Below are 213,656 nucleotides of genomic sequence, written 5' to 3' on the forward strand. Positions count from 1 at the left end.
TGAATTTCGCGCTTATAATTTTATTAACAATACTGACATCTTTGCACTAAAAAAATATATTATAAAAATACTTTTCCATGATTATAAATTGCGCACAAAAAGATTATTACTGAATTAATGTCACTAAAAAAATTTCAAATATTTGAAAATAATTTTAAGTAATAGTTTAAATTTATAATCATTTCATAATTTCAGTTTTCAAAGTTGGCAGCTCCGACTAAAAAGTTTACATAACCTTAAATTTTTTTTATCATATAAATATCTATTGAGGTTAATCAAACAATTAATTTAATTGATATATGTACAAATATATATTTCCAGGTCATGTTATTCCGTAAAATCTCTTATAAAAAATTCAGTTTTCCCCTCATTAAAAAACTGAATTATATCTCATGGAAAATAAAATTTCGATTGAATTTTAATCAAAAATTAAAATTTACACGGAATTTTTAATCAGGGAATTAATAATTAGGAGTTGCATTACTCGATAAATTAATCCTTGTATTAAAAATGAAAATTTTAATTACGACAAAATTTGAATAACCTCAATATGAAAAAAAAAATTGACCCTAATTAAATATTAAAATTTATTTGCAAATACTTGTATAGAATAATCCACTTTCATTATCATCGATAGCTAGAATTTTCGTAAAAATCAGTGCCTGGTAGATTGCCAAGGATCTGTCGCCTTTAATGCAGCAATAATTTAGACTGTAAATCCCGAAAATTATTTCCCTTGGCAGTCGTACTTTTTACCAACAAACAAAAATACTCAATTTTTTTCATTCCATAATTATTTAAATTAATTAAAAAATTACAACCCGGCTGAAAAATATAATTGACTAGATTTTCGAAGTTAAAAAGTCAGTAAATTCCTGTATAATTTTATGTTTTATTGGAAGTATTTTTTGATAAATATATTATTTTATTTAATATTATAATAAAATGCCTCGAGGGATTCTCTTGTAAATATTTGTCGTACTCGTTCCTAGAGTACAGAGTAAATATTAAAAAAAAAACCAGGATATAAGTTTTAAATATTTGAAAAAATAATTAAAAAAAAATGTCATTTAAAATTATCAAGTTGTAACTCAATTTATCTTACTGTATTTAAACTTTAAAATGCACACTCTACGCTGTAAAACTTAAAAAAAATCGCATATTATTCAAACTTTGGCATTGGCTGTGATGCCACACGTAACCCTATTTAATAATACTTATAATTATTAAATAAAGTCCGTTAATTTGTAAGCACACCGACTATTGTTTTTAAGACGACGTGGAAAATGTAAATAGTTAACGTACTATATATATAAATATATATATACATATAAAAATATAAATATAAATACTAAAAGAATTATCATTACGAAAAAGTCCTTTTTAAATTTTAAACTTTTGAATTTAAATTTATTAATAGTTTTATTATTTGAAAAATGCTAGTGATTTTTTTTTAAATTTAAGTGAACACAGAAATTGTGTAAATAAATTCTGGTTCGTTAATTTGGTTACTTATTAGTTATTTAAATAATTCATTTATTTATTTATAAATTTATAAAATTTTAAACTAGGTTATATTTATAAGTATATTATTAAATAATGTAATAATTATAGAATTCTCAGCATTATTTTGTACATAAATAACTATCGATAAATAATCAATAAATCTATATAAAAATATGTCAAAAATATATTGTGTTGTTTTTATTTTTACTATAAATTTATCTAGTCTCCCATACAAATTTTTTTTCTCCCGTTCTCGAGCTCTAATTCAAGAAAAAGCTCGAAAATTATTAGAATTTCTTTCTACGCTGGGTAACAACAAAATGGCGGCAGTGATTTTCAAAATGTCCGACATCTATAGCCTGCAAAAAAATAGGCTTTTCTCCCACCATTTTTCTACACTTAAGTCATTACTGCGCATGCGCGTTTGTGTAAAATCATGGACTATCATAGCCAAGTAGTGGGAGAAAATCCCATTTTTTTGCAGACTTTATACATATAAATTAATTGCATTAATTACAGAGAGAGGAATTTTAGTGACGTAACCTCAAAATTTCGCATCAAATTACAAACTTTAAATTTTACCGCGACCAGTAAGTTGCCATGTGATGCAAAGTTTAAATTAAATATCAAAATTTGAGTGACTAATACAGGAATTCTAAAAATTTTCGACAATTATGACTAAAGATGGTCAGTTCTCTTCACGCACGTATTTATTCTCCAACACGCACACGTCCTCTAAATATAATTCCCAGAATTAAGGTACAGGTTATTTTTTTCCTGGTCAATTAAACTATTTACCAAGAACCCGTAGAATTATAAATTAATTTAAAAATTTTTTTTCTCCAACAACTTTCAGTCTAAATTCTAAAGTTTCGCAAAAAGTATAACTTCACATGAACTTTTTCCACAAAAAACGAATCCTACTACAATTTCTTCATAACTTGAAATTAACTGGACCAAGAACTCGGAACTTTTGATTTTTTACAACAAAATTAAAAAATAATAACTCGCAACATGGACGGATTCTCTATCAGCCCTAATACATAATAGAATCAATGAGATATAAAAAGCTGAATGTATAGAAGCTATGAATGTATATATAACCCAGGGTAAGTATAGAATAGAAGGTTCTTTCAGGACAACAAAGCACTGTGGTGACACGGTCTATCCAGTTTCCAATGTGGCTTGACATAGTGCACGATTTTCCGTTGCCGGAGGTAGCTTTTGGTGCTGATTCTGCTCAGCTATAGGTAAAGGTAAATCTATACCTGTACAGACATAGACAAGCATATATATATATATATATACATAGATATAGACCATAAACCGTGAGTGTTGGTAATATGATGTTTGATGTATAAGAGAATCCAGAAGCTAGGTGTAGAAATAGGTGAGCTGATGGTAGTTCTACAAGAGAGTATAACGACAACAAGGGTGAGTACAAGGCTCAGTAGATGCATTTTCGCGTAGATGGAGTGATGCGTCGGAGTAATTAATGGCGGGTTCCTATCTAGGCATCAGCTATAGTACTTCTATCTCTCCTCTATCTTCTATCTGTCCCACCGCGAATAGACGTGTGTAAGCCCGCTCTACTAACCTCATCCTTTTGCTTAACGATTCATCCTTTTGCCTTCAGACATGTGATCTATATACGTACATATATATAGATATATGATAGGTAACTCGTTAGCAAGTGAAAATTAATGCCGTCTCGCGGATAGATCTTTAGCATCGTCATCGGCGGCAATTCTACAGGAATTCCTCTATTATCACATGTCGACCTACTACATACTTATATATATATGTATATATGTACATACATGTAGATAGTACTTTACATGATGAAGAATGAACGTGCGAACACATGGGGAAGATGATGAGTCAAGATGAATTGCGACAATGTCATTGTTGCTGACTTGTTTGTCACTCATTTAATGTGTTATCCTGATTTACTTCATCTTCATGTTACATTAACATATATTACTCATTGTTTTGTTGTCAAGAATGTACCTTTCCAGTGACTAATTAAAAAAATTCCGATTATTTTCTTGAAAAGTTAAATTACTAGTGAGCTCATAGATTTCTCTCATAAAAAAATAATTGTAGATCTAGATTTTAGATTATTTTTAGAAGTATGAATCTAAAATGAGGACATTTATATATATACATATATATATGATTAAATCGAGTGAATTTAGTGATAAAAATTTAAATTATGACAACATTTTATTTTAATGCGCAACCTAATAAAGTATTAAAGTAAATTTTTTAAGTTCCGCTATAAAATTTAATATTATTTCTGGGTAAGAGTCGAGTGTGTGTGCGAATTAAAATATTTTATGTCTTTCAAACTAATGCACTTATTTAAATAAATTCAACATCGAGTGATTTTTAAAATTTATGGTTTATTGAATTTTTAAAAAAACCGCTACTAGATTTTCATTACGGAAACTCAATACTCGAAAATTAAGCAAATTTTTTTTTTTTACTTACTCAAGCTCAGCATTTTTTATGATGCATAATTTATTTACTTGTAATTAATAAAATAAAAACACGTGACTTAGTAATAGAATTTTTAAGATTAAAATAAATTAATAAAATCACTCAGCTTTACGTCATAAAAGGCTTGAGGAATAATTAATATACAAAACAATAACCAAAGACCGACATATAGTAAAAATAAAAATAAAAATAATAATAAATGAGAGACTCGCGGAGCTAAAAGCCAAGAGTTAAGAGTTAAGAGTTAGAAATTATGACGAAAATGAATTTAAATTTGCCAGTTAAATTTTTCACCGTCACGTCATAGTCAAAAGACCGTCAGTGGACCGTTCGTAAAATGACGGACCGTCACTGTGGCCTTTATAATTTTTCATACAAATTAAAATTTTGAAACCGTCATTTTCTTTAAAATACTACGAGATAAAAACACGGCGGGAAAAATAAATTTTTCAACCATTTAAAAAAAAGATTGCGTCCAATCATCAAGAAGGTTGTGACTGACAAAATTCTCGACTGAACGTTAATTTGTGACTAAAAATTTGATGACGGTCACAAATCATCTAAATGTTGCTGACCAAATTTGTGACAAATTTTTTTTTACCCTCCGAAATTACGGACACTGACCGAAAAATTTGTGACGGTCATTTCGCATCACTATTAATATCCAATACAATAACCAACGAGCAATGAAATAATAGTATACCTAATAAATGAAGCACTCGCGGAGCTAAGAACCAGGAATTAGAAATTACAAGATGACGAAAAATGAATTTAAATTTGCCAGTTAAATTTTTCACCGTCACGTCATAGTCAAAAGACCGTCAGTGGACCGTTCGTAAAATGACGGACCGTCACTGTGGCCTTCATAAATTTTAATACAAATTAAAATTTTGAAACCGTCATTTTCTTTAAAATACTACGAGATAAAAATACGGCGGGAAAAATAAATTTTTCAATCATTTAAAAAAAAGATTGCGTCTAATCATCAAGAAGGTTGTGACTGACAAAATTCTCGACTGAACGTTAATTTGTGACTAAAAATTTGATGACGGTCGCAAATCATCTAGATGTTGCTGACCAAATTTGTGACAAATTTTTTTTTACCTTCCGAAATTACGGACTCTGACCAAAAAATTTGTCACGGTCATTTAATGTCCAAAACAATAACCTTCGAGCACCGAAATAATAGTATACCTAATAAATGAGACGCGGAGCTAAAAGCCAGGAGTTAAGAGCCAGGAGTTAGAAATTACAAATGACGAAAAATGAATATAAATTCGCCAGTAAAATGAATGAAAAAAAAAAAGGTAAATTTACTTTGTACAAGACATATGCATTAGCATAAGGAGCAAGTTGTAAGTTTGCTAAATTATATACAGCACGCATAGCACGGCATTATAAAACAACGAAAGCTGAGCATATCAGGAGCATCAACAACAGCCTCCGTGATTCGGGCCATTAACTTGCTACCGCGATCATAATTAAAGTTACACCAGCACTTAAATTAGGGTGTTGATGGTGTTGCTGATGCTCTTGATGGTGTTTGTTGGCATTTCCTTGCTCTACGGTAATTAAGTATACATCAGAAACTTGTTGTCAGGTATTATATATTACAACGCGTATATATAATAGCAAAAAGCATTTAATTCTTAGCCAACAAATTCACAGTCGCATATTCTATAGCCCAGTTGATCTTGTTGGCCCCCTGTTAGCTACTGCACTACTGCTACCAGCATACAAGGGGTAACTCGAGTTGCTTTCTCGCGCATACACTGAATAAGAGCCGGCTTTTACCTCTTACTCTTACTCTTACTCTTTACTTACCCTCACTATGGCTCTTCTCTCTTCAGTTGTCGAGCAGTAGCACCCCCACGATAGTACAGAGAGAAAGCGGGTAAACCTCGGGACTCGGGACTCGGAACTCGGGGATCGGGCGTTTCCCCTAGAGCGTCTGGATTCGAGTTTCTCGCGGTTAGATGGCAACGCAAGTTTAATATCCTGCAAAGAGACGTCTCCTATTATTACGCCGTTATCTACATTTTATACACAACCAAAAAAAAATACCTCAAGCTGACTAGAAAATACCTTTGCCACTTAAGTACTTTTATAAAGCATTCCCATAACTTTATTTATCTTTATTTATTGCCTGCTTAAATATTTTCTTTTTTCAAATAAATATTCAAACTCACTGCAAAAAATTGGGAGTAATTCGGATTTCATTTCAATCTGAATTCACTTCGGCACTCAGACTTCCGGAGTCAAAAAAATTAGTCCGAATACGGAGTAAATTCGGAGCTGGTTTTTCAGAAGAGTAATTTCGGAGTCTGGACTTTATTTGAATCTGCGTTCACGCTGATTCGGAGTTTAAATATTAAATTAAACTTTCCTTTCGGAGTAAATTTTACTCCGGATTAAACAAATAAATAATCATCCGGTCCGTATTCACTCCGGATTTACTCCACTAATTTTTCGTAGTATGAAAAATTGGAAGTGAATTTGAAGTGATTACGAATTTTATTTAAATCCAAATTCACTCTCTCACTTAGAGTTTTGAAATTTAAAAAAAATCAGTCCGCATACGGAGTAAATTCTGAGTTTGTTTTCCAGCGGAGTAATTTCAGAGTGATCTGGATTTTATTTGAATCTGCATTAACTCTGATTCGGAGTTTAAATATTAAATTAAACTTCCCTTCGGGGTAAATTTTACTCCAGGGAATTAAATAAATAAATAAATAAAAAGTCATCCGCTCCGAATTTACTCCGCAAATTTTTTAGTGCAGAGAAAAGTATTTCGATAAATAAATTTTTTTGTAAAGAAGCCTGGATTTCTTTGGTTGTAAATAACACTAGGTAAAAGTAAAAAAAGTGTATAAATAAAAAGATTACACTTAGAGAGATTTACATGAGGAAAATTAAAAAAATACTTTGGTATCTATTTCTTCTTGAACAAAACCTGATTGTGGTCGTCGGTGCATATCTAAAACGTCTAGTTGACGTTCTTGAGCCATTCTCAACGAGCATCAGAGAACAACCGGCGTATCCTCCGTCGACTTGCTAATATATATGCAAATTAAGTATTTGATAAATAATTCAGTTTTTTGGTCTACCGTTCGGATTACGCGAGAAATAGAGAGGAAAATATCCTACTATTCTCCCACTTATACTTTAATCTCTACGAAGCTATATATATAAATATATAAATATAAGAATTAAAGTGCTTTATCATTAATCTGTCATTCAATATTAAAGTAAATTGAAAAATATTTTTAATTTTATTTTTTAGTTCGTTTTTCTTCCTGTTACCCTTTTTTCATCTCGTTTACTCGTATTGCTCCTTGTACACTACGCTCACAACTCGATGCTTTTCTTTCAACACCTCACACTCTAAAACTCTTCGTAATTCCACAGACTGGACGTGCTTTACGCTCGAGCACATATTGCTCGACGTTGCAGTAGTCGAATACCGTCTATTACGCGGCACCTCGTTTCATCGAACTGGATACATCCGGTCCTATATATTTTATATCTAATATAGACACGTACCAATATATACGTATATATATATTGGAATGTATAAACCGTTAATATTATTAACTGTTTGCACACACACGGGGTCACAATTACCCCGAGTATAAATATTTTTTTTCTATGATGCTGAGGTTAGCCGACGTCTAATAATTTTTGGATTTATTTAAAGAGGATAAATTTTAAAAAAAATATTTTAAAAAATTGCACCTAGAGTTTGTTAAATTTTGCACATGTGCATATTTTTGGTTTTTTTTTTTTGTTATTGATTCGTTGAAAAAAAAATCCAAAAATTGTTATGATACTGAAATTAGCCATCTCATAACTTTTGGATTTTTTAAAAAATTATAAATTATAAAAAAAAAAAAAATTTGAAAAAATTGCACCTATAGCTTTTTTAATTTCCTACATGTGCATTTTTTTAGTTTTTTTTTTTCTGTTATTGATTCGTTGAAAAAAAAAATCCAAAAATTGTTATGAAACTGAAATTAGCCATCTCATAACTTTTGGATTTTTTAAAAAATTATAAATTATGAAAAAAAAAGTATTTCAAAAAATTGCACCTATAGCTTTTTTAATTTACTACATGTGCATTTTTTTAGTTTTTTTTTTTTCTGTAATTGATTCGTTGAAAAAAAAAATCCAAAAATTGTTATGAAACTGAAATTAGCCATCTAATAACTTTTGGATTTTTAAAAAAATTATAAATTATAAAAAAAAAATATTTGAAAAAATTGCACCTATGGCTTTTTTAATTTCCTACATATGCATTTTTTTAGTTTTTTTTTTTCTGTTATTGATTCGTTGAAAAAAAAATCCAAAAATTGTTATGATACTGAAATTAGCCATCTAATAACTTTTGGATTTTTAAAAAAATTATAAATTATAAAAAAAAAATATTTGAAAAAATTGCACCTATGGCTTTTTTAATTTCCTACATATGCATTTTTTTAGTTTTTTTTTTTCTGTTATTGATTCGTTGAAAAAAAAATCCAAAAATTGTTATGATACTGAAATTAGCCATCTCATAACTTTTGGATTTTTAAAAAAATTATAAATTACAAAAAAAAAAAAAAATTTGAAAAAATTGTACCTATAGCTTTTTTAATTTCCTACATGTGCATTTTTTTAGTTTTTTTTTTTTCTGTAATTGATTCATTGAAAAAAAAATCCACAAATTGTTGTGATACTGAAATTAGCGATTTAATAATTTTTTGGATTTTTTAAAAAATGATAAATTATAAAAAAAAAGTATTTGAAAAAATTGCACCTATGGCTTTTTTAATTTCCTACGTGTGCATTTTTTTAGTTTTTTTTTTTTCTGTAATTGATTCGTTGAAAAAAAAATCCAAAAATTGTTATGATACTGAAATTAGCCATCTAATAATTTTTTAGATTTTTTCAAAAATGATAAATTATAAAAAAAAAAAATTTCAAAAAATTGCACCTATAGTTTAGTAAATTTTTAACATGTGCATATTTTTAGTTTTTTTTTTTTTTGTAATCGATTTATTGCAGAAAATACGAAACTTCAGGATCATTAAAATTTATAAAGTTTATTCAGACCATTCTCAGACAATGACCCCTTTGACCCCTACTCTTCAAAAATATCCAATGACCTTGAACTGTCGTAACCGTATTACAACTTTATCAATTAATTAAAAAAGGACACCGTAGTTACAATTTTACCGAGGTATAGATTTAAAAAAAAATTACTTACCCTTGACATTAATTAGGAGTTGAACGAAATTTGGTACGTAAATTTTAGCCCACAAATTTGACATTTCCCAAATTTACCAAAATTTACTCACCTCCTAATTGATAGCAACTGCGAGTAATTTTTTTTAAAGTCTATATCTCAGCGAAACTGCACCTGCGTTTTCTTTTTTCCCCTTATCCTTTACTTTTTGTTCAATTAATTAATAAAAGTTTGCCACCATGATGACACTTGAGTCATTAAATATTTTTAAAAAGTGGGGACACTTCCCAAGTATGAAATGAATTGTAATTCGCGTAATGAGTAAGAGCGCAAAGATTTATAAAAATATCAAAGTTTATATTTATGAAAGAATTTAAATATCCAACGGAAGTGTAGTGAGTTTTATTTAAAAATATAAAAATTGAATGGATTTGAATTTTGACAGAATATAAAAAATAAAATGAAATAAATGTAAAGAGGCTTTAAAGGAAAACACTGGCTGTCGCAAATGTTGACGGGATACGCTAAACTTTTTGGACAGCAAATGAAATGCAATCCGACGTGGCTAACTTTATTCAACGAACCAAGGACAAGACGTTGACGGTGGGTACACCAGCAGTAGTACCAGTAGCAGTCGCACCATCAGTAAGAGCAGAAGAAGTAGTAGTAGTAGATGTAGTAGTAGATGTAGCAGTGGGAGAGGACGCAATTTGCATCACTGTGGTTTCAGCATTGTCGGAATATCTTGTTTGAGATGACGAAAAAGCGAGAAAGAGAATTTACAATGAGTTGTAGGAGTAAAAGAGTTAGAGAATAACAAAAAGAATAAAAAATTATCAAGAATAGAATAAAAAATCTAAGGATATAAAAACAAGTTAAATAAAAAGAAGTACATGGGAAAGTTTTGTCTCTATTGAGTCGTTAGATCTTAACTCCAATTTTAAACAGACTCCATTTTTTATTAAATTAATTTTTTTTATAAATTCTGAACTTTTAAACTTTTTATTTAATGAGTAAATGAAAAATTTTTTACACCGGAAGTTTTTCGCGATAAATTTTAAGTTTAAAAAAAAATCTTGTTTTTTTTACGAAATATTATTAAAAAAAGCAAATTTTTATAAATTAGCTCTCAAATTTTTGATAATTCATATTTTAGACGCTGTTTTTTTTTTGTGGAAATTGATCATCTGTAACATCCGGAATCTGTTAAAGGAAAATCTTGATATTTGGGATCTGAATTACCAGGATCTGGATCGTCAATACATCAGCGTCATCGGAATCTGGTGTAATAGGCATCTGCTAAGGCTCTGTATCATCAATAATACAGATCCCGATGGTACGGATTCCCGTTACACAGATTCCCGATGATAAAGATTGACTATCTTAATTACCGACCGAAGATCCACTAAAATTATTGAGTGTTTTTAAATTCAAATAGACGGCACCAAAATTTAAATATTTAAAAATTTTAAATAAAAATTTTCAGCAGCTTTTGAAAAATACTTTTGTCCATTGCATGAGATAACTCTACTGATGGCTCGTGAGCTAGTTTAGAGAGTATAGAGTCTAGAGTTATACAACTTCTAGGCAGTCTGTAAGACCCAACGGAGCACAAGAAATTGGCCATCAGCAGAGTACTGTCTCACAAGGCCCAAAATATTTCTCTACAGCTACTAAGAATTTTTATTTTTGGTCTTGAATCAAATTCATGGTAGACTAAAAAGTCATTTTATTTTATTTTTTTTTAGTGAAATTGAAAAATTAAAATTAATGATGATTTTTTGTATGATAGGAACTTACGTTCCTTACGTTAAAGCCAGTAAACTTTGCAGACAGCTGACAATTTTTGAAACTTTGAAATACTAAAATAAATTTTTTACGTAATGAAAATGAAAAAATCCACTTTAAAAAATTCAAAAATCAGTACATGCCTTTTTATAAATTTTACTTTTTTAATTAATTAATTTTTTTTTCATATAATTTAAAAATAGTTTTATATCTACTCCATTTAATCTTATCTTACGTTAATAGAATAATAGGTAAAGTAAATGAGGGATTTCACATTGATTATAATTAAATAATACTATTTTATTTATTAAATTGACATATTAACGATTCATTATAAAAAATTTTTTGTGTTTTAATTTCTTGACTCTATACAATTATTTCGTATTTATATGAGAATATATATTTTGATGTTAATAAATGTAGTTTTCAGAATAATGTAAAATGTATAGGAAAAATATGTAAATTTTAAATAATAAATATAAAAAATTTATAACAGAATTTTTATGTAATCGCAATATTAATTTAATAGTTTGAACGGAATTTCGCAATCCGAATTTTTTAAATTGATAATTTTTTTTAATTAAATGAATTTAAATTCTAATAATATATGGGTAACATACCTTTACTATAGTTTTTTTTTCGAACAAATTTACATCCGTACGAATTTCCACTCCTTATTATTTTTTCTAACTGACTGCTTTATTTATTGAGGAGGGCTTGAAAAAAATTGATTTACCAAAAATTTTTTTTTATAATTTTATTTCTAATTATTTACTAGTTTAATAAATTTTTTTCATATAAATTTCATTATAATACATTTTTTACGGGAGGACGTCAGGGTCAGCCAGTAGCATGTACATTCGGATCTCTCATATTGCCCCGCGCAGTAGTGCTACCTTGGCGCGAAATTTCAAAATTGAAATTTAATAATTTTATTAAAATTCATTTGTCTCAATAATATTATTAATTAGACTAAAAAATTCACAAGAAATTTTTTATTTTTATCAATTTCAAACAAAAAACAAAACCTGGCGTAATAAAAGGCGCCTGGGGAACTAGCACAGAATAATTAAATTTAAAAAATTCAAATTTACCCGCCAATTTCTAGAATCTGCTGTCGGTACAAATTTTCTATTAATAAATTACTAAATGAAAAATATTAATTAAATTACTAATTTATTTTATAATCGTTAGTTAAACTTAATTACTGTATGTATTTATTTATATCAGAATACAAAATGTAATGTGTAATTTCAAAATTTAAAATGGCCGCGGCGTTACGACATGACGCCAGCACTCGCGCCAACAATGGCTTGCAGGCACACCGTCAAAAGTAAAAATTTCAGAAGTATACCAACTTCAGAAACTCACAGTTAGGAATGTAAAAAATAAAGATGGTTCATAATTCAGAATGACAAATTATCACCTTGTCAAAAACATCGAATCTCTAATCTTTATATCAACACATACTCAGAATTTACAATATTCATTCTTTCGTAATAAAGAATTAAGAATATTTAGAATGACAATATTTCAGAAATCCAATGCTTCCGAAATATTCAAACTACGAACGTCAATTCTTCAGAATTACATTTTATACGAATGACCATTTTAGTAAAATTTTCTAAGTTTTGCTGACAGTCGGTATTACAGACTTTTCTTATGAATTTACCATTATCATGTGAGTGCTTTGGCGGATTGATTGGGCTTAAAAAATTTGTATGAATCGTTGTGTAATAATTATATATGGATTTAACGAGTTTAATTTGTATGAAACGATTAAATTGAATGTACTTAATTAGGATAGAAGTGCTATTTGTGGCCAGTGTTTTATTTTTGGACCTTTAATATTTCATTTTAATTAATGGAGAAGTATAAAAAAAAAAAAAATTCATTCTAATACAGTAAAAAAAATTCCCTTTGAGTGAATTAAAAAAAATTCATTATATCATCACGTACCTTGCATATTATTTTATTAAAATTTTTGAAGCAACCAAAACTGGCACTAAAATGGCCACAAATGGTACTTCTATCCTATATGAATTATAAAATAAAATTCAAATAAGATATTAAAAATTATACACGGATCAATGTCCAATAGAATAAATTAATTATTCTTGAATTATAATTATTATTTAAAATATTGGACCTAATAAAACATAAACATATATGTTAATTATAAATGTATAAATAAAAAATACATCTAGATTTGATTCAGGCTGTATTTTTATTCATCACACAAGCATTAATAATAATTAAGTTACAATAATAATAATTTAAAAATTCTCATAGAATCCAATCACATGCGACAAAAACGGCATTGAAACCAATACAGTCTATAAGATTCTATGCGGTTTTTGTCGCAGTTGAGTGGATTCTATAAGAATTTTTGGACAGGGTATATACTGATATACATCAAGATTAGTTTCGATTAAAATTTAGTTTATTTAAATTGATAATATTTAAAATCTATAAACTATTTTTGAAAAGATGAGATTATATTGTTTATTCACATGTGTTAAAAAAATTATGTGACTAATTTTACGGTTATATTATGAAATTTAAATTATTATTGTAACTTAATTATTATTAATGCTTGTGTGATGAATAAAACTACAGCCTAAATCAAATCCAGATGTATTTTTTATTTATAAATTTATAATTAACACATATGTTTATGTTTTATTAGGTCCAATATTTAAAATAATAATTATAGTTCAAGAATAATTAATTTATTCTATTGGACATTGATCCGTGTATAATTTTTAATATCTTATTTGAATTTTATTTTATAATTCATATAGGATAGAAGTACTATTTGTGGCCACTTTAGTGCCAGTTTTGGTTACTTCAAAAATTTTAATAAAATAATACGCAAGGTACGTAATGATATAATGAATTTTTTTTAATTTATTCAAAGGGAATTTTTTTTACTGTATTAGAATGAATTTTTTTTTTTTTTATACTTCTCCATTAATTAAAATAAAATATTAAAGGTCTAAAAATAAAACACTGCCCACAAATAGCACTTCTATCTTAATTAAGTACATTCAATTGAATCGTTTCATACAAATTAAACTCGTTAAATTCATATATAATTATTACACAACGATTCATACAAATTTTTTAAACACAATCAATCCGCCAAAGCACTCACATGATAATGGTAAATTCATAGGGAAAGTCTGTAATACCGACTGTCAGCAAAGCTTAGAAAATTTTACTAAAATGGTCATTCGTATAAAATGTAATTCTGAAGAATTGGCGTTCGTAGTTTGAAATTTCGGAAGTATTGAATTTCTGAAATATTGTCATTCTAAATATTGTTAATTCTTTATTACGAAAGAATAAATATTGTAAATTCTGAGTATGCGTTGATATAAAGATTAGAGATTCGATGTTTTTGACAAGGTGATAATTTGTCATTCTGAATTATGAACCATCTTTATTTTTTACATTCCTAACTGTGAGTTTCTGAAGTTGGTATACTTCTGAAATTTTTACTTTTGACGGTGTGCCTGCAAGCCCCAACAATTCAATTTTAACATTTCTCGTACATAAATAATTTTAAAAAACTCCATTTAAATATTTCTCAATTTATCTATAAATTGTCTTATTGAGAAGGTTATTTGCATGTTTGCATGTTTAGGTTTCCACTATATTTAAATGGAGGAAAATAAATTATTAGAAATTGGAGAAAAATTTTAAATTGTACGTCGAAATAAAATGACAGTAGAATATGATAGAAAAATATTTTAAATTCTGCCACAATCCTAATTTTCGGGCGATCAATCGTCCTAAAACTTCACGATGCAAAATATATAAAAGAAGAAATGATTAATTAATGTAACGGGACTGTTAGGTCCACTGATGTCAGTGTGTGCGTAAAAACTCTACAGTGTAGAGTTTACATGTCACTGTACATGCTTGTACAACGATTCTTCGAATGTCAAATATAAAATGAATAATATTTCCTTCCCACTTGTGAAAATTTTGATTGTTATAAACAAATAGAGCTGACAATATAATTATATATGTTCGAGATTAATAAATAAATATTTAATCCTAATGATTATTAATTTAACCCTTTCCCGAAAGTGTGTGTCGAAATGAATCAGTGTGAGCTCTACGGGGGTAGCGCCAATCAAAGTTCGTCGTTAAGGATGTGTGAGTAACAGTTTAGTCGTAGTAGTGCGTGCATGCACCCCCTTCTACTATTTTTTCTGTCCCTTCTCTTCTCAACAGGCTAGCACTCTCTTGCTTTAAGACGAAGATGTACGATTCAAATTGAGAGTAGGGACTCAAGGTCAACCGGGAAAGGGTTAAAAAGTTATGATGCTAGGCAGCAGCAGCGGGAGTAGTTCGGTGCTCACCACTAGATCGCGCCCACCTTTTGTAGTGTCCCTGGTATGACACTTATTTCAGAATTCATATATTTGATCTTAAAGCATTTAGAGTACGGATGACACGCTGCACGTTAATGTATATATGTATCTGTATGATAGTAATATAAGGATATCCTGTATTACATTAGGAGAACAATTTTTCTTTGAACAATTTTGGCAAAGTACAAAAAAAAATACCTGTTAAGGAAAAAAATTAGTTTTCTAAATACGGTTTCATTTAATTGTTAAATGAATATTCTGTTAGAGTAATTCTTCAAATTAGTTGTATTAACTCAGAATAACTCTTCTGGAAGAGTCGAGTTATTTCCACGAGGGCTGATATAATTTTATCCCCCGGCGCAAAAATTGAGTAGGGTGTTCTTCTCTCATGTGTCTTTCACTCCCTTGCGGATATTGATATTCCTTTTCGCAAAATTCGCAGGAAAACTTCCCCTCATAATGTGTATGCCAAACGTGAACAAGAATGTCCTTGGAACGTTCTCTTTGGTCACATGTTCGACATATAAAGTCGTTACTTCCAACTAATCATCATAATAACAATATATTTAGTATGAAATTAAAACTTTAAACTTTTTTTTACAATTAAGTTTAATTATAATGCACAAGTTATTATACTAAAAATATATTGATTGAATTGATCAAATAAATGAAGTACATAGTCAAAACTTAATTGTCATTAGTTTTTTTCATAGTTGTTTGTTGGAGTTTTAAGTATTTGATAAAAATTTTAAAACTAAAAAATAAATATAATAAAACTTACAGTTTTTTTATTTTCTTCCAGCAACTAACACCACCGTAGATAAAAAATGTTATTTAAATTTCTAATTTACTTTATAATCGTTAGTTAAACTTAATTACTGTATGTATTTATTCATATGAAAATACAAAATGTAATATGTAATTTATTTAGTAATTTATTGATAGAAAATTTTTACTGACAGCAGATTCTACACCGAGAGAAAAACATGGGAATTTTTCCAATTTTACTTAGGAGAAATTCCCTTGTTGACATGGCAAATTTTGCTTTATCAACATGGGAAATTTTACTAGGAAAAAATGGGAATATAACCATATTTTATGGGAATTTTACCCATATATTATAGGAATATTTTCCATGTTGCCATTGGAAAAATTTCCATGTTAACATTGCTGAAATTCCTTTATTGATATGGGTATTTTTACTATGTCAGTATAGGAATTTTTCCCATGTTACCAGAGTAATTTCTTCTATATTGACATCGGAATTTTTCCCATGTTGACAAGGAAAAAATTTCTTTGTTAACATGGTAAATATTCCCATGTTGACATAGTAAAAATATCCATGTTGGCATGGGAAAAATTGCTATGTTTCATGGGAAAAGTCCACAAAAAGCTAAAATCACTAAAATACGAAATAATTCGGTCATTTGTATCATTTAGGCTTTAAAGCGATAAAATAGGGATGTGTGAAGGTTTTAAGATTTACGAAAATAGAATTTCAAAGTTTCCGAAAAAATTTTGTGTAATTTAATTAAAATTTTTTTGTAGCACCTACCAATGAACAAATATTTTTATAAATTCGATTAATATAAACGAGTACATAAAAATCAATTACCTACATCGTGTTTCCGACAGTATATAATCATCAATTCAATTGAATTATTTTGATTTACTTAATAAATTACGTAAAAAAAACATCAGTTTACAAATATTTCACTTTTATATACATGGGAATTTCTACTTTGTTAACATGGGAATTTTTCCCACGTTTACATAGGAAATTTTCCCATGTTGACATTGGAGAATTTTCCATGGCATTAGAGGAATTCCAAAAATGTTAATATAGGAATTTTTTCAATGTCGACATGGGAATTTTTCCCATGTTAACATTGGAATTGTTCCTATATTACATAGTTATTTTTCCAATGTTGACATAGAAAAATTTACATTGTCAATATAGGAATAATTCAATGTAACAAAGCAAAATTTACTATGTGACATTGTTACAATTCACATGTTGACATGGTAAAATTTACAATGCCAACAAAGGAATTTTTCCCAAGTAAAATTGGAAAAATTCCCATTTTTTTCTTTCCGTGTAGAAATTGGCGGGTAAATTTGAATTATTTAAAATTAATTATTCTGTGCTAGTTCCCCAGGCGCTTTTTATTGTGACAAGTTTTGTTTTTTGCTTGAAATTGATGAAAATAAAAAATTTCGTGTTACATATTTTTCGTATACATTTTATATTATTCTGAAAACCACATTTAATTAACATCAAATTATATATTCTCAAATAAATACAAAATAATTGTATACACGGAAAAAAAATTCGACGAAAAATTCCAATATTACTATCGTAATCCTGGACTATACTTTTATTATCTGTAACATTCAAATATATGATACGAAAATTTACAGTTTTTAAAAGATTTTTTACTATTCACTATCGTAATTTCATTAAGAGTTTATTGTAATCAATTCAATAAGAAATATTACAATGTTACTATCGTAAATAGTAAAAGAATAAAAAATAAGATTTAATTATACTATTTATTCTTTTATTCTTCCTTTTAATTTACAGTGCTGCCTCTATGTTTTTACAATACAAGCTACAAAAATTACGATAGTTGGATTGTAAATTTTCTGAAATGGTATAGTATATGCCATCTGAAGCGTTTACGTATAAAAGACAAGTGTTGTCACAAACCATGATGTGATGCTTGTATGAGTGTATATATATATATAAATACAAATGATGACATCTACTTTGTCTGTATTATTTGTGGTTCAACTATATATATTTATAAATCAGTTCATCTTTATCCACAGTGTAGTGCAGAAATAGAGGTTATTATTCATGACGTTTTTCGGACAATTATAAATAAGAAATTTAAAATAAAAACTGTACTTTCGTCATTACAAACCTACATAGATTGTGGAATATAATAATTTGGTGGTGTAAGTATAATTATTATTATTCAATTTTTATTAAACTTAATATTCTGTGGGTATATCGTATGATCCTGAAGTTGGCAGATAATTAGTAATTTTCGGATTTTTTTTTTCACCAAAGAAATTACAAAAAAAAAAAAACTAAAAAAATACACATGTAGAAAATTTAAAAAACTATGGGTGCAATTTTTTTAAATATTTTTTTTTTAATTATTTATCGTCTAAAAAAAAATCCAAAAATTATTAGATATCTGCTAACTTCAGTATCATGTATATCGTTCGTTTTAAAATCATTTATCTGGACAAGAAGTTTATTTTTATAAACAATTTAGTAGTATTTTGTGGTCATAGGATAAATGATTCTAAATGAATGAAAATTTATTTTTTCTAATAAATTCAATTCTCCTAATTTTGTTACAGGATAATCTTCATTTGTCGACAATGAATAATTTTACCCGGCTTTGCGAGAGGTAAAACATTTCAATAACCTCAAATTATGGACATTCAACATTTCTTTATGATACTGAAGTTAGCAGACGCCTAATAATTTTTGGATTTTTTTAAAAATGATAAATTATAGAAAAAAAGTATTCGAAAAAATTGCACCTATGGTTTTTTTAATTTTCTACATGTGCGTATTTTGAATACAAATAAATGAGTTATTTATTCATAAATTTTATATATACCAAAAAAATATGTTTGAAAAAATATTAAATAAATGTTTTATTATTACTACTTCAACATGTTTTATTTTTATTTCGAGATTGTATTTTCCTTCTCAATTTAACTGTTAAAAAAAAAAAAAAAATTCCAAATGATAAATTTTTCTTTTTTATTAATTATAAGTTCTACTTTTTTAAGAAAATATATTTTACTCCATTGACTTCTAATTATTATTTTATATTTAAAGAAATTCTACATTACCGACTCATTCATTTTACGATAGTTGTATTAGAATTTATGTTAACACAACTTGTATAATTTACTCTATAGTATCTGATTTTTTCTTTCTGGTAGTAGTATAAATTATAAAATAAAAATTACGATAGTCTATTGTAAAAATTATTATTGAGAACTTATAGTCCAGCGTTACAATACTATATAATGAAAATTACGATAGTTAAATCGTAAAAAATCCGTGAATTTTTTTTCCGTGTAGAGTCAAGAAATTAAAACACACAAAATTTTTTATAATGAATCGTTAATATGTCAATTTAATAAATAAAATAGCATTATTTAATTATAATCAATGTGAAATCCTTCATTTACTTTACCTATCATTCTATTAACGTAAGATAAGAGTAAATGAAGTAGATATAAAAATATTTTTTAATTATAAGAAAAAACAAACTAAGTAATTAAAAAAGTAAAATTTATAAAAAGGCATGTACTGATTTTTGAATTTTCTAAAAGTGGATTTTTTCATTTTCATTACGTAAAAAATTTATTTTAGTATTTCAAAGTTTTAAAAATTGTCAGCTGTCTGCTAAGTTTATGGCTTTAACGTAAGGAACGTAAGTACCTATCATACAAAAAATCATCATTAATATTAATTTTTCAATTCCACTAAAAAAAAAAAAATATTATTGAATAAATAATTAGAAATTTCATAGGTAGACAAATTTTTTTTTTATTGTAATTAAAAAATTTTACTTTAAAGTAAATAATTTTTTCGTTAACTATTATTATGAGCGCCTTTTTTTTTTAATTACTCAGGACATAATGAGGTACAATTTTAGAGTAAAATTATAATTTCTTAAGGATAGGTAGTGGAAAGACCAGTTTGTTGTTCGGGGATGATGATGGTGACGCCGTAGGGATCGTTCAAGAGTTCGTTGAAAACGCTGATGGCGACGATGTTGAATTCAAGTAAGTGTAACAAGTTTTGTGAATAATTTTAGTATTTACTCTTCTATTTCTTATAATAGTTCCAAATTATTATAACAAATCTGTAAACTGCCAGACCCTGCGGGCCAGCCTTGAAACTTTCCGCTGTAGTTTCAAAATATCTCCGAACAAACCGTCTTGATTATGCTTAATTTTTCAACAGTTGTTGGAATTAACGAGCCACTTCAAACGTGACTTCAAAAAGCCAAATCGGTTCATCAGTTCAAAAGTTACAGAATATTTACATACATGCGTATGAACGTACGTACACACACATATACACTCAGACATCAACTTAAAATAGTCAAAATAGCTTCCTAGAATCTCAAAACGTCAAGGTCTGTCAACAATTCGATTTTCGAAGATTGAACCAAAACTAATAACTTCCCTTTTTTTTTTAATTTTAAATTTTTTTAACGGGAAGTTAAAATAAATTTTTTTTTGTGTAGAGCGGAAAAATTGTCGGAGAACCAGTTCCAGGATATGGTCAAGACTACCAACGTCAACCAGACTAAAAGTGTTTTTACATCAAGTCCATATGTAATTTTACTTGTGGGAGAAAAAAAAATTTTAATAAAATTTTTAATGTCCGCTAGACATCATCGTAACACGATTTTATCTCTCTAGACAAAATCTCCTTGGCAGAATATCCCCACGACAAAATCTCTCCAGGATAAAGTTTCTAAAATTATTTTTCAGTCCAATCCCTGATGGCCATACTACCACTTCAAAAATTTGACGTTCAGTGATTTTTAATAACTTCACAGTAAGTTTACGTCAAGTTCTTGCAATTGACGATGATGTCAAATTTGGGCTGGGAATTTCCCATGATTTCATACATGTATGTGTAACACGTTCTATTTATTTATGAATACACATAAAATGTGGAAAAAAACCTGAATACGATTCCAGTCGTAAGTGTAGAAATTATTATAAATTATAATTATATAGATTATTATAAGATCTCGTTTATAGAGATCGTGTTCAACAGATTTTGTCCTGGAGAGATTTTGTCTGGGGAAATATCATGGTGGAACCACATCATCGGGATGTCAAATGTATCATATCAATGTTTGAGTGAAAATGTTGATCATCTACACGGAAAGAAAATTATGGGAAGTTTTGCTATGCATTATGGGAATGGTTCCCATAATGGTATGGGAATAGTACCTATACTACTATAGGGATGGTTCCCATATATTATGGGAACCATTCCCATAATAGTTCCCATACCATTATGGGAATGGTTCCCATATTGGTATAGGAACTATTCCTATAATAATATGGGAACTATTCCCATAATATTATGGGAACCATCACTATAATATCATAAAATTTTTTTTTTGCACAATAGTGTAGAAATTTCCCAAAATTTGAATTTTCTTGAATGTTTTGTGCTGACAAAAAATTCTTGTTAAAAATTTTAATGTTTTTTTGCCAAATACGATTTTTTTTTTTAATGTTTGAATTTTTGTTTTTATGTTTAATAATATTTCTGTGTATTGTAGAAATGATTACCACCCTTCTTTAAATTAATTTTTTTCATGATAATATGGGAACCATTCCAATTGCATTATGGGAATCATTCCCATACTATTATAGGAACCATTCCCATAATATTATGGGAATGGTTCCTATAATATTATAGAAAGTATTCCTATAAATTATAGGAACCATTCCTATAATTATAGGAACCATTCCTATAGTGTTATGGGTATCATTCCCATAATTATAGGAACTATTCCTATAATTATGGGAAACATTCCTATAATTATAGGAACCGCTCCCATAATTTATGGTCGTAATTCCTATGATGGTATAGGAAAAAATTTCATAAAATTATGGGAACCGCTGCCATAATTTTCTTTCCGTATAGAGAGTTCTCATCGAAATCAATTTTTGCTAGCTTATTGTTTTATCTCACGTAAACGTGAAATACCTGCTATAATTTGACTGTTGATTGAGCTCAACTGGCGATTTGGGTCACTAATTAGACAAAGACCAGAAAATATCGGTATCAAATATTGGGCAGTAAAAAATATATAAATAATTTAATATTAAATTATTTATTTTCGTAAAAAATTATAAATATCAGTAACATCGTTTAGTAAAACCATCACCGGAAATCCATTCAATTGTTCATTAAATAATTACTATTACGTCCAACAAATTATCACTTAATTAACTCCATATCGTTACTAATAAAAAATTAATTTTTAACGAAACATTCAGTAGCATCTTTAGCACAGTCTTTGTATTCTCGGAAGTTTCCTTTGCTATTTAAATAATCTTGGCTTTTCAGATCGACACAAGCGCATCTATTTTGTGGAGACGATGGATTTTCGTAATACTGTCTCGGTACTCCAACCCATTCTCTAGGTATTCCTCCACTGAAACATCAAATATCGTCATCATCATTATCATTTATTGTGACATAAATAAATATTCATTACGAAAGTAAACAGGAAAAGTTTATAAATATTTAAATAATTTATGCTAATGATAAATTACGTAATTATATTTTTCACCTTTGATTGGTACACCAGAATCTGGTTCCTCCTTCTGGATTCCACTCGACGTTACAAGGTGGATATTTTTTGTTTATTTTGTCTTTATCAGACTGCTCAGCTTCAGCTTTTGAGACCTTGGTCTTAAAATTATGAAACTCGAGTGTCTCAACTCCGTATTGGTCGTAAAATTTACCAACTAATTTACCTGTTGAATTATATTATTTATGAATCATTTTTATTAATAATTTAATTTTGTATCACAGTCGGGAATTACTGATAATTAATTAATTTGTTATACCTTTGTATTGATATTTTTCGTGATAAGATTTCAACCAGTTGTCTAATGATTTAGCTTGTGTGTTTGTTAAACTTGACAGATCATCAGTTAGACCTTTTTCTGTAAAGTCTCCGGTTATGAATGCTTGTGATGCGTCACGTCCTTAAAAAAAAAAAATTAATTAAGTAAATAATTTAATAATTTTTATAAAAATGCGCTGTAGTGAAAATTAATTAGTAATTTCTTTCAAGTAATTAATTGATGTATTTTAAGAAAATTTTAATGATTAATTAAATAAATAATTTAATAATTCAAAAAAAAATTTAATGATTAATTAAATAATTTTGTTAAAAATTGATAGCAGTAAAAAATCCTCAGTAATTAATTTTAAGTAATTAATTGATGTATTTTAAGAAAATGTTAATGATTCAATAAATAAATAATTTAATGATTGAAAAAAAAATTGAATGATTAATTGAATAATTTTTATAAAAATGAATAGTAGTAAAAATTCACCAGTAATTAATTTTAAGTAATTAATTGATGAACTTTAAGAAAATTTTACTGATTAATTAAATAAATAATTTAATAATTAGATAAATAATTTTTATAAAAATTTATAGCGGTAAAAATTCATCAGTAATTAATTTTAAGTAATTAATTGATGAGTTTAAAAAAAAAATTTTGAAATATAAGTCATCATCTTTTATTTTAAATAACGTAACATTATTTTAATGACAAAGTAACTTTACAATAACCTGAATAGTAAGCGGTAAAATTTTTTCATTATCAGCAATTTAAAAAAAAAAAAATTAACGCAGCATTTTACTGCTTACTAAGAATTATAATTTTAAAAAATATATAACGGAATTCATTATTATTATTTAGGTCACAAGAAAATCTCAAAGCTTTTACTGTCAGATATTTTCTCTAAACAATTTCTCATAGATAAATAAATCACTTGATTATTTTATAAAATAAAATTTTTAATTATTAAGAAATTAAATTTTTGAATTGGAGTAAAAAAATAAATGAATAAATTTAAAAATATTTTTTTGTCAAAAGAAAAATAGAAACTCAACAAAGTTGACTTTTGTTATCATTTGAATTCAAATGAAGTTTAAAAAAGTAATTATGATAAATATTTATAAATAATTACCTACGAATACATGATAAGTGTTTCCTTTACCATAATATTGTTCGCCTTTGGTAACATCAAAAACTTGTCCCAAAATAGACAAATACAAACCGTTTTCTATGTTATTATATTTCTCTAGTTCACTTTTACTAAATAATTTATCATTGTCACCTAAATACAGTTGATATGCACCCACATGATCACCGTTCATTAATTTATAACTTATTGCTCTTGTCCAATCATTTAAATAAAGTGTCCATCCGATTGCTAAAATAACCGGGATCCACATTTTTATTTTATGAACCATTTTTTTAACTTTAATTAACAATTTATAATTATAATTTAAAATTTATAAATAATAATTATTAATTAATAAAACTTAAGACACTAATTAAGTAAATAATTATAAGAGAAATAAAAATAAATTTTAAATTACTTATTTTATAAGTAAGTAATTGTTGATATGTAATTATAGTAAGTACTGAGTGTTGATGTTGTTGTTAACAAGAGTACATGTCAACTGTAATTGTCAATTGAAAGTACTTTGAAAGTACAACTAAAAAAACACGTGGCTGACAGCAGTGCCAACATTTTAAAATTTAATAGTAATAAAAAAAAAAACTATCGAATTTTATTACTATTATTCTTATTATTAATAATTTTATAGTTAATAAATAATATTAATGATGAATTATGTCTTAATAATTAATATTTAACATAAACAGAATTTTTTACTTGGCGCGAAAATTTGAAATTGAAACATAAAATAACAAGTAACTTAATTTATTCTCCTATATAATTATCAATTATTATTTACAATAAATATAATTAAATATACAGTAAGTAATAAATCAAATTAAATATTTAAATTTACGCGGTAATATTTAAAATTTTCAGTCACTATTATTCTTATTATTAATAATTTTGTAATTAATCAATTACATTAATGATTAATTAGGTCTTACTAATTAATAGTTAATAAACAAAACATTTTTTCACTTGGCGCGAAAATTTGAAATTCAAACATAAAATAAAAAGTAACTCAATTTATTCTCCTAATTATTAATTATTAATTACAATAAATATAATTAAATACACAGTAAGTAATATATCAAATTAAATAATTAAATTTACGCGGCAATTTTAAAAAATTTCTCTGTCAGCAAACGTGACGTCTCGTTAAAAAACAGGAAACTAACTTTCCGTTGATCGAATTTAATTCATCTCTCGTGCCGCCATCTATTAAACCAAAAAATTACAAAATAAATATATAAAGCATATAAATATACGCGGCAATTAGTTTGTCTCTGTCTTTGAGTATCCGCGTCTGATTCTTATATTTTCAGGCAAATCCCGCCATCACAGCGGTCACATTAATTTCTTTTTGCGTAGTCTATAATAATTGTATTATTTATTTGTGAAAATGTAAAAACGAATTTATCACAGCAACAGATTATTTATTTTTAAAACCCGACACTATCAGTTAGATAATAACTGTTATTTGTGAGTATTGCACAATAAGTCTGCTTGGTTGGTTTGAGCCTAACCTAAAAAGCGTCGGCGATGGCGAACGTTTCTCTGGACAAAGAGACCTTTTTCCGGCGTATGAAACGCCTGTACAATGGCTGGAAGGTAATCCCACTAAAGATTCAAATAAAATAATGAACAAATTCAATTCACTAAACATTTTAATTAATCGATCACTTGTTGCACAGGATGGCGAAGTTGGCACTGATGACAGCTTCAGTAAAATGGACTGCCTCGTTTCGGCAGTCGGAACTGACGAGGACATAATCTACAGCAAGTCAATGGCCCTCCAGGTACTTCAACATTTCATCAAAACTCACCATAAAAAAATTATCATTTATTTATTTTACTAAAATTCCTAGACTTGGCTGCTCAGCTACGAGCTCACCGACACAATTATGATTCTCGCTGAAGACTGCATCTGTTTTTTATCGAGCAAGAAAAAAATTGAATTCCTACGGCAAGTCGAGAGCGGAAAGACCGAAGAAACTGGAGTCCCACCTGTCAAATTATTTGTCAGAGACAAAGTATGAGTTTGTGCTAAATGATTAAATAAATAATTATCATTATCACCGATAATATTTACGACAATTTTTATAAATTTTTTCAGAGTGACGAAGACAAAGCAAACTTCGGTAAACTGATCGACGTCATCAAGGGAAGTAAAAAAGGAAAAACGCTGGGGGTTTTTTCAAAAGAAAATTATCCTGGAGCGTTCATGGATGCTTGGAGAGCTGCCATAAAACCTCATGCATTTGATACCGTATGTAATTTTTTAATTATTAAGTTAATATTTATTTATTTAATTAATAAAATTATTGGTTGTTTAGATTGACGTAAGCGCAGCAGCTGCCTACGTTATGTGTCCGAAAGAAGACGTTGAAATTTTGACGATTAAAAAAGCATGTGTGGTATCAGTTGATGTCTTTACCAAATACTTGAAGGACCAGATAATGGAGATCATTGACTCGGACAAGAAAGTAAAGCATTCGAAGTTAGCAGAGGGTGTTGACGCAGCTGTCACTAACAAAAAATATGTCACTGGAGTTGATGTTTCTCAGGTGGACATGTGCTACCCGGCGATAATTCAGAGCGGGGGTAATTACACACTAAAATTCAGTGTCGTCAGTGACAAGAACGTGCTGCACTTTGGTGTGATAATTTGCTCTCTTGGAGCCAGATATAAATCCTACTGCTCCAATATCGTGCGCACGCTGCTAGTAAATCCCACGAGTGCCATCGAGGAGAACTATAACTTTTTACTGCAGCTGCAGGAAGAAATCATGAAGAAGATGACGCCCAATACGAAGATCAGCGCAGTCTATGAAGCGGGAATCGCGTTTGTGAAGCAGGAGAAGTCTAGCATGCTGGAACATTTAACTAAAAACTTTGGGTTCGCGATGGGAATTGAGTTCCGCGAGAGCTCGCTGATGATCGGAGCCAAGACTCACGCTCTGCTGAAGAAGGGCATGGTCTTTAATCTCCATGTCGGTCTTTCTAACTTGAGCAATCCTGAGGCGAGCGACAAGGAAGGAAAGACGTACGCTCTGTTCATTGGAGACACTGTCGTCGTTGGAGAATCGGGAACTCCCGCGACTGTTCTCACAAACTCCAAGAAGAAGGTCAAAAATATCGGTATTTATTTGAAGGACGAGGAGGAAGACGAAGAGGAAGGAAGTGGAAAAGAAAATGAACCAAAACCTGAGATACTCGGCCGCGGAAAGAGGACTGCGGTGATCGAGTCGAAGCTGAGAACTGAGCACAGTTCGGAAGAGAAACGGAAGCAGCACCAGAAGGAACTCGCGCGGCAGCTGAATGAGATTGCAAAGGCGCGATTGGCTCAGCAGTCTGGTGGCAAAGAGCAGGAGAAGGTCCGCAAGTCGACTGTTTCTTACAAGAGTCTGAACCACATGCCCAGAGAGCCGGAAGTGAAAGAGCTCAAGCTGTACGTTGATAAAAAATACGAGACGGTTATACTACCGATATTTGGAATTCCCGTTCCGTTCCATATATCGACGATCAAAAATATATCACAGAGTGTCGAGGGTGACTACACGTACCTTAGGATCAACTTCTTCCATCCTGGAGCGACGATGGGACGGAACGAAGGCGGGTCCTATCCCCAGCCGGACGCGACCTTCGTCAAAGAAGTCACGTACCGCAGTACCAATACCAAAGAACCTGGAGAAATTTCCGCGCCTTCCTCAAATCTCAATACGGCCTTCAGATTGATCAAAGAAGTCCAGAAGAAGTTCAAGAACCGCGAAGCCGAGGAGCGGGAGAAAGAAGACCTGGTAAAACAGGACACTCTCGTTCTCTCACAAAATAAAGGTAATCCTAAGCTGAAGGATCTTTATATCCGGCCGAACATCGTCACCAAGAGAATGACCGGTACCTTGGAAGCTCATTCAAACGGATTCCGCTACACTTCAGTGCGTGGTGACAAAGTTGATATACTCTACAATAACATCAAGAACGCGTTCTTCCAACCGGGTGACGGAGAGATGATCATCCTTCTGCACTTCCATCTCAAGCATGCGATAATGTTCGGAAAGAAGAAGCACGTGGACGTGCAATTTTACACTGAGGTCGGTGAGATAACTACTGACCTGGGCAAGCACCAGCACATGCACGACCGGGATGATCTCGCGGCGGAGCAGTCGGAGCGCGAGTTGAGGCATAAATTGAAAACTGCCTTCAAGAGTTTCTGTGAGAAAGTTGAATCTCTTACGAAACAGGAAATCGAATTTGATACTCCGTTTAGAGATCTTGGATTCCCTGGTGCGCCTTTCAGAAGTACTGTCTTACTCCAGCCTACCAGCGGATGTCTTGTTCATTTAACAGAGTGGCCGCCATTTGTTATCACCCTCGAAGACGTTGAGCTCGTGCACTTCGAACGTGTGCAATTCCACCTAAAGAACTTTGATATGATATTTGTATTCAAAGATTACCACAAAAAAATAGCGATGGTTAACGCGATTCCTATGAATATGCTGGACCATGTCAAGGAATGGCTTAACTCTTGCGATATCCGATACTCTGAAGGTGTCCAGTCACTCAACTGGGCGAAGATTATGAAGACCATCACCGACGACCCCGAGGGATTCTTCGAAAGCGGCGGCTGGACTTTCTTGGACCCTGAGAGCGACGAGGAGAACGAGGAGGTCGATGATGAAGAGGAGGAAGACGACGACGCGTATGAACCGACGGACATTGAGAGTGAAGAGGAGTCCGATGAAGACTCGGATTATTCGGAGGCCTCTGAGGACTCGGAGAGCGAAGAAGAAGAACTCGGAAGCTCAGAAGAGTCTGGCAAAGACTGGTCTGATCTAGAGCGCGAAGCCGCCGAAGAAGACAACGAACGCAGCGGCTACCCCGTGGACACCTACTCAAAAAACAAGAAAAAGTCAAAGCACGACACCCCTTCACCCTCGAAAAACCGGCACAACTCCAAGCACAAGAGCTCCTCCAGCTCCAAAAACAAATCCAGCTCCAGAGACCGGGAACGCAGATCCTCTGACAAACACAGGTAATTATTTTTTTAAATTGTTAATTAGATTTATTTATTTACCGTAAATCACTTGTCTGCTTAAAACGGACGATTTGATTATTTAAGAACGGACCGATCACGAAGCGGGAGATCACACAAGAAAGTGTCTCCTTCAAAATCGTCCAAACATAGGTGATTATGTCTAATCATTTAAAATTACTACGGTATTTATTGACAGTATATTGTGTAGCAAGGAATGAAACGAAACGGTTTCAGACGATGGCAATTTTGGCCATCACTCAAAATTTGAAATCGTTTTACTCCGTACCACACTATGTATTTTTAATAATTACCTGCATTTAATCCTGCTTAGAGTTTAAAGGTCTTGAGCCAGTAAAAATGAGACAATTTATGACCAGGAGTTACGATAAATAAAATTTTATGCGATTCTAATAGAGTTTAATTAAAGTCAGAACAGTACATCGTGCAACAAGTTGTCAATTGTTCACGAGAGCGGAGTTTTTTTAAAAAAAAAACTGTTAATGATCTGATCAAATTGACATCGTTCTTGGCATTCAACTTTGAATCTTTTGGAAGTAAAGTTTATAGAGTGTTATCTGAAAGTTGCGGCAGAAGTTGACTTGAATTGACACGAGTTAGTATTAATTTTTTGTACGAGTTCTTGTACTCGATGTCAAATTTGAGCCGTACCCTGATAATCATGCTAACGGCAGCCAAAACTTATCATCCATAAGTTGACGACAACTTGCTGAGACAGACGGTGGCAAAAGTTAGCATCCATTAGTTGACGGAAAGTTGCCTTTAATTTTCCCAGAAAGTTGATAACAACTTGAAGTCAACAGTTACAAAGGCTGAAGTTGTCAGCAACTTGACCGAGTCAATGAGTATAAAGTTAATATTTATTGCGCATGAGTAATAAAAACTTATTTTTTAGTTTTAATTCTCACCCTGTTAATCAGTAAAGTCGCACTTTATCTTACAGGCAACTAAATGAAGTAAATTTACATACTCGCCATTCTTCCCTCAAATAATTACACAAATTTAAATTTTCCCATGCACAAAAAAAAATATTACCATCACCATGCAGTTTCTTTAACTCTCATGACACTCGTTAATAATTTAAAGATTAAGTTAGAAACATGACCCACCCAATCTATAGATCAAAATTTTTTTAACTTTTCCTTGGGTTAACTCTAGAAAATCGCATCTTCTGACTAAAATTGGCTCATTTAATCTGGCTCCGACATTTAATTTCCCATTCTAATGAATCTGACAAAAATATTAATAATAATTCTAATGTAGCCCGAAGAAGAGCGACAGACACGACCGGCACGACAAGCACAAGTCCCATCACTCGTCCTCATCTTCCAGCAAAAAGCGGCCTCGCGATGACAGCTCGGAAAGAAGAAAGTCCAAAAAATCAAGGTACCTTTCAAATTATTTATTTATTTATTTATTATAATTTATTCTACGTCATTTCAATCGTCAATTACAATCATATATTTATTTATTTATTTATTTATTTACAGGAAATAAACCAGGTAAAAGTTTCTGTTAACTAAGGAGTTGATAGGCTGTACACATTCATTGCAAGATAACTTATGAGTTTTCAACACAAGTTATCAATTATCTAAATACTTTTGTCCCACATCATCCATTACTTATAACAACAAATATTAATATTATTATTATTATTATTTTGTTTTTATATCCTCGCATTAATATTAAAGAGTTAACTATCGAGTAAGGAGTAAGTTATTTATCAATTATCAGCAATGTACAAATGTTCGCTGTCATTTTTGTATTACGTAATATCGATAAACATTGCGAGCATCTGCGTAATTTGTTTATTATCATTTTTTTTTTCATAATTATTAACTATAATTATAATTATTATTAACAAACTTTTTTTTAAAAACTCAAATAAAAGATTTTAATAAATATATCACGGGAGTTGCAGTGAATTTTTTTTTTACTGGCGTAGAATGAGTGCAGCAGACAAATTTAAAATTATTAACAAATAAAGTAAAGAATTAATTTTTAAAATTTAAAAAAAATGCGCATTTGAGAAATTTTGAAATTAATAAGTGCATTTTTTTTTTTTTTTTTTTTTTTATTTATTTATTGATAATTTTTGTCTGATGCCTGGTACATTGACACTCGTATGATACTGAAGCAGACGTCTGACAGTTTTTGAATTTTTTTTAAAAACGATTAACTATAAAAAAAAAATATTTTGAAAAATTGCACTTATAGTTTGTTAAATTTTCTACATGTGTATATTTTTTTTTTTTTTTTTTTTTTTGTAATTTATTTGTTGAAAAAATAAATCAAAAAATTTGTAACTGTCTGCTAACTTCAGGATCGTGACACTCGTGGCGTCGAATTGAGTGAATGAGGAAGAAATAAGTCTGTAGTTGAGCGTAAAATTGTTGTTATTAAATATTTTGTAAGCAGAATAATAAGTAGGGTATATAATAAATTCAACGGCAAGTGATCTGCGGTTTATTAAAGGAAGTGAAAGTACTGCCGAGCAGTCGGACAACTTTCTCTGGCGCATCATTTGACACTCGTTACTTCTGGTTTCACTCAGACCGTGGCCTCTATTTTAAAAGCCGATAAAAAATCAATAATAATAATAATTAGGGCGGTAGGAATCCAGGTATTGGCAGATTGGGCTGGAGGTAAAATAAAAAGACTGCGTTTTTTTATCGAAACTTTTTATATGAAAAAATATAAAACTTTAAGTACAGTGTAGGATTAAATTAGTCTGAGAAAGTTAGTGCTGGCCGATTCCGTCGATCTGGGGCTGGAGGTTGTCGACGACTTCCCGAGGAACTACGTCCCTGAGAATGGCAAAGAGATCTATCTTCTCGTCCCCGGGGATCGACTCACGGGCCACCAGTTCAATGCCTTCTTGGACATGTTGGATCTGAGCGTCCTTTGGGATCAGTAAAGTGTTTCTCGCCTGGCTTATTGCTTCGTTGCTGAATGCTTGCCCGTCTTTTTGAGGAAATCCGGATACGGTGTAGATTACTACCGCAAGTACTGCGAGTACTAGTCCTTTCATCTTAAAAAAATTAATAATTATTAATTATACAATAAAATTTCAATTTCAAATAAAAAATTAAACAAAAATTTTAATTAAAAAATTAAATCAAAATTTTAAGCTGCGTAATAAAATAAAAATTATAATTTTAAATATAAATTAAAAATTAATAAATTATTTCAAATTTGAAATAAAATACAAAATTTGTGACTTGGTCAATAAAAAGTACATAAATTTTATTACAAATTATAAATAGACGATTGAATTAAAAATTACTACGCAGTAAAATAATTAGTAAAGTAATTAAAGTCATTAGTAAGGTAATAAATTAATGACAATGATGATAATAAAAAAAAAATACTTACGATGATTGAAAAAAAACGAGAAAACTTAAAGTAACGGTTACAACAGAAAGTAAAAATAAGACTAAGTGAAATCGTAGGTAGACATCAGCTTTTATACACGGTTCAGTTTCTCAAGTATGGCAGTACAGAAGGTAGTATAGATGGTATGGAAGGTGGTACGGATGAACACATCGATATGTAGTCTAGTCCAGTCCAATCATCCTCTTACTCCCGAGCTGCGAGTTCCTGAGCCAAGAGAAGGGACCTGGTACATTTAAACCATTTGACCTCAATACCCAACTAAAACGTACTTAATTTATTACAAAAACTCTTTGTCACAACTAATCGACTTGACTGGAGCTATCAGATGTTTTCGGATGAGTTTTTCTTGGAACAAAATTTCTAAATTCAAACTGCACTGATGGACTGCTTCCATTTTAGATGACGAATGGTTTTTTTTTTTTTGATAATCAAGGCCATTCCCCAAGTGTCCCCCCCACTTTAAAAAAATTTTTAATGACTCAATTATCATTAACGTATTAAAGTTTTATCAATTGATTAAAAAAAATTAAAAAAAAAAACAAGAATTTATGATACTGAAGTTAGCAGACGTCTAATAATTTTTGGATTTTCTTTTAGACGGTAAATTTGAAAAAAAAAAAAAATTTGAAAAAATTGCACCTGTAGTTTTTTAAATTTTCTACAAGTGCATATTTTTAGATTTTTTTTTTTTGTGATTAATTTGCTAAAAAAAAAATTCAAAAATTTTTAATTATCTGCTAACTTCAGGATCATAAGAATTTAATGAAGTTCGTAATATTGGTAGATAATGACAAGAAAATTTTTGAAGAGCTGCAGAGAACCAGTAAAATTTTGATTTTCATACATTTAACATTGAGCTACATGAGAAATCTTGTTTCATCGAATTTATTTTTCCTCTAGCTCTTCAAAAATTTAATTGGATCATTTTCTTGTCATTATCTACCAATATGTCGAACTTCATTAAATCCTGGAGGGTAATTCTAAAACCGACAGTACTCCCATAGTTGGAAGTTAAACGAAATTTGGAAAATAAATTTCAGTAAAATCTTCATGTCGATTTTGTAATTCGAATTTTCAAATTTCGTAGACTAAAATCTATTCAACAAATTTTGTTTAACTCCCAATTGATATCCAAAAATTTTCGCTCGGTGGAATTGTCCTTTATTCAATTAATATTTAAATTTATTTTTAATTAATTCACTTGCATATTTTTATAAAGTGGGGAAGGGGGGGGGGTGTCTAAATGCCCTTAAGAGAAAAAATTAATTACTGTTTTAGTGCAAAGATGATACCGTTCGCACTTGGGTCCGAGAGAAAAAAATAAGAACGCATGTCAAGTGATAATAAAATGAATTAATATTTGAAACAATGAATAAGAAATTTACTACTCTCAAGTACGAAACTTGAACCATTTACTGAGAATATATGAGGATAAATTGGGATAAATCAGGATGGATGAAGGTGAGTGGAGATGGATGGAGATAATCATGAATTTTCCTATCCATTTCCTCAATTATTTCTCACTTTCCGAGGTCGGAAATTGCAAACCATAGGTTTCAAATTCGACTCCACCGTCCATTTAAATATAGTGGGAACTTAAACATGCAAATAACCTTCTCAATAAGACAATTTATATATAAATTGAGAAAAATATAGATGACCCGAACTGGGAATCGAACCCAGATCATATCGGTATCGCGTCCATCTTACGGCATTAAATAAATTAATATTTGAAACAATGAATATGAAGAAATTTACTACTTTCAATAAATATAAAATAACAATACCCATAAATATATAAAATGATTACTTTATTTGATCATCAAAAAGTACAAATCAATGAGACTAGACAGCTACCAACTCTCATACCAATCACGCGGCCATACAATTATTTTATTTAATTGACAGTATTAATTAATAAAATCACTACCGCTAAAATAAACAATTTTATTAATCGTTATATTAATTCATATATTTATATAATATATAATTTGTTTATATTGGCGCTCGTTTATACTTAATATATATATAGCTACCGTTTTATTTTGTTTTCTGGCACAATTTAATCGTAATAATTAGTCAATTAGTCAATCAGTTAATTAATATCAATAATTATCATATATTTATTTACATATCCGGACATAAATAAACCTTTAGCTTAACAGTTAATGGTAAAAAAATAGATACATGAAAAAGTGGATACTTTCAAACAATTTTACATAGATTATTAATTATTATAATTAATAATCAGCTACCTCTGTTAATTACTCATTATTAATTGAGCTTAAAGTTAACGTTAAAGATAAAATAGTTTCTATCCTAACTTTTATTTAATATTTTATTTAAATATTAATATCAATGTAACGGAAGAGTTAATATTTAAATCTTTCCTAATTTATAAATTATTTAAAAACTGGTTTTGACATCTGGTGGGTTGCGTCTAACGGACTATCATCACACGTCCAAACACTGGGATACTATCGCTATCTTTTATAATAAATATTTATATATTTATATATATTTGTAATAATTGTTAGTTATTACTATAAATTATTGTCTATTTGTTATTTAAAAAAAAAAAAAAAAAGTTTTAGCCTTCGGAAGGGCCTTGGACATTTGTTGCTTTGACAGTTTTTTAAATCTACACTTATCTACTAAATTCAATAAGAGGTTTCGCAATACCCTCGGTGTAGGCTTTATGGACAGCTTCACAGACAAACTTGTACTGACTCTGTAAATAAATTCATTAGTTTATATATTTATTTATTTATTTATGATTTCGTGGAACGGCTGCTATGCACGAAAAAAACAGTACTGGTTACTGTTCTGCGCAGTATTCAATGAAAAATATAAGGAAAATACATTTTAAGATGACTGGTTCATATTAGAAGAGAAGTGAGTCATCGCTTAATATGTACTACTACTTTTTAAACAGTAACCAGTGCTGTGTTGGATAGTATGCACATGTTGATAATTAGAAAAGTATACAAACTTCGGAGCACAGCTCTTGTTGCTGTATAGAAAATGGTTACTTAGATCTTGTAGATCTCATTAACATCCAGAACAGTATTCAGTCCTGTTCTGACATGAACTAGTCTCTAGTGTCGAGAATAGTAAAGACACCCGTAGCACAGAGACAATTTTAAGATGTCTTTTAAAAGGACAAGACGAATTTTATCAAATAAATAAGACGTAGATGTTAGTTCTAGAAGTCATTGGAAATTTGTCTTCTTTTTCCTGTCTTAAAAAAGTCATTTCAATTAAAAAATCCTTTAGATGACTTATTTGTAATTTACTTTTTGTCGTCACTTGCATCAAGTCTTTTCGATGACACATTTCTGATTGTTCTGTCAACATATTGGTGCCTTATTGATGTCAAAAACAGTCTCAAAACTGACATCTTATAGATGTCATAAATCCTAGTGTTCTACTTGGGCACATGAATTTAGTAACAGACATGATAACCACCGTAACCGCAAGTTAACCAAGCTACGGCTGGAATCTGAAGTCAACTTAACAGCAGGTTGGAGAGCAAAAGGTTGCGGTTAAGTTGACAGTAGATTGTCTGTGAATTCAATTTGACTTCAGATGTTACGTTAAATTAGCCGAAAATGTTTCACTGCAGAAACTTGCTAAGCAAGATGCGGCTATCAGGGAGTTCATTTCAAAACAGGACTGAGGACTGTTTTGGATGTTTATGAGATCTACGAGATCTAAGCAACCATTTCTATGCAGCATTTTCTATACAGCAACAAGAACTGTGCTGAGAGGTTTGTAAACTTATCAAACCATCAACGACGACTATTTTAACAGTAACCAGTCATGGTTCATGGCTCTATAGTCATGTTCCTGGGTTAGGTTCCCGGATGCCATAAGGGCTTATAGAGTTACGTCTTCACAGCAGCAGGAAGAAATGAAATACTTACAGCATTTTGAATCATCATCGCCCGTTGATCTCTCATGGATCTAACGATATCTAGTGGATAGACAGGCTGGTTGGCTTCAATAAGACACAAAGCTGTTTCCATAAGCACCAGGACTCCAGTGCGACCGATACCTGCTGAGCAATGGACGACTGCTGGTTCAACCATTCCCGTTCTGGCGGCGCGGACTCGCTCGGTAAATTTAGTGAACTGCCGCCAATCACTTGGCACTCCGTGGTCGGGCCATCCGCAATACTGCATGTGTGTTATGTCTCTTTCTTCTCCAGTCTGTAAATAAACTCAATTATAACCACTGGCCAAGTAGATAAACTTTCATTTTTTTTTTAATTACTTACGTTGATGTCGCGAAGAATGAACTCGCGAAAGACGAAAGTGTCTTCGATTTTCTCGGAGGTTGAAATGAGCATGAGGTTTCTTAGGGTCAGAGTTTCATTGAGAGCAGGCCAGTACTGGTGACATTTTGTGCGGCCGCGTTCGACGAGGGTCGTCAGCATGACGACGAGAGTGCTGCCGGCTTCGAGGACCATTTGCCAGAAGTCTGCTACTGTGGAAGACAGGGGACCTTGAGTCGCGATGTACCGGTTTATTATTCCCGAGCCGGGGATCTCCATGTTGACGTAGTTCGCGTTTATGTAGTCGCCGTTGACGCAGCCCATCAGAATCACTCGCGTCACGTCATAGGGCGAGATGTCGCGGTACCGGTTCTTGTTCTGGTTCTCGGCTTTTTTAGACTCGAGGGACGTCAGCTCAGGATTTTTGCGGTAGAGTTGCTCGTACTGGGCAATCAGTGCTCCGCTTGCGAGTCCGTCTGCTAGGAGGAGCATTGATTGGGCCAGAGCATCGGATCCAACTGCTGCGTGCGGTGCGTCAGGTACATATCTAAATAATAATAATAGATAAATTACAAAAATAAATATTTACAAAAATTGCACTTGAAATTTTTTTAATTTTCTACATGTGCATTTTTTCAGTTTTTTTTTTTTTTTTTAATTAAATTATTAAAAAAAAAAATTCAAAAATTGTTAATTGTCTGCTAACTTCAGGATCATTTAAGTTCGCCGACGTCTAATAATTTTTGGATTTTTTTAGAAACGATAAATTATAAAAAAAAAAATATTTAAAAAAATTGCACCTGTAGTTTTCTTAATTTCCTACATGTGCATTTTGTCAAATTTTTTTTTTTAATTAAATTATTAAAAAAAAATTCAAAAATTTTTAATTGTCTGCTAACTTCAGGATCATTTAAGTTCGCCGACGTTTAATAATTTTTGGATTTTTTTAGAAACGATAAATTATAAAAAAAAAATATTTAAAAAAATGCACCTGTAGTTTTTTTAATTTCCTACATGTGCATTTTTTCAGTTTTTTTTTTTTTAAATTAAATTATTAAAAAAAAAATTCAAAAATTTTTAATTGTCTGCTAACTTCAGGATCATTTAAGTTCGCCGACGTCTAATAATTTTTGGATTTTTTTAGAAACGATAAATTATAAAAAAAAAAATATTTAAAAAAATTGCACCTGTAGTTTTCTTAATTTCCTACATGTGCATTTTGTCAAATTTTTTTTTTTAATTAAATTATTAAAAAAAAATTCAAAAATTTTTAATTGTCTGCTAACTTCAGGATCATTTAAGTTCGCCGACGTTTAATAATTTTTGGATTTTTTTAGAAACGATAAATTATAAAAAAAAAATATTTAAAAAAATGCACCTGTAGTTTTTTTAATTTCCTACATGTGCATTTTTTCAGTTTTTTTTTTTTTAAATTAAATTATTAAAAAAAAAATTCAAAAATTTTTAATTGTCTGCTAACTTCAGGATCATTTAAGTTCGCCGACGTCTAATAATTTTTGGATTTTTTTAGAAACGATAAATTATAAAAAAAAAACATTCAAAAAAATTGCACCTGTAGTTTTCTTAATTTCCTACATGTGCATTTTTTCAGTTTTTTTTTTTTTAAATTAAATTATTAAAAAAAAAATTCAAAAATTTTTAATCGTTTGCTAACTTCAGGATCATTTTATAATGTCTGAAGTAACGAAACTCCGCACGACGTAATTTAAATTTAAATTTAAATCTAAAAGACAACCAAATCTGGTAAAAATAAAATTACCTGTAAGGAGGTTCTTCTTCAGAAGTCTCATCAGTCCCAGCAAGTGCATTATAGAGTGCATTTGGACGGACAGTCAAGGTCAGTTCACCATTACCCGTGTCTCGAGACTGTCTTATTAAATTAACCACGTGTTCATGTAGCATCCCGTTGACGTCAATACCGTTTATATACAAAACCTAACAGACAATGACAGTTTAAATAAATAAATACCAGCTCGTTGACGGACAATTACTAATCTGATGAATAATAAATAATGACTTGCCTGATCGCCTTCATTTAACTTTGGGTAACACCGATCGGCAGGTGTGTTTGGCGCAACACGAGACACCAAGATGGGCATATCAAGGTCCAGACCTCCTTTCACATTGAAACCAAAACGGCCTTGCTCATCTGGTGTCAGTCTTATTGTCACCAAACCATCTTCCAATATCTAGACAACGGGAATTAAATAATCAGCAAAATAATTTAAATTTTAAATCGACAATTTATTATTTTAATCGACTTGGACACCGACACTTCGTGAGCTCAACTATCAGCGAGCGACAAATCGCGTAGTTGGTGTTGAATAATTAAATAATAATGATAATAAAGTAAGTCGTAGTTGATTAAATAGTTTAATTGCTCACCTGTGGCGCTGGAGAACTAGTCGGCTCGCTGTAGTCCGGCAAATCATAGATATTTCTCTCGCCAGTGGTGTCGTCGTCAACGTAACTGAGAATTCTTGAGCCCAGAACTGGAGAAAATGCTCCGCCTTGGGTGTGGGTGCTCGTGTTTATCTCCTCTCTGAGGGACAAAAAACCACCCTCACTGTGTACGCGGACATGGATTCATACCAGACACAACATGCAACACAGAGTACAGTGTAATAAAACTATAACGCTATGTAATTATATTTTATTTTATTTAATAAGCTAATTATTGTTATTTAGTTTTTTTATCGACATACTCGTCACTGGGATTCCCCTCGACCCAAGCTTGTCGCGGTTCTCGGGATCCTAAAGACTGGACTTTGTTGTCGTATGGTCTTGGAGGTCTTGCTGGCGCACTCACTACTTTGCCTTTCTCTTCAATTGGCACTTGGTTTACTCCGTGAACTAGTCGTTTGCTTGGTGATCTATTTTTGTAGATTAGATTGAAGTTTGATGATAATTCATTTATTAGTTTGTGTTAATAGTAAAATGAATACCGTATGAATGTCCTTTCAACGCGGGCTCGGTGTTTTCCGTCTTCGACTGTTTGGAACTCAGTGCGGCCTGAATAAGTAAAACGGCTGCTGAGGGTCAGTGGGAAACGACGTGGTCGCATTTTCGGACTGTGAAGTCTAAAGAATGTGTGATGTTCAACACACGCTTTCCATAAATTTTTTGAACTACGATATGTTTGCATGTTGAACCCCAGTAAGGTGTCATAATTTTCCGACTGAAATTTGTTTTATTTTTTTATTTAAATAAATATGTCTAGGTGATTTTTCATTATTTTTCGGGGTATTCTCATTCAACGGAACCAATTCATTTATTTGTTTTTTTTAAGCGGCGTAATCTTTTTAAAATAAGTGCGCGAAAAAAATTTAATTATTGGGAAAATTTAAAAAGTTATAGACGTTTGGAGCCGAGCAGTCATTTAATATGAGGTCTGGTAATAATTTTAATCGCGTATTTCTCAATACTATATTTTTAAAACTGGTACACGCGATTATTTAACAACTCGAGCAAATTAAATTCGCTCATTTTTTTTTTTCAGAACTAAACTCTCAATCACATGAACCAGACATTTAAATTTACTGGTAACTTTCATTTTTTTTTTCAGTCGCTCAGCTAAAAAATACCAGATCACGTTTTTTAGTTAATTGCCGGCGTTTTTTATTGGTGAATTTGATTGATTCTGGTTCGTGCCCACCAGTATCTTTACTGACTACAAAACTGTTTTTTTTTACTCCGTATTGTAACAACTGTAGTGCCGCGGGTCTAAATTCCTTTCAAGGCCGTCATATCTTCTAAACTCAATATTTCAAAATTCAAATTTCCCTGAACCCAACAGCGACAAAAAAAAACCATTACGCCAAATGAGAATACCCTGTAATAAAAATAAATAATTAACCTGTTCTCTTCTTAACTGAATAAAAAACTGCTTCCGTTTGAATGAAATCTTGACGATTTTCGACCAGGAAAATACGTTGATTTTAATATTATTCTGGAAGACAACTAGGCCTATCGACGTCACTCCCAATTGTATCTCTTTGTTCGTCGAGTCCTGAAAAACATAATTAACAATTAAATATTAATTATTTAAAAAGTTTGCTACTGTACTGACATAAGACTAATTTTAAATAATTGTCAAGTACAATAAACGTGCATACCCTTGCCTTATGCAATTCAACTCCGTACATATCCAGCCGCTTCACATGGTCGAGAAAATTGAATTCCGCATCCGCCGGTAATTGTCCTCTATTCAATGCAATTAAAATACAAAATTTCAATTTAAAAAATCCCATTAGTCTTCAGTTAAAAAAAAATTATTCTTACTTATGAAGTTTATGAAGCTCGCAGATTTTTTTCTCCATTTCTTCAGTCTGCCCGGGGATAAGTTGCAGCCGTGATAAGTAACCAGGTCCATGTTCTTCCGGATGATAGTCACCCAACTCAGCTGTTAAATTAAAATCATTAATTATCTATCATTAAATTAATTACAAAAAATTTTACACTTACACTGCGCAGTATAACTCGCAATTAAACACGCAGTACTAGTCGGAAGCTGAAGCTTTCCCTGAAGAATGTCTCTTCTGATCTGCAGATAAAACTGATACCTCGTGTACTCTTCTTGCAGTTTACTCGGATCAGAAACATAGAATTTAACTTTGAAGAAAAACTGACCGCCTATAATAAATATGAGCATTTAAATATACAAAAATAAAGTTTATTTAGGTACTTTAAAAGAAGGATCTTTACCCTTACTTCTTATCTGCTTTTTAACCGGCTTCGAAGGGTCTAGCCATCTCTATAAATAAATTAAATATTTAGTCAGTACTTTGGTTCGAGCTTCGAGACGTCAGCTTTCATCTTACGGCAATAATTTATTTTAAAATAATAATTTGTATCAATTTTCTGCCCACCGTAAAACTCAGTCCGGAATAAATTTCATAATTACCCAGTAAATATGGAAAATAAATATACAAATTACCATAGCGTCTGAATTCGGACACACAGCGGCACCATTTTCCGTATACTGCAAGCCAAAGTAGTCTTTTTCAATGAGTTCCAAGTGCTGGAACACTAGGTCCAGTAATATTTGACCTTTCGCACGTTTCTAAAATAAATAAAACAAAACATTAACCATTTTAATTATTTAGTATATTGTGTGACAAGGGATGAGACAAAACGACTTCAGACCAGGGTGAAGTTGGCTGACATCACCCGCAATCTGAAATTATTTCCTGCATTGTAAAGTTTCAGTGTCAGCAGTCAGAAACAAGTTCATTTTCGACCAATGGTGTCATCAACTATTAAATTGTCATTTGCAATTTATAATTACGCAGAAACTTTGAATTTTATTTATTATTGACACTAATTTTTGTAAAACTTAATCACAGAACTGTCATTTATGTAACGAAAACTCATAGTCTGGAATTACTATTAAATCAAAGACAAGATCAGAGTTTAAATTCCGAAAGCTTCAGTCAGCGGCCAGAAAAATTACTTGTTTCTTCCCAAGGGACAAAAGTTTTTTTGATCGCTAACTGAAGACGTAATTTGCGTTTTTTAATATCAACTCGCGGCATTGGACTGAAATTCGCTTCTTTTGACTGGCGGTCGAGACACTGAAACTTTAAATTTCGATGCTGGTATCATAAAATAGTCTATTACACATCTAAGGAGGAAAGTTTTCACCAGATCTGCACCTGAAAGTTTAAATTCTCACCCCCGTTTATAGAAATAATGGAGTATTCGCTAATTTTTATCATTTGTTTTCTCGCAAGTTCTTCCCTCAACAAGGCGGGAATTTAAACCTCCAGTGCGGGTATGGTGAAAAAATGAATAAAATAACCAGGTCAGGTACTTACATCAAGTTGAAAGGTGTGCTGGGTGTCATCAAGAAAAACTACAGTAGCCGCCAGTGACTTCAATCTCCGATCGCGCGCCAGCTCGGCTCCTCGAACGTGGTAGCTCCCACTGGAGCCACTCAGCGCTCGTCTCGACACACTCTCGATCATATCAACAACCTGGACAAGGTGAGTCAGCCACCTTCCAGACAGGATGCCAAGTCTCCGTCGATAACCTTTTATATCAACACACACACACATTATTATTACTTATCAATTATCTACATTTTTTAATCCACTCCAAGCGTTATCTCGCCCAGCCTTATCAAGCCATCAATTTAAATCTAAGCTCATTTTTTTTTAAAGAAAAAACTCAGCCAAGCTTTTTATATTTTGTTAGAGCATTAATTGCATTATAATTATAATTATTTATTATTAATTACTAATTACATTCCATTGATAATTTATTGTTTAGCTTAAAATTACTATTCTCTCGTGAGAACGAGTTTAATACTGACAATTATATAATCTAATAGTGAATTTTTGGCATTTGAGCTAGATTAATATAGAACATGATTCTTAAAATAGTTATATGTAAATTCATATATTTATTTGAATAAATGTATACTTAAAAAAATATTTCATTTAGAAAAAAATTTATCCAAACTTACCATCATTAAATTTATAACTTTTATATAATTATAATTATATATATATGTATATAAATAATTAAATGAATTTATCACCAGCGAAATTGTAGAGTGAGGGTAAAAATAAATTTCACTTTCATGGAAAGCTTTGATGAGTGAACTCGTTCCTTAATTTATTTAATTAGCTCTCATTAAATATTTAACCCGGCATTTAAAAATAAAATATTTATATATATTTTTTAATTATTGTAAAATATGACATTTTTATACTGATTAATTTTAAATATATAAATTTAATTAATAAATATATATATGTTTAAATAAAATATAAGTATATGGAATATGGAGTTTATGAAGACTGACAGTAGAAACTTTCACTTGTAAGCCATGTGGAGACAATGAGAGTAAAAAAGTTTTATGATTATTTTTTTTTAGGTAATCCAATGTAATGAGAATAAACGCCAACCACTATGCTAATTAAATGCTGTCAGTTATTCATTCTCACATCCTCACTTATTAAATTATTTGTGGATTTTTAAGTTTTTAATTTTTGAATTATAAAAAATTTAAACACTGGTTTTATTGTCTGGGTGATTTAATTTTTTAAATTTATGGGTTTATTCAAATGGTTTTGTATTTATAGAGAACGCGAGTTGGAGTATGTAAAATTAAAAAACAAAAATCATGTATACGAAATATACAGCGATCACATCATACAAAATCTGTGAACGCTTGAAACCGCGGTAGCCATCGCGGGTTGGTAAGGAAGATTTTTAAGTTTGAAAGTGGCGCCATCTTGCTACTGGAGAAGGTGCGTAAGACGAGTGTGAATGTAAGACGACAAATCTAAAATTATAAATAGAGGAAATAATTCACAAATATTTGTAATAAATGCACTTATTAATTAATTTTTAAATTTTTCAAATTCGCGGGCTTTTTAAATTTTATTTGATTAATTATTTACTCTATTAATAATTTTAAATTCGTCTCTGCTACTTCACTCTCAGGTAAGCCAGAGTATTTTTTTGAGAAAAGACAAATTTAATTTACATATTAGTAAAGTATAGTTTTTACTTGCATTCAAATTTATGTGCGAATGTAATTGACAAGTGGCAATTTTTCAAATTTCTAAATAATTTTAAATAAAAACGATTCTAAAGTGAACAGACTAACAATTTTCGGATTCAATCAATCAAGTTCATGATATTTTGAAATTTCCCGCCATTCGCGTCATCGTTTTCAAAGTTGCCGCCAGGTGGTCGAGATCTAAAACAGTAAATAAGAATATGAATTGTATGTAATAATATAAAGTGTAATAAATATATAAAGAATAGTTTTTTACTAAAAAAAATTTATATATTAAGTGAAAAAATATTTTAATTATCAATCAAATAAATTAAAAAAATAAAATAAGTGCAAATTAAATTTATTTAATTAAAAAAAATATTTGTACATAACCTGTCATGTTGACGTCGTGAAACGTTTTGAATCAAATTTAAAATAATAAGAATAATTATTGTTATTGTTAGAAGTAATTATGGAAGACCCAGGAATTTATGAATTAAAAGGAACTGATGGGAATGATCAAGTCGGCGGCTTGATAATAATGAAGAAAAAACCTTCTGATCATACATTCAAAAAACCTTTGATGCCTTCGATTCTTGGTCTGGATAAATTAGCTGATAAGAAACGCAACGAAGAAGAGCCAGAGAGTTCGAGTTCTTCTAAGCGCAGCTCGAAAAAGGAACACGACAAACGTAAATACCGCGCGCCGCAAGACGAAACTCCGACTCACACGGGAGGAGTTGACAGAGAAGCCAAAGAAAGACTGGAGAGACGTTTGAAGAGGCAGAGACACGACGGTTACAATTCTAGGAGACGAGATGACGACAGAGATGATAGAGATCGACGGAGAAACCGGGATCGAGACCGGGACCGAGATTATGATCGGAGAAGTGATCGGCGCGATAGCCATCGACAGGAATCTATTAGATTCCGAGATGAACCCAGAACTCCGCAGTTCAAAACTAAGGTAAGTTTTTAGCGCCAAGTAGTTTAGTTTAAATGTTTTGTTTAATAGAAAGTACTAATGGATTTTATTCACTAGGACCCGACTTCCAAGAGTTCCTGGGACGAGGACGATGATGAGGTTCTGAAGAAATCAAGTTGGGATCATCCGACACCGAAACTCTACGGGTCTCAGCGGGAGCACAGCGTGAGAAGTGAATTTACGCCTTCATATAAATATAATTCTTGGAATAAAGACAGGAAATCGTCGGGAGCGACACCGAAACCAGGAATCGAGGACACTGAGTACTGGGAGGATGAGCAGCAGCTGGATCGCGAGTGGTACGGCTCTGATGACGAGGGAAGCCGTCAGTTTTCAAATATACCCGAGGAGTACGTGAAGAAAAAAGAAATGGAGCTCCAGGCAAAGCCTCAGAAGCGGATGTCAGCTCAGCAGAAGCAGACCAACAAAGATGACAACAAGTGGGCAGTTAATCGTATGGTCACGGCTGGAGTCGCTACCGTACTGACTCAGGAGGATCTCGACGAAGAAGGAGAAGCGCGAGTCCACGTGCTGGTGCATCACGTCGTCCCGCCTTTTTTGGACGGCAGAATTGTGTTCACTAAGCAGCCAGAGCCGGTGATTCCTGTGCGAGATCCCAACAGCGACATGGCTCTGACTGCGCGAAAAGGATCAGCGACTGTCCACCACTACCGTGAACAGAACGACAGGCGCAAGAACCAAAAGAGACACGTGGAACTTGGAGGTACTCGCCTGGGTAACATCATGGGAGTGAAAGATCATCGGACTGAGGACCGGGAGAAGCCCGGGCAGGAGGTTGACTACAAAGCGGGACAAAAGTACGCCAAGCATTTGGGCAGCGATACTTCGGGAACTAAAAGACGCAATGAAATAATGAACCAACGGAGAAGTCTTCCAGTGTTTGCTGTCAGACAGGAGTTGCTCAATGTAATAAGAGAAAATAGTGTGGTGATTATCGTTGGAGAGACTGGTAGCGGTAAGACGACCCAGTTGACCCAGTATCTGTACGAAGAAGGCTACTGTAAGAATGGAATGATTGGATGCACGCAGCCTCGGCGAGTCGCTGCCATGTCCGTTGCCAAGAGAGTTTCCGATGAAATGGCCTCCAATTTGGGGGACAAAGTTGGATATGCCATTCGGTTCGAAGACTGCACGTCCAAGGACACCGTCATCAAGTATATGACTGACGGTATTTTGCTCCGAGAAAGTTTAAGAGATGGAGATCTTGATAAGTACAGTGCTGTTATCATGGACGAAGCTCACGAGCGGTCGCTGTCGACTGACGTACTCTTTGGACTGCTGAGAGACATCATCGCTCAGCGGTGCGACTTAAAGCTGATCGTCACCTCGGCCACTATGGACTCGAGTAAGTTCTCTGCGTTCTTTGGAAACGCGGCGACGTTCATGATCCCCGGGAGAACTTTTCCTGTCGAGCATATGTACGCGAAGAATGCGGTGGAGGACTATGTGGACGCTGCGGTAAAGCAGGTGCTGCAGATCCACTTGCAGCCAAAGAGTGGAGACATTCTGGTGTTCATGCCGGGTCAAGAGGACATCGAGGTGACCTGCCAGGTTCTGAAAGAAAGATTAGATGAGATAGAGTCTGCGCCAGAGCTACTTATTCTGCCGATTTATTCACAACTGCCTTCAGATTTGCAGGCTAAAATATTCCAGAAGTCCGAGGACGGGCTACGCAAGTGCGTCGTCGCGACCAATATTGCCGAGACTTCTCTTACTGTTGATGGTATTGTCTTCGTTGTAGACTCGGGCTACTGCAAGCTCAAAGTTTACAATCCGAGAATAGGTATGGACGCGCTCCAGGTCTATCCAGTGTCTAGAGCAAACGCGGACCAGAGAGCGGGAAGAGCTGGTCGTACTGGTCCAGGTATATGCTACAGATTGTACACAAGGAAGCAGTACCTCGACGAGCTGCTTCTAACTGGAGTCCCGGAGATCCAGCGGACCAATTTAGCCAACACGGTCTTGCTGCTCAAGTCACTCGGAGTCCAAGATTTGCTGGCGTTTCACTTCATGGACCCACCGCCGCAGGATAATATCCTGAACTCTCTGTACCAGCTTTGGATTCTCGGCGCTCTGGACAACACCGGGCGTCTCACTCCTCTAGGAAGACAGATGGCCGAGTTCCCACTCGATCCTCCTCAATGTCAGATGTTAATTGTCGCCTCCCAATTAGGCTGCACCTCCGAGATTCTGATAATCGTATCCATGCTCTCCGTACCCTCGATCTTCTACCGTCCGAAAGGCCGCGAGGAAGACTCAGACTCGGCTCGCGAAAAGTTCCAAGTGCCTGAGTCCGATCATCTGACCTTCCTCAATGTCTACAACCAGTGGAAGTCCAACGGGTACTCCAGTAGCTGGTGCACTGAGCACTTCATCCACGCAAAGGCAATGAGAAAAGTCCGCGAGGTTCGTCTGCAGCTCGAAGAAATTCTAAAGCAACAGAAACTGGAGCTAGTGAGCTGCGGAACCGACTGGGATATCGTGCGCAAGTGCATCTGCTCTGCTTACTTCCACCAAGCAGCCCGACTCAAAGGTATCGGGGAATACATAAACCTGCGTACCGGGATGCCGTGTCACCTCCACCCAACATCTGCGCTCTTCGGCATGGGATTCACTCCCGACTACGTCGTCTACCACGAGCTGGTGATGACTGCTCGCGAGTACATGCAGTGCGTCACTGCCGTTGACGGGCACTGGCTCGCAGAACTGGGTCCCATGTTCTTCAGTGTAAAGGAAACCGCCGCCAGCGGACGCGCGAAACGAAAGCAGAATATCCAGCACCTGAATGCGATGGAAGAACAGATGAAGCAGGCAGAGGAAGAAATGAAAGCACGTGCTCAGGAACAGCAGCAGCGCGAGCAGGCTTCCATACGCAGACAGGAAATATCGACTCCTGGGATGGCCGAACCTGGTACTCCATCGTCCTGTCGTAAAACTGGGAGATTCGGGCTGTAAATTTATTTAAAAATTTTTGTAAATATTAGCGTAGGATTTTACCATAAGTAATAAATGTAAAGAATAAAAATAAAATGTAAATAATATTTTTACTCCGGAAATTTGAAAAGTAACGAGAGCAGTCAGTTAAGTTGTCAAGGTCACTGCTGGAAGTTTTATCAAAACTACAAACAATCTCTGCTATATAAATTATTGATCCGAAGGTCAGCAGAAGCAGACACTGTAGCAATAAAATTCCAACCTCTAACTTTTCTCTTGACTAAATTATTAGTACGTTTTTAATTAAAAACTGATCAGCAAATAAATAAATCATGATGAATAAAAAGATATCGTTTATTTTAATTTTATCCGTTTGTCTGACGTTTAATACAAACTACGCTGCTGCTTACACACGAGCTGTCGTAGAGGTAAATTATTAGAAATTATTTATTTTGGTAATTATTGATATATATAACAATTACAATAACAATATATATGTATATTTTATATTTATTACAGAGTTGCTCGGGCTGCTCATTGAACCGCTTGCCTGACGTTAAGAAATTTATTTTCCAGGACCTTCCGGACTAGTATCCTTTTAGTGTTGAAATTAAATAAATTTTATGATTTATATATATGTATATTTTTACTTAATGTAATTATCAGTAACAACGTCGAGTTTAAACATATCGCCGGGGCCAAACCCGAGTTGGTTCTCTATGACAACGATCTAGTGCGTATATGAAAATTTTTGAATATTTGAAATTAAAATTACTTGTAATAAATGCCGCTAGCTTTTAAACGCAGAAATACAAATTTTATATAAGTATAATTTTAAATAATTATGAGTGTGAATTTAGCAGACGTCAGACAATTCAAAAATTTTAAATTAATTCATTAAAATGATCAAATTTAAAAAAATGCATGATAAAAAAAAAAATAAATAGAAATATACACATTTAGAAAATCATAAAAACTATAGGTGCAATTTGCTAAAATATTTTTTTTTTCAATCGTTTTTAAAAAAAATCCAAAAATTATTAGACGTCGGCTAACTTCAGTATCATAAAAATGCATGAGTGTGAATGTGGCAGACATAAGACAAATTTAAAATTATTAATAAATAGAGTAAATAATTAGTAACATGAAATTTTTAAAAAATGCACATCTGAAAAATTTTGAAATTAATAAGTCCATTTTTTTGAAATATTATTTTTTAAATTATTTACTCCATTTATTTGTAATTTTAAATTTGTCTGATGTCTGTAACATTCACACTCATAAAAATGCGCGTACTAATTTTTCATTGATCTAAATACGTATTTTTAATTTTTAATTTATTTACATTTCATTTATTTACTCAAAAATTCCCACTTGTCAGTTACATTCACACTCATAAATAATTACAGATAAATTTAATGGTACTGAAGTTATTTGACGTCTAATAATTTTTTTATTTTTTTAAAAATGATAACTTATAAAAAAAAAAAAATATTTTAAAAAATTGCACAAGTAATTTTTTAAATTTTCTGTATGTGCGTCTTTTTATTTTTTTTTTAAATTGATTTGTTAAAAGAAAATCCGAAAATTGATAATTGTCAAACTTCAGGATCATTAAATTTTTTTAATCAAAGCACAGTCATGAACTTTGGAATTTGACCCGGGAAAATTTGAATTTTTCACGGCCCCGTTTTAAATTTAAAAAATGTATCTGTACAAAAGTCAGCTAGTAGTTTTTTAGATTACTAATATTACGTCATAAATTTAAATTAATATACATATATATAATCAGAATATTAATTACAGGAAATAGAACGACTTGAACTATCAAAGTTAACCAGAGACGAATGCAATGATCTGCTCGTTACAAAAGGGTTCAAGCGCAAAGTAAACGCACGAGATGAAATTTAAAAAATTTGATAATTAATAAAAAAATATTTTACTTGTATTCATTAAACGAAAGATAAAATGTAAGGGTTAAAAATAAATGCACGATTCTAAATGCCTTTTTATTACAATGTGCTTATGATAATAATTAAATAAAATCTATAAACTCTTTACCCACAAGTGAAAAAGAAAGTTTACAATGGATAGACAAATGCCTGGTTGCCCCTCAGCTTTTTCCGAATAATTTTAAATTATATATTATATATTATCATTATTATTTTAATTATTAAATGTAAACGTATAAATTAGCAATTAAACTTAACGTCTATGATATATATGCAATACGTATATGAATATGTCCACAGTAAATATATTAAATATATACACAATGTATTTAACGAAGCTCAACGCAAGATTTAAATAATAGTTCTTTCTACATGTAACGGATTTTAATTTTTTAATCAACTGTCCCAGCTGATGGTCAATTTAAAACGAAAGAGTAAAAAAATATTTCATTTGATTTTGATACGGGAGGTTACACTAGAGGATTTGGTCTAGCGCATTAATTGTTTCTGCATTGAGTTTTAAATTATCGTTGAGTTCAATGGCGGTTAGGCTATCAGTAGCCATGTTATGAAGATCAATGCCAGCCATAAAAATAATTTTGATATGAAGACGTCTTCGTCGTGCTGTGGAGTTCCTCGAGGTGCTGAAAAATAAATGTTTATATATATTAGTTATTTGTTTTAATAATATGATGAAGACTGAATAAATGTTTTTTCAACGCGAGCAGGTGTTTTTCATCATCGACTATTTGGAACTCAGTGCGGCCTGAATAAGTAAAACGGCTGCTGAGGATCAGTGGGAAACGACGTGGTCGCATTTTCGGATTGTGAAGTCTAAAGAATGTGTGATGTTCAACACACGCTTTCCATAAATTTTTTGAACTACGATATGTTTGCATGTTGAACCCCAGTAAGGTGTCATAATTTTCCGACTGAAATTTGTTTTATTTGTTTATTTAAATAAATATGTCTAGGTGATTTTTCATTATTTTTTGGGGTATTCTCATTCAACGGAACCAATTCATTTATTTGTTTTTTTTTTAAGCGGCGTAATCTTTTTAAAATAAGTGCGCGAAAAAAATTTAATTATTGGGAAAATTTAAAAAGTTATAGACGTTTGGAGCCGAGCAGTCATTTAATATGAGGTCTGGTAATAATTTTAATCGTGTATTTCTCAATACTATATTTTTAAAACTGGTACACGCGATTATTTAACAACTCGAGCAAATTAAATTCGCTCATTTTTTTTTTCAGAACTAAACTCTCAATCACATGAACCAGACATTTAAATTTACTGGTAACTTTCATTTTTTTTTTCAGTCGCTCAGATAAAAAACACCAGATCACGTTTTTTAGTTAATTGCCGGCGTTTTTTATTGGTGAATTTTATTGATTCTGGTCCATGCCCACCAGTATCTTTACTGACTACAAAACTGTTTTTTTTTACTCCGTACTGTAACAACTGTAGTGCCGCGGGTCTAAATTCCTTTCAAGGCCGTCATATCTTCTAAACTTAATATTTCAAAATTCAAATTTCACTGAACCGAACAGCGATAAAAAAAACTAGTATTCAATTCTATAAAAAAACCATTTTACGCTCTGATTAAAAAACCTTCATAAACTTCCATAATTAAAGGTATCATTAGAATATATCAAAGTTAATTACAGTGTAATTACCATATCAGTTATCAAAAAAACATTACAACTATTTGTTTTAATCCATTTTGAAAAATCACTATCAGTAAGTCCTTCAAATTAATTTAATCTACGATAAGTCGAGATAAAGCAGAAAAATGATAAGAATTTACCAGCATTAGGTCGGTTGTCACCGAAGTTAAACGTCGACATGAAGAAACCAAACGGGTATCCGCCTATACCGAAGGACATATGGAAACCCCCGTCAGCGAACCCGAGTCCTGAGAATCCCGAGCTTCCTTCCGGTTCAGATCTTTGGCCCACTGGTCTTGGCGGGACGTTATTCCTAAATTAAAAAAAAAATGACAATAATTACACTAAAAATAACCAGAGATTTAAATAAACCAACAAATATTTTAGGCATGATGTAAAAGTGAAAATTAAGCAGTAGTTTACCTTGGATCCTCTTGTTTCGAGGCACCTCGCCCGTACAGTGGAATAACTTTTTCTTTGCTGATGGCAGCCTTGCATACTGGACAAACTTGTCTCGTAGGTCTCGTTTCCAGCCATTGGTGAAGACAAGGCCAACTGTTTAATAATTATTACTTAGAATTATTATTTTAAAATAAGTCTACTCTATTATCTAGATTATCTAGTATATAAAATACAATTCAAAGGAATTCACAAAATTAATTCCTCAAGTGACATTCAAAAGCTGAGACTTTTATTAATCAGTAAATAAATACTTATTTTGAAAATTCATTGCCAGAAATAAATCTAAACTTCAAAGTCAATACCAGACTTTGTTTCCAAGATTTATAAATGTATATATTTTATATTTACGTACGAAACGAGATTAAAAACTGATGGATTAAATCTTTATTTTTTTGTCCGACGTCAGAAATGAAAATTTTTCTCTCCCTCATTTTATCTCAGAAGTGAGGGGCAGAAAAATTTTATTTAAAAATTAAGAGTTTGGTTATAAAATATTAAAATTTTCTGATTAATTTTTGAATCGTTTCTCAAAGTTATTTATTATCATGACTCTTTTTAAAAATAACTTACCAAAATAAATGTCCGCACATACTGACGACAGCGTCTTTGGCAGTATCTAAACAAATATTGCATTCAAACATTCTGTCATCTTTTTCCTTGTCTTTGGTGGCCGAGTCTGACGGATGTGATGGTCCTGGACGTTCTTCTACGGTACTCATTTTAATTGGCGTAACTGCACATAATTTAAAATAAAATAAAATAAAATAATGTCTACTTTATTTTGGTAAAAAAATTAAATTAAAATTTCCCACTCGTCATTAAAAAAAAAATTCAAATTCAAATTGTCAATTCAATTACTAAAATTCAAATTTTATTATTATTGAGAAGACTGAAAAAAACTTACGTGTATTTAAGTCGAGGTCAAATGGTCGATGAGATGCAAAAGTACTGACGTATAATAATTTATTATTATTATTATTGTCGTTATTATTATTATTATTATTAAATTCTTTGTTTACGTCGTTATTTCCTCTTGTGACAAATAATAATTATAATAACTATTATTATTATTTGTATTTTTAATCATTTATCTGATAAATAAAAATATAATCTGACGTGTGTTGACATTTGACTACTTTGACTCACTGGTTTACACTAAATAGTTACAGTTTAAAATTATAATGATAATAACAATAATAATAATATGAATTACAAATTACAATCACCAGTCTTGTGAAAATTATTAACGGTATTAATTTTTAAATTACGCAACACTGGGCAACATTTTTTTTTTTGTTAATATTTAGTTTCGTCACAGCCACTTGTTTGGAGTATGGAGTACGGCAAGTATATGTATATATTTATATATATGTGTATATAAAGTGAAGAATAAAACTGATAGTGATCTCTGATAGAAACAACACGTATGCGATACTTGTCGAAAATGCGAGGCCTTTTCAGATACACGGATATAAATATATAGATATAAATTAAACGTAAGTACGATGATGACTTGAGGAGTAGTAAGGGATTACGTGGCGAAAGTCCGTTGACTGTATGTATGTATTTATATTTATCTAATGCGTATTCATTGTCTTGTTATTATAGTAATTATTTAATAAACTTTCGTCACGTTACTTTATCGAGTATTTTTATTTTTACTCAACTGCTATAGGTCGATATATTTGGGTTTATTATTATTATTTTATATATTTTGTGGTACTGCTCTGAGTCTGGATACTGCAGGATTTAACTCGAAAGATATTTTAGATAAATATATTATATATTTATTTTGCGTCATGATATAGCGCGAATTAAAAGAAGGAGAGTTCTATCGATGGCGGGTAAATAAATTTGAAAATGTGACAGTTTCGACGCTCAGTAAAATGGGAATTCCATCTTAGGTCGGGGTTTTTTTTTTCCAGAAGATTCAGATTCAGTTTTTTTGACAGCAGATTGGCCAGGAGTTGACTTAAATTTAAATTTAAAAACCGCGGAAACTTCAAATGGAGTTTTCTGGAATTTTACAAGGGCTAAAAATTTTGGATTTTCAAAAATTTGTGTCCGATCGTAATTTTTGACAGTTCTTCAGTTTTCTGACAGGTATTTTGATAGCAAGTTTACAGAAATCTACAATTTAAATAAGATGTCAAGTTGACTGCAAAAAGATAAAGATGCAAGTAGCTGACGATAACTTGTAGTCAGTTTGGAAATAAAATTTTTCTTCATGTTCTTTTTTGCAACTTTTTGTGATTAACTTTTGAAGACTGGAAACAACTGATCTTCAAGTCTTCTCTGCAATTTCAAAGCAACTTTTTGATTTAATTTGCATTTATATTACAGCTGTAGATTTGCGTCAACTTGTAGGTCATATTCTACTCATATTACAGTAAAAACTTGGAAGCAGAACTTGACGTTAACTTGATCGAAAAAACTAAACAGCAAATTTTCGAAAAAAAAATTTACCTATCAGAGTATAAATTTTGAGTAAAATTTCAGTTCCAGTATAAATTTCCCTCAGATTCAAACGAATTAGGGTCAAACGTCAGTTCTTCCCGTCATCGCTTTGTCACCAAAACGAAGACTAAAAAAAAAACTTCATTAAAAAAAAAAATTCCTTAATTTTTAAAAATAAAAAAATGTCAGTTATGACATTTCTGCGTTATCGTTTCAAATAAAAAAATGTGGTATAGATTAAGCAGAGAAAATAAAACAACCAAGAGATTGTCATTATCTAAAATTTTTGCTAAATAAACTCACAACATAAATATTTTTTTTACAAAAATTACTATATTCGTGTATATTATATCTATAGAGCACATGTTATATAACATATTTGATGACACATATAGTAAACAGTCTTTTATATTCTCATTGTGCTTCGATAAATGGAGCGAGACAGTTACGAAGAATAGTTTGATGTTACGTATACACACATAATATATATACACAACATGAGAAGAGTACTTGAGTGAATTTTATCTCTATATTGCATCCGATAAAAGCCATATTCTAAATAAAAGAGTAGCTAAAATATGTACCCACTACTCCGTTCAATTCCTTTCTTCAATAAATCCCGTGTTGTACCAGTAGTCTATTCTGAGTTGCAGAGTCTCCATCATTCCGCGGTTTAGTTTTACTTAATTTTAAAGATCTAGAACATAAATATATACATACATTTCATACATACACTCACATAAATACATACCTTCTTATATATTTAGTTTTCAAATGAAACTAATTTATATTTTTGTAATTCAGTTGCCAATTTAAATGATTCAATTGATAGATAAATTGAATTTAAATTTAAATTCGTAAAGCTGTGTCTTGAAACTGTGTTACAATGACCAAAAATTTTTAATTCCCACTACTAATTTACTTTATTGAGTATTTGCTGTATATTTAAGCATTACTCATTGGTAATTCTCTACATTACAGTCAATAGAATAATAAGACTCATTAGCATTAGCGATTCAACGGCAACGATAACGAGACGAGTGGACTAGACGTTAACGTGGGTTGTGCTGAGCTGCATAGTATTGCACTTTGTCCATTCAATTTATTTTGTTGGACTGTAGTATAGTTGTAAAAAAATTTTACTTCTGCCGCGTACTGAGTCGCGGATTGATTGATAATTAAGTACGAGCTGACACGGGATACTCGCGATGCCGCGGTCGAGTAAATTGGTACTGGGAATCGACTTAGGAACGACTTCTGTTAAAGTTATAATATTATCTCCGGAAACAAAACAGATAGTCGCTAATCAGTCGAAAGAAACCCAGGCAAATGTGCCAAGTGATCTAGGAATCGAAGGTAATAAGCAGGATGTGCCAAAAATATTGTCGGCTGTACATAATTGTGTGTCCAGATTACCCAAAGATTTATTGAGACAGGTATTAGTACTTTTTTTATTTGTTTGCTAAGCGGCTGAGTATATTCAGCTGCTGGAAATCATTTTTTTATTACAGGGATTTAAAAAAATGAAGTGAATTTTTTCGGTGAATTTTAGGAGATTTGTGTTTTTGCTTGTAAGTCAAATTATGGCTTAAATGTGGGAGATACGGCAAAAATGTACTGGGATAAATTTGTAGGGAATTTAATTCTGTATAAAAAAGGTCTCTGTCGATTTTTACGTAAAGCCTTTAGTTTGGGAGCTAGGAATTTTTAAAGACAACAATGAATTTTTGAAAGAATATCGGGTGTTAAAATTTTGAAAAAATGAAATTAGGATCAAACTACTGGAGATACGATGAAAATGTATAGGAATGATTTTGTAGGAAATTAAATTTTCTATAAAAAAGTTTTAGTATATTTTTTCGTAACTCCTTTAGTTTCGTAAGTAAAGATTGTTAAAGGCGCGAGTTAATTTTTTTTTAAGACTATAAGACTTGAAAAATAAAAAATTTTTTGGAGCACTAATATATGTATGTATATATATTTTGATGTTGTGTAGGTAAAAAGTATTGGAATATGTGGGCAAATGCATGGAGTTGCATTATGGAAAACAACCGGATCACCTGAAAAAGAGGATGGAACTTTCAAACTAGAGATAGATCGTCAGAGTGTATCGCATTTGTATACATGGCAAGACGGACGATGTGATAAAAATTTTTTGAACACTTTACCGCAATCTAAAAGCCATTTGCCAGTGCATACGGGCTTCGGATGTGCCACTTTATTCTGGTTTGCTCGTAACAAGTAAATAAAAAATTTTTATTTTTATTATTTTACCTTTTCCCTGCACAACTTTCTCATTCCTACGTATAATTTCATTGATTTGAATTAAATTATGGCGATATTTATTTTATTTTAGACCAGAAAAGTTGCTGAAGTACGACAGGTGCGGGACCGTGCAAGATTTGCTGGTAAATTTATTGACTGGAAGCGATGAGATTGTTATGAGTACACAGAATGCCGCTAGCTGGGGATATTTTTTGACTGAAGAAGCCCAATGGGAGACGGAGCTAATGGCCAGTGATAATTTTCCAGTTAGATTATTACCCAAGAGGATTTTAAAACCTGGACAAGTTGCTGGGAAATTAATCTACCCTTGGTTTGGAATTCCCGCTGGTGTTCCTATTGGTAATTGTCGATTATCTACTCAATTATTGAAGTTACGGTAAAAGTGACAGAGATCATTTTTGTAGGGAATTAAATTTCCTAAAAAAATTTACTCTTATGTTTATATCATATTTTTGATGGTTTGGACAGAATTTTAAATTAAAGTTCAGTAAAAACGGAGGGATAAATTTGATAAAATTTCAATGATAGTTTTAAAAGCCTCTAGCTCTTAAAATACTGGACTTATCAGAAAATTGATAAGGACCTTTTTTGTAGAGAATGAAATTTCCTACAAAAAATGTTCTTATCATTTTTGCTGTATCTCTAGTACTTTGGCCAGAATTTTCATTCAAAGTTTGAAAAAATATCTGGTATTCAAATTTTCTAAAATTAATTATTTATAATTAATAATTAAAATTCTAGGTGTAGCTCTCGGTGATCTTCAATGCTCAGTCCTTGCACTGCTAAAGCAAACTGACGAAGCAGTATTAAATATATCAACATCTGCCCAGCTTACATACGTCCACCCTTCATTCAATCCGAAAGATTTTACTGAATCAGGTAGAAATCCTCGATCCTTAGTCATCTTTAATTAAATAACTAATTAATTAATCAGTTAATTAATTCCAGGTAGCATCGAATACTTTCCATACTTCAATGACAAATATTTAGCAGTCGCTGCTTCATTAAACGGCGGGAATACACTCGCAACTTTTGTTAAAACTTTACAGCAATGGGCAATGGATCTAGGATTTTCTGTCCCTCAGTGTAAGTTTGTTCGTCAGTTGATTACTTAATTAGTCAGAGAGCCCAGTGATTATTAGATTGACTATTGAAAAATTACAGCAAAAGTTTGGGATAAATTAATAGCGTTGGGTCAAGAAGACTCGGCCATAAGTACAATGGAAATAGAGCCACTTCTTTTAGGAGAACGTTACGCTCCAGATAAAACGGCGAGTGTCACTGGAATAACATTGGATACTCTTAATCTAGGAAGTGTTTTCCGTTCACTTTGCTCTGGAGTTATTCATAATCTTCATAAGTAAGTAAATATATATAAATTTATTTAATTACTATTGACAATTGATATTTTATTACCTAATAAAAACTTAAAAAGTATCTAGCGTCTTAAATATCAGAGTTACATAAAAATTCATAGATACCTTTTTTATAGAGAATTAAATTTCCTACAAAAAAGGTCCTTATCATTTTAGCCATATCTTTAATTGTTCTGCTGTAATTTTATTTTATAAATGACAGGAGACAAAAATACTCCTAGCAAAATTTAAATGTTGATTTAAAAAATCTCTAGCTCGTAAAATATTCGATTTATGTGAAAATTTATAAGGACTTTTTTTCAGAGAATTAAATTTCCTAAAATATTGGTCTGATGCATTTTTGTCGTAACTCTAATACTTTAGCGGGAATTTTAAATAATAGTAAAATAAATGTTAATTTCTAGTGGCAATTAAAATATAAAGAATATTTATTTTCAGTATGATGTCACAGGACTTATTGAAAGAAAAAGGTATAAAACGTATCGTAGGAAATGGATCTGGATTAGTACGTAATCCAGTGTTACAAAAAGAAGTTATAAATTGGTATAAATTACCCTTAGAATTAGGACACTCTGGAGATGCAGCATTCGGTGCAGCTCTTGCGGCTCTCACTTAAACTCTTAACTTTAAATCGTTAATTAATTTACAAGCATTAATGTACATTTGGACTGACCAATAATTCATCAAAACCAATAATATAAATAAACAGTTCAATAATAATAATAATAATAATAATATTTATAACTAATGATCACGATTCCATCGCCAGACAGTAGCATCGTCACAGACGCAGAGCAAAACAGAGCCATCGCGACTCAAACTAGTCTGTCTGATAGGCGCAGTACATCTCGGATGCTGGAGAGAACAGCATCTGGCTTGTCCAGGTTCGTCGACATCCAAGTCCCAGACGTAGGTCCGGCCCACCTGATTGCCTAGAGCTATCGTGCGCTGCCAGAAATCCATTGAGAAGCGAATGAACCAGATATCGCACTCTTTGAACTCAAAACGATGCATCACCGTAGCGCTGGTTTCATTGTTACGCAGCTGGGAGTCTTCGAGTCGACCGGGTTTCCAACAGACGATGCAGTTCTCGCAGCTCTTGCTGAGTATAAAGTCCCCGTACCACTTGACGCAGTCGACGTAGTTCCGGTGGACGTCCCGAGTTGTGAAGTCGGGAAAATGCTGGAGTATGGAGTCAAAGGGCCGACTATTGCGAGCGGGGTTGCAGAAGTAAGACTGTTTTATTGCTTCCTTCATGTCCGGTTTCTCGAGCGACCAGAGTTTCAGCGCGTGGTCCATTCCGCAGGAAATAATTCTCGTGCCTTTCATGTCAAAGTCCGCACTGAGAACTTCGTCCCGATGGCCTTCAACTCCACCGAAGATCGCGATACAGACGTCAGTCTTTATGTTCCAGAGTCTCAGTGCATGATCTTTAGATGCCGACAACAGAACATTCGGATCCCGCGGGTGGATCTTCAACTCATTGATCGCGTGTCCGTGACCTATGTAGTGTTTAACGCAGGTCATTGTTACCGGACTGATAACTCTAATTACTCCCCGTGATCCCGCTACCGCGAGCAAAGGCTTTCCCGCGTCATCATACGTCCACGCGCATGTATAAAAATTTTCTTCACTATCCGGATCCGCGTAGCACTGGAGCAGTCTCATATTTGCGCCTTCAGGACACTCGTAAATACTCACCCGGTTGCTGCCAACTGACGCAAAGATCATCGGCTCGCCCTCTTTCAGATGGTGATTGAACTGGACTCCAAACAGAGGCTGCCCATGGTCTTCTTTCACACTGCAGCAGTATTTGTACAGCGGTTTATCATTAATAGGCTTGTTCTTTGTGGTTTTACTACGACGGCGACCTTTACGTCGCGGCTTAGCTCCGTTCGGAGTATCGCTGCGATGAGTTCCAGCGGTCGAGTTGCTTCCAATGCTGCACTCTGTCTGGTCACTGTCATTTTCGCTTTCCTCATGGCTCGATGCGTACGCCGGTGCTCGTGATTTTTTCATTTTACCAAAAAATTTACTCACTTAGTCAGCGATTTTCAATGAGAAATCAATGTTCGGATGTCCGGAGCTCAGATTTAAGATTCCCTTTGATAAATTTAGGACGCGGTGACCCAACAGCAGACAATTCGCTGGATTCTAAGTAAATAAATAACCAATATATTATTTAAAAAATTATTTTACTTGATGATGGATTTAAATGAACTTACGTTGATGTTGACACATAAAATTCTACGCAGACAATATTTGTCAGCAAGTCGACATGATCTATGATGGATTACATTTGAATACAGGGTTGGACCGTTACAATAAACAATTAAAACTGTACCAGTTATTATAAAATGTTTGTCAATGATATTTAAATTCGCCTCTACCTGGTGAAATAAATAAATTATTTTATTGTTTACTGACTGACTGACTGATGGCTGTTGAGGTTATGAATTTCATTTACTCAACTGATGACAATTGAGATGAAATAAAATGATAATTACCTCGAGTACAGTGTGACTGGCTTCGCCGTTAATTATAAAAATAATAAAATCGGTGGCTAATGATATTTTGTGCTGCAAAATTTGGGTTATTGACTCACTTTGGTGGACGGTTATGCGAGTGTTTTGTTCCCGCGCTGATTGATGGAGTGACTGAGATACTTTTTCGCACAATTGCGCACTACCCACCACCTGGAGCAAACAAAAATATTTATAAATATTTTATTGTTTATTTAAATTGAGTTTTTTAAAATTATTTACGTACGAGAAATGTTAAAATTGAATTGTTGGCGCGAGTGCTGGCGTCATGTCGTAACGCCGCGGCCATTTTAAATTTTGAAATTACATATTACATTTTGTATTCTGATATAAATAAATACATACAGTAATTAAGTTTAACTAACGATTATAAAGTAAATTAGTAATTTAATTAATATTTATTATTTAGTTATTTATTAATAGAAAATTTGTACCGACAGCAGATTCTAGAAATTGGCGGGTAAATTTGAATTTTTTAAATTTAATTATTCTGTGCTAGTTCTCCAGGCGCCTTTTATTATGCCAGGTTTTGTTTTTTGTTTGAAATTGATGAAAATAAGAAATTTCGTGTGAATTTTTTAGTCTAATTGATAATATTATTGAGACAAATGAATTTTAATTAAATTATTAAATTTAAATTATGAAATTTCGCGCCAAGGTGGCGCTACTGCGGGGGCAATATGAGAGATCCGAATGTACATGTTACCGGCTGACCCTGACGTCCTTATTATTGATGATACAGAGCCTTAGCAGATGCCTATTACACCAGATTCCGATGACGCTGATGTATTGATGATCCAGATCCTGGTAATTCAGATCCAAAATATCAAGATTTTCCTTTAACAGATTCCGGATGTTACAGATAATCCCTAATGATCAAGTTGGCAGCAAGTTGGCGACAATCTACTGCCACTACCTGCCTCCAAGTTGGCTGCAAAAACTGGTATTTCCATAAGTTGCCTTCAATTTTCTCAGAAAGTTGGTAACAACTTGTAGTCAAAGTTGTCTACAATTTGAGGATAAAAATATACTTAACAATTTTTTTAAGTTAAATTAACGATAAATTGACATAAAATTTGCCTGAAAATTAACGACAACTTTTTTCTAGTCAACTTTTGAAGTGAATTTGCATTCTAATTCGGGCAGTAAATTTACGTCAAATTCAATAGCAAGTTGCATACGAACTGTCGTAAAAAATGGAAAAGTCATTCGAAAAAAATGAAAAAAATAAAAAAGATAAATTTATTTACACTTCGTAAAACTTTGTTTGAATTGTAAGAAGAAATGAGTGTCAATGTAACTGGCAAGTGGGAGTTTTTGAAATTTTTGAATAGATAAATAAAACGTAAGTAGAATTTTAAAAATGTGACTCAATTGATGATACTGAAGTTAACCGACGTCTAATAATTTTTGGAGTTTTTTAGAAATGATAAATTATAAAAAAAAAAATTGCACTTATAGTTTTTTAAATTCTTTACAAGTGCATATTTTCAAATTTTTTGTTTTGTAATTAATTTGCTGAAAACAAAGTCAAAAAATTTTTAATTGTCTGCTCACTTCAGGATCATACTCAATTGTGCCATAAAAAACATTTAAATTGTAAGTATATATATTTAAAAATTACAATGTTTGTAATCTATATTATTAAGAGAATAAAGAAAATTTTGGTCCAGCCATATCTACATGATAGCATCAATTAAAAAAGTTTTAACTTGAATTTGTGCTTTTTCATGGTTCGAACTCTTTTTCATTGCCAAGTTTCGAGATAAATTTATCTAAATTATTTGAATTACATTTAAATTACGCGGGAAAAAAAGACGATTTAAAACATTTTAAATATTCAATTCGGTGTCAGTAAAAAAAAATGTGTTTTTGTTGTATAATCACAAATATATTTAACCTTGTACATAATAATATAAATTTTTCATATGCGCTTGCTACTTATACATTAGACTAATAAAAAAAAAAATTTGACTGTATTTAGATTCTTTTAAAGAATTCCAAAAGAAATAAACAAAAGATTTGATTTGAGAGTGTAAATTTTAATAAACACTTACATTCAAATCATATTTTATAAATTTTAATTTTAATGGCAGCGGATATTATTTTCAAGCACTCTTGACACTTTTTTAATAGTTCTATGTCACTAACAGTATCAATATACTTTGCAATCTCTTGATCACTTGGAAATTGCGTTACATGACCAACCATCCATTCAACAACGTTAGTATGTCCTTTACAAAACGCTGCCATTAAACAAGACACTTCACGATTGTCTTGTGAATCAATGTCAGCATGGGCATTGTGTAAAAGTTTAACAACATTAAGATGACCGCCGTTCGCAGCGAGCCACAACGCACTCTGACCTTTTATATTTTTAACTTCAACTAAGGTACCATGTGTTAATAAAAATTTAACAAAACTGCAGTGACCCTTGTCGGCGGCAATAGTAAGGGCAGTATCACCCGACGAGGGTACAGGAGCTGCATTAACATCCGCGCCTTTAGCTAATAAAACACGAGCAACTTCAACGTAACCACCATTGGCGGCTTCCATTAATGGTGTTAATCCTGTTTTCGATCGATGCTCAACATTTGCTTTACGATCAAGTAACAGACTTACAACTTCATGTCTACCTTGGAAGCAAGCAAGAGTTAAAGCAGAATTACGATTTGATTCAATCTGCGCAACAATATCACTACCCATATCCAAAAGTAATTCAACTGCCTGAGTATGACCGTTCTCAGCAGCAAGCATCAGTGATATTCCAAGTTTTGAAACTGTTTGTGAATTTATTTCAGCACCATTCTGCAGCAAAAGTTTCATTATATCAACATAACCACCAGATGCAGCTAAACTCAGTGGTGTATAGTCAGATACATTGCGATGTTCTTTGTTGGCGTTACGAGACAGTAATAGTTCTACAACCTCAAATCTTCCACCACTGCAAGCAACTGACAATGGTGTATCTTTAGTGAGTTCAGACTGCGCTTCAATGTCTGCTTTGTGATGTAAAAGTATTTCAACAACTTTTTTATGTCCAGCAGCTGCTGCTAATATTAATGGTGTAAAACCTTTTTTATTATGATGTTCAATGTCCGCACCACGACTGAGTAGAAATTCAACGAGTTCCTCGTGACCACCATCACATGCAATCGTTAATGCCGTGTCATGATTATAATCTGTTTTTGAATTAACATCCACACAAGCAAATTGCTGATTCTGATTTCCCGGTGGATAAGTACTTGGAGCTGGATCTGTAGTGACCTGCGCACCTGCAGGGGCAAGGGTAGCAACATTATGCTGAGCATTCATCATAATGCTATGAGGATAGTCAAGTAATAGTTTAACAACACTGGTGTGTCCACCCCAGGCTGCCTCAATCAGCATAGTTGAGATGTCCTTGAGTTTAGGGAATGAATCGGCAGACTGAGCAAGCAATAACGGCGTATGATCGTTGCAGGTCGTATCACAATTAACACTGGCCATTTTAAATATTAAGAATTGCACGGTGCACAGATACCCAGCTCGACAGGCTTCCATTAGAAGTTTTCTTCCACCACTAGATGCTTGCTCTAAATCAACCCCAGATTGAAGTAGAAGATCTGCGACATCTGTGTGACCTTCCTTACACGCAAAGGTAAGTGCTGTGCAACCGCATTCAGTCTGAGCATGAACATCTGCACCAGACTCAAGGAGATAACGTACAAGATCCAGTCGACCTTTACTTGCAGCTTTCATCAATGGTGTATAACCATCGTTATTAACTTCCTCGATGTTTGCTCCACGTTCGATTAAAAGCATCGCTAAATCAACATGACCAGCACACACAGCCAGTATTAACGGCGATTCAAAAGCATCAGTCGACATACCAACTTGGGCACCTGAGTCCAACAACAGTCGGGCTACTTCTACATAACCGGCAATCGATGCTATCATCAGCGTGGTATGCATTTTATCGGTCTTGTGCTCTAGATCAGCACCTGCTTCCAACAAAAATCTTACCATATCAAGGTGGCCTCTGTAACACGCGAGTGTTAATGCCGATTCTTTTAATTCATCCGAATGAGTATTAATGCTGGCACCGTATTCTACTAAGATTTTAGCTACTGGCACACGGCCAGCAATTGCTGCTACCATCAATGGTGTAAGTCCATTTTTATTATGATCTTCTACATTCGCACCAGCTTTAAGTAATGCCTTAACTACGTCCTCGTAGCCACCAGCACATCCGTACATCAATGGTGTATACCCATTTTCATTATGATGATCTACATTCGCACCAGCTTCGAGTAATGCCTTAACTATGTCTTCGAGGCCAATAGCACATGCTTTCATCAATGGTGTATCCCCTTTTTCATTACGACCATCTACATTCGCACCAGCTTCAAGTAATGCCTTAACTACGTCCTTGTGGCCACCAACACATCCGTACATCAATGGTGTATCCCCATTTTCATTATGATGATCTACATTCGCACCAGCTTCAAGTAATGCCTTAACTATGTCTTCGAGGCCATTAGCACATGCTTTCATCAATGGTGTATACCCATTTTCATCATGATGATCTACATTCGCACCAGCTTCAAGTAATGCCTTAACTACGTCCTTGTGGCCACCAACACATCCGTACATCAATGGTGTATCCCCATTTTCATTATGATGATCTACATTCGCACCAGCTTCAAGTAATGCCTTAACTATGACTTCGAGGCCATAAGCACATGCTTTCATCAATGGTGTATCCCCTTTTTCATTACGACCATCTACATTCGCACCAGCTTTAAGTAATGCCTTAACTACGTCCTTGTGGCCACCAACACATCCGTACATCAATGGTGTATACCCACTTTCATTATGATGATCTACATTCGCACCAGCTTCGAGTAATGCCTTAACTACGTCTTCGAGGCCAATAGCACATGCTTTCATCAATGGTGTATCCCCTTTTTCATTACGACCATCTACATTCGCACCAGCTTCAAGTAATGCCTTAACTACGTCCTTGTGGCCACCAACACATCCGTACATCAATGGTGTATCCCCATTTTCATTATGATGATCTACATTCGCACCAGCTTCAAGTAATGCCTTAACTATGACTTCGAGGCCATAAGCACATGCTTTCATCAATGGTGTATCCCCTTTTTCATTACGACTATCTACATTCGCACCAGCTTTAAGTAATGCCTTAACTACGTCCTTGTGGCCACCAACACATCCGTACATCAATGGTGTATACCCACTTTCATTATGATGATCTACATTCGCACCAGCTTCAAGTAATGCCTTAACTACGTCCTCGTAGCCACCAGCACATCCGTACATCAATGGTGTATACCCATTTTCATCATGATGATCTACATTCGCACCAGCTTCAAGTAATGCCTTAACTACGTCCTTGTGGCCACCAACACATCCGTACATCAATGGTGTATCCCCATTTTCATTATGATGATCTACATTCGCACCAGCTTCAAGTAATGCCTTAACTATGTCTTCGAGGCCATTAGCACATGCTTTCATCAATGGTGTATCCCCTTTTTCATTACGACCATCTACATTCGCACCAGCTTTAAGTAATGCCTTAACTACGTCCTCGTAGCCACCAGCACATCCGTACATCAATGGTGTATACCCACTTTCATTATGATGATCTACATTCGCACCAGCTTCGAGTAATGCCTTAACTATGTCTTCGAGGCCCTTAGCACATGCGCCCATCAATGGTGTATCCCCTTTTTCATTACGACCATCTACATTCGCACCAGCTTCAAGTAATGCCTTAACTACGTCCTTGTGGCCACCAACACATCCGTACATCAATGGTGTATACCCACTTTCATTATGATGATCTACATTCGCACCAGCTTCGAGTAATGCCTTAACTATGTCTTCGAGGCCCTTAGCACATGCGCCCATCAATGGTGTACCCCCTTTTTCATTACGACCATCTACATTCGCACCAGCTTTAAGTAATGCCTTAACTACGTCCTCGTAGCCACCAGCACATCCGTACATCAATGGTGTATCCCCATTTTCATTATGATGATCTACATTCGCACCAGCTTCAAGTAATGCCTTAACTATGACTTCGAGGCCATAAGCACATGCTTTCATCAATGGTGTATCCCCTTTTTCATTACGACCATCTACATTCGCACCAGCTTTAAGTAATGCCTTAACTACGTCCTTGTGGCCACCAACACATCCGTACATCAATGGTGTATACCCACTTTCATTATGATGATCTACATTCGCACCAGCTTCAAGTAATGCCTTAACTACGTCCTCGTAGCCACCAGCACATCCGTACATCAATGGTGTATACCCATTTTCATCATGATGATCTACATTCGCACCAGCTTCAAGTAATGCCTTAACTACGTCCTTGTGGCCACCAACACATCCGTACATCAATGGTGTATCCCCATTTTCATTATGATGATCTACATTCGCACCAGCTTCAAGTAATGCCTTAACTATGTCTTCGAGGCCATTAGCACATGCTTTCATCAATGGTGTATACCCATTTTCATCATGATGATCTACATTCGCACCAGCTTCAAGTAATGCCTTAACTACGTCCTTGTGGCCACCAGAACATCCGTATATCAATGGTGTAACACCTATTAATCATTTAGAAAAAATGTTTTTATTTACGGCTTTTTTTTAAAAGATTTATGTATATGAATATTCGGTAATATGAACAAACTAGCAAACAAACACAAATAACCAAGTCAGGCCACATGATAAATACTATTTAACGTGTCATACGTACCGGAAGTAGATTGTGCATTGACGTCTGCCCCATTAGCGATGAGCAAACGAACAATATCAACACGACCAGCACTTGCAGCTTTCATCAGCCAAGTGCAGTCTTCTTTGAAACCTCTGTCCTCAACGTTGGCGTTCATTGCTAACAATACCTGTGTTGAAAAATAATAATAATATTAGCAACTTTAACAATTGAAATATATTTTTACTATAAATAATTAAATAAATCTCCAACAAACCTGCGCTAGTTCATAATATCCAGCAGAACAAGCAAGAGAAACCAGACTTTCGCCTTCTTCAGTAGTTTCGTGAACACTGCGTCCTTCTATAAAAAAGTTATGATGGCTTTTGTAAGATGTCGCCACAATTGTAACAGTCCGTCATTTTATGAACGGTCCGCTGACGGTTTTGTAACCATGACGTGACGGTCAGCTTCACATCACTACGCATCATCAACTTCCCCTCAATTCCTTCAAAAAAACAAAATAGAGTGGGGGACTCATTTAAGGGGAAGGTAACTTTTATAAGTGTAACTTTATTGCGCGTCTACTGTATTTTTAAAATTAAAATTTATTACAAAACATTAAAGATTTTATTATTTTTAATGAAATATTTTTTTTTTATTTATTGTAATTTTCTTCTTTGACATAAAAGTTAAAATACTTGAAATTACGACGGAAAGGGGGAGGATAAATAGGGCAAGAGGTAAAATAGGCATGTAAATTAATAACATAAGGCAAAATGGGCCTTAAAAATTAAAAAAATAAAAAAATTATTCAAATACTTGAATAAAAATTAAATCAGAATTTAATTAAATTATTTTTTTTCAATTGAAATAAATTTTAGGAGAAAAATTTTCTTGACTTCAATTAAGATCTTTATTAAAATTTTATTTACAAGTTCATGTAATAAATCAATTATATGATACTAAAGTTAGACGTCGTCTGACAATTTTTTGATTTATTTTAGAAAAGATATATTATAAAAAAAAAAAAAATATTTCAAAAAATTACTCCTATACCGTTTTTAATTTACTACATGTGCATATTTTTAGTTTTTTTAACTTCCCGCTAAGAAAATTGTAAATTTTCAAAAATTCGGGAAGTTATTGGTTTCGGTCCGATTTACGAAAATCGAATTTCCATCAGATGTCGACGTTTTGAGGTCCGAGGGAGCTATTCTGACTAATTTCACGATGATGTCCGAGTGTATGTATGTATGTATGTACGTACGTACGTACGTATGTAAATACCTGTATCTTTTGAACGGATGAACCGATTTTGAACTTTAAGGTGTCATTCGACGCGGATTGTCAATATCTTGAATCCGAGAGAAAATTGAGCTTGATCGGTAGGGCTCGTTCAGAGATATTCCAAAAATAAAGTTTTTTGAAAAATGTTTTTTTTTGATAACTTTTAATGTGCTCGATAGATTGATTCCAAAATGAACTGGGCTCTAGAGCTTTATAAGCCGCGTCGAATGCCACCTCAACCATCAAAATCGGTTAATTCGTTCGCGAGATATCGTGGTAGAAACAAATGCTAAAAAATGGTTTTTTACAAAACAATGGCATACAAAAGTATTTGCGAGCTCGAAGAGCTTGAAAATTTATTCACAATAGTGTTTTCGAGCTCAACGAGCTCTAAAACAGCGGGAAGTTTTAGGGCTGGCCCGCAGGGTCAACTTATAGACCGATTTTTTTTCTTGTCATTGATTTGTGGAAAAAAAATCCTAAAATTGTTAGTTGTCTTCTAACTTGAGGATTTTATATAATACTGAAGTTAGCCGACGTCTGATAGTTTTGAATTTTTTCAAAGCGATAAATTAAAAAAAAAATAGCATTTAAAAAAAACACACACATGATTTTTTTAATTTTCTACGTGCGCGTATTTTAATTTTATTTTTTTTTTCTTAACTGATTTATTGAGGAAAACAAAAAATTTTCAATCGTCTGCTAACTTCAGGATCATGATCTTATTATTCATTAATATTTTAAAAAAATCAAAAGTAAAATTATTTTATCTTTAATAGATTAAATATTACCAGCTACAATAATCATTATAAAATTATTAAAATAATTAACATATTTAATTCACGTTGACATGAATTAAATTATAAACTTAAACACCAAAAAAAACATTAAAAATTAAAACTAAAGTCTCTAACTCTTGTGATGAAATGAATCCTATTTAAGTTCTCCAATATATGCTTTTTTTTTAAATGATTCCTAAGGCCAGATTATCGAGATACTGAATAAGAACATTCAGTATACAATAATAACGTTTTCCTTTCCTATGTATTTTTTTATGAAGCCTGAGACTATAATTGTCCGAAAATCTTTTAGTACAAAATGGACATCCAAGTGTTTGGTTGTCAAATGGATTCGCTTGATGTGTGGTTTTGTGTGATTTCAAACTGTGTGAGTGACTAAATTTTTTTTTACAAATATCCCACTCGTACGGTTTCTCGTCCGTATGAACACGGACATGACTTTTTAATTTGTCGGATCGTGTGCTGTCAAATGGGCAATATGGGCATTTGTAAGGCCGGTAACTAGAGTGGAGACGCAAGTGAAGACTCAAATTGGATTTAGTCTTAAAAGCACGATTACAATGTGGACATTAGAAAGGGCGGATATCAGAATGAGAGACCAAATGCATTTTTAGAGCACTCATTGTTTCACATGTGAATGTACAGTGTGTACATGGGTGTTTGTAAACTTTTTTTTCCTCCAGGGAGATTTTTTGTTTCAAATTTAACTTCTTATTCAGGGTGGCCGCAAAGAAATGATTTCAAAATTTCCTGATATTTCCTGTCTTTCCAGTAAAGTTTTCTACATTTTTCCCTGATTTAGAAATTTTATTCGTATCATTTAGATATTCAAATTTTTTATTAAATTTTCATTTTTAATAATTAAATTTGATAATTAAATCATAAGAAAAACCATTAAAAATAGCAATAAAATAAATTGATATTGCCTACTTTTGATTATTCGATGTTAAAAATGTATAAGTTAAAATATTTAATAAGAAATTTTATGATTTAAATAAATTCGAAATACACTGGTTACAAAAATTAAGGAATATGAAAAAAGTTTCAAATTTTTTAGTAATTTTCAACAGTTTGTTACTCGAAGGAAAATAGTCGTACAATAAAAACAAAAAGTCAAACTGTAGCCTCAAGTGTCTAGTTTTCTGATCTGGGTCTTAAAATTTTTTTGTTATGCACGGTTCTGGAGCAATAAAAAATCAATCATAATTATGGAAAAAAATTTATTGAAGCTCGAAGACCGTTTTTAAGACGAGCAAAAATTTGGTAAATTTCTTTTTCGATAGTTTTCTTAGGATTACTCCGGAACCGCACGTAATAAAAAAATTTTGAGACCAGATTAGAAAACTAGACACTTGAAGCTACAATTTGCTTTTTTTGTTTTATTCGTATGGACATTTTCGTTCAAGTTACAACCTGTTGAAAATCACTTTAAAATTTGAAATTTTTTTAATATCCCTTAATTTTTATAACTAGTGTATAATTGAAAATTTTTTAAATTTTGAACTGATACAATTTAATTCTCGGATATTTTTCGAAATTTCCTGACATTACCATGATATTTCCCGGTTGCATTAAATTAAGTAAAACTTGTTCTAATTGCATATCTCGAGCGCGAAATCTTCGAGTGCAGTCTACCGTCAAAACGCCGAAATCCACTAATGTTAAATTCGTTCTATATATTTTTAACCTCCCGCTAAGAAAATCGACGATTTTCGAAAAATTCGGGAAGTTATTGTTTTCACCCCGATTTTCGAAAATCGGGGTAATAATTATTATTAACTTTAATGATAATAATTTTATTTATTGAAATTTCAAATTCAAGAAATGGCTGACAGCGTCAACAAAATGGCGGCCAAAAATCGGCGCCAAAAAATTGCAAGTAATAAAGTAATTACTTTATTAATTATTCTTATTATTTGCGCGGTAAATTTAAATAACTAAAAAATAAATTATTAATAATTGAAGAAAAATTATAAATCGTACGACAAATTAAAATGGCGGCAGAATATAATGAAAAAATATTAAAAATATTTTAAAAAAAAATACTTGAGTGTTTGAACAAACCTCGGCGGGGAAATAATATGCAGAAGGGTATCCTAATACACTTGGAGATTTGAATTAAATTCAAATCCAAGTGTATTGCAGCTAAAAAACGTCACTTAACTGCTCTTTCCCACCAGACGATGCTAGATGAATTTGGGCAGGAACTTGGAAGTCATCAGCATCAGCATCAGCCATCAGCAACAATTTACACTACCACTGAACACTTAACACTTTACACTAGCACTGATCACTTAACGACACCACAGATACTTAACACAATTTACCCTGATAGCCAGAGTTTCTGATCAGAAAGTTGGAGTACCTGAGTTGCGACCAACTTGACGACAAGTTGTCGACAACTTTCAGCTTGTGTAACTGTTGCCGACAACTTGGCTACAAGTTGCTCATCAGCTTGGCGACAATCTACTGCCGCAACCTGTCACCAAGTTTCTGAGCAACTTGTAGCCAAGTTGTCGGCAACAGTTACACGAGCTGAAAGTTACCGACAAGTTGTTCGGAAAGTTGCCGTCAACTTATGGAAATGCTGACTTTTGCGGCCAACTTGGCGACAGATTGCGGCAGTAGATTGTCGACAAGTTGCGGGCAACTTGGCTATCAGGGTTAATTTACAAAAAGATAAATTTTACAATAACTGCACAATTTTACACGACGCCACAATACTGTGTTCCAATTCGAACGTAAAGAATGATCTGGACTACTACTGCCGTTCTCGATGATACTGACTGCCGCTATTAGACCGCTAGTTGATACAAAACAATCGATTTTGCGATTCATTCGACCTCCCCCACTTTAGCAAAAATTTGAACGCTGAATACAGCAACGCGCAGTAGCGCCAAAGGCGCGAAATTTTAAAATTAAAACTTAATCATTTTTTTTTAAATTATTTGTGTCAATAATTATATTAATTTGAATAAATAATATGCTCGAAATTTTGTTTTTTTCATTAATAATAATTCGTTCATTTTTCTTATTACTTTCGCGGTAAATTTAAATATTTGGAAAATAAATTATTAGAAATTGGAGAAAAATTAAAAATTGTACGTCGAAATAAAATGACAGTAGAATATGATAGAAAAATATTTTAAATTCTGCCACAATCCTAGTTTTCGGCGATCAATCGTCCGGATTTAAGGAATCGTTAAAATGATCAACTGAAGTATTAACTTGGAACTTCACGATGCAAAATATATAAAAGAAGTAATGATCAATTAATGTAACGGGACTGTTAGGTCCACCTCCGCCGACCGGAAGCCATTTCCTCACCCTCTTGGGCATACACGCGCTGCGAAATCCCCATCTTCTACCCAGACGACACTCTTAGTCGTAAAGACGACCAAGGGTGGACATTAGCTGGAGGTATAATTAAAAATCCTCATTGCGCGTGGTATGTATCCACACCCACCACAGACACCACGAGTCCTGCCTTATTCGGGCCCCCCACTTCTTCTATCTCAGGAAATAAAGAGACTCTGGCCGCAAATATTTTTTTGGTGATCTAAATTTCTGATTGTTTTGTCAACATTTAGGTGTCTTATCAATCTATTAGAAAACAACTTCAAAACTGCTAACTTATAGATGTCACGCAGCCAAGTGTGCTACTTGGGTAGCAAAATATAAAAAAAATGATAAATTTTATTTTTAAAATTTTTATATTTTCGCGCGAGTACTACATGGAGTTAAAGCTGAGACTGGAAGATTGTGAATAATTCGCTGAATTTGGAATTTTTTGTTTAAAATTTTTATCTTATTTTCATTATATATCTACAAATATATCCTTAAAATATTAAAACCTTTCGTGTCGTAGTTTTTTTTTTTCTAATTCCCAAAAATCATCGTTTTTTCAGTCGGCTCCGTAAGAAATTATAATTTTACTCTAAAATTGTACCTCATTATGTCCTGATTAATTAAAAAAAAAGGCGCTCATAATAATAATTAACGAAAAAATGATTTACTTTAAAGTAAAATTTTTTAACTACAATAAAAAAAAAATTTGTCTACGTATAAAATTTATAATTATTTATTCAATAATATTTTTTTTTTTAGTGAAATTGAAAAATTAAAATTAATGATGATTTTTTGTATGATAGGTACTTACGTTCCTTACGTTAAAGCCAGTAAACTTAGCAGACAGCTGACAATTTTTTTTTAAAACTTTGAAATACTAAAATAAATTTTTTACGTAATGTAATTCAAAAATCAGTACATGCCTTTTTATAAATTTTACTTTTTTAATTACTTAATTTGTTTTTTCATACAATTAAAAAATAGTTTTATATCTACTTCATTTACTCTTATCTTACGTTAATAGAATGATAATAGGTAAAGTAAATGAGGGATTTCACATTGATTATAATTAAATAATACTATTTTATTTATTAAATTGACATATTAACGATTCATTATAAAAAAGTTTTTGTGTTTTAATTTCTTGACTCTATAGAATTATTTTGTATTTATTTGAGAATATATAATTTGATGTTAATAAATATGGTTTTTAGAATAATGTAAAATGTATAGGAAAAATATGTAAATTTTAAATAATAAATATAAAAAATTCATAACAGAATTTTTATGTAATCGCAGTATTAATTTAATAGTTTTAACCGAATTTCGCTATCCGAATTTTTTAAATTGATAATTTTTTTTAATTAAATAAATTTAAACTATATATATATATATATATATATATATATATATATATATATATATATATATATATATATATATATATATATATATTATATATATTTAAATATATAGTATACACATAGGTGTGAAAATACATGTATATACTAATGACGTTCATTACAATAATAAATCAACTATTATTTTGTCTATATTTTCTATGACACGTCATTAAATAATTCACACATACACATAAATAGTAATAATAATAATAATATTGTAAAAAAATACACTATTATTATTACTATTATTTTTTTTATAATCATATAATCTATTTTCTCATTTTTAACAAATGATTTAATAGACTCTATTTGGTTGACATTTATAATTCTCTCTCTAAGATAATAAAATCTTTTGGTTAATTTAAGAAAATATTTTTTTAATCGACAACTAAACTATTTTATAGTGCCAACAAATTCAAATATTAAAGCAAAATATTATTATATTAACTCTAATAAATATTACTTAAACACAAAAAAATATATTTATTTATAATAAATGTATAATTGTTCAAGATTAATAAATAAATATTTAATCCCAATGATTATTAATTTAAAAAGTTATGATGCTAGGCAGCAGCAGCGGGAGTAGTTCGGTGCTCACCACTAGATCGCGCCCACCTTTTGTAGTGTCCCTGGTATGACACCTATTTCAGAATTGATATATTCGATCTTAAAGCATTTATGGAACAGGTCACTCGCTGTATGTTAATATGTATTTGTATCTGTATGATAGTAATGTATGGAAATCTTGTATTACATTACAATATTCATGTTTCCTTGAACAATTATTGTAAAAGTACCAAAAATATACGTGTTAAGGAAATAAAATATTTTTCTAGATATGGATTCATTTAATTGTTAAATAGATATTCTATCATTTTAAAATAATAATTAATAATTATTAAGAAGTCTTAGTAACTCTTCACGTAAGTTCGATTATACTGATTTATACTGAGCTTGTCGAAGCTGAGCCTTTTCCAATTGTCGTATGCGAGCTTCTAATGTGGGCTGACAGATCTTGGTCGATTCACCCTTCTAGGTGTTATGGACGGTGACCTCCACTCATATTGTCCGGTTTTGAAGGCTGCCACTTGAGAAAGGAAGTCGACAACCTCCCGGACGTTACTTCCGATTAACGGAGCTTTGGCACACAGTACCATGAACACCTTTGGCAGGGTGCAAATATTATTCAGCAATTTTCACTTTGCGAGCGCTCTACTTGTACCAGAAAGGCATCTCTTGAGATATGATAGCTCTTTCATGAATACCTTTCTGGCGCGTTCGTTACTTAGTTGGGCCTGCGGACTCATGCCTGGAACATCGAGTGCGATCAGATTTTCTGTTCCAAGCATATCCACGACTAGAACCGAGTCTCTAGTGACTTTGTGTCATTTGCTTTAGTCGTTTCAAAGGACATTTGGAAAGAACCGTTTTTTAGCATTTCTTTTACCACGATACTTCTTAGACAAATGACCCGATTTCGATGATTGAGGTGGCAATCGACGCGTTTTAATAAATTCTGAAGCTGATTAGACTTTGGAATTGTTTAGTTCAGCTGTTTCAAAGATATTCGCAAAAAACTGTATTTTATCATTTCTTTCTCCGCGATAACTCTCGAACGAATTATCCGATTGAGATGGCTAAGGCGGCAATCGACGCGTTTTATTAATTTCTAGAGCAAAATTTTCACAAATGGGAAGGAAATATTATTCATTTTATATTTGACATTCGAAGAATCGTTGTACAAGCATGTACAGTGCCATGTAAACTCTACACTGTAGAGTTTTTACGCACACACTGACATCAGTGGACCTAACAGTCCCGTTACATTAATTAATCATTTCTTCTTTTATACATTTTGCAGCGTGAAGTTTCGAGTGAATACTTCAGTCCTTCATTTCAACGATTCCTTAAATCCGGACGATTGATCACCGAAAACTAGGATTGTGGCAGAATTTAAAAAAATTTGGAAAATCCAAAAGTGCACGACTCGTAATGCTCATATATTAAGAAATAATAAATAACAATAAAAAAAATGGCGGGAAGTGCGAATAAATTTAAAATATATACAATTCTCTTTCATTAAAACTTGTCTTGTTTTTTATTATGTTATTATTTTTTTATAATTATAAAAGAACTTATTCAAAATATCTCGATTAATAACAAAAAAAAAAATAAACGTAAATAAAAACAAAAATAAAAAAAAATTGAATTGAAAAAAAATTCAGGCCTACCAATTAGCAAAAAAAACAGCTGTTCCAGGACGGTAATGCACAAGCGCCCCTAGCGGAATAAATGTCCGTATAATGTATAGATATATCACCATCCATGTTAGTTTTACATAGATATATAGATGTATAGTTATACAGCCTTTTTTATTCTTTTATTAATTGTAATTAAACGACACTGAGTTACCTAGCCATTTGCAATAGGAAACCTACAATTATTTCAAAGAATTTTTTTAAAAAAAATTTGATTCGATTACTGCATTTTTTCGCAAGTTATCGTGTATACGGGTTTCATACTTAACGGACAGGAAATTTTTTAAAACTATTTTTGATGTTTTTTCCGTTTTTATTCAACTAAATAAATTTTTGAAAAGTATGGAATTAATCTCCATTAAATTTTCTTCAAAATAGTATGCAAACCATCTTAATTCCGTAAACTAACAAGGGTATAATAATTGATTAGTTACCGAAGTGAGGCGAAAAAAAATTTTTCGATCGTAAAGCACGAACGAGTCGTGCAATATTTTTCTATCATATTCTACTGTCATTTTATTTCGACGTACAATTTTTAATTTTTCTCCAATTTCTAATAATTTATTTTCCAAATATTTAAATTTACCGCGAAAGTAATAAGAAAAATGAACGAATTATTATTAATGAAAAAAACAAAATTTCGAGCATATTTTTTATTCAAATTAATATAATTATTGACACAAATAATTTAAAAAAAAATGATTAAGTTTTAATTTTAAAATTTCGCGCCTTTGGCGCTACTGCGCGTTGCTGTATTCAGCGTTCAAATTTTTGCTAAAGTCGGGGAGGTCGAATGAATCGCAAAATCGATTGTTTTGTATCAACTAGCGGTCCAATAGCGGCAGTCAGCATCATCGAGAACGGCAGTAGTAGTCCAGATCATTCTTTACGTTCGAATTGGAACACAGTATTGTGGCGTCGTGTAAAATTGTGCAGTTATTGTAAAATTTATCTTTTTGTAAATTAAATTGTGTTAAGGATCTGTGGTGTAGTTAAGTGTTCAGTGCTAGTGTAAATTGTTGCTGATGACTGATGCTGATGACTTCCAAGTTCCTGCCCAAATTCATCTGGCATCGTCTGGTAGGAAATAGCAGTTAAGTGACGTTTTTTTAGCTGCAATACACTTGGATTTGAATTTAAATCAAATCTCCAATTGTATTAGGATACCCTTCTGCATATTATTTCCCCGCCAAGGTTTGTTCAAACACTCAAGTGTTTTTTTTTTATAATATTTTAAATATTTTTTCATTATATTCTGCCGCCATTTTATTTTGTCGTAAGATTTATAATTTTTCTTAAATTTTTAATAATTTATTTTTTAAACTTTTAAATTTATCGCGCAAATAATAAGAATAATTAATAAATTAATTACTTTATTACTTGCAATTTTTTGGCGCCGATTTTTGGCCGCCATTTTGTTGACGCTGTCAGTCATTTCTTGAATTTGAAATTTTAATAACTAAAATTATTAAAATTAAAATTAATAATAATTATAATAATAACAAATTATTTAAATTTAAATAAAATGTTTATTCATTTTTAATTAAAATTACAAGTTTTAATTAACGCCCGTAAATAAATTTTTAAATTTAAATTATGATAACTAAATAAATTCAAAATTTAAAAATCAAATAAATTTTATTGATATTGAAATAAAAATAAATAAAATAATAAAATAAAATTAATGAAAAACAATAAAATAAAACGAGTATTTGAATTAAAATAACATCGATGACACATCATGCTGAAATTAAAAAAATTATTTGGCACGGTAACCTTAGCAACGTCGAACCCCATCAGTCTTTAATCTATTTTCTAAGCTGCAAAAAATAAAAACAATTATACCGTTCACTTTCACTGGCTATCTCGCTAACTAACTCTCATTTATTGGCCTGGACACGTAGATATTATCAATAAGATGATAAATATCCTCCATCAAAAAGTAACTAGCAAGCCGCCGATAAGTAAAAAAATATTTAAAAAAACACCGGGACATAACGTCGGCTCGCGAGAAACACGTGGTGGTAAAAGTGCTAAAGATGAAGAAGAAGAAAAAATAAATGAGTGCACCGAGTGCTCGGATCAAGAGAGTCGTGGGCAGGATGGTTTTGTTAAAAAAAACGGACCTAGTGATTGCAACCAGAATATTATCGAAAGTGATTCTTGTTCCCTGGACCAGTTGTGCAGCATGATAAGTGATCTGGAGCAGAGTCTCGATCACCAGGTCGTTGCTGTGGACACTTGTATTTTTCCCACAGAGAATCCCGTTACTTTTATTGATCTAGATCACGTAAGTTTTTATTTTTCGTCAGTAGAAAGAGTCTGACTTATAATTAAATGATATTTTAGATGCTAGAAAAAGAAGACTGTGGATCTTGCGGAGCTTCTTCTTCAACTTACGATGACATCATGTCTTTCTTGGGTACTCTGGAGCAAGATTGTCCACTTGCAGAGTTGGAAACTACCTTGAGACCTATAAGTAATTCAGGAAACACTCCAAGACCTGGGAGTAATGCCGAAGAACCGAAGGAAATAAATGAATTGAAGTCATTGATAAAAAATCCAAGCAAAGTTGTGATGAGTGACACGACTAAAGATGACTTGGCTACGGCATTACTGCAGCTTGAAGATCGTGAAGCGACTCTGAAACTTTTGAAGGAAGAGCTGAAGAATGAACGCAAGGCTGCGTGCGATAAACTGGAGACGCGTAAGAAAGAACACGCATCTGAGTTGCAGGCACAGAAGAACAAGTACCAGAATATCATACGCCGGCATCAGAAATTTGTCGAGCAGTTGATTGAGGAGAAGAAACAGCTGAGTGATAAGTGCAACACACTGGCGACGACTATAAAGGATATGGAAGTCAAACATCATCGGGAAATTAAGCTCGCGATGGAGAAACACGGGATCGAGATCCAGCGCACGAGGGACATGTGTTTGGCGGGTGAGAAAATTAGACGGGAACGGTGGCTAGAAGCCAAGACGAGTAAAATAAAAGAGATAACGGTAAAGGGATTGGAGCCTGAGTTGAGGAATATGATTGACCAGCATCAACAGGAAATACAAGATATTCGTAGCGCGCATATGAAAGAACTCCAAGAGGTTGAATTGCGGGCTATCAGACGAGCTAATCAACAGTTAGAGGAACTGAGATTGGAACTTACTGCGAGCCATGACAAAGTATTGGCCAGTGAAAAGGAAGCTATGAGAGTTAGGTACCAGGAGAAGTTCGATGAGCAAGAGACGTTGATACAGAACCAACAGAGACGATTCTTTGAGGAGTTGCAGCAGGAAAAGAAGAGATTTGCTGATGAACTAGCGAGGAGAGACGCTGAAAGGGATGCTACTGTTCAGCAGATAACGAGTCAGTGTCAGGAAAAAATTGATAAGCTTGTCAAGCAGTTCGAGGTGGACAGAAAAACGCTGAAGGAGAATCTTGATGCTGAAAGAGAGGCCTGGGTTGATAATTATAAGAAACAGCAGACTTGTAAGTTCGAAATGGCCGAGGCGAGGATCAGGGACGAGTGCAATCGGGAGAGAGACCGGCAAATTGAACTGGCGATTTCGCGGCTTGAGAAGGAAACGCGCGATATGAAACAGAATTTGGTTAAAAGTTCAGACAGTAAATTGCAGTGTCTTAGGGATAAGTACGAAGGAGAATTGGAAATATCTTGGGAAAACGAACGGACGGTAAGAGAAAAATTTGAAGTCACTGCGACGAAACTCGATGCGTTGGAAATTGAATTTCGTAAGACGGAGTGTAAACTCAGTAAGTGTTTGGCTGAGTTGCAGGAAGCGAGTCGTGTTGAAGAGAAGCTCACGCGAGAACGGGACCATGCGAAGAAACTCGCGAGACAGGAGATCGAGATCGAGAAACGTCAGCTTGAAGATAAAGTTGGATCGCTTTACAAAGAAATTGAACAGATAAATGCCAACAGGGATTCTAATTTGGCCCAATTGTACAGTAGAATAAAATTGATTATAACCCAAAAAGACATTACGATAAAAAGTATGAGACGCGAATGCGATGAAGTAAAAAATAAGTGTGACCACTTGGAAAAACTAATTGACCAACAGCGCAAAGAGTACGTCCTCAAAGCTCTGTAATGTCTATAATTATTGTAAATAATTTAAGTTAATTATCTTTTCTTATCAATAATTATACTTTTTTGCCGCTGAGTATTTTTTACAATTAAAAGTGTGCTGATTGTTGAGAAAAAATTTATATAAACATTTGTCGCTTGATGTGCAATCATATCAAGACTTATCATTTCATTATTTATTATCATTATTATTATCATTGTCATTCAGACTTTCTTCACAATTTGTACAACATCTTCATCACTTAGTACGTGATCCTTTCCTACTTTTTGCGGCTGATGTTTAACCGACGATCCCCAGACCAATGCACTGAAAAAAAAATTTTAATTTAAAAAAAAATCAATATCATGAGACCCAGTACCCGATCAGGGAACTAGTACTCAATCAATGATCCTGAAGTTAGCAGACGTCTAATAATTTTTTGAGTTTTTTTCAGACGATAAACCGTAAAAAATAAAATATTTGAAAAAATTGCACCTGTAGTTTTTTAAATTTTATACATGTGCATATTTTTAGTTTTTGTTTTTTAGTAATTGATTTGGTGAAAAAAAAATCCGAAAATTACTAATTGTCTGCTAATTTCAGGATCATCTCAATCACTCCATGTATTTGTATATTTATGTCTACTAAATTTTAATATATATAAATATACAAATACATGAAGTGATCGGATACTAGTTCTCTGATCGAGTACTAGTTCTTTAACTTTAAATTAAAAAAAAATTATTTATAAATTAAAAGACCTAGTACCCGATCAGACAACTAGTGATCGAGTACTAGTTCCCTGATCGGGTATCAGGTCTTTTACTATTAAGTACTTTTTTTTTAAGCAAAGGTAAAAGATTTAGCACCCGATCAGGGAACTAGTACTCGGTCATTTCGTGTATTCGTTTGTCTGTAGGGTAAAAGACCCAGTACCCGATCAGAGAACTAGTAGGTCAGGAATATAAAACTTACTATTTAAATTCTTTAGCAATAGATCGATGAAGTTTATTACAAAAATCTTCAACAGTTCGTCTTTCCTTATTCAATACCACGGGTGAATTATAATCAGGAAGTTGCCCTTTAGGTTTAGTGTAACTGAAAAAATAAAAATAAATTATAGAAATTGCAATTTACTTGCAAAAAAAAGTTAAAAAATTTCATACATTCTAACAAGCTGGAGATAGTCCCACATTTTTTCAAGCAAGTCATCAAAATTCCATTTATGATGAGCGGAAATCGGTACGCAGTGAGGAATCTTGTAGATAACGTCTAGTTCTTCAATACTTATTTGATCTGAATGACAAAAAAAATTAATTTGCTATTTTTATAAAAGTTTTGTTGGATAAAATTAATCAGTGGATAATTAAATTACCTATTTTATTTAGCAAATAAATGCACGGTACGTAAACGCGATTTCCTTCAATTACATCAATAAGATCATCGGCGCTTGCGTCGTATCTCAGAGTAATATCGGCGTTATGAATTCTGTACTCAGATAAAATTGATTTTACGGTATCTAAGTCCAGTTCTGTTTGCGTGCACTAGAATAATTCAATTGTTTGATTAATTAATGATTTAATTGAGATGATTTAATTAAATATGTACCATAGTTTGTAGATTGACTCCACCCTTTTCTTTTTTTCTGAACGTAATATTAGGCGGTTGCTTATTTAATCTCAACCCGAAACCTTCCAACTCATGTTCAATGAGTCTCTTGTGTCCCAGCGGTTTCAGTACGTCGAGGACAATAAATATAAGACTGCATGTACGCGCTACAGCAATTACTTGTCTACCACGACCTTTACCATCTTTAGCACCTTCAATAATACCGGGTAAATCCAGAAGCTGAAATTTAATTTTTATTTCACATTTAATTATTTATTTGAAACTGATTCGTCTTGGATTTAAAACGGACTAGGGATTGCAGGTTTTTTTTTTTCAGTCTATAATTTCTGAGATTTGCTTTTTTAGATATTTTTTAAATTAATGTCAGTAATTTATTTAACAAAAAATATGAAAAAAGGTTGACCCTGTAGGCCAATCCCAAATCTTTTCGAGCTTTGAGCTCAGAGCTTGAAAACGTTACTGTTTGTGAATTTTAAAGTTCAAAAAATGGTTATTTTGTTATTAAATTAAAAAAAAATACATTCGGTTACAAAAGAAAATATGATACTGAAGTTAGCAGACAATTAAAAATTTTCGGATTTTTTTTCAACAAATTGATTACAAAAAAATGAAGACTAAAAATATGCACATGTATAAAATTTAAAAAACTACAAGTGCAATTTTAAAAAAATTTTTTTTTTTATCACTTACCGTCTAAAATAAAATCCAAAAATTATTAGACGTCTGCTAACTTCAGTATCATAAGAAAATTAATTTTTGGCGTATGATAGTTTTGGAAAAAATTCAAACGTACTTGACGGCAATCAAAAAGGCTCATCAAGACTTAGAACTGATTAAATTTTGAGGCAAGTAGTTTATGAGTTATACAAAAAAAACGTAAAAAAAATAATTTTTCAATATTTATTGTTCGTATAACTCGTAAACTACTCAACTGATCGAGTTTAAAATCTAATCAGATCTAAATATTGATGAGTTTTTTCTATTGCCGCCAAGTTTAAATCGGTTGACTCGTTCCAAAAATTATCGTACGACAAAAATCAGTTTACACACAGACACACACATATGGACGTTCATCAGGAAATAGAATAGTCGAGATTTGATAAAAACTCGATTTTTAAAAATCGGACCGCCACCAATAACTTTTTTTATTTTTGAAAGCTTTAAATTTTCATGGCGGGAAATTAAAAAATACTAAAATAGTCATACGTCTGCTACCTTCAGTGTCACAGAGATTTGAATACCTGAATTTTCGCACCCTTGTATTTAATACAACCAGGAACAGTTGTCAATGTTGTAAATTCATAAGCTGCAACTTCTGAATAAACACCAGCTAGAGTACTAAGCAAAGTTGATTTTCCTACTGAAGGAAAACCGACAAAACCAATCCTAGCATCTCCAGTTTTCGCAACCTCGAAACCTTGTTCTCCGGCACCACCGCCACCACCTTTTGGAGTTATCAATTCACGTCTTAATTTAGCTAGCTTAGCTTTCAAAGTTGCCAAGTGACCTGAGGTTGCTTTATTTTTTTGAGTTCGGCTCATCTGTCATTGATAAAATAAATAAATACATATTGATCATATTGTCATATAAATAATTAAATGCTGGAATAAATTAGGTTACCTCAGCCTCGATGGCCGCTATTTTCTCCAATATCGTACTCATCTTGGATATTTATTTATTTATCCTTCGGTATTTATTTAATATATATTTTGTGATTTAACTTTTTGACAATTAGTTATCTCAGCAATAACATTATAATATTTATTATGTATTACACGTGTCTCCTGGACTTTTATTGTTGAGTTTAACGTTTTTTAATGGAGGTTGGAAATTGGAAAAGAAAAAAAATAACAGCAGCCGCTCAATTCTATGGCAACGCGCCTTATTTATTTTGGCGCCAACTTAAAATTTATTTGAATTCAAACTATTAGTTTATTATTTTTAAATGTAATCAGATTTATTTATGGACTAAATAATTGACTTCAGTATAAAATATATGAGATAAATATAAATATTTCAATATTAATATCTTTATGTTATTCGATAGTTTTTTTTTAATTGGTAATTTCTTTAAATCTGATAGATATCGGGAATTAATAATTGGATGATATTCGGTATGTAATCTCAGAATATTGATTTAATTAGTAACTTTATTAATTAGAAATTATTTTTTATTTTCTGCTAAACGTCTTGCCATGGCGCGGAGTTCTTTCTTAGATATTTTTTTCGTAGTTGTATAGGGCATTTTTTCCAAAAAACAAATCCCGCCTCGAAGTTTCATTCTGTCGTGGAGTTTTTTTTCTACGGCTTCATTAATTTCAGCCTCGGTAATCTGAAACAAAGTAAAGTTATCAGCAAATTAAAAAATAAACGTTTGCTATTGTTAGAAAAAAATGTCGGATGAAACTGACTTGCATTCCGGGCACTTTGGTGACAAAAGCCATTGGAAGTTCTAGATCTTCAAGACTTGGTTTAGCAACAACTGCTACTTCCGCAACTCCCGGAAGATCTTGAATTACACTTTCGATGGCTGCTGGCGGTACATGATGAAGGCGGTATTTTATCAATTCTTTTATTCTTTCGACAATGAAAATATCACCATCGTTGTCATAATACCCCAGGTCTCCAGTGTGGTACCATCCTGAAGTAAGCAGCGAAATGATTGAATCATATAAGAAATATCAACTTGATCGAAGTTACCTTTTGAGTCGATAGCTTCTGCAGTTGCTGCTGGATTATTCCAGTAACGAGTCATTAATGTTCGGCATCGGCAACACAACTCTCCACTTTCATTCAGTCCAAGAATTTTATTAGTTTCAGGGTCGACTATTTTCAGATCTGTATTGAAAAATACTTTTCCGCATGTGGTTAATTTATTAGGCTCAACAATTCCTCCTGTTACTGCTCCACATTCGCTGCTAGCTATTTATAATTCAATGTATAATATTACTTTTATAATAAAAAATAAAGTTAATTAGTAATGAGAAGGGAAAATAGTTAGAAAATACCAAAAGCGGCGTAAATAGCTGCATTTTTGAATAAATTTTGTAAAGATTCGATGACTTCTTTTTTAGCGATTCCGCCGGCACAGGCTACAAAAACGACTGATGACACATCGTACTTCCATACTTCATTCGTCTTACTGATTCTATTAGCTGTGCTTGTTCCCATCGTTATCCGAGTAACCTGCCTCAACATAATTTCTCTTTAAGTTCATAATTTTATTTTTGTAAGCTTTTTTAGCGGTAAATTAACAACCTTGTATTTTTCTACGAGCCTACAAGCTTCTTCTTCACCTAAATTGTGGTAAACAATCATCGTAACGTTGCATATGATTGACCGTAAGACTGTTAGTAGTCCAGACAACCAGCAGAGTCCAGAAAACCATAGAACAGTATGGGGTGTAGAGTCTGGTGGGTAATAACTTATCATAGTAATGAATGATCGGTAAGAATGTAGAGCTCCCTTTGGAAGGCTTGTTGTTCCTGATGTATACAATATTAACGCTGGGTCTTCAGCTTCTATTTCCGTGCATTTAAATTTCCTAACTTCATCGTCATTTTGAGTCTGCAAAATGTCTTTGAAAGATAGCAGACCAGTTTTTTCACCGAAAATTACTACAGGCAATGAATAATCAATTTTAGTCATTGCCTTGATAATTATTTCCGCGGTGTCCTCGTCAACAAACAACACTTTTGGCTTTGTTGTGTTTATAAAATACATCACCAGTTCTATTTAATCAAAATAACATAAATTAAAACTCTCGTTAATTGTTTTCGGCGAAGTTATTTTATGATAAATACCTTCATCTAAACAACTGTCCCACCAGGGGTTAAAAATAGCTCCTAAATAGAAAGAAGCTAAAAGCGGTATGCAACTGTCCAAATGATTTTTTGAACACAGACCAACGACATCTCCACGACTAACGCCTTGTTTTTTAAGCCATACTGCGCACTTTGTACTTCTTGCGCCCATACAATTGAACGTGTCTTTTTTTCCCGTTGCACCGTCAATCTAAATTATCAAAACTATTTAAATATTCATAAAATTTAACTATAATTTACACTTATCTCATATTATTTGAACCAAATACCTGTCCTACGAAATCTGGATATTTTTCAAATTGACTACGAACTCTCTGTCCGATTTTAAAGTATCCCTCTGGCAAATTAATTTTTGTTCCTCTCCAAACTCCATTTTCATAAACAGGTTTCGGAATCTTTTATAATTTGAACAATATTCTGATTATATTTCAGTTTTTTGTAATATTACAGAGATGTTCTTAAAAACTCACCTCTCGTGGACTTGGTTTCGCAGCCATATCTGTTGCACTTGAACTGCAGCAACAGTTTTAATTAAGCGATGCGTTCCCTCTCCATTGTCTGGATTAACTATCCATCGCACGATAGATCCAGGGCAAAGTACAGTTATCTCATTACTGACAAGTTCTTTCATTGTCGTGTAAAATGTAACTTATTTTTTGTTGATCATTTATTTCAATGATAATGGCGCATTATTTTTTATTTATCAGAATTTTCTCTTATCATTTATTACTGTAGATTGATGAAATATACTTGATTGCATTATTTATTTTACACTGTTTGTATGATACTTAAATGACTTGCACTATTCATTGATGTGAATAAATTGATAATTTTAATTTCAAAATTAAACATCTATTAAGAAGAAAATATAATTAGCTGATATTAATAATCAAAATGCAAAACGAGGTCTGATTATTCTGAATCTTAGATCAATTTATTTTTTTTTCTACATTTCTTATATCACTGGCAGTTTTGACACAACAAGTTTCTATGTATTCTAGAAGGGAAAAGTCAAATAAATTTTGGAGAAAGAAAGTATTTTTTGGGCGGATAACACTCGAAGTTTCGTCCAGTTTCGTCCTCTTGACACTGTCTTATCATTTTTATCCACAGAAGTCTATAACTTTGCCTTTTTTGGGAAAAACTACTCACAATTTTCGTTTCTTACGATGCCCTGTAGCAGAAAAAACCCAAAAAAGTCCTGAGAAAAATTTATTTTTCGAGTCCGAACCTATATGAGGATAAATGAAAATGAATACGGACAAAAACATACCGTCAAAATTAATATAAATTTTCTAGGTAAATATACGGAATTTACAAATATTTTTTATAAGAAATTATTTTTTATTTTCTGCTAAACATCTTGCCATGGCACGGAGTTCTTTTTTAGATATTTTTTTCGAAGATGTATAGGGCATTTTTTCCAAAAAACAAATCCCACCTCGAAGTTTCATTCTGTCGTGGAGTTTTTTTTCTACGGCTTCATTAATTTCAGCCTCGGTAATCTGAAACAAAGTAAAGTCATCAGTAAATTAAAAAAAAAAACGTTTGCTATTGTTAGAAAAAAATGTCGGATGAAACTGACTTGCATTCCGGGCACTTTGGTAACAAAAGCCATTGGAAGTTCTAGATCTTCAAGACTTGGTTTAGCAACAACTGCTACTTCCGCAACTCCCGGAAGATCTTGAATTACACTTTCGATGGCTGCTGGCGGTACATGATGAAGGCGGTATTTTATCAATTCTTTTATTCTTTCGAAAATGAAAATATCACCATCGTTGTCATAAGACCCCAGGTCTCCAGTGTGGTACCATCCTGAAGTAAGCAGCGAAATGATTGAATCATATAAGAAATAATAACTTGATCGAAATTACCTTCTGAGTCGATAGCTTCTTCAGTTGCTGCAGGATTATTCCAGTAACGAGTCATTAATGTTCGGCATCGGCACCACAACTCTCCATTTTCATTCGGTCCAAGAATTTTATTAGTTTCAGGGTCAACTATTTTTAGATCTGTATTGAAAAATACTTTTCCACATGAGGTTAATTTGCTGGAGTCAACTTTTCCTCCTGCTACTGCTCCACATTCGGTGCTACCTATTTATTATTCAATTTTTAATATATTTTATATGAAAAATATCAAGTCAGTTGTTAACGAGGAAGGAAAATACCATAAGCGACGTAAATAACTGCATTATTGAATAAATTACGTAAGGATTCGACAACTTCTTTTATAGCGATTCCGCCACCATAGCTTACTGAAACAACTGATGATACATCATACTTCCATACGCCTTTTGTCTTACTGAATCTATTAGCTGTGCTTGTACCCATTGATATCCGAGTAACCTGCCTCAACATAATTTCTCTTTAAGTTCATAATTTTATTTTTGTAAGCTTTTTTTGGCGGTAAATTAACAACCTTGTATTTTTCTACGAGCCTACAGGCTTCTTCTTCGCCTAAATTATGATAAACAATCATCGTAACTTTGCATGTAATTGACCGTAAGATTGTTAGTAGTCCAGACATCCAGCAGAGTCCAGAAAACCATAGAACAGTATGGGGTGTAGAGTCTGGTGGGTAATAACTTATCATAGTAATGAATGATCGGTAAGAATGTAGAGCTCCCTTTGGAGAACTTGTTGTTCCTGATGTATACAATATTAACGCTGGGTCTTCAGCTTCTATTTCCGTACATTTGAATTTGCTAACTTCATCGTCATTTTGAGTCTGCAAAATATCTTTGAAAGATAGCAGACCAGTTTTTTCACTGAAAATTACTACAGGCAATGAATAATCAATTTTAGTCATTGCCTTGATAATTATTTCCGCATTGTCCTCGTCAACAAACAACACTTTTGGCTTTGTTGTGTTTATAAAATACGTCACCAGTTCTATTTAATCAAAATAACATAAATTAATACTCTCGTTAATTGTTTTCGGCGAAGTTATTTTATGATAAATACCTTCATCTAAACAACTGTCCCACCAGGGGTTAAAAATAGCTCCTAAATAGAAAGAAGCTAAAAGTGGTATGCAACTGTCCAAATGATTTCTTGAACACAGACCAACGACATCTCCACGACTAACGCCTTGTTTTTTAAGCCATAACGCGCACTTTGTAGTTCTTGCGCCCATACAATTGAACGAGTCTTTTTTTCCCGTTGCACCGTCAATCTAAATCATCAAAACTATTTAAATATTCATAAAATTTAACTATAATTTACACTTATCTCATATTATTTGAACCAAATACCTGTCCTACGAAATCTGGATATTTTTCAAATTGACTACGAACTCTCTGTCCGATTTTAAAGTATCCCTCTGGCAAATTAATTTTTGTTCCTCTCCAAACTCCATTTTCATAAACAGGTTTCGGAATCTTTTATAATTTGAACAATTTTCTGATTATATTTCAGTTTGTCGTATTATTACAGAGATGTTCTTAAAAACTCACCTCTCGTGGACTTGGTTTCGCAGCCATATCTATTGCACTTGAACTGCAGCAACAGTTTTAATTAAGCGATGCGTTCCCTCTCCATCGTCTGGAGTAACTATCCATCGCACGATAGATCCAGGACAAAGTACAGTTATCTCTCTTCTGACAAGTTCTTTCATTATCGTGTCAAATTTAATTTATTATTTGTTGAACATTTATTTCAATGATAACGGCGCATTATTTTTCATTTATCAGAATTTTCTCTTATCATTAATTACTGTAGATTGATAAAATATTAATTTCTCAGCATACCTGATTACATTATTTATTTTATACTGTTTGGATAATACTCAGATGACTTGCACTATTCATTAACATGATTAAATTGATAATTTTAATTTCAAAATTAAACATCTATTAAGATGAAAATATAATTAAATGATATTGATAATAAAAATTCAAAAGTGGGTCTGATTATTCTGAATCTTAGATCAATTTTTTTTTTTTTTTCTACATTCATTATATCAAACGCAGTTTTGACACAACGATATTTTTGATAAACTGGTTTTTCTAGAAAAAAAGTCCCGAGAAAAATTTTTTTGTCGAGTTCAGACCCATATGAGGATAAGGTGGAGATGGGTGTGATGGGTGGAGATGAAGCTGTCCATGCCTTTCCATGAAGAGTGGCCCGTAACTTTGCTCCTGTTGAGAAAATTCTATCACAATATCAACATTTTTTGTTTATTATGATGTCCTCTAGTGGAAGAAACCAAAAAAAGTCCTGCGGAAAATTTTACTTTCGAGTTCAAACCCATTTGAAAATGGGTGAACATGGGTGAAGATGCTTTGTCTATGACATTCTGTGTAGAGGAGCCCATAACTTTGTTCCTGTTGGGAATATTCTATCACAATATAAAAATTTATTGTTCATTATGATGCCCTCTAGTAGGAAAAAACAAAAAAAGTCCTAAGACATATTTATTTTTTGAGTTCAGACACATATGAGGATAAATAAGGATGAGGCTTTCCATGCCTTCCCATGAAGGAAGCCCATAACTTTGCTCCTGTTGAGAATAACTTATCACAATACAGACGTTTTTTGTTCATTATGATGTCTTCTAGTAGGAAAAACCTAAAAAAGTCCCTAGAAAAATTTATTTCTTTGAGTAAAAGACGTCGGGCAGATGCGGGCAGATGAGTATGTCTTTCTATAAAGAGTCGTATTTTTCCCTTTGTCGTGAATAACTAGAAGAGCTCAAAAATTTACAGATAATAACGTTGTTAAGCTCTCTGAGCTCGGAACCACCGGGAAGTTTAGAGGTTTTCTTACCGAAATGATCTTGAAAAATTTGAAATCGTTAAAGAGTTTTTAAAAAAAATACTGGATATTTTTAATTACTGTCACGTTATTTTTTCTTTTATGCAATATAGAATTTATTGTATTGTTACAAAAATATATCGTCAAAATTTATATAAATTTTCTAGGTAAATACAACATTCAAAAATTTTTTCTACGATAAATTATTGTTTATTTTCTGCTAAAGCTCTTGCCATGGCACGAAGTTCTTTTTTAGATATTTTTTTCGAATTGGTATAGGGCATTTTTTCCAAAAAACAAATCCCGCCTCGAAGTTTCATTCTGTCGTGGAGTTTTTTTTCTACGGCTTCATTAATTTCAGCCTCAGTAATCTGAAACAAAGTAAAGTTATCAGCAAATTAAAAAATAAACGTTTGCTATTGTTAGAAAAAAATGTCGGATGAAACTGACTTGCATTCCGGGCACTTTGGTAACAAAAGCCATTGGAAGTTCTAGATCTTCAAGACTTGGTTTAGCAACAACTGCTACTTCCGCAACTCCCGGAAGATCTTGAATTACACTTTCGATGGCTGCTGGCGGTACATGATGAAGGCGGTATTTTATCAATTCTTTTATTCTTTCGACAATGAAAATATCACCATCGTTGTCATAATACCCCAGGTCTCCAGTGTGGTACCATCCTGAAGTAAGCAGCGAAATGATTGAATCATATAAGAAATAATAACTTGATCGACGTTACCTTCTGAGTCGATAGCTTCTTCAGTTGTTGCTGGATTATTCCAGTATCGAGTCATTAACGTTTGGCTTCGGCACCACAACTCTCCATTTTCATTCGGTCCAAGAATTTTATTAGTTTCAGGATCCACTACTTTGATTTCTATGTTAGCAAGTGTTTTACCACATGAAGTTAATTTATTAGGCTCAACTTTCCCAACCACTATTATTCCACACTCAGTGCTACCTATTTGGTTAAACTCTAATTAGTAATCTATCATATTAAACAATAATAAGTAACTTTTAATTAATACCATAACCGGTGTGAACAGCTGCATTCTTAAATAGAGTACATAAAAATTCTACGACCTCATTTCTGAAAATTCCTCCGCCGCTAAGCACCAAACTCATTGATGACACATCATACTTCCATACTTGCTCTGTTTTACTAAATCGGTTCGCTACACTTGTACCCAAGGTTAGTCGCGTAATCTACGACAATAGATTGTTTTCGATTAGAACCTTTTTTTAAAAACATATTGTTATCTTAAATTACCGACCTTATACTTTTCTATGTATCTGCAAGCCTCTTCTTCGCTCAAATTATGAGAAACAATCATCGTAGCTTTATAGATAATTGATCTTATGGTTACCAATACTCCAGTTATCCAGCAGAGGCTGGAAAACCATAGAATAGTTTGTGATGTAGTGTCAGTTGGGTAATGGACGGCCATATGAACACATGATCGGTAAGAATGTAAAGCTCCTTTTGGAGCGCTTGTTGTTCCTGAAGTGTACATTATTAACGCTGGGTCTTCAGCTTCTATTTCCGTACATTTAAATTTTCTAACTTCATCGTCATTTTGAGTCTGCAAAATGTCTTTGAAAGATAGCAGACCAGTTTTTTCACCGAAAATTACTACAGGCAATGAATAATCAATTTTAGTCATTGCCTTGATAATTATTTCCGCATTGTCCTCGTCAACAAACAATACTTTTGGCTTTGTTGTGTTTATAAAATACATCACCAGTTCTATTTAATCAAAATAACATAAATTAAAACTCTCGTTAATTGTTTTCGGCGAAGTTATTTTATGATAAATACCTTCATCTAAACAACTGTCCCACCAGGGGTTGAAAATAGCTCCTACATAGAAAGAAGCTAAAAGCGGTATGCAACTGTCCAAATGATTTTTTGAACACAGACCAACGACATCTCCACGACTGACGCCTTGTTTTTTAAGCCATACTGCGCACTTTGTAGTTCTTGCACCCATACAATTGAACGTGTCTTTTATTCCCGTCGCACCGTCAATCTAAATCATCAAAACTATTTAAGTATTCATAAAATCTTATATAATTTACACTTATCTCATATTATTTAAACCAAATACCTGTCCTACGAAATCTGGATATTTTTCAAATTGACTACGAACTCTCTCTCCGATTTTAAAGTATCCCTCTGGCAAATCAATTTTCGTTCCTCTCCAAACTCCATTATCATAAACAGGGTTCGGAATCTTACAATTAAAAAAATCTTTCCGTCAAAATATTAGTAAATTTATGAAATTCTTAAATATTTTAAACCATTACCTCTTCTCTACCACTCTGCATAGCCATGTCGATGCGTGTAAACTAGACGAACTATCTCGTATCAACGCTCCTACTACTTTGCCACCAGAATTAACTCGTAATTGCACGATTAATTAAACGAACGATGCAGTTATCCCACTTTTACAAATTAGTCCGCAACACTATCGCCTTGTGCTGATATATATGATAACATATTATTTATAGTACCGCTAACATTTTTTTTTATTCATTTCCGCGATAAATTCTTGTATTTCATAAATCAAGATAATTGTTTGTTATTAATTTTTTTTTTATCTTTTTATTGAAATTTAAATGACTTGCAATATTTACTGATAGATTACTATAAATATAAATTAGGTCAGTAATTAAATGTACGAATAATTACCGATAATAGAAATCGTCAAAAAAAATTCATCACAAATTTTTCGGTGCCCCATTTTATCTATTAGTTCTCTTTTAATTATCATTATTATCAATTAAAATCCATACCTGATGGTATTTTTTATTTTATACTGTTCGTATAATACCTAAATGATTTGCACTATTCATTGATACGATTAAATTAATATTTTTCATTTTAAAATTAAAGTCACTAAAAAAAAAAAAAAATATAATTAAGTGATTTTGATAGTAAAAATGCAAAAGTAGGTCTGATTATTCTGAATCTTAGGTCAATTTTATTTTTCTTCATCTATTATATAACTCGTAGTTTTGACACAACGACATTTTTGAAAAAATTATTTTTTCTTCAGTATTTTATATTATTTTACTTTGAAAGAGTCTCAAAATTCATTTAAGATGACAATAGGTATAGACAGAACGAAAAGAATCAACCGATCTACTGATAGAGCAAAATATTACCAGTGTTAGAATTCAAGTCTTCTAGCAGGAAAAAGTCTAATATAAACTTAGGAGGAAGAAATTATTTTTTGAGCGGACAACACTCGAAGTTTCGTCTAGTTTTGTCTTCTTGACACTTACTGACCGTTTGCATCCACAGGAGTCTATAACTTTGCCCTTTTTTGAAATAACTACACACGATATTTGTTCTTTACGATAACCTCTAGCAGATGAAACCCGGAAACGTCCTTAGAGGAATTTATTTTTCAAGTCCAGACACATATGAGATAAATGAAGATAAATGAGGATGACACTGTCTATGTATTTTTATGAAAAGTGGCCCCTAACTTTTTTTCTATCGGGAATAATTCTACACAATATAAAGATTTTTAATTCTTTACGATGTCCTTCCCGATGAAAAAAGATTTTATACAATTGTATAAAATTATATACAAAAAATGGCCCGATCCAATTGTATATAACTGTATAGAAATTGTATACGATTCTACACAAATTGTATACAAGTCTATATAATTATATACAATTTTATACAAATTATATACAATTCTATATAATTATATACATTTCTATATAATTGCAATATATAGAATTGTATAGAATTGTATATAATTATATAGAATTGTATACAATTTGTATAGAATTGTATACAATTTTCTATACAAATTGTATACAATTGGATCGGGCCATTTTTTCTATCCAATTATATATAGTCTATATATAATTATATATAGTCCATATATCGCGTTACAAATGCCATAAGGGCGTATCAGCCTATTATACGCCCTTATGGCACCCGGGTGCCATAAGGGCGTACCAATAAATTTTTTTCGGGAATCGACGTAGTTATGCCTGAAACGGGCAGAAATGCAAAAAAAAATTTTGGTATGCCCTTATGGCACCCAGGGTACCTACCGGGAGCCATAAGGGCGTACCAAAAAATTTTTTTTTCGAGAAACAACGTACTTTTACTTGAAACGCGTAGAAATGACGAAAAAAAATTTTTTTCAAATTTGAAATTTTTTGGTACGCCCTTATGGCACCCGGGGTACCCACTGGGAGCCATAAGGGCGTACAAAAAAAAAATTTTTGGGAAACGACGTATTTTTACTTTAAATGCATAGAAATGATGAAAAAATTTTTTTTTTCAAATTTGAAATTAACTTTGATCACTTTATTTGTGATTGAGAGTGATCATTTTGAATAAAAGTATTCCAAAAAATTTTGATCAAAGTTAATTTCAAATTTGAAAAAAAAATTTTTTCATCATTTCTCTGAATTTAAAGTAAAAATACGTCGTTTCCCGAAAAAATTTTTTTTTGTACGCCCTTATGGCTCCCAGTGGGTACCCCGGGTGCCATAAGGGCGTACCAAAACTTTCAAATTTGAAAAAAATTTTTTTTCGTCATTACTACGCGTTTCAAGTAAAAGTACGTTGTTTCCCGAAAAAAAAATTTTTTGGTACGCCCTTATGGCTCCCGGTAGGTACCCTGGGTGCCATAAGGGCATACCAAAAATTTTTTTTGCATTTCTGCCCGTTTCAGGCATAACTACGTCGATTCCCGGAAAAAAATTTTTTATACGCCCTTATGCCTTTTCAAGGGTATTTTTTTCGGGATACGCCTTTATGGCATCAGTAACGCGATATAATTAATATATAATTCTATACAATTGTATAAAATCTTTTTTCATCGGGTTAGTAGAAAGAGTCACAAAAACTATAGTAGGGATGCTATTTTTTTTTAATCGACGTCGGACTGAGAAAGGCAGGCGATCATTTTACCAAATGATTAGATTTAGTCGTGATTAAATAGGTACGAAATAATTCCCCAACTTTAGATTTGTTTGGGAATTGATTTGCAATTTTCTTACAAAAGTGACCTCTAAATATTTTGGATCGTTGAAGAGTTTTAAAAAAAATACTGGATATTTTTAATTACTGTCACGTTATTATTTTTTTTATATAATATAGAATTTATTGTATTGTTACAAAAATATATCGTCAAAATTTATATAAATTTTCTAGGTAAATACGACATTCAAAAATTTTTTCTACGATAAATTATTGTTTATTTTCTGCTAAAGCTCTTGCCATGGCACGGAGTTCTTTTTTAGATATTTTTTTCGAATTGGTATAGGGCATTTTTTCCAAAAAACAAATCCCACCTCGAAGTTTCATTCTGTCGTGAAGTTTTTTTTCTATGGCTTCATTAATTTCAGCCTCGGTAATCTGAAACAAAGTAAAGTTATCAGCAAATTGAAAAATAAACATTTGCTATTGTTAGAAAAAAATGTCGGATGAAACTGACTTGCATTCCGGGCACTTTGGTAACAAAAGCCATTGGAACTTCTAGATTTTCAAAACTTGGTTTAGCAACAACTGCTACTTCCGCAACTCCCGGAAGATCTTGAATTACACTTTCGATGGCTGCTGGCGGTATATGATAACGGCGGCATTTTATCAACTCTTTAATTCTTTCGACAATGAAAATGTTACCACTGTTGTCATAATACCCCAGGTCTCCAGTGTGGTACCATCCTGAAGTAAGCAGCGAAATGATTGAATCATATAAGAAATAATAAATTGATCGAAGTTACCTTCTGAGTCGATAGCTTCTTCAGTTGCTGCTGGATTATTCCAGTAACGAGTCATCAACGTTTGACTTCGACACAGCAACTCTCCATTTTCATTTGGTCCAAGAATTTTACTAGTATCAGGGTCAACAACTTTGATTTCTATGTTAGCAAGTATTTTACCACATGAAGTTAATTTACTCGACTCGACTTTCCCAACCACGACTATTCCACACTCAGTGCTACCTATTTGGTTTAATTTTAATTAGTAACCTATCATATTGAAAAATAAAAAGTAACTTTTAATTAATACCATAAACGGTGTAAATAGCTGCATTCCTAAATAGAGTACGTAGAAATTCTACGACCTCACTTTTAAGGATCCCTCCGCCGCAAAGCACCAAAGTAATTGATGACACATCATACTTCCATACTTGCTCTGTTTTACTAAGTCGGTTCGCTACACTTGAACCCAAGGTTAGTCGAGTAATCTACGACAATAGATTCTTTTCGATCAAATTTTTGTTCTCGAAAAGTTACTTTTATTATAAAATTACCGACCTTATATTTTTCTATGTATCTGCAAGCCTCTTCTTCGCTTAAATAATAAGAAACAATCATCGTGGCTTTGTATATAATTGATCTTATGGTTGTCAATACTCCAGATATCCAGCAGAGGCTAGAAAACCATAGAATAGTTTGTGATGTGGTGTCAGTTGGGTAATGGCCGATCATATGAACACATGATCGGTAAGAATGTAAAGCTCCCTTTGGACAGCTTGTTGTTCCTGAAGTGCATATTATTAACGCGGGGTCTTCAGCTTCTACTTCCGTACATTTAAATTTGCTAACTTCATCGTCATTTTGAGTCTGCAAAATGTCTTTGAAAGATAGCAGACCAGTTTTTTTACCGAAAATTACTACAGGCAATGAATAATCAATTTTAGTCATTGCCTTGATAATTATTTCCGCGGTGTCCTCGTCAACAAACAACACTTTTGGCTTTGTTGTGTTTATAAAATACGTCACTAGTTCTATTTAATCAAAATAACATAAATTAAAACTCTCGTTAATTGTTTTCGTCGAAGTTATTTTATGATAAATACCTTCATCTAAACAACTGTCCCACCAGGGGTTAAAAATAGCTCCTAAATAGAAAGAAGCTAAAAGCGGTATGCAACTGTCCAAATGATTTTTTGAACACAGACCAACGACATCTCCACGACTGACGCCTTGTTTTTTAAGCCATAACGCGCACTGTGTAGTTCTTGCGCCCATACATTTAAACGTGTCTTTTTTTCCCGTTGCACCGTCAATCTAAATCATCAAAACTATTTAAATATTCATAAAATCTTATATAATTTACACTTATCTCATATTATTTGAACCAAATACCTGTCCTACGAAATCTGGATATTTTTCAAATTGACTACGAACTCTCTCCCCGATTTTAAAGTATCCCTCTGGCAAATCAATTTTCGTTCCTCTCCAAACTCCGTTTTCATAAACAGGGTTCGGAATCTTTTTATATAAAAAAAAATTTTCTGTCAAAATATAAGTTAATTTTTAAAATCTTTAAACATTTTTCAAAAATTTACCTTTTCACACCAATTTTTCATAGCCATGTCGATGCTTGCAAACTATAGACGAACTATCTCGTATTAATGTTCCCACTACTTTGCCAGGTGAATTAACTCGTAATTGCTCAATTAATTGAACGAACGATGCAGGTATCCCACTTTTACAAATCAACCCATAACACTATCGTCTTGTGGTGCTATATATGATAACATATTATTTATAATACAGCTAACATTTTTTATATTCGGTTCCGTGATGAATTCTTGTATTTTATAAAACTAGATAATTGTTTGATATTAATTTTCATCTTGTTATCGAAATTTAAATGACTTGCAATATTTACTGATATCATTACGGTAAAAATAAATTAGGCCAGTAATTAAATTTATGAATAATTACCGATTATTTATCCTGTCCTCTTTTACTTATCATTCACAGTAAAAAAATATCCGTCAAAATCAACACATATCGTGTTTCCAACGAACGTTTGACACTTATTTATGTGTTATTTTAACATGTCGTGAGTGTTAAAAAAAGTTACATACGCATATGTTAAGAATAAAAATTTTCCAAGAATTATTTTGTGATGGTCGGCATTATTTTTAACATATTTTGTGTGTTGATTTGACAGTAACATATAAAAAGTGATACTTTCAAATAAAATAAAATTTTTGTCTGTTAAAAAATCAATCGATTGCGACTGTTTAAACAAGATAAATACTGTGTGTTAAATTTACACACAAGTGTTAAAAATTAAACACACAGAATTTTAACACACGCTTTTTTTACACTTTGACGATTCGTCTTTTACTGTGTTATCAATTAAAATCCACACTTACCTTGAAAATATATGAGAAAATATGAGCCTGAAGTTAGCAGACAAACGAAAAATAAAATATTTGACAGCGGATATCTTTTAAACAATTTGAATTATAAACAATTAAATGAATGAAATAGAATTCTATTGAAATAAACTAGATATGCTAGCAATTTTTTTTTTTTTTTAGCTCACTGTTTTGGATTTATTCAAAAACAAAATTTTTAGCAAGCTAACCTGACATTTCAAATGATCGGAATAACTTCATATTGTATTACTTTCTTGATGGCACTATTATCTAAGGGCGCCTTCGTTTTTTTTTTTTTTAAATCGAAAAAAAACTTTAGCACGTCATAATTTTTGAACAAATCGTTGAAACGAAAATAAAAAAAAAACTCACCTCTTCGTTTTTTTATTATCTAGAGGTGCAATTTTTTTATTTTCGAAAATTGCTGTCATATTTTGAAAAAATGATAAAAACAAATTTTTCGAATTTTTTAACTAAGCATATGAGTGAGAATAATTATTTTAAAGATAGAACTAAACATGCCGTCTTTTTCTCTTTCCAAGAGCTACGTATGCATGATTTCATTTTTTTTCTATTCTAAATTAAATGGTCAGTATGCTCAGTCAATCAAAATTTTAAGTTTTTTGAATTTTATACCTCGTTAATGGCGTTTTATCAAAATAAGCCTAAGATACATTTTTGTAGGGAATTTTATGTTCTACAAAAAAAGTCTCTTATGATTTTTTGATAAATCCACACGGAAAAAAATGAACTATATAATTTAAGAACAAGTAAAAAAAATGATACTGAAGTTAGCTGACGTCTGATAATTTTTCAAATTTATCCAAAACGATAAATTATAAGAAAAAAAAATATGAAAAAATTGCGCTTGTAGTTTTTTATATTTTCTACATGTGCATATTTTTAGTTTTTTTTTTCTTCAAATTTAATTGTTAAAAAAAAAATCAAAAAATTTTTAATTGTCTGCCAACTTCAGAATCGTGTAAAAAAATGATAAAGTGATCAGTAAATACCATCATTCTAAATAGTAATTTTTTTATTTATGATTAAAAAACGTGAATAATTACAGGATAAGTATGAAAATTTATTGTCTACGCAAGTAAAATTACTATTTGTACTTTAAAAAACGTAACTGATACTTAGAAAATTGACGACACGTATAATAAAATTTATTATTTGGAATGTTAAAATTCCCCATATTGATACCCGGGTTCCGGGTTATAATTTCAAACACTAATTTTTAAAGTTTATTTTTTTCCGTGCATCTGTTCAAAATCCAAAAGTGAGCTAAAAAAAAAAAAATTGCTAGCATATCTAGTTTATTTCAATAGAATTCTATTTCATTAATTTAATTGTTTATAATTCAAATTGTTTAAAAGATATCCTTTGTAAAATATTTTATTTTTCGTTTGTCTGCTAACTTCAGGCTCATGAGAAAATAAATCAAGGAGACCAAGGAGTAAATAAAAAAATAAATCAAAGCATTAAGAGTCAATCGTTTTACTAATGTTTATTAATAAACATTTCATATAGATTATTTTAATTTATTATAATTTAAATACCTGTTGTCGCAATCGTATTTTTTTGTTAAATCGTTATTTACACTATTCAGTATAAAATGCGAGTTCGAGATTAAATCACACCACTATGGTTGTATGTTATTTTTTTTTTTTACTTTTTTAAATTTTTTTATCCATTTTTTTTCATTTATTTAATAATAATTTTATTAAATAATTTGTTGTTAAATATTATCATTATCATTATCATTAATCATTATCAATTATCAATTATTATTATTAATTAAATTAATATTTAATTAAATTAATTTATTTATTTATTCATTTAGTCATTCGATTCTCGTCTTGGACACTATCTGTCATCGATTAAATAATTATATTTTAAATTTATTTATATCAATGCTTGTACTCAGGAAAATGCGTAGGGGGTAATAGGGCAGTATTTTCGTTATCACTAGTGTTGTTGGTAATTAATTCATTAGGGGTATTATCATCGTTATTTATTATTATGTTACAATCTAGACTAACATCATCATTATCGTCTAGTGGGCATTTTTTTTTTTTTTTATTAATATTAGGCAATTGATTCACATCGATTCCACATACATCGGGACTTTTTATTAATAATTTATTATTTATTATTATTTGTTGTTGGGATTGAGCATTTATGGCCTCGCCATTGAGTTGTTGCTGTTGCTGTTGTTGCTGTTGCTGTTGCTGTGACTGACAATTATTTTTCTGGCCGCTGTCATTGTGAGGTGGAGAGGGATAATAGCCGCGTTGTACTGGCAGTTGTTCCATCGGCGATTGTTGTTGCTGTTGATGATGTTGATGATGTTGATGTTGTTGGTGATGATGATGAACAGCAACTGGACCAATTGTTGTCGCTGTTGAGGATGATGACAGCTGGGCCGATGGTGGAGATGGAGGCGGCTGCTGAGGTGGCCGATGTTGGACCCCATCCTCATTCGTCCACCGGGCTAATTGTTGTTGAGCTTGAATAAATGCATCACTAGAAAATAACAAGACTATGCGAGGCCGGTGGATCTATGGTACGGATACTAGTGCAGGCATGCAAGAGACTTTGGACAGAGTTTTGTTTATTTTTTTTTTATTATCAGGACGGCGGCGGAGAAGCTGACGACGATCACCACGGACGTTTGTCCACGAGTTGCTAAATTTTATATTTAGTTTATTGTTATTTTTAAATTTATTGACGAGCGTTTGTGACCGTGCGGCCGCAAAAGCTCGTGTTTAATTTTTCTGTTAATGATGATTGGACTTGGTTTGTTGGTCTACGGGTGATTTTTTTTGTGCGCATTGGAGATTGGTAATTAACGCGGATACCTTTCGCTATCGGGCGTTTCGCCCCTAGTGTTTGAGCCTCTGTCAGGATCGGCAGTTTCATAGATTCCCTCCTCCTCGTGCATTTGGTGGGAATGCTGGTGCGAATGCTGGTGAGTGCCGTACGGGCTTCGCGACGGCTGACGATATCGACCGTAGACGAATCGTTCATCCTCGCGACCGCGGCTGCACCTTCTGCTTCTACGCAGGAGGACACATGTCAGTCTAACATTTTTTTTTTTACATCATTTTCGTTTTTTTTTTCGATATGTACATCGTAATTAATTAATTTTCATTACCGTAATAATTTAATAAGTAAATAAAATAAAATAAAATGAAAAAAAAAAATTGTTGAGCTGTTAATTAATTTTCTACGATAATGAAAATTAAAAATTACCATGTAATGCTAGACCGAAAAGGGAGGGACGTATTAAAGCCATAGATTGAGGTAATGAGATTGAGAGAGAGGTTGATGATTAAGATATTAAATAGATAGAGATGATGAAACAAAGTCTTTTTAAATATAAATAATAATCCTCGCGAACTAAGAAGCGTACAAAATAAATAGTTAATAAAATTTATTGTCATAGAATAGAAAAAATAATTAATAAGTAAAAAAAGCCAGGCGGCTAATTAAAAAAAAATTATCATAGTAATAGTAATAATAATAATAATAATATAAAAAGTTATTAATAATTATTACCATTACGGATTACTTCCTTAGAGGGTTAGGAAGCAGGAGGATATGACTTACCCTTGGGACGACTCGCTACAGACGGAAGAGTCTATTCGGTAGTGCCGATCGCCCTCGCCCTCGGATATCCGCATATCTTCGGAGCCATTCGGACTCATGTGTCGGGCTGAATGGACCTCCAATTGACGAATAATGTCCTCGAGGGTGCGGATGCGAATGGGTCCGCATGTAGGCGGTACGTCTTCCTCGTCGTCATCGTCTTGATTGTCGATGTTGTCTTGGCCCGTATCCGCGGTCGCCTTGCGATATCCGTCAGGGTAACCGCACTCAGCCAATGACTTCCGGATCATTTCGTCGTCCATGAGGTTACCGGAGCCCGAGGGAGTCCCAGACATCCCTCGGTGAGTCGTCGCATTCCTCAGGGCCTCCATCAATTCACCATGGTATCCATTTAAACTACTTAATGTTCGCTCCACCATTGCACTGTCTGCTAGACCTTAAAAATTCACATTACTTTCTGTATACTCTTTTTTTTTTTTTTTATATATATATTTTTTGTTGTGTTTTAGAATTTTAAAGACAAGTACACGGAGAAAATTTTTTGGTGTGTGGGATTTTTTCGTGCAAAATTTTTTAACGAAAATTCTATTTTTAGTTTTAAAAAAAAAATTTTCAATCTAACATCTGATTTATGATGAGTTTATTTATTTCATACACATTTTCCATGCAGTGTAAATTTAAAACAAAAAAAACTCGCACTGAAAATATAATTTTAGCTCTGCTATAAAAAAAATATTTTCGCTTTAAATTATAAATTTTACATTCACATGTAAAATTTAAATTACTTCCCACCTTTAAATCCTACTTATCATGCAATTTTAAATATTCTGTACTCGTACTCAGATTTTTTATAAAAAAATTATAAGCTACCAAACTATTCTATCTAGTTTTATTTTACTACACTAAATTTTATGATTATCATTTAATTTTTACTATCAAAAGTTTTGATAATTTGATGCTCATGTTAGCAGAAGTAATTAATTGAAATGAGTTATCAGTGAGGGTTTAAATATTTGTGCGAAAAAAAATATTTTTTTATTATTACTTCACAGACAGTGCCTCCCATTTTTAAAAATTTTCAATGACTTTCAACTGTCGTAAGCGTATCAAAATTTAATCAATTAATTACAAAACAATTAAAGCATTAATTGACAAAAGAACAATTTCGCTGAGGTATTGATTTAAAAAAAAAAACTTGCAGTTGATATCAATTGGGAGTTGAACGAAATTTGTCAAATAAATTTCAGTAAAATCCATGACAATTTTAAAATTAAAATTTTCAAATTTTGTAAGCAAAAATTTTCTCAACAAATTTCGTTTGACTCCCAATTGAAAACAACTGTAAGTAATTTTTTTTAAATTCTATATCACGGCGAAATTGTCCCTTTTTCAATTAAGGTTTCAATTTTTTTTAATTAAGTAAAATATTAATACGTTTATGACAGCTGAGTCATTGGATATTTTTAAAAAGTAGGAGGACTGTCTGAGAATGTCCTCAAAATTATTATTATTCATACTTTGATCAATAAAACTAATGTATCATAAAATTTTCGTCTATCGTCTAAAATGATTAGGTAAATTTGAAATGTAATTTTCTCCGTGTAAAGAGAAACATTTAACGAATTTGTAGGTATTGAATTTTAAAAAAATTTGAAATTTAAATATAGTAAATTAATAATGAAGTTAAATAAACTTTAAACTATTTAGGTATTACAATACCGTAACCACCGTGTTTCTTTAAAATTCCCTTCTCAGGTAACTTTGTCAAACTGTTAGGTAGATCAATGACAGAGACAACGTCTTCGGCACCCGTACCTCCATCCTCATCGTACATTCCACCCATTCTCTTCATCGGCGTCTTGTGTTCCCTATAAAAATAAAATAAAATAATTTACATTTTTATTAGATACTATTTTATTTTTAAAAATAAATGTTCTATTACAGTAAATATAAAAATACACGAGCGCTGCTTTGAGAATCGTTAAATCACGTTTGATGTTGACGAGAAATAAATAAAAAATAGAAAAAATAACTTTTTAAAATATAAGACTTTATTGTCAAGTAAAAAAAACATTTCAATTCTACTGTCGTCTCTTTTTTTTGCTATACTTCCTTTTGACTTTTCTATTTTCACTTATTTTTTTCTTCTCTCTTACTTTTCTGCTTTTCTTTAGTTCTCTGTACGTACGTACGTTCGTTCGTCCGTTCATAGTCTTTCTTTCTTTCTTTCGTTCTTTCTATTTTTTATTATAACTTTCAAACTTTAAAGAAAGTGTACAGAGAGGTCTTGTTGATTTTTCCCGAGGCCGTTTGAGCGATGAATAATAAAGCGCGGTGGCCCACTCTTTTCCGCCCTTGTGGTTCCATCGTTTCCGCGTGTGTTTGTTTCTTTAGTATATATATAAATTTATAGATATATATATATATATGACTGAGGCATCGGCCAGGATAAGGAAACGAAGAAGAGTAACATTGCGCGTAGACCAGAGTAAAGAAGAACAAAAAAGAACCCAAGAGATGAAAAGATTCTTAAAACTTTAAGTCTATTTTAATTTTTAATTCTTTTTTATTCTTCACTCTTTTGTATTTTTTAAGAGGATTCAATGGAAACCGAAAAAAAAAGACAGAGACTATTATTTTTTTTTTAGACTTACTTGAGTCGTGATCCATCCGCGGTCACGTTTGTCTGTGGTTGGAATAACACGCGTTGTTGATCACAGCTGCAAAATTTTTTTTTATTATTATCTATCAATTAATTAAGATAAGAGATTAAATTTATCATCTGGGTATCAGTAAATATGATACGAAATTTTGATAAAATTTTTCGGTTTCAATTCTGCCGAAAATTTGAATCTCTTATCTTGTTTTAAATAATTAAATTTGAAGCTTTTCGGGCCAAATCGCAAATTTCACATTTTTTGCCACCAAATTTCTTTTCAGTAAAAAAAAATTCACGATAATTTCATAAATTTTGAAACTTTTAAGCCATGGAATTTAAAAAAAAATAATCCTTGAGTTCTAATTTTAATTTTTTCTTTTTACAACAAAAAATATTTAGAATAATTTTTCAAGACAAACAAAATTTTTATTTTTACTTTTAATGATAGCAAAATTTTTAATAAAAATACGTCAAATTTAAATCTTGAAAATTTTAAAACCGAAATTTTTTTAAACGCAGTTAATTATTAAAATTTGGCCTGAATTGCCTGATATATATAAGTATATTTTTACCTATAAGTAGGCATGGTTCCAAATGTAAGGATTTTATTAACATTATCAAGGGCAACAATTTCTGGATGATGATTACTGGAAGGTCCGCTGAGAGCTTTCGGTGCCGGTTTCTTCGAATATGGAGGATCGTACTTCTGTATAGTACTCTTGCGTCTGCGGATCATCATGTGCTCATTAAAATTAACCACTCGCTGTTTATAAATTTTGAAAAAAAAATCAATAAACAAATAGACAAAAAAAACAAAACACACAGGACCAAAAGCACATGCAAGCTAACGTATCTTCCTCCATTATTTTATTATTATTATTTTTTATTTATTTATTTATATATTTATTAACTGATTGTTAATTGAATTAAATTTAACGTATTGGCTATCGGGCACGATCAGTTGTATAAAAACCGATGAAATATTAAATATGAAAATAAAAATAAATATATGTTTTATTATGCACGATTGCATTCAATAGGCTTCCGCTATCGAGTTTACCATCTAATCATAGATCTCGCATGCGTTTGTAACATAAACAGTCAACCAGTCAAATGGTACACCCGCAGCTTTGCCGATTCTAGGTTATATAGTTTTACTTCACTCCCACGTAATTTATTTATTTGCTTTTTTTTTTTTTATCTATTTATTTTTATTCTCTGGCTTCCGAGTTTCGCGTTTTTATCCGCGATGCCCTTTTATACCCATCAACCAAATGCCAAAGGAATAAATCAAATAATAAAAAATATTTCAGATTTCGACGGGTTTTAGATTTTTTAATAAAAGAGAGGATGGAAAATTTATGGAGACTCATCAAAAAAATTAGAGCAGTCGTTTGAATAATTATTCAAATTTTTAATGCTGGAATTGTCGTGGAATGAAAATAAAAAAAAAATCGAGTGTCTACTTAAAGTTATTTCAGAAGATTATAATTTTTTTTATCAAACTTACGAGTCCGTGATAAAAAATGAATTAGAAAAATTTATTATTTTCTACGATAACTCTTTGGAAAAATTTTTTAGCTTACATCTGATTCCATTTGACGATAAAACTTTTGGATAAGAGGCTACTAAGCTCCATGATACGTTTTTTTTCTGTTATAATAATTTTACTGCAGCGTCGTGATTTTTAACTTTATCATTTAATTAAACGAAAATAAATTAAGATAAGTTTTTAATAAAAAAAAAAAAGCTGAAATTAAATTTCATAAAAATGGTTTTTTACTTAAATATTAATCAGTTAATTATTTTTCGGGAACCCCTTGAATAGTTTTTATTTACCGATGGTTGAATTAAAAAAAAAAGTAAAGTTTAAAAAATTTAAAATGAGTTTTTATACCTGGTTTCAAAAAAACTATCGTACCTAAAATAGAATAATAAAAAATCCTATAATTTTTTTGATGAATATATAAAGAGGATTTAGATTGAATGATAATTTAAAAAAAAAAACTTTGATGAATAATTTCTGGAGCATTCGAGTAAACTCAATTACTGTTTGCTCTTCTCATTTGTGACTTTAGTTTGATATTGTTAGCCGTGACGAGATCTACATCGCTAGTATGAGTTTATGAAGGAATTATGATAGTAGACGTTGAATTGTAGAGAATGGAATAAAAAAAAATTTTTTAAAAAGTGACTAAAACTTTTGGATCGCGCCCTAGTAGACGTTGAGAGTAAAGAATATATAGATATATATATATGTATATGTGTGTGTATGAGAGCGGATGAAAGTCGTTAAGTTGGCGTGTAGATTGATGGGATAATTTTTTAAGTCGGAAGCTGCTTGTTCAAGCTCGTCGGCCAACTTTTCGCGAACGTCGTACACCCGTATAACACGAGGGTGGTACTACTTTTCTCTCGCAGCAGCAGTAAAGGGTAGAAAAAAATATGAAAAAAAATAAGTCGTTGAAGGAATGGAAAAAGGAAAGTAAATAATATGACGTCGAAAAAAAGTTACTTGCGCGCATGTTGAACAAAACGTGACGTAAGTTTTGAATAATTAGTTTTTTTTGCACCGGGTGACAATTGACGTTGACGTCATGTGAATTAATTTATTTATATTTCTGTTGATTAAATCATTTTTTTTTTTTTCACCAGATATTTAATTTTTTTGGGTTTCATAGAAATTATTTTGCTCATATTTAGATAGCACGGGGTAAAATGGGCAACCTGAAAAATTTTTGAATATTTAAAAATTTTTTGTTAAGTGTCCGAAATTAATTTGACCTAGAGTTAGTAAATAATTTATTATGTTATTAAAATTCTCAATTTTTTTTTATAAATGAAATTGATATATATTTTGATCGTTCATTTTATACTTACGTCATTAAATAATTTTTTGCCTTAAAAATATCAAAATATATGAGACATACATTTTATCGGTAAGAAATTTCATCGGAGGTTTTTAAAAAAATTTTACATATTTAATTATTAATTAAAATTCAAAATATAAGAAGTAGATCTGCACAATTTTTACAAATTTCACTCATCAAAATTTTAAATAATTATTTTCCAGTTTTAAAATTTTTAAAAATAAATTAAATGCGACGCCCATCTTACCCAATTATAAAAAATATATACGATATTTGTAAGGATATAAAATCAGGACTTAAACAAAATTTCGTCACGGCTACATTGATTTTACAAGTTTTTCGCTGCTCTTATTTTTGCGGCTTCTACGTGGCTCAAAATACGCTTGCGCGTTATATATTATATTATACATATATATGTATCAACGAGTTTTCCACCCGGTTTTCCAGATTCTTTAGTCACATATTAAAAACTAAATAATAAAAAAAAAAATGAATAATAATGTACAACTGCAATAAAATTACAATGGCGAAAAAGTGCAGTAATAAAACATGAACGTCCTCGGACTTTTTTTTTTTATTCTTATCTCCAGTAATATATTAAAGGTATTAAATTTAATGTTACTGCATTCTCTGGTGACAAAAAATAAATTAGAGAATAAATATTAAAAAAAAAATTAAATTTCACAGCCGCAAAATAGTTACGCGATTCCGCGAGTCGCGGATAAAATATATCAGGATAATTAATTATTAATTAACATCGCCTGTGGCTATGGTAATTATTGTGGTGATTAATTGAATATACCCAGGATTGGATCGACGATAATTTAAAAACCCTCAGGGAATTCAAAATTTAAATTTACAAAATTATAAATTAATTAAAAAAAAAAAATTGCTTTTTCTTCGACACACTATTGAGTCACGATTTACCTAGTTTATATGAAAACTATGCAATGTGCCAAGGTGCTGACTCAAGTATGTGCAAGTGAAGCTACTTTTAAATAAATTAAAGTTTGTTTAATTATTTAATTAAAATAATAAATAATAAAATTAAAAAATTAAGCACCAAGCGAATGAGGAGCAACTAGAAGCGCAAAACGTTTTTCATTTTCATTTTTTTCCCTGTACTGCGTATTGATTTATTTTTTTGTAAACAAATATTAATTAATAAAAGTACACTATAAATTAAATTAAATATTCTTCAAATAAAAAAAAAAAAATTAAATAACTCGTTAAAATAAATGTACTTGAAACCATTTAATTTGAGTTTAAAAAAAAAAAATTAAAAATAAATAAAGTCATTAGAAAGATACTGCAGTACAGGTGTTTTTTTTTTTATATTTTTTTCTTGTAAAATTCATTCGTTTCGTTGGCATGTTAAGGATCTTGTAGGTGAGAAAAATGAAAAGACGGGTTTAAATAAAATAAAAAGGAAGGGTTGAAAAAATAAAAATAAGAAATAATAAAAATAAAAAGAGGTTGATGCGCTGGCAAATGAGGGTGTAACGTTACTCAAAGAGCAAAAAATTCTAAACACGGGAAAAACAAATTCAGAGGAAGATGACGATATATATAAAAATATATACATCATACAAGGATTATTTATGTATGAATGTATATATTAATATACATATTTATATGAAGGAATTAATGAAATCCTTTGTTTTTTTAGTTGTTGATTTTTTCTTTTGATTGTTCCATTTTACAATATTGAGGTTTATTTTGGATATATATATTATTTTTTTTTTTTTTCTTTTTTCTTCATGAATTATACATTTATAATGATAAAAAAGTAAAGGACATACAAAGAACGTTCTACGTGTATGTATCTGCACACTAACCTGAGACAGAGGGAGAAGTTTTTATGTACTACGACTGACCTGTAGCAGAGAGCCATCAGAGCAAATACTACGAAAACACCCCCTACCACCGACATGAGCATACCAACTAAAAATACAGTGTTAGAGCCGTGGTAGTTCTCTGAATCAATCAAATTAATTAATTTAAATAAATTATAGTTTCAGTAGAATGTGGATTAAAAAAATTTTTTTTTTTATTAATTAAAAAAAAAAGTTACGTCGAAATTCAAATTAAAATGTAAAATTTTGTGTTCATTCAAATTGTTGTGTATTTTGAATATCATATTTTTTTAGTACCAGAAGTTAATTAAATTTTTTAATTAACGAAAAAAAAATTTTTTTTAATTATTAAAATTAAAAAATTAATTGAGACAAATATTAATACAGATTAATAATTAATGAAATTAATGGTTTGATGTAAAATATTTGTTTTAATTAAAATTATAAATGTGATTAATGATGTATGTTAATTAATAATTAATAATTATAAAATAAAATAATTTGTTTCATTTGTTGCCCGCGTAGGGTTAATTTTACCATAATACACGCGCATCATCGGTATGCGGGGTGATTATTTTTTTTTTGGTTTTATCCGAGCGTCCCACAGCATGCAGACACAGAGATGCCAGTGACAGACAGAAACATACAAAGAAACAGAAGCCAATATCAGCACAATTATAAACGTTAATCGAGATTTTTAAATAATTTTAATAATCTTTGTCAAACTATTCTACTTTATTAAACTTTTTATTTAAAAATCAAACTATTCTATTTTTAAAATTCGTTTACTGAAAAGTTATTTTATATAAATGTATGTAATAAAACATAAATATATAGACCAGTTAATAAATATGCAATGCGGACGATCGGTGGACCTCGTTTTTTATTTCCCGCTTCGATTCACGATACAAACTTTTTATTTATGTCAGTTTTCATTTCAAGTATTATCGAAGCGGGTGAGTAAATTGAACTCTTATATCTATTGGGGGTCGACTATATATTTACACATAAATATATCTATATATATATATATATAATAGCCTTCGGCATCTGGAGTATTCTTTGCTACTGAAATTATTTTTCAAAAGGATGAAATGTAATTTAACTTATAACACATGTTTTTATTCAATTTATATTGATAGTTATTTTTTTTTTACTCAACAGTATCGTTAACGTTTTTATTTTTTTAAAAATACTTGAATTTTTATTTCAACGCTCAATTAAAAATAATTAATCAAAATTCTTTTGTTGGTAAAATTTTATTCAATTGTAAGCTTTTAATTAAATAAAACTAGACTTCTATAAATTCAGTGAAAAATAGAATTTATATATATTTTTTTTCTTTTAATTTTTCTAAATAATAAAAATCAATATTTTAAAATAAACGCCTACGCGATTTTTTTTAACACGCGATAGTCCGTAATCTCGATTGTTCCCTTCCGTGAATGTTACAATCAAGAGCCATAATCTAAAACTGCGTTAATTGCAGGTGTTTTCCATAAAAAAAAGTAATAACGTTAAAGCATAATAAGTATAAGTAAATTTAAATAAATTACTTTCAATATAAATATATATAATTAATAATAATTAATTTAAATAATACTTTAAATCTCGTTACGAGTAAGGGCATACAAGCAGCTGGCACATTCGCGTGACCACCATATGTTTTTACACATCAATAAATAAAAAATAGTCGAAATAAAAAAAGTAAATAAATAAATTTTAAATAAATAAATAAATAAAATAAACGTTCCATACTACAAGTACATGAGGCATCGCGTTTATATTTTATTTATTCACTTTACTTTTTTATTATTATTATTATTACTATTATTATTTTTTGTCTATCACGAGCATTGGAACTGAGCGCGATGGATCGATGGATCTTTGCTGCAAAAACTTTTAATCGAGGTCCAGAAATTTAATAAAAACAATTTTTAATTTTAGAGCGATACCGAGTACCCGGGGCACAACGGGACACTTCGAAATTTTTTTTTTCCGTTTTTTAAATATTCAAATTTATGGTTTTGCCGCGAAATCGAGTACTGGGGTAAAATGGGCCGTTTTTTAAATTCAGTGAAAAGTATTTTTATTCAGGTAATTTAAATAAAATGAGTATATAAAGTAATTGAACCAAAAAAAAAAAGTACAAAAATTTATAAAAGTAAAAAATATTTGAAAAAAAAAAGGAATTTTAAAAAATGTATTCAAACAAATTGCGTTTGCTTAAAAGCGTGAAAAAATTACGTGCTCAAGTATACCATAGTGCCCCGGTCTCCCCTGTATTTAAAAAAATAAGTGAGTTAAGAGTAAGAGTTTGAGTAAAAACCAGAAAAAAACGAAATAAATTAGATCGATCGATCAAGCGCGAACGTGATTCCAAGGCATATACACAAATACATACAGATATACACGGAAAAAAAATACTGTTGCTGGAACAGGACATGGCCCTGTAGCAGCTACAGGACTTAGTTCTGTTGCAGCTACAAACTCATGCTACAGAAATGTTCCTGTTGCAGCAACATTTTATTTTTCCGTGTAAAAATATATGTATGTATAAGTATATATATAATAAATACATATATAATTATTGTTATAATAATATATTATTTAAATATTTTGCTCTCAAATATTTATTCCGTGGATGTCAAGTCGATGGCTCTATTCCTGCAGTACATGGACAGTACGCGTACAAAATACATCCATCTCATCGTACATTTTATGTGTGTACATACACGTGTACATACACCTGGTCCTCTCAATCTCAAAATATATATATATAATATATATATATTTATATACATATATATTGAGATATAAAGATAGATAAATATAGGTATATCGTATACATCACTGGCATCATATCAGCATTACATTAGCATTTGTATGATAAAATACAAGTTTATTCATGCGTCGGGCCTCCAATCGGGAATCGAGGACTTGAAGACTCCTCATTTTATCTTGTATTCATTAGTTTTGTTATTTATTACTATCGTTATCATCATTATCATTTAGTAATTTGTAGTTAGTAGTTAGTAGTTATAATAGTTAGTAGTTTTGTATTTATGAGACGGCAAGTAGAGAAGAGATAGAGACAGTAGAGACAATGATTAAATATTTGCGGTGTATACACGTATATATACACAATACTATTTATTTTTACTTAAATTTATATATATAATTCAAATAAACATTTAAATTATTTATAGAAGATTCTATCGGTTATTTTTTTTTTTTTTAATTAAAAAAATTTTTAGTCATTAAATCCCGTGGATATTTTAATTAATTGTTTATATATTTTTATATATGAAAATAATTTTTTTAGGCTTCTGAAAATTTTAATGATACTGAAATTAGCCGACATCTAATAATTTTTGGATTTTTTTTTAGACAATAAATTATTAAAAAAAAAATATTTTAAGAAATTGCACCTGTAGTTTTTTTAATTCTCTACATGTGAATCTTTTTATTTTTTATTTTTTTTTTAATTTATTTGTTGAAAAAAAAATCCAAAAATTATTAGACGTCGGCTAACTTCAGTATCATAAATTTTATTAAAACTAAAAAATAAAAGATCTCGCGTATCCACAAAAAAAATAAATTTTTTTTTACTGCTCCCATTTTTATTTCCCCTGATTTTTGGTAGTAAATTTTTTTTTTTTTAAATAATTTCTTACCACCACAATTTATTAAAAATAATAATTTCATCTTCATAAAATTTTTTACAACAAATCCTTTTTTATTATCAAGAAAAAAAAAAATTTATACTCCATATTTCAAGAGCAAAAAAAATTCAATAAATAAAAAAAAATAATAATACAAGTTAATAGCCAATTGACCAGAGGATTTTTTTTTCCGGCTATTTTTATCGCAACCCTTAATAAAAATAATTTTTAAAAAAATAATCCTAAGGTAATAAAATATATTTTATACCGACTATTAAATTATATCCTGAAATCCTTAAATAAAATAAAATAACATCGATAGAACCTTCTGAGCATACAAATTAATAAAATAAAAAAAATAATAAAATAATCCAAATAGAGCAATATGTACGTAGTGGCCGCGTGCGATGCCTCCTTGATCATCCATCTAGGCACGATATATCAGTATATAAGACGATGACACCACAGACGTTGATATTATCGCCACAACGACCCACTTAGTACTTAATACTAGCTGACATATATATAAATATATATGTATACATACATAGATATATATTTATACATATAATAGTAATAATAATAATAATAATAATAATAATAATAATAATAATAATAATGATAATAAATAAATATATAAATACATATAACCAGCGACTCAGTGGGACATTGGGAAATAATACTCTTATTTATTTTTTTTTTTTCATTTGTTGTTAATTCAATATTTGCTACTGTACCTGTAGCAACGTGCCATTAGTGCAAAACAAATGAAGACCCCTTTCACCACACTCAGCAGGATAAATACCATCATCAAGGTGCTAAGATTCGTGTTACCTTCCCCTGCAAATATCACACATAAATCTATTGTCTACCCAACGAATCCAAGTCCCTTTTATATATTTATGTTGATCCTTAGGCTTAACTCCACTTGTAGCTCGAATTTACACTGTTACATTTAATTATCAGCCTCGTTGTGTAATAAATCTAACAATATATATATATTATTATTTATTTATTTATTTACTTTTGTTTAAACGCCTGTATCACCGGAATACTGTAATTCATGTACTAGATTTGTACAAAACTGTACTAGAGTTAATATTTATCGCAGGATGTGCACAGCTGATGGTATGACCCCTAACTCGACGCTAAATGTATCATAAGTGTCATAAGTAATGACTCACTTATCATTGTCTCTTATCTCTCGCATCGTGACGCGAATAAAGACGTGGACCGTCGAGATTGACTAGACTAGACGCAGACACAGACCTGAGATCTATGGCCTAGGATCTAGGACCTGTGAACTAGGACCTAAAGTTCAGATGAGACTAGAGACAAGAGGGAGAGATGTAGAGACAATTGAGAGCAAGTTTTCTTTTTACGAGAGCAGGAAGGAGCAAAAACGTTTGATAGGTTCGTCTGATAGTTGATCTTCGAGAAGCTTTCGGGATAGATTGCTTTGATGAAATAGCTCCTATTGCTTACTCGTATTAAGAGCTATATAGTATTGAGCTAAAGGATATAACCATTCAGATCATATATGTATCTATATATGAGTCTGGATGGTCGAATCGAAAAGGGGCGTGCGTTAAATAAAATCACATACTATTTTTCTGGGGCATATATATAAATTTCTACGGTTTTCTTCATTGTTCGTACATACATATGTACATATATATATATATATGTTGGTATTTGGTATGTATATAAATGTATGTATGTATGTATAGCATGAGAATATGTGGTACGTGCGCCGCGAAATCAATTTTACGTGATGTCCGGTACAATGTTAGCTCGAGATATTGGTCACTGATCGACCAATGGAATCACGGAAATCCTGACAACAGGAATCACAAAATTATGTCAATGTCTGCTAAAGACGTGTATTACTAGTAAATAGAACAGGTCTGAGTAAAATGAGCTTCTTAAAATAAAAAATTATGCAGCTATAGTTCAAAAATTTTTTAGTTACAAAATTGATGCTCTTGTGTCTACAGAAGTTTAATTGCGATTTGAACATAAGCTCATTGAAGTTCTTCTTATGGCGAATGAGATAATGAAGCACTGAATAAGCTCTTTACCATTTTTTACTGTTACAATTTCTACTGATGTTTTTTTGAAAACATTCCCGAGTCGAAATATTAGACGTAAATTGAACGTTTGAACGTAGATTGGAGTATCATAAATTGAAAACATGTTTATCATAAAACTAAAACTGATGTATACTTCCAATAAGAAAACATAAGCATATACCAAAAAATTTTGTCATCGATTTTGTACTCCTGGATTATAATCACGTCAATTCCCTAAAATTTTGTCGTCCGCTTTTTTGGCTCTTAAATAAAGAATTCGTATTTTGAAAAAAAAATTTTTTCAGTTTCATACTTCTATCTTCAACACTATATATGTATATCTGTTCTTATATTATGATATCATGGTGATGAAAATTGTGATTACAAATATTGAAATAAATTAATTGATGTTATCATTAAACTAAAATCATAACTCATGAAATTAACAATTTTTTATGAACCAAAATACAAAAAAATCGTTCAATTTACTTTCAAAACGTTAAGAACGTTCAACTTTCGTCTAATATTTCGACTCGGGTTTAGTCAAATTTTTTTTACAAGAATTAGTCGTTATTTGAATTAATTTTTTTGGCGGGAAAATAGTTCGTATGTAAGACAAATAGTAAATAATTTGTAGTAAAAGTTTTCGAGAAACTAATTACTAAGAAAATAAGTTTTGATTGATCAGAATCGGGCGATTTGTTTTTGAGTGAAAAGTTTTTAGAGAAGTTTCTGGGAATACGTTTTTCGATGCTCCAATTACTGCTTACGGATTAATATTCAGCTTTATTTTTTGCTGTATTTATGAATGGACTGAAGTTAGTCTGAGTGAAAATCCATAAAAATTTATTGATGGCCCATTTTGTTTTAGTTTACTGTAGTATGTTTTAAAAACAAGTATAGAGTACAAACTTAGTACTTCGTACTTCTTACTTGGTACTTCGTACGGACTGCGGGCTACGGACTATATAATAGCTCAAAGTATAGTGAAGTATAGTAAAGAGTCGCGTGTTCGAAACGCCCCCTCATGATCGTTAAATCTTAAACTTTATTGCTGACTTCTTCGTACATCGATATATGAGACGATAAATAAGTTGGATTTACTGCTCATATGTCGTTACCGCAGTTGAAATACTTTGTAAGCCATATAAAATTCTTTTAAAAGTTAAATTATATATATAATTATTATTTATATTTTATATATATCCTTTATAAGAAAAAACTGAATCAGAAATGGCATTTAAAATTTTCATCTCCATTTTACTGCTGGCAATTAAATTTGAGTCATATATCTATATATAAATTTATCTCGTAGATAAATAAAAAAGTACGTAAATTTTAATCCAATTCAATATTTTAAGTCGCGACAGTAAAATAATTTTCAGATAAAATATAAAATATTAATGTTACAAATTTTCCAAATTGATTTTCAAACACAATGTCGATAAGCCACCCTTGATATTTTTTATCATCACCGAGGGAACTAAATATGTAAAGTATATGAAAATCGAAAATTGATCTGATATTATTATCTATTTTTTCACCACCACAATTTTCATACAAAAATATTCATTTCATTTTACGATAGACACCTCAAATAAAATATAAAATCTATACATATATATATATTTACATTTTCTAAAATATATTTCAAATAAAAAAAACGTATAAATATACAACTTTTCAAATGGGCTTGAGTATAAAATCATGTCTTATATATTTATGTCTATAATTTACTCACTTTACTATCACTATTAGTATTATATAATATCTATATTTTACGGCTATGGGATTTATACTTCTATATATATATATAATATATATATTCCACAGTATATTGGGATTGTATATTTTTCGATAAATACGAATCAATTTCGCGCTCGAGATACGCGAAACATTTTGCGTTGTCTCTCATTTTAAATGATAGTGGGGTTTACAGTAGGATCTAAAAATCCATCTATCCAATTCATATATATATATATAAATATATATACCTTAAAAATATTTTTACAAACATTTATATATATAAATGTACAAGCTCTCACGCTCAATCTCTCATGGGGTTTGTCTGATGGGTAACCTCGCACATTTCTCTAATCCTCTCCCTTTTTATCTCTCGCTCACCCATTTCTTTTTTTTTTTTTTTTTTTTTTTTCCATCATTATTACTACAGAACATGTAGATATAAATAAATATAAAAAAAACATCGATTCAAGGGTTGTCACGTAATATTAAAGATTAAATACAAATACACTTGACAAATGGTTATCAATAATATTTTTTTATCCGCACATGTGTTGAACATGTCAGCTCATTAGATTAAATTGATGACCTAACTATAAAAAATATTCGATAAATTCTTGTTCAAATAATTAATCAATGTGATAGTAAATTATATATGATAGTAAATTATTTATATATATATAATATGGAAACTAAATGGAAATGGAGACTTACCGTAGGGGGTCTCTTTTTTCTGAAGTTTGGTTCCCGCGACTTCAGATGATTTACCAGGCGACCCAGTTGTTGTTGTCAGTGGTTCTAATGTCGGTATGTCCATTTGTATTGAACAATCGGGACCGCTCCAACCGATGTTACAGTAACATTTGTTTACGTTGGTACACACCTGTAACACGTGCATACTAATTTAGTACCTGTTTACTTTCAACCTTAGACAGCCACATGGGATCCGAAGACCCGGGGAATTTTAAACTTCAAATATCTCAGTAACTATTGGGTTTTTGAAAAAAGTGTAAGATACATGTTTTGTAGGAAATTTCAAGCGCTACAAATAAGATTTCTTATAATTTTTCTAAAAACTCAATATTTACAGAGATATTTGCGAAAAACCAATCACACTTTTTTTTTCGATATTTTTGAAATTTTTTATGAAAAATTTTCCACTTTATTTATCAAAATATACATATTTTTTTTAAGGTTTAATTTTTTTATTGACTGTGTCAAATTACATTTATCTCTTAATAATTCGTCACAAAATTAAGTTCAAATTTTATGGTACTGAATTTAGCCGACGTCTAATAATTTTTGGATTTTTTTCAAGCAAGAAATTGAAAATAAAAAAATTTTTCAAAAAATTGCACTTATAGTTTTTTAAATTTTCTACATGTGCATACTTTTAGTTTTTTTTTTCTTCAAATTTAATTGTTCAAATAAAATCCAAAAGTTTTTAATAGTCAGCTAACTTCAGGATCATCAAAGTTTTCCTTTTTTTTTGTTACAAAAATTTTTCCCATAACTAAAAAACAAAATTTATGACAAAAATGGATACAAACTTCCATACAAATGTCTAAGCAATATCTCTAAAAATATTTGATAGTTTTATTTCTCCAGCCAATCAAAAGACCAGGATCTTATATAGATCTCTTGCGGGCGTTATGATTAATGCCGGAAGTGTGACCATAGAGGGTTAATCTCAAGCTTGTTTCTATTGCTTGAGACGCATGACATGTGTCAGATTTTTTTGGATGCCTATTTGAAGACAATTGATTCGAATAAATAAATAAATAAATAACTTACGCCATTGCCCGAACATTCCATATTGTTATGATTACTTGGACACTTGCCCAAATCGATGTATGAAAATGAGCTTGTGCAAGATTGATTGACGCAAATCTGACAACAGATAAATAACAAATTGCTTGTACTTTGTAGTTAATCGTCATCGAGAGACAGAGAGTTATTAGTTAATGTATTGCACGTGTAAATAAAACACGGCAACAGTGTTTTAAGAAATACATATATGGTATATACACATATATATTTAGTAAAATGTTCGAATGTATGGAATAGAGTGGAGCTGAGTAGAGTAGAGTAATTGATCAAGACAAACAAAGTAGTTTTACCGAGTGTTCACCGCACGATGTACCATCACGTACGAGACCCATTCCCGGTACGTCGATCCCCTCAACTTTGCTGGTGGCTCTTAACAAAATAACAACAACAACAACTCTTTAAGTTAAGCGTTTACAAGATTTATTTATATTTATCTTACAGAATGTTAACTGCCTACATGTAGCTAGAAAATATACAGCCATAAATTGCTGATTTATACTCACTTGCATTCGTATTCTTTGCCTTTGGTAGATATAATGGTACGCGTCCATGAGCCATGCATACCATCGATCACCGGTTGTTTGCTTCCTCTTTGACACTGAAGGGAACCACAGCGTACGTTTCTGCAATATTTACAAATTAAACAAATTAACGTCACTCATCATAATCGCCCGCGATATTTTTAAATTTAAAGTTGCTTGGAACGTTTGTTTAGCAAATAGGTTCAGTGAATATTTAGTCACGGATCACAGATCGCAACTCATGGATCACGGGTCATGGACAAATGTTGTTTACGCGAAAATTAAAGCTGGAAAAGTTTTACTAGTTTGCTGAAGAATAAAACAAGTCTTTAAAAGAAGTTGTTAAACTTACTCAGCTTCACACTTGATGAAATGTCCATCTGCATCAGTGCCGCAGTGCCCGTTAATAGAGCCCTTTGAGTTAAACTGTTCGAAGCACTGCATATCTGCAGCGCTGCCGTCATCGCCCCAAACGGCTTCACATTGAACGTCCAAGTCGGGACAGAACCCCGCAAAACAGAAGCTGCGATTATTTGCGCAGGATTTACCATTCTTTTTATAAACATCCTGAGGACAGTGACCTGTTTCCCCGGTGCATACTTCGGGCAGGTCGCACTCGTTTGTCGATTCCCGGCAAACGTACCCGTGATGACGCAGCTGTTGATGATAATTTGATCAATGTCTGATAGGATAAAGGATCAACGTTCGTGTCTACTGATAGGGACATTCAAATTCAAAATTTACCTTGCAATCATTAGTACAACAAGGACCACGTGCGCATTGAGCTCCGGAAGTCAGTTTGCATGTGATTGGATCACAGCATGGATCATACTTAGGACACTCGTCAATGGTTCCGCAATCACATTGCTCACCATCGTCTATTACCCTGTTTCCGCATGATCTGCTTTCCAACTGAAATATTTAGCAGGTTTTGTCAGCCAGGATAAACATCTGTGTGTATGTGTGTGTGTGTGGGAGTCGCATAAATTTATGTCGGCTTAAGGCTTGAATGCATAAGGAAATAGGCAGAATTGCTGGTGAATTAAAGGATCCTGAGGTGAAATAAAAAATGAAAAAGGTTATTCTCACCTCGTTCGGTTTGTTGAAAAGACAGATACCACGTCCGGCTTTCAAAGCCTCCTCGTAATCGGATTTACTACACTCGGAGAATTTGTAGGGCTGGACGTTTTCAGCCCCGACGATCGACTGGGCCATAATACACCCGTGCCAGTCACGACAAAAGCAATTCTCTCCTGCAAAGTACAACAGCTTGTTTACAAATTGTACATACATACATAGACAACGGAGATTTTAGTTTACAAACAACGGATAACATGTGGACACACATTTAACACATGCAAGATAAACTATAAATTGTTTTTATAGTTTATTCATAAAGAATATTAATGTATATGGATGTATATTAATGGTAATACTGACTTCCGTCGTCGTGACCCATGCCGATATTGTGGCCTATCATGTGTGCCATTGTTCCGGCCAGAAGATGTGGCTCATATGTATTCAAATCGACGCTTATACCAGAAGATTTTGTGCTGCAAACAGTTTCCGGTACAGCAATACCCGATTCGCCACCCAGAAAACTCTCGCCTCTGTGAAAATAAGTACTTTCTGGTTTATTTCTTGGCTTCTTTTTTATTTTTTTCCAATAACTAAGATAACTTTTCCTCGTATTGTACAATCGAAGAAAACTCAAGGGGCCCGAAACAAAAATACCAAGAAGGTGTTTATCGAAATTCCTCACTTATATACCAAACCTTCTTTTTATTTTCTTTCACTCGAGTTGTATGCTTTTGGACGGCGTTTACACACCCACTCACACACAACCAGCTCAAGAATGCCGTTTACTTTTGTCAAAAGTAAATATTGCTCGACATTTCTTCGGCAGTCAATGGACCAGATCGAACGAAAAAAAACTAAATGGCGGCAATAACAATAAACTTCTTTTTTTTATCTTTTTTATTAAACTTACGTAAGCAACTGCGTTGTATCTGGCGTCACGTGGTACATACTTCTTACAAGATAGTCATTGAAGTTCTGTAGCGCGCGGCCGATTTCCATGTTCGAGTCTATCGCCGCTCGATTCCCGCCCAGCCAGGTCTCGATATAAACAACCGATACTCTTGTATTGAGAGTACGGAAGTACTAAATAAAAAATAAACCAACCATTTACCCTCTGACAAATGACTATTGTTTATCTGTGTATAAATAACCTTTTTTTATCGGTAGTACACTCACCAAATCAGCGATATTGGCAACTTGGATGGCGTCATGAACTACTTCCGATCGAGTGCTTCCGTTTCTCTTGTCGAACTGAAAAAACATTTATTTGTACAGCATTTACTATTTTTATTAAATATCCCGACTGATTCTACAAAGATTTTTCTACTTTACTGCCCGTAAGGACAAAATATGTACCATGGCTTTGTCAATAATCATCGCAGTTTCGATGTACTTGGTGGCCTCGCGTACATCTCGCTTGTATCGATCTGTGACAGTCTTGGATAGGCCGAGGACATGCTTTTGGCGTCGATTCTTACCACCGCGTCGTTCAAGACTCCCGGCATTCCCACAGCCTTTGTTAGCCTTTGTTCGAGCCTCAAATATAACGTGAGGATGTCTCTGCTAAAAGAGAGGTATGCATATAGTTGATTTTCTTCGATAACCTCTTTCAGTCACTTCAACCACGTGCTTTTGAAACTTTACCCTGTTTTCATGTTCATCTTCATGCTCTTGTATACATTTACTACCTCACCAACACCACCCTCTTATCAAAGAGATCGAATCTCTTGTATATTAAAGAAAAAAAAAATCAAGAAAAATTACACCTCGAGTTGAAAAATGAATTCAACAAAATTTATAATCTTATATCGTAAATATCAAAGTTATGACTTTTGAAATCAATTATTTTATCAATGGGGTGATGGTGATTTTTAATTATTTTCACTCCCCCGAGTCAAAAAAAAATTCTAGTTTAGTCCTCAAAAGCCTCAATTCCTTTGATGTTTTATTTGCCGCCCAGAAAGTAACTCTACTTTAGTACTAAAAATCTTCAATGAGAACTATGAGGTCTAAATGCGAATAATTTACCGATTTTAAATTGTAACTAAGTCCCCGAAATCCTCAACGAATGAAAAGTTATACTTCGGACTTTTAAAAATTTTAGATAGAAAAGGGAGGGGAGAGAATACGAGGAATGAGACTTTTTTTTTTTTTTTTACTTATTAAATTTTCATGCCAAGGCATAGAACAAATGGCAAAGTGAAATCATACAGATGATCTTACAGCAGTAGAACAAATTTGAAAATGATCAAACAACAACAATACTATTAATTAAAATTTGAATCAATCATATAGACAAAGCTAAAATCAATAATAAGAAGTGAAAAATTCAACGATATACCGGTACAAATTTCGTCAATTAAAATCTAGATTTAGTAGATAATCATACAACTTGTTTTTAAAGATCTCAATAGTGCCTGATTTAATCAGATCTAAAGGTAACTCTAGCTAAAGACGGATAATTGACACAACAAATGATTGCTCGTATAGCACAGTAGAAAAGTATGGCATTTTAAAATTTACATTATTCTTTTTAATAGCTACACAGAAAAAAAGGATTTCTTGGCGTAAAAAACTTTTACTCACGTCAAGAAAATTTTTACTTGTCCTAAGAAATTTTTCGCATTATGAATTGGAAACGAAAATTTTCTTGGTGCGAGAAAAAATTTCCTTGAGTCAAGAAAAAAATTTTTGGGGCAAGAAAAAATTTTTAGTCCTAAGAAAATTTTCGTTTTCATTCGATAATGCAAAATTTTTCTTGCCCTAAGAAATTCTTCTTTTCTGTGTAGTCTTTCAGAATGTCTTGTATCATTATCATCGATGAATAGCTCACGTAGATAAATAGGTTTTCCAGATTCTAATAATTTGTAGAAATAACAAGCCATGTAATACACTCTTCTTGATTTTATTGATAGCCACCCAAAAGTACGACAATATGGAGTGATGTGCTCATCTTTTTTAAGATTGTAAATGAATCTATCTATCTCTGAGACTTTTGAGGTTCAAATGGGGATAAAATTATTCCTGTGTGTTTTGATTATTTTGAGGCTCTAATCCAGATTATGTTATTCCAGTTTAGTCCTCAAAATGGTAAAATGGGTCGTAACTACTACTTCGAGAATTAAACCAGGATAACTTTCTATACTGTTGTCAATCTTGAAATTCTAAATTGATCCTCGGAAACCTCATTGAGAACTTTGAGACTTAAATCCGAATTTGTTTTTTGACTCGGGCCCATACTCCGATCGGAGTCAATTTACTCCTCGCGTACACCGATTTAACACCGGTTGGATAACCGCTAGTGGCACCGCTACACCGGTGCGGGTTCATGTTAACACCTCATTTTTTTTCATAGTATATTTAGCGTGTAGATTTTTTTTTAAAATAGGTAAAGTTTCAATCGATGGCTGATAAGTTTAGATTTTGATAATAATAATTTTAGTAAAATCCTTTTTGAACAATTTGACTAACCGACAAATCGCCGCCGTAGAATGGCTGAATAACGAAGGTCTCATTACCCAGGTGAATGACACCGCTGACACCATTGCACGTATGAAAAGCAGCACTGGCACCTGGATAATCTTTGACTGTACCGTGGTAGTAACAATGCTCGATTTCCTAGAATTAAATTAACCAAAGGGTTTTCGAATTCAATTTAAACGTACTAACTTTATCAGATTACTTAATAATCTATAATATATAACACGCGACGGAACTGTGATTACGATTCCGACTAAAACAACAATTTTGTATAACAACTGTAACTATTGGTGCGAGTTCTAGTAATGGAATTAGCAAAATCGAGCTATTACCTGCTTTGTCATTTGTTCGGCGCCGTTGCTCAGGAAATCCTTTTGCATCAAATTCGGTGCTAAAAGTTGCCTGGAAAATTTTTTTGTTTATTATTTATAGTTGCATCAGTCATTCCATTACTGCAGGCTAATCAATTATTTTAAAAATTTATTTAGATCCCTATTGTTACATCGATTGGAAATTTATTATTCAGATATCGAGTTCATTACCTATTGACAACTGTGTGAAGAAATTTTTTTTAATTTGCTACTGATGAATCATTTATCAACAGCGTATAACTCACGTCGTTCGCGGGAAAATTAATTTCTGGATACTTTAAATTAATTTCACAATAAATTTTCAAGTAAATTATAAAAAAATTCGTAAAAATAAAATAATTAAGAAAAAATTTTTTATATTTTTATGTGTCAGTAAAAACTAAAAAATTTTCTAAACATTTTGAGCTCAGTCACCAGTTAAAATTTTGAAATTTAAAATACGCGGGAAAATTTATAATTTCAAATTTTCAAAAATTAAAATTATTGCCCAGGAATTTTTTGTGTAAAATAAATTTTTTAATGACTCAAAATTTTTCGTAATTAAATTTAAAAAAATCCCGCCCTTTTTTACCAAAAGTTGCACTGAAATATCAAGCAGTGAAATAATAATGATTTGAATAATAAATTAAAATAACAAAACTAAATATTATTATGTATAACATAAATTAACCATCAAAATACATAGATCATGAGCGTTTAAATCGTTGAAATAACAGCCGCGAGATGTTACTGAAAGGTTATTAGAATAAATTATCATTAAAAGATAGTGTTATTATCAAAAATTAAAGCAACGTACACTTTAGCAGTGTAACAGAATAATTAAAATAAATTTATCTTTTTTCATACTCGAGGTTTAAATAAATTCAAAGTTTCGTGAGATCGCGGCATTACTGCGGATAATAACGACTCCAAGTTAGGAAGTTAAATTTTTAGTTAATTTTTTTTTTAAATTCTTCTGTAACCTTCCTTTCAACGGCGTATTCTTCATTCCTAATTAGGGTGTTCTGCCGTTAATTAGGCCGAGTTTCAACGGATTTCGATTAAGCTCATCGTGGAAAATTAAACGTGTTCCGGCAGCGTGAATACATTCCGGCTTTTAGTTACCCCGAGGGTAAAAACGTGTGATCGATGTGCGGTAGTGAGCTACGACCGTCTCTTCTATATATATATATATACATGTATACAATAGAAGTATATATTTAAAGCATGAGTAAGATAGAAAATAGTATTGTGTGGAGACCAATGACGAGATAATTTATTTCTTTGGCCCTCTTATCCTTTTTCAACAATGATTTATTGATTAAACGAGTCTACTACTTCATGCGTCTTACTATGACCCATCAGCAAATAATTAAATAGCTCTACTTAATCCAAACTCCATTATTTATCCGTTTTCTTATCAGGAAAATTAATTAACGCCGAAACACGATATTTTAATAAAAGCTTTTCCAATATTTATTATAAAAAAAAATAAATACTCACGTATTTAATTCTAAATCTAGACGAAATTTATGATTGAAGGCCTTTATCAAGAGCGAAGTTCGATGAAAATGTTTTCCCGCCTGTAAAAAAAAAATAATAATAATAACAATGGAAAAATATTGAAAAAAAAAGTAATAACACTGAAGCATTTAGTCTGATTTCCGATGCAATATGAATATATATGTTTATTTTAATATACTTACTCTTGATCTCCCGCGAGCGGATTGATACCCGTCTCCATATCCGCCTCTCTGAGGATACTGTCATAAAAAAAAGTTTTATAAAAACACTCGACGATTAAAAAAAAATATTTATAATTTAAAATAAGTATATAAGAGACGGTATTTTTCACGGAGTAAAGAATTATCAGGGATAAAAAGATTGAAGGATTTTACATTGACAACATTAAATGTATGGGTATATAATAGGATGATTCAAAAAACAAACAAATTTTTTTTTTTTTCCAAACAGGTTCAAAAGTTTCGTTTAGATAAAAAAGACGCCTGTGAAAGTTAGAGCTCTTAATATTAATATTAACATTGTCCGCATTGCACTTTTCTATTTCCCATAAGAATAACATGGAAAAAAATTTTTTTTACGTCTTCTGATTTTTATAAGTAGCTAACGATGCGTCATAGGAATAATTGGCAGGCATATTTTTGTAGGGAATTGAATGCTCTACAAAAAAAGATTCTTATCATTTTTTGAGGAATCTATTTGTTCAAAAGTTATTTGAGGTTAAAGTCGAATTCATATTAAATTTTGAGATTTTCTTATTTTTCCGGCGAAACTATCAGACCTATTACAAAATATTATTGGACCTTTTTTGTAGACAATTTTATTCCCTAGAAGTTTTTCTTATAAAGTTTTTTCGAATTCCGCATTGTTTCCTAGTTATTTTTATTTTAATGTCAAGCTCTTAAAATCGATCAGAAGACTATTTTTTTTATGAGCATGACATTCACGGGCGTCTTTTTTTATCTAAACGAAATTTTTGAACCTGTTTGGAGGAAAAAAAAAAATTTGGTTGTTTTTTGAATCACCCTAGTATATAAATATATATTACCTTTGGCGATCCGGCTTCTCGGGTGGATATCCCCATTTTCTCGTGATGCCTCAACTGTACCGGATAGATTATCTGATAGTTATGGGCACCAATATCGCGTACTAGCTCTTGATTCTGTCGATATTCACGTAGCAGTCGTTCGACCTCGCCTGTAACCACAATAACCGCAAATTAAATACTACTATTTTAATACTTTATTATTAATAATTATTAACAACTTGATGTTAAAGTTTATTTTTACACTTATTTACTATGGATATTTATTGGACAGCGCTCTGATATTAATTACAAATAATTACTCTAGATTAACTAATAGGGTTAGTTTATTAATTGGATTTCTGAACTTTAATCGGGTAATCCTTAAATGTTAGAATCAATAATCTTATATTTTAGGTAAAAGTTTATTAGAGAATTCGTTGAAATTAATTTAAACTTAATCCTCTATTATTAGTGATTAATTATTAATCATTAATAAGCAGTCTGAGTACTAAGTAGTGGACAGAATTTGCTAAATAAATTCGGTAATCCTTTGATATTAATATCAATTAATAAAAACTTTGAGATGGTGAATAATAGAATAGGAAGTTATGAATTTAGTTTTAATCCTTTAATAGTGAGGATTAATAATTTTGGCTACATTGCAAAATGAACACACTGGTGTAGCGGAACTACTTATAGCGGTGTTATCCAACTGGTGTTAAAAAGGTGTACATAAGGAGTAAATTAACTTTGATCAAAGTATGGGGGTGTTTTAAGTTTGGTCGACAGCATAATAAAAATCCGTACATTTTTTGTCTCCATTTTTCTCCGTGTATAAAATTAGCAATGTCACTTTTATTAAACTGACCAAATTGCTGAAATTTTTGATCGCTTATCAAAATAAATATTTACACAGTTGAAAAATTTCTGTTAAATTTACCACAAATCACATGTCCTAAACGGTCCACTCAATTTTTTGTGTTAATTCAACACATTATACTTGTGTCAAACAATAATATAGGCTTGAAACTTGTTGAAATCAGATAACACATTCAACTTTAGTTAAATTTACACTTGATGGTGGCAATTAATTGACACAAAATATTTAACCATTTAATTTTTATACACAAGAACACAAAATTTTCAACTGTGTAGGAACAATATTATTATAACTCTGATGCTTTTTATCTAAAAATAACTGATTTAAAAATGATAAATTAATCATTGATAATTAAATTTCAATTTTTCGTTGATTTCCCGAGTCGAAATATTAGACGTAAATTGAACGTTCTTAACGTTTTAAACGTAAATTGAACGTTTTAAACGTAAATTGGACGTTTTTAACGTTTTGAACGTAAATTGAACGTCTTGAACATTAAAAACTTAATTTGACAGCTTTCAACTTATTCAAAACGTAGATAAGAGTATCATAAATCGAAAACGTAACTAAAACCTATACTTCTATCTTTAACACTATTATATCTTTTTATACACTGGTCACAAAAATTAAAGGACAGAAAAAAAATTGTGATTACAAATATTGAAATAAATTAATTAATGTTATGATTAAACTAAAATCATAACTCATGAAATTACCAATTTTTTACGAACCAAAACACAAAAAAATCGTTCAACTTACTTTCAAAACGTTTAAAACGTTCAATTCACATTGAAAACGTTAAAAATGTTCAATTTACGTTTAAAAAGTTAAGAACGTTCAATTTACGTCTAATATTTCGACTCGGGTTAGTTTACAATGTGACTTGAATCATAGAAATTTGTTTCTCATATTTTATACAATAACATTGAAATTTAATTGTGGAGAAACATTTTATGCATTTTTCCAAAAATAAGTAAATCTGACGTATCATTAATTTTTGAAACAATAACAAATTTTTTTTTGTATTTCAAATACAATCCGACTTCTGATACTTGAAAAATAAAACTGCTTTGTTTGACATCGGAACACCCTGACCGGTGTGAATTTACACCATTTCCGAGATTAAATTTAACACCAATCACCTTTACACCGAGATAATGTGGACTTATACCGTTTTTTTTACAATCTTGTTATAAATTTATTTTTAATCCTTTAACATTAATGAGGATTAATAAAATTAAAGCTCTAAGTTTATGATTATAATGTTTTATGTTTTATGTAATCATGAAATACTTATCTTTTACTTATTAATAACAATTGTGAAAAAGTTTTCGTGAAAGTTTATTATGAGGGTCTTTAAATATAAATTGGGTACAAATCCCTTATTATAGGAGCTTATAAAAACTTCGGCTACAACTTTTACTCAGAGCCTTTAAATATAAATTTTGTGTAAATCCATTTTTTTAAAACTAACTTTTTTATATTCAATTTTTAAAAATTAGAGGAGTAAAAATTAATTTTTTAAATCATAATTAATAACAAGTTTATTAATATATTAATCGAGACTGAAAGTATTAATTAAGTGAAAACCGTCTGTTAATAAAGAGTTTGCGCAAAAAGTTTATTCAAAAGTTCTTTAAACAAAAATTGGGAACAAAACCCTTATTATAATAGCTAAGAAAAAACTTGGGGTATAACTTTATCCTCAGAATCTTTAAATATAAATTGGGTGTAAATCCCTCCTCTAAAAACTTCTAGTTTGTTTACGAGCTCTTAATATTAAATTGGTTAAACTTCTTCATCGCTAATAATAATAATAACAGCAATAATTCATAAAAATTCGGTACAAATTTAACAACAGAATATATGAATATAAATTAAGTACAAATCCCGTGGTATTAATTATTATTAATTACAACTGTTTATGAAAGTTCATTGTTAGAAGCTCGAAATATCAATAAATTGAATACAAACCTCTTACTACTAATAACAACTTTAGAGAAGTTAATTGTTTGAGTATTCAGATATAAATTAAGTGAGAATTTACTATTAATAAAAGTTTTTAACTTCAGGTATGAGTTTAGTGTTTAAATATTTGATACTAGTTTCCTTAAAATTTATGGTTATTAACAACAAATACCAATTTTGAGTCAGTTTATTTTTAGAATTTACAAGTGTTAATTAGGTGAAAATTTTTCATTAGTATCAACTTTGGGTGGATGGTAATTATGAATAATTTTTTTAATCAATTTTGTAAAAATCTTGACAATATCAATAGATGTAAAAAAAACCTTTGGACAAAAATCTATTAATAGAATTTTGAAAAATAAATCGAGTGATTTTTCATATTAATGAAAGTTTGAAAGTTTTATTATGAAACTAACGATTTTTGGGTAAAGTTCATTTTTATTATTTTAATTGTAAATTAAGTACACTGTAAAAAATCGGGAGTGAATTCGAAGTGATTACGGATTTTATTTAAATCAAAATTCACTCCGTCACTCGGAGTTTCGGAGCCCGGATCAAAATATCTAGCCTCATCGAACCCAAGTAAGCCTCAATCCAGCCTCACTGAGTAAAGAAAGCAATTTGAGACTCAAATGATGTTCAATGAGCCTCAAATGATTCTCAAAGATCCTCAAGAAGCCTCGATGAGCCTCAAATGAACCTACTACTCGACTATGTAATTTAAATTCGATTAGTATAACTTGAGGCTCTTTGATCACCATTTGAGGCTCATTGATGCTTTTTGAACATCATTTGAGACTCAAAATACTTTTTTTACTCAGTGAGGCTGGATTGAGGCTTACTTGGGTTCGATAAGGCTAGAATGAGTCTAGATATTTTGACCCGGGAGTTTTTAAAACAAATCACTCTGCATACGGAGTAAATAAGGAGTTTGTCTTTTCAGCGGAGTGACTTCGATTTGAAGTTTTAGTATTAAAATAAACTCCCCCAAAGTAAATTTCATTCCAAGGGGATTAAATAAACAAATAGTCATCCGCTCCGCATTCACTCCGAAAATTTTTTACAGTACGAATTTCTGATTAATAGCCTGTACACCGTTTTTACACCTGTGGGATGACACCAGTGAGTTCATTTTAACACCTCTTTACCGAAATCATAAATTTTTTATGAAAAGTATAAATAAAATGAGAAATTTTAATTCAAATTTTGGCTACACTGAGAAAAAACAATACTATTTTCCAAATAAGAATTTCTTGGTTCAAGAAATCCGTTCAAAATATTTATTTTATTATTGTTAATTATCAATTTCTTGAGAAAAGAGCATCAAATTTTTTTTTGTTGTTATATGGAATTGATATTATATTATGAGTAAACAAAAGAATAGCTTTACTTAAGTTAAATAAAAATTATTTCCTTCAATTCTACGAATTCTTAAGGCAAAATTATATATTCTTGAAAATTATCAAGAATATATGTTCTTGTATCAAGTAAATGTTTTTGATAGAAGTATGTTTTTTTCTCAGTGTACACCCAAAATACAAACAAGGTGTTGATCTCTTGTTGATAATTTACGGCAACTGTCAAAAAATGTTTGAGGATTTGCTTAAGATGATTCAAAAATCCAAGTAAATTGGTTGAAATTTGAATGAATAAATTAAAATCATAACATCGTAAGCACTCGATGTAAAACAACCCACCGGTTGTTAAATGGCTCAATAAGTAAACGCCCCTGTAGAGCTGAGTAGTATGATTGTAAAAGACTTACATCAGCTGAAGCGTTCATTAGGGCTTTTGGTAGAGCTCCAGTGACATAGCCCTCTCTACTTTGCTATACTTAACTTTACTACACTCAGTTCAGCTCAACTCAACTCAACTCAGCTTCGCTCGGTCTACTAGTCGAGCTTTTACATTGGAAAATATAAGAGAAACTACGGCGATAAGAGGGACTTGATTTAGCCTGAGGGAGCCAAAGGAATTTCACGCTCCACGCCTCGTTATCAAGCCGTTGAATCGTAAGGGAAGATCATCATCGATGGGGTAACGACAACCACCTCGAACCTCGAATCCGAACCCAAACCCGAACCTCCAACCTCGACATTGACATCAATGACAACTACCCAACTTTAAATCGACTACCAACTGAGCCTCTATTATTTCTACGGCTCTTAGTTTAAATACGTTTTCAAACTCCACGATAAACCGCAAACTTGGGCTACTTAGCTCCCGTCTTTGCTGTTCGATATAATAGTTCGCAACATTAACCCGCTTTATTGCAATGATAACATCAAGTCGAGTTAAATAAAATATAAATGAAAAGTAAGAGCCCTGGCTGACATCCACGGGAACACAAGATCCCGAGCCGCGATATCTAATAGCGGCTGTTTCCTTAAACCGGCATTAAAATATAATACAAGTTGTCGAAGACGTCGCGTCAGTAATACTTAAATAGATTAAGGCTGAGTTGTCCAAATATAAAACCGAAAAGCCCAAGAGGGAGGAAAGTTGGGTCAAGAGGACATTAATCATTCCCTCTACTGACTGTTTTTAGGATCCTACAAAAATAATAAAATCCAAGTGGTCAATGTTGATATATATAGCGTTCGTCTAGTCCCTGATTGTGTAAACATTTGCTCCCTTCGGGACCTTTTTAGTTTAACGTCCGTCCCTAATAATATATATCGCCTTTTATATGGGAATTCGAGGGGATACGAGTTGGGGTGATCGATCTTAGATAAAACGATAATCGCGGGTGTGTTTCTTTCGGGAAGGGAGAAAAATATATATAATAACAAGCTCGAGAACTCATGAAACCCACGTGCTACGGATGACAACTGTTAGATGATAAAATACTGGACCGGATGTTGTTATGAGGCGCGTCAAGTTCTCGAAAGCTACTGAGTGTAGAGCACCGTAAATTTATCGTTCATAAGAATTTTTCCAAGACATCTATATCTATGCACATATATATATATGTGTGATATATATCTCGAGAGTACTGCGGAAAAATTTATTGACCAAAAATTATATTTCTGCGACAAGTTTTATCTTACGTAAGATAAAAAGTGTTTTGTAGTTTTTTTATTCATTTGTACAATTGATTTGTGTCTTCCTCTATTCGGGCTGTTTAAGAGAATTCACGGGGTGAGAAAACGCTTACAGTACTTGTGATCTCAAGAGAAAGAGAAAGAGAAAGAGAAAGAGAGTAAAGTTAAAATTTTTGAGAACAATAAAGACGATAAGGACGAAATGCCTTGGCGTCGGTTGAGGCCGGGGTGTAAGAAAGGAGTCGCACACAATCTTGCAAGTGGGAAACGACCCACATCTTCAAATAGCTCGTTCGCATATGTTTATTGTACATAATGTGTCGCAGAGATGGGAAGAAGACGACAACGACAACGACTACGACATCGAATACGAATACGAGTCTGACTAACGGGAAAGGCGCAACGGGGGTTGGAAAAGTCTTGCGGGGTGAATTGAGGGGATGCCGGGAATGTAGCCAGAAGGCAATGGGGTCGGGATATGCGCATGTAAAGCAGACGAAGACTAGTTACGAGTAGTGAACCTTATACTTTCTTTTCCTCCACATTTATATTTTTATTTCTATCCTAGCTCTAGATATTTTTTTTTACTTATTTTTATATTTATATATTTTTCCTTGTACATCTTAACGTCTTCTTTTACTCACCGGCGGGAGTTTCTTCATTCCAAAAGGAATCGTCCAAGGTATAGTCGGCCTCTGCAACAAAAAAAATAAATAACTCAATTATTTCATTTTATCGAGTAATACGGCATTTAAAATTCATGAATGCTTTTTATTACCAGGGTTAATTTATTGCAATAAAGATTGTGGGGATCGCAATAATGATAATAACTTAAGCCGTAAGTATAAAGTTTGCGATTATGACAGATAATTAATTTTTTTTATTGCTAAACTTTTAGCTGTGTATATACAGTACAGTGGGAACGGTAGTCTTGCTCGTTTTGGCTTAGTGACTTAGCCGGGTAGTGGGTCAAGAGGTTAATTAAATATTTGGAGATACACAAACATTTTTATCCGGAGCCGGGGGTTGTGGCGAAGAGATAAAAGAGAGGACAGACAGCAGCGGGACAAAAAAATAAACCAGAGACAGAGGCTAGAAAAAAAAAAACTAAAAGGGAAAAAGGTGGAACAAGGGTTGGTGGGTTTGAAAGTCCCTCCTGAATAATCATCCCTTGGTTTCTCTCGTCTTCGCTTCACAAATGTGAGGGCGCGTGACGTGAATTTTTATCCTCTCGCTCACACTACTCTGGAACTAGAGTAAAATAACCAAAGCAGAGTTGAGGATGAGTGAGAGTTGAGGAACGAGTACATATGCGAAAGGGAAAAAAAACGATCGATAGCGGCCTGCTCACAGCCCGACAAGATGACACCGCGGGCAACTCAGAGAAGTACTTGTATATAATATACAAGAGAGTTTTGTGTTTTATGTGATGTGTGTCGGCGGAGGGCTAAAGCAACCGAGTATGAGTTGAATAAAAGAGTGTTGGGTGGTAGAGCGGGATAAAATAGTGTGAGAAAAATAAAAATAAGAGAAGAAAGTAAAAATAAAAATAAACTGAAGAATAAAAATAAAAAGAAGAAGAAGAAAACTTGGGGAGTTTCATTAGAGCCCGAGCGAAATCGACTCACTCATATTCCCTTTCTACTTTCCACATCTTTCACCACTTCTCTCATCCGCTTGAGAAACGAAACTTTTTCATCTCTCTCGAGATTTCACCCTTTAACACCTTTTCTTCTCTCGCTTTCGCTCCTACTCCCACCCCCAGCTTCGCTACATCTACTTCAACTTTTACAACCATCTTTTCGTAAACTACTTTATTTCACACGCAGATTTATCACACGCGATCTATTTATCGAACAAAACTGAATCCTCTGTCAGAGCCCTGTCAAAATTATCATCGAATTTAATTTTCACCCAAGCAAAAGCTTCTCATATTGATGTGAAATTTTTAGAGTACAGAATATAGAGTAGAGTTGCCGATGAAAGACACTGAGTGGATCGATAGCGGATTAATTACGTTGGTGGACAAGTGCCGCCAGATGCGGATAGCACACATACAGAGTCGCTCGGCCCGGGGTCCACGGGGTAGATGATGATGAGGATGCAACTCATACAGGGTAAGAGCGGGAGCCCGAGAAACTGATACCGCGATTGCGTGACGGACGCTGTCATCCAATTAACAATATTTCATATTTTTTTTCTTATACTTTTAGCATTTTTTTTCATTGTTCTCCGTTCTTTACGGCATTGTCATCTTGTCTGTACGTCGCACAGATTGATCGACAGAAACCAGTAGATAATCCGAGATTTATCGTACACTAGTACCACTACCAGTTGGGGAAAGAGTAAAAGAGATAGAATAAAACGTAGGGGTGATTAATTGCTCGCTTCAACGCCCTTTGTTCATTTCGTTTAGAAATAATAGCCCCGTCTCTTCTTTACCTTTTACTCATAGACCTTATCAGGTCACGTTTCGTTCTCCAGATCGAAAGATAAAGAATCAAGGTCTTATACTTTCCACTTCATATCTTTCTTTCATTCTCTCTCATACATATATACACACTCCTACATAAATATATATACATATACATATATATATGTATGTATAGACTTTATCTATCTCTCCTTTGTGTATATTCGTTCTTCCTTTGCTTATTCGTTGCTCGACGTAGAGTAGAGAAGCCCCGGGGTTGCTCCATGGCAACGAGACTCTCGACACGCCACACCTTGATAAAGCAGCTAAATCTCATCCTTTACTACTCTCTCATACACTTGATACATCTCTACTTTATTCTATACTCTACAAACTCACATCCCCTATTCTTTATTATTCCACAATCGTGCGTTTTGTTTATCCCCCGGCCCGGTACTCGGAGCACACGCGATGAGTTATGCAACAAGGAATCAACTCGAACCAATTTAGAAAGAGGATAAGCGTAATCATGAACAAAATATATTGCTTGTACTCCTCAAAGACACATTTAATGTACTTATATATATATATATGATGAGAGAAAATCCAGCCACGTGAGAAATACCACTGGGAAACGTCTGAGGTCTTTGCACAGCTTACATTTAGAGACAAAGTGACCAACAAAATGAAAAATGTACTATTTCACAGGCAGACTAACTCCCGAGAAAATAAATCCCATTAGGCCTCGGTGGTAAAAATAATAAAGTGAAATCAAAAGAATTTATTTTTAATTGTCATGAGCTTTAAAATATTTTTAACTCCAAGTGGCTTTTGTCTGATAAAAAACAATGAGGACCCGAGAATGGAGATGTATAATATAAGTTTATAAGTATAGAAGTAGGCCTACTTAAAGTCAACAAGAGACACTTTGGCTAATCGACGAGATTATCATCTGATTCCAGTGCCCTCAGTGTAAATGTTTGTTCAGCTTTAAGGGACTAACAGCAACATCAACAACAACTACAGCAGCGATGAGACGACGATGATGATGATTATCATGATTATTGTTGTTATGAAGACAAAGATGTGTGCCGTGATCTCGAGGAAAGGGCAGAAGGAAAGTCATCAGGAAAATGGCAGGAAGAAAAGCCAGTAACTCGGGCAACGGCCGAGCGACGTCCGGGAATCCCCGCTCGAACTCGTTCCCGGATTAATCAATGAATCGACCTTGCGTAACCAACCCCCGGGAGTCGCTCTCTCTCTCAGCCTCAGTCTCTGTCTCTGTCTCACTGAACTGACGCCAGGAGGTTGACGTACGTTTGCCCCAACGACGATTTACGTGGATCTCGTTTCCCACTCGAGCACCATGGCAACCAGGAGCAGAAGAGAGAGAGAGAGAGAGAGAGAGCTGAAGAAGAGCAAAGTAGTGGGAAAACGCAAATAGGACGTGCTACATACTGCATTTTAAAAGTCATTTCTAACCTATCATTCCTCAGAACAGAATCCTCATCAAATTACTCAACTTATTCTGGTTCATTAATATAAATTAGACATTTGATAGCCGGGCTTGCGGGTGTGGGAAGCCTCAACAGTTGAAGTTAGTGGCAGAGCGAGGCATCACCGGCATCAGAAACAGTTGTTTCTTGGGATAAAACAGAAGCTAAAGCAAAAGCATCAGCAGCCGAACCACCGCTACACCTACTTCCATCTCCACTGGCCACGGTTCCCACTACCACAGCTTTGCTTGGGTTTGTATTAGTACCGTTGCATCCCGCACATCTCGCAGGTGCAGGGCGTGGTACCTTGTCGGCAATATCGATTACAACCCGGGCGGTTGCGCATTCACGTCGACACGTGGACGGACGCGGCCAGACTAAATTTGTGTTGCCCTATATTTTAGGTCCGCACTCATCTGCCTCTCAAAGATTGATTGCTCTCCCCTCAATCTTCTCTCCCTGTTACATACATATAACACTGGGTAAGAGTTGTCGGTCCATACACCCAAGGATATCCAAGGGATCAACTGAATTTGTCTATTCTACATTCTAACGTCATTATGCTCTACCCTACGTCGGCTGGAAATCTGTCAAGATTTCACCCAAACAAATGCTAATCAAATCAATTTTATATACGACCTAAACCTATTTTCGATTATTCTTTTTCTCAGCTGTAGGAATTCAAAGTTAAGCTATAAATTCATAAATAAAATCCAAGACTTGTTTACGCACTTCGTTCAATGGGCGCCATAAAAAATTTTCATAGCGGCTATAAAGCTTAATTCGTCGAAATGCCGCGGGAATTTTAAATCAGCATCAGTAAATATGAATGCCCATTTTATAATAGCGGAATGTTTTGTTTAAACTGAAGCCTTGGGTCTTGGGTTAAAAGGTCTCGATGCTCTTTAGAGATAAGCGAGCACATATTATGTGAAGTAGAGAACAGCGAAAATTACCCATTTACTAGTAAGAAGCGGCTGCAAAAACGGGTTTCCAAACTACTAATTCACCGGCGGCACACTCTGCTAGGAAGACACACGAAAACGGAAGTTGATAGCAAATGGGGCTCTAGTGCTTTCACGATAGCATTTAGGATTTCGCAGGAATGGCCTTAAGTTGTCTCTTGAAAGCTATATACGAGTGTACCGGGACTTCTAAGACGTTTGTTCTGTTCTCTCTTCTTGTCGGTACTGCCCATTGCGCACTATAGTCAACATATATATATATATATATACATAGTATTGCTATTATTTCTCTATATAATACGATGTAGAACACGGCAAAAACAACACGTGTGGCTTCCAAATGAGTGGACTCCAATGAACAGGAGCTTAAATACAATCCCCTTGAGGACAAGAAATAATTCTTCATTTTATTGCCGCAAAGTTCTCTATGACTTTTTTTTATTTTTAATAAGAGTTTAACGGCACCGGATAGTTGGACAGCAGTAAAAAACAATATACGAAGAGAATTGGACAATAAAAAGACGTGATGCAAATGGAAGATGGATCTCCAGGGACTTAACGTCTATCGAGTTTATCGGTCACGTGAGCCCTTATCTCGTCCTGTTTTTTTCCCGGCACGGTCTACTGTAATGCACATCGCTGTGCACTGAGTACATTTAGGATACTGAGTAGACTGGAGTAGAGCACAAAAGAGAGTGATAAAGATGAAGGCTAGGTCAAGCTAGTCAATGGAATCAAGCCACGAAATATCTATCAGTGGAAAGGGATTGGTAAAGTAGCCAAATCGATCGATCATGATATCGCTTCTATTCGGTCGCGGTCGTTCTCCCTCGGGTCGAAGGTCCAAGAATCTTAAAGATTAACTAAACATGATTAGCGATAATAAATTACTTGGATTTTCGTTGATTAATCACTTGGTCTCGTGTTTCTGGAGATTTTTCGAGTGTCGGATTATTTTATTTATCATGAAAGTTCTAGCATTAGAAATTTTATTGATAAATCCAATATTAATAATTCACAGTATTACTTTTCCTGGCTCGTTCTTCTTTTTTTTTTTGTAGAAAATCGTTTGCTCGATTAATTTCGACACAGAGATCAATATTAAAAATCTGTTGACGGAGATTATACCTTTTTAGACTCATCAATATTTATTACAAACAACATGTTGTGGGGAACAAAAAACGTTCCGAGTGAATTTGGAATATTGATCAACAATATCCGCTGGGCAAGTCGGCAAATCAACAACCGTGATATTTCGTTTTAAAGGCTACTGTGTGAATCACATCCACAGATACTTACATTCAGACACACACACTCGGTAACTGTGGCATATATATATATATTGTATAGTTTATTGGTTTTAGAGGTGTGCTAAAAAATAAAATAATAAAAAGAGGTAATGGGTATTTCATACGTCAAAATTACTCAGCGATCTCATAAGTCATTCGGTTACTGAAACATTAAACAATATCTCAAATATATATACATATATATCGTCCATACATGCACAGCCGGCTGTAGACACAACCCATATTATAATTAATTTACAAATTGAATTATACATATATATATTTGGGAACAAATTTTCGTGTGCTCAGTTGCGGTTTCTCTTTGTCTTGAAGCGATACAATATAAATATCAAACTACCGGGAAAATAATTTAAAAATTAATATAAATAAAACAGTAGTCGATTGTTAATATTTTGAAAGACAAGTTTTGATTAATTTTGCCCAGTTTGACAACTGGTTTGAATTTTCGCCGTCCAAAGCGCGGAAAATTCAACGGGCGCATATGCACAGTGTATTGTATGCTATACATATATATACATAGTTTGTTATATATATGTTTGAACTGGAAAAGGGTCTGTTTGACGTCACGTCACGACAAGAGCGACGGTAGTGGCGTAAGGGAATAGTAAAACGTTACAACAGAGTATAAAACGAGATGACGAGACTTTCCATTCCCTGTATGCATATACATGTGATACATATATATGTGTGTATACTCAGGGAAAAGCCGTTAACGCGTGTTTCAGACGTGTGGCAACCGTGTACACACGCGGCGCCACAGCAATAATTAATTTCCAACACACATTTCGCGCTTACCCCGCGAATCAAAGCAGTATAGTCGCGGTATAGAGTGTTGTATACATATGGACTCGTATAAATACCTGTATATTATATATACACATATATGTGGGTGTGTAAGTACACGTCAAGCTAAAACATCCAATAGAAGTTCAAGTAATGCATTTAACAAAATAACTTTTGGGACATATGTATGAAAATAAAAGTTGTTTTTAAAATGTATAACGTGTGTTGTTACACTGTAAAAAATCACCGGGGTCAGTCCAAGCGGTGTGGGTGTTAAAATTGGCGGTGTTAAGTTTTAACCCCGAAAGCGGTGTGAAAATAACACCGCCGCCAGTGTGAATACACTGTAAAAAAAATTGTTTGAATTTTCGAAGATTGTATATGACGCAATAAATACATACATTTCTGCTTGAAATTTCATTACTAATTTAATATAGAATTTAAAATACACGTTTTTGAATTTTTAAATTAACACTTTAGATTTTCAAATACTTTTTTTAGAATTTTCAAATAAGTATTATGAAATTTCAAATAGAATTATTAAAATTCAATATATGTTTTAGAATTTTCAATACTTGCTTTGAAAATTTAAAAATCAAGTATAAATTTTAAGTACGTTTATTAGAATTCATATTTTTTTTCTTAATTTTGAATACCAGCTTGATTATTAAATTACGTAGGGTAGGGTGGGGCAGAGCGGCCCCCCTGAAATTTTGATCAAAAAAAAATTTTTTTTTTTTTCGACTAATTACTATAAATCCAATATGTTCGCGCATTTTTACCCATACGCATGACATTTGGGGCAAAATGAACAAGTCCAAAATTTTGAAAAAGTGATTTTTTCATATTTTTATTGTCAAATTAAAAAAAAATGATTATAATTCCACATTTCTAGCCCTACGCATAACACCTGGGGCAAGTGGGCCAGCCGAAACTTCCGAAAAATTTATTTTTTCATATTTTTCGGCCGTTTCTTTATGTAAGAGGCAAATTTGGTCACTAAAAATTTATAAAAATAAATTTTTTTTTTTAATTGATAAATTTTTGAAATAAAGTAAAACTATAGAATTGTTTTTTTTTTTTCATTAAATAACAATTAGTAATTAAGGTAATCGAGAGTGAACGATTTATTGCACATTAAAAAATTTTTTTCGAGTAATATAAAACCAAAAATAGTTGTCAAGAGAAAGAAATACATTCTTAATGATGAAAACAATTTAAAAAAAAAAAAAAAAACAAAAAAAATTTTTTTTATCATTTTTTGGAGGGGGGCCGCTCTGGCCCACGAAAAAAATTTTCTTTTTTCCAGAATTTTGGCAAAATGTCCATAAATTTGTTCGAAATAGGACAAAAGTAAAGTGATCTTATGGTTGAACGCCACAAAAAGTAATAATTGGCTTAGGGGGGCCGCTCTGCCCCACCTTCCCCTATATTAAATTTAAAGCTTTTTTTATTGAAAATACAATTCAAATATCTAGTTATGAAAATTCAATTCTTTTTGTATTGTAATTTTCAAATTATTTTTAACAGTGTATTCTTTACTGGTGTGAAAAGAAATTTTTCAGTGTTAAAATATTTTACTTTCAGAATGTGTGCATATGTGTGTGTGTTTGAGTGCGTGTGTGTGTGTCAAAATATTTTTTGCGTTTTATAGGCTTCCCAAAACTAATACTCTGAGCGGACGCAGTTTACCCCGCTTTTATTACACCGGTTTAACACCGCCGAATTACGTCTCCTACACCGGTGTAATTTAATTTTAACACCGGTCTTTTTACAGTGTACGTATTTTCGGTTGTTAAAAATTAATATTGTTAATTTTAGTAACATTCACTTGGACTCTATTTCATCGAATTTAAATATTTAAATATTTATGATGACATTGCTTGCCGGAAAGGATTTATTAAAATCCGTAATGGAGGACATGAAAATGTCTCGACGAAAACGAATAAGTGAAAGAGAGTGTAAGGGTGAAAATGAGGGGGAGGGGCAGGAGGCTGGAAGTTAAAGTAGGTATACCCTTATAAAGCTCAGATTATTGCTTCAATCTCAGCCATTAGTTCCTGGATGTAATAACATTTTTCAAATTTCTTTTTTTTACTATTATTAGCTTTTTTTATCCAACTTATTATTATTATTATTTTTTTTTTAATGTCGTGGAAGTAATTTATCTTACGAGGAAATTTAAATTTATTAAAATCCGTTGTTAAGATTATTTTGTTGGTGATTGTAATTAATAAAAATAAATGAATGCGAAACAGTACAATCGCGAGTTTGTATAGATGAATAATTTAAATTTCCGAGAAAAATAAATTTAAGAAGGAGAAGGAATAAAAGTTTAAATGCCAGTCACGGGAAATCGTATTTAATTAAATTTTTTTTTAATTGTTAGTTTTAATTTGTTTAAATTAATTTTATATATTTTTTTTTGAGGTTTTTTTTTCCCGTCTTAGATGTTTGGAAGCTTTTTTAGAGAGGACACTTAAAAATAGCTAAAGCACTTGATTGGAATGGTGAGTAGGGTGTAAATCGAATTCTAGCCAATTAGTTTGGTTAATTATGATCGATGTGACATAGTTCGAAGTATCGGGTCCCGTTGCCACGATAAATCACTGTCTCCCTTTCCTACAGTGCTCTCTATTGGTATATAGTATATGTTCTACTGAATACTGTATACGCGAGATGTATTCCGGCTGTCTGTCCCACGTACTTTAGTCGCCTGTAAATGTCTCTAAGGCAAATAAATATATATATATATATATATACACAATCAATTAATTAACTTCATTAATTAAATATATCAGCAAATACTTGGGCGCATTTCTTCAGTAATTAAATTAAAATGTACTCTGAGAAACAGTAGAGTGAAAAGTTTAAAATATTTCTTTTTTTTTTTTAGTAATTTATTTAATGTACGGGAAAAAAAAATATGGAAGAGAATTTAAAATTATTTTTCATTAAGAAAATACTTTTTTTTTTTTTACGACACGCTAGATATTTTAATTGAATCGAAACTGATAAAAAAATGGCAATGCCGTAAGATGGATTGAAAAATCTAGGTCGGCGTGAGGGTAAAATTAAAATTTTTTTTTAAATAACTAACTTTTGAATAATTTGTTATTTAAAATTTTCTATTGCCGTAAGATGGATAGAAAAATAATTTTATAAAATGCGCATCAATAATAAATAAATTTTTTTATAGAAACACCACAATAGTATTGAAAAAAAAAATGACCATAAATTTTTTTACAACATCCATCTTACGACAAAAAAAAATATCCAATTTTTTTTTCTAACAAAAAAGGTTTTTTTCGTAAATAAAGATTTTGTTTACCCATTTTTCCTCGGTTAAATTTATCGAATAAATTGTCTGTAAAAAAAAATTTAGTGGTCACAGTAGAATAAGCTTGCAAAGAAAATGATAAAGGAGTGAATGGAGCGAGGTATCTAATAGAGTAAACTAATACGAGTTTATGATCTTTAGTATTTTGATATAACCCACAGTAAAGTCAGGCGGCATGGGCATGAGACTAGACTCAGATATTTTATACTACGGTTAAAGCTAAACGGATTTGGCTCACGAGCCACAGTATCAAGTAGTACAGGCATACGAGCAGGGAAACCAGAACGAGTAGAAACAGAATCATCAGCACCGCCAACAGCAACAGCAGCGCCAGCCCCAAACCACCAAACTATTCACTGTAACCATGTTCGTAAATTCTTCCATTTGACTCGACTTAGTCCAACCCAACAGTACGCGACTTCTATACTCTGACTCTTACTCCAACTTGTTCGTGACCCCAGCACTTGGAACCCTCTACTCACAACTGCCCTCCCATTCAACTTAAACCCGTCTCATTCCGAATTCAATTCACCCGCCGTGCAATTTTTAAATTACTTAAACACTCTACCGATAGTAATTATTACAATGTAATTTCTCCCCCTCTTCTTCTTCTCATTTTTTTTATTTTTCGTCTCTAACGAATTTTTTTACCTCCTTTATACTTTCTACTTACGACCAAGAGTTCTTCAACAACAGCAAGAAAGCTTGCAAATGATTGACCAGTAAATTGCTTCAGAAAATAATAATAATAAGGAGAAAAAGGGAAAATTTTTTTTCCATTTGTAATAATAAAAAAAAAATTCTGCAGAAGCAATTACTATACAAATCGAATGTTTCTTTCTTTGAATTTATTTACTGTCGCACACGCGATATTGTATAGCGATCAAGGAGAAAATTTATAAGGGTACATATATATCTATATATATGTTGTACGATTGCGATTACGATTCGATTGCTTGTAAGTTACATTTTATGCTCTACACTAAAAGTACTTGAGTCAAAGCCTTTGATCCGATACCTTTCTAATGCTTTTTCTACGTAAATCATACGTCAAATGTCGCTTCTAGAACATATAAATACACATATATATGCACGTATATATATGTATATCGTTTATAAGTAAAGTAATATAGTTGAGTAGATGGTAAATTATTATAATTTATAACGTCACTATTTTTATTGATATATTTTATTTGTTTATATATATTTTTTATGTCTATATTTAAATATATATATTTTTTTATGTATCGTTAAGTTTTTATATTTTTGAGTAAATAAAAAAATTTATTATCTTTAATATTTATGGGATTTAATGGAGTCTATATAAAATATATGACTATTTTATTTTAAAATAGGGGAGGAAATATAAAAATTTTTAAAACGAGTTTTTTTATCGGAGGCAAAATGGGTCATGTAAAAAAAGAGTTAATAATTTTTTTACGGAAATTAAAAATAAATTTAATTAAAAAATATATAATTAATTAAATTAAAAGCTATAAATAATAATGATCAATAAAATAACAATTATTTTAAATTAATTCCCGCGCTAATTTAAATCCTATAATAAAATTAAAAAATTATAATAATAAAATTTGTTTATTTTTTTGCACAATAATTGAAATAAATAAATTAATTCGTAATTAAAATATTTTAATTAATATAAAATAAATGATAATTTAATATATCCAATTTAAATTTACTAATTACCCAATCACTTGCGCATTTTGTAGTCAATTATAAATTTGTTAAATGCACATAAAATAAATTTTAATTATTAACCATAAAACATAAGTTTACAAAAAAATTATTAAATTTTATTTTATAACTAAAAATATTTTATGAAAATCCTCTCGTACGTAATAACTAATTACCATACCGCGAAAATAAAAAAAATTATAAACGTCAGAAAAAAAATTTAAGTATAATAATTAACTCTAAAAATAAAATTACCTAAAAATAGCATAAATCAGACAATGAACATTTAGTAAAGTGAAAATGTTTGCTTTTGTTACCAAGTTTCTAAAAAAAAAAAAGTAAATTTATAAAAGAGAATTTTAAAAATAAATCCGTAAGTACATATTCATTATATACTTTCAGTCCTTTTCCTCTTACTCGACTTAAAAATAAAAAATATTTAAAATAATAATGACTTTTAAAAAAAAGACGTGTGTGCAATTATCGAACTCTCACCTTTTATTTTGTCTCCATCTCGAAATTATATAACTCCAAGTGAGGTTGATTATACGAGTATAGCACACATTGGCTTATATCACAAATTCAAAGTGTGATTACTACTGAGTAGCAAAAAAAAAAAAAAAAAAAAAAAAAATAAATGTAAAAACGGAACCCAATATTCTCACCCTCTCAATTCATATCTCCAACTCTTTTAGCTCACTCTCTTTCTCTTTCTCTCTCTCTTTTTATGCTTTCACTCTTCTCTTTTAGCTTTACTCAATTCTTTTTACTCATCTCATCTCTTTACAATACACAGAGATATTTGTGGTTAGGCAAAGAGCGAGCGGGAGCAAGGGATTTAGTTTAAAGCACCAGAACCACAGCAGCCTATGTGCTCCTCTCTTATGTACATCTCTAATTGAGTCCGGCGCTTGGGAGGACCTTATAGGTCGATATTTCTTTGTCCCGTCGTACATACTCATTGTTCCTTCCATCTCCCTCATCTCCCTCGTCACCCTCGCCGTCCTCACCCACCTTACCCTCCTTTTCTAGCCGCCCTCTTCTCTCCAACAGGCATCCCGCGAACCCCTGGCCCCTTTTTTTTTAATCACGGAACCGCATCAAACTCACGACGTTCCACAAAACTCGTGGCCCGTTTTTTTTTTCACTCTTTACTTCTTTTTTTACTCGTCAAGCCTTCACTTTTTTCTCATTGTTATTGTCTACGTCAAACCCAAATCGTTTCAATTATTATTTTTATATTTATTTTATTACTCCGGTGTTTATTATTCAAGTAGATGCGATGTTTAACATTATTTATATAAATTATATATACTTTAGTAAATACATTGAGAGAATTGTTGAGTAAATAAATATTATTTTATGTCAACTTTAAAAGCTCCGCGAGTCGCGGCCTCTTGATGGACTTGTGTTTGATTTTTAAATTTGTCTTTACATTTTATTCATTTATTATTTACTTTTGTATATAAATATATGAAGAGATGTATGAATTTTTTCCACTTTATTTTATAATAATAAATCAAGGCTGTATTGATCATAAGGAAATCCCACGATGATTAGTCACGCGCATTTGGTTCAGATTTCAAACGCTTTGCCATCTTGATAATTCGGTAAAGCGTAGGAATTCTAAAACAAATACAACGTTTTAACGTTTATATATTTCATAAAACATCTTCTTTCTTGATCTTTAAACTTGAATTTGTTTTACAAATATTTAGTTTCATAAATTATTATTTTATTGGACGAGTGTTTCTTTGCTAGACGGAGAGCTGGAGTTTTACTGAAAAGTTTTATTTTTAAATTTTCTTTGCCAGCATTCAGTTTGCCTGAAAATTTCCGGTTTTTTTTCATTTTCCAGAGAAAAGAAAAATTGGGACACTAAAAAATTATGGACTTTTTTTGATTTTCACATTAATAAATTTTTCTTTAAATTAAAAAAAAATAATTTTCCGTAATGAAAAAAATTTCTAGTTAAATTTGGGGATTCCCAAAAAAATGAAAAATTTTTTCTTATATTTTTAATAAGACTGTAATTATGGACATTATGAAATTTGGAAATTTTTTTTTTTTGAAATTTTCCACTTTTGCCGAAAAAAAATTTTTTTACTTTGAGATTTTTCAAATATAAAATTATTTGATAAAAAAAATTGTATTTTCTCTGGGTTTCCTCCCTATCATAAATCACATTTTCAATTTCAATATTCAAATATTTCATTTAATAAATTTTATTAAAAACATAAAAATAAAATATTTTCCATTTTTATTCTAAACGACAATGAAAAATTTATTGTCATTTTTTTTTTTCATCATCAATGAGAAAAAAATCCACGGTACTAAATTTAAAAAAAAAAAAATTAATAAATTATATTTTATCCTGAGCATCCCCATTGTCTGCTCCCTAAAAATTATAAAATTTTTTCTTTGACTGTAGAAGCATCACAAATATTAAATTCAATATATTTTATAAAAATATCTATGGCATTGGGATGTTAAAGAAGAGTAGAGGGTTAAATAGTAATAGTGGGGATGTAGTTCTGTAGGGAAGACGAAATGAGAGTGAGTGGCAAGTGAATGCAGTACAGGAGCGAAGGGCAATTTTTCACGCGACCAAAACGATTTGGTAGGAGGACACGCGAACGGAGAAATGAGCTGTCATCCACGTAATTCGGTTTTCGCACCTTTCATCACCATCACCATCAACTGCCTCCACCCCCACGCCTTCATTGCCATCAACTATCACCGCGAGACTCAGTAAAAATAAATAAAAATAAAAATAAAAATATAAAATATATGAGGACTAGTATTCCCATCCCAGTCTGTCCTCACTTTGCTCACACCACTGGGTTAAATTACGAGTAAAAAAATATAAACCCACACGCTCGATTTACTCGCGAGTTTTTTTTTTCTCTTTTTTCTGGGAGCTCCCAAATATTCCTTAGGCTTTTTAACTTTTTTATTTTTTTCCAGTTCCCTTAACTTATTTTTGTTTATTTTCATAACTAGTAAGTGTATTTGCTGACAAATTGTAAAGCCAATTTAAACTCGAAAAACTTTTAAACATATTTATATTTTATATTTTATTATATCACTTTTACGATGTTTATATTTTCCAAGCGTTTTTATAAAATGTTTAACATATTTAGGGCCGAGTATCGAGTTATCTAGTTTTTGAATTTTGACTTTTAAATAAAATAAAAACTCGAGGTCAAGTTAATAATTTTGAAATAAAAAAAGTGCTGAAGTGAAGACTTAAAAAAAAAAATGAAAAATAATTAAATATCCCAAAGGGGTTTTAAAGTTTGACGTGACACCGGACGTCTTTGTCGGAGGTCGACGTCAGCGCTGACGAACCCGGTGACTCTACTGTTGGAAGAAAAATTACCGAGATAAAGATAAACCCAAGTAAAGACAAGGCCAGACGTTAAGTCGCGACTTCTTAACCCCGTCATTCTAGCTCGTTACGAAATTTACTATAACCCGGAAACTGACGCGCTCATACTTTTTTTTTTAGTATCTATATCTATTCAGCTTCTATACGGTTCGACAGAAGTTGCCAGTCAAAGTTTCACGAGTAACTCTACTCGACTCTCAACAATCTGGGGTATGATGGCATGGGTTACTATGTAGTCTCTACTGTGGCCACGGGTTCGCTCAGAAAAAGTTTATCTGGAATGAGCGTCAGTCAACGTACAGCAAAAAGAAAATAAATTTGATTATTTTAAAATAAAAGTTTTTTGTTTTAAATTACTCATGTAATTGGGTTGAAATTTATTTTATTTATTTATCAGTTTATTTTACCGATCGCCGTTTCACTCAATTTTTTTTTTAATCCTTCATTATTTTTGTTACAAACTTTTTATATTTACTTTAATTAAACTGCAAATTTTAAATGTAAAGGCGGGGTAAGATGGACTGGAAAAAATCAATGAATTAAAATTTTTCAAATTTAATTACTTCAGATATCGTTTCAAATTTTAATAAAAAATGGAGTAAAGTCAAAAATTTTTGCATAAAAAAATTACAGATTTTTTAAAAAATCCGAATTTACTCGGAGTTTCGGAGTTTTTTAAAAAAATTACTCTGTATCCGGAGCAAATAAGGAGTTTGTCTTTCCAGCGGAGTGATTTCGGAGTAGAAGGAATTTTATTTAAATCAGCATTTACCCATACAAAAAGAAAGAATCGGCCCATTACTGGGTCGTGAATGGCTGCCAATTTTCAAGCATCGGCCGAAGATCGGCTAAATATCGGATGATAACGGTATGCCAAGCATTGGCCAATCGTGGCAATCAATCATTGGCCAAAGCTTGGTATCAAGAACGCTCGATCAAACCGTTGGCCAACGAACGGCGGTTAATTGTGAGCCGTTTTAATAAGCAAAAAGACGGCTGCCAATGATTCACCATGTACGGGCCAGTATAGTTAGCCATTTATTGGCCAACCATTGCAAACCAGGCATCGGCCGATCTATGGGAAAATTTCGAAGCTCGGCGACTTTGTATGGGTACTCCGATTCGGAGTTTTAATATTAAAATAAACTCCCCGGAGTAAATTTCACTCCAAAGAGATTAAATAAATAAATAGTCACCCGCTTCGAATTTACTGCAGATTTAATCCGCGTTCACTCCGCAAATTTTTTACAGTATCTATCAAGTCATAAAATAATCATTAAACAATTTGCCGCAATAATAGTAATAAAATAAAACTAAAACTATTATAAAGACATAAAAATAAAATTAAACTAAACAGAAATGTACAGTAGGGTAATTTAGTTAATGCAATCCACCTCGAAGCTCCACTTGGAACAACGTAAATGCAGTAACGAGTTTGCGTGTCGATTATAATGATCCCCTTAATGTTTCAGTGAATCCCATATCGAGCCGTTGGACACGCGGGTTATAAGCAAATGCCATTGGATTGTTCATGCACGAGGGTTCCATTTGCCTTGCATCATATCTACCCAGCTCTAAACCTCTTCCATACAATATAACATCTACATCTACATCTAACTTTACATATACTCTCATACATTCAAACATGCATTCATCCGTACATACGCCCACACTCTCATACATGTATATCTACATATATATAGAATCTATCTATCTATTTATCTATACCAGGAGCTGAGTAACGCCATTGCCCGAGTCACCAATGATGGATGTCGTTGTAGATAGATAGAGCTTGTTTTGTTTACCGCTTCCATGACGCTCGGGGTCATGCCAACGCATCGCTGGCATTCCCGGGGATTTAGCTCCACGTATTCAAGTAATTTTACGACGACGATTTTACCCTTTCGACGTGCTGTTATTGTTGTCATTGTCGTTGTCGTCATCCTCGATACCTATCTTTACTTTTTATCTTTTTTATTTGTTTTTTCTACTCATACACTTTTTTTTATACAATTTTACTTCTTTTTTTTCTACTTTTATATTTTATTTTCTATTCCAAGCTAAACCGTTCTAGTCTCTGATGCTACAGCCGGACATTCCCATAAATTTTCCCAAACGATTATTTCGATAAATGGTCGGTCAGTTCGTCGGTTGGTCGGTTGGCCGGTTCGTCGGTTGGTCGGTTCGTCGCGCGAACCCAAGTGCTGGAGGAATGCAATTGAATTTTTCGATCCTCTTCACGCCCCAGAGACTTCTGGAGAAATTGAAAAATATTACGTGACCGATGTAACAGATAAAAAAATAAACAGAAATTATTATTTCATATATATACATTTTTTTTACTTTTATCCGTACGTGGACGGATTTTTTGAGCCCGATTCGGCTGCCAAAATTTATACGAAACCGGTCAACTGTTTGTTGTACAAAAAAATTAGTCAACAGAATATTTTTTTTTACTTTAAAGAAGTTTGGTGGAGTTAAAGGTGATACGGTGGCAGCTGAAATCTGGTAACGGGGTCTGTGTAAAAAAAGACGAGCAATAAATTAGGACTGGCACTTTGCCATTTCAATCTCGTGGATCCTGAGAGAGACAGGCCTGAGCTTATATGTCGTTGGACGTGGCTTTCATCAACTCTTTTAATTTTATTTTAGCATTTTAGTCGATCGTATTTTCTGTGTCTCTTTATCCTGGAAAACCACCACCGCCACTGCGATGCGCCAATAACTCATTGCATCATAGTAAACCCTTTGATGTCGATACGAGATAATGTTTTTTCGAGGCATAATTAATTTATCGGTTACTGAAAATTCATCAGGCTTGTCTGATGTTTATCTCTCACTATATATATGTACATATTATACTACACTATGCTATGACACTGCTACACTATTTTACTACTACTACTACTACTTCCATACTGCTGCTACTTGCCCAAGGGACAAAATAATTACATTTTCAGTTAGTTCCGGAACAATTCACCGCTCGCTAAACAAGTTGGCGAATACTTTTAATTGTATCTACTCTATATATATATATATACATATATAAATGTGTGTGTATATTTAATACCAACGGGTTTTAGTCAACAGTCGATTGATTTACATATATTTGCCAACTAGTCAACGTCTCGTTGACTTGTTAGTAAATATATAACATTTGAATAATTTAATTTTTTTTTTCCAACTATAATTATTTACAAATTACGTATTTACTGATTAATTAGCTGAATTGACAATATTCATTTTTATATATAAAATTAATTAGCAGGGAAAAAAAAAGATGGATTTTAGAAATGGAAATTTATTAAAAATGGAAATTTCTCCGAAATTATTGAATTTAAGGGAAAAGTTAATGAGACATTTTTTGTAAGAAATTTAATTTTGAGTAAAATTAGTCAGGAACGTTTTTGTCGTACTTCCAATAGTTTAGCCAGAACATTAATTTAAACATTGAAAGATTTTGGGGTTAATTTTTTTGCATTTTATAAAGTAGTACTTAAAATGTAAATTTCTGGTAAAGTATCAAAGATACGATTAAAATGTAAAGGGACAAAATTATAGAAAATTAAATTTGCTACAAAATTGTACTGAGATAATTTCATCGTATTTTTGATTGTCCAACCAGAATTTTAATTTAAACATGAGAATATTGTGATACTTAATTTTTTTTCAATCTTTGTATTAAATACCTGGAATGAAAATTTCTATGTCAATTATCGAAAATACGATGAAAATGTATGAATACAAATTTACAGAAAATTAAATTTCCCATAAAATTACTCCACATAATTTTATCGTATCTCCAATAGTTCAGCCTTTAAAATTAAAATCCAAAAATAATTTCAATGTTTAATTATTTTCAAATTCATAACTTCCACTAAAAATGAAAATTACCTCTAAATTATCAGGAAATCGATAAAAGTGAATGAATACAAAGTTGTAGAGAATTAAATTTCCTACAAAAAAGACCTCTGCAAAATTTTGTGTCAGCCCGATAGTTAACGAGATATTTAAACATGAAGTTTAAAACTGACAGATCTGTGTAATAAAAGATGACAATTGTTGAAGAATGACACATCAGCTATTAAGACAAATTATTTCCGTGGTAAAGTTGCCGATGACATGTTCGATCTCTCAATTACTTTTACATACATATCTAAACCACCCATTTTCTCCTATACATCGAATATCGTTACGCAACCGTCCGCGTTCACGTTCACGTCCGGCAATCGGGGGTAGCGCACCTAATTGCCTCTTGAAGCGTGGAAACGCGGTGTCGAAAGGAGGATGCATCTCACCAGCGGCTTACCCGTGTATCTACAAGAGTAAGACCAAGACAGAGCACAAGATACAGAGCACAGCTACCAGCATCCACTCTATACTCGACTCAACTCAACTCAACTCGACTCTCCTCTCGGTTATAGAGATATGCAGTAGCCTGGAGCATTGCCCAGGCTTTGGAATCGCTTCATATCCCAATGTAGCCGCCGCCACCTATTCCATTCTCCGTCTGACATCATCACAGTCTCCTACTCAACCCTTACCTACTACCAGCAATCCACCCTCAACAAAACCCTTATCTACCCTCACAAACTCTTCACTAACCTCAATCGTCATCGCCTCGAGACTTTAATAAATATATATTCGGCAATAAAAAAAATCTCTTCTTTGGTTTTTTTAAATTTAATCCTGATAAAAAAAAACTGCCTCGAGCTCGAAAATTTTTAATCGACGAAAAATTTTTTTTTATTTTACAAGCAAAGTAAAATATTCGAGTGTGTTTTTAAATTTTTTGTTATTGGTCAGATTTTAGTTTTTTAAAAAAATTAAACCACATATTCACGGTAATCCTCTGTAAACGTATAAAACACACGTACATATGCGGATTGAGCTGGTGAAAGCTCTCGGTGGTTTTCCAAGTAACCCATATATGTAGCCCTCAAATACCTTTTGAAAGCTCCCAAGCTCTTTCCCAAAGTACCTGCCGAGTAGAGAAAAACTGCAGACTGCTATTTCACCCAGGGTATAAGGGTCCGTGAATGCGTTTTTACGACGGGGATTACTTGGGTTATATGATGAAGAAAAACATGAGAAGGAAATAATAAAAGTACTGTAAGAACTAAATGAACTAAAGTAAAATAAAAAAAAATAATAATAATAAAAGGAACAAGATGAAGATGAAGAAAAAGATGAAGGAAGGAAGGAAAAGAAAGATATCCTTGTCATTTCACCAAATGGAATTTTCCGTATCTTTTTTTGTTCACCCCCGCGTAACCGCCCTCGTTCTTTCTCACTCTCTAACCATCCTCAGTCTACTCGCATGCACGAATCGTCTCACTCGCTCTAGTGAGCTGCTGGATCTCTCTTGCTCTCCCGGGTATCTCGAGCTGCGCGATTATCGAAGAGCCCCCGCGTCACTACACCGCATCAGCTCTGTAGCAGCATCCTAGTCCTTTTGCGGGGCTGGGTAACTGCCGCCCAACGTGCACGGGAAAATCCCTAATCCCATCGAGCTCCTTTAATTCCGCTAAAAAATTATCCCACCCTGACAAAAAAAAATTTATGGGCCACTTTTGGCTACGGACTTACCAGCCAATAATTTATAGGACAGAAATTTTAGTTATTCCGAGCCCACATATGTCGAGATATCGTTATTAAAAATGAACTTACCTCGCTTGGACGTGCTGTCGGCACTGCTAATAAATCCAGGTACGGCAATCACGAGAACAAAGAGTCCACAGTGTACCCAAAACATGTTTATGTCTTAACAACATTGTTCAATTCCATTTTACATAATAATAACAACAATGTCCGCTAATCACTGGGTTGCTCTTGACCACCACGTCTTCATTAATGTCCTTATTTTTAAGGACATACGTTAAATATTTATTGGTATTATTGTTATTTTTAAAAAATGATGTCGATGTCGATGTCGATGTTGATGTCGATACCGATACTGATGACGAAGACTGATAAATATTTAATTGAGGATATAAAGACCCACCCTTAAGACACCTTATGAATCCCGTTTCGCGCATAATTCCGTCAGTCCATTGAAAAAAATTTCTTCATTTTTTATAAATTTTATTTATATTTATAACTGCGGTTTTAAAACAGCCGCACGTTTGCTTGACTAAATAATGAGTAACAACACGAGTTAAAATATAAATTATTTATAATAATACTAATAATAATAATAATAATAATAATATTAAGGCGATTATCACGTAAGGATCATTATTAGTTTAGAAAATAATAAGCTCAGCTTCGCCGTCATTTAACGTACGAAGAAGAGACCGCGGTTATTAAATATCACCGGCACGATGATAATTTACCCAATAATAGCATACGTACGTCAATGGTGAGTGACGACGAGGATGTTAAGTAAGTCACGATCACAACCACGATCACGATTATGAGAAGCGAGCACTTGCAAGAAGAAAATCACGCAACGGCTGCCATCTTCTTCCTCCGGTGGAAGTCTGGAGTATGAAAATATTTGCGAGCTTATATCCCTACTCCTAGACGAGATCCAACGCTCGTCATCAGGGGTATAAGGGATAGATGGAGAGGGATGCAATTGTAAAATTTAGTGGGAGAGTTCTCGGCATGTACAGACGGGAGGATAAAACCTCGTGTATTGTATGGGAGTCATCCCCCGCCACTGGATGCAACCGTCTCCTAGTTTGTACCCTGGTCTATGGATGCACCGTTTAACGGGGTAGATTTTCATCCCTACTATTGACGATGGACGCTGATGCTTATGGTAGTGGTGGTGACGGTGGTGGTGGTTATGGAGGCAGAAGTACAAATGGAAGTGGAAGTGGAAGTGGATTGATGAAAACGGTGGCGGCGCGGATCTGAAGCAACGTTGCCGCAAGCGCGAAACTAAACCGGCCAGACTCTCTTGGTCCTCCCTCATCAGCATCATCTGACTGGCTTTGTCTCACTCCCACTGGCAACTCACCCTTATCGATTCCTGCGCCATTCTACATATTATATAGCGTACTCACTTACACTCAAGGGCTCTCTCTTAGCCGTCGAATCAATAAAATCGGCCTCTGTCGCTCCACAAACATTTTCAGAGACGGGGTAAGCTGTTGGCTGTCTTTCTCGGATGCTGTGGGCGGACTCAGAGATCGCGGAGTTACTCTCTGCTGCTGGTGCTGGTGCTCGGATGCTGGGATGGAAATCGGGCCTGAGGTTTTATCAATAGAGGGCATTAGTGCTGAGAGGGAAAATAATTATTATTTAATTTAAGTTATTTTTCTTTTATTTTTATCAAGCGGCTATTGAGGTTCTTTAAATTATTTTTTTGTAATTGCGAGATCAATTGAAGTTATGTGTACATTTAAATTTAATTCAAGATTTTTTTATGCCAAGGTCAATATTTTCTCATTCAATCACAAGACTCGAGATAAAAATAGATTTTGTTATAAAAAAATGAATTTTTTAATTTCAAGAGTCAATTAAATTGACATTTTTTTTAATTAATTTAATTGCTGATATTGAAGTTGAAATCCAGTTAGATTTTTATTTATAGAGATTGAAGTAAAGGGCATTGAAATTTTTATCAATTACCATTTGAAAAAAAATTTTTTACTAATTAATTTAATTGCTGGTATTGAAGTTAAAGGTGGATTTTATTTTATGTATAAAAATATTTCAAATGAAAAGTAATAAAATTTTATTTAACGATTTTCAATCAATTTTAGTTTGCAGAACTAAAAAATTAAAAAGTAAATTTAATCAGTAGAACAACAAAAAAAATCGGTCTGTCAGTTGACCCTGCGGGCCAGCCCCAAAACTTCCCGCTGTTTTCGAGCTCGCTGAGCTCGAAAACATTATTGTGAATATATTTTCGAGCTCTTCGAGCTTGCAAATACTTTTGTATGCCATTGTTTTGTAAAAAACCATTTTTTAGCATTTCTTTCTTCCACGATATCTCGCGAACGAATTAACCGATTTTGATGGTTGAGGTGGCAATCGACGCGTTTTATCAAGTTCTAAAGCTGGTCGAATTTTGAAATTGATTTATTCAGCCGTTTTTGAGAAATTTCAAAAAAACCAAGGAAAAAATTTTTTTTGAATTCTTTCGTCAACGGTTTCTCTTGAACGAATAAACCGATTTTGATGGTTGAGGTGGCATTCGACGCGGCTTATAGAGTTTTAGAGCTGATTAGATTTTGGAATCAATCCATCGAGCAAATTGGAAGTTATCCAAATAAAACATTTTTAAAAAAATTTTATTTTTGAAATATCTCTGAACGCACCCTACCGATTAAGTTCAAATTTCTACGGCCTCAAGACATTAACAAGCCGCGTCGAATGACACCTCAACGATCAAAATCGGTTCATCCGTTCAAGAGTTATGAATATTTACATACATACATACGTACGTACACACATACATACACTCGGACATCATCGTGAAATTAGTCAGGATAGCTTCCTAGGACCTCGAAACGTCGACATCTGATGGAAATTCGATTTTCGTAAATCGGACCGAAACCAATAACTTCCCGAATTTTTGAAAATTTACAATTTTCTTAGCGGGAAGTTAAAAATATATGTATCGAAGAACGAACACAAAGGGATTTATATACATTTTATCCCGACTCTATAATTAAAATTTTTTTTCTCCATGTCAGTACTTTAAAAAAATTCTCTATTCCTAAATAATTTGATTTTCCTCATATTCAATAAATCTTCGAAAAGATTTTTAAAATTTCAATGAAAAAAATAATTCTTTTAAGGGGATACGCTACCGGGCCTCTTTCTCACTCAGAAAAATAAACGGGACTAATTTTGTTGCACTCGTTGAGTAAATGAGAATTTTAAAACAATTTTTCTCGGAGACGAATTAGAATTTTTGAAAATACGAAATTTCTAGCCCTCTGTTAAGGTTTCAAAAAATGCTAAAGACTCTCTATTTTAGGTTTCTAGTGTTTGTCCGTAAATTAACTTGAATTAAAAATCGGTTACCGTTACTTTTTAAGACAAAACAATTTTTTCTATTTTTCTAACGGCCCATTTTACCCTCAATATTAATATTTTTTTCTACTAAATTTTCTAGTTGCCCATCATTCCCCTTTTTAATTTAAAAATTAAATATAAAAAATCTTCAATAAAAATTTCTATCACAAAATAATTGAATAATTCTATACCTAGGGTAGAAGTGCCATTTTTCGCCACTGCTCCATTTTTTAACATTTAATATTTTTTCTTTTAAATAAAAAAATACAAAATAAAATTTCTACTGCGTGATAAAAGTGACTGAAAAATTAAATACGTCACTGCGTCTTTCCAAATTATTTTATTAAAATTTTTCCAGTGTCCAAAACTGACCCTAGTGGCCAAAAACTCAACCACTACCCCACGAGTTTATTATTTAAATACCAAATTATATATTTCCAAAATCGACTAAAAAAATCACTGACCTTAATTTTAAAAATTAAAAAAATTTACTTACCTTAGAAAAAATGATTAAAAAAAAAATAAATAAGAAATACCAGAGCCGCGGACGTTCCTGCGTTTAATATTTATTAATAATAATATATATTTATATATATATTACGTATAGGTACATATATTCACTCGACAACCTAACAATCTACCGCACATTAAAATCGACAATTACTTAATCTCAATATTTTTTCAAATAATCTTTATTAATTTATATTCATTTTTAATCAATCAATCAATCAATCTATCAATTAATTAATTAATTATCAACTATTAATATTCTCATTAAATTAACATTTAACCAGAGTAAGTTTATGTAATTTGTAAAGTTAAATTTTATTTAAATTACCTAATTAAAAAATTACATAAACTTATTCTTGATCACTCGTACATAAATCATGCAGTCTCACTCTCTCCTTCATTCTCACAATTATTTATTATTAATTATTAATATTAATATTAATATTTATTTATTTAGTTTTATTTGTATTTGAGGATGAGACTTTACCGAATATGATTAGCGTATAAATAGATATCGAGTGACGTGTGAGCAACGTTCGAAAAACTTACAGTCTAATTTATTATTTATTTTAAATTTAAATAATAAATAAATTTATAAATTTAATAATTATTTATTTTATTAAACCTTTCATTTATTTGTTTCTTTAAATCCATCACTGGCAGCCTTTGTAAAACATCTTGTCCCTAGTGTTAAACTTATCTATTATCGATTAGTCATATATATCCACATATTTACATTTATTAATATAAATATGTGTATACATATATTTTAATATCAATTAACTAACATTTTTTTTATATTTATTATTTATTTATCTAGTTTATAAATTTCTTAGTCGGCTAAATGATTGAAAAAACCGTCCGTTGACAAATAAATTGCTTTCCGGTCATCCGTTTTCGATATAAATGCGCTTTATATTTTTTTGTTTTATTTTTTTTTCATTTTTTTACGTTATTGTTTTAAATTTATACCTACCAACAAAGTGCGCAAAATGTGCGTGTTCTCGCGCGATCTTAAGGAACAAGACTTTAAAAAAATTAATTTTTTTCGCCAGTTTATTTATTTTATTTTTTTTATTTTTTTTTTTTTTTATATAAAGGCATTTTTAAATAATTTACGAGATACGAGTTACGAGTCATGGTAACGATTGACTCAAATCACAATTTTGTTTTTTTTAAAAACCACTCAATGTTACAATTTATGTTTCTGTTTTTTTTTTTTTTTTTTTTTTTTTTATTTTTTATAATTAATTAATAAGTTTTTTTTTTTAATTGATGTACAGGCAGAATTGCACATGATTTGTTCTTACGCAGGTAAAAATGAAAGACGCGTTTGTTAAAATTATTTAATTCTTATCGATTTGTTATTTAATTTTTTTTTTTTTTTGTTTGATAAATTCAAAGTCTTGTAATTTAGCAGGGAGGTGGCTACAGATTTCTTACGTCTTACAATTGTTCTTCATTTTACTTTATTTAGTTTTCAATTTTATATTTATATATATATTTTATATACAGAAAAAAAAGGATTTCTCGGTTCAAAAAATTTTTACCGTTCGAAGAAAATTTTGAGTTGCCCTAGAAAAATTTTTGCATTATGAATTGCAAGAGAAAATTTTCTCAGGGTAAAAAAAATTTTTTTGGAGCGAGAAAAAAATTCTGACGTCAATAAATTTTCGTGACATTGAAGTGAACTGACGTTTAATAATTTTTGAATTGTTATTACTACAGTAAATTATAAAAAAAAAAATATTTGAGAAAATTGCACCTGTAGTTTTTTTTATTTACTATATGTGCATTTTTTTACTTTTTTTTTTTTTTAATTGATGTGTTGAAAAAAAAATCCGAAAATTGTTAATCATCTGTTACCTTCAGGACCATGAATTTTTCTAGTCCTAAGAAAATTTTTATTTGTATTTCATACTGCAAAATTTTTCTTACGCCAAGAGATCCTTTTTATTTCCATGTATAAATTTGTATATATATATTTTTTTTTCCAAATTGCTTACGGCAGATCTCACAGTAAGGAATTAAATTTAATTCCTCTATTATATTCTTTTATATTTTCTTTACAAAGAAAAACATTTTATGAAAAGATTCTAACGTCCATTCATTTTAAATGAGAGAATTTAAGTCCATTTAAACTTACATTTTTATTTAAACCTTTTTTTAATAATAATAATAATTGATTGCGAGTTGTCTAAATTCTTTCCTCATTTACTTATTGATATTTTAAATTAAAAAAATTTATTCACAAACTTTGGCACAAAATAATACTGAAAATATTTTATTATAATTAAAATTCATTTTATTTATATTTTAATAATAAATTTAAAAGAAAAAAAATACACTTTAATTATAATAAAAAATTTTTTAACAATTTTAAAATAAAATTTAAATTACTATCGATAATTACATTTTTTAAAATTAACCGCCAAAAATTATATTTCATTACTTAGTAATTATTAAATAATAAATAGTCACATATTCTTTCATTTATTTATTCACTCGAACAAACACTCATTACAATTTAATTTGCATTTAATTATGCAGTTTTTTTCTCCATCATTTTTTTTTTAATTAATTTAATTAATTTATTTAATTATTATATCTCTCAAGTCTAAACGAACTCATCTTACGACAGTGAATCGCTACTTGGGTATATGCGTTATATACTTAGAATAGAAATATATTAAAATTGCAAATTCATACGTTGTGTGTTTTTTAGTTTTATTTTTTAAATTTTATTTTATTTATTTCTTATGGGCCGCGAAGGCTCTTCGAGCACGCCACCGACAATCCCGCGCACATTTCTTTATTTATTTTACGTTTTTTTGGTTTTTTCTTTTTTTTTAATAATTAACATCGTTTGAACACTCATTTTATCCACCCTCGTTACCCCGAAGAGCAGTAAATTATAATTTTATTAATAATTCAAAAAGTCTACGGTTTCTGCGGCGCCACCAAATGATCGCGAATTCTTGTAGAACTCGACGAAATAAGACTTTTTTTTCAAATAGCTATAACTTTCTCAAAAATGGACTAATTCAGACATTTTTTTTTTCAAAATTTTCGTCTTCAAATGCACTTTCCGGAAAAAAATACATAAAAATTGAAGATATCAAAATCTTAGAAATATTTCATCTTTTTGAAAAAATCTAATTTTTCTCAAAATCCATTTTTCTCAAAAACTAAGCGAGATGTCGAAAAATTTTATTCTTTAAGAAAGTCTTATTTCGTCAAGTTCTAGAAGAATTCACGGTCATTTGGCGGCGCCACGGGAACCGTAGAATCACCAATAATTCGCTAACTTTTATAATTTCAAAATTTCAATTAAATCCGATTTATTTCTTTTTATTTATAATCAAATTTTATTGAAATTATTCTTTACGATACCAAATAATTAAACACATATATTTTTTAAATAATTACTGTTGCAAATAAATTTATTTTTGTAGATTTTTTAAACTGATATTTTTTCCCATTCGAAAAATTATTCAAATCATTCAAAATTTTTATTAAAATTCTCACCCCCTCCCTAATCTACAAAAATCATCAATTACCCGTAAAAAAATTTTTGTTCATAATGAATTTCGATTTGAATTTCATGACGAAACTTAGATCGTGACACAAATATGACTTTCATCATAAATTTACTCCAACTTTTCGTCTAGTAAATCCGTATCAATTCTAAATTAATGTATTCTGTCTTCGCATTGTACTTGGCATGATTTCGATAGAAACTTGACTGAATTTTTACCTTTTTTCAAATTCATCGATTCAGAAATCGCCAATAAATTTCTCTTATCAAACTTGATTTACTTTGATCGAAATTAGACTCATAATTTTGTCGTGATAAAAATTGTTGATACAAATTAATTATGAAAGTCATATTTGTGTCACGATCTGAGTTCCGTCATGAAATTCAAATCTAAATTACGAATAAAATTTTTTTACGCGGTAATTTTTTTAAAATTCAAAAATTTATTTTTCATACATCGGGTTTTTTTTTTTCTCAAAATTACAGAACAAAAAGCGACCGCTACCAGTGAAAAAAATCTACGAATAAAAACCAAAAAAATTATTTTAATACATAAATATTCATTAAAACATTAATAATTAATAATTATCTTATTTAATAATAATCAATATCAATATTAATATTTATCTCGATAATGATACTATTTTTTTTTTTTAATAAACAACAAGATAACAAGCCAGAAAACAGTGTCAAGTAAAAGCTTTTTGAAAAATATTGAACAACATCATTTAATATGAAAACGAGCGACTGTGAATATATATAATAATTATAATTACGTAATATAATTGAGTGGTTTTATATCCACATTCTCTTTATTTATATTTTATTATTTATTATTCAGAACCATCTTTGTTTATTTATTTATTTATTTATTTATTTATTTATTTATTCACTCTGAGGATTTTCAACTCTTTAATATATTCATATGTATTTTTTTTTATTTTTTTTTTTTTAAGATAGGGCAGTGTCGTGGACGGTTACGGAGAGCATCCGTATCCCAAAATGTTTCCTACAAGTATACATAATACTATTCAATAATAATAATAATTAATTAATTAATTTAATAATAATAATAAGTACATGTTTAACAACCGTCATTAGATCTAAGGTTTATAAGTATCGTTATTTATTTTAGATGGATTTTTTAGTCCTTTTTTCCGTAAGAACATTTTATAAATAACAAAACAATTTTTTTAATATATTGGTACCCGATAAAAAATTACTAAATTTATCTTAAATACAATTGATCTATTGATCCATTAATGATTTTTTTATTGTAGATCTCTGATATATTTTTTTAGAGAAATAATTACGTACTTTTGGTAGATCTTTTAAAAAGTATCGAGCTGCAAATCTTGAATGAACCAGTTATTGATCTATGATCTATAATAGATCTTTTGATCTTTAGTAGATCGAAATAGATTTTTTGTATAAGATTATTTATAAATGATCTATAGATCTAGCGTAGTGTGCTAGAGAAAAAAATTTAGATCTATGGATCTTTTTCCTCATTAGATCTATGTAGATCTGCATAGATCATAGCAAAAAGAAGGGGATCAATCAGTGAAAATTAAATTTTAATTTTGAAAAAAAATTGAGATCTAAGAAGATCTAGAGTCTGAGTAGATTTTAATAGATCTATGATCTAAGATCTTGTTAGATCAATTATATATTTGATATATAGATTAGATGTCATTAAAAAATCTGGATCTATTGTAGATCTAAAATAGACAAATATTAATTTAATAAAAAAAATTATGCATTCGGTTTTTAAGACGTGATCATAAAATTGTAAAATAAAACTTTAGATGAAAGATCTATAGATCATGGATCAATAATTAGTTTATCAAAATTCACTGCAAGAACTTTTTGAGGAATTTTTCCAAAAGTGTGGGATTATTTCTAGAAAAATTTCTTAGAGATCTATAGAGAACGTTCGTGGATCATCAATAGATCAATTGTAGATCCAAGATCAAGTTAAAAATTTTTTGTTGCGGGTAATAATAATCAGTATTACCATAATTTTGATAAAATTACTTGGATTTAGTTAAATAAAGTCAGTCGGAGCCAGAAAAAGTGCGAGTGTTCCGTACCGACGACAATTATCATTATCATTATCATAATTATTATTATTATTACTAATAATTAATATGATAAATCGATAAAAAAGGTATGAAAATGCAAAAAGAAAGATAAAAATAATATATATTGTACCTAAAAAAACAGCATTATTAAAGACGATCTTCTTCTTCTTCTTCATTGTCTTCATTATTTTCCTCAGACTCTTCTTTGTAACCAGGATGTTCGCTGATTGCATAATAATTACCATTATAAATAACCCCAAGTTCCCTCAGGACGTCACCACGTATAATAGCTTTAATGGTCCAATTGTAGCATTCTTCACTCTCGCTTTCCCGGTCGAGTCTCTCGACATCGAGAATTTTCGAACTCAGTCTCTCCAAAATAATCCCGATGTCTTTAATGCTCAGATGGTGCTTTTGGTCGACAGTGAGCTGGTCGATCAGCAGCAAGAACTTTTCGGAAGTGACGATCTCGTCCTCCATTATCGTGTTCTCGGTCTCGGACTCGGAGCTGTCGTGTTCCTGATGATGGTTATTGAGATGATGATGATGCATGTGGAAGCCCGAGTTCCGAGGGGACGATGACTCTTCCTCCGCGGTGTCACGAAACCTGACGTGGCCTTTCACCATCCCCGGACGTCGAGTTCCGTCCGAGAGAGAGGAAGGCGGCTGCGGAGAGGGCGTTTGAGTCTGAGTCTGCTGCTGGTGCTGATCGCGCTGGACCGAGTGTTGGTCCTGAATAGGTGAGGTAGCAACTGATTTGTGTACAGCAATACGTCGACCCTCCTCGTGCAATGCACAGCAGTGAAAGTCACACTCGCTGGTATTGTTACCGTCGGTACCGTTTACGGGACTGCCGTTACGTGCCACTGGCTGGTGGATACGATTTGAGCACTCGGGCGTGTGGATATGAATGGTTGAACTGCTTTCAAATGAATTGGTACCCTGCTTAACAAGACGACCAGTCATACCTGAGTGTGAGTTAGCACCTACGCCACCTGTACCAGGCCCAGAACCAGGAGCACCACCAGTCCCAGTACCGACACCAACGTACGTACTGTTACTCGGACTAGTAAAACTTTTTTGCACCATATCGTCATGATTTATCACAGTGATTTGGGGGCTACTGTAGCGAGGCGGCAATAGCTCTGCCACATGTCCCGTTTTGTCGTAACCAAGTTTGTCCAAACTCGTCTGTATCACGAGGGATGGACGTTGACCGGGTCCACTTAAATCAGCCTTCTTAGTTGGTGAGTATTTAGAACTCGTTGGATCTGATGATTTTGGTTGCTGAACCGGGGGCTGTTGTGATTGTCCAGCTCCGGAAGACGAGGATGTTGACGAGCGCTGGTCCCAATGTAGCACCACCGTGACACGTCCCTTGTTGTCCATGATTTTCCACGAGGGCGTTTCATCGTGCAACTCCAGGGCATGGATAGTCTCACAAACTATTTTTGGTATTGCTGATATTGCTGTGAAAGACAAATATTCGTTTTTAGCTAATTTTTTTTTGCAATTCCTGTTGTCGTACATCAGACCATCAGATTTGTGATCTTGGTAACAGGGTTCCAGTGAAGTAGTAGCAGTACCTGCGCGGATGATGTCGACGCCTGTTGGACACCAGCGCTCGCCATGCCGCAGTAACAGCAGGATTGTGTTGTTCGCTAGGGTCTTGAAGTATTCCCCGTCCTCGACCTGTGTTCCGTCAGACTCTAGCACCAGGGACACATTTTCGTTCGGTGGCACGCCCAACTTTTCTTTACCTGTCGATAATACACCCCAATTACTACCGTTATCAGCACCTCCACCGCCAATTATCTCGACAAAATATTTTTAATTATAGTGACAATATTTACCTCGGTGTAAAAGCTCCTCGAAATTGCTTACGACTAGACCCTTCCGTACGTTACGCCAGCTGTCCCATATCTTGAAAGGTCTCTTGTTCCGTAACTCCTGCTCATAAAAATACACTTTCATTTAGTATTTATACCACAATGACAGCGCCACTAGATAAAGTATGCGGTAAAAATATAAAAAAAAAAAAATATAAACAACAAAATAAGCTGCTCTTGGAATAATCGACTCGGGTATTCCTGCAGCATCCATCAGATAATCGGATGGCTGTTAAATAGAGTGTCCATACCGGGTCAACGGAAAGCTAATTTACCCTGCATATTAACTCTCCTTCTCTCTTTAATTTTATCTTTCCGCGCTATATCGGATTCTCTTTCTCCTGATGCCGGTGCGCTGGCACTGATGATGCTGAGGGTCGCGGCGATTTTACCCCATAGTTTTTATTATGCACACACGAGTCGGACCGAATACCAAACGAGACTTGGATGAGACGCGCGCTTTATTCCCCGGGTTTATAAATACATATAACCAACTGGCCTACACTCTATAGATTATTGTCGTGTACCTGAGGCATACATAAATTGCTCGGTCAAATATGTCTAATGTAATTTATATCGAGTCGACAAGTTCCCGTGTAAGAGTTATGATAGCTCTTGTGTCATCTCGAGTGGATTTAGATTAAATTTATAAGTGCGCGCGTAACATAAGATGGCCGAATAAATAAATAAATAAATAAATAAATAAATAATTTATAAACGGGTGGATATGTGTGGTGCAGTTGAGGTGAACAAGGCGTCGTTGGGTGGGAAAGAAAAGCGGCGTCTAAGTGGCAGGTCCCCGGATGGGCGGAATGCGTTATCGAACGAGAGTAGTTGAGAGCAGAGCAGAGTAGAGAAGCGGTTACGTGCTATGAACATCCTCTCTCTTGTACTGAGTACAGACTGTCAGCCCTCGCCCAACCTGTCTTCCGCGGCTTATATCCTACTCTTATACATTCAATTTCTATCTCATATTAAATATGTTGGGTACCCCGAGTTAAATCCGTCATCTATTTGACCAGCGAATCGGTAGTTAAATGCCACCAGACAAAATAAATATCAAATTTAATTCAGAGTAGTGTTTCCTCAGGACCTGAGGGAGGAACGGACTTGAGTTTGATTGGACGGAATTTAATTTGTAGGGTAAATTAGCTTATGAGTTAAAATATTAGCGCAATAGGTCATTGGACGGATGGATAAGAAAAAAAAATACGGGCGATGCGACGGAGGCTGAAGAAGGGTTGAGAGGCTGGAGGGGTTGTATGAAGGAGGATTAGGACGAAATTATGTTTGGGTCGTTCCGCGTTTTCAACAGGGTGGCGCTAGACTGGTTCAGCGCAGACGCAAGCGCAACTTATGGTCGACAACACTGACCTGATTCAATCATTCTTTAAAGGAACGTTATACTCGTTAAATTAACGTATCGAGAAAATAAGAGTTTGAGGATAAGAGATATGATGGGGATGTGGATATGGATATGATATGATATGAAGATGGAAAAGTAGGATGAGGATGAGGATGAGGATGAGGATGAGTGAAAAGTAAAGAGAATGAAAAAGATGATGAAGAATAAAGACTAGCATAATACATAGTCAAGTGTCTTGGTAGTACTTAGGGGATGATAGCGTAAATCATGAGTAAAATTTTCCACTTGACAAAACGAACAAAGCCCATCTCGAGGGAAAATTAAAAAAAGAGAGAGAGAGATGAACGAAATAATATATATGTACATATATGGATATATATCTGTGTTTTATTCTTTGAATAAACATTCCACGAGGTCGTAAATCGCGAAATGTGAAGGACGTATCGATTTATGAGGAGAGTAGTTTTAGATTTCGTCTGATACTGGAAGCTAATGCTCGCTGCCAAAAGGTAAAAAGGCATTGCGCCCATTTCCTGGATTTAGAGTAATGAAAAACGCTGAAGGAGGGGTCCACCATCATCACAACCGCCCCCGTCTCTCTCGCGTCTCACCTCTCGCGTCTCCGCCGTGTCTCCGCGGTCCTCCTTTCTCGGGATTACGCCGGATGCGCGAGAGAGTACAAGTATACGGAGCACAAGAACCCGAAGAAAGAGAAAAAGACAGAAATATATATGTGTGTATATATAAAAAAAAAGGGTCACGGGCCGAAGGAGGAGGTTGCCGTCCCCAATATCCTAGGCCAGCCTCCCACACCACTGCCACGTCCCCTCGTTCCCTCTTACTCCCTCGGTGCACGTTCAATCAGGGAACTCGAACGGCCGCCGTGTCACGGGGTCATCTACCAGGCGAGGGAAACTAGGTCACGTCAGATTCTATTTGGGACAGGGAGCTTTTATGGCCCACATTAACTTGTTTCTTCTGTCAATCACACACTTTTACACACACCCATGCCTTAGATGACACATACCACTAAATTTCATAACTGCCCTTATTCATTTTACCGACATAGACAAATTAAATAAAATAAAACAATGATAATAATTTAAAAAAATTCAATAATAGTAAATTTTTTATCACATTTTTACCTCTCTTGCCATTACGTCATATCCCAGCAGGTCAAGGGACCGTCCCACTTGGCACTTATTAAAAAGTGAATGCGGCACGACGTCGCATTATTGTGCGTCTCTTGTCTCTTGACCCCAGCAATATCAGTGGCAATCGGTATCGATGATCAAGTCCTAAGTTTATACAGCAACAAACCATCAAGCTCTTGAAGAATTAACACTGGGCAGTATAATTTCTGTTGACCCACCAGAGGATGCCGTATTACCTACGACGTAAACTTCCAAGAAGACGAGCAACTTCACTCAGCATCCTGTCTATCATCAGCGGGCTCCAATAAATAATGCGATGACTTGTCCTGCATGGGGGTGCCGTCACACCTCGATACCTCTGGATCCTCACTTATTTATTTAATAAAAGATTCAGCGTTATAGCTTGACAGTATACCAAGTGTTCCACTCGCTACAACACGGAGCACGGCGCACCTTGGTCCATATAAACTTGGCCTCCTATGCGACACCCCAACCACCACCACCACCAGCACCAGCACCACCAGTAGCCAGCCAGTACTACGACCTGGCTCCGTCGACGGACGCGCGTCGTCTGCGCGACCGTTCGACGCCAGCACCACCGACGACAGTCAACCCCGACACAGACGCCACCACACGAGTTATTGGAACAGAAGGATTGGATGGACCGACGCCCCAACGGTCAGGAGACACACGAGGACCAGACAACACCCTTGATGGATACTCTGGATCTACGTCCTTTCAACTGCCATCATTCCTCTATTTATTTTACCCAATCTCGAGTGCTCCAATTACCAAAATCACTCACTCAACTTCCAACTCGTCTGTAAATCTGCCCCGACTATGACTTACTCTGACACTGGCTCCAGCTTCCTACGACGTCTTCCCCAACCCGTTGGTTCCGAAACGTTCTGACAAAAAAAAAACCAGAAAAGGTTTAAGTTTACAAATATTTAATAACAAATCACTTGAAATAATTATAAAAATTTGTTACCCAGTTTCTTAAATGGTCGTATCTTAGACGTCTTCTCTTTAGAAGCCAGAGAACAGCTCACGTTCTTACTGCGGCGAATCCGCGGAATTTCCGTAGATCGATCCTACCGGGAGCGCACACCGTGTCACACAATTTACCGTTTACCTACAATACAACCACACTACTCTCTTTTTATATACTAACAGATGATGAGGGTGCGGGGATATGTGTTATGTATATTGTCTCACTTTATCAAGTTAAATAACAGATAATACCTTCTCCGTTGGCTCTCTGGGCAGATGGGAAAAACAAATTACCAGAGCACAAACTTCCAAGAGAGACCGCCTGGCCAGAGATGAATCTCACGGAATTAATATGCTGACACAACACTCGCGCCTCCGTTTGATAACAAACCAGATCCTGTGTTAAGGTTCATGCTCTATTCACTTCCTGATAACAGAATTTGAATCCGCCGCTGTCATTCGCGGAGATAATAAGTGCGCGAAAATATGGTGACTTATGACCAATTATCTTTTATACAATAAAATGAGGCGGAAAAAAATAATTCAGGCATCGATTTGTAATCAAATTTGGATAGAAAAAAAATTTACGCTCCGTTGCCGCCTAAATTATTTTACTTTTTGGAAACTTGACCAACTATTTTTACATTTTTTTATTTATTGACAAATATTTCAAACTTTTGCGCGGTAAAAATTAAAAAAAAATCGTGATATTGAAATTTCATGATCCTGAAGTTAGCAGACAATTCAAAATTTTTGCATTTTTTTTTGAACAGTTAAATTTTAAGATAAAAAAAAACTAAAAATATGCACATGTAGAAAATTTAAAAAACTACAGGTGCAATTTTTTCAAATATTTTTTTTTTCTGGTTTATCGTCAAAAAAAAAATCAAAAAATTATTAGACGTCTGCTAACTTCAGTATCATGAAATTTCGACGTCAAATAATTTTTGAATTCTTTTTAAAACCATAAATTAAAAAAAAAAAAAATATTTCAGAAAAATACACCTACAGATTTTTTAATTCTCTACATGTGCATATTTTTAGTTTTTTTTTTTTATTAATAAAATTGCTGAAAAAATGTCTGAAATACTGAAAATATTCAACTCTACGCTTTTCTATTTAAAAATTAAAATTTTATAATTTTGTGTACGAGAAATAATTTTTAATAGGTCTCCTAGTGACAATACAAGCCACGAAAAATAAATACCAATAAAAAAATTAATTTACTAATTCAAATAAAAGCGCGGGAATATTTGAAATAGAGATGGCGCTCTTTTCAAATAAACGCGCGCAAATGGCGTCCGGGATTCAAAACATAACCTTCAAACTACATTTCCATTTCTGTTTATGCAGTCAGTAGTAATCATCATCAATAATAATTTAAAAAAATAATTAAAGTAATTTTAAATTTCAAATTAAAAAACAGTGAAGTGAATTAAAGAATGGGTAAAAAACGCAGTATACAAGCATCAGCAAAAAGTATTAAAATAGAAGTTAAAGATGAGATAAGTGAGTTTATTATTATATTTAATTATTAATTTATCGTAATTATAAAATATAAGTAATTTTGTAACATAATAAATTCAATAAATTAGATGATAATGAAGTATTGGTTGCACGTGATCGTCTAAAAGGAGCTTTACGGGAACTGCTACGCAATAGCGACGAAGGATCATCAGCAGAGTCCGCAGACGAACTTCCACCACCAGAAATGAAGCCGACACCAGTTAAAAAGTTGGTATATTTATTATTTTAAATTATACATGACTACTGTCAACTTGATCATACTTTCAACTAAAATATCTAGACAAGATTGTCGTAGAAATTAAATTTTTTCTTTTATTTGACAGATCGAAACCTCCACCAACGCGTAAAATAAAAAGACGCAAGCAGTTGCCTGCTGATCAATTATTCCACCACACATATGTCATGAAATTATTTGACAGGAGTGTAGATTTAGCGCAATTTCGCGAAGACACTCCGCTGTATCCAATCTGTCGCGCCTGGCTGGCAAATCAACCGCGAAATCCAAACCTGGTACCCAAAGTCAGGACTCCTAGTCCTGAAATAGTCGACGAGGTTCACACAGATAACAATCTTGAGGATTCAAATGGTGAATTACGGGATGTTTTTAATTTGCCGTTACCTAAACCTGCTGAAGAAGCTTTCCCGAGGAATCGGATCCCGTCGCCATCTCCGCAGCCCAAGGAAAAACTTGATCTTAATTATGTAATTATTTATTTATTAAGTAATTAATAGTCTATTTATTTATTTATTAATTAATTTTTATTCAGGAAGGAAAAACTCTGAAGTCTAAAGAAACTTTGATGAAAAGTCATCGGTTGCATTGGAATTCGGTCAGACGTAAATGGCACCAACAGGCACAGAAAAATGAAAAACGTTTTCAAAAAAGTGCTAATATACTTGAAACTATTTTTAAAAGGTTCAGTATTCATTTTATTAATAAACATTTTTAAATACTAATTACTGTAAATTAATTAGTAATAACTATTGAGTACTAATTGTTTACTGTTTTATGTTAATCGATATTTTGAATAATTTTTTATTGATGTAATTTTTTTTCAGGGCCCAGTCAGAGTTTGAGTAATTGAAGGACGAATTGAAAATTCATTAATATAATTGACGATTTATAAATTAATTTTTCTGACTAAAAATATATAAATGTAACAAATAAATAAATTGTGTTAATAAGTTAATTAATTATCAAACAGGAAACTTTTTTTTTTAATTCATTTAAAAATTATAAGATAAGACGGAGTCTCCAATTTAATTTAAGGGGACATTCAAAAATGCGCTGCAGCTCAGCAGCAACCGTGCAAGTGCAGCGTAGCAGCAGCACGATTTTTACACGAAACACTTGAGTGTTTTTTTTTTATATTTTAAATATTTCTATCATATTCTGCCGCCTTTTGATCATAACACGATTTTTAAGTTTTCTCCGTTTTCTAATAATTTATTTTTAAAATATTTAAATTTACCGCGCAAGTAATGAGAATAATCCATAAATTATTCATAAAAATAAAAATTTTCGAGTATATTTTGTAGTCTACTTAATATAATTATGGATACATATAAATATATGATACTGAAGTTAACTGAGGTCCAATGATTTTTGGATTTTTTTTTTAACAATAAATTAAAAAAAAAAAATATTTGAAAAAATTGCATCTATAGTTTATTAAATTTTCTACATGTGCATATTTTTATTTTTATTTTTTTTTTTTTAAATTTAGTCATTGAAAAAAAAATTCAAAAATTTTTAATTGTCTGCTAATTTCAAGATCATTATAAATTTTAATGAAATTATTGACTTCCAATTTTGAAATTTCGCGCCAAGTTGGCGCTACTGCGCGTCACGATTCAACGTTCAAATTTTTGCTAAAGTGGGGGCGGTCGAATGTTTGCAAAATCGATTCCTTTGTTTCAACTGACGGTTCGATAGCGGCAGTCAGTATCATCGGCAATGGCAGTAGTGGTCCAGATCCTTCTTTACGTTTGAATTAAAATACAATTGCAGTGGCGTCGTGTAAAATTGTGCAGTGATTGTAAAATTTATCTTTTATTAATTTAAATTGTGTGAAGTATTTGTGGTGTAGTTAAGTGATTAGTGTTGGTGTAAAGTGTTAAGTGTTCAGTGCAAGTGTTGAGTGTTGCGAATTGCTGATGCTGATGACTTCCTAGTTCCTGATCAAACTCATCTGGCATCGTCTGGTGGGAAATAGCAGTTAAGTGACGTCTTTTTAGCTGCAATACACTTGGATTTGAATTTAAATCAAATCTCCAAGTGTATTAGGATACCCTTCTGCATATTATTTCCCCGCCAAGGTTTGTTCAAACACTCAAGTGTTTTTTTTTATTTAAAATATTTTATGATCCTGAAGTCAACAGACAATGAGTAATTTTCGGATTTTTTTCAACAAATAAATTACAAAAAAAAAAAATATGCACTTGTAGAGAATTTAAAAAACTACAAGTGAAATTTATTAAAATATTTTTTTAAAAATAATTTATTGTCTAAAAAAAAATCCACAAATTATTAGACGTCGGCTAACTTCAGTATCATAATATTTTTCTATCATATTCAACCACCATTTTTTTTTTTAAAAGAATTTTGATTTGTCTCCAATTTTCAATAATTTATTTTTCAAATATTTGAATTTACCGCGCAACTAATAAAAATAATCAATAAATTATTGACGGAAATAAAAAATTTCGAACACATTTTTTAGTCTAATTAATAAAATTATTGACAAAAATAATTTTTTATCAAATGATTAAATTTAAATTTTGAAATTTCGCGCCGTTGGCGCTACTGTGCGTCACTGTATTTAACGTTCAAAATTTTTGCTAAAGTGGGGGAGGGGGGATAATAAATCGCAAAGTCGATTGTTTCGTATCGACTGGCGGTCCAATAGCGGCAGTCAGTATCATTTAGAACGGCAGTTGTCCAGATCTTCCTTTACGTTTGAATTGGAACACAGTATTGTGGCGTCGTGTAATTATCCATTAAATTTGTTGCTCATAGTTATTTTTTAATTAAATTGCGCAGTGTTTTTAAAATTTTAATTGTGCAAAGTGTCTGTAGTGTACTTAAGTGTTGAGTGCTTAGTGTTAGTGTAAAGTGTTGCTGATGGCTGATGCTGATGCTGATGACTTCCTAGTTCCTGAACAAAATCATCTGGCATCGTCTGGTGGGAAATAGCAGTTAAGTGATGAGTGTGAATGTAGCAGACATCAGTCAAATTTAAAATTATAAATAAATTGAGTGAATAATTCACGAAATAAAATTTTTAAAAAATGCGCATTTAAAAAATTTAAAAATTAATAAGTGCATTTTTTCGAAATATTATTTTTAAAATTATTTACTATATTTATTTATAATTTTAAATTTGTCTGATGTCTGCTAGATTCACACTCATGTTAAGTGACGTCTTTTAGCTGTAATACACTTGGATTTGAATTTAAATCAAATCTCCAAGTGTATTAGGACACCCTTCTGCATATTATTTTCCCGCCAAGGTTTGTTCAAACACTTGTGTTTTTTTTTATTTTTTAAATGTTTTTCTACCAAATTCTGCCGCCATTTTATTTTGACGTACGATTTTTAATTTTTTTTCAATTTCTAAGAATTTATTTTTCAAATATTTAAATTTACCGCGCAAGTAAAAAGAATAATTAATAAGGGTGCACTTCGAAATGCGCAACGCTGCTTAGCTTTGGAATGCATCCAAAAACTTAAAAATTCAAATTAAAATTTTTTTTTCATATTTATAAAAATACTTATGTTATTATTTAAATTTTCAATTCCAGTTTTTAAAATAATCACTTACTTAAAAATTCAAAATTACGCGCACATTCCAACTTCTTGTACCTCACTTATTTAAACTAAAAAAAACTTAAAAATGGATCAGGATAAAATAAATATAATTATATTTTCAAATAAAGAATCATTTAATGAGTGATTTACGTCAATTACATTGACAATTAGCGGTAACTTACACATTAGTTTTTATTTACTTTCAATCAATTAGAATTCACGCGACACCACTATCGATATTCATCTTCCAAGTTATCATTCATCAATAACAATAATAATAATTATCATTATCATGAATCCGTGAGCTACTCGCATCACTCCCATATAAAATATTTAATTTAAGAAATTAATAAAATCTTCAATTCGTTCATACCTAAACTACATTCTGATACTTTTATTTAAATTATCTATTATATAAGATGTTAATTTATTTATTATTTATCAACTTTTATATTTGCTAATCGCAGTATAAAATTTTAAATATCGGCAGCCATTTTATTCAGACGCTTATTAAAAGCATCGTGATCAATTAATTTTTTTTTTTTTTACTTAAACATATTAATTGTCAATCATTTTTTTTTATTTATTTTTTTTTTTCCCTTAAGGAAGATCTCAACACCACAATAATTTGGCCTCCTCATTAATAAAAATCCAGTATTATAAATTCCTAAGTAAAAACTTAAATTATTTATCAGTAAGCGAAAGTTCAAGCACCTGACGAAAAGTTTCTTCTTCTAGCAGTCGTCTCTGTTCGTCTTCTAACTGCTGCTGTTCTGAAAGTCTCATCGCTATTTTCAATTGATCAGCAGTTGGATCTTCAATGAGTTCATTATTCCCGATCTCATGTCCGTCTATGATATTTGACCTAGAACTTGTCCTCCCGTTTTCGCCAAGAGATTCCGCAGTCTCTTGATAGAGCTCCAAACTCTCCTGGATTGCTCTAAAAATATATAAATAAATATATAGATCAATTTCCGTGGGCCACAAAAATCAATCATTGAATTTTAGTTTTTAAAAAAATCATTTAAAAAAAAAACCAAAAAAAAATTTGAGCACTGACCCACCTGACTGATGATTAAATTGAAACCATGCAAAACAATTAAACAATTAAATCCAGCATGCAGTAAATAAATATATCGTTTATATAAATACCTTTGAAGCTGACGTTCTTCTTCGGTCAGCAAACTCGGGGTTGTCGGTCGCGAGGGTTTCTGGGCTCGCAGAGCTTCCCAAATATCGACCTCGTCCCTTTCACTCCCGGCCTCGAGCAAACTCTGCTGGATGGCAAATTGCAGAAGATCATCTTCCTCTTCAATACTGAATTGCGTACGATCGAGCGCGCCGAGTTTTATGTAACCCGGTGGTGCTTCGAAGCAAATATCATCAACGACGCACGTTGTTCTGGTGCCCTCTTGAATCCTCTTCACGTGCGGCACTTCCTGGTCTAGTCCGAAAATGTTCCCGAAGGTTATTCTCGCATTTAACACATGGAACAGTGGAATTTCTGGTAAAAAAAAAATGATTTGTGTTAAAAGGAAACCAAGTCAGCGGTTGGATTTAATTTTAAGTCGTACCGATTTTAACGGGAAAACCTGAAGGCAGTTGCATTTGAATGAAATTTTTAAGCTTCGCGAAGTGGGTACTGGATATCGCCATCAGGTCGACGATCGGCATGATCTGTTCCTGGAGACTCAGTGGATACTCTTCTGACAGCCACAAAGTCGCGCGGAATTTTTGAATTTTTGTGTTGACTTCCTTAGGTCGCCCGATGTCGCGGCCATTTAGGTCAACATCTGGGTCGAAATATTCTTCCGGAGTTATGTTGGAATGATTTCCCACATTTATAAATTCTTCCTGTAATTAATTAAAAATTAAAACTCAGACTTTGTAGAAAATTTTAATTACAGAAATATTTCATCTCGCGCTTTAATTAAATTTAAAAAAAAAATTTAAACTTACGCTACACGTAGCACCGCCATTTTCTTCCTGCTGTTGTTCTGCAATACCCAGGAAAGATTGAAGCGGAGTACGGGGTGTATGACTCCGTACTTTATCCGCTTCAGACAAATGTTCAAGACGTGTCTTAGTGATCAATTCGACATTACTGGCACTGAAGACTTTGCACTCGTGACCATTAATCACTTCACTTTTGTCCGACCTCCACCCCCATATCCCGGCTTTGTTTCTCTCGAAACTTATTTTGTCCGTGTCGACGTAGGTCGTGACTATTGGGTTGGTCAGCCGGGCGACGATTCCTTCCTCGGAGGGCGCCATCAGCTGGACATTTTCGTCGTCTATTAATTTCATGTGCTCGACGTAGACTTTTCGTGTCTCGTGGTCCACTTCCATCATCGTAGCGCCGTCATCTTTAATTAAATAAATCATTTCATAAATTAATTAATTCATTCATTCATTAATTAATTTATATCCTACTTAATTATCTACAGTAAAATATACGAGAATAATTAAAATTAAAAGGACGGGCTGTGCTGTAGATCAAATACGTTTTTTTTATCGGGTACTAAATCACCTGGTGTATCTCCAACCATGCGGAAGACATAACTCCTATCGCACCTAATAGTCACAGGTGCACTTGGTACGTCTTCCATTTAATTTCATAAATTGTAAGCAAGACAAAGACAATGCAGAGATAAAGTAACAGACAAAGTAAATAAAACGTGTGAATTTTCAATGCATGTAAAATAAATTTTTTTTTTTATAAAAATTAAATCCATGCAAATAAAATACTTATTTTTTTTATTGAAAAAATATAAACTTACTCTGGCCCTTGAAGACGTAACTGAGATTACCGCGTTGCCAGTTCGCGTGATCGAAACCCAGTAATGTGGTGTCTATTCTTACGTTACTTCCTTGTTTGTATACTTTGTAAGTATCACTGGGACACATACGCGATGCCAAGGGAACTGGAAATTAATATTTTTTATTTTAATAATAAATTATTTGTAAGGAATTAAAATAATTAATTACCCCAACTAGTAAATTCCCATTTCATTTCAACATAAAAATCCGGTGCTTGTTTTAACTTATGAAGTAATTCAGGGATACCATCAATCCGATTGCAATATCTCTGATAGTCTCTTCGTGCCAATATCATTTGCAATATCTCTGGATTACCTGTACCCGTTGCTTCCTGGACCACTGAAATCAATCCTCAGTAATAAATATCACTCTCGATAATGTACCTGAAGATCGGAACGTTTTTCGCGCAACGAAAATTAAAAAAATTTATGATACTGAAGTTAGCAGACGTCAAATAATTTTTAGATTTTCTTTGAGACGGTAAATTTGAAAAAAAAAAAATTTGAAAAAATTGCACCTGTAGTTTTTTAAATTTTCTACAAGTGCATATTTTTGATTTTTTTTTTTGTGATTAATTTGCTAAAAAAAAAGTTCAAAAATTTTTAATTGTCTGCGAAAAATTTTTTTGACTTTAAAGGTGACTTGAAGGGTCGTTGGGATGGCCTTCAATTTTCGGTTGACGTGCGAAACATTTAAGAAATTTAGATCCAGATTTTTTACTTTTAATTTCGTTTTTTTATTTTCGTTCAGCGAAAAACGTTCCGATCTTCAGGTGCACTCCCAATACAAAATATAAAATGAATACATAGAAAAAAAAATTCTCTGAGTAAATATTCTTGAGTCAAAAAAATTTTATTGGACCCAAAAAACCAGAGTTTTAACTCAGGATTAAAATGAAACTTTTGACATCTCGATGACGTAAAATTAAAGCTGCTATTTTACATAAAGTCTGCGTGTAATTTTACAAGTGGGAGAGAGCAAAAAATTGAATGAAATTTTGTACTAGACGTCGGGATGTCAAAAGTTTCATTTAAATTTTTGAGTAAAATGGTGATGATCTAGAGTTTTCGGTCAATTTTTTCTACCTCGTTGATTTTCACGTGGCTCAAAAAAATCTTTACTCGGTTCCCGAAGACATTTGTCTACCAAAATATTTTCCTGACTCAAGATAAATTTTTTCTGTATATATATAATATATATAACTAATTACCACTCCATCCCTGCGTGTTTTCCGTATAAACATTGGCCTCGTGATTCAACAAAACCTCAACAGATTCTTTGTATCCCAGCGTTACCGCCAGCATCAAAGGCGACCTGCCTCTGGCGTCGTGTTTCTCTTTGTCATGCTGAAAATTAATAAACAATTCATCAATTAATCAATTACCTAGCAATAAAACAAACAACTCCAATAACATTACAGTCAAATATATTTAAATTCAACATTAATAATAAATTTATCATTGAAATTTATACGGCTTCCCAGAAAATACGGCTTCAAATCCTACTTACCCACACAAGCATAATAATTAATTATTTCCACATCCATCAGCACAAATAATAATTATAATAACTCGCAATAATTGAGACAATTGACTCATAAAAAAAAATTTATTTTTTTAAACCAACTTTAGACCATGAGTGCAGCAGACATAAATTTTAAATAATAAATAAATACAGTAAATAATAATAAAAAAAAATATTTTTAAAAAATGCACTTAATAATTTTTAAATTTTTCTAACTGCGCATTTTTTAAAAATTTTTAAAATTAATTATTTACTCTATTTATTTATAATTTAAAAATTGTCTGACGTCTGCTCCATTCACACTCATATTTAAAACTATAAATAAATGGAGTAAATAATTTTTAAAAAAATATTTTTAAAAAATGCACTTATGAATTTTCAAATTTTCTAACTGTGCATTTTTTTTTAATTTTTAAAATTAATTATTTACTCTATTTATTTACAATTTAAAAATTCTCTGACGTCTGCTCCATTCACACTCATATTTAAAACTATAAATAAATGGAGTAATTAATTGAAAAAAAAAAATTTTTTAAAATGCACTTGTCAATTTTCAAATTTTCTAACTGCGCATTTTTTTAAAATATTTTTTTTTTATTATTCACTCTATTTATTTATAATTTTAAATTAGTCTGACGTCTGCTCCATTCTTACTCATCTCTAGACCTCATGTCATATTAATTAGCAGCAATAAATCACCTTGAATTAATTAGATGATAATAATTGCTGATAAAAATTACCTGATTAGTTGACAATACGGTATCAAGCTGATGGTAATCATTATTCCAAACCAGCCAATGCAGCGGATAAGTCTCTTTTATTTTATCAATATTCACCATTTCTAATTAAATATAAAAATAAAACTATACCCGTAATTAAAATTTATGTTATTATTTAAATACAAAATATATATGTAATATTATTCAATCTACTTTTAAATCTAATCTTATCATTTATCACCAGTAATTATTATAAATATAAATAATAGTGATAATAATAATAACAGAATGATGAGATGTCACGTTTTAAATGATAACCACGAGGTAGACATAGACACATAACTTAATTTTACAGAATACATAACTGGGTAATGAGCAAATGTCCATTGACAATTGGTCCAACTCAACCCAAAAATATTTAACAACTTTTGCTGCTTATTGTCACGAGTCCTAAATGTTAACTGATAACTTTCATATTATTATTATTTTTTTTCATATTATTATTATTATATATTTAATGTCTGGTGTCACTCAGTGACACTTGTCATTCTGGACGCCGATTCCGGGGCCGGATCTCCGATAAATATTCAAATATCGAAAAATTAACAAAGCGCGCGAAAAAAAAAAAATTTGAATTTGCAAAAACTCCGACACTTTTTGCGAGCTGATTTTATTGTAAAAAATAGTGAACTAGGTTATGGTTGGTCGGGTGTCGGGTGTCTGGCTCGAGAAGAGGACGAGGAGAAGGAGAAAGACCTGACGGGAGAGGCGCAGAATGTCTGGGACGACGTCGGGTGATTTACTGATCGTTTGACGTCACTGATTAGACCGCCAAGATGGTTGTCAATGTTGATAAGTGGTTACCTTAGGAAATACCAGTGCCCGAGGTGGTTAGCTCTTTATAAACGTTTATTTATTTGAATAATTAGTAGTACTGAGGTTGAACTGCGCTAGCAGAAGGTTATGATGTCTGTTAAGTGATTTATTTTGTTGGTGCCTGGATGCAGGCAACACCAATTAATAAATAATATATTAGTTATTAAATAAATAAATAAATATATATATATAAACGATGGCGGAGGGTGAGGATGCTGAGATACGTCGGGCTCTGGATGTCGTCCAGTCAATGATCGAAATTTCAGCAGAGAGATTAGAAGGTCTCAGGACCAAGTGTTCAACTAGTGCTGAATTAACTCAGCAAGAAATTCGAACTCTGGAAGTAAGAGTCTATTTTTTTAATGAACTTGTCATTAATTACGAAATTTGATTTTAATTTTTGTTTTTTTTTCAGGGGAAATTAATAAAACTTTATTCAAAACAACTCGTTACCAAGTCGAAATTAGCTGTCGGGTCTTTGCCACCTGAAATGAGACAGTATCCATCATTGTCACAGTGGCTGCGTGTTGTTGGTCTCACTCCGGAATCCATAAACGTGAGTAATTAATTAGTAAATTAATTGAATCGATTTTAATTGTAACAAAAAAAATTTTAGAGCGTCTGCAGCAAAGCCCATACTCTGGAAGCATTGAAAGAAAAATCCGAGCGCGAGCTGAGTTCGATGTTGGGAGAAAATAATTCACGGCATGAAGAAGAATTACGTAGACTTTGCCGAGCTCTGCATAATCTACGCCGTTATATTGACGTTTTGTTAGAAGGAGACAAAGAAACTGACATGAACTTGTACTGGGACTCGTGGGATCGTCACCATTTACGCAGTGGACCCTCTCCGAGACCCGTAAGATCGCGAACTACCCGGAGCTCGGTGCCATCTGAAGACAGTATTCCTTATCACAACAACATAAACGTAAATAACGACCTTCTGAGCCAGTCGTCATCGATTATTTGTCTCACCAGCAGTCCGCCGTCGACTCCACTGCTGAGCAAGCAGGCGCGCGCTAACGTAAAGTTTCCCACGACTCCACCGCCGAGCAAAAAACACCAGAGCCATCAGCCGCCTGAAGTGTTCCCGCTGACGAAGTCGAAATCTCACGAGTCGCAGCTGGCAAATCGGTTAGAAAACGGGGAGACCGAGCACCCGAGACGTATCAGACTTCCAACGGAGCCGGGGTCTGACAGCAGCAATGCCAACATCGCTGATACTCTGAATATCAGCAGTCCCATTAAATCTCCACCTTATTCTAGTGCCGAGAGCGATGACAACAGTTACAAAGGAACTGTCACCAGTCTCCAGGTACCCAAGTCACCACGAACTCCGACAGTGACTCGGGGAATGGGTCACATTATCAACCACCGGTTCACAAAGACCTTCAAGATGATGACCACGTGCGACTACTGCGAGAAGCAGATGTTCATCGGCACGGGATTGAAGTGCAAGGAGTGTAAGTATAAATGTCACCGGGACTGTGAGTCAAAGGTCCCGCCTTCTTGCGGACTGCCGCAGGAATTATTCGACGAATTCAAACGGACACTTCAAGCTGACAGTTTCGCAAATGCTTCGCCGACTTTGAGTAAACCCAGTGTTACTTCACCTAATCACCATCATCATATTTCAAATTTACTCAGCTCGCTTAACCGCAAGGACCGGAAACGATCCCACCCTCACTCGACGATAAACATACCGTTCACTAGTGCTGACTCAAGTTCAACTACCTCGAGCTGCAACAGCTCAACTCCTTCTAGTCCAGCGTTACTGCCGGGTAATCAAACGACTAGTCAAACAATAACGAGCGTTAATGTTACCAGTACTGCTACCAGCACTCACATGATGACGGTAAAGCAGCAGTTCCACTTTCCTGACGTGACACTCAATGAGAAGACGCTGATGGTCGATGGACACAACCGACTGGACAGCACAGTCACCTCCAGTGACAGCGACAAGACTGTCAGTGTCTCAGGATCGGGAAGTGTCAGCACCGACTCGGAGCGCACGCCAGTGAGAGTCGACTCCCAGGACTCCCAGGTCTCTGATGGAGAGCCAGGAGACAGCCGCTGGCCGAGGCAGAACAGTTTGTCGATGCGCGAGTGGGAGATTCCCTACGACGAGCTGAAGATCGGGGACCCGATAGGCACTGGAAGATTCGGGACCGTCTTCCGAGGGAACTGGCACGGAGACGTTGCTATCAAGGTCCTGAACATGGATCACTACTCGGATAATGAGAAAACTCTTGAGGCTTTTAAGTTGGAAGTTGCGACATTCCGCAAGACGAGACATGAAAATTTGATTTTATTCATGGGCGCTTGTATGAAACCTCCGCATTTGGCGATCGTCACTAGTATGAGCAAAGGCATGACGCTTTTTACTCATATTCATTTGAGAAAGGACAGGTTTAATATGCTTAAGACTACCGTCATTGCTCAACAGATTTCTCAGGTAAGTATTTTTATAAATATAATTATGCTGTGATAGTAAAGTTAGCAGGAACCTGAAGTTAACAGACAGTTAAAAATTTTTGGATATTATTTTTTAACAATTAAATTTGAAGGAAAAGAATAACTAAAAATATGCACATGTAAAAAATTTAAAAGACTACAAGTGCAATTTTTTTAAAAATTATTTTTTTCATTATTTATCGTTTTTTAAAAAATCCAAAAATTATTAGACGTTGGCTGATTTCAGTATCATAAGTTAACAAAAAGTTAAAAATTTTTGGATTTTATTTTTTAACAAATCAATTAAGAAAAAATGTAAAATAAAAATACGCGCATGTAGAAAATTTTGAAAACTACAGGTGCAATTTTTTCAAATATTTTTTTTTTAATAATTTATCGTTAAAAAAAAATTCAAAAATTAATAGGCGTCGGCTAACTTCAATATCATGTTAGCAGGAACCTGAAGTTAACAGACAGTTAACAATTTTTGGATTTTATTTTTTAACAAATCAATTACGAAAAAATGTAAAATAAAAATATGCACATGTAGAAAATTTTGAAAACTACAGGTGCAATTTTTTCTAATATTTTTTTTTTAATAATTTATCGTTTAAAAAAAAAATTCAAAAATTAATAGGCATCGACTAACTTCAGTATCATAAGTTACCGGACATCTGACAATTTTTAAAACTTTTAAATAATGAATTAAAATGTTTATAAAATAAAAATAAAAAAAATCCATGTTTAGAAAATTCAAAATTCCGTACATGTATTTTTTAAAATTTTATTACTTTAATTATTTAATTGTTTTATTTGTAATTAAAAATTGTGAGATGTCTGCTATATTTACACTTATAATTATGCTGGGTAATTAAATTTTTAAATCAGGAATCGAGATTCTGGAAATATTTTTTATTGATTTAATTGCTGGGAAAAAACCTGATTCTGAAAATTTAAATACGCGGCATATTTAAGATACGGAATAAATTTTTTAAAAAATCATCGTCATTATCTAGATTTTTTTCACAACAAACAATTTATGAAATTTTTTTTTCCTTTATTTTTCAAAAAAAATTTAATCTTAATTAAATTACAAATCAGATTACAAAAATTTAATTACGCACTTGTAATTAAAAATTTGCTACTAATTAGCGATAAACGTAATTACAAAAATTTAAATGATAATTAAAATTTACAAATTTCACATACGGAGATTTCGATTCCATCAGCGCACATTAAAATTTTTTTTTATTCAATCTCTTGTTATAATTAATTATCGATTAATTATTAATTATTAATAGAATTTTCCCACGTATTAAATAAACTCTTGTTAATTAAAATTTTCCATTTTTAAAATTACATTGAAGTAAATAAATAATTGAATAATTTTTACAGGGAATGGGTTACCTTCACGCACGTGGAATAGTTCACAAAGATCTAAAGAGCAAAAACATATTTTTGGAAACCGGGAAAGTCGTAATTACAGACTTCGGTTTATTCAGCGTAACAAAAGTTTGTTACGGCAACAGGTAAATTATTGATCCTCAAATTTTTAGACAATTAAAAATTTTGGATTTTTTTTTTAACACATCAATTAAGAAAAAAAAAAAAAAAAAAAAAAAAAAAGGCACATGTAGAAAATTAAAAAATATTTAAGTGCAATTTTTGTAAATTTTTTTTTTTTTATAATTTATCGTCGAAAAAAAATCCAAAAATTATCAGACGTCGAAAAACTTCAATGTCAAAATTATTAAATAATTAAATTTGGTAGAAGTACCATTTTTGGTCACTGTTTCAGTTCTGGACATTTAATATTTTATTTTAATTACGCTATTAAATAATTCCATATGGGATTACATGGGAGCTCATAGGAATCCATGTGAAAAAGTATGGATTTATGTAAGAATCCATAGGAATTAATATAGGAGTCTATGGATGTATATAAGAATCCATGGGTATCTGAATTCCCATTTCGATGGTGTAGATTCTCATGGGAAATCGAGATAAAAATCGACATGGGATTTCCGAAGATTCCCATATGGATTTTGCATGGTGTGGATTTCCGTAGAAACTCTTGTGAGAGTATATTAGGATCTATGCTGGATTCTTACAGGAAACCATATGGGAATCCATCCGCAAATCTCATGTGGGAACCCCATAGATATCTAGGCTGGATTCCCATTTTGACATGGTGTAGATTCTCATGGGAAATCGAGATAAAAACGACATGGGATTCCTTACGATTCCCATGTGGGTTTTGCATGATGTAGATTTCCATAGAAACTCATGTGAGAGTACATCAGGATCTATGCTGGATTCCTACAGAAATCCATACGGGAATCCATCCGCAAATCCCATGTGGGAACCCCATAAATATCTAGGCTGGATTCCCATATGGATTTTTTTGATACGGTAATGAAAAAGTACAAAATAAAATTTCCATAGTAACTGCGTGATAAAAGTATCTGAGTAGACATTTTAAAAATTGTCATTGCATATTTTATTAAAATTTTTCAAGTGTTCAAAAACCGGTACCAAAGTGGCCAAAAACGGTACCATACCCTAGATCATACATTAAATTAATTAATCAATGAAATATAACATATCACTAATTAAATATAGAAAAAGTAATGGATTGAGCATTCCACCCGGTTGGCTGTGTTATTTATCACCGGAAATAGTGCGGAGACTACGACCCCAGCGTACAAGAGATCAAGAAGAATTATCATTTACTGAAGCCTCTGATGTTTATGCCTTCGGGTTTGTTTTTTATTTAATTAAAAATAAAAAAATTAAATATAAAATGTATATATATATATAGATATATAAGGGAAAGGTTAATGATATTTAATGAACAATATTACAGAACCGTGTGGTATGAATTACTCTGCGGAGAGTGGCCATTCAAAGGGCAACCACCTGAGGCAATAATATGGCAGGTCGGTAAAGGAATGAAACAAACTCTAGCAAACTTACAAGCTTCTCGTGAGGTCAAGGTAATTATTCTTATCCATATATTTATTTTTAATTAACTGCTTCAATATCAATTAATTATTTTCTAAAATCATAAATTAATAATCAATTTACTGTGAACAATCCGAAGTAAATACGGATTTTATTTCGATCCATCACTCGGAGTTCTGGAGTTTTAAAAATAATTACTCTGTATAAAGAGTAAATACGAATTTTTTTCTGGAGTAAATTCGGAGTGACGTGAATTTTATTTCCATCCGCATTTACTCCGATCCAGTTGGAATTTTAAATTAAAGGGGATAGCCACTGAAATTTCAAAAAAAAAAAATTTTTTGTTTTTTTATTAAATCAAAGTGTACGTGTTCAAAAATATGTATTTAGAGTTTTATATGAAAATTTCGAATATTTTTCAAGTTATAGTCATTTTTTTGACAGCGCGTCAACTGACCGTTGCATCGACTAAAAACTTTAAACGCGTTTTTCTCGAAACTACTTTTTTTGAACTGGTGGCATCTGTAATTTGCATAAATATGTACCGATTCGCAACTTTTTTTTGCCGTATTCGTCTATTCAGTAGCTAAAGTTGCACGTAGGGGATTTTGAAAATTTTGATTTTTAAGATTTTTTAGGGCTGTTTGAATCCAAAAAAATGAGAAAAAATAACGAAAAAATTTTTAATATGTCGCCATTTTTTTTCAAATCCAAATTTTCAAAATCCCCTACGTGGAACGATAACCACATGCATACAGATTACAACGCCGTTTGGTTTTTTTATTTCTAAAAATCCATTTTTGAGTTAGAGATGACACCGTGGTGGGGGAAATTTTTTTGTTGCTCCACAAAAATGCTTATAACTTTGTAACAACATGATATTTTTTAATTAAAATTTAGGAAAATTATCTTCAATGTATACTTTAGAAAACAAAAAAAACCCGATCCCCAAATTCCTTTATTATTCCAGTCAAAAAAATTCCCGAAAATCACTTATTTCTTCGATCCTCACAGTGGCTATCCCCCTTAAATGTTTCTCTGGAATGAATTTTTTATTCCGGAGGATTAAAAAAAAATCATCGCATTCACTCCGGGAATTTTGTACAGTGAACAGAATTAATTAATTAATAATAAATAATTACAGGAAATATTGATGCTCTGCTGGGCTTATCATGCTGATAAACGTCCGGATTTTTCAACATTACTATCAAAGCTTGATAAGCTGCCGAAAAAAAGATTAATACGTAGTCCTTCTCATCCCATTCAAATTTCGCGCTCTGCGGAATCAGTATTTTGATAATAGTATTAATTAATTAGTTAATTAATTAATTAATTAACTGATTAATTAATGAAAAAAAAACAGTCAAAGATAAGATGACGAGTATTCAATCAATAGTATTAAATTTTATTTAAAAGACATTTTTTCGTTAATTTAAAATTTTTATTTATACAAAATACTCAAAATTATATATTTATATGTATATATTTTTTTTGTTTTTATGAAAATGTCTTTTATTATTTAAATTGAATTGTTGATATTTTTTCAGTAGTTAAATTATTTTTATTATCACTATTGTTACTGATGAATTGATAATTAAATTGTTAATTTAACAAAATAATAAAATATCAATGGATTATCGGTAGAGATAATTATTGAGTGCACTAGTCAGACAGCACTTTTAATTATTATGTATTTTTAAATTTAATTTTTTGTATAATATCAGACGTGCATTTTAAATGTAAATAAATTATTTTAAAATAAAAAAAAAATTATTATTTAAATGAGTGAGATGTTAAATTTATCATTAATGTATATAATAAAAAAAAATAAACCGGTAACAATTCAAATTTGTCATTTATTTTTTTAAACTTCCCGCCATGAAAATTTCAAATTTTCAAGAATGAATTATATTGGTTTCAGTTCGATTTTCAAAAATCGAGTTTTCATCAGGTCTCGATGTTGTGAGATCCTGGGGATTCTGACCATTTTTAGATGGACGTCCGTCCGTCCGTCCGTGTGATCAAAATCGCCGTCTAAGAAATTCTATAGAATTGCTATAGAAAATCTAGATTCAGGGCTCGGTTTCGAGAAAAAAAATTTTTTTCCTTAACTTCTGTGTGCTAGTGTTCTTCCAGAAGACTTGTCAGTTATCCCTGAGGCCAAACATCTCCCGGACGCCTTAATTTTAATCAGGATCGCTTCCAAGAAATACTAAAAAATCTATACCCAGCTCTCTGAGCTCAAAAAGTTGTGGGATTTTCCCGTAGGCTCAACTTTTTTTCAGACTTTTTTTTGTTACTTACCTATTTATTAAGTACTAGGCTTATGTTTATTATTAATTATCATCATTTATCTTCAGCTGTTTTTGGGAACTTTTTTTTTCAAAATTAATTTTTTTAAAAACTGATTTTATTCTTGGTATTTAATTACCGCAGTTTACATTTTTTTATACATTTAGACAAATTACCATTGCAACGGCGTAACTATTGAAGTTACAAAAAAAATTTATAAAAGTTTTTTGTAGAAAAATAAATTTCCTACAAAAAAGGTCTTAGATGAAATTATCGTAGGATCATTTTTTTGAAAGTTATAAGCAATTATATTTTCAATAAAATAATCAAAAAAATTAATTAGACGGACGGTCGTTCTTTTAAATATCGGTAACTTTTGAAGGATTAATTTTATGGTGATTTTTACAAAGACCTTTTTTGTAGGAAATTTATTTTTCTACAAAAAAGGTCTGAAATAAAATTATCATAGGATTATTTTTTTAAAAGTTATAAGCAATTATATTTTTAATAAAATTATCAAAAAAATTAATTAGACGGACGGTCGTTCTTTTAAATATCTGTAACTTTTGAAGGATTAATTTTATAGTGATTTTTGCAAGGACCTTTTTTGTAGAAAATTAAATTCCCTACAAAAAAGATTTAAGATAAAATTATCGTAAGATCATTAGTTTAGAAGTTAAAGGCGTTTTAATTTTTAATTGTTAAAAAAAAAAAATCGATTTTTGGTTTATGAGGTTTGAAAAAAACAATAATTTACTTTTTGAATTTAAAAAAAAATTTTATTCACCTAATGAATGAAAACTAAATGTGGAACAGTATCAAGATAATTAAATATGTAAACACCCTAAATAAATATTATTCTTCTCCATAAATTATAATTAAACTAAATAATAAAATTAATTAATCCTTTAAAAAGTAAACCAAAACCCTGTTTCAGTTGACGAGTAAATTTACCAAGTGCCGCAAGAGAATTGTGACCTTTTAAAATTTTCCAATCGTAATTTTCCTCGCGCTTTAACGATCTAATAAAACGCTCCCCATTATAAACACAAAGTGAAAAGTAAAAGCTATAAAAGTTGATAGTCCATTAAAAAATACCTCGATACAAGACAAATATATATTTTTTACGACTATTTAAATTACAATTTTATTTCAAAATTTAAACAGCCAATTATTTAAATTGACATTTTTAAATATTATTATTATCATTAATAGTCATTACAACTATTTACATACTCCATGTGCTGTTACTATTGATTGTATTTTATTTATTTATATGTCAATTAAAAAAAAAAGTTTACACTTTACGATTACAACTAATATATATATTTATATATTTATTAGAGTAGTTCAGAAAAAAATTTCAATTTTCTTTCCTCAGCCACCAAATAATCAGCGGATAGTAAAAAAATTTTCTAAGTAATTTTGAAATTCAAAAAAAATTTGCCCGCGAAATTCAAATTTTGAAAAATGAAAATTTAATTTTTTTCTCACTCGAAAATTTTCAAAATTACTCTGCAATGTCTCAAATTTTTTAGAGAACTTGTTCAGATTTTTTTTCACCGTCAAATTTTTGAAAGGCGAGAGCGGGAAAATTCAAATTTTTTATGAGCCTCCCTAAGATATATATTTATTAGAGTAGTTCAGAAAAAATTTCAAATTTTCGTCCCTCACCCTCGAAATAATCAGCGGATAGTAAAAAAAATTTTCTAAGTAATTTTGAAATTCAAAAAAAATTTGCCCGCGAAATTCAAATTTTGAAAACTGAAAATTTAATTTTTTCTTACTAGGAAATTTTCAAAATTTCTATGCAATGTCTCAAATTTTTTAGAGAACTTGTTCAGTTTTTTTTTCGCCACCAGATTTTTAAAAGGCGAGAGCGGGAAAAATTCAAATTCAAATTTTTTTTTGAGCCACCCTAATATATATATATAATATATACTTATGTTTACAGTTGTAGAGTGAAATAAATATATTTTCACAATTAATATATTATACTTATTACATATATTTATTATTATACATATATTTAATTTATAGCAGAAAATTACAGAGACATTACTGCGCCTCGTTAATTTTTTATTGACTAGTAAATCGGCGTAAATAAAAAATAACAACCATTATATATTCAAGTTTTAAAGACTTACTCTTAATATACATATATATTTAATTAATTAAAGTTTAATTATTTAAAAGAGGCTTGAGATAAATAATTATCCACCCTTACAATATTTATATTTTATTATTAACATTATAAATATGAATTGAAATATTTTTTTTCGGATTGACGTGTCAAGATTAATTATATAATTTCGTAATTTATTAATTACTCCAAGTAATGTTTTATATATATGTATATATACATATATATTTCTCACTCTTTAGCATCGGCAAATATCTCAAAGTAATTAAAAGCTTCTATGGATGAAAATATTTTGAAAAGCTCATTGTAATTTGGTCATAAATAATAACTTATGTTTATACAGTAATTTCTTATTGTTGTAAATAAATAAATTTTAAATGTAAAAATAAAAAATAAAGTTTACGAGAGGATACAAGAGTTTCTTTTACCGCCGGAACGCTCGCGTATTTGCTGCAAATGTTGCAGTTGTTGAAGTGACGGTACATGGGCGGTGCTGGTGCGCGAATTATGCTGAGGCGGAGGTAAAGATTGACGTCTTCTGCGTCTCAATGCTGGACTCAGATTGTACTTGACCTTCGCCTGGACCAACAACTCTTTAAATACTTGAGATATGTTGAAGTTGTCCTTTGCCGATACTTGAACGAATCCATTTTCCCATTCAGTCTCCACTAATTCTCTTGTCCGTTCTGTATTTACCTGGAACTAATTTCATTATTTTATTACTTTTAAATCATTTGAGTTCTCAAGAACTCATTCAAGTAAACAATTTAATTATTTCAGTAATTACTCGATAATTTCAAACTAAGTTCGAATTTTTTTTTATATTTATAGAGATTACATCTCTAGCGGCTTAACCATTCAATTTAAAAAAAAAAGTCATTTAAATTTTTTTTAGGAAATTTTATTCGCTACAAATAAAGTCTGAGGTAAAATTTCCATAAAATTATTATTTTGAAAGTTACAAGCATTTATATTTTTAAAAAAATTGTCAAAGAATTCATTAGGCGGACATTCATTCTTTTAAAAATCTATAACTTTCTAACGACTGGTTTTATGGTAATTTTTATAAGGACTTTTTTTGTAGGAAATTCAATTTCCTATAAAAAAGGTCTGATGTAAAATTTTCATAAACTCATTATTTCAAAAGTTATACGCATTTATATTTTTAATTAAAATTTCAAAAAAATTTAATCGATGAAAGTTATTCTTTTAAAAATCTTTAACTTTTTAACTGTAGGGTTTATGGTAATTTTCACAAGGTCCTTTTTTGTAGAAAATTAAATTTTCTATAAGAAAGGTCTGACATAAAATTTTCATAAAATCATTATTTCAAAAGTTATAGGCATTTATATTTTTAATTAAAATTTCAAAAAAATTTAATCGATGAAAGTCATTCTTTTAAAAATCTGTAACTTTTGAACTGTTGGTTTTATGGTAATTTTTTCAAGGACTTTTTTTGTAGGAAATTAAATTTCCTATAAGAAAGTTAAGATATAAAATTTTCATAAAATCATTATTTCAAAAGTTATAGGCATTTATGTTTTTAATTAAAATTTCAAAAATATTTAATCGATGAAAGTCATTCTTTTAAAAATCTGTAACTTTTGAACTGTTGGTTTTATGGTAATTTTTTCAAGGACCTTTTTTGTAGGAAATTAAATTTCCTATAAAAAAGGTCTGATATAAAATTTCCATAAAATCGATAGTTTAGACGCTAAAGTAATTTAAAAGTGATTTATTGAATTATTTCGAGCAACTTATGAAACCAGGTCACAATAAATAATTAAAACTAGTGACAATAATTGACTTGAAAGTTATCAAGTACTTGTAACTGTAAAACAATAAGTACAATAATGAACCCATCGTTAATTACTACAACAAAACATAGACATGAGTGCATACCTCTGAGTCGGAATCAGTCTCGTTGTCATTTTCAATAACCAGATCAACTTTGTTCCCGACGACGACTATCGGAACCGTACCTTTACTAGCGAGTATTTGGGATCTGAGGGCTTCAACTTCGGCAAATGTACTGGCATCATTAACATCATAGACTAAAACAAATGCATCCGCTGACCTTATTGACAATTCTCTCATTGCTGGAAAATCATAGGAGCCCGAAGTGTCGAGTATGTCAAGAGTTAATTGGATTCCCGATACATTGAAATCACCCCGATGCATTTCCTCGACAGTCCGTTTGTACTTTGGTGAAAATGTGTTATAAAGAAATTGATTTATTATCGCTGATTTTCCAACTCTGGCTGCTCCCATAACGACTATTTTGTGACGGGCGGGCGCATCTGATGATTTTTCGTCTGTTTCTGACTCTACAAGTCTTTCGTTTCTGTAAAAAAAGAAGTAGAAGCCGGAAATTAAATTATTCTTAATACTATTGGATAAATTTTCTGCAGAGACTTTGACCTCTTGAAAGGGTTGGAAGTCTGCAGAAGAAGAAGAAGATGATGAAGAAGAGGAAGAAGGATAATAAAGAAACAACAAAACGACCTTGATTAATTTGTTTTAATTAATTTAAGAAAACGACAGGTCGGAGGGTATTACGCACACCAGGCGGTCGTAATTAAATCTAAGCTTTACTTTCAGCAATGTGTGTTCTCTAGTCAACTTTAATAAACCCCAATCTACTGTACTCTATCCTGTATCTCCACCGAGGAAATGACTGTCAATAAGTCTGCGCACTACTATTAAATTTAAACTTAAACAATAGTTAAACTAATCATACATTTAATTTAATTTGTTTTTGTTTACTTTAAAATTAAAACTTAAAATTTTTTAAATAAATTATCTTAACATTTAACAAAATTTTAATTTATTTTCTCACTTTCAAGTAAGGGAGGGTGGGGCAGAGCGCCCCCCCCCCCCTAAGCCAATTATTACTTTTTGTGGCTTTCAACCATAAGATCACTTTACTTTTGTCCTATTTCGAACAAATTTATGGACATTTTGCCAAAATTCTGAAAAAAAAAAATTTTTTTTTGTGGGGCAGAGCGGCCCCCCTCCAAAAAATGATAATAAAATTTTTTTTTCGTTTTTTTTTTTTTTTTTAAATTGTTTTCATCATTAAGAATGTATTTCTTTCTCTTGACAACTATTTTTGGTTTTATATTACTCGAAAAAAATTTTTTAAGGTGCAATAAATCGTTCACTCTCGATTACCTTAATTACTAATTGTTATTTAATAAAAAAAAAAAACAATTCTATAGTTTTACTTTATTTCAAAAATTTATCAACTAAAAAAAAAATTTTAATTTTATAAATTTTTAGTGACCAAATTTGCCTCTTACATAAAGAAACGGCCGAAAAATATGAAAAAATAATTTTTTCGGAAGTTTCGGCTGGTCCATTTTGCCCCAGGTGTTGTGCGTAGGCTAGAAATGTGGAATTATAATAATTTTTTTTTTAATTTGACGATAAAAATATGAAAAAATCACTTTTTCAAAATTTTGGGCTTGTTCATTTTGCCCCAAATGTTATGCGTAGGGGTAAAAATGCGCAAACATATTGGATTTATAGTAATTAGTCGAAAAAAAAAAAATTTTTTTTTTTATCATAATTTCAGGGGGGCCGCTCTGCCCCGCCTTCCCCTATGAGGTAACGAAACCGATAGTGGGACGATAATTACATTTTTTTTGGGCCAAATGAATAATTTGTGAATTTAAATTGTTGATTATTTTGATGAACAGGAGGTTGACTCGCGCGCTTTTAAATTAATAAAAAAAAAATTATATGTTTAATATTACAAAAGTTTTTTCGTTAGTGGAACTTTAAAGAGTTTTAAAATCAATATAAAAATCCCCGATTCTAGTACCGAAATTAAAAAGTAAAACTTATAAAGTTATAAAATTCTCTTATCTCAATAAGCCAAAACTTTACCACAGCGTAATTTACCCGACAATCCCCTTAACTCTTTGAAGTAACTCGACATCAAGGGGCTCTTCTAGTTCAAAATAATATAAAATTCCAATATTCCCTTTGACAACAAGGGTCGCCGGAACAAACTCCTCTACAACCGAAAACTCTGTAAAATTTAAAACCTAAAAAAATTAATTTCTCTAAATTTAATTGAGCTTAAAATAATTATGTTCCTTCGTGTTCGTAAGCCGGCTCATGAGCGTCACCTAAAGTCCTTGAGAAGTTACACAATATACTTTTTTTATGTTTTTCTTGCCGAGTTTCTACAGCGGTTTCACAAACACCCACGATAATCCTCTCTAGGTTTACTAGCCCTCCGCAAAAGGGATATGAGCGTAATGATGGCAATCAAGGTTTGTTACACAAGGTCCTTTTTTTTATTTTATTTTTTTTTTTCTTTATTTTATTTTCTCACTTTATTTTACTCCTTTCAAACTCCTTTTGACGTAACAAGACTCATCAGTGCTTTTACTACGTAAGGATTTTATCCAGTTAAATCTTTAATCCCTTAAAGATCCACACTTTCTCTCTCTCTCTTTTTATATATATTAGGGTAAGCCAAAACAACCAACCTATCGAATTTACGTCTTAAAAAGGACCTATATATCGAGAAAAAAATCCTCCCATTGGGCAAAATTTTTAGCTCAATTTTAAAAGGTGTCGGTAGCCATTTGAAATTTCCCATTTAAATAACATGCAAAAAAATTTTTTTTTATTAAAAATATTATAACTTTTGAACCATGTGAGATAAAAATTCGGCTCTAGAATATTCTTGTATGGCATTAAATTTCTTTAATAAAAGTCCTGGGAGTCGAATTTGTAAATTTGATTTTTCGTATACTGACAGGCTATCAAAGTCTAGAGTGAACAGAATCATACAAATTTAAAGCTTTATTTGGATTTTCCAAATACTTTTCTTTTATTGTGATGGATAACAAAATATTATTTGTTACAACGTGGATATTATTGGTGATTTCATTGCACTACATGTAGAACAAATTTTCTCGTAGTATTGATATTTTTAATAATAAAGCCTTAAATTTGTATGATTCTGTTTACTCTAGACTTTGATAGCCTGTTAGTATACGAAATATCAAGTTTACAAATTCGACTCCCAGGACTTTTTTTGAAGAAATTTAATGCCATACAAGAATATTCTAGAGCCGAATTTTTGTCTCACATGGTTCAAAAGTTCTAATATTTTTAATCAAAAAAAATTTTTTTGTATGTTATTTAAATGGAAAATTTCAAATGGCTACCGACACCTTTTTAAATTGAGCTAAAAATTTTGCCCAATGGGAGAATTTTTTTCTCGATATATAGGTCCTTTTTAAAACATAAATTCGATAGGTTGGTTTTTTTGGCTCACCCTAATATATATATATGAATATATACTGTAAAAAACTTGTGTTAAAATGAACTAACACTGGTGTAGCGGTGCTACTCATTGGTGTTATCCAACCGGTGTTAAAACAGTGTACAAGGGGTAAATTACTTCAATCCGAGTATGAGGGTGTACGTACACGTTTTTTCAAATTTACAAAACAGAAAAAAATAATAATAATAACATTTTGTTAAAGTTACAAAATAATCAAATTGCTGAAAATATTGATCGCTTATCGAATTAAATATTTAGGAACAAAATAATAATTATTTTAATTATAACTCTGAGGTAAAAACTGATTTAAAAATGAAAAATTAATCAATGATAATTAAATTTAAATTTTCCCGCTGATTTAGTTTGCAAAAAGACTTGAATTTCAAAAATCTGTTTCGCATATTTTATACAATAATATTAATATGTGATTATAGACAAATGTTCTTTGGATTTTTTCAAAAATCGATAAATCTGTGGTATCATTAATTTTGAAATAAAATTTTTTTTTTTTTAATTTGAAATACAATTTGGCTTTTGATGTTAAAAAATAAAAGTATACTACTTTTTTTTTAAACTACTTAACACCGGGAAAAATTTTAACACCGCTGTCAGTTTTATTTTAACACCATTTTCGGGTTTAAATTTAACACCGTTAATCTTTACACCGGGATAGCGTGTGGACTTACACCGTTTTTTTTTTTACAATAAATATATAGAAACTTGTTTTGTACAAAATATCAAGTATGGCGAATTGAAAGAACGATAAATGAAAAGAAAAAAAAAATATATATATATATATATATATATATATATATATATATATATATATATATATATAATTACCTGATACTTTTAGTAGGTCCATCTTCTTTTTCTTCTTTTAAAGAAGAAGATGGTTGAAGACTAAATCTCCTACGAAATTGATGTCTACTCTTCATCATTTGCCGTCGTGGTTCTGATGACACAATTCTAGAAAAAAAAAAATTTATATAGATATGAAATCAAGTAAAAGTAATAAGAGCTTAGCTGTGAAGTAAAAAAATATCGTGTTACAGAAATATGAACTTTTAAATAAAAAAAGAGATAAGAAAACGTGATATTTTATATTTCATACCAGTTTTAATAAAAATCTTGATGAATTTCAAAATATATATTGTATGTATTGAGTACATGATGTATAACAACTGAAATTGAACTTTTAGAATAATTATTCTAATTGATTCGGAAAGAAACTTTCCATTGTTCATTTTTCACGGTATTTTTATTATTTTTTTCTCCTTCTTGATGCTTATGAATTTTTTATTGGGTAACTTTAGAAATATCGAGCATGATTGGCAATAAAAGAGAAATATAACTGTTATGAATCAAATTTATCAATTATTTGAAAATATGTAACATAATAAAAATTAAATTACAGACCAACTCGTTCATTTACTTTTCATTGCGAATTATCTTTGAAATTTTAAAAACACAGACGTCGCGACTCGTGTAGTTTTTGGTGACGATTTTTTTTACGCGGTTAGTAAATATAATCACCAAGTTGCTGATGAGATTCTGCGCAAAATGAGTACCCACATTGATATATTTGCAGGAAGTCGACAAAATATGAAATTTTATGAGAAATTTTTGATTAAAATTTAAAAAAATAAAAAAATATATGACTTTAGAATAGATAATAAAATTCTACGTGAAATGAGTACCCACATCAATATATTTGAACTAGTCCATTAAAAGCACTGAATGTCAGCTTCATAAATAATTACCATATAAATTAAACAATGACCTACTTGCAGTCTATCGTTGTGGGTACTCATTCAACAGGGAATTTTATCAACTATTCAAATATCCTAATCATTTTTGCATAAAAATTTTTCTACTCTAAATATATCAGCTCATATTTTAAATACTTGGAAAAACATAAATTTTAAAAAATTAAAATTTACGCAGTAAAACCAACTTAATATTTTATTACACAAATTTTTTTCTAAAGTCAGTGTGTAATAAAAATATTAAGTTATTTATATGTAAATTTAATTTGTTATTTTACCGATATGTAAATAAAGTTTAAATGTCTAGCGCTCTCGAGTATTGAAATCTAGGACTGCACTACTAGGTCAAGAGGTTGTTGCACATTTTTTATAATCTTCGAATCGTCATTTATCGATGCCACCCACACTCACGTTCATATTTTATAATTCCATATAAAAGTTATGACATGTTAACGTGGATTTCAATAGAATTTATTTTCGCACCCTCTTATCTCGTGAGATGGGAAGCATTCATCGGATTTAAATGGATTTACTAGTGAGATTGCTATGAAAATTTGATTTAACAAAAATTTTTTATTTTTTTCAGTCGGAAAAAATCAAAATATATATATATTTTTCTGTTGTCTTTAAACAAATAATATTTTTCAATATTTTTCTATCAGCAATTTAATACAAACATTGAAATGTATACAGAAATTTATATCACATCTTTTCAATTCGATCTCAGTTGACGTGTAGCAATTTGCACTTTAATTACAGTTTCATCTGCAACGTAACTAAAAAAAACCGGATATAATACAATTAAAAAAAAAAAAAAAAATAGAAAATTGATGAAAATGTTAAAAGCCAGTGCCATAGACATGTCAAGTTCCATGTATTAAATTACAGGACAACATAGAACACCAGAATAAATAAACTGGCTTTTCTCCCCTGGCTATCATTATTCTTGTCGGTAAAAGGAAAAAAAAAAAAATAAAATTACGCCGATAACATTTTTTGGATACCCGCACTTAGTACGCAGTAAGGAGAAAGTTACAAAATTACCGTGTTCTTTCGCCAAACAAACTATTCGACCCTTGTCATTTTTATTAGTGCTCTCCCTCGGATAAAACTTTCACTATTCACGCTTACCCTTACGAAATATTACTAATTATAATTATTTATACAGTTACGACTTACTAATTGACTTATTAACATCTTTATTAACCATCTTTCATTTTATTGTGGACGTTGGGAATAATTTAATGAGGAAAGAGGATACTGGGAAATGATATAATATTTTTTAAAATTTGATCTTGTATACAAATATATTTAATTACTATGTATTAAAATTCATGGAGTGAAATGATCACTTGAAAATTTTAAAATGATTAATAGAAATTAAAATATCAGTCCTTAGTTCACCTCGTCGGATATAATTTGAAATTCAAGAAAAATTTTCGCTCAAAAAGTTCAAAAAAATTATGACATACTTTTTTTTTGATACTTTTATTACAGCTAGTTTTTTCTCTAGGGGACATTGTGAAGAACAAAAAATGTTTATATTGTCTAGGGTTATCTTTAACAGAAGCAAATCTATTGGCGGTTTTTAAAAAAAATGTCATAGGCAAAATTATCCTTCATGCCATAATTTTTGGAAAAAAAATTTCTCTAAAGAGTTTTATATTTTTTTTCTACTAGATTGCACTATAAGGAACAAAAAATGTGCATATTGTGTAAAGTTATTCCTAACAGGCGTAAATCTATAGGCTATTAAAAAAAAAAAAGTCATATTATCAAAATTATCCTATGTCATGTCTAAATCTTTTCAAAAAATTTCCTCAGGAATTTAAAAATTTTTTTTCTACTAGAGGACAGTATGAGGAACAAAAAACGTTTATATTGTGTGTAGTTATTCCTAACAGGAGTAAATCTACAGGCTATTTTTGAAAAAAATATCATACTGTCAAAATTATCCTATGTCACGTCTAAATCTTTTCAAAAAATTTCCTCAGGAATTTAAAAATTTTTTTTCTACCAGAGGTCAGTATGAGGAACAAAAAACGTTTATATTGTGTGGAGTTATTCTTGATAGGAGTAAATCTGCGCGCTATTTTTGGAAAAAAATGTCATATTGTCAAAATTATCCTGCGTCATGTCTGAATCTTTTCAAAAATTCCCTCAGTTATTCTAAAATTTTTTTTCTACTAGAGGACAGTATGAGGAACAAAAAGTGTTTATATTATACGAAGTTATTTCTGACAGGAGAAAATCTACGTATAATATAAGCATCTATATATAGCAGTTTCGAACTACGAAAAAAGAAATAAATTAATAAATTGAGTATATGGCTCTAGTACAGCTGACGGTGGAAAATTCTTGTAATATTTCAACGGATGGTTTTGATAAAACTGCAATTTAATGCAACAGGTGACAGATAATGAGAAATAAAGTGAAATATATATATATAATGTATGTGCAAAGCTATCTCTTGGTGGAGAGTATATATGGACTAACGAGACCGATTTTCGTGGTCTAATGTCGGTCTAGATTCAACCGCGATAGAATTAATTCCTGCGCGAGCTTAATAGACCAACTCGGTTCAATAATGCGTAAAATGTATTTCATGCGGGTAATTATCACATCGTTTGATACTGAACCCCATCTAGAAAAAAAAATTATCATCAGGCTTACAAAGACTAATCTTCTACAGACGTCCCCAGTGACGAGTTTATCATTTCCAAAAAAAATACGTAATTTATAATAAACCTGATAAGTACTTACGTACCAAGCCGGCGTTAAAGAAGAAAATGATTAGATAAATTACGTGCTAAATCCTAAAATTTAACACGAGTGAAAATAAATGGCCGGGAAAATGTAAAAAAAATAGTCAAACGTTCTAACCGGAAATTGAGTTTCTTTCTCTTTTCATCGGCGAGTTATTTTTTATGTTTTTTCTCAACTCGATCATTTTTCGCTTGTCAATATCGAGTTCGCGGTATGTAATATCTCGTGATAGGAAATTGTTGTTTACACTAAAACGCTTTCTTAATAACAAACTTTCTTCCACAAACATTTTATTTTTTATTCATTGTAAGTGGTTAGTTTTTATGTGTTGCTCTGTTTGCGCGTACAAACTCGAGCTGAGTGTTTTTATTTGAGTGTATTTGGTACCGCAGGTGGGCTGACTACTTAATCGTACCATAAACTTAATATCTTACTTGCAAATGTTAAGTAACTGGGCACCCGCAGGTTTACTTCAACACGAGTATCTGCTTAAGGCTACAAAAGATATTTTTGATAAGAGTTTTAATTTATTGATTCTATCTTTTATCTTTTAATTTCTGTAGAAATTTCTATTAAGGATTCCCACTCGCCATTTGTTAATTACTTTATACACTTTAAATATTAGTACGATAATTATTTTTTATTTTTTCTTTCCTTACATTTTTAATCAACGAATTTGAATAATTAACTAATTATTCAAGACAGTTTTTTAATTTCGAGGTTGGCAAACGTTTTTTTTTATCACGCAATTTTTTTTAATTATCGCATTAAAAATGTGAGGACAAAATTATTTAAAATTTTTTTCACGCGTGAAAAAATTGAATTTAAGTACGCAGTTAATTTTAAAAACTTCTGTAAGGTAGGAAATAAAAATGGCGGTCTGTTATCGCTTGCAATTTTTTTTCAATTATTCAAAAAAAAATATTTGGTGGAAAAATGAATAAAAAATTTTTTTATGCATAAAAAAAGTGAACTATACTTCAGTACTAATTTTTTATGGATTCAAATACAAAAAACTATTATCCATTTTTTTTTAAATTGAGGTTAGAAATCGTTGGGTCGCAATTTTTTATATGACTGACATATGAAAAAATCTTTTGTCATTTTAATGTCAAAAGTAATTGAATTTAAATAAGTATTAAATATTTTATGTCATAATTAAATTCAAAAAAAGCCTTGAATGCGCTTTGGTTCGGCAGTAAAAAAAATTTGAAATTCAAATTACAAAGGTCTATATAATATTAAAAAAATATAAGCGTATTACAGGATGTTTAAAGCGATAATATTCCTGACGTGAACTGAGGAAAAGCTTGAGGTCTTTGGATCGAAGGTTATATGGGACTTCCTGAAGACATTAAAGTGTCCATTCATTCTCATAAAACGTCTGGACAATAACTCACGCTCATGTATAACTAACAATAAGTCCTGACTGAGTTTATGTCTGCATACAACAGGGATAGAAAATCGAGATCAGTTATAATAGAAGAAAAAAAAATTTATGAACTCGAATGACCATCGATCCACATGTTTACTTGGCACGTTCGCTATATACTAGTAATACACTTACATATATATATGATATTTAAAACTAGAGCAACGACCGGGACGGGAAGCAAAGCCCAAGTTGGCTGGGAAAACTAGTCGCCGCGAATCCTCAAGTTATCAGGATTGTTCTGATTTCGAAGACAGGAAATGACGACCTCGATCTACTTCCATATCTCGAGACCAAAAACCAAAGACCCGGAAAATTTTTTAACTTTTTTACGAGACACCGATTTGACCCGGACGTTACCTTGGCTCTCCTACTTTTCCACACCTTTTTTCACTCCTTTCCTTTTGTTATTTAACTCTTTTCCTGTCTTTTATCATACCTCGCTTTATCACAACTCTTTATTACTGACTAGGAGTCTTATTACTGTTAGAATAAAGCAGCCTTGTATCCTATTAATTAAAAGGACGCCTCAAGTACTTCTAAAAAAAATATTATTTATTTTACAAACCGTAACTTTCATTCATTTTTCCAATTAAAAATTTTCTATTAATTTTTTTTCTGCAAGGAAATTTAATGCGCAGAGAAAAAATATTGAAAAAATTAAAAAGGACCTTCTTAAATTATTTATGAATGATTTAAAAAATTATGAATATTTAATTTCACTTGCGCAGACATTAAGATGTAGAAAATTAAAATATTAATGTATAAAATAAATATTTAATTCATAAAAATTCATCATAATTTTTTTCAACTGAAGAAATAAAAAATTTTAGATGAAGTTAATTGAGAAATATTTGAAAAATAAGTGAATTATTAATTTTTGTGCAAAAAAAAAACTTAATCAGATTAAAACTTCCTTTGGAATTAGTGAGAGTAAATATAATCTGCATTTCATAAATATATCGGATTCCATTAATAGCCTGTTTATTCTACCGTGATTTTAAAATTATATTGAGCATTCAGAATATTATACTACTAAATTACTTTACTGTTTTATTTCAAACTCCCAACGTTAAAACAAAAAAAAAAAAGTTTATTTTCTCCAACTTATATTTGCGGTACTAAAAAAAATGTGTGGAAAAATTTTTTATCACCAGGCCCGCCCCGACCACCTGCGAAAGTAAACAATATTTCACGTAAAAAAAAAAAAAATTACCCCCTTAAAAAAAAAGGCTGTTTTTCTCCGCGAGCTGTTCTAATCCACGAAAGCACTTTATCATAATAAAACTCGAGATTAAGAATAAAAAAAAATGGATCGATAATTCAACTCGCGATAAGATTAGATAAGATTGACAAATTCACATAAAGTTTATGGCATTGAAAAGTAACTTTAATTCAAAGCTTCTGTTCGGCTTTCATCAGTTCAATAAATCTACTAGACAGTAATCTCATTTACATTTCCTAATCCCTCTTGTCTCTACTTCAACTTCCTCAAATAATATATTTTTCGTACCATCTGTTTATATTTTTTATTCTTACGGCACTTTCTATTTCCATTATTATTATTATTATAATTAATATTATTATTACACTGTAAAAAATCACCGGGGTAAGTCCAAGCGGTGTTAAAATTAGCGGTGTGAAAATAACGCCGCCACCGGTGTAAATATTCTGTACCGGTGTTAAAAAAAATTCTTCGGTGTTAAAATAACGCCGCTGCCGGTATAAATATTCTAAACCGGTGTTAAAATAACGCCGCCGCCGGTGTAGATATTCTTTACTGATGTTAAAATATTTTACTTGGTGAATATTTTTACTTACTCGATCACTATACTTGTTAAAAAATAATATTTTTAATTAATTTTCATAAAGAACTGACATTTTTTGTGTTTTATAATCTTTAAAGTTAATACTCCAAGCGGACGCAGTTTACCCTGCTTTTACACCGGTATTACTCCGCTTTTACTATTTTTAACACCGGTGAATTACTCCTCCTACACCGGTGTAATTTTATTTTAACACCGGGCGGAGTTAAAATGAGTCCATTTTTAACACCGCTCTTTTTACAGTGTAGGGAGTTTGTCTTTTCATCGGAGTGATTTGAATTTTATTTAAATCCACATTCACTCCAAATCATAGTTTTAATATTAAAATAACCCGTATGAAAAAACAATATATGGTTAAATTATATAAAATCATATATATTTGCAACAAAAAAATATATGATATATTATAAAAGTCATATAGAGATTTTGGCCAATTTAATATAAAATTATATACAGTAGTAAATATATGTATTCCATGTATATAACTTATATGTTTTTTATATTAAGCTATATATACATTTACATTTACCTTATAATATATTGTATTGATATGTTTCCTTTTATATTCAAAAAATATAAACTTTTTATAAGAAATGAAATATATGCTAGCATATAATTTATATTGTATATGGCACCATATATTTTCTTTGTTATATTTAAGCATATATTTTATTCGGTGTATGTATATGTATGGGTATATATATTCGCTTCAAATGAACTAATTTTGAAATTTTTAACTGCGATTTAAAAAGTATATTAAAATTCAGATCTAACTTAATAGGAGTTGGTCATATAAATATATGTTTTTATATATGATCAGAATATATTTTTTGTATATGATAGAAACATATATTTTTATGTACGATTAAAATATAGTTTTCGTATATGACAAGAATATATATTTTTATATATGATAAAAATATATTTTTTTTTATGATTGACATATATAGGGGAAGGGGGGGGGGGCAAAAGGGGGTAGGGTAGGCAAAACGGGGTACCCCCAAAATTTTATAAAAAAAAAGTTTATATTTTAAATGGTTTTTAAACATTCCAAAATCATTTCTGTAAATATAATTAACCGTTACTTTGAATTTTTTTTTGATAAACTTTTTCAAAAATCAATTGTCAGTTGAAAAATATTAATGACGTTTGTTTTATGATAAAAACTATTAAAAATTTTTTTTCTTCTTTTGTATCCAATAAACACGTAAAATGTAATTTTTCTTCATGTAAATTACTTACAAAAAAATTCAACTTAATCAAATTCGTTTAAAATCCAAAATTTTTTTTTTTTTACCTTTCTTAGGGGGTACCCCACTTTGCCCGCAAAAATGAAAAATTTTTTTTTTCAACGGTAACTGAAAATTTCTTCTATTTACTTTGAATATCATTAAAAAAAAAAAGATTCAGCATATTTGAGTCCTCGAAAACTTGGTATTTCTTTAAGTACCCCCTTTTGCCCCTCCCTCCCCTATTTTATACATGCTAAACATATACGGACGCGTATATGATGAAAATTATATTTTAATATAAAAAAAATATATCATAAAATATATAGTTAAATTGGTCACATATATTTTCTGATATTTATCATATATTTTAACCATATATGTTATTTTCATACGAGAAACTCCCCTTCAGAGTAAATTTTACTCCGAGGGAATCAAATAAATGAACAGTCATCCGGTCCACATTTACTCCGGATTTAATCCGCGTCCACTCCTCTATTTTTTTACAGTGTCGCATTATTGTCATTATAATTAATAAAAATAATTATAATAATAATAATAATTGTAATTATGATAATTATTACAATTATAACAATAATAATACCATTGTTATTTTTTTTTATATTCATTACAAAACTAGAGACGCAAAAAAGAGTAATTAGGAAATAAGGGTGGAAATAGAATTTCTCTTGAGTAATAGAAAAGATGACTCTTTTGTTCACTAAACCGCAAGTTTTTTTTACTGTCACAATTTTTTTTTTTATTATTATACTATTAATTATCGTAAATCATTAGTAATTTATTATTAAGGGTGCGCAGATAATTCGCGCCTATTAATTATCCGTACAAATTAATTCGAACTACGAGTTAAAAATTAAACATCCGAAATTTAAATTTTTCTAATAATTCGCGAGTATAAAAATGCTTAGAAAATTTATGAATAATTAAATTTGGTAATTACTATTATTAATATTAATTAAAAAAATAATAGTGATAATAAATTTGAACTTTTACTTTTTATTAAAAAAAAAATTATCACACAAGACTTGACTTTCTTAGTCACTTACCCTTGACTATAAAAGATAAAAGAATATTGTCTGATATTCATTCAAGTTGACAGCTGCGGAAATTCATGTACCTTTATCACAAGGCCATGCTATCGACTGAGTGATAAAATTTTAAAGCTGCTCTATTATTACGGAATTGATTTACTAGAGTATTTAAATATTCTTGTACCGCATATAAATTTTTAGAAAATAAAGTCGCATAATATTTTTCGTGACAGTTTTAAAAATGAGAATCAAGACGTTTTAGAGTCACTTGGAATAAAAAATAACAAAGAACAGGTGTTGGTTGGTTATATAAGAGCTAGTGGAGTAGCAGTTGTTATGTGAACAAGTCGAGCAGTCGAGTTGAGTCGAGGGACAAACCAACTTGGAACTTGTTGGCACGACACGTTTACACTTTTTCACCTATCACCTCTACTCTTACTTCTCTGCATTTATATTTTTTGCTTAGGCAAACTTTTTATCTCAAAATTGCTATGGAAAAAATTCAAAGGAAACAACTTTTTAAATTTCTCGTGATAACGAATGCTCACATATTTTATTATATAGCAATCTTCTGAGTTTATTTTAAATAAAGTGTTTTTTTAAAATTGCTATTTTTTATCTACAGAAAAAACTATCAAACATTTTAGTAATTTTTGAAATTATTTTTTTCATAAAATTCAAATTTCCCAGACTTTTTTTATCCAACGTAAATTGCTGATGATTAAAAAAAAATATTTCATGCATTTTTTTTTTCAACGAAAAATAAATTTCAGAATTTCAGTAAAAATTACGACTGTAAATTTTTCGTAATAAAAAATATTTTCAAAATTAAATTTGAATATTTTCCAATAATTTTTCTATTAATTCCCAGCCTAATTAAAATAACTTCTATGTAATTATTTTATAATTTTCTTCAGAAATTCCCAGTAGATAAAATTTTCCAGACTAACAAAAAAATTCCTAACGTCCATTTAAATTTTATTGGAATTGTCTACAAGAATTTTAGTAGTCCGACAAAAAAAAAGCTTTCTCAAAGTAAATCTTGATAAAAATATCCCAAAGGGACTCGATAACAACACTCGTCGATTAGGGAGTGAATGGTACCCAAGACCAAGACGATCTCCATTTTCCTTTCACTCTGACGAGACATAATTTTCATCCTCCCTTTTACCCACAACTCGCTCTTACTTTCATTTATCCTCCCTTCACTATCACACCTTTGACTCGTTTCCTTTCAACCCGGCACCCAATTTCTTCCCTCCATCACAAAGAGACAACTCCAAGTGTAAAACGATTCTCAGTATCATCGCAATTTTCTCCGTCATTCTTTCACCCCAAAACCAATTCTCGAAACGTCAATTCTCTACACCTCCATAAATAAAATAAAACATGATAAATTATTTCTACACCAAGTGCAACAGCAAAAAAATATGTATATATTTTTTTAATATCATACAAATATATACACCGTAGCCTAGATTATATCTGAGACTCAAATTACTACAGTCTGCACTTTATAAATGATTCAGTAGAATAAAGATAAGAGTGATTGTATTAAAGTAAGTAAGTAAGGTAACTACAAGTTTGAAAATAACAGGGAATTGAATCCATCCAATTCCTCTAATAATATACTCAGAACTTTCTCTCAATTTCAAATACTGCTGAGTAGCAATTTTAAACAAAATTGCAGTTCTCACTACCGGTTATTTTAAATACATCAAAGTTAATTTATTCTACAAAAGTAATTAAAAAAAAAAAATAAATAAATAAGTTAATTAAAAACTAAAACTTACCTCTATTTACTTATATTTTTTTTTATTTAAATTTAAAATCACGCGGCAACGCAACTAGTAAATTTAAACGTCTGACCAAAGCGTTGTAATAACTCCTTATTACGGGAAATTTAACCGCGATGAGTAAGCAGTCACTCGGTTAGCGAATAAATTAATGGAGCGTGAGTAAAAATAAGTAAAAAAAATTTGTTTACGTTTGCGAATTGTTATCGGAGCGAACGTAACCGCGTTCCTGATCTGCTGAACTCCGACTGTCTGCCGTATACGTGGTAGAGTAAAAAGAGAGACCGCGTAAAGACAGACGAGCTAGCTCTGTCCGGTGCCCCGCGAACGTTCCGGGATGGTGGTGTCCTCAGTTAGACGCATGCGTGTTAATCAGGATTGCGATTGCTGGAGAAAAGTGTAGAACGTGGAACGTTAAACGCTCAACTGTACGAGTATTGTGGTGATATGAGGTTCAGAAACGCACTACACAAGGCAAACGATTCTTTGCTACGACAAATACATATACATATATACATATATATATATATATATATATATAACACACTTGAATCCCCTATACTCTACTGTAGCATACTGAAGTCTACTTTAGTTCTCATATCTACTCGTTGGTTATTCTATTCCCTGATGTATTGTATATTTCTATCTTGGTCTATATATATATATATATATATATGTAGAAAATTGTATGGTGTGTTGCGTGTTGCGTGGTTGCCGTCTACCCACACAGTTGGTCGTGACTACTAGCGCGTAAGTAGAATTACCTCTCGCTCTTGGTCTCTCCCTCTGTTCGTCCCTCGACTCTGGCTCACACTTGGAAGGTATAAGCGATATACAGAATACAGGCTTTGGTGTGTACTGTGTATACTAAAACTAAAGCTTGCGGGCAGGTGAATAGACGTCTGTTTACCTTAAGGCATAATTCGTTTGATAAAATTTATCCAAATATTACGTTCAATAATATTTTTATGAAGACTGCTGGAATTTATCATATATTAAAATTTTATATTTCTGAATATTTGACAGTATCTTTATATTTTTATTGAGTAAAATAAATGACGGGTAAAATGGAGAAGAAATTTATTATTTATGAAAATAAATGAGACAAAATTATCTAAGTAATGATGGAATTTTGTTTTAAATTAAAATTTTTTGTACCTGTCTACGGCTCGTAAAATTTTTTTAAACTGAAGGGAATTTTTTACGGAGGGGATTTCAAAACTTAAATTTTTCATTCTTCCAATCCATTTGTCCCGATTTTTTTTTTTTTTTTCATCGAATGAGTAAAAAGAAATGAAATGTTAAATGTAAATGTAAATTTATCTAAGACAAAAAAAATTTCTCTAATAGTCAATCTCAGCTCTCTCTACATCTCCGAGCTCTTTTGGGTGCGATAAAATTCCAGATATTCAATGTATAAAATTCTCAACATACCTGCGTGAAAATAAAAAGGATTTAAAGCTCTCAACAACCTTAAAAAGATACTCCGGTACAAAATTCAATTGACTTAATTTTTTTTCTTATTTATATTCACTATCCGAGATCTCTTACACTGACGCATTTGCGTCACAGTAAAAAAATAAAATCCATTTGCCCTCGGTATTAATATTATTCTAGTTTTGAATCAATTTTTTTTTCCACTCAATCCAATGCTCCCGTAATACATCAATAAGAAATAAATGTTCACTTCAAGTCGGATTACCCGTAATAACATCACACTGAGGCTTTCATGTTTAACATTTTTTATTTAATTTTTTCCTCCATTCATCTCAACACCGATCATTACACCGCCCACACAAATTAGTTTCATTCAATGTCACTTTTTTCAAAGCTCTAAGAAAATTCATTTAAAAAAATTAATTAGAGTCTAAAAAAAAATTAATTGAATCTCAAGTCTTATATTAGAAAGTACTCCCACTTTATTTTAAATTATTTATCATAAACTTGTGTATTGCTTTTAAATATTAAAGATGCTTCTGTACTGAGTACTGAGGGTTACTTATCTGCTGATAACTTTAATGCGACAGTTGATCTCGTCAAACTTTCCGACGAAAGGCTCCGGTTGCATCAGTCGACAACGAGACTGAGACGGGTAAACTTTTGTAGGATCTCACTAAATCGGTTATAACTTTTCGGGCGGTTTTTAGCTACACTTCAAATTCGGAGTAACGATTTAGATGTACAAGAAATTTCATTACTATTTTTTGACAAACTTAATTTACATACTTTTTTATATATAAAAGACGGGCGGGTAAAATGGACTGCTAAGAAATAATGGAATTTTGTGAAATTTAATACAGTGACTTTTTTTGACTTCCAATTGGTCATTAAACCAAATTGCCATAGAAAAATTTTTTTTCATGGGCGGGCGAAATGGAAAATAAAAAAATGACTAATAAAATTTTTTTATATTTAATTTAGGTAAAAAAAAATTTCAATACTGATAGTAAATAAAGGGGCTGAAAAAACTTTTTTAATTTTAATACGACGAAGACACCGGATGTGTTTTTCGTGGCCAACAATACATTGAGTCCACTAAAAAAAAATTTTTTTTTAATTTGGGGATACTCAAATTTGTACAAAAATATGATCCTGAAGTTAGCAGACAATTAGTAATTTTTGGAATTTTTGTTCAACAAAGTAATTACAAAAAAACAGGTGCAATTTTTTCAAATATTTTTTTTTCAGTTTGTCGTCTAAATAAAAATTCAAAATTTATTAGACGTCTGCTAACTTCAGTATCATACAAAAATGATAATAAGAGACGTAAGCAATTACAAATAATTTAAAAAATTTTACCAAATTTTTGTAGTGATCCGTTTTGCCCACCCACCCCTGCATATATTATATTTTTATTCATTATTTTAACCTCTGTTATTTTAAATTTTTTATAATTGATCCCTGACATTTTGTTACTTTTAAAAATTATTTTTCATGAAACGCCGTCATATTATTTTATTTATACCCGGATGTAAATGTAAATATTTGTCGATTAAAAATTGTTGGGATGTTAAATGAAAAATAAAAATATGGTAATAGAAAATTTTAAATAATTTCCGGTCTGCAGAATGAATTTAAAAAAATTCAACATTCAAAATTTCGCTCTCGTGTCAAAAAATCCCACATTGAAAATAAAAAAAAAATTTTCTCGAGAAAAATAAAAATTTATTATTTCCTTATCGTCCCCATATTTTCCTCTTATGCTATAATAAAAATACTCAAGTGTTTTATATTAAATATCGTAGCTCTTGTGTGCAATCAACGGTCATTATTTACCCCGGAAAGTTATTGGCTGAGCTATAAATTATATCCATACCAATAAGTCCCGGTCATTTTTCATACCTTTCTTTATTACTCAAAGGCTTTATACTTTTATTTATCTCATATCAAGTTTAATTTATATCTTTTACTATTTTAAATCTGGCAACTCGTCTTGCAAAGAAGAGCAGCCTGTCTCAGACAATTCTCATGTTGCAAGATCTCGTTCCTCTTTATACTTAACAAAGACCGGCAGGCTTTGTTTAACAAACTCCATAACCCGAACTAGACCCAAAGCAAGAGCAAGAGAGAATTGTTTGAATTACGTGAGCTGAGCAAGTCACGAACTCAAATAAAAAAATTATGAATAAAAAAGTCGAGCTGAAGTTTAAATAAAAAATAAAAACTATTCGCTAAAGAGAGAGGGAGAGACAGAGGGCGGGAATATTAGCAATGTTGTAGTTTATTCGGGTCCTTTGTTAGATGAATACTCATCCAACATCCTCAGGCTAGTTGGTTAATTATCTCCAAGTGTATACAACAAATTTAACCTCACTCGTATACCTTTATATGAATTCAAAAAAGTATATATTTATTACATTTACTATCTATTTGATTAATGCTATAGTGTATCCGTTGTTTAAAAATATTTTTGAATATAATAAATTTGAAATATAATTTTTATCACACAGGATAAATTCGTAAGATAATTATTAGAATTAAAAATTACCCTGAAGCCTAATTAGTAAGGACAAGATTTTTGCCTTAACTTCGAACTGAATGGTTCAAATGTTTAATATTACGGCGAAAATATTGGTCTTATAAAAAAACTTTTTAAACAAAAGTTTTAGGAAATTTTATTTTCTAGAGAAAATGTCTCTTATGATTTTTTTATACGACCAATATTTTCACCGCAATTTCAAAATTAAGATTTTCATAATTAACAAAAATTTAAATAATTCATTATGAATCTCAATTTTGGAATTACAGTGAAAATATTGATCGTATGAAAAAATAATAAGAGACATTTTCTCTAGAAAATAAAATTTCCTACAACTTTTATTCAAAAAATTTTTTTATACGGCCAATATTTTTACTGTAATTCCAAAATTTGTAACCATTAATTATGAATTGTTATTTTAAAATAAAAGCAAAAATCCTGGTCCTACTAATTAGATTTTACTACTACATATTATAAATTAGATTGGTGTGCAAGAGATTTCATGTGTCTCTAAAACGCATGATCCAATTAATCATAAGTCTTGTTCCCTTGGCAATCTCTCTTTCTCTCTCTTTCTCTCTCTTTCTTTTCAGTGTGCTTACATACGTAAATTATTATCGTTACGTGAATACGAGGTACAGCGTAACACGTTCAAAGTACTCGACAGGATATTATATGTGTGAGTGTGAGAGGGTTGCAGACGTATCAGTTGATGATGTGAGCAAGGGATGTTGCTCTATATCTACTCAGTTCCACTATTGTTAATATATATATATATATATATATATATATAAATATATATATATATATATATATGTATGTGAGTTGGAATAGGAGTTGACGTTGTAGAGGAACAGGAGTGGAATACGATCACCAATCTCATGAGCACTTGCACTACTATTCTATGATGAGAATGTGGTTGCACTCTAGAATAACCAATCTAACTAAATCATATAAACTTGTAATGATGGTCATACTTATATATTATTCTATAGGTAGAAAAATAAATTTTAATGCTGGCTACTCAAATTTAATGAATATAAAATTATATAATTTGTAAGAAAAAAATAGTAAAAAAAAAAAAATTCATTTTGTATTGCGTAAGAATAGTTGAAGTTTCTAGGGGGAAGGGGGGCAAAGCGGGGCAAAGGAAATACGAAGGTTTGGAGGACTCAAATACGCTAAATCTTTTTGTTTTGAATGATATTCAAAGTAAATTTCAGTTGCCGTTAGAATAAAAAAATTTTCATTTTTGCGGGCAAAATGGGGTCCCCCCTTAGAAAAGTGAAAAAAAAAAAAATTCTACATATTAAATAAAATTGATTAAATTAAATGTTTTTGTAAGTAAGTTACATAAAGAAAAATGATATTTTACCCAATTATTCGATGCAAAGGAAGAAAAAAAATGTTTATAGGTTTTTATCATAAAACAAAAGCCATTAGCATTTTTCGGCTGTCACTCGATTTTTGAAAAAGTTTAATGAAAATATTCAAAATAATGCTCAACTATATTTACAAAAGTGATTTTGGAATGTTTAAAAAATATTTCAAACATAAAATTTTTTTTAATGAAATTTTAGAGGTACCCCGTTTTGTCCATCTTACCCCCTTTTGTCCCCAGCTCCTATATATAGGGGAGACCGGGGTACGAATGTCCCCTTAAGCCGGTTTTTTCTTGTCGTGGCTTTTGATCATCAGATTCGTTTATATTTCGTCTATTTTGGAAGAATCAGTCGAAATTTTGTAAAAAATCGAAAAAAAAAAATTTTTTTTTTCTGGGGCACGAAGGCCCCCTCCCCAAAAAATTATAAAAAAAAATGTTTTTTTATTTCCCGTCAAGTTATGACCAC

At 31.7% G+C, this 213,656-nt stretch overlaps 21 protein-coding genes and 2 long non-coding RNA genes across 46 annotated transcripts; 9 read left to right on the forward strand and 14 right to left on the reverse strand.

The window, feature by feature from the left end:
* Positions 1 to 17,729: 17,729 nt before the first annotated feature.
* LOC130665384 (uncharacterized) lies at positions 17,730 to 19,101 on the forward strand. The gene is made up of 2 exons (XR_008989540.1): positions 17,730 to 18,366; positions 18,781 to 19,101. It is a non-coding gene; the product is annotated as an uncharacterized LOC130665384 (long non-coding RNA).
* Positions 19,102 to 19,369: 268 nt separating this feature from the next.
* Positions 19,370 to 20,844, forward strand: LOC130665386 (uncharacterized). Of its 2 annotated transcripts, none has more exons than XR_008989542.1 (3): positions 19,370 to 19,874; positions 20,127 to 20,229; positions 20,697 to 20,844. It is a non-coding gene; the product is annotated as an uncharacterized LOC130665386 (long non-coding RNA). The 2 variants fall into 2 exon arrangements; XR_008989541.1 differs by having other exon boundaries at positions 19,371 to 19,874; positions 20,122 to 20,229.
* A 1,453-nt stretch (positions 20,845 to 22,297) lies between these two features.
* Positions 22,298 to 24,697, reverse strand: LOC130665383 (neuferricin). The gene is made up of 4 exons (XM_057465727.1): positions 24,194 to 24,697; positions 23,056 to 23,196; positions 22,776 to 22,962; positions 22,298 to 22,637 (listed from the first exon to the last, which is right to left on the reverse strand). The coding sequence occupies exons 1-4, from the start codon at positions 24,477 to 24,479 to the stop codon at positions 22,457 to 22,459; spliced, it is 795 nt and encodes a 264-aa protein (XP_057321710.1). The 5' UTR covers positions 24,480 to 24,697; the 3' UTR covers positions 22,298 to 22,456.
* Positions 24,698 to 25,468: 771 nt separating this feature from the next.
* Positions 25,469 to 31,052, forward strand: LOC130664679 (FACT complex subunit spt16). 2 transcript variants are annotated; one of them, XM_057464712.1, is made up of 8 exons: positions 25,469 to 25,804; positions 25,888 to 25,992; positions 26,062 to 26,226; positions 26,310 to 26,462; positions 26,530 to 29,228; positions 29,316 to 29,381; positions 30,513 to 30,635; positions 30,740 to 31,052. In XM_057464712.1, exons 1-8 carry the CDS (start codon positions 25,736 to 25,738, stop codon positions 30,744 to 30,746), a joined length of 3,387 nt encoding a protein of 1,128 aa, XP_057320695.1. In that variant the 5' UTR covers positions 25,469 to 25,735; the 3' UTR covers positions 30,747 to 31,052. The 2 variants fall into 2 exon arrangements, with proteins under 2 accessions (XP_057320695.1, XP_057320696.1); XM_057464713.1 differs by lacking the exon at positions 29,316 to 29,381 and having other exon boundaries at positions 25,470 to 25,804.
* An 867-nt stretch (positions 31,053 to 31,919) lies between these two features.
* LOC130664680 (uncharacterized) lies at positions 31,920 to 32,826 on the reverse strand. The gene is made up of 2 exons (XM_057464714.1): positions 32,625 to 32,826; positions 31,920 to 32,280 (listed from the first exon to the last, which is right to left on the reverse strand). Exon 2 carries the CDS (start codon positions 32,278 to 32,280, stop codon positions 31,990 to 31,992), a length of 291 nt encoding a protein of 96 aa, XP_057320697.1. The 5' UTR covers positions 32,625 to 32,826; the 3' UTR covers positions 31,920 to 31,989.
* A 1,613-nt stretch (positions 32,827 to 34,439) lies between these two features.
* LOC130664827 (tyrosine-protein phosphatase non-receptor type 4) lies at positions 34,440 to 43,234 on the reverse strand. Of its 5 annotated transcripts, XM_057464943.1 has the most exons (16): positions 43,188 to 43,234; positions 42,759 to 42,973; positions 41,879 to 42,004; positions 41,647 to 41,695; positions 41,407 to 41,574; positions 41,224 to 41,344; positions 41,058 to 41,145; positions 40,799 to 40,951; positions 39,888 to 40,120; positions 39,648 to 39,815; positions 39,328 to 39,508; positions 38,964 to 39,131; positions 38,702 to 38,877; positions 36,925 to 37,468; positions 36,572 to 36,856; positions 34,440 to 35,376 (listed from the first exon to the last, which is right to left on the reverse strand). In XM_057464943.1, the coding sequence occupies exons 1-16, from the start codon at positions 43,192 to 43,194 to the stop codon at positions 35,293 to 35,295; spliced, it is 2,766 nt and encodes a 921-aa protein (XP_057320926.1). In that variant the 5' UTR covers positions 43,195 to 43,234; the 3' UTR covers positions 34,440 to 35,292. The 5 variants fall into 5 exon arrangements, with proteins under 5 accessions (XP_057320926.1, XP_057320924.1, XP_057320925.1 ...); XM_057464941.1 differs by lacking the exon at positions 43,188 to 43,234 and having other exon boundaries at positions 41,653 to 41,695; positions 42,759 to 42,998; XM_057464942.1 differs by lacking the exon at positions 43,188 to 43,234 and having other exon boundaries at positions 41,064 to 41,145; positions 42,759 to 42,998.
* A 1,422-nt stretch (positions 43,235 to 44,656) lies between these two features.
* LOC130665828 (pre-mRNA-splicing factor ATP-dependent RNA helicase PRP16) lies at positions 44,657 to 48,738 on the forward strand. The gene is made up of 2 exons (XM_057466436.1): positions 44,657 to 45,419; positions 45,495 to 48,738. The coding sequence occupies exons 1-2, from the start codon at positions 44,925 to 44,927 to the stop codon at positions 48,411 to 48,413; spliced, it is 3,414 nt and encodes a 1,137-aa protein (XP_057322419.1). The 5' UTR covers positions 44,657 to 44,924; the 3' UTR covers positions 48,414 to 48,738.
* Positions 48,679 to 50,340, forward strand: LOC130665833 (selenoprotein M-like). The gene is made up of 4 exons (XM_057466442.1): positions 48,679 to 48,820; positions 48,912 to 48,982; positions 49,059 to 49,125; positions 50,199 to 50,340. Exons 1-4 carry the CDS (start codon positions 48,725 to 48,727, stop codon positions 50,301 to 50,303), a joined length of 339 nt encoding a protein of 112 aa, XP_057322425.1. The 5' UTR covers positions 48,679 to 48,724; the 3' UTR covers positions 50,304 to 50,340.
* A 47-nt stretch (positions 50,341 to 50,387) lies between these two features.
* Positions 50,388 to 54,161, reverse strand: LOC130665831 (E3 ubiquitin-protein ligase RNF185-like). The gene is made up of 5 exons (XM_057466440.1): positions 53,379 to 54,161; positions 53,045 to 53,207; positions 52,436 to 52,567; positions 52,153 to 52,325; positions 50,388 to 50,988 (listed from the first exon to the last, which is right to left on the reverse strand). The coding sequence occupies exons 2-5, from the start codon at positions 53,191 to 53,193 to the stop codon at positions 50,891 to 50,893; spliced, it is 552 nt and encodes a 183-aa protein (XP_057322423.1). The 5' UTR covers positions 53,194 to 53,207; positions 53,379 to 54,161; the 3' UTR covers positions 50,388 to 50,890.
* Positions 54,162 to 55,286: 1,125 nt separating this feature from the next.
* LOC130665829 (sedoheptulokinase-like) lies at positions 55,287 to 59,330 on the forward strand. Its single transcript, XM_057466437.1, has 8 exons — positions 55,287 to 55,602; positions 55,913 to 56,367; positions 56,928 to 57,172; positions 57,288 to 57,556; positions 57,959 to 58,096; positions 58,166 to 58,303; positions 58,382 to 58,577; positions 59,032 to 59,330. Exons 2-8 carry the CDS (start codon positions 56,140 to 56,142, stop codon positions 59,207 to 59,209), a joined length of 1,392 nt encoding a protein of 463 aa, XP_057322420.1. The 5' UTR covers positions 55,287 to 55,602; positions 55,913 to 56,139; the 3' UTR covers positions 59,210 to 59,330.
* On the reverse strand, positions 59,004 to 60,612 carry LOC130665830 (polycomb protein eed-B). The gene has a single exon (XM_057466439.1). The coding sequence runs from the start codon at positions 60,610 to 60,612 to the stop codon at positions 59,338 to 59,340; it is 1,275 nt and encodes a 424-aa protein (XP_057322422.1). The 3' UTR covers positions 59,004 to 59,337.
* LOC130665832 (uncharacterized) lies at positions 60,607 to 61,491 on the reverse strand. Its single transcript, XM_057466441.1, has 4 exons — positions 61,363 to 61,491; positions 61,101 to 61,289; positions 60,819 to 60,983; positions 60,607 to 60,747 (listed from the first exon to the last, which is right to left on the reverse strand). Exons 1-4 carry the CDS (start codon positions 61,423 to 61,425, stop codon positions 60,634 to 60,636), a joined length of 531 nt encoding a protein of 176 aa, XP_057322424.1. The 5' UTR covers positions 61,426 to 61,491; the 3' UTR covers positions 60,607 to 60,633.
* A 1,529-nt stretch (positions 61,492 to 63,020) lies between these two features.
* LOC130665827 (ankyrin repeat and KH domain-containing protein mask-like) lies at positions 63,021 to 68,307 on the reverse strand. The gene is made up of 3 exons (XM_057466435.1): positions 68,153 to 68,307; positions 67,918 to 68,065; positions 63,021 to 67,765 (listed from the first exon to the last, which is right to left on the reverse strand). Exons 2-3 carry the CDS (start codon positions 68,051 to 68,053, stop codon positions 63,201 to 63,203), a joined length of 4,701 nt encoding a protein of 1,566 aa, XP_057322418.1. The 5' UTR covers positions 68,054 to 68,065; positions 68,153 to 68,307; the 3' UTR covers positions 63,021 to 63,200.
* A 9,737-nt stretch (positions 68,308 to 78,044) lies between these two features.
* LOC130664591 (centrosomal protein of 131 kDa) lies at positions 78,045 to 81,084 on the forward strand. Its single transcript, XM_057464573.1, has 3 exons — positions 78,045 to 78,171; positions 78,882 to 79,267; positions 79,327 to 81,084. Exons 2-3 carry the CDS (start codon positions 78,896 to 78,898, stop codon positions 81,082 to 81,084), a joined length of 2,130 nt encoding a protein of 709 aa, XP_057320556.1. The 5' UTR covers positions 78,045 to 78,171; positions 78,882 to 78,895.
* A 100-nt stretch (positions 81,085 to 81,184) lies between these two features.
* On the reverse strand, positions 81,185 to 84,498 carry LOC130664593 (GTP-binding protein 128up). Its single transcript, XM_057464576.1, has 7 exons — positions 84,310 to 84,498; positions 83,931 to 84,230; positions 82,669 to 82,908; positions 82,436 to 82,604; positions 82,227 to 82,356; positions 82,036 to 82,158; positions 81,185 to 81,387 (listed from the first exon to the last, which is right to left on the reverse strand). Exons 1-7 carry the CDS (start codon positions 84,349 to 84,351, stop codon positions 81,285 to 81,287), a joined length of 1,107 nt encoding a protein of 368 aa, XP_057320559.1. The 5' UTR covers positions 84,352 to 84,498; the 3' UTR covers positions 81,185 to 81,284.
* Positions 84,499 to 84,660: 162 nt separating this feature from the next.
* LOC130665209 (uncharacterized) lies at positions 84,661 to 93,733 on the reverse strand. The gene is made up of 24 exons (XM_057465514.1): positions 93,578 to 93,733; positions 93,379 to 93,504; positions 93,090 to 93,300; positions 92,545 to 93,017; positions 92,299 to 92,476; positions 92,010 to 92,231; positions 91,721 to 91,950; positions 91,475 to 91,641; positions 89,971 to 90,013; positions 89,770 to 89,895; positions 89,480 to 89,690; positions 88,935 to 89,407; positions 88,684 to 88,861; positions 88,388 to 88,609; positions 88,099 to 88,328; positions 87,855 to 88,018; positions 86,984 to 87,026; positions 86,783 to 86,908; positions 86,493 to 86,703; positions 85,948 to 86,420; positions 85,698 to 85,875; positions 85,390 to 85,611; positions 85,101 to 85,330; positions 84,661 to 85,021 (listed from the first exon to the last, which is right to left on the reverse strand). Exons 1-24 carry the CDS (start codon positions 93,602 to 93,604, stop codon positions 84,854 to 84,856), a joined length of 4,932 nt encoding a protein of 1,643 aa, XP_057321497.1. The 5' UTR covers positions 93,605 to 93,733; the 3' UTR covers positions 84,661 to 84,853.
* A 2,704-nt stretch (positions 93,734 to 96,437) lies between these two features.
* On the reverse strand, positions 96,438 to 98,768 carry LOC130664592 (uncharacterized). 2 transcript variants are annotated; one of them, XM_057464574.1, is made up of 8 exons: positions 98,608 to 98,768; positions 98,405 to 98,530; positions 98,116 to 98,326; positions 97,571 to 98,043; positions 97,323 to 97,500; positions 97,034 to 97,255; positions 96,745 to 96,974; positions 96,438 to 96,665 (listed from the first exon to the last, which is right to left on the reverse strand). In XM_057464574.1, exons 1-8 carry the CDS (start codon positions 98,632 to 98,634, stop codon positions 96,498 to 96,500), a joined length of 1,635 nt encoding a protein of 544 aa, XP_057320557.1. In that variant the 5' UTR covers positions 98,635 to 98,768; the 3' UTR covers positions 96,438 to 96,497. The 2 variants fall into 2 exon arrangements, with proteins under 2 accessions (XP_057320557.1, XP_057320558.1); XM_057464575.1 differs by lacking the exon at positions 98,608 to 98,768 and having other exon boundaries at positions 96,439 to 96,665; positions 98,116 to 98,340; positions 98,405 to 98,471.
* Positions 98,769 to 100,919: 2,151 nt separating this feature from the next.
* Positions 100,920 to 155,505, reverse strand: LOC130664441 (disintegrin and metalloproteinase domain-containing protein 9). 13 transcript variants are annotated; one of them, XM_057464311.1, is made up of 26 exons: positions 155,364 to 155,501; positions 154,680 to 155,142; positions 134,261 to 134,311; positions 127,746 to 127,894; positions 126,883 to 126,939; positions 126,680 to 126,759; positions 125,159 to 125,228; positions 124,818 to 124,964; positions 122,703 to 122,909; positions 122,523 to 122,597; positions 122,257 to 122,429; positions 121,707 to 121,876; positions 121,356 to 121,519; positions 121,011 to 121,178; positions 120,619 to 120,923; positions 120,249 to 120,368; positions 120,036 to 120,114; positions 119,710 to 119,805; positions 118,630 to 118,798; positions 110,418 to 110,556; positions 106,282 to 106,434; positions 105,705 to 105,770; positions 104,770 to 104,918; positions 103,051 to 103,486; positions 102,300 to 102,497; positions 100,920 to 101,964 (listed from the first exon to the last, which is right to left on the reverse strand). In XM_057464311.1, exons 2-26 carry the CDS (start codon positions 154,762 to 154,764, stop codon positions 101,349 to 101,351), a joined length of 4,122 nt encoding a protein of 1,373 aa, XP_057320294.1. In that variant the 5' UTR covers positions 154,765 to 155,142; positions 155,364 to 155,501; the 3' UTR covers positions 100,920 to 101,348. The 13 variants fall into 13 exon arrangements, with proteins under 13 accessions (XP_057320294.1, XP_057320302.1, XP_057320299.1 ...); XM_057464319.1 differs by having other exon boundaries at positions 110,457 to 110,556; positions 122,703 to 122,906; positions 154,680 to 155,505; XM_057464316.1 differs by lacking the exon at positions 110,418 to 110,556 and adding an exon at positions 114,838 to 114,940 and having other exon boundaries at positions 122,703 to 122,906; positions 154,680 to 155,505.
* Positions 155,506 to 158,831: 3,326 nt separating this feature from the next.
* LOC130664997 (uncharacterized) lies at positions 158,832 to 169,867 on the reverse strand. Of its 3 annotated transcripts, none has more exons than XM_057465231.1 (5): positions 169,772 to 169,867; positions 169,518 to 169,661; positions 168,518 to 169,434; positions 165,971 to 166,067; positions 158,832 to 165,877 (listed from the first exon to the last, which is right to left on the reverse strand). In XM_057465231.1, the coding sequence occupies exons 3-5, from the start codon at positions 168,527 to 168,529 to the stop codon at positions 164,265 to 164,267; spliced, it is 1,722 nt and encodes a 573-aa protein (XP_057321214.1). In that variant the 5' UTR covers positions 168,530 to 169,434; positions 169,518 to 169,661; positions 169,772 to 169,867; the 3' UTR covers positions 158,832 to 164,264. The 3 variants fall into 3 exon arrangements, with proteins under 3 accessions (XP_057321214.1, XP_057321215.1, XP_057321216.1); XM_057465232.1 differs by lacking the exon at positions 169,772 to 169,867 and having other exon boundaries at positions 158,832 to 163,042; positions 164,248 to 165,877; positions 169,518 to 169,735; XM_057465233.1 differs by lacking the exon at positions 169,772 to 169,867 and having other exon boundaries at positions 158,832 to 165,586; positions 165,704 to 165,877; positions 169,518 to 169,729.
* Positions 169,868 to 170,830: 963 nt separating this feature from the next.
* On the forward strand, positions 170,831 to 172,261 carry LOC130664624 (protein lin-37 homolog). The gene is made up of 5 exons (XM_057464624.1): positions 170,831 to 171,028; positions 171,115 to 171,253; positions 171,370 to 171,748; positions 171,814 to 171,962; positions 172,106 to 172,261. Exons 1-5 carry the CDS (start codon positions 170,962 to 170,964, stop codon positions 172,125 to 172,127), a joined length of 756 nt encoding a protein of 251 aa, XP_057320607.1. The 5' UTR covers positions 170,831 to 170,961; the 3' UTR covers positions 172,128 to 172,261.
* A 2,709-nt stretch (positions 172,262 to 174,970) lies between these two features.
* Positions 174,971 to 180,630, reverse strand: LOC130664510 (ankyrin repeat domain-containing protein 13D). 3 transcript variants are annotated; one of them, XM_057464453.1, is made up of 9 exons: positions 179,942 to 180,630; positions 178,888 to 179,023; positions 177,846 to 178,016; positions 177,638 to 177,781; positions 177,388 to 177,459; positions 176,817 to 177,223; positions 176,432 to 176,711; positions 176,010 to 176,361; positions 174,971 to 175,797 (listed from the first exon to the last, which is right to left on the reverse strand). In XM_057464453.1, the coding sequence occupies exons 1-9, from the start codon at positions 180,038 to 180,040 to the stop codon at positions 175,542 to 175,544; spliced, it is 1,917 nt and encodes a 638-aa protein (XP_057320436.1). In that variant the 5' UTR covers positions 180,041 to 180,630; the 3' UTR covers positions 174,971 to 175,541. The 3 variants fall into 3 exon arrangements, with proteins under 3 accessions (XP_057320436.1, XP_057320438.1, XP_057320437.1); XM_057464455.1 differs by lacking the exon at positions 179,942 to 180,630 and adding an exon at positions 179,187 to 179,213; XM_057464454.1 differs by lacking the exon at positions 177,388 to 177,459 and having other exon boundaries at positions 179,942 to 180,410.
* Positions 180,631 to 180,752: 122 nt separating this feature from the next.
* LOC130664509 (kinase suppressor of Ras 2) lies at positions 180,753 to 188,062 on the forward strand. Its single transcript, XM_057464452.1, has 7 exons — positions 180,753 to 181,139; positions 181,212 to 181,352; positions 181,413 to 183,251; positions 184,646 to 184,779; positions 185,873 to 186,010; positions 186,117 to 186,246; positions 187,359 to 188,062. Exons 1-7 carry the CDS (start codon positions 180,993 to 180,995, stop codon positions 187,509 to 187,511), a joined length of 2,682 nt encoding a protein of 893 aa, XP_057320435.1. The 5' UTR covers positions 180,753 to 180,992; the 3' UTR covers positions 187,512 to 188,062.
* Positions 188,063 to 189,217: 1,155 nt separating this feature from the next.
* Positions 189,218 to 208,152, reverse strand: LOC130665457 (ras-related protein Rap-1). The gene is made up of 4 exons (XM_057465858.1): positions 207,825 to 208,152; positions 196,801 to 196,926; positions 192,552 to 192,993; positions 189,218 to 191,351 (listed from the first exon to the last, which is right to left on the reverse strand). The coding sequence occupies exons 2-4, from the start codon at positions 196,896 to 196,898 to the stop codon at positions 191,049 to 191,051; spliced, it is 843 nt and encodes a 280-aa protein (XP_057321841.1). The 5' UTR covers positions 196,899 to 196,926; positions 207,825 to 208,152; the 3' UTR covers positions 189,218 to 191,048.
* Positions 208,153 to 213,656: the final 5,504 nt, after the last annotated feature.

This window comes from Microplitis mediator, chromosome 3, assembly GCF_029852145.1.
Source record: "Microplitis mediator isolate UGA2020A chromosome 3, iyMicMedi2.1, whole genome shotgun sequence".
NCBI lineage: Eukaryota > Metazoa > Arthropoda > Insecta > Hymenoptera > Braconidae > Microplitis > Microplitis mediator.

Coding starts and splice junctions, on each gene's coding strand:
- LOC130664509 (XM_057464452.1), top strand. CDS start 180,993: ATGGCGGAGGGTGAGGATGCTGAGATACGTCGGGCTCTGGATGTCGTC. Junction 184,780..185,872: donor AAAGTTTGTTACGGCAACAG/GTAAATTATTGA, acceptor AATTAAATATAG/AAAAAGTAATGGATTGAGCA. Junction 186,011..186,116: donor TCTGATGTTTATGCCTTCGG/GTTTGTTTTTTA, acceptor ACAATATTACAG/AACCGTGTGGTATGAATTAC.
- LOC130664827 (XM_057464940.1), bottom strand. CDS start 42,998: ATGTGTGTGTGTGTTGATATAAAAGGTTATCGACGGAGACTTGGCATC. Junction 42,005..42,758: donor AGCACACCTTTCAACTTGAT/GTAAGTACCTGA, acceptor TATTTATTTTAG/AAACGTGCGAAAGGTCAAAT. Junction 36,857..36,924: donor TCATTCTTCGCGACATCAAC/GTAAGTAATTAA, acceptor GTTTATTTACAG/ACTGGAGAAGAAAGAGACAT.
- LOC130665383 (XM_057465727.1), bottom strand. CDS start 24,479: ATGGTTCATAAAATAAAAATGTGGATCCCGGTTATTTTAGCAATCGGA. Junction 23,197..24,193: donor CACTTATCATGTATTCGTAG/GTAATTATTTAT, acceptor TTTTTTTTTAAG/GACGTGACGCATCACAAGCA. Junction 22,963..23,055: donor CGAAAAATATCAATACAAAG/GTATAACAAATT, acceptor ATAATTCAACAG/GTAAATTAGTTGGTAAATTT.
- LOC130664679 (XM_057464712.1), top strand. CDS start 25,736: ATGGCGAACGTTTCTCTGGACAAAGAGACCTTTTTCCGGCGTATGAAA. Junction 25,805..25,887: donor GCCTGTACAATGGCTGGAAG/GTAATCCCACTA, acceptor CTTGTTGCACAG/GATGGCGAAGTTGGCACTGA. Junction 29,382..30,512: donor TCAAAATCGTCCAAACATAG/GTGATTATGTCT, acceptor ATTCTAATGTAG/CCCGAAGAAGAGCGACAGAC.
- LOC130664680 (XM_057464714.1), bottom strand. CDS start 32,280: ATGAAAGGACTAGTACTCGCAGTACTTGCGGTAGTAATCTACACCGTA.
- LOC130665830 (XM_057466439.1), bottom strand. CDS start 60,612: ATGAAAAAATCACGAGCACCGGCGTACGCATCGAGCCATGAGGAAAGC.
- LOC130664592 (XM_057464574.1), bottom strand. CDS start 98,634: ATGGCTATGAAAAATTGGTGTGAAAAG. Junction 96,975..97,033: donor AGAAGCTATCGACTCAGAAG/GTAACTTCGATC, acceptor TGCTTACTTCAG/GATGGTACCACACTGGAGAC. Junction 96,666..96,744: donor CCAAAGTGCCCGGAATGCAA/GTCAGTTTCATC, acceptor ACTTTGTTTCAG/ATTACCGAGGCTGAAATTAA.
- LOC130665827 (XM_057466435.1), bottom strand. CDS start 68,053: ATGAACGCCAACGTTGAGGACAGAGGTTTCAAAGAAGACTGCACTTGG. Junction 67,766..67,917: donor CAATGCACAATCTACTTCCG/GTACGTATGACA, acceptor AATGATTAATAG/GTGTTACACCATTGATATAC.
- LOC130665832 (XM_057466441.1), bottom strand. CDS start 61,425: ATGGCCGCGGCGTTACGACATGACGCCAGCACTCGCGCCAACAATTCA. Junction 61,290..61,362: donor ATTCAATTTTAACATTTCTC/GTACGTAAATAA, acceptor TGTTTGCTCCAG/GTGGTGGGTAGTGCGCAATT. Junction 60,748..60,818: donor TTTTATGTGTCAACATCAAC/GTAAGTTCATTT, acceptor TTATTTACTTAG/AATCCAGCGAATTGTCTGCT.
- LOC130665829 (XM_057466437.1), top strand. CDS start 56,140: ATGCCGCGGTCGAGTAAATTGGTACTGGGAATCGACTTAGGAACGACT. Junction 57,173..57,287: donor TTCTGGTTTGCTCGTAACAA/GTAAATAAAAAA, acceptor ATTTTATTTTAG/ACCAGAAAAGTTGCTGAAGT. Junction 58,578..59,031: donor GTTATTCATAATCTTCATAA/GTAAGTAAATAT, acceptor ATTTATTTTCAG/TATGATGTCACAGGACTTAT.
- LOC130664624 (XM_057464624.1), top strand. CDS start 170,962: ATGGGTAAAAAACGCAGTATACAAGCATCAGCAAAAAGTATTAAAATA. Junction 171,254..171,369: donor AAGCCGACACCAGTTAAAAA/GTTGGTATATTT, acceptor TTTATTTGACAG/ATCGAAACCTCCACCAACGC. Junction 171,749..171,813: donor AAAAACTTGATCTTAATTAT/GTAATTATTTAT, acceptor ATTTTTATTCAG/GAAGGAAAAACTCTGAAGTC.
- LOC130665833 (XM_057466442.1), top strand. CDS start 48,725: ATGATGAATAAAAAGATATCGTTTATTTTAATTTTATCCGTTTGTCTG. Junction 48,983..49,058: donor TTCCAGGACCTTCCGGACTA/GTATCCTTTTAG, acceptor TGTAATTATCAG/TAACAACGTCGAGTTTAAAC. Junction 49,126..50,198: donor TTCTCTATGACAACGATCTA/GTGCGTATATGA, acceptor TATTAATTACAG/GAAATAGAACGACTTGAACT.
- LOC130665831 (XM_057466440.1), bottom strand. CDS start 53,193: ATGAGTACCGTAGAAGAACGTCCAGGACCATCACATCCGTCAGACTCG. Junction 52,568..53,044: donor ATGTGCGGACATTTATTTTG/GTAAGTTATTTT, acceptor ATTATTAAACAG/TTGGCCTTGTCTTCACCAAT. Junction 50,989..52,152: donor TGACAACCGACCTAATGCTG/GTAAATTCTTAT, acceptor TTTATTTTTCAG/CACCTCGAGGAACTCCACAG.
- LOC130664997 (XM_057465231.1), bottom strand. Junction 165,878..165,970: donor CGAGGAGCTTTTACACCGAG/GTAAATATTGTC, acceptor TATTATCGACAG/GTAAAGAAAAGTTGGGCGTG.
- LOC130665209 (XM_057465514.1), bottom strand. CDS start 93,604: ATGGCTATGCAGAGTGGTAGAGAAGAG. Junction 92,232..92,298: donor AGCTGTTCACACCGGTTATG/GTATTAATTAAA, acceptor TTAACCAAATAG/GTAGCACTGAGTGTGGAATA. Junction 91,951..92,009: donor AGAAGCTATCGACTCAGAAG/GTAACGTCGATC, acceptor TGCTTACTTCAG/GATGGTACCACACTGGAGAC.
- LOC130664591 (XM_057464573.1), top strand. CDS start 78,896: ATGATAAATATCCTCCATCAAAAAGTAACTAGCAAGCCGCCGATAAGT. Junction 79,268..79,326: donor CTTTTATTGATCTAGATCAC/GTAAGTTTTTAT, acceptor ATGATATTTTAG/ATGCTAGAAAAAGAAGACTG.
- LOC130664593 (XM_057464576.1), bottom strand. CDS start 84,351: ATGAGTACGATATTGGAGAAAATAGCGGCCATCGAGGCTGAG. Junction 84,231..84,309: donor TAGCGGCCATCGAGGCTGAG/GTAACCTAATTT, acceptor TATCAATGACAG/ATGAGCCGAACTCAAAAAAA. Junction 82,909..83,930: donor ACAAGGGTGCGAAAATTCAG/GTATTCAAATCT, acceptor ATTAAATTTCAG/CTTCTGGATTTACCCGGTAT.
- LOC130664510 (XM_057464453.1), bottom strand. CDS start 180,040: ATGGTGAATATTGATAAAATAAAAGAGACTTATCCGCTGCATTGGCTG. Junction 178,017..178,887: donor AAACACGCAGGGATGGAGTG/GTAATTAGTTAT, acceptor GATTGATTTCAG/TGGTCCAGGAAGCAACGGGT. Junction 175,798..176,009: donor GAAGAACGTCAGCTTCAAAG/GTATTTATATAA, acceptor ATATATTTTTAG/AGCAATCCAGGAGAGTTTGG.
- LOC130665457 (XM_057465858.1), bottom strand. CDS start 196,898: ATGATGAAGAGTAGACATCAATTTCGTAGGAGATTTAGTCTTCAACCA. Junction 192,994..196,800: donor GGACCTACTAAAAGTATCAG/GTAATTATATAT, acceptor CTTTTTTTACAG/AAACGAAAGACTTGTAGAGT. Junction 191,352..192,551: donor AGACTGATTCCGACTCAGAG/GTATGCACTCAT, acceptor TAATGAAATTAG/TTCCAGGTAAATACAGAACG.
- LOC130665828 (XM_057466436.1), top strand. CDS start 44,925: ATGGAAGACCCAGGAATTTATGAATTAAAAGGAACTGATGGGAATGAT. Junction 45,420..45,494: donor CTCCGCAGTTCAAAACTAAG/GTAAGTTTTTAG, acceptor TTTATTCACTAG/GACCCGACTTCCAAGAGTTC.
- LOC130664441 (XM_057464310.1), bottom strand. CDS start 154,764: ATGTTTTGGGTACACTGTGGACTCTTTGTTCTCGTGATTGCCGTACCT. Junction 122,598..122,702: donor TGATTATTGACAAAGCCATG/GTACATATTTTG, acceptor ATGTTTTTTCAG/TTCGACAAGAGAAACGGAAG. Junction 110,557..118,629: donor GAAAAAAGAGACCCCCTACG/GTAAGTCTCCAT, acceptor TGATTGATTCAG/AGAACTACCACGGCTCTAAC.